The 288,358-nt window shown below is 41.5% G+C and overlaps 1 protein-coding gene and 1 long non-coding RNA gene across 4 annotated transcripts; one reads left to right on the top strand and one right to left on the bottom strand.

Annotated features, from left to right (window-relative positions):
• The first annotated feature begins 52,196 nt into the window (after positions 1–52,196).
• Positions 52,197–273,594, top strand: CCNY (cyclin Y). Of its 3 annotated transcripts, none has more exons than XM_057304701.1 (11): positions 52,380–52,481; positions 177,358–177,445; positions 202,695–202,769; positions 218,136–218,170; positions 233,492–233,592; positions 239,332–239,367; positions 240,491–240,548; positions 240,635–240,754; positions 257,571–257,737; positions 266,491–266,653; positions 270,182–273,594. In XM_057304701.1, the coding sequence occupies exons 3-11, from the start codon at positions 202,703–202,705 to the stop codon at positions 270,296–270,298; spliced, it is 864 nt and encodes a 287-aa protein (XP_057160684.1). In that variant the 5' UTR covers positions 52,380–52,481; positions 177,358–177,445; positions 202,695–202,702; the 3' UTR covers positions 270,299–273,594. The 3 variants fall into 3 exon arrangements, with proteins under 3 accessions (XP_026339206.1, XP_057160684.1, XP_026339204.1); XM_026483419.4 differs by lacking the exon at positions 52,380–52,481 and adding an exon at positions 176,702–176,830; XM_026483421.4 differs by lacking the exon at positions 177,358–177,445 and having other exon boundaries at positions 52,197–52,481.
• Positions 273,595–280,181: 6,587 nt separating this feature from the next.
• LOC123000270 (uncharacterized) lies at positions 280,182–287,442 on the bottom strand. The gene is made up of 3 exons (XR_006408162.2): positions 287,312–287,442; positions 284,479–284,548; positions 280,182–284,147 (listed from the first exon to the last, which is right to left on the bottom strand). It is a non-coding gene; the product is annotated as an uncharacterized LOC123000270 (long non-coding RNA).
• Between the last annotated feature and the right edge of the window lie 916 nt (positions 287,443–288,358).

Below are 288,358 nucleotides of genomic sequence, written 5' to 3'. Positions count from 1 at the left end.
ATTTTTTGGAGATGCCATTTATCAGGTTAAGGGTATTCCCTTCTATTTCTTGTTGAGTGTTTGGGTTTTTTTTAAATCATGTAAGGCTGTTAAATTTTGACAAATACTTTTTCCACATCTATTGAGATGATCATGTGGTTTTTGTCCTTTATTGTATTGATATGATGTATTACATTAATTGATTTTCAGAAGTTAAGCCACCTTTGCATATCTGGGATAAATTACACTTGATGATGGTGCATAATTCTTTTAAAATGTTGCTAGTTTCAGCTAGTGTTTTGTTGTAGAATTTTGCATCTGTTTTCAGAAAAGATACTGGTCTTCAGTTTTCCTTTCTAGTGAGTTCTTTTTCTGGTTTTGGTATCAGTGTAATATTGGCATGATAGAATGATTTAGAAAGTGTTTTATCCTCTCATTTTTTTGGAAGAGTCTGTGAAGAATTGGATTTTTTTTTTTAGATTTTTATTTAAATTCAAGCCAGTTAATATATAGTGTATTATTAGTTTTAGGAATAGAATTTAGTGATTCATTACTTGCATGTAGCACGCAGTGCTCATGACAGCAAGCGCCCTCCTTAATGCCCATCATCCATTTACACCAGTCCCACCCCACCCCAGCAACCCTCAGTTTGTTCCCTATCATTAAGTTATGGTTTACCTCCCTCTCTGTTTTCCTCTTATTTTATTTTTCCCTCCCTTCCCCTATGTTCATCAGTTTTGTTTCTTCAGTTCCACATACGAGTGAAATCATATGGTATTTGTCTTTCTCTGACTGACTTATTTCCCTTAGCATAATACACCTAGTTCTATCCATGTCATTGCAAATGGCAAGATTTTTTTTTTTTTTTTGGATGGCTAAGTAACATTCTATTGTGTATATATATGGAATAATTCTCACTTAAAGTTTCGGTAGAATTCACCAGTGAAATATCTGGATCTCAAATTTTTATTTTGGTAGTTTTCTAATTATATTCAATCTCTTTACTTATTACAGGTCTTTTCGAGTTTTCTGTTTCTTCTTGATTGAATTTCAGTAGTCAATTTCAGTATCTTTTTTAGGCATTTGTCTATTTCTTCTCCATTATTTAATTTATTGGGATACAATTATTCATAGTATCCCATTTAATCTTTTAAAATTTCTGTCGGTAATATTGTCCCCTTTTCATTTTTTATTATGTTAACCTGAGTCTTTTTTCTTCTTCTTTTTGCTTTTCGTGTGGTCAGACTAGCTAAACATTTGTCAGTTTTGTTTTCTTTTCAAAGAACCAAATTGGTCTTCTAAATTTTTCTGTGTTGTTTTTCTATTTTCTATTTTGTTTTTCTATGCTCTAATCTCTGTTATTTCCTTCCTTTTGTTTGCTTTAGGTTCAGTTTGCTTTTTTCCTCACTGTCTTCAGGTGGAAGTTTAGGTTATCAATTTTAGATATTTTTTTCTTTTTAAATTTGGTGTTTTATAAGTTTCCCTCTAAATACCGTTTTAGCTGCTTCACATAAGTTTTGGAAAATTGTGTCTTCATTTTGATTCATCTCAAAGTATTTTCTGATCTTCCTTGTGATTTTTATTTTGATCCATTAGTTATTTAGGAATATATTGTTTAATTTCCACATGTTCGTGAGTCCCCAATTTCTTTCTGTTACTGATGTCCTTTTTTCACTCCATTATGGTTGCAGAACAAAGTTTATAAAATTTAAATTTTAAAAAATTATTGATACTTGTTTTATAGTCTAGCAATGATGTATCTTGGTGAATGTACACTTGAGAAGAATATATAATCTGCCATTGTTTGGTGGTGCTCTATAAAGGTCTTTTAAGTATAATTCATTTATAAATGTTGAAATCCCTATTTCCATGTTTATCTTCTTCTAGTTGTTCTATTATTGAAAGTGGAGTAGTAAAGTCTCTTACTGTCAAATTGTTTTTCTCTTCAATTTTGTCAGTTTTTGCATTTTGGTGGCTCTGTTGTTATGTGCATATATGTTTATAATTGTTGTATATTCCTGATAGGTTGAGCCTTTTATCATTGTAAAATGTTCCTTTTTATCTCGAATAACATTTTTTGCTTTAAAGTCTATTTTAGTTGATGAGAGTATTGTCACTCCAGCTTTTTTATGATTGCTGTTTGCAAAATGTATCTTTCCTCCATCCTTTTACCTTCAATCTATTTGTATCTTTGAATATAAAATGTATCTCTGAGGGTGCCTGGGTGGCTCAGTTGGCTAAGTGTCTGAATCTTGATTTCGGCTCAGATCATGATCTCAGGGTCATGAGATAGAGCCCCACATTGGGGTCTGCACTGGGTGTGGAACCTGCTTAAGATTCTCTCTCTCTCTCTTTCTCTGCCCCCCCCAAGTGCTCTCCCTCTGTCTCTCTCAAAAATAAAATAAAATACAGTGTACCTCTGGTAGACAATATATAGTTGAATTTTTTTTCTCAGTCTGACAGTTTTGGCTATATGATTGATTAGTATACACACATTTAATTTATTATGGATATAATTGAACTTACATATACTACTTTACATTTGTTTTCTATATATGTCATCTTTTTGTTCCTCTGTTCTTCCTTTACTACTTTCTTTGTTTTAAATAAATATTTTCTAGTGGAACATTTACTTCATGTTTCCAAATTTTTTCTTGTGGTTGATTTCAAGTTTCATAGCACTGTGGTCTGAAAATATGCATGGTATGCTCTCAATCTTTGTGTACTTATTGAGGCCTGATTTGTGACCCAGTATGTGATCTGTTCTGGAGAATATTCCACGTGCACTAAAAAAAAATGCGTATTCTGCTGCTTTAGGATGAAATGTGTGTATATCTGCTAAATTCATCTGGTCCAGTGTGTCAGTCAAAGCCATTATTTCCTTATTGATTTTCTGCTTAGATGATCTGTCCATTGCTGTAAGTGGGGTGATAGATAAGCCCCCTACTATTATTGTATGTTATCAATGAATTCCTTTATGTTTGTTATTAATCAGTTTATATATTTAGGTGCTCCCAAGTTGGGACATAAATATTTACCATTGTTAGATCTTGTTGGATAGACCCCTTTATTATGATATAGTGTCCTTCTTTATCACTTGTTACAGTCTTTGGTTTAAAAACTAGATTGTCTGATAAAAGTATGGGTTACTCCAGCTTTCCTTTGATGACCATTAGCATGATAAATGGTTTTCCATTCCCTCACTTTCAGGTGATTTCAATCTGAATGTGATTTTAATCTAAAAGAGTCTCTTATAGGCAGTATATAGATGGGTCTTGTTTTTTTTATCCATTCTGATAGCCTATGTCTTTTGATTGGAACATTTAGTCCATTTACATTCAGAGTGATTTTTGATAGATATGAATTTAGTGCCATTGTATTACCTGTAAAGTTTGTGTTTCTGGAGATTTCCTCTGTTCTTTTCTAGTCTTTGTCACTTTTGGTCTTTCCCACTCAAAGAGTCCCATTTAATATTTCTTGCAGGGCTGAATTAGTGGTCACAAACTCCTTTACTTTTGTCTGAGAAACTATTTATCTACCCTTCTATTCTGAATGACAGCCTTGCTGGATTAAGTATCCTTGGCTGCATATTTTTTCCACTGAGCACATTGAATATATCATGTCACTTTTTTCTGGTCTGTCAGGTTTCTGTGAAGAGATCTGCTGTGAATTTTGTCTTCCCTTGCTGGTTAAAGACATTTTTTTTTTCCTTGCTGCTTTCAGGATTATTTCCTTGTCTGTGTATTTGCAAATTTTACTGAGATATGTCTTGGTGTTGGCTGACTTTTGTTGACTTTGATGGCAGTTCTCTGTGCCTCCTGGATTTCAGTATCTGTTTCCTTCCCCGTATTAGGGAGGTTTTCATCTCTAATTTGCTCAAATAAACCTTCTCCCCCCTTTTCCGTCTCTTCTTCTGGGACTCCTATGATATGAATGTTATTACACTTTATGGAGTCACTGAGCTCCCTAAGTCTACATTCACTCTCCGGTATTTTTCTTTCCCTCTTCTTTTCTGCTTCATTATTTTCCATAATATTATCTTCTATATCACTGATTCATTCCTCTGCTTCTTCCATCCTTGTTCTCAAAACATCCAGTCAATTTTTCATCTCCATTATAGCACTTTTTATTTCAGACTGACTAATTTTTAGGTCTTTTGTCTTTGTGGTAAGGGACTCCCTGGTGTCCTCTATGATTTTCTCAAGCCCAGCTAGTATCCTTATGATTGTTGTTTTAAATTCTGGTTCAGGCATATTACTTATACATTTTGATTAGATTCCTGGCTGTGATCTCTTCTTGTTCTTTCTTTTGGGGTGAATTCCTCCATCTTGACATTTTGTCTAGGTCTCTTTCTTCTTGTATGTTAGGGAAACCTGTTACGTTTTCTGGTCCCGAGAATAACGTTTATAATAAGAATAGGCCAAATACTGTCCAGGGTCTGGTGCTTCAGGAAGTTTTTTTGGTGTATGCTGTGTGTACTCTGCTGTTGTGTTTTGGCTGCTCTTTCCCCCAGATAAGTCCTCTGCAGAGTTTCTCCTTCCCTGCAGCGGGGAGTGTTTGCACCCGGTCCAGTGTGTGGCAAGTTTTAACTAGGTGTGTTTCTGTCTGCTTGTTAGAAAAAGCTAGATGGGGGGGGGGGGGGAGGAAGATGGTGGAGGTGTAGGGGACTTTTTTTCAGCTGGTCCCCTGAATTGAGCTGGATATCTACCAGATCATCCTGAACACCCATGAAATCAGCCTGAGACATAGGAAGATACATCTGGATCTCTACAAATGAACATCTCTGGCGAAGGGTATTGAGGTACAAAGTGGGGAGCCGTGAATCCGCCCACATGTATTGGAAGACAAATGGAAGGGGGAGGGAGCCGCCACGCTCAGGCGCTGGGAAGCAGTAGCCACCTGCACTGGGGAGCCGGCTGGATTCACAGACTGACACCCACGAGAAAGCAGACTGAGACCATGAGCCCGGGAACGCGTGCGCAACCAGACTGAAAACTGTCTCTCCGGAGCGCTCCGAACCCCACTGAAACAGGAAGCTAGGGAGCACACGCCGGAACCGGGGTGCCTGGCGGTGTTAGAAGCACAAAGGACAGAGACGTGCCAGCCCTGGGAGTGAGGACTAGGAGAGTGGCTGTGGGGCGCACATCCCGGGACGCTGCAGGGTTTTTAGCAGCACCAACAGAAATAGACTTAAAGTGGCCAAGAGAGTGTTCTGAGACAGAGGCTAGGATACGGCCACTGCTGTTCTGACTCTCAGAAGAGGCACAGAAAACTGCCAGGGAAAGCCGCCAGAGAACAAAAGCCCAGAAATACCGGCTCACATTGTGCCAATCCTCTTCCCCCCTCGCAGTGGATGGGGCAACTCTACCCAAACAGGGTTGCCTGAGTATCAGCACGGCTGGCCCCTCCCCCAGAAGGCAGGCTGAAAAATCAAGAAGCCCACACCTCTAAGGTCCCTATAAAACACATGCACACTGCCTGTCCTGGCCAATAATTTGGTCTCTGGGCAACCCCACAACACTTCCTCATCAGAATGACAAGGAGGAAGAATCTCCAGCAAAGAAAGGAGACAGAGACAGTGGCCTCTGCCGTGGAACTGATGGATATGGATATAACCAAATTGTCAGAAATGGAATTCAGAGTAACAATGGTCAAGATAATGTGTAGGCTTAAAAAAAAATTAATGAAAATATTAACGAGAATATAGAATCTCTAAGGGTGGAAATGAGAGTGAATCTGGCAGAAATTAAAAATGCTATGAATCAAATGCAGTCTAAACTGGATGCTCGGACTGCCAGGGTAAATGAGGCAGAAGAACGAATTAGCGAATTGGACGATGGGATGATAGAAAAGAAGGAAAAAATGGGAACATGGCTCAAAAAAATCCAATCTCAAGAATGTAGATTATGGGAGATTACTGACTCAATGAAACGTTCCAATGTCAGAATCATCAGCATCCCTGAGGGGGTGGAGAAAGAGAGAGGTCTAGAAGAGATATTTGAACAAATTGTAGCTTCCCTAATCTGGCAAAGGAAACAAGTATTCGTGTCCAAGAGGCAGAGAAGACCCCTCCCAAGATCAGTGGGAAGAGACCTACATAGTGCATAGTCATAGTGCAATTCACAAATATTAGATCCAAGGATACAATCTTCAAAGCAGCCAGGGGGAAGAGAATCCTCACCTACAGGGGGAGGAACATCAGAATAACGTCAGACCTGTCTACGGAGACCTGGCAAGCCAGGAAAAGCTGGCAAGGCATATTCAGAGCACTAAGTGAGAAGAACATGCAGCCAAGGATCCTTTATCCAGGAAGGCTGTCATTCAGAATAGATGGAGAGACAAGGACCTTTCAAGACCGGCAGAAACTGAAAGAATATGTGACTACCAAGCCAGCCCTACAAGAAATACTAAGGGGGGTTCTATAAAAGTAAAAAGACCCCAAGAATGATACAGAACAGAAATTTACAGAGACAATCTATAGAAACAAGGACTTCACAGGCCATATGATGACGTTAAAATCATCTCTCTCAATGATCACTCTCAATGTGAATGGCCTAAATGCTCCCATAAATGCCACAGGGTTGCAGATTGGATAAAAAGACATGACCCATCCATATGCTGTCTACGACAGACTCATTTTGAACCTAAGGATACATCCAGACTGAAAGTGAAGGGATGGAGAACAATTTTTCATGCCAACGGACCTCAAAAGAAAGCTGGGGTAGCAATTCTCATATCAGACAGATTAGATTTTAAGTGAAAGATTGTAGTTAGAGATACAGAAGGACACTATATTATTCTTAAAGGGTGGATCCAACAAGAGGATCTAACGAGTATAAATATCTATGCCCCCAAAAGGGGAGCAGCCAACTGCATAAACCAACTGTTAATCAGAATAAAGAGACAGATAGATAATCATATGTTAAAAGTAGGGGACAGAAACACTCCACTCTCAGCAATAGACAGATCTCCTAAGTTGAAAATCAACAAAGAAACAAGAGTTTTGAATGACACCCTGGACCAGATGGACCTCATAGATATATACAGAACACTACACCCCAGAACAACAGAATACTCATTCTTTTCGAAAGCACATGGAACTCTCTCCAGAATAGACCATATACTGGGTCACAAAACAGACCTCAACTGATACCAAAAGACTGAGATTATTCCCTGCATATTCTCAGACCACATGCTTTGAAACTGGAACTCAATCACAAGGAAAAATTTGGAAGAAACTCAAACACATGGACACTAAGAACCATCCTGCTTAAGAATGATTGGGTAAACCAGGGAATTAAGAATGAGCTTAAGCAATTTTTGGAAACCAATGAGAATGAAAATACATCGGTCCAAAACCTATGGGACACTGCAAAGGTAGTCCTAAGGGGAAAATACATAGCCATCCAAGCCTCACTCGAAAGAATAGAAAAATCTAAAATGCAGTTTTTATATTCTCACCTCAAGAAGCTGGAGCTGGAACAGAAGAACAGGCCTAACCCATGCCGAGAAGGCAGGTGATCAAGATTAGAGCAGAGATCAATGAATTAGAAACCAGGAGCACAGTAGAGCAGATCAACAGAACTAGAAGCTGGTTCTTTGAAAGAATAAATAAGATCAATAAGCCACTGGCCAGACTTATTCAAAAGAATAGAGAAAGGACACAAATTAATAAAATTATGAATGAAAGGGGAGAAATCACGACCAACACCAAAGAAATAGGAAGGATCATTAGAAACTATTATCAACAACTATATGCCAATAAATTAAACAACCTGGAAGAAATGGATGCCTTCCTGGAAACCTATAAACTACCAAGACTGAAACAGGAAGTAATTGATTATTTAAACAGACCGATTAATTATGAAGAGATTGAAGCAGTGATCAAAAACCTCCCCAAAAACAAGAGTCCAGAGCCTGACGGATTCCCCAGGGAATTCTACCAAACATTCAGAGAAGAAATAATACCTAGTCTCCTGAAGCTCTTTCAAAAAATAGAAACAGAAGGAAAACTACCAAACTGATCATCCTATGAGGCCAGTATTACCTTGATCCCCAAACCAGGCAAAGACCCAATCAAAAAAGGAGAATTACAGACTGATATACTTGATGAATATGGACACCAAAATTCTCAACAAGATCCTAGCTAATAGGATCCAACAGTACATTAAAAGGATTATCCATCACGACCAAGTGGGATTCATCCCTGGGATGCAAGGGTGGTTCAGCATTCACAAACCGATCAGTGTGATAGATCACATCAACAAGAAAAGAGTCAAGAACCATATGATCCTCTCAATAGATGCAGAAAAAGCATTTGACAAAATACAGCATCCTTTCCTGATTAAAACCCTTCAGAGTGTAGGGATAGAGGGTACATTCCTCAGTCTCATAAAAACCATCTATGAAAAGCCTACAGCAAATATCATTCTCAATGGGGAAAAGCTGAAAGCTTTTTCCTTAAGATCAGGAACACGACAAGGATGCCCACTCTCGCCACTATTATTCAACATAGTACTAGAAGTCCTTACAACAGCAATCAGACAACAAAAAGGGATAAAAGGTATTCAAATCGGCAAAGAAGAAGTCAAACTGTCTCTCTTCGCAGATGACATGATACTCTATATGGAAAACCCAAAAGATTCCACCCCCAAATTTATAGAACTTATAGAGCAATTCAGTAATGTGGCGGGATACAAAATCAATGCACAGAAATCAGTTGCATTTCTATACACGAACAATGAGACTGAAGAAAGAGAAATTAGGGAATTGATTCCATTTACAATAGCACCAAAACTCATACAATATCTCAGAATTAACTTAACCAGAGAGGTAAAGGATCTATATTCTAGAAACTACAGATCACTCTTGAAAGACATTGAAGAAGACACAAAAAGATGGAAAAACATTCCATGCTCATGGATCTGAAGAATAAACATAGTTAAAATGTCTGTGCTACTCAGAACAATCTACACTTTCAATGCCATCCCGATCAAAATACCAATGTCATTTTTCAAAGAGCTGGAACAAACAGCCCTTAAATTTGGGTGGAACCAGAAAAGGCCCCGAATCTCCAAGAACTGTTGAAAAGGAAAAACAAAGCTGGGGGCATCACATTGCCTGATTTCAAGCTATACTACAAAGCTGTGATCACAAAGACAGCATGGTACTGGCACAAAAACAGACACATAGACCAATGGAACAGAATAGAGAACCCAGAAACGGACCCTCGGCTCTTTGGGCAACTAATCTTCAACAAAGCAGGATAAAACATCCCATGGAAAAAAGACAGTCTCTTCAATAAATGGTGCTGGGAAAATTGGACAGCTATACGCAAAAGAATGGAATTTGATCACTCTCTCACACCATACACAAAGATAAACTCCAAATGGATGAAAGACCTTGATGTGAGACAGGAATCCATCAAAATCCTAGAGGAGAACATAGGCTGTAACCTGTTTGACATCGGCCACAGCAACTTCTTTCATGACACATCTCCAAAGGCAAGAGAAACAAAAGAAAAAATGAACTTGTGGACTTCGTCAAGATAAAAAGCTTCTGCACAGCCAAGGAAAGAGTCAAAAAAACTAAGAGGCAGCCCATAGAATGGGAGAAGATATTTGCAAATGACACTACAGATAAAAGACTGGTATCTAAGATCTACAAAGAACTTCTCTAACTCAATACATGTGAAAACAAATAATAAAATCAAAAAAATGGGCAGAAGATATGAACAGACACTTTTTACAATGAAGACATACAAATGGCTAACAGACACATGCAAAGATGTTCAAAATCATTAGCCATCAGGGAAATTCAAATCAAAATAGGCTGGTGATGGGTAGTAAGGAGGGCATGTATTGCATGTGCACTGGGTGTTATACGCAAGTAACGAATCATGGAACTTTACATCAAAAACTAGGGATGTACTGTATGGTAACTTACATAATATAATAAAAATATTATTATAAAAAAAACCACTTTGAGATACCACCTTACGCCAATTAGAATGGCAAAAATTGACAAGGCAAGAAACACACATGCTGGAGAGGATGTGGAGAAAGAGGATCCCTCTCACACTGTTGGTGGGAATGCAAGTTGGTACAGCCGCTTTGGAAAACAGTGTAGAGGTCCCTTAAAAAGTTAAAAATAGAGCTACCCTATGATCCAGCAATTGCACTGCTGGGTATTTACTCCAAAGATACAGACGTAGTGAAGAGAAGCATATGCACCCCAATGTTCATAGCAGCATTGTCCACAATAGCTAAATTGTGAAAGGAGCTGAGATGCCCTTCAACAGACGAATGGATTAAGAAGAGGTGGTCCATATATACAATGGACTATGACTCTGCCATCAGAAAGAACGATTACATATTTGCAGCAACATGGACGGGACTGGAGGAGATTATGCTAAGTGAAATAAGTCAAGCAGAGAAAGACAATTATCATATGGTTTCACTCATTTATGGAACATAAGAAATAGCAGGGAGATCGGTAGGAGAAGGAAGGGAAGAACGAAGGAGGGTAAGCAGAAGGGGGAATGACCCACGAGAGACTATGGACTCTGGGAAACAAACTGAGGGCTTCAGAGGGGAGGGGGTGGGGGATGGGGATAGGCTGGTGATGGGTATTAAGGAGGGCACATATTGCATGGAGCACTGGGTGTTATATGCAAATAATGAATCTTGGAACACTACATCAAAAACTAAGGATGGTGACTAACATAACATAATAAAAAATTAAAAAAAAAAAGAAAAAAAGAAAATGCTAGATCCTATTTTCCCTAGAGCTGAAGGTTTGCAGCACTCTATGATCCAGCTCAGTGAATGTGGGGGGTTTGTGCTGGTCTTTGGGGGGGGGGGGGCTGCTGCACTGATTCTCAGGCCGACTTACTCTAGCAGAGATGCCCCTGCATGTCACAGTGGGGCAGGGCTTGGTGTAAGTGGCTTGAGTCTCCACTGGGGGCACTGTGTTGCTCACTGAAGTATGTCTGTGCTGATGGGGGCGGGAGGGGAATGGCATCGCTCCACTCTCTTGTCCCCATAGAGGGGAGTTCATGCCCGCCACTATTCAGGGAGCCCTCACAGAAAACTGAACAATCTCCCCTCTTGTGTCCTGGCTCCATCAGAGCCCTGCTTTCACCCTGTCTTTGTCCCAGCCATCTCTCTGCCTGGGGGCACAGTGCTCTTGTGTTTTATTTCAGGCATACCAGCTGGGTTTCAACATTCCAAATTTTAGGGAACTGGCAGGGCACGGACCCCCACGGACCCCTCACTGCATTGGAGCCCATGCTGGTTTGTCCCAGAAAAGCAGTCCCACGACTGTGCAGGGGCTTGGAGGTTACGGTAAAACATAGCCGAACATGCTTCCAGCTTAGCCTTCAGCACCTATCTCAGAAATCTGTGCTGTGCGAATTCATGGGGCCACTCAAGGGTGCCTGCTATGTCTTTTGTCCCCGGAGAGGCAGTGCCACGTCTCCCAAACGCACTCCAAGAAGGGGAGCTGTCTCTCCCTCACCTCAGGGGATCCCCAAGCCATGCTGCCCACTCGGTGGCCTCTTTCCTCCTTCCCCACAGGAGCACTGTTATGCCTACCAGGTCAACCCTGGCAATGGAGCCAACTTCTAAAACGTCAGACTTTGAGCTCTGTTGCTTGTAAGAACTTGAAATAATCAGCCCCTGTCCTTTCTTCTGGTCAATGGTTTTGGACAAGAGTTTTTCTTGTGTAATCTTTTGTGTGTTGCTTTCTCTCTCTCTCTTTCTCGCTCCTCTGTGATCACGGCTCCCTCTCCTCTGCAGCACCTGCAGTTCTTTTCTCCCCTAAATCAACTCTCCTCAGCTGCTACCTTCCACAACGAGGCCTTTTTTTCTCCCTTTAGATGTGCAGTTTGTCCTCTCAGTCCTCAGATCGATTTCTTGGGTGTTCAGAATAATTTCATATTTTTCTAGCTGTGTTCCAGGAACAAGGCAAGCATAAGGTCCCCCTACTACTCCCTGCTTCATGTATTTTGAAGCAGTTGGGTATATTCACATTTAGGAATGTCACTTCTTCTTAGTAACTTGACATTTTATTGTTATAAAACATCCCTCTTTATCTCTGAGAGTATTCCTTGTTCTGAAGTCTACTTTGTGCAATATGAAGATAGTCATTCCACTTTTCTTATGTTTCACGTTTAGATGGTATATTTTTTCCCATCCTTCTATTTTATCCTTCCTGTGTCTGTTTATTTATTTATTTATTTTTAAAGATTTTATTTATTTATTTGAGAGAGAGAGAAGAATGAATGGGGAGGGGCAGAAGGAGAAGAAAAGGGAGAAGCAGACTCCCTGCTGAGCAGGGAGCCCGGTGGCGTGGGGCTCAATCCCAGGACCTTAGCTGAAGTCAGACACTTCACCGACTGAACCACCCAGGCATCTCCTGTGTCTGTATATTTAAAGTGAATTTCTTGTGGAAAGCATATAATAAGACTTGATTTTGTTATACAGTTGGGCAATATACAGTTGGGCAATCTCTGACATTTAATTGGAATATTTAATCCATATGCATTACATGTAATTGTTGATATGGTTAGGTTTAAATGTACTGTTTTGCTGTTAGTTTTCTATTTGCCCCATATATATTTTTTCTTCTTTTCCTATCATTTGGACTAATTGAGTATTTTTTTATTTTTTTTAATGATTTTTTATTATATTATGTTAGTCACCATACAGTACATCCCCGGTTTCCGATGTAAAGTTCGATGATTCATTAGTCGCGTATAACACCTGGTGCACCATGCAATACGTGCCCTCCTTACTACCCATCACCGGTCTATCCCATTCCCCCACCCCCCTCCCCTCTGAGGCCCTCAGTTTAACTGAGTATTTTTTAGTACTCCATTTTGTGTCCTCCATCGACTAATTTACCATACTACTTCATTTCACTTTTTAATGATTGATATAGTGTTTATGGCATGCATCTTTAATTATTAATGTACCTTCAAATGGTATTATGCCACTTCTACAATAATGTAAGAATTTTCATCAGTATGGAGTAGATCCTTGAACAACATGGCGGTAGGGTCACAACGCAGTCAAAAATCTGCATGTAACTTCTGATTCCCAAAACTTAACTACTAATAACCTACTGTTGACTGAAAGATTTACCAATAACATAAACAACAAACACATATTTTGTATGTTACATGTATGATATACTGTATTCTTACAATGAAGTAGGCTAGAGAAAAGAAAATGTTAAGAAAATCATAAGGAAGAGAAAATGCATTTACAGTACTGTATTGCATTTATCAAAAATAAATCCATGTGTGTAAGTGCACCCATGCAGTTCAAACCCATGTTGTTAAAGGGTCGGCTGTACTTCCAAGGTCTCTCTGCTCTGTCTGGCCAGAACGTGAACAACTCGCAGATCTCTGTGAGCTGTGGGGGTTCATTTTAGAGCTCCCTGACTAATGTTCTCTGCCTGGCCTCATAGAGTCTCACTCTATGCAGTAACCAAAGATGCAAGGGGGATCCTCTTCAGGTTTCTAGCTCTTGCTCTGCCTAGCTTACTCATCTCTGGTACTCTGCCTGCAAATTCCAGCTGCCTCAGCCTCCCTAATTCATTGCTCTTTCCTCGACTCAGCAAGATTGCCATGCTTTCCTAGAGTTGCCCTTCTCTGCATCACCATCTGAAAAGTAGCTCCAGAAAGAAAACTGGGGCCTTACTTTGTTTCACTTCTTTCAGTGGTTACAGTTCTGCTTCCTCTGTTATTCACTGTCTGAAAACAATTGTTTTATGTATCTTCTCTGGTGTCCTGTTGTTTACTGTAGTAGGACAAATCCAGTACCAGTTACTGCTTCATGGCCAGAAGTAGTTGGTTCCCCTTTGGTTATATTTGTATTTCTTGTAACTATTTTTGCATTTGTCTATCTGATCTATTTTTTATTCATCATTACCGTATGGTTCTTTGAAATCTATGTTTATTCCTTTCTACTACTTAGTGATGACTCAGTGGGGAAAGTGTGCTTGCAGATATACTGCTTAAAAGCATTTTTAGCCTAAATATGAGGTTTTTCTCAGACCAGTGATATAAGGTCTATTATTTATTCAAGCTAGTATTCTAGTTTTCACCTCATTTTTATTATTAATTAACATTTAGTGTATACAATTCCATTGGTCATCTCCTAAATAGAATAAAAATGTGACTTAAAAAATAGAAAAATTACAATCTCGGAGTGACTTAGGTATTGGAGAAAAGTTTTACAGTACTGTTTCTTGTTGTGGGAAAAAACTAGATTCATGCCATCTTTATGCAATTAGTGAGCTAAGCCTTTCTTAAGAATTTACAATAAAAAAGAACATGATTCATGTATGTTCTTTTCATAACTGCGAAAATCCAATATGTGTCTAGACTAAATTTATCCTCTTTTTTTTTTAAGATTTTTACTTATTTTATTTATTTGAGAGAAAGAGTTAGCAAGAGAGCATGAGCGGGAGTGGGAGCGGAGGGAGAGTGAGAAGCAGATTCCCCACTGAGCAGGCAGTCTGACATGGAGTTCCATCCCGGGATTCTGGGATCATGACCCAAGCTGAAGGCAGTGGCCCGACCAACTGAGCCACACAGGAGCCCTAAATATATCCTCTTATAATGCAAGTTTATCTTCTCTTTTCCTATCTTTATTCTCCAGTAAGACTAGATAGACATAATTTGCCCAAGTTTCAAATTATCGATAAAGCAATGGTATTTTATGTAGCAGTGGGGAGCAGCAAATAACTATTTGGGGGCTTTATATTTTTAAAAAAATGTTTCTTGATCACTGCTGGCAGCAATAAGATCCTATTCTTATTGATAAAGGTCAGTTTATATAATATCCTGTTTAACACATTTATGGCCACTATGCTTAGACATGATGGAAGCCCAACTATGAATATAGATTGAGATGTAAATATGTTTTCATCAACACTAGAAAAAGATGTCTGAGAGAGGATATAAAAACTTGCCCGGAAATACCCTATAGTGGAATCCTCCCTGGGAGAATGAAGTAAAATGAAGCACCTTCCCTTCCATGTGGTCTATGGCAGATTATAATCATTATTTTGCAGATATTCTTGGCTGCACAGAGCTTTTATGCATTGAACGTCTCTTCCAATTTCTTGAACACCAGAGATATGTGAGCCTGACATATAAACTCTTCTCTTCTTTTGTCCGGAAGCACGTTTTCATTGCTATCTTTCTATCAAAACAGGTTAATACTTTGACATGTCGATATTTTAAAATCAAGAACAAAGCTGTCAATCTGAGACAAACACTTTGCAGGCACCCAAGGGCATCTCGGGGTGAACAATTTATGGCTGACAAATTCAATCCGGATCTTAGCCATTGACAACAATATTAATTTCTCAATTAGCAGTAAGAGCAGAGTGACCGTGCACACTGACAGATAATCAAGTCTGAGTAGAAAATTGCATTTTGAGAAGTTCAAATATAAATGCTTCTTATAGGTATTGTATATTTATTAAGTATAGCCAAAAGAATAATTTATTAGGAATTAAAGAGACAAGGGAGAAAGAGAAAATGAAAGCCATGAGTTTATAGTGTACTATAGTCCTCTCCCATATAACAAATGCATGTGGGATTTACATATATGTTGTTTTCTGTTTTTTTCCTGGGGATTTTGATCAATTGAGATGTAGCGTTATAGGTTTAAATATATTGATCTCAATTCCCAAAGTGTTGGTTGGTTTGTGTGGTTCTGCTGCTGCCGCGCACACACTTTTAACCCTTGCTGGCTGCCTACAAATCCTCGAGCAGGGCTAGGAAGGAATGGACAAAGCTTAGTGCACAGTCACCCCTCACCGAGCAATCGGAGTGTTGTGCCCTGATCCATGAGTATCTTGTCTTAGCAAAAGAGAGCCAAGAGCAGGGTTTGCATGGGGAATAGTGGGAGGCAAGCTTCCGTTGCTCTCTGAACGGCACTCATCACGGTCTGCTTGGGATGAGAGTAAATCAGGAGTCAGAGACATTCCCGTTACCTACTGGACATGTTGTCAGTGACCTGTCTCCTGCATCAGGGGTTGAGCTTCTAGAGGGCACCAACCTCTCAATCTTCTGGTACCTTTGCAGTTCCTGCACATGATAGTTCATCAGATAATTATTTAGTAATAGTTAAAGGTTGTATGTTAGGAGTTGTTGAAAGTAAGGCTGAGGAGGTTGACATCTACACGCTAATAAATAAGGATCCACAGCAGGATCTTGAGAAGGCTTTTGTTTTGTTTTGTTTTGATGTTTTGGTTAGGTTATTGCAGGGTTTCTCAACCTGCATTTGAGGCCAGATAATTTTGTTGTTGTTGGGGCCCGTCCTGTGCCTTGTGGAATGTTTAGCAAAATCCCTGCCTTCTCCCCACTAGGTACCAGTAGCACCCCAGAGGGGCAACAACCAAAAATGTCTCCAGACATTATCAGATGTCTCCTAGGGTTGCAAAATTGAAACCCAGTTGAAAACCACTGGCCCAGGGGCGCCTGCGTGGCTTAGTCATTAAGTGTCTGCCTTCGGTTCAGGTCATGATCCCAGGGTCCTGGGATCGAGCCCTGCATCGGGCTCCCTGCTCCGCTGGGAGCCTGCTTCTCCCTCTCCCACTCCCCCTGCTTATGTTCCCTCTCTTCCTGGCTGTCTCTCTTTCAAATAAATAAATAAAATCTTTAAAAACAAAAACAAAAACATTGGGTTGTTAGGGGGAGTAGTGAGGTTAGAGGCTAGGAAGATCAAATGCTCAGATCAGAGGAAGGGGAGCCAAAGAAAAGAGGTGGATGGAAGATGATTAATTCAAGTGTAATTTGATCTAAGGGTAGTGACTCATTACTGGTGATATTACAACTATATGTAGTATTTTGGAGCCTACTACAGAAGAGTTGAGTGGTACTGAACTAAAAATCTAAGGAACAATTTATGAGGCATTCCCTTTTGTCTCTTCTGGAAAAATATGGAACCTTATGTCGCTTGGAGAAAACTGTAGCCAGAGTTGTCAGGGAAAGGTTATGGCCAGTTGTCCTTTTGCTTGAATAAATTTACCCTCTATGTAACTGAAAATAGCAAAAGTAAACATGCACCTTTTAATGCAAATTGTTATTTTGTGTTTATAAAGCTTTCAGTTTATTGTGCAAGAGAAAAATGTTCCTGCAAATTATGCTGTAATTCCCTCCCGCTAAGAAGCGTATTGAAAAAAATCCATGCTGTTACCCTTTGAAATGTGAAGCAACCCTCCTTAAAGTGTACTGGATGTTATCAAATCTGTTTCAGGAGAGGCTTGCAGGGAGCAGGAACGTGAAATACATATTAGATGCACAAAACAATTTGGTTTTGAAAAATCTGCACATTTGTTGTTTATTCCAGTGACAGGAGCTAATAGTGAGTTCATTGTAACCAACTAATGTTGTAGCAGCGTCTGGTCATATTATTGTAATGGAACTGCTGTTTACCAGTTAAACAAGGCAGAGATTAGGTGAGGTTTAGGCTGCCAATGGTTTGCTGCCGGGCTTCATTTTTCTTAATCCTCATTTTCTGCTTCTGCAAGAACTACAGAACAGTCCTACTATCTTCCTATATTTGAGTATTGATAATTGGGATATGTGGATGATTCTAGGAAATGTCCATTTTCAAAAAATGTTTGCTTGGTGGTTTTCACACTGATGATAGCAAAATTCCCAGGGATCCAGCTCTTGATACATAATTCCTAGAAGTAATGACCCTTGGGACACTGGTGCCAATCTGGCCCCTTATAAAAGTCCACAGGTATGCTTGGGATCATTTACACTATTTCATTTCTACCAAAAAACTGGTTGATACAAGGTGCATGAAATCCACTCCTCCTTCTCAAAGTGAGTTTCTAGTGTTGTAAAACATCTTGTGTTAAGTTTGCTCTTTAAATTCTTGTTTTATATGCCATCTTGAATTTGTCATCAGGTGCAGTGTGAATGCTAGCACCAAGCGTTGTGCTTCCTTGCGTAATACTGCATTCGCACGGGACAGTCCCAGCAGGGGAGAGGTCTCCCTGGTGGGGCATTAATGCCACTAGCCTCTCTTCTGGGTTTCCAGCAGCGCCTTCCCTGGCTTTCCGTCCATCCATTGCAGCACCTCAGGATAGAACTCTTCCCCTTGCTTAGGGGAACCAAGAAAGGGCAAGTGGAAATCCACACATGAATGAAGGCTGTTGGCCATTCAGAAAGAGACACTCATCCCGGTGGAGGCTGTTTGGGAAGATCTGGCCTCTCTGGTGTCCCTTCTTTTCTGTTCGCTATTCCCACTCTTCTGCCTTATGCTCCCATTTCCTCTCTCCCTTTACTTCTTTCTTTTTTTCTTTCTTTCTTTCTTTTCCTTCCTTCCTTCCTTCCTTCCTTCCTTCCTTCCTTCCTTCCTTAGTCTGTTCCAGCAGCTGTAATAAAATATGATAGGCTAGTTGCTTAGAAACAACAGAAATTTATTTCTCACAGTGCTGGAGGCTGTAAGTCCAAGATCAGGATGCCAGCATGGTGGGGTGAGATTTCTTGTTGTACCCTCACACAGTAGAAGGGACAAGGGAGCTCTCTTGAGCCTCTTATAAGGGCACTAATGATATTCTGAGGTCTCCATCTTCATAACCTAGTTACGTCCTGGCCCCACCTCCTAATATCATTACTTTGGGCATTAGGATTTAACATATTAATTGGGAAGGGGACACAAACATTTATACCATAGCGATTTCCTACATGATAAAACAACCTTCAGGTAGCAAAGCACCTTAAACTCTGATTCCCTTTAGGATGTTCTTTAGAGGACAGTTTAGTCTTCAGGGGCCAGAAAGGAGGCAGTAGTGCTCACGCACATAGGTCTTTGGTTTTTATTCCTCTCAAATAGTTTTTTTTAGTCATCTCTGAGCCCAATGTGGGGCTCGAGCTCACAACCCTGAGATCAAGGGTCATAGAGCTACCGACTGAGCCAGCCACGCACACCCCCTCTCCGATAGTTTCCAAGCAACATGTCTGCTACAAGACAACTTGTACCAAATCCTGAGTACTCTCGTACCTACCCCAGGGGATGGGAGCCCACGCCCTGGAGCAGAAGACGGGAGCACACCTGGTCCCTGGGCCAGACTGCAGAATCTCAGCTCTACTGCTCACCAGCAGCCTTGATTCCGGACTTTCTGTCCCCAGATTCCTAACACGGGGATGACCACAGCAAGGTGTCGTCGGGTTGTCATGAGGCTAAGTGAGCTTATCAATACAAAGTGTTAACATACTCGATGAATGTCAGGTGTAGCAATATCACCATCCTTGCCCTCAAGGAACTTGGAAACTACTTAGGGAGGTGGACAACAGACATGAAACAGTTACAAAAGAGAGTCTGTCGTAGAGTTTTACATGTTAGAGTTTAGTGTCACAGGAGTTACGTTTTCTACCCCAGAGAAGAGGTACAGTTATGATTCCTGTGCTGGGTGCTTCCATACATTGTGTCATTCAATCCTTTTAACCCCCCTGGAATTAGGTGGCAATATGTCCATTTCACAGATGAAGACACTGAAGCTCAGAGATGTTAGTTTCTCTGAGGTGCCCGTGGTAATAAATGGCGGAGCTGGGACCAGACAGGTCATCTGATGGCACACCAAGTGAAAGGAGGGGTATGTAAGGTGTGAAAGGCTGACAGCATAGGTGCAGAGGGCAGGCTGACACTCCAGTAGCAACAGAACATCTATTGGGAATCAGAGATAAAATGGGATTACTAGGAGCGGTCTCCTTAGAAAGATAGCACAGGGCAAGCAAAAGTGTCTGGACTTGACCCAGTGGCAGTGGGAAACTCACTGGCCCCTGAGCCCTGGAGAGAGTGACATCGTGAAACAAGCTACTACCGAGTTTAGCCTGGCTCCAGCCTCATGGGCTAGTGCAGATTAGAAGGGCAAATTCTGGCTTGAGAAGGCAGCCAGGGAAAAGGACGTAGCAGAGATGCAGGTGTGAGTTGATGTGGGCTCAGAGTGGAATGTGCCAAAGAGAACAAAGAGGAAACATCAAATCTATGAGACTCCTTAAAGGCAAATTGCCAGGTCTCTGTGCCAGCTTGGATGAGGATGATAAATGAGGGAAAGAGGATCAGAGTGTTCCAGAATTTCTTGCCCTAGCAGTCCTGAAAATAGTGATGCTTCTGACAAAGCAGTGACAATCAGGAGGAGACGCAGAGGAGGGTTGATTTCGTTTTACATACATTGAGCTTGAGGCGGCCCGTGGGAATCCTGTAAACATTTGGACAAATGGACGCGGGTATGCATGAGAGGTCAAGGCTGGAGACAAAAATTTGAGAATCAGCCATGTGGAGAAAAAAGGATATCCCTCCAAGGCAATGATAATGCATAGGGTTAGGGGCCGAAACAAGGAAAAGAGGCCGCCAAGGGGAAAAGAGTGATTGGTTTGGATAATTACGGGAAAATCCGGATAATAGAAGAAATAACGGCACCCTACATTAGACTGGTCAGAAGGTGATCACGTGGGCCATGTGAGGAAGTGAGCTCATGGGCTCAGTAGACCCTGAGGGTGGAGGCCACACGGAAAGAAGCAGGTGGGGGAGGAATGGAGGGGAGTGAGCAGAGATGATGGAGAATCTACAGACTGATGGGAGGACAGGGCCAAAGGAAGGTCGTCTTTGTTTCATTGTAGAATTAAATGGCAGTAGCCCTGGGTCAGGCTTCCTGCGCCGTGGGGAGTCTGCTTATGTCTTTGTTCCTCCCCACCACCACCCCCGCACATGCTCTCCCTCTTGCTTGCTCTCTCTCTAATAAATAAATAAAATCTTTTTTAAAAAAAAGTTAAATGGCATGGGTCTGTTGGAAGGCACGCGAGTGGCTGTGGACAGGGAGAATTTCATGATTCTGCGATTATGAAACACATAAGTATAACACAATAAAAGAACTCTGGGGAGGGAATCGTTTTGCAGCTTTCTTAAATGGCAGTGGAACAGCTCAGACCATGTCCCACTCAAACACAAGTGGAGATTTTTCATAAGCTTTGTCGCTGTGGCCTCCAAGCTGTTTTTTGATTCTTTACATCTAGTTATACAATTTTTTTGAGCATTCAGTCTCAATATATGCATATTTAATTTCAAATTATATATATGTACTTCTACAATCAGCTAGTATCTCAAGGTACATCATTCACTAGGGTGAGTTCAGGATTAAGAATAGTTGATATAATTTTATAGTTTAAATGTTGTTCTTGATAATTCAGAATTATTTTGGCATGACTTCCTGTTAGAATTGATGACACTGTCATTGTTTTTATCTGGTACTTGGCTGAGGGTTAGTTTAGTAAAGCTATGTAACATAATCCATACTAGCTAGGTCCTTAGTACCTCCCATTTATACAAACTCGTGCACGTGGGCCCTGCACCCCCTTCAGAGCACCACACATCCCATTCCGGACCCATCGCTGTCTGATGCGGGACTATGTGAGTGTGCCAGCGTGGTCTATAAGGAACTGGCCGTACAGCCTAGTTCCCCCCTCCCTCCTTCCTTCCTCCTTCCTTCCTTGCTACACAATGAACACCCATAGATGCTCTATATTTTCCTTTACCTCCCAGTAAATCATTTTACCCTGGGGTATGTGCCCCACCCCTGCCTTGGAGAACACAGCTTAGAGTGCAAAATGGGAGGGTCACACTCATCATTATTGCACGACAGCACTTCCTTTTTCTTGAGTAGGTTTTATGCCTTGAATTGGGAATCAGGAACTTGGGTCTTCACTTTCTCTTTACCTCCAACTTGTGTACTACGCCCTAGGGCAAGCTCCTCTATCCTCCCTGTGCCTCAGTTTCCTAATGCATAGAGCAGGGATAAACAGACCTCTCATACCTTCTGTAAATGGCTCCCCAGGTTCTTCTGGACGCATGTACGTGAAAGTGTTACAAAAACTAGAAAATGCCAAACGCGTGTTTGTGATAACCATCTTTCCAATTTCACCTCTAGAAAATACAGATTCCACATGGTACACCATTTTTTTTCAAGTTCTTTACAATGTAGCAAATCGTTTGATCGTTAAGGATTTCTTTTTATTATTTCAAGTCACTGAAGTATGATGTATATAGGTAGAATTATGCCTTTGTTAGCTAGCAATGCATACAGATTCCTTTCTGGCATCTTTACCCACACAACTGCCACTTCCCTGAGGTCCCTTCTGCCGGAAAAAAAAGCCTTGTTTTCACTGTCAACAAAGTCTCAAGCCTGCGCTTAACTGCCTATTTGAGCGGCAAGTTCACCTTAGTACGGACCCTGCCAGGCACACACAAGGCCCAATCTACACGCCACTCAAACAATTCAGAGCAGAGAAAGATACCACACAACTTGCTTTCCTTAAATTGCCAAGATTAAAGTAAAACAATGTTTTTGTGTGTGGGGCTGGAATCATTTTGAATAATTTTTTTCTGATTATTAAACATTCATGGTAGAAAATTTAGAAAAGAGAGATAAACAGAAAAAGAAAATAAAAATGACCTGTAATCCCAGCCTCTGAACATTTTGGTGTAAATGGTCCCATTTTTCCCTTCTGTTAATAGGAATAAAATCATATGGCTTAGTAATATTATTTTAAAATATGTAATAACATAGAGAGACTTTATTATTCTTTTCTGATATGACCTTTTTAAATTTTATTTATTTGTTTGAAAGAGAGAGTGCACACAAGCAGGGGGTGGGGCAGAGGGAGAGGGAGAAGCAGACTCCCCGCTAAGCAGGATGCCAGGCTCCATCCCAGGACCAGGAGATCATGACCTGAGCTTAAGGCAGATGCTTAACCGACTGAGCCACCCAGGTGTCTCTCTGATATGATTTTTAATGGTGTATTATATTTCACTGGATAGATCATAATATATTTAACAATAGGCTATTGCTGAACAGGTGGAGATATTTTGCCTGCAGAGTAGCAGAGCTGGCCAGTGGGCAGCAGTGGGAAGTGAGAGACACAGAGTGTGTGTTTCCCCTGAGCACATCCTCCAAAGAAGACATGTAGGCGAACCTTTCTCCTGTGTTCTTTCTCACGCATCTCCTTTTTTTTTTTTTTTAAGATTTTATTTATTTATTTAACAGAGATAGAGACAGCCAGCGAGAGAGGGAACACAGCAGGGAGAGTGGGAGAGGAAGAAGCAGGCTCACAGTGGAGGAGCCTGATGTGGGGCTCGATCCCATAACGCCGGGATCACGCCCTGAGCCGAAGGCAGACGCTTAACCGCTGTGCCACCCAGGCACCCCTTTCACGCATCTCCTTGATGGTAGAACTTAGCCACATGTTTACCACTGCAGTGTATGTCCCACATAACTCTATCTTGAAAGGTATCAATAATTGCTTCTTTCGGATGAATTCACAGAAACGGAAATTTGGGATTAACTGGTTTATAATATTCCAAGGCTTTTGATGAGTATTGGTTGCAAAACTGTCATTTAGAAAGTTTTTGAACCAATTTATATTTCGTGGAGTCATGTAAAAGTTTCATTTCCTCAGTGTTATTGCCAAAATGGGTGTAATTTTTTTTAAACGTATTTTTGAGTGGGAATAGTTTTGACTCTTCATGTTTACTGAATTAAGTTGTCCTGTGGACCTCTTGCCAAAAAAAGTTCTTGGTTTCTGAGTCCCTCTTAGATGGTTGTGGAACTGTTTTAGTTCTTTGTTTGTTTTTAAGGCAAAAACTACAGCAATAAAGAAAGAAAGGAGAACATACCAAGATAGCGTATCACAATCACAGTTGGATAGTAGGGTGTGCTGCTAAAGCTAGCTAAACTGTGGAAGGAGCCGAGATGCCCTTCAACAGATGGATGACTGGATTAAGAAGATGTGGTCCATATATACAATGGACTATGACTCAGCCATCGGAAAGAAGGATTACACAACATTTGCAGCAACATGGACGGGACTGGAGGAGATTATGCTAAGTGAAATAAGTCAAGCAGAGAAAGACAATTATCATATGGTTTCACTCATTTATGGAACATAAGAACTAGGAAGATCGGTAGGGGAAGGAAGAGAAAAATGAAGGGGGGGTAAACAGAAGGCGGAATGAACCATGAGAGACTGTGGACTCTGGGAATCAAACTGAGGGCTTCAGAGGGGAAGGGGGGTGAGGGACTGGGATAGGCCAGTGATGGGTATTAAGGAGGGCACATATTGCATGGTGCACTGGGTGTTATACACAAATAATGAATCATGGAACATTACATCAAAAACTAAGGGTATACTGGATGGTGACTAACACAACATAATAAAAAATTATTTAAAAAAATAAAGCATTCAGTAGACAAGAACTGAATGATCGAGGTATTGGTTAGAGAATGTTTTACATTACAAAGTTACAAAGTTTATCTGAAGATAAACTATGCCAGTTACCCAATTCTTTTGTAATAGGTTATGAGGTGACTCCTAGATTTTAGGGAAATAGCTTCTTGATGTTTGAATAGAATTTAATCTCTATATGATGAGCTCCCACCAACCATGATTCTGTCTGCTAATGGTATTTGGTACCACGAGTGAAGTTTGCCAAGGCATTTCATGACTCAAAATCTGTTAACAGTAACAAATTAATATCTGACATATTGCAGTATTATCTTTTCTGTATTCTCACACTGTGGGCTGATTTGTGTCCTCACCCCCTCCAGAACAACTACCTATATGCAACTGTTGGCTTCATTATTGAAAACTAGGTAGCAGACTTGAATTTTGTCCTTTATCTAGTAATGAAGAAGATGTATATATATATATATATATACACACACACTATATCTACTGAAGAAAGAGAAAATCAGTTTCACTAGATCTGATCTTATTTTTATTACGTGGAATTTAAGAGGCTTGTATAGAAAAGTAAATGATTCTCTTATGTTTGAAGTGTTGGGTGGATTCTTTATGCTACTATACTGTAAAACAAAACTTTAAAGAAGCTTAACCACGATGTAATTTTCTTGAAGTTCTGACAGTATATGTCCCTTTGGCAATAATGAAAAGCATGGATTTGCTTTTGTTTTTAGTTTCATTCAGGAATCTATTGATATATCGGTCACTCAACAGCAGCAGTGTAGTAATGCAAGTGCTGGACTAATAATGACAACCCAGCAAATTCCCATTTAACTTTAGAGAGATTGGGAAGTGCTGTTTTTGAATGTACTGAATATTTTGGCTCATCAATTATTGAAGTAGGTGTTTGCCTAATATTTACCTGCCTGCCTTGCATATTACACTCTGGTAGTTTGCGGGGCGGTGTAGAGGGAGGGTGGTAGAAAGCTATGTAAGAAATGATCCCTCCATTCAGGAGCTAACGAACCGGTTAGGTAGACATCTTTACACCCGTGAAACTGGGACTACTACAGGACAGTGCCCACTTGCTAAGTGATGAAGCAGGAAATAAATATAACTATAGGAATTTGGATAAGAGGGAAGGGCAACGGAACACTGGAGCGGTGAGGAAAGCTTCATGGAGGAGGTGGCCTGGGCCTGGTAGCATAGGCAGCATTTATGCAGGAGGTGAGGAAGATGAGGGGGTTCCATGAAAGTGAACTGACTAGAGGAGATTATGAGTGGGCTTAGGTGGGGCTTGCTGAGATAACCAAACGAAGAGAAAAGGAAGCAGAGTAGGAAAGGGTGGTGGCTGGAGAAACTCAAACTATGGTAAAAGATCATCTTGAGGAGTCCAAGATGCTGTGTTCAAAGATGTAACAAACTAGCCTTGGGACTGTTGGGTTTGAATTCTGGGGGTGTGGGCTAGGTGGTCTAGTCCCGGGACACAGTACTGAGAGGAGTCCAGGGGGCAGGTAAGTCTTTAGGTAATCTGGCTGCATTAAAGTTTCAGGCCATGGGTGAATGCATAGCTTATGGGGTACAAGACCAGTTCTAGGGCAGTGCCGTCCAGTGGAAATAGAGTATATGTCACATAGGTAATTTAAAAGTTTCTGGTAGTCACATTTAAAAAAAGTAAAAAGAAACAGGTGACATTAATTTTTATATTTTATTTAACCCAAGATATGCCAAATATTATTATTTCGACATGTAATTAAGATAAAAAAGTATTTATCAAGTATTTTATAGTTATTTGGTCCTAACTCTTTGAAATTCAGTGTGTATTTTATAACTGCAGCATATCTCAGTTGGACTGATCACTTTGCAAGTACTAATAGCCACATGTGGCTAATGGCTACCATATTGAACAATATAGTTCTAGTGAATGCCCCAACAGAGGATGCCAGTAAGAGTTAGAACGAGTGTGAGCAATATGCAGGAAAATTGGGGAAATCAAACTATATTCTGGATTCAGTCAAAGCTTGTTATGAGGGAAAGGGGAGGAGAGAGAAAGGTAGAATTTAATGGAACAAAAGTTTTAACTAGAGGGATCTAGTTAAAGTCAAAGGGTTCCATTTCAAGCTCTCCCAAATAATCATAATCATGCAGAGAACCAGAGATGGAGATCAGGGACATGTCTGGGCTCATGGGAGGGCCATTAAGAGGAGACAGAAGCAGTTCAGAGGACAAGGATGAAGAAATGACCCTCTCTGCAATAAGGGTCTGCACTAGGGTATGAAGGGGAGGAGATTAAGATTGTTTGGATAGGTGGGAGAAGGGAAGACCATGACTGAGACTCGAGTTTCTCTGGAAGGTATAGATGAGGTAAGGATGTAGACTTGGGAGACAGACTGGGCCTCCCCATGAGGTAAGACTTCACTATGTAGGAGGACCTCACCATGTGGGAAAACTCCACTATATAAAAGGTCTACAACACTGCAGGGATTCTACCATGAGGTAGGACCCACCATATGGGAAGACCTCACAAAGTGGGAGGATCCCACCACAAAATAGGACCTTCTTAAATGTGAGGACCGCACCATGAAATAGGACCTCACCATGTGGAAGGAATCTACCATATGGGAGAACACTCTTCATATGATAGAAACTCTCCTTTTGAGAGGAACCATGAAATAAAAAGACAACTCAAAGAATGGAAGAAAATATTTACAAATGATATATCTGATAAACGACTTGTTTCCAGAATATGTAGAGAACTCTTACAACTCAATAACATAAAGATAACCCAGTTTTAAAAGGAGGCAAAGGATGTGAATGGACATTTCTCCAAAAAAGATATGCCCGATAAGCACAAGAAAAGATACTGAACATCATGCAAATCAAATCACAGTAAAATACCACTTCATACCCACTGGATGGCTAGAGTGAAGAACAGACAATAACAAATGTTGAGAACAATGTGGAGAAACTGGAACCTTCATTCATTGCTGGTGAGAATTGTAAAATGGTGCAGCCATATTGGAAAACAGTTTTGCCATTCCTTGAAATGTTAAAACATGGAGATACCATATGACCCAGCAATTCCACTGTTAGGTATCTACCCCAGGAGAAATAAAAACATATGTCCACACTTGTGTGAACATATAATTCTCACAGCAAAATTATTCATAGTAATCAAAAAGTGAAAACAACACAAATGTCTATCAATTAATGAATGAATAAACAAGGGTATATCCACACAATGGAATATTATGTGGTGACCAGAGGAATGAAATATTGATAAATTATACAACATTGATGAACATCAATATGTTATGCTAAATGAAAGAAGCCAGACCACATATTACATGATGATTTATATGACATGTCTAGAATAGACAAATCCATAGACACATAAAGTAGATTAGTGGTTAATTAGGCCTGGAAGGGGTTGGGGGAGAGCAAGAATGATGAATGATTGCTAGTGCATGCAAGAGTTCCTTTAGGGATGTGTAAAGGTTCTAAAATTAGATTATGGTGATGGTTGCAAAAATCTGTAAATATGTGTGTGTGTATGTGTGTGTGTGTGTGTGTGTTTGTATTTATTTTTTATCATTATTAACATATAATGTATTATTTGTTTTAGGGGTGCAGGTCTGTCATTCATTAGTCTTACACAATACACAGTGCTCACCATAACACATACCTTCCCCAGTGTCCATCTCTCAGCCACCCTATCCCTCCCACCCCCCTTAACTCCAGCAACACTCAGTTTATTTCCTGAGATTAAGAGTCTCTTATGGTTTGTCTCCCTCTCTGGTTTCATCTTGTTTCATTTTTTCCTCTCTTCCCCTATGATCTTCTGCCTTGTTTCTCAAATTCCATGTATCAGTGAGATCACAGGATAATTGTCTTTCTCTGGTTGACTTATTTTGCTTAGCATAATACCCTCTAGTTCCATCCATGTGGTTGCAAATGGCAAGATTTCATTTTTTGATGGCTGCATAATATTCCATAGTATACATATACCACCTCTTCTTTATCCATTCATCTGTCGATGGACATCTGATCTCTTTCCATAGTTTGCCTATTGTGGACATTGCTGCTATAAACATTGGGGTGCAGGTGCCGCTTCGGATCACTACATTTGTATCTTTGGGATAAATACCCAGTATTGCAATTGCTGGGTTGTAGGGTAGCTTTATTTTCACATTTTGAGGAACCACCATACTGTTTTCCAGAGTGGCTACACCAGCTTGCATTCCCACCAACAGGGTAGGAGGGTTCCCCTTTCTCCACATCCTCGCCAACATCTATCATTTCCTGACTTGTTAATTTTAGCCATTCTGACTGGTGTGAGCTGGTATCTCATTGTGGTTTTGATTTGTACTTCCTTGATGCCGAGTGATGTTGAGCACTTTTCCATGTGTCTGTTGGCCATTTGGATGCCTTCTTTGCAGAAATGTCTGTTCATGTCTTCTGCCCATTTCTTGATTGGATTATGTGTTCCTTGGGTGTTGAATTTGATAAGTTTTTTTTTTATAGATTTTGGATACTAGCCCTTTATCTGATATGTCATTTGCAAATATCTTCTCCCATTCTGTTGGTTGTCTTTTGGTTTTATTGACAGTTGCCTTTGCTGTGTAAAAGATTTTTATCTTGATGAAGTCCCAATAGCTCATTTTTGCCCTTGCTTGCTTTGCCTTTGGTGATGTTTCTAGGAAGAAGTTTCTGCCTGTGTTCTCCTCAAGCATTTTGATGGATTCCTGTCTCACATTTAGGTCTTTCATCCATTTTGAGTCCATTTTTGTGTAAGGCATAAGGAAATGGTCCAGTTTCATTCTTCTGCATGTGGCTGTCCAATTTTCCCAACATCATTTGTTGAAGAGATTCTCTCTTTTCCATTGGATATTCTTTACTGGTTTGTCGAAGACTAGTTGACCATTAAATTGAGGGTCCATTTCTGAGTTCTCTATTCTATTCCATTGATCTATGTGTCTGTTTTTCTGCCAGTACCATACTGTCTTAATGATTACAGCTTTGCGATAGAGCTTGAAGCCCGGCATTGTGACACCACCAGCTTTGCTTTTCTTTTTCAACATTCCTCTGGCTTTTCAGGGCCTTTTCTGGTTCCATACAAATCTTAGGATTATTTGTTTCACTTCTGTGAAAAAAGTTGGTGGTATTTTGATAGGGATTGCATTAAACGTGTAGATTGTTCTAGGTATCATAGACATTTTCACAATATTTGTTTTACCCATCTGTGAGCGTGGAATGTTTTTCCATTTCTTTGTGTCTTCCTCAATTTTTTTCATGAGTATTGTATAGTTTTCTGAGTACAGATTCTTTGCCTCTTTGGTTAGATTTATTCCTGGCATCTTATGGTTTTGGGTGCAATTGTAAATGGGAGCAACTCCTTAGTTTCTCTTTCTTCTGTCTCGTTGTTGGTGTATAGAAATGTAATTGATTTCTGCATTGATTTCATATCCTGCGACTTTACTGAATTCCTGTATGAATTCTAGCAGTTTTGGGGTAGAGTCTTTTAGGTTTTCCACATAAAGTGTCATATCATCTGCAAAGAGTGAGAGTTTGACTTCTTCTCTGACGATTCGGATGCCTTTTATTTATTTTTGTTGTCTGATTGCTGAGGCTAGGACTTCTAGTACTATGTTGAACAGCAGTGGTGATAGTGGACATTCCTGCCGTGTGCCTGACCTTAGGGGAAAAGCTCTCAGTTTTTCCCCATTGAGAATGATATTCGCTGTGGGTTTTTCTTAGATGGCTTTTATGATATTGAGGTATGTACCCTCTATCCCTACACTGCGAAGAGTTTTAATCAAGAAAGGATGCTGTACTTTGTCAAATGCTTTTTCTGCATCTATCGAGAGGATCAAATGGTTCCTGTCCTTTCTTTCATTAATGTAGTGTATCACATTGATTGATTTCTGAATGTTGAACCAACCTTGCAGTCCAGGAATAAATCCCACTTGTCATGGTGAATAATCCTTTCAATGTACTGTTGGATCCTATTGGCTAGTATTTTCGTATCCATGTTCATCAGGGATATTGGTCTGTAATTCTCTTTTTGGTGGGGTCTTTGTCTGGTTTTGGGACCAAGGTAATGAATACTGGCCTCATAAAATGAGTTTGGAAGTTTTCCTTCCATTTCTATTTTTTGGAACAATTTGAGAATAATAGGTATTAATTCTTCTTTAAATGTTTGGGTAGAATTCCCCTTGGAAGCCATCTGGCCCTGGGCTCTTGTTTGTTGGGAGATTTTTTTATTGCTGCTTCAATTTCCTTGCTGGTTATGGGTCTGTTCAGGTTTTCTATTTCTTCCTGGTTCAGTTTTGGTAATTTATACGTCTCTAGGAATGCATCCATTTCTTCCAGATTGTCTAATTTGTTGGCATATACTTGCTCATGATATGTTCTTATAATTGTTTGTATTTCTTTGGTGTTGGTTGTGATCTCTCCTCTTTCATTCATGATTTTATTTTTTGGGTCCTTTCTCTTTTCTTTGTGATAAGTCTGGCCAGGGGTTTATCAATCATATTAATTCTTTCAAAGAACCAGTTCCTAGTTTCGTTGATCTGTTCTACTGTTCTTTTGGTTTCTATTTCATTGATTTCTGCTCTGATCTTTATTATTTCTTTTCTCCAGGGTTTTGGCTTTATTTGTTGTTCTTTCTCCAGCTCCTTTAGGTGTAGGGTTAGGTTGTGATTTTGAGACCTTTCTTGTTTCTTGAGAAAGGCTTGTATTGCTATATACTTCCCTCTTAGGACTGCCTTTTCTGCATCCCAAAGATTTTGAATAGTTGTGTTTTAATTTTCATTTGTTTCCATGAATTTTTAAAATCTTTCTTTAATTTCCTGGTTGACCCATTCATTCTTTAGTAGGATGCTTTTTAGCCTCCATGTATTTGAGTTCTTTCCAACTTCCCTCTTGTGACTGAGTTTGAATTTCAAAGCATTGTGGTCCAAAAATATGCAGGGAATGATCCCAATCTTTTGGTACTGATTGAGACCTGATTTGTGACCCAGGATGTGATCCATTCTGGAGAATTTTCCATGTGCACTAGAGAAAAAAGTGTATTCTGTTGCTTTGGGATGGAATGTTCTGAATATATCTGTTAAGTCCATCTGGTCCAGTGTGTCATTTAACTCTCTTATTTCTTTGTTGCTCTTCTGCTTAGATGATCTGTCCATTTCAGTGAGGGGTGTGTTAAAGTCCCCTACTATTATTGTATTATTGTCAATGTGTTTCTTTGATTTTGTCATTAATTGGCTTATATAATTGGCTGCTCCCATGTTAGGGGTGTCAATATTTATAATTGTTACATCTTCTTGTTGGATAGACCCTTTAAGTATGATATAGTGTCCTTCCTCATCTCTAATTACAGTCTTTAGTTTAAAATCTAATTTGTCTGATATAAGGATTGCCACCCAGCTTTCTTTTGATGTCCATTAGCATGATAAATGGTTTTCCACCCCCTCACTTTAAATCTGGAGGTGTCTTTGGGTCTAAAATAGTCTCTTGCAGACAGCATATCGACAGGTCTTGCTTTTTTATCCAATCTGATACCCTGTGGCTTTTGATTGGGGGCATTTAGCCCATTTACATTCAGGGTAACTATTGAAAGATATGAATTTAGTGCCATTGTATTGCCTGTAAGGTGACTGGTACTGTATATTGTCTCTGTTCCTTTCTTGCCTATGTTACTTCTGGGCTCTCTCTTTTCTTAGAGGACCCCTTTCAATATTTTTTGTAGGACTGGTTTGGTGATTGCAAATTCTTTTAGTTTCTTTTTGTCCTGGAAGCTTTTTATCTCTCCAATTTTCAGTGAGAGCTTGGCTGGATAATGTATTCTTGGCTGCATATTTTTCTCATTTAGTACCCTGAATATATCATGCTAGTCCTTTCTGGCCTGCGAGGTCTCTGTGGATAGGTCTGCTGCCAGTCTGATGTTTCTACCATTGTAAGTTACAGAGCTGCTTGTTGTCTGGAGTTGCTTTCAGGATTTTCTCTTTGTCTCGCAGATTTGTAAGTTTTACTCTTAGGTGTCGGGGTGTTAACCTATTTTTATTGATTTTGAGGGGGGTTCTCTGTGTCTCCTGGATTTTGATGCCTGTTTCCTTCCCCAAATTAGGCAAGTTCTCCAGTATAATTTGCTCCAATATACCTCCTGCCCCCCTCTCTCTTTCCTCTTCTTCTGGGATCCCAATTATTCTAATTTTGTTTTGCCTTATGGTATCACTTATCTCTTGAATTCTCCCCTCGTGATCCAGTAGTTGTTTATCTCTCTTTTTCTCAGCTTCTTTATTCTCCATCGTTTGGTCTTCTATATCACTAATTCTTTCTTCTGCTTCATTTATCCTAGCAGTTAGAGCCTCCATTTTTGATTGCACCTCATTAATAGCCTTTTTGATTTCAACTTGGTTAGATTTTATTTCTGCAGAAAGGGATTCTCTGGTATCTTCTATGCCTTTTTCATTGATTAGGTCCCTGGCAGTTGGTACTGAGTCTTATTCTTTTATTTGAGGTGAGTTTTTCCATTTTGTCATTTTGTCCAGAGAGGAATAGATGAATGAGAGAACAAAATGCTAAAAGGGTAACAACAAATATATACTAAACAAATCAGAAGAGACCCGAAACCAGAGGAAAAGAAAAAGAGAGAGAGAGAGAGAGAATATGATCAGGCTGAATAGAATAGAGTCATACACAAGATTTTGGGTGTATTTTGGTCTTTAGGGGAAACTGCCTCCTAAAATTTTAACAAAAGAAAAACATATATAGACAAAAATAAGGTTAAATACAATGAATGGATGGAATATGACTGTAAAAATGAAAATTAAAAAAGATTTTAAAAAAAGAAATGGTAAGATAAGAAGTTGGTTGAAAAAGAAAGAAGAAACATTTAAAAAAAGAAGAAAAAAAAGAAAAAAGAAAAAATTTAAAAATTATAGTCAAATGACTAAAGAATCATGGGGAAAAAGCCATGAATTCTATGTGGTATTCCCCTTGCACTGGAGTTTTGCAGTTCTCATTGCTCAGTAAACTTGGTCTTGGCTGGATCATTCTTGCTGATCTTATGGGGGAGGGGCCTGTTGCAGTGATTCTCAAATGTCTTTGCCCCAGGCAGAATTGCACTACCCTTGCCCAGGGCCAGGCAAGTAATCTGCTCCATTTTGCTTTCTGTGGCTTTTGTTTCCTGAAGGCTTTCTGCGAGGACGGGAATGAAAATGGTGGCCTCCCAATCTCCTGCACCGGAGGAACTGAGAGCTGGGGGTGAGGGCGGGGTTTGCTCAGTGTGCCCTCTGAGAAAAGCAATCACGCCTGTTTCCCTGGTCTCTGTCTGCACTCCGTGCTCACCTGGCCTGTGACCGAGCATTTCTATCTCTGGCACACGGCCGTGTTTGGAGTCTCTAAACCCAGCAGGTTCCTGCTCCCCCCAGGGGAGAGAGGAGGGTCTCCCTGATGTGCCGAGGATCACAGTTTATGCCCCCCCCCGCCTCCCCCCCTCCAGCTGAGGGCCCAGTTCTTGCCTCACTCTTTGTAGCCAGCTTCCCTGCTACGACACCTGGGAGCTCTGCAGCACTCGGGCAGCCCCAGTCTCCCTGTGACCCTGAGAGTCCTGAGACCACACTGTCCCAGCGAGGGTTCCACACCCCCCACCCCCCCACACCCCCACCCCCTGCTTAGCCATCAGTGTGACGTCCCTCACCGGAGCAGACTTCTACAAGTTCCAATTTTGTGCTCTGCTGCTCTATCACTTGCCAGTAGCTGGCTGACGGCGGCTCCCTCCCCCGGTCTATCTTCCCATATGTCGCCTCAGATTCACTTCTCCAAACGTCCTACCTTCCAGAAAGGAGTTGCTTTTCTGTTCACAGAGTTGCTGCTATTCTTTTCTTTGACCTCCTCTTGAGTTCGTAGGTGTTCAGAGTGGTTTGATAACCATCTAGCTGAATTCCTGGGACCGGAGGAAATTTAGGTCTCCCACTCCTCCGCCATCTTGGACCAACCCCCTCTGTAAATATATTAAAAACCATTGAATTGTACACTTTAAACAGCTGAACTTTATGGTTTGTAAATTATATCTCAATAAGGTGGTTAAAAAAAGTGAACGGTCCTGGGGATAATATCAAGTGGTTTCATATATGTGAAACCCAGAAAGGGGGGGATGGGTAACAGAAGAAATAATGGCTAAAAAACACCTCATAGTTAATGAACACTATAAACTGCAAACCAAGAATCCCAAAGAATCCCAAGCAGAATAAACACACGTATTCACATCACAAACTGTGGTATATCATAGTCAAATCGCTGAAAACAAGTGATGAAGAGAAACATCTTAAAAGCAGCCAGAAAAAGGGGAAAACACATTACACACAGAGGAACATAGATAAAAAATTATAGCAAAGTTCTCATCAGAAATATGCAAGAAAAACATGAAATGACTATAAAATGCTAAAAGAGTAAAAAGTCAATTTAGAACTATATTCAGTAAAAATGTTCTACAAAACAAAAGCAAACTTAGATAAACAAAAATGGAGAGACTTTGTCGACTGCAGATTTGTACTATAGGAAATGTTAAAGGACGTTCTCCAGACAAAAGGAAAATGCTATCTGATGGAAAACTTGGACTTACACAAAGGAACAAAGAGCACCAGAAGTGGTCAATATGTGGATAAGTACAAATATTTTTTTTAATCTTTTTTTTTTTTAAAGATTTTATTTATTTATGTGACAGAGAGACAGCCAGCGAGAGAGGGAACACAGCAGGGGGAGTGGGAGAGGAAGAAGCAGGCTCCCAGCGGAGGAGCCTGATGTGGGACTCGATCCCGGAACGCCAGGATCACGCCCTGAGCCGAAGGCAGACGCCTCAACGACTGTGCTACCCAGGCGCCCCAGTACAAATATTTTTTGTATTAATTTATTAATTTCTTTAAATGGTAACTGAGCAAAGAAAAAAAACAAAACAAGTACAATGTGTTGTGGTGTTCATTAACAGGTGTGGAAATAAAATGTATGACAAGGGCTCAAAGGACAAGAGGGGAAAAAAGCAAGCATAACGTTGCAAGAGTCTTACACACCTTATATAAGATATGGCGTATTATTTCAATGTAGATTGAATAAGCTAAATAACAATATTGTAAATCTTAGAGGAACCATTAATAATTCGGATGAAGAGAAATAGTTTATAAAGTAATAGTGGAAGTAAAGTGGACTTCTAAAAAACAACCCAAAAGAAGCTGGAAAAGAAACAGGAACAATGCAGATTTGGAAATTCATCAAAAAGACATAACAATCCTAAAGCACCCAAAACAGAGCTTCAAAATATATGAAGGAAAAACTGATAGAAGTGCAAATGGAAGCAGACCAATGCATTGCTGGAAACTTCAGTTGCCCTGTCTTAGTATTTGATAGAAAAAACAGACAGAAAATCAGTAATTATATAGGTGATTTGAACCATCCTATTGAAAAACTGGATCTAATTTATATTTACAGCATGCTTCACTCAACAACAGTAAAACACATTTTTTTTTTCAAGTGTACATGAAACCTTTACTAAGATAGATCCAAATGCTGGGTCATACAACATGCGTCATCATATTTAAAAGGACTGAAATAATTACAGATTGCATTTTCTGAAAAAAATGGAATTATCTGAAATTATTTAGAAAATCCTAAAATATTTTAAAACTAAACAAACAAAACATTTAAATTAAATAGCCCAAGGGTAGAAGAAGAAATCACAAATTAGACAATATTTTGATCTGAAAGAAAATTTAAAAATATGTCAAAATTTGTAGGATATGAAGAATACTTAGAAGAAAATGTATAGTTTTAAATGTTCAATTATAAAAGAAGAAAGTGCTAAAATCAATCTAAGCGCCCATATCAAGCCAGAAACAGAAGAGCAAATTAAGTAAAAGTAAAAGGACGGAGAGAATAAATATGGAAGTTAAAAGTGATGATGTAGGAAACAAAATAATAGTAACAGAGAATAGGAAATTATATATTAGAAAATCACTAAAACCTAATAAAATCTCTTTGGAAAATGACAAAATTGATAAACTTCTAGTGAGGCCAGTTATGTGAGAAAGAGGGAGGGAGAGAGATATAAGAAAAATCACCATCAGTAGAAAAAAAAGAGAGGACATTACCACACATCTTGCAACCATTAAAAAAATAAAGGAATATTACAACTATGCAAATAAATATAACAACTCAGGTAAAAAGGACAAATTCTTTGAAAGTCATAGATCAACAACAGTGACTCAAGAAATATAGAAAATCTGAGTAGCCATATATATATATATATATATATATATATATATATATCTCAAAGAGATTAATTATTAACGAAAAGCTTCCCACGAAGAAAACTCCAGGCCCAGATGGATTCACTAGTAAATTCTACCAAACATTTAAGGAAGAAGTAATACCAGTTGTGTGTAAACTCATTCCCAAAATAGAGAGAACATTTCTCCTTTTTTTTTTTTTGAGCCCAGACAATGACAATACAAGAAAAGAAAACTAGTAACTGATACATGTCATTGAAAGATGCAGAAATTCTTAATGAATTTTAGCAAATTGAATTTAAGAATATATAAAATGGTTAATGCATTACAACCAAGTGAGATTTTCCCCAATAATGCAAGGTTGCTTTAATATGTTTCTTAAAAATTTATTTGTTTATTTGAGAGAGAGAGAGAGCATGAGCATGAGCAGGGCAAGGGGCAGAGGGAGAGGGAGAGAATCTTAAGCAGGCTCCATGCCCAGTACAGAACCTGACACAGGGCTCCATTTCATGACCCTGAGATCACGACCTGAACCAAAATCAAGAGTCTGACACATAACCGACTGAGCCACCTAGGTGCCCCAAGTTTGCTTTAAAATTAAGAAAAATTCAATGTAACCTTCACATTAACAGAATTAAGGAGAAAACCAGATGATTCGTTCAAGCAATACACAAAAATGTTCAATAAAATTTAATACCCATTCATAATACAAAAACCTCTTAACAAAGCAAACTAGAAATGGAAAGGACCTTCTTTAACCTGGCAAAGAGTATCTGAAAACCCTTTAGCTAACATCATCTATTAGGGTGAATGCTTTCCCTAGGATTGAAAATAAAGCAAGGATATGTGCTGACAAGGTTTCAATTCAGCATTGTACTGAAGGTCCTAGCCAGTACAATAGGTAAGAAAAAAAAATAAAAGGAATACAGGCTGAAAGAAGTAAAATAGCCTTTTTTGCAGATGACATGATTTTATATGTAGAAAAATTTAAGTCTAATCTATAAAAAGTCAAATAGAAGAATTGAATTTAGCACATATAATGTTAATATACAAGAATCTAGTCTTTCTATGTACTAGCAATGAGCAGTTGGAAATTGAAATAAAATACCACTTACTATAGTATCAAAAATATGAACTATTTAGGGACAGATTTAACACAGTATGTGCAAGGCCTTTACAACTAAAAAAAAACAAAACCACAAAAATTGCTGAACAAAATTAAAGAAGACCTAAATAAATGGAGATGTACCAGGATTCTAAATTGAAGACTAAGTATTGTGATGTCAATTCCCCCCCCCCAATTGTTACATAGTTCAGTGCAATCCTAATCAAAATCCCAGCAGGCAATTTTATAGCTTATTCTAAAATTTTTATATAAAAACACAAAGGATCTAGAATAGCCAAAATGATTTTGAAGAGGAACACTTAAATTATCAGATTTCAAGACTGACTACAAAGCTACATTACTATAGGATAAACATATGGATCAATAGAACACAATAGATCCTGGAATGGACCTACCCATACATGGTCAAATATTTTTGACAAAGGACCACAGTAATTCAGAGGGAGAAAGACAGTTTTTTTCAACAAATGATGCAGGAACAACTGGATATCCACACGAGAAAAAAATGAACCTTGATCCTTACCATGCTCCATATATAAAACTAACGTCCAATTGGATCATACCTAAGCTTCATAGGTAAAACTTAAAATTTCTAGAAGAAAACAGAAGAAAATCTGTATGAACTGGAGGTAGTAGAAGATTTCTTAGGGCACAAACAATGAGAGCTATAAGCTATTGATATTGAGCTATCAATAAATTAGACTTCTATAGAGTTAAAACTTATGCCCTTCAAAGGACAATGCTTTAAGAAAAAATGAGAACAGAAGCCACCCAATGGAAGAAAATATTCACAAAACACATATATGACAAAGGAGTTGTATCCAGAATACATACAGAACTACAACTCAGGAAGATAAATAACCCAATTAAATTGGGCAAAAAACTTGAAAAGACACTTTATAAGATATATTAATAGCCAATATATGAATAGACATACAAAAATGTGTCAACATCATTAGTCATCAAGGAAATGCAAAGTAAAACCACAGCAAGGGGTGCCTGGGTGGCTCAGTAGGTTAAGCGTCGACTCTTGATCTCAGCTCTGGTCTTAACCTCAGAGTCGTGAGTTCAAGCCCCGTGTTGGGCTCCATGCTGGGCATGGAGCCTACTTAAAGAAAAAAAAAGTAAAACCACAGTGAGTTACTACTATATATTCATTAGAATGGCGACAATGAAAAAGAATGATTATACTAAGAACGTAGAGCAATTACAAATCTCATACACTGTTGGTGGGAATGTAAAACAGTACCAGTACTTTGGAAAAAATCTGGTTATTTCTTGTAAAGTTAAACATACACTTACCATACAACCCAGCAGTCTTACGTCTACGTATTTGCCCAAGAAAATATATATCCATACAAAGACTTGTACACAAATGTTTATAATGACTTTATTTATAATAGACAAAAACTAGAAACAACCTAAATGTCCATCAATATTTGTGGTATATAAACAAATGTGGAATATCCATACATGGCAAAACTAATTAGCAATAAACACAACTAATCGTAAATTTGACAAGTCATACATGCAACAACACATTTGAATCTTAAAACAAAAGAAGCCTTACACAAGGGTATTATTATACACAGTGCATGGTTACAGTTTCATGAAACCCTAGAAAAGACAAATCTGATCCACAGTGACAGAAAACTGATGAGGGGTTGTGTGGGGATGGGGAGTCCTGACCTAGACTTTGGGAATTTGGCGAGTAACAAAAATGTTCTATATCTTGTGCTGGTGGTTATCCTGGTAGATTAAAATTCTTAAAACTCGCTGAGATGTTTTGACAGTTGAAATGGGAGTATTTGGTTTTATGCAAACTATACCTCATTAAAATTGATTTTTAAAAAATGGAAGGGAAATAAGAGGCATTATCAATATAATCAGGTTTGAATTTTCTTAGTTCAAACTGAATTCTATTTCTGCTTCTCTGAGACCGTTCTGGTCGTCTTGACTGAACTAGGATAGCCAAAAATGTCAACGTCGTATTTTGAGATAAAACTGATGTAGATAATTTGTTATTTATATAGCTGGCTAATTCTTCCTATTTTTATACTATGTTGACATTTAAATGTAAATCTCTCTCAGGACTTCTGTGAGTGGGACTGGGTGATAGTGGATGTTTTCATGTAGCTTTAAGAATGTTGATTATATACAAGTTTGTCCAAGTAACTGTTATTCAGAGAATTAGAATTATAACAAGATATTCTTTTTTTTTTTTTAAAGATTTTATTTATTTATTTGACAGAGAGAGAGAGAGAGCCAGTGAGAGAGGGAACACAAGCAGGGGGAGTGGGAGAGGAAGAAGCAGGCTCCTAGCAGAGGAGCCTGATGTGGGGCTCGATCCCAGAACGCCGGGATCACGCCCTGAGCCGAAGGCAGACGCCCAACAACTGAGCCACCCAGGCGCCCCTATAACAAGATATTCTTTATAAAAACCATTGTTAAATGTAGCCTAATGTTTCATTTAAAAAAAATTCCTTACTGGACTTTTGGATTTTGGGTTCTGAATAAATATGAGTCTACTGTTGAGCCTCTAAAGGCCACCAAAGCCTGAAGTGATGGTTCCCTCCCTTAGCTCTTGGGGCAATTACTAGGTGTATCGCTTATTTGGCAGTTTAATTCTTCCATGTTTGCACTCTTTCTAACTGGTTCTTCAGCTCCCTGAGACCACAGTAGAGAGCCAAGTACTTGTTGGTGTAATTTTGCCCTATTGATTAATTGAATGAAGGGATTTATTCAACTACTTTGTTGTATAAATAAATACAAAATAAAATAAATATGAAATAAAAACAAGCCCAATTCTTAGTAATTCCGTAGAATTGTTGCAGATTAATGTTGATCAATCATGCTGTTTGACTTACAGAGCTCAGCTGCTGTAATTTTCTCGAGCGTGCATGATGTAGAGGAGAAAGCATTAGCAGAGGAACAGGAGACCTGGATTCCAGAGTGGGCTGGGTCTGGTTTTACAAAGCAGGTACTGTGAGCCTCTCATCACCTCATTTAGGACCCAGGCTAGGGTTCTCTCTCTAAGTGGAGACTTCCTAAAGGGATTGAGCCTTGTTTGCTGGGTTTGAAGGTTTGTGTGTTTTCACTCTCCCCTGGTATATCAAATATCATTAATCTCTGTTATCTTTCAAGTTTAGACCTTTGTGAAATACTTTTTAATGGAGAAGCCAATGGTCTGCATTTTGGAGATTTGCCTTTTAAAATGTCTTAATAATTAAACGGTACAGATAGATTGAACATACAGAGTTCCCTATTCTAGGGATGGGGGGAGTGGGGTGGGGCAGTGTGGGGGCATGGCCCTCAAAAGACAGAAGCTGAATGACTGGACAGAAGACAGCTTAAGTAGCAGCACAGCTAATATAATTTTACAGTAAGTTAAATAAAATGGACGATAACACGTTCAGTGCCCATAGGCAAGAAACGGTAACAATTGATGCCTGCTAGTGTAAGAGCTAGAATTCTATACAGAATGCCAAATATCCAGGTTGCGCTTTCCTGCATTAGAACTACTACTTGCATTTGTCTCCTGATCTTATAGCCGTGGATGATGTGTCCTCCAATGTGGATTCCATTCTATTCATCTGCATGGATTCTACTTCACAATCCTTCCTTTTTTAGCTGGCAATGGTTTTAGACAAACACTAGCAGGGGAATAAAAGCATCTGAGGTAAAAGGATTCAGCAAGGAAATAAATGCATTATGGCTTTTGGAAAAGATAGATTTAAAGTGAAAAAAAAAAACCCACAGGAGGGGCGTCTGGGTAGCGCAGTCATTAAGCGTCTGCCTTCGGCTCAGGGCGTGATCCCAGCGTTCCGGGATCGAGTCCCACATCGGGCTCCTCTGCTGGGAGCCTGCTTCTTCCTCTCCCACTCCCCTGCTGTGTTCCCTCTCTCGCTGGCTGTCTCTCTGTCACATAAATAAATAAAAAATCTTTGAAAAAAAAAAACAAAAAAACCCCCAGGAAAACAAAATCAACTAAGTTTTTATTTTAACGGTTATCATTGTTAACACAGTCTATTTGTGAATCTCTCTAAATACGCCCCTTTGCGTGTATATTCATAGGGAAATATCATTTTTCATGAGTAGGACCAAATGATATGCTCACCATATATAATCCACTTTTTCCCCTCAACAATATTTCATGGCTTTCTATAATAATAAGTATAGATATAGATACATCTTTATTTTCATGACTTCATGGATTCCGTTATATGTAGCAGAATTTACTTAACTAGTCATTGCTTCAAGGGCATTTAGGTTGCATAAAGTTTTTCACTATTATAAATTAAATGGAAATAATTAGCATATTTTGTCCAAATAAGTTAATATCTATGAATGTTAATATTCCTTTCAAATATTTTTTTAATCAGTTCTACAGATTGTGAGTGGAGAAAACTGTTAACAAGAGTGGAAGTGTTTTTTTATTTCCTGAGAAGGAAAGCCTTTTTCTACTCCATTCACAATATTACCATGTGCATCTTAAGAGTATGGGAGATGGGAAACCTAAATCTTGTTCCCCTCTTCTATTTAGCACTTTATATACAGAAGTGTCCCAAAGCAAAGTTGTGACCTATACATTCTGAGGGCAGGTTAAGGTCATGGGGGTCTTATGTCTGAGTCTTGTCCGCACTGATTTTATTGTTTTTCACCTGATCCACTGTCACTTGGGTGTGCCCCCCCTACCACCACCCATGTTTTCCTCTGAGTACCGCCAGGCCTTCTCCACAGTGGCTCCTGGCTGAGCCGCTCCAAGAGTGGGTCTTGTTCTCTCATGGCTTTTTCTCTAGCCCCTCGGAGTTTTATGAATGAAGATACTGCCCCGTCCTACCATTCCTTTTGTGCCTTGAGAAGTGATCCTTCTGACTAATCAGATACACTAACTGGTACTGGGCTAATAGAGAACAGCAACATTTCAATGTGTGAATATTCCAAATATCACTTATCAAAGGCAAAATGAGATTTTAAGGCCTTATTCCCAAGGGAGGCCGGCTGGGAATTTCAAGCATCCTCTCAGGCAGCGAGGGCATTACCATCAAGCAAAGGGGGCCTGAGCATCTTCAGGCCACCCTACTGAGGGAGATGCCTGCTTTGAACAGCTTCTCTCCAGCCCAGTATCATAGCAAGAAGTCTCCCGAAGTTACGGAACTGATATCATTCTCAAACAGAAGACCCCAGTCCTTGGGGCTGATGATAAAAGGTGTAGATATGGAGCTGGGATAAAGGCAGAAGGTACAGATTTTCACTTCTTCCTTTTATCGCTGTTTTTCTTGGCATTTACCACACAGTGACTTGTTTGACATTCATTAAAATTTAGCATCAGATACTGTGCCAAGGTAAAGTCCCTAGGAAATGCAGAAGGACAATAACCGAGCAAAAGGAAGAAGTTTCTATGAGGTTTCTAGTAGTCACGTAGTCATTTTGGAGGCTCCTGAAGGTCTTGGGGTAAGGTGATATTATCCTGAGTTAACACTGCAGGTAATATCAACTGTCAGTTCACCTGCCGGACAGAAGGAAAAGTAGGCATAACAGGATACACTGAAGCAATTTAAAACTTGGAAAAAAAAAACATGCTGAAGAATTGTCAGGGCTGGATTTAGAATACAGCTAACTGTATGCAGCTTCCCTTTGTTAGGTATGCAAACTTGTGGTCCATCACAGGGAAACTCAGATTGAGACAATTATTGCTTCTTGGGATTTACCTGACAGTGCCCTGATGCCTGTCAGGTGTTGCTGTTCTCAGAAGTGGAGTGTCTGTTAGGCCTACTGTTCATAGTACTGGGGCTACAAAAAATAAGACAAGTTCCGCTTCCTACTTCAGAGTTTACTCAGAGAAATGTGGGTAAAAAATAACATATTAATAAATCCTGTGATACAGGTATGTATAAAATGTTGTCAGAGGCAATGGAAACTCATCCAGTTACAGATCATAGAATGGCCAGAAGTTCCTTTCTGAGCTTGTTGTTTCAGTAAGGAAACAATTATTTGTGCAAAATAGTATGAACTCTGTACAATATTATATGGCAACACTTATCAAGAGATTTTAAGATGTTCCTATCTGGTCAAAATGACACAGACTAATTCCCTTTGTGGAAATAAGCACATGCAAAAAAACAGATCGGTACATAAAAATGCACATCTCAGAACCGTTTTTTATTATACTGAAAAGAAACAAATGAAATGTCCAATAATTGTGGAATGTTAAATAAATTATGGCACATCTATAGGATATATTTTGCAGTTGTGATAGTTTTTTTTTTAAGATTTATTTATTTATTTTAGAGAGAGAGAGTGCGTGAGTGGGGGGGAGTGGTAGAAGGAGAGGGAGAGAGAATCTCAAGGTGACTCCACACTGAGCACGGAGCCTGACACAGGGCTCCATCCCAGGGCCTTGAGATCAAGACCTGAGCTGAAACCAAGAGTGGGATGCTTAACTGACTGTGCCACCCAGGCGTCCCCAGTTGTGATAGTTTTTAAAAAAATGTTCACTGGTTTGGGAAAGTACTTCACACACTGCAGAAAATAATGGAGGCTATCAAGTTTTATATATAGTATGATCACATTATAAAAGAAAAAAATATGAGAAATGATCAAATGGTCAAAGGAAATCCTTTCCCCCTCAATAAAGGGAAAAATATTAACAAAATACTGAATGAGGGCTAATCTAAAGGAAATGTCACTACCTCTGACTTTAGAATAAATCCAGTGGTGGTTTCTGTGCCTTGCACATCAACTCAGCAATGTTCTCAAAGGCTCTTCTAGCTTTTAAGCACTTAGATTTTTTTTTTCTCATTTAAGGAAAAAAATCTGTTACAGGCCTGCTTATCTGCACCTGGGCTGACTTCCAGGCTCACACATATATACTTCTAGAGCGATGTGGGAAAACTGGAACCAGAACGGCTGTTTAAAAGCCCCCCTGTAGGAGTTCACTTTAAGAAGTGTTTGATATTAACAATCTATCTTTGTCTTTTGAAAGCAAGTGTTATTTTTCCTTTTAAACAGTTTTTGGTGGGAAGCTGAATTAGATAATGAATTGTTATTTTCTTTCCGATGCTATGGAAAGTGTAAGGATGTGTACGTCCTGATGGAAAGAATAAGTAACATTTGTGCAGCAAATAATTGGACAATTTAGACAGGACTTTTCAACCTTGGCACTACAGCCATTTTGGGCTGTACAGTTCTTGTTGTGGGGGCTGTCCTGTACCCAGCAGGATGGCTCCTACCCACTAGATATGGGAGCATTCCCCTCCCCCCACCCAGTGGTGGCAATAAAAAACATCTCCTGTCATGGGCAATCTGTCCCTTCACTGACTTGGACAAACTGGCAAAATTTGTCAACTGAATGAATGTGGCTTTTGAGTATGTGCACATCGCATGCATGCACCTACTGCATATTACCTTTTTTCTTCCGGAATTGGGTGCTTTCAGGTTTAAAAAAAACATGAAGCATGGCATCCTAAGCTCTGGGATTCCAACTTCTCTTTTTGAAGTAAACAAGTTAATGAATGATACTTTTTCTCTAATACGTTTCTTTCTAATATAGTCAGAGCTAGGCTCTGAAAAGCACAACTCCCATTTCATAAGGGCTGTTTTTCTGGTTAATTAATTCACAAGAAGGCACAAAAGGTAATAAACTTTATTGCCTATAGATTTCTATGAATCTCAAAAGCTTCACAATGCAAGACATATTTCCTCAAATATTTCAACATATAATAAAAGGGAATTATCAGTGAAGACTTTGTACAGTCATCACCAGCAGTCCCCTGGCCCTGCCCCTGCTCAGTCTGTTCTTCTCCTATTGAAAATAAAGGGTGGAGAGACTCGGGGATCTGGTGGGGGCGGGGGGGGGGGAGGGGGCAGCAGGGAGCACATTCAGGTACTTGCCTAGCCTCTTACTCAGGTAACAAACAGTCCTTGAGCACATCCTACCAGCCAGGCACTGTGGCAAAGGGCCACAAAGCACAATCAGGGAAGCAAGGGGTGCCCTTTCAGAGTGCAGAGTTTAGTAGACAAGATAAAACAAATTAATGCATAAAAACAAGTAGGAAGAGATGAGTGGTTTTAGATAAAACCTATATGAGTTTATGATCTCCAGCAGAGGGACTAAAAAAACAGTGCTTGTACTGGGCCTTGAAGGCTGAGGATTGAAAACGTGGTGCTGGGCAGGAGAGGAGGAAGGGTGTTTAGGCGATGGGGTCACACAAGTAAAGCAAGACAGGAAGGGCAGGCCTGATAGTGAGTTCTGAGCAGTTCTGATCAGCGGGAGAAAAGGTGGGCTTCCGTGCCAGGCAGAGTGGAGTTTTTATTTTACAGGCAGTGAGAGGCTACTGACAAATCTTAAGCAGGGGAGTGATAGGACTGCCTGCTTCAGCAGATCTACCTGGCTGCTCCTAGGGACCCCAGGGCTGTTCGAATGTTGAGTTATAGCTGTAGAGTGTTTGGCGTTCCTTGGAGGTTAAAAATGTGAGGTAGAGGCACTAAGTTAACACAATTCATCAACTATCCTTATTTTACTTTTAAAATGCTGCTGGGTTTGTCATGTTGGGAACAGGGTCTGAACTGAGGTCAGTTAACTAACATAAAGGTATGTGAAAGTGCCTGGCTCATGGGAGACATTCAATAAATCCCCCACCAATGCGCCCAATGCCAACCACCTTAGACTAGAAAGACTTTTTGCCTGTGTTTGGAAGAATACGAGGTGGCAGAAACCAACTTTCTACCTTTTTCCAAATAGTCAATGGAGGAGTCATGAAGAGAGGTCCAGAAACAAAACCAAATAAAACACCTTGTTGACAGGAAAGAATCAATTTTCTGGGTCGGGTGGATGTTCAGCATACATAGCACGGTGTGTTCCTAGAGTTTCCTGCTCACAGGAACCTTTGGTTCCAGTTCTGGGAATACTGAAGGAGTGCTATGTTAAAATAATGCATTTACTTCTTTAATTTCCATGGGGACTAATCTGCCTTTTAGAGAAACAACTTCTTTTTGCCACAAAATCCAATCTTGACTCCAGAACCTGAATGCTGCATTTTTCCATTCCAACCTGGATTCTGCTATGAGGAGCCAAGTATGTAAGATGACCGCACAGTTCTAGGTCAGAGGCCCCATCATCTCGGGGCCAATCAGTGAAAACTGCTGACACAGAGACATAAGACTCTATCAAAGGATAATATAAAATTCTTGCCAAATCAGGATGAGATCTGGCTGCATATTACTTGGAAATTCAAAGTAACAGTGGCTTGTACAAAATATATTTCTTTCATGTAAAACAAGCATACAGGGACATATCTTAGTTCATGGCTTTCATCTTCAAGGTCAGCTGAAATTCCAAAGGGCACACTAGAATTCCAGCCATCATGTCCACATTCCAAGAAGCAGAGAAGAGGAAACACCTTCAGAGAGCTTTCCTGTGAGATTCCACTCACATATCATTGGCCAAACTTAGTCACATGGCCAGCTGTCATCTCTGAGATGGGCGTACTGCTGGTCCTCACAAAATGGAGGGCTCCGTGAAAAGGAAGATGGGAGGACCGACACTGGGTAGAGAAGTAACAGCCTCTCCCAGTCGGACCCTGTAAGATGCTGGGATTTGCCTTAACAAAAGTACATCCTAGCTCTCAGAGACTGCACATAGCTTCGCCATTTCTATTGTGAGCAAGGAAGGATAAAGCAGATTAAGAGTTGGGCGAGGGCAAGAGAGAGGTTAGACTTGTTAAGGGTGGTTAGCCTGGGGACAGGGGTGAGTTCTTAGTCGCGTGGTATTATCCTAGAAACCCAGAGACTGTGGCTGTCCCTGGCTTCAGTATTTGTTCCATAAACAGTGGTTTTCCTCATGGCAAGGAAATCCATGGAACCAGTGCTACCTCTTCCTCCTCCTCCTCTCCTTACGGCAGCATTCTTTCCTGTTGGGCTGGAATATGACCTCAGAATCCTTCTCAACACATTGTTCCTGGCAGTTACTCTAGTCCAAGGGACTTGCCATCAGTGTTTCAATCTACTAGCCATCTTTAATTGCTTGTGGGAATTTTCATTCCGACAATCTCTGGATGTAATTCTTTACTTCATAGGAGTAAATCTCCTATAGTGGAATTTTAGATGTATCCACGGGCAAGAAAGGTTTTTAATTATAGGTAGCAGTCTTGGTAGTCTTCAGATTTTACCACTACGTGACTACAATCATTCACATTGCTGGACTTAGTCTACACCTGATCTTTTGACTATTTACCTAACCAGATGATGAGTTTCTCAAGGGCGAGAACTAAATCTTACCCATTTTTGTATCCCTAAGGTGCCTGGCTCAGTACACTTTTAAGAAATGTTTTATCAATAAATGAATCACTTACGTTGGTCAAGGTCAAGCGGCTATCAAAGTAAATACTTTCCCAATAGCTGGTCACATTTTGGACTGCCTACCCTCAAGTACTAGATGGAGGCCTTATCTGGAGGGGAGGTCACTGGAAAATAAGAGGGTGACAGGAAGAGCGTTGGTGTTACAACAAAGGGTCTTGGTTTTTCCATTACTGCCTTACAAATGTTGAGTAACGGACACAGGAAACTGGTAACCAGATGATAAGAAAAGGGCAGATATACTCTGGGAAGGTTTTTTTCCCCCCAAGACTCTATCCATATTTTTTTTTGTGTGTGAAGAATTTATTTATTTATTTGACAGAGAGAGAGCACAAGCAGGGGAAGCAACAGAGGGAGAGGGAGAAGCAGGCTTCCCACCAAGCAGGGAGCCCGATGCGGGGCTCGATCTCAGAACCCCAGGATCATGACCTGAGCCGAAGGCAGACGCCCAACCGACTGGGCCATCCAGGTGCCCCCATTTTTCTTCTTTTGACCAAAAGTCCAGGTCCTGGGTTAACCTGGATCAGTGTTTTCTGTATTCTAGGGGGTGATTCATATTTCATGGATATAAGTGTGACTGAAGTAAGACTATAATTACGATCTACGTGATTCAATTAAGGTAGCTAATTCTCAATAGTTTGTTTTTTATAAGTAGATCTTATAGGTTAATACTAACACCGATCATATGTTTTAAATATTGTGGTTCCATTGAAAATTTTGTTAAAAAAAAGCTACTACTGCTAAAAAAAATTTGAAGAGCAATGACTTCTGCTGTTCACCTGAATTTCCATATTCACCTCTTCATAATGACCAGAATCTTAAATAGTGATTACAGAGAAAAGTGAAGGAAAAAAATACCCAAATGATTCTTTCTAGAAAGCTTAAAGAGCAAGGTGGGTTACGAGTACATCCAGGTTGATGTTCTCTCAAAAGGCTGAATGATTTGAGGACGGGGGCGTTGGGTTGCAGCGCTCACCTTTCCTCTCTCCGTCTGGCCCCAATCCTGGGCTGGATTTACTCTACCGACGAAGTGTCCTTGCATTTAGAACCCCAAGTGTGGCAATGTCAAAGACACTGTGGCTAAATGCACATTTCTGCATATGCTTCTCTTCGACCTTCTTGCCTGTCTACCTTACTCTGGTCAGAAGGGTGGGGCCCACAGAAATAAGGATCCCCTCTCTTCTTCAAGTCTAGAACTAGTCCTAAGCAGTCACTGCCAGCTTTCTTCAAAAAGAGAATAGAAAAAAGGAGAGAAGTAACACTAGAATTTCTTTTCCACTCAAAACTTTTGCAGATTTCTTCTCTCATTACTTTAATCTGCTTCTTTGTTCCCTTCTTGTTCAGTGATACCCAGAGGTGGGGGCAGGATGTGTTGGGATGGATACAGCTGAGAGGGGACCTTATGGACTTAGCAGTCAGGACCAAGGTTAATATCTCCACTTAGGCCTCTTCTCAGTAGTCTAATCTTAGGTTTAATTATCAGAATTAAAGCATCTTTATTTGTAAAATGTGGAAACAGCATAGGCTTAGATATAAAAAATACTTAGTACAGAGCATGGCTTCTAACACGTGCTTAATAAATAACACATTTCATTTTCATCTTGGCATCACTTTGTTTCTGCAACCTCTCTTAAATTGTCACTGCATTTCAAGGAGGAGGTATCTTTGTCTGGAGGAGTTTGAAGTGTGTGTGTGGTGGGGGGAGGCAGTGGGGGAGGCCAGGGGGGCATGGCATTCACGTAAGTCACTGGTGAGGCTTTAGCACTAGTCCTGGGCCTGTTGACCAAAAGTCACACTTCTTTATAATTCCAACAGGTGCATTCCTAAAGGGAACACGGTAGGAATGTCAAAGAGGGGATGGGGAAGGTGGGGGACAGAAAAGTCCCTGCAGACCAATGACTGTCCATCCTTTGGCAAGAGTCTGGGGCTACCCTGACCCCCAGTCCTGTCTTCCTTCACCTCCAGACTATCTTTTCAGTTAACACTGCCCGATGACCTGCCAGCACAGGAAGCTTGAAGACAGCTATTCTGCCTCTCCTCTTAAAAACCTTCAGAGCATATCACTGATATAAATATTATAAATTCTACAATTAAATGAAAATTTAATTTCATATTTAAAGTGGATATGCCATACACCTATGGTTCAGCATTTGGATGCTTATAGTGCCCCAATTACAAAACAGCAATCAGAACAGACAATATAACCCCTGTCCCAATTTTCATCCATTTCACCCACACACTGTAGCTCTGAAAATGTGAATATACACATTCACTGACTTGCAGTTATGTCCCATTTAAACTTTCCTGGGAAGCAAGAAGGTCAGAACTGCCTTAATATAGAGCATTATTTTGTCTTGTTGCTATTTACCCACCTTTTCGGGGCTGCAATTCTTTGGAACTTCCCGTTTACATTTCCTTTCTCATGTCAACATCAGCACTTTGCTGCCATTTATTTTCCAAGGACATCTGCCACTTATTGCAACAAATGGCATTAATCCAGTTCAGAGCATGAGGCTTTTTTGATTATTGACTAATAAATGTATAAACATGAAAGCAAGATTAGAGAGACAACACAGGTTGTAAAAAAGGCGAGATATCAAGAATTAAACAAAATAAATGTTTATAAAGCCTCAGGCAAGATGTCCACACGTTGCTGATGCTATATATAAAAGTATTAAGTCTCCTTACTCCTTTTCTTCCCTTTTAGTACTTACATCTGCCACTTACTAGTACTGGGACCTTGGGCAAATCAAGGCCCTTCATCTTTCTCGACTTCCGTTTCCCCAGATATAAAATTAAGAGGGCTGCACCATATTTTTTTGTGTTCAAAGTCATTTTTTCCCTGAGTCTTCTCATGACTCCAGTGACTATCTGGAGAAAGCGTGGGGAGGTTATTTCTGCCACTTTCGGCAAAAGGTCTTTCTCGGGCGTCGGGAGGCAATGGAGCCCAAGATTTACTGAACATCTCACGTGAGCCAGGCACTTTCACGTAACTTCATCTCGGCTAACATGCTTTAGGTCAGGCTGGTCTCAGCAAGACAAAACCCCAGAGCATTGCAAAGTAAAGGAGAGCTGATGTTAAGTTATCGGTCTCTACTTCACACTCATTTCCTGGGAACTCAGAACACTGCAGCTAATTCGGCATTAATGTAGCCCAGGGGCCCCCCAGATTTATCTCACGGCTTCTAACAAGGTCACCATGAAGTCAAGGCATAACTCAAAATAGACGCGAGAAGTCCCAAATCAAGGTCCAGTTTCCTTTTAAATACTTCCAAAATAACCCCCGACCCCTCGGTGTGAGAGAAACCCAGCCTCCGCGCACCGCCGGGAGGCGGCCGCATCCCCACCTCTCTCCACCGTGCGCCGCCAGCCCCTCCCTCAGGCTCCTGGGCTGCGCCCCCGCCCGCTCCGGCCCCTCCGCGGTCCCTGGGGCACCGGGCCGGGCCCAGGGCGGCGTAGGCCAGCCACACACCTCTCTTCCCAGCGTTAGGCCCGGGGGAGGTGGAGGACGCGGAGAGCCGGAGAGGAAGGGCATCGAGACGCTGAGCTTCCGACCGCTTCGTCTGGGGCTCCCACGCCCGCCTGCGTGAGACTCGGCTCCCCGCCCCAGCCGCGACCCCACACTCGGCGCGGGGCGCGCCGGCTCGGGACCTCCCTCTACCGCCGCCGATCTGCTTCCAGGGCAGAGGGAAGAGGCGGCGACGGGGCGGGGCGGGGGCTGCGGCGGGGGCGGGGGCGGGCGCCGACGGCGGGGGAGGGCGTCCGAGCATCCTCGCGGGCTGCGCCGGGCTCCGCAGCGCCGGGCACGAGAACCGTGCCCACGCCCGCTCGCCTTTCCGTCCCGCACGGACACGCGGCTCCCCCGCTTGAACCGGAACCTCTTGCGGAGGCCGCCGCCGCCGCCGGGGCCCCGGGCGCCGACCGGGAAGCGCGGGGGGGTGAGGCGGCCTGCGCGGCGCCGCCCGCCATGGCCGCGGCGGGGTGAGCTAGGCTCGGCGGCCGCAGTCGCGCGGACCCGAGCGCTCCTCCGCCGCGGACAGGCCCGCCGAACCAGGGCGGGCGAGCGCAGAGGCCGAGGGGGAGCCGGGGGAGCCGGGGGAGCCGGGGCCGCCGCCCGCTCGTCGCCGCCGCCGCCCATGGCGAGGCCCCGCCGCCGCCGCCGCTGCTGACCCGGGGGCCGGCCGCGGCTTCCGCCCCCTCCCGCGGCGGCGGGCGGGCGGGCCTCCCCTCCACGCCCCCGCCGCCCGCGCCCCGCTCCCGGGGACGGGGAGGAAGGCGAGAGCAGCAGGAGTCTGGGGGCCACCGAAGATGGGGAACACTACCTCGTGCTGCGTGTCGTCCAGCCCCAAGCTCCGGAGGAATGCCCACTCCCGGCTGGAGTCCTACCGGCCCGACACGGACCTGAGCCGCGAGGACACGGGCTGCAACCTGCAGCACATCAGCGACCGGGAGAACATCGACGGTGAGCGCGGGGGAATCCGGGTCGCGGGGCGGCGGCCTCGCCGAGGCCCCCTCTGGCGTCCCCACACCCCGCCTGCATCCGCGGTGCTCTGTCTGCACCCCCAGCGTCTGTATGGCCGAGGCTGCTTTTGCTTTCTCAGCCTGCCTCTGTAATCAGGGCAGGACCGGGTCTTCCGCCCCGTAACCCCGGGCGCTCGGGGGTCCCGGAGACCCCGAGCGGCCCCCTGGCTTGTACCCCCGAGCGAGCGGCGGGGAAACTGCCGGCGGGCAGCGGCTCAGGAGAACCGTGGGGCCGGAGGGGTGCAGGTCGAGAGGTGACAAGAGCTAGTCCTTGTCCAGCCTTGAGCCGCTAGTGCTGGGGTGGGGGCGGCCCGAGAGCTTGCGTTTCAGGCACTGTGTGAACGTAGCCACAAGCCAAGTTACTCACTGGAAGGGTGAGCTTGTTTGTCCTTTAGAAGGCGAAGGGAATGGATGCTCCTTGGCGTAAATGAGGAGTGAATCCCATTTTGGAATCAGTCTCTACCTGGAGTTGGGAGAGCAGGGTTGGCGTACATCAGCTTCCCCCGGAAACTTACAAACTGACCCCAATTGGCAGTTCCCTATTTCCGTTAAAAACTTAAAAAAGGATTTTTTTGGGGGGGGGGCGATGTATGCAGGATTGGAGTCAAATAGCTGAATACTTATAAAAAGCAAAACGAAACAACAAACTCAATTATTATCAAAATGGTTTGGAGACATCTTTGGGTTGTCTCCCAGTTTTTGCTTGGGGCAGAATTACAGTCCTATGAATTTCTGATTGAGCTGAGTGATGTTTGGACTAGTGTTCGTAAAGTTAAAGGACTGATCACTGCACCTAGTAATGTGTATTTATTTATTTTATTGGTCTCACAGTATATTCGTTAGTCCTAATTTATCCTTAAGCTGTGTGGCTTAATATGGATAGGTAGTTTATGCATCATGCTTGAAACACAGTTTGCGTAATTTCAACTTAAAAAATGTGAAATTGGAAGTATATTCTTATGACAACGTGATTTTTCTTTTTTTAACCCCCAAATCTTCTCACAGTTGATGTAATTGAACTAAGATGAAAAAATTTCTTGTGTGAATGAATTGACACCACTCTGTCATAAGTCATTCTTGACAGCTTTGGATGGAGAATTCCCTCTAGTGTGGAAAGCCAAATTTAAACTCTGCTAAAGGAAAGAATTTTCTCATTGTTTGGCCTCTTTTAATTTCTTGTAAATAGTAATGTCATCTCTGCAGGACAGCAACTTTATTAAATGAGTACCATATATTAAAGGGACTAATATAACATCTGGCTTATAGTAGACACGTAGTAAATTAGGGTTCCAATGATATTTCTAGTATAGTTATATTAGACTTCCATTATCTTAATTTCTTTAGACGTTTTTGAACTACAGTTATACTTTAAATTCATGCATTTAAAGGCATCTAGAAGGATATTGAGGTCTGGTCTGTCTTGATCACGGGTATAGTCCAAGCAGCTGAAGGAAATGTGTAGCATATAGTAGAGATTTAATAAGTATTGTATTTTAAAGGAATGAATGAATGACTGAGTTTATTATAGAAAGCCATTACCCAGTCTTATACAATGCTGATAGGCAAAAACATTTGGAAATAATTTCTCCACGTTCACTAATATTGGAAAGAGCTTTATGTTTTATATAATGAATTAAAAGAATACAGACAAAAGGAAAATTCATGTTTCTTAGAGACAAGCTGCATACTATTATTGACTATAGTAAGGAAGTGGGGGGGGGTAATCATAACCAGGTATTTGGCACTAAGTCTTAGAAGGATTTTGCCAGAGAAAAATATAATAGTATTGTGTGTTATTTCATTTGAAAGAAATCTCAGTTTTGGTCATCAGGTCAGCTTTGAGAAAACATTTGGAAGACTACCAACTCTTGTTTTGGAAGTTCAGGATAGTTCAGGAGACTCTAGGGCAGGTTAAAAAGATTTCCTTTCTTTTCTTTTTTCTTTTTTTAATAATATTTTTTATTATATTATGTTAGTCACCATACAGTACATCCCTAGTTTTTGATGTAAAATTCCATGATTCATTAGTTGCGTATAACACCCAGTGCACCATGCAATATGTGCCCTCCTTACTACCCATCACCAGCCTATCCCATTCCCCCACCCCCCTCCCCTCTGAAGCCCTCAGTTTGTTTCCCAGGGTTAAAAAGATTTCTAATCTAGGTTCATAGTGTCTTCTTATCCCAGAACTCAATTCATATGATGATACTAGTTTAAACCCAGAAATGCTAATTCACAGTTTAAACAATATTCTCTCTGTCTCCCAAAATTCAATACGTAATACTTCTAGGATTTACCTGTCTGTGGTTCTCAACATTGGTTTCATTTACACCAGAAATCTAGGACTGGGACTTGGCATTAATATGTTTAAAATTCTCCAGGTAATTCGAAGATGGAGGTAGTGCTGAGAATCCCTGGCTGGGTAAGTCTGTTACTCAGGGACATTTTCCATAGAAATTCATTCAGTATCAGAAGCTGGGAGAACAGAACAAACTTGTTTAACTTAAATAGCATATAGAAATAGGTAGAGATTTTAACTTTTGAGTTATATTGATAGATGATTAGTAAACGTTTAAAAACTATAGCTGAAGCATACTTGAGTATATCACAAAAGCCGAAGTGCGCAAGTACCGTCTTTATCCTTAGAGACGTCTCAGACAAGTAGAATTGAAAGGTTCAGAGAAGTTCATGGGGCTTCTGTGATAGGTCAGTTTCTTAAAATCACAGAGACATGAGGTTTGAATCCCTGTTTTCCCTGCCCAAAACACACAATGGGTAGCATTTGTCCTGTAGTGTTTCAGTGACTGAGGGGAGTTAGGCTTCCATGACACCTACCAGCAACTTGCCCTGCCTTTGTACTCTGTGTACCTTAGTGTTAGCTTATTCATGTTTTTGGAAGTGTATATTAGACTCATCAGCTCCCTAGGTATTATTTCTCATAAAATTATTCAGAGATTGAGAATTAACAAGACTTAATGACAATGATAGTAATACTTGCAACACTTAGGTATTGTTTACTCTGTGCCAAATGCTGCTCTGACAGCTTGATAACTATTTACTCATTTAGTATTCACAATAACCCTATGGATAACATTATCCTTACTTTAACACAAAAAAATGAGGCAGAGAAGAAAAATGACTTGCCTAAAGTCACACACCCAGTAATTGACACATGGAAACTTCCCATTGTTGCTTGACTAGCCATCACACATTTACTAGTCCTTGGGTTGTTTTCTGAGATAGGGTGTCTGTCTTTACAGTCATAGTCACAATTTCTCTGAGAAGAAACATCGTGTATCTTTAATAGACTGGCCTTACCTGATTAGATTATTTCTGTGGGAGGAGAGAAAGAGAATTTAAGATTTGATGAGACCAAGTAAATCAGGATAGAATGCCTGTAACATCTGTACAAAAGTGTCACTTAGGGTTTTGCCTTAAAATAATTGCTAGCAGTTTCATCCTTTGTAGCTCAGCTGTCTTCTTTGACAACCCAATTTTTCCATCATGCTGTATCCAATCTGCTAGGAAAGAATGGCTCTCAACCTTCAAAATATATCCAGAATCCAGCCACTTCTCAAAACGTCTCCTGCTGCTTGTCTCAGCTAAGCCACCTAACTGATACCCCTGCTTCCACCCTTGCCCGCTATAGTCTGTTCTCGAACAAACATAGCAGCCATGGTGAGATCCTTTTAAAAACTTTAACATGTGACTCCTCTGTTCAAAAATTGCAGTGACTCCTTATTTCATATCAAGTAAAAGCTTTACAGTGGACTTTTACCGTGGATGGAGTTGTTACATGGACTTCAAGGCCGTGTGTGATCTGATTGCCTTCCTCACTCAACTCGCCAGCTCACTCTAGCCACACTGGCCTCCTTCAGTGCTGTTCTTTGAATATACCTGACATGCTCTCACCCCAGGGCCTTTGCTCTGTCTGGAATGGTTTTCTCTGTGTTTCCTCTTGGCTAACTCTCTCAACTGCCTTCTTTTTAGTGAGGCCTTCCTGATAGCTCCCTTTAACATCTCTCCTGTTGCCCCATCAGCAATCCTAGTATACATTCTCTGAATTATTGTTTCTTCTATTTCGCCTCTAGCATATAACTATATACATATATAATAATAATAATAATTTTTACCTACTAGTGCATAAATTTTAGTAGAACATTTTCGTTTTGTTTGGGGATGTAACCTAAGTGCCTTTTACCCTGAAGACACTCTATATTTGTTTGAACGAATGGGTGAAGTTAGCAACTTACAGACGTTGGAGGCAGAGTACATCATGTGTATTTATTGCATGAGAAGAACAGGACGGAAGTAGAGAAAGACCAAGACTTGTAATAATGAAAGTAGAGTGGATATGAAACTTTTTGGTTTTGTTTGTGTTTTAACCTGAGAGTAGCAGGTAGGGTGAAATCCTGAAAATGAAACTTAAGAAAGGTTTTAAAGCATAACAAAAGAAAAAAACCCTAAACCAAGATAAATCATGGCTAATTGTAGTTTGTTTAACAATGTGGTATATTTAGTCTTTTTCCTCATCTCTTAAGATGAATGGCTTTAGCTGCGGCCTTATATCCTTAAAGATCTAAGTGAGGCCAAAATGCTTAATAAACCAAAAAGTACTACGTGAGCGTATGCAGTTATGAACTTAGCCATTCCTGGTGATTTTCTTTATTAAATGTGAAGTGTTCTAGGATATACAGCAAATGGTGCTTGAACTTCCCATAGTCAGAGAAGCTGGAAGCCTAAGGGGCTCATCCTAGGTCTGGGAAGGATAACTGGAAAAAGTACATTCACTGTTACAAGGGTGGGGAGGCAAAGGAGCAATTTATAATCTAAGCACTTGTTACGGTAGTAGCTTAAATTACTGCTCTTGGTTTCTTTGGATATCTGCAACCTCATCTCTTTGGATTTCTTCTTCTTGTGTCTCAGACCCACTTATCATTTCTAGCCTGATGGACAAAACCCATACCTGTGGACTTTTATTCCAGACTAAGATTTATTAGCTGCACTGCCTGAAAGATTTCTGAAGACACCCTGACCAAGCATGGACTGATGCATATTAGGCAGTATGGAGAGGTGCACTTTAAAGGTTTGTGGAGAGGGCCATTCTCCAAGGCACCGATGAAGATTCCACGACCTTTACTTATTTATTTTCCTTTCTATTTTAGAATCATGGAGTCATTTGCTCCCCATCTTCATTTTACAGATAAGGAAACTGAATCTTGGAGAGGTGCAGTCTCTTGCCCATGTCATGCTGATCATGGACAAGGGCAGTAGACTTTACTCGGTGTTAACTTTGGGCCAAGTGCTGTGCTAATTACTTGACTTGTATTATCTTTTTAAATATATCATTCTTTGTATTTTACAGGAGAAGAAATTGAGACTGAAAGGTTAAGAAATTTGCTCAAGGTTTCATAGCTGGTTAGTGTCAGAGTTGGGATTCAATCTGCTGTCACTTGCTAGAGCTCCACATCTCAACTACCCTGTGTTAGGGAGTAACCTGGTCTAGAAACTGACCCCCCACCCTTATGCCTGGCCCATGCCCGCTTTGTTTTAAGACATTCGTTCATTGTCTGTATGCTTTGAGCTGGCAATACTTTGTGATTGGATTTTTACTTTTCTGCCTACTTTTTGAGAGGAGTGAAGATTAAATAATTTTATAGAATGGTAGATTTTCTCACTCTTTTCTACAAAGCTGATTATCTTTTTCATCTTAAGGAGATGAATTACTTTCACATTTCTGGCTGGATGAAGCTAACACAAAGATTAAATTCATTCCTATCTAGGAAACGGTAGAACCAAAAGGAAAAAAAATAACAAGATGCAAGACATGTGAGTGGCTTTGAAATTCCGTTTTAGTCACACAGGGTCAGAGATTTAGCTCCAAGCATGTCATATTGGGCTTACTTGAAGGAGGCAGCATTTGGTATTTTTTACAAGAGTGCTATTGACCATATCATGCCTGTCATACTTCAAAGTATGAATCCTTTCATGAATCAACAAAGAGGCAGCTGGGGTGAGTCCATAGCAGTTGATATCATGCATTCAGTACCATTTTCAGCTTGTACCTGCGAGGTACAAGGAGAGGAGGGAGAGAGTTCATTTTCCCTGCCACATTTTGCCTCAGCTTGAAACATTGAGTAGTTCGTTTCTGGGAATCTTGGTCAAAACACTGTTTCTTTTCTGTGCTCTGAGACTCAACATTGTTCTGTCCTACCTTTCCTGAAGAATGAGGCAGGGCTCAAGAAGGTAAATCCAGGACAGGCTGTTCTTGGGGGTTTGCACTAGGATGTGGCTCTGGCTCTGTGAGGTGCGGTGGACGGCAAAGAGCAGGAGCCCGGTAATCAGGAGACCCATGTTCCAGATATGGCTCTGCCTTTACTGTGGGACCTCCATCTTGCTGGGCCTCACTTTCCTCTCTGCTTCAAAAGAATGTACTTAAAGGTACTGCCTAGCTTTATGCCTTGAGGTACCTAAAATGAGAATCAAAATGAGGCTAAAATGCTTCCAGAAAGTACTTGATGAATATGTTATTATGGACATAGTACTTATGTTGATTTTCTTACATTAAATATTAAGTGTGTTCCAAGATCTACAACAAACTGCGTTTGAACTTTCCATAACCAGAGAAGCTAGAAGCCTGAGGGGCTCATCGTAACAAAGACATCACTGCAGTCAGTGTTCTTAAGGTGGTGCCAGAAGGATAACTGGAATTTTAGAACTGGGTAGGATGAGGTTATACAGAGCCGTATGACCTTTGAATGGGAAGCTTGCTGGCTGTAGAACCTGGCACAGGAATCCTACTCTGTCTAACTTGTGTTGGTCTTACGGGTTGCATCTCTCCAGAGTCACACTGTGATGTGTGCCGCAAGCAGCAGTACTCCTGGAGATAATAGAGCCCACCTAGGCAGTCTGCTGACTGTGTCATGGGAAAGACATACCCAGGAATGTTAATATGGACCCTTAGATGGTGGCTGAAGCCAGGGTTTTTTTTTGTTTTTTAAATCAGAGGTTTTAAGGCATATATATGCATAAATTTATTATATTAAAATACTTCTTTAAGTAAAGGGGAATTGATGGGCTGAAAAATGAGCTCAAGCAGCCCCAGACAAGTTATTGGGGGCTGTTTGTGGCCATTTCTTTCCAGAAAGTCCAGCTAGATCCACAATTGCAGAGAGCTCAGAAGATATCTAACTCACTTTTCCGTTCCCTTCCTTGGCCGTTCATGCTGTTTGTAGCTGTTTCCTATGGCTCTCTTCTTTGACTTCTTCTAGGGCCTCTTTTTGCTGTCTGCCTCTTGAAGGAAAGAGGTGTTTCAAAGCTCCAGTTGAGTGTTGTCATCTGACAACACACAAATTGACAGATACCTCAAGTCAGCAAGATTTTGCCTGGAAAGTCTTGGTGAATCTGAGAAAAGAGATCATCTCGGGTTGGCTAGCTACAAACCGCTACACTTGGGGCATCTCTGTTGCCTTGCCAGGAAGGTTGCTTTTAAATACTGGATTGGAAAACCTTGAAATCTTTTTTCTTCATCTTTGTCAGAATATTGACATTATATACATTAGTTTTGACTTTGTAAAGAAACTTTTGTTTTTGATTTGTTTTTTAGTATGGTTGAAAAATTGAACTGAAAGGCAGTTCTAAAAAAGGAGTTCTAAAATGTTTGGGTGATGGTAACAGTTCTGGGGTAAGTGTGTGGTTTCCCATGGTTATATGACTTCCATAAAAAATTATTGTAACCTGGTTTCATTACTCTGTAGCCACATTACCTAGTACACGTAATTTTAATCCCTGGGTCATTATTTTCTGATCTTTACTCCCTACTTGGGATGTATAGTGGGGCTTCATTGGGTATGATAGTCATGAGTGCCATGCTCAGCGGAGATGTACTAGCATCTGTAGACCTGTCAGCTGGCTTTTGGCACTGAAAAAAGTACAGCTGGAGTACACTGAAGATAATTGTTAGCAAATGCAATTGCATCCTTGATAGTTTCTTTGTGAGCCTTGTAGAAATCTTAGTTGGATGGTGAAATGCAAGTCACTTCTATTTTGGACACCTCTGATTATAGACCTCCTGGCTTTAAGGAGGAAGAATAGGAAATACCCAACACGGGAGTTCATATGTAATATAGCTGAGTGTTGCAAAACCATGAATGTAGTGTTTAAAGCATTTTAAAGACAAATTTTTTCCTGTTGATGGTTACTTCTATTCTTGGTGGGCAAAAAGGGAAGAGAGAAGTTATTAAATGTATTTTGATTATATTTGGTAAACTCCTTGTCTTACTGCAAATTTACCATAAATCAGGAATTAGTACATGGATGGATGGGTTAAGACATCTGTTCTTTGCCTTTCAAGAAAAGGTTTCACTCTGAATTTAGTATTCTGTCCATTAATGAATCTATATTCTTTTAGGATATTAATTGATTATAGCTATTCTATTAAGTGTAATCATAATTATCCTTTAAACTATCTCTGGTTTTTAGGTATGGATCCAGACTTTGTATAGTTGCTTCAGAGTCTAGGTTTTAGGGCTTCTATGTACCCTGTCAGAGTCCAGGTTGAGAAACAAAGTCATGATGCTGTGTTTAATTCAGTTTCAAAAATTTCAGACTCACAAATTCATCACGGATTTCTTCATTTACAGTGAGGATTACTTTTGAAAGTTTATATGGGTAATTTTATTTTCCCACAGCCTCCAGCTGTGTGTAAGCAATGGGCTGTTATTTTAATGTGTAGTTTTACTTGAAAAGCATGGGTAAACAGGGTTTATATAGCATTAGAGATTGCCTTCTGTCTCTTGAAAGCTAAAGTTGGTGTTACTGAAGATATACAAATTGTTTATTCCTTTAATTTTAGCATATCTTTTCTATAAAATAAATCTAATGTCTGATTTTTCCGTTTCTTATATTTTGTAGGAAGTGCAGAGGGAAGTCTGGCAAAGCCGGAATTCAAAATTGTGACTTGAAGTATTAACCACTCGGGTAAATTTAAGGGGTAGGGAACATATTCTTGCTTTGCAAACCGTTTGCTTGTGTGGAAGATGTTTTTTTCTGACAGGCCATGTATCTTAAGCACCGTGCAAGCTCTGTGAGCACACGTGGCTGTTTGTGGAGCTCTCTACTGCAGTAGGAGGGTTACTTGGTAACTCAAGTTATGAAGCTGTGGGCAGCGTCTGGGTGTTGGCAGTGAGGTATATGAAGCAGGAGGTGAGGAGGAGCTGTGGCAGCACTGTTCAGGTGGGACAGGTCAGGAGGACCCAAGTGCCAGACAGCACAGCATGCATTGCAGCAGCCCAACAAGGCCCTGAGTGGTAAGAAATAGGCCTCAGAAGGGGATTGGTTGCTTTGTATTGGGTGATGTTTGGGTGCCTCTGCATCCTTGAGAACGATTGGTATGGATAGCAAGCATGGCAGTGACTTCCAGAGTTGATGGAGAGGTTGTGCTGGGAGAGGCCCTGTGGAATTCTGACATGAAACCAGGAGACTGGCTCTCCAGGCAATATTTTCTTCTCTCATTTAACTAGAAAATATTCTGCGAGGAACATTTGTTGGGGTTTTTGGAAATGAAATTTATTCTTGTGCCTGGGTAAGGACTAGAAGGAAAGAATGAAGGGGATTGTGGGAAGGAGTGTTTGGCCGAAGTGAAAGTTTGAGAGCAAAGGGCTCATGTCGGTAGGTGAGTGTGGACATTAGCCTGCTAGACGGCAGCCAGCTACCTCTGCTTAGGCATGGCTTTGTGTGGCCTCGTCCTTGCCCCCCAGTCTCCTGTGTCCTCACACCAGATCTGTGTATTCCCTTTGGGCATGGAAGGTTGAGAGTTGATAGTTCAAGGGCTCAAATGAGTGCTTTCTGTATCTGGCTTTGAATAACATGGTTTGAAATGTGACGTCAAACCACGATATTGATGTCCAGTCAAGAAGGACAGTCTGTAAATTGCCTGTATGGTTTTTAGTTTTTTATTCCTCAAAATAATGTTCATAGATGGGTTTTTGTCTTGTTTAGCCACTTTCACATATGAAAGTATATTCACTGAGCCTAGCTTCTTGGCCTAAAATTCAGGAACGCTTTCTGTAAAGCAGGAGTTCTTACGCTACACCAGGGTTTCTCAGCCTTGGCATTGTTGATATTTTGGGCGGGATGACTCTTGGTTGGTGGTGGGGGCTGGGTGGGGGCTGCCTTGTCCGTTGTAGACGTTTAGCAGCATCCCTGCCTCTGCCCAGTAGATGCTGGTAGTGTCCTCCCACCCCCAGTCATGACACCAAAAATGTCTCCCGACATTGCCAAATATAATTTCCCCAAGGGGGCAACTCTCCTTCTACTTCTATTGAGAGCCATTGAGCTACAGGCTCAAAAAGAAACACTAGAGCAACTTCCTAATGGTTCTGCTATCTCAGTCACTTCGACACATTCAAGGCCTGGGGATGGAACTTCATAGACTCCGGGCTGCACAGCTCCAGGGGGTGCCATTAACTTCAGACTTGATGTGAATGATGCCCTGCCCCTCCTCCACCAGTTTTGCAAAGGGATGCGTTGTTCATTTGAACTCATTAGAACTAGCATCATGGTCTAAGGTGGTCCTCCTAATGGTATCATTGACAGGAAAGTTATTGCTTGCAATTCTGACAATGGGTGGTGGGATAGCTGTCTGTGTGTATCAGGAAGGTGTATAATCTTTACTTAAATTCAAAAATCACTTAATTTTCTTCCATAGCTTCTCCTTTCTTGTTTTTTTCTCTTTCTTTTCTTTCTTTCTTTCTTTCTTTCTTTCTTTCTTTCTTTCTTTCTTTCTTTCTTTCTTTCTTTCCTTCCTTCCTTCCTTCCTTCCTTCCTTCCTTCCTTCCTTCCTTTCTTTTTGGTAAAATATACTGAAAGGTATGGTAAGTTTTTCTTCTTTTAGCCAGCAGTTTTACTTTTATTTTTTACTCAATTTTAAAAATCAGCTAGTTCTGTGTGTGGGTTTTTCATATTTTATAGTACTGACAGTGGACTCTCCTTTTGAGAGTCTGTTTTGATGAGGAATATAAAAATGGAATGCTTGTTAGAATCTGTAATTCTCTGATCTGACTGTGTTTTCTGCAGTAGCTTTGGCTTGGTTTGACAGGTGTTCAGTGCAATTTAGTATTTTTGTGGACCTTTTGAAATCTCATCAACCACAGCTTGATGACCTGGCCTCCTGAGGCAGGAGTGAACAGAATGGATGTTTGATTCAGCTGTCTGAGATTCAAGAACATCTTAGTAGAAACCTTTGGGGGAAAAAAACCCCTTGGTTACATCTGTGTTGCACTGTTATACTCTTAAGGAAAAAATATTTAGGGAGGTACCTATTTAAATTATTTGATTTCAAGAGTCAGTTTCTTTACCTGAGGACACTTCTGCTGGAATAAGGAAATGGTGGTGTTGGTTTCTTGAAATAGAGGTTAAAAATTCAAGTCTTGATTTGTAGCTTGTCTAGGTGAAGAATGCTCCAAAAAACATGGTGATGTTGTATTCCTGGCAAACATTTCCTCTAAAAATATTTGAACCAAAAATATCAGTCCCTTAGTGTAAAGATACAAGTGGAAGTGATTTTACAAAAATTTTTAAAAAAGATTTTATTTATTCATTTGAGAGAGAGAATGCAGAAGGTTGTGGCGGGGAGGAGAGGGGAGGAAGAAGCAGACTTCCTGTTGAGCGGGGAGCCTGACACGGGGCTCCATTCCAGGACCTCTGGATCATGACCTGAGTTGAAGGCTGATGCTTAACCAACAGAGCCATCCAGGTGCCCTGGAAGTGATTCTTGAAGATATGTTCCAAAAGCCTGAGTTTTGAAAATGTATAGTCGACCCCTTCTATGCCCATATAGCACATATTATTTGTTAGAAAATGTTATCATTATAAAAGTACAGCTATTCATTAGAGAGGTGGTTTTCAGTATGCTTATTACAGAACACAGAGAGGAAGTAGGTTGCTGGAGCCATGACTCGGAGATTGAAAAGGCTCCTGGAAGAAATATGGGAAAACCAAGTCATCAGTGCTGTGACTGTTTCTGGGGCTGTCAGTGTCTGCAGAACCACTTAGTAGCATTTGGAGTCATCAGGAGGAGCCACTCTTTGTTCATGTGGCCCATCTGGAAGGGACATGGAAGATAAACTCATCAGATCAAGTCAAGTCATGCAGAAACAGCTAGACCTTGGTTATTTTCTCCCTCTTCTTTTTGCATTCTCCAAAGTGACATTAAGTATTGTTTTGTTTGTTTGTTTGTTTTTTAAAGATTTTATTTATTTATTTGAGAAAGAGCAGGCGAGTACAGAGGGAGAGGGAGAGGGAGAAGAGGACTCCCCACTAAGCAGAGAACCTCATGCGAGGCTCAATCCCAGGACCCTGAGATCATGACCTGAGTCAAAGGCAGACAGTTAACCAACTGGGCCACCCAGGAACCTCCAATAAGTATTGTTTTAAGGGTGAATATAAAGTTTAAACAACCCCAGTATATGCCTGTTTGCATGAAATAAGTTCTCTCAGGGAAGGTCTGGCCTTAACCAAGTTAAATGTGTTAAGTTCCTTGAGTTGGTTTTCAAATGCAAATGATATACAAAGCCTGTTTGCAAAAATGAAACTATGACAAAACATATTTTGTACTACTTACATAAGGGTTCTTAACAGTTTGTGGGGACCAGGGAAATAATTCTAAAACAGAAAATTATGATTATAGAATATTTAAGATGTTTTCATTGTAAGCGTACAAAAGCATTGGAACAAAATGAACAAAAGTGCTTCTTATTAGGTGCCCTTACAGGACCTCTTTTGGTGAACAGGTAACTAGCTCATTATTAGGGTATTGTATACAAGGGGTGTTTACAATGAATGGAAATAGCATTCTCTTAGTAAATGCTGCTCTTGAGTATCTTTAGCCTCACAGTCTATGGAGCCATTTCTTGTCGCACAGCTTGGTGGTTCAGTTTGTCCAGCCGGTGATGGGAGTGATCACTGAGATCTAAGTTAGCTGTGTTGTTTGTTTCTGACTGTGTAAATAATTCATCTAATTTTCAGGTATTATTATAGGATGCTTGGTATATGATGTTTTGGCCTTCATTTCACTTTTTTTTATTCCACTGAGGTTTATCTAGAATACATGTCTCTTGTTATTGTTTTTTATTTGAAAATAACTGTGAATACTGATGGTGGGATCGGTGTGTGAGATGGCTGAAAACTGATCACAAAATTATTATTATTATTATTATTATTATTATTATTACTATTTTCCCAGAGTTCAAAAGTGGTGACAGGTTTTCAGTTGGGAATTGTCGCTATAGATGAAGAGACTGTGTTAAGCAGAATGCAAATACTGTAAGGAGCTAGGCAAGCAGAGAAGTTAGGGAGTTCTTTTCTTTTTAAACTAACATTTTAGCAAGTGGTAAATCCCCTATGTGGAAGTGATTCTAGAATGTGTTCTCTTCAACCACAGAGAAGAAGTTGGAGAGAAAATGGAATTCAATAGGCAAATGTTGGCTGAGAGATGCTTATTCTCCAACACTTTAGGGGGGAATTTGGTGCCTGCAGTGACGAGGCTCAGAGTCACGACTACTGTAGTCAGTCCGTAGATATGCTGGCCTTGAGGAGGGGGCAGTTTCCTTTTTTTTAAAGATTGTATTTATTTATTTGAGAGACAGAGAGAGAGAGCGTGAGCGGAGAGAGGGAGAAGCAGACTCCCCGCTAACCAGGGAACCTGATATGGTGCTCGACCTCAGGACCCTGAGATCAGACCTGAGCTGAAGGCAGATGCTTAACGGACTGAGCCACCCGGGTGCCCCAGGAGGGGGCATTTTTAAGAAGTGTGAGAACCCCCCCACCCCCATCCAGGGGTTTAAGGTTCAGTTTTTCAGTAGGTCAACAAACATTAGTTCTCCCAAGTACTATGTTCCGTGTTTCCAGCTGGGTGCTGGGAATGCAAGATCAATATAACTTGGACCTTGCCCTTAAGGTCCTAATGATCTATTAAGGGACACAGATATGCAAATGGATGATTGCAGTATACAGAGGTAGAAGGGAGGCCAGAGTGATTACCTCTCCCCTGGTTAATGAGGGGATGTGGTCAGGGAAGGCTTTGTCAAGACAATCCTATGGCAAGGGCAAGAGGGTGGGAGTGGGGAAGAGGCAGGAAGTGTGCTACAGGCAGAAGGAAACTCTGTTTCTGAAAGATCCAGGGTGGATTGGCACATAGGTTCATTTGAAGTCAGTAAGTAATGTGGAACTTGTTGGTGGCTTAATCTCCAAACATCTTATTTAATGAATTAATGCTCATTAGGAGGACATTTGTTCTAAAAGATTTCATAATGGATGGATGTGCATTGGAGACCAGCTTTGTGTATTTTGCATACATTCTGGATTTTGTAAAATGATTACTCAAAGTTGTAACGTGGAAGACAGAATAGACCTGTGGAAGCAATATGCTGTTTTTGTCGAGTATGAGAAAATAGCCTTCATAGAATCCTAGAACATTCATACTATCAAGTACCGAAGAGATCCTTACTTTACGGATAGGGCAACTGTGCTGAGATGGATTTATCCTCGGCATCACACAACTAGTTTACAGTGGTTTGTGGTCTAAGAGCCAAGTCTCCTGATGGGAGTGGGGGGAAGGTCAGAGCCTTTTCACTCAGCACAACAATTCTCACAAGGTTAAATATTCCCAAGAAGAAAATTAATCTTGACCCATCTTAATTTTTTTTACATGACATTAATCTGAGTGAGAATTATGTCTTAGAGAATTGTATTAGTTATTGAGCTTTGTAACAAATTATCCCTAAATGTAGTAGCTTAGAACAACAGTATTATCTCCCAGTTTCTGTGGGTCAGCACTTCAGGCAAAGCTTAGCTGGGAGCCTTGGCTCAGAGGTCTCTTATGAGATTGCAGTCGAGCTGTCTGCTGGGACTATAGTCCTCTCAAGGCGCAACTTGGAGACATTCTGCTTCCAAACTCATGAATTCCAAATTCATGGCATCAGGTGCTCGTTGGTTGTCAGCTGTAGCCATCAGTTCCTTGCTATATTGGCCTTTCCTTAAGCTGACAACATGGTAGCTGCCTCCCACCAGAGCAAGTGATCTGAAAAGAGAGCGTGAGAGACCTACAAACTTATAATCTAAATTTGGGAGTAACATTCCATCATTGCTGTCTGTTAGAATCAAATCCCTAAAATCCAACCTGCATTCAAGGGGATGGTATTATACAAGAGCGTGAATACCTAGAGATACTTTAGGGGCTGTACTGGAGGCTGCTTACCACATGCATTAATTAAGATTCTTTTGGTTGTAATAGAAGTCCACTAAAACTGATTTGGGTGGGGAGTGGGGGAGGGAAGAATTATTGGAAGTATATGAGGATATTTTATGGAAGGCAATATAACTGAGTCTTGTAAGGATTTGGAATTGGGAGTTGGATAGCGTGTAGAAACTGAGGCAGCTATTTTTTTAAGTATTTTACTTTTAAATTCTCTTGTCAGTTTTAGTTGATCTCATCTTTCTCTATGTCTCATATTTATTTTTCCATAAATCTTTATTATAAAATAGTTTTTTTCCCCCTCTATGGTAGCAAATGGCTACCCCAATGTCTTCAATTGTAGGTCTGCAAAAGACTGACTAGAATCTCTGCTCCAGTTCCCCAGGAGAAAGGATTGAGTTCACTTAGATAAGTTAATAGGATGGCGCCCCCTGTGAAAGGTATCCAGTCATCTATGGCATGGTGAAGGTCAAGGCTGAGGGTATGGACAGGAAGCCTTTACCGTTGTCTGTTTTGGGGAATGAATACAAGAAGTGAGGTTGGAGGGGGTCGTGAATGGTTGGAGAAGGCCCAGAGAAGGGCAGTTAGAAGTAATTTTCTTATATATTTGTTTTTAAAATCCGTGCTTTGGTTTTCCTGAGGCACTGACAATATACTCCCAAAATAGTAGCCCTAAAATGAATTAATTTGGGTAAAACTCAGGTTGGGGATAAATTAGCAACCCATTTTGCAAAGACAAACCTTAGCAGAAAAGCATGATTGTTTATATTAAGAAATTAACAAAAATGTCTTTGAGACTGTTGTTAACTTAAAGCTAGAATATCAGTAAGTTTTGGATAAAATTACAAATAAAATTTAAATAAAATTACAATTTATTTCTCTCTCTCCCTCAACTTGCCCCTCATAAATTCCAGGTTTATCCACTTTTTACAAAACATTCTTATGCTGTGAACATCTGTCAGTTTTCTTATCTTAGTTTTTTTTTTTAAGCATTTTATGTAACTTAAAACAAAATTAGCATTTCTGTTCTGTTCTAAAACTGCCCGTTTAGTGTCTTCACATACACTTGCTTTTGGCTCTAATTGATTTAAATAAATTATAAAGAGGCAAAGAAGGTTTTTATTGACATTTTTGCCGTTTACTTCCATAGCATTTTATTTTATTTTATTTTTTTAAAGATCTTATTTATTTATTTGACAGAGAGAGAGACAGCGAGAGAGGGAACACAAGCAGGGGGAGTGGGAGAGGGAGAAGCAGGCATCCCGCTGAGCAGGGAGCCTGATGAGGGGCTCCATCCCAGGACCCTGGGATCATGACCTGAGCCGAAGGCCGACACTTAACGACTGAGCCACCCAGGCGCCCCTACTTCCATAGCATTTTAAAATAATGCACACTTTGACATAGCTATAAAAATTTTTGTATTATGAAGATAGAAACTGAAAGCCTTTTCTGTAGTATTTTTCTTTTTGCTTTGTAGACTACTCAGGTAATTAGTTCTGAGTTTTATCTTTAGAGTGTGATTTGAGCAGTCCAATAGTAGCAGTAATTAAAGCAGATTAAGTATGTGATAAATGCTTAACTTTATACATGGTAAGACATTGTTTTGTTGGTTAAAAGTTGAGACTGGCAGAGTAGTCTCTGGGGATTGCTTTGTGGTAGATACCTCTCTTAACAGCTGTTGGTAGTCTGAGTGGGGAAGCTGGTGGTGTAGACGGATGGGGGAAGCAAGGCAAGTGGCGTTGGGGCAGGGTGGATGTGGAGTCTAGAAGAGTGATTCTAATTATGGCAAGGTCCACTTACTTGGTTTCAGTAAGGTTTGCTGGGTGGTGCTGCTTTGGAAAAATCGACTCCCATTATTTAACCTAATGTATTACTCACATAATACTCCATTATTGTGGATTTAGATTTGGTAATAGTGCTGCTATTTCCTGTTAGAATCTGGTAGAGAATAAAGGCTCTGTATTGTAGTTGCAGAGATCTCTGGGAAGATGGAACAAATTTCCCTAGCTTCTTATTATTAATCGCTTCTTATGATTTACTCTCTTCAGGCTGTTCTTTCTTATAATCCTCTCTCTCTCCCCTGAACAAATGTGGAGTTGACCATCTCACTGCCCCACTTAAAACCCTACTTGACTCCTGTTGTGGTTAGAGTGAACACAAACTCCTCCCCGAGGCTCACAGTCATTAGTGTGTGTCCCTGCCTGCCACACAAACCTCCCTTCTCATATAGCGATGTCAGGGACTTCCTGGATGTTTGTCAGACCACCAGGCTTCTCCTTGTCTGGCATCTGTGCACTTGTAATGGCTTCTGCTTTGCGAGATCTTCCCAAAGATGATTACCTGGTTGACTCCTGGGCATCTCACTTCACTTTGTTTGCCTGTTTGTTGTATGTCTCCCCCTCCCCACCAGTATAAACTCCATGAGAATAGGGACTATGTCTCTCTTGCCCGTCATGATATTCCCATTACCTGGAGCAGTCCTTGGCACATAGTAGGTGCTCAGCAAATATTTGAACAAATAGAGATACTGCATTCATTCAACATCTAACACACCTTTCTTTGTGTTTTACAATCTTGGCATTTTTAAAGGGCACAGGCCAGTTATTTTGTAAAATATCACTCAACTTGGGTTTGTCTGATGTTTTCTCTTGATTAGATTTAGGTCATGTGTACATTTTTGGCAGGAGTACTGCAGAAGTGATGCATCATATCAAGAGGTATGTGCTATCTGTCTCAGCATTGGTGATGTTAACTTTATTGCTTGGTTAAGGGGTGGTACATTCAGGTTTCTTCAGTGTAATATAGCTTTAATTAATAATAATAAGTAATTTGTGGGGAGATTGAGACTAAGTAAGTATTGTATTTCTCACCAAACTTTCACTCATTAGTTGTAATGTCCATTAATAATTTTATAGGTCCTCCTCCATTTTTTGGTAGGCACTGTAAGGAAGAGCTCTTCCTTCTCCCCATTTGTATAATTATCAGTACGGAGTCATGGATTCTTATTTTATTTGGTGAGTTGTAATCTCTTCTTATTTTTTGTTGCTTAAATTGTCCCAGATTTCATTGGTGGGAGCCTCTTCAAACTGGTTCCTTTCCAAGCTGTGTTCTTTAGATATGTCCTTGTCACTCCTGAGCACTTCCTTAGTTTCTGGCAGGATATTTGCTTTGTAGAAATAATTTTTCTCTTGGTTTGGAAAAAAGGTTTCTTCCCCCTTAAAAAATATGGATGTAATGTTTTCCTTTACAGAACATCACAGTAACATCAGTAGCAAATCATGATGCCTGAAAAGTCTCTCTCTTTTCTTAAATTGTCATGATTTTGCTTGTTGTTTCTATGAAGTCAAAGAGCAGCACCTTATCTGCTTGTGGCTCAGGGACAAAATAACATTGTGTGAGATGGTCAGCAATACCTGTAGTACTGCCAGTGCGTAGAGCTATCTACCTGGAGCTGATAAAATTATATAGGTAAGTACCAGAGAACATGTCTCTGCTTTTAAGGTTGGGTTTAGTGGAGGAAGACAAGACTATACTGCACATAAGAACGAGTGAAATTGAAAAGGTGAATTTTGGAAACTAACTGTCTGTATTATCCTGCTCACACGTAAAGATTACCATGTGGTTTGTAGCAGTCGTCTCAAGAACTTGGTGTCATTTGTGACTACTTCTTGTTGAGCTCACACACACAAGGCAAGGCGAAGTCCTGACCAATTTGATCAATAAAGATACAACAAACCACTTTAGATTTAGGTGGCTGATTACCTGCACACACAGAAAAGAGGAATAAACCAAAGGTGTCAGCTTCCTGTAATCTTTTTCCAACACACCAAACAGGGTGACACTGAAGTAAGAGAGGCCAGTGACTGCCTGTGTCATGGGATACACTGCTGCCACAAAGCCAAGTCTAGATTGCAGTTAAGTGGTTTGTATTTTGGAACTATTTGGTTGCGGGGTGGACGAGTGTGTAGAGGGCCCTATACTTCACCAGAACCCAGGACGCAGTGAGAACTTGTCTCATGACAGCCACCAGAGAGGCAAAGAGGCTAATGGAAGGTGGCCTCTGCTGTGGTCTGAATGTTGGCCCTCCCACCCCATTCATGTGTTGCAATCCTCATGCACAGTGTGATAGTACTGGAAAGTAGGGCCTTTGGGGGGAGCTTAAGTTATAAGGATGGTGCCCTCAGGAATGGGATTAGTACCTTATAAAAGAAACTTCAAAGAGATCCCTAGACCCTGTACCATGTGAGGACACAGTGAGAAGCCTGCAACCCAGAAGAGGGCCCTCACCCAGTCATGCTGGCACCTTGATCATGGACTTCGAGCCTCCAGAACTGTGAGACATACACTCCTGTTGTTTATAAGCTGCCCAGCCTGTGCTATCTTGTTATAGCACCCCAGATGGACTAAGACACTCTCTTAGTGGCTCCTTAGACCCCCCCCCCCGTTCTTCTACAAGAAGATCATGAGATATTCCTCCAAGTCATATCAGCTGTGGTTCAGACCTTGCCTACATGGCCTGTTTGGTTAAATGCATGGTGTCTGGGGCACCATGGCGGACCCATTCTTCTGCACCTCTTTCACTTCATGGTATAATTGATACCTCCATACAAAATAGTTATATCGCCTCTGATTGTCATTCACCAAGCTGATGTCTTCCATTGTCCTGTCCCACTTGTGTACAGGTCTGTTCTGTAATTAGCTGTTGTGTGAATGTGAATGAGGTTGTTCTCAGGGCCTTTTTTCTGTCTACCCTACTCTTTATATCCAATCTAAATTCATAGATGCTGTTGTTTGAGAATCCTAGATTAGGCTATCCTTGATATTTCCAGAGCCACTGGACTTCTGCAAACATTGTCTCATTGTAAACAAGTGTGTGTGCGTGTGTGTGTGTGTATGTGTGTGTGTGTTTAATTGTGGCAAAATTATAGGTAACATAAAACTTACCATTTTTAAGTGTACAGTTCAGAACCATTTAGATACATTCACATTGTTGTATAGCCATCAGCACCATACTTCCCCAGAACTTTTTCATTTTCCTAAACTGAAACTCTGTACTTATTAAATAATAACTCCCCATCTCCTCCTTCTCAGCCCCTGGCAACTACCTTTCTGCTTGCTGTCTCTCCAACTGACTACTCCAGGTACCTCATATATGTACCCCATGTACAATATTTGTCTTTTGTGACTGGATTATTTCATTTAGCATAATGTCTTCAAGGTTCATCCATGGCGTAGCATCTATGTGAATTTCATTCCTTTTTAAGGCCGAACAATATTCCATTATATGGATATATCACATTTTGTTTATCCACTCATCTGTTGATGGATGTTTGGGCTGCTGTTTTGACTATTGTGAATAATGCTTCTGCAGACATGGGTGTATAAACATCTGCTTGAGTCTTTGCTTTTAAGTCTTTGGGGAATATATCCAGAAATGGAGTTGCTGTAAGGATCTGTGTTTTGAAACTTAATTTTTGGTGAATTTGTGTTGTTAGTTAATCTTAAATGTGATATGAATCAGATTGATCCAGAAGCTGGATTGCTATGTCATATTTACCTTTATGAGACCAAAATGGATGATTATTTATTTATTTATTTATTTATTTTTTAAAAAAAGATTTTATTTATTTATTTGACAGAGACAGCCAGCGAGAGAGGGAACACAAGCAGGGGGAGTGGGAGAGGAAGAAGCAGTCTCCCAGTGGAGGAGCCCAATGTGGGGCTTGGTCCCAGACCGCCGGGATCACGCCCTGAGCTGAAGGCAGACGCTTAACGACTGAGCCACCCAGCTGCCCCTGATTTTGTTTTTTTTTTTTTTTTTTTTTTAAAGATTTTATTTATTTATTGGACAGAGAGAGAGAGCCAGCGAGAGAGGGAACACAAGCAGGGGGAGTGGGAGAGGAAGAAGCAGGCTCATAGCGGAAGAGCCTGACGTGGGGCTCGATCCCGTAACGCCAGGATCACGCCCTGAGCCGAAGGCAGACGCTTAACCTCTGTGCCACCCAGGCGCCCCCCCTGATTTTGTTTTTAAAGACAATATTTGTTATTTCCTTGATTATAGAAGCAATATATTCACTGTAGAAAATTTAGAGAAGTCTATAGAAAAATATTATCTGTAATCCCACCATGCAGAGTAATGCTTGTTTTAAGTATTTTACACTATTATTTTATATTAATATGAACAAAAATACCCTAATATGTTTATATACATGTATCTTTTAAAAAATAAAAAAATACAGGTCTGTGGCTCAGAAGGCAAGTTTATGTGGTGAGAGATTACCAAAATGCAGGTATTTATTCATCTATTTATTCAGTGGTTTGTATTCTCTCAAATACACGTATTTTGTATACACAGACGTATATTTCTTTCAAATTGAGGTCATGCTGTTACTGTAATTTCTTAATGCTAATAATAATTCTGATAATTCTAAATAATCTAACATATTACTATAGGTTGTACTTTTTTTTTTTTTTTAATTTTATTTATTTATTTGAGAGAGAGGGAGAGGGAAGGGGAGAGTATGAGCAGGGGAGGGGCAGAAGGAGAGGGAGAAGCAGACTGACTCCCCGTTGAACAGGGAGCCTGACACAGGTCTCCATCACAGTACCTGAGCCAGAGGCAGACACTTAACTGAGCCACTCAGGTACCCCAGGTATATCAATTCTGTATTTAATCATGACAGTAGTAATTATGGTAGCATTGAATTCTTAGATTTTGTCCTTTAGGTTTTTCTTGCTTTTTAAAAACTCTTACAAATAATAATATATTTTATTCTCATGTCTTTGGAAGTATTTGCTTAGGAGACATTTCTAAAAGTTCTTTGCGTCAACAAGGAATAAAACTTGACACATAGTAGGCAGGAATTAAAAAAACTGCATGTTGGGGCGCCTGGGTAGCGCAGTCGTTAAAGCGTCTGCCTTCGGCTCAGGGCGTGATCCCGGCGTTCCGGGATCGAGTCCCACATCGGGCTCCTCTGCTGGGAGCCTGCTTCTTCCTCTCTCACTCGCCTGCTGTGTTCCCTCTCTCACTGGCTGTCTCTCTGTCACATAAATAAATAAAATCTTTAAAAAAAAAAAAAAAAACAAAAAAAAAACCTGCATGTTATTTTTCAGGTATATGTGGGTGATTTATAGTATAGGTTTGAGAATTGTCAGTTTGCTCACTGAAATCTTCATTAATTCATTAAAAAATAATATTGAACATCTACTGAGGACCACAATATTATATTAAGTACATTAAGTATTACAAAGATACATGAGACATGGCCTGTGATTTCTAGGTCACTAAATTCGAATAGGTCGTGAAATTCTAATAGTGAAAGATGAGAAGTATGCACACTGTCTTTTAAGGCACTGTGTCATAAGTACCATGTTAGTTGTTACAAAAGTAGATGCTAAAATCAGACCAAAAAGAATGTACTGTAAGATGTCAGAGGTGGAAGACATAATTTTTGCCTCATGTCATTTGAGATGGCTTTATGGAATAATGAGTTGGGCTGGGTCTTTTGGGTGGGTGGTTCTTGTGAATAGAAGAATATAAGACATTTCAGGTAGAAGGGGGATGACAATAGGAAAGACCTAGAGGTGGGAAACTACAGAGTTTGTTTGAGTCGTGGTGAATGGAGTCAGTTTATTCTCAGAAGAGAGGTAGAATAGTCTGGACAAGTCTGGGTCTGTTGCAGCCTAATGAGTTCATGTAGGGTCCTGAGTGCCAAGTTAGGGAGTGTCAGGTTTTTTGGGTGGTAGGCTCACTTGCTCAAAGTGGCCCTACGAAGTTTAATATGTTGGAGATAGGAGAACTTGATGGGAATGGGAAAAGATCGGAACCAGTGAGATCAGTTGCCTTGGTTCACTGAGAAGTCTGAGTGTGGGATAGTTGGAATGGAAAGGAGGTTATGCATAGAAGCTGTCCTGCTGCTGCCTTTCTCCCCTCTCCCCACTCTGACACTGCAAATGTGCTGAGTCAGAGCAAAGGCTTTTCCAAAAGTCTTTGTATTCCCCACCCACCTGACACTGAGTAGTTATGAAATCATTGTGGAAAGAAATGAGTGAGGCAGCAATACAATTTTGTGCCTAAAGGTATAAGAGACAGGGAGGATTCAGAGTTGACCCTGAATCTTTGGAAACTGGATGAAAGCTGTTTTAGTGAAGGGTGGTTGGAGAATAAGGAGGAAGAAATTGACTTTGAGAAGGGAGAGGGTAAAATTTTTGAGTTTAGGCAGGTTTATACAGTCTTTCAGTGGTGATAGTTTTTCCAAAATTCATTTTATAGATTCCTGTTAAGAATATAATTTTCAAATTCAAGTAATGTGGAAAGATCTGAATGTTCCCATCCCCAGATTGGTGTCAAAGAAATGATGGAAGGATCCAAATTTATATGATGTGTGTTTATGAGATGTGTGTTACAGCACTCTTGGTGTTTTGGGATCCCTTGATCTCTTATCTGATTTCTGGTCTTTTGACCCTTTCACCCATAATTCCCCATCCTTTTGAACAAGAAAGCAGACATATAGGCATGAAATTGAAGTATTCATATTTAACAGTTTTTTTTTAAATTTCTGTCTTGAGGTTATTCAAACTAGCATTGTTCTACCTCAACGCCAGTAACAGAAAGCTGACTAAATTTTGCATCCTGTTTGCCCCTTGTGTAATTAGCTATACCAAAAGGTTGCTTTCTGACCACCGGACGTAGGTTTTTAAATTGGTTAAAAATAATGTTATGCATTTAACTAATTTAAAAATATGTTGTGGTGGGAGAGTCAGATCATTAGGATAATCTTTGAATTCATGTTCACAGTAGTGTAAAGTATTAAAGGTGACATTTCTAAAAAGTTTTGAATTCTTATGTGAAAGTCAGCTTTAGTATGAACATTACCTACATTAGTATGCTTATTAGGCAATTCATCTCTGAATTTTGATTTTGTACCTCATTTTTTCTAGCTACTGTTTTCGTGTTTTTCCAAAAATATGGGTTCTTTATACATTAGCCTATTAACTCTGTCTTGTAATTGTTACAGTTTAAAAAAACTTCTTTGGGGCACCTGGGTGGCTCAGTCTCTTAAGCCTCTGCCAAGCTCAGGTCATGATCTCGGGGTCCTGGGATGCAGCCACGCGTCTGGTTCCCTGTTCAGCAGGGAGTCTGCTTCTCTCTCTCTCTCTGCCCCTCCCCTCTGCTCCTGCGCACGCTCTCTTTCTCTCTCTCTCTCAAATAAATAAAATCTTAAAAAAACAAAACAAAACCATCTTCTTTTACAAATTGAGGTCTTTACCAAAGCAAAGGCTGTGTAAATGCGGGTAATGGTTCTAAGTGACAATTGAGCCCTTGTTGAAAGGTCGAAAAAAAATTTTTTTTTTTAATTTTAGAGAAAGAAATACCATGCACAGGGACAGTGAGGGGAAGAGGGAGAGGGAGAGAGAGAATCTCCAGGAGGCTCCATGTCTAGCGCAGAGCCCTATACAGAGCTCAGTCTCACCACCCTGAGTTCATAATCTGAGCCGAAATCAAGAGTTAGATGCTTAGCTGACTGAGCCACTCAGGAACCCCAAACTGTGGAAATTTTTTGTTGTGAGTTCTCCTAGTGCTGATGTAAGTCCCAAGTACACAGCGTATATGCTTGTGAGACTAGCCAGTTGGGATATGTTTAATAGTCAGCTTAAATGTATTTTGCATCATGTTGAAATTTGGACATTAATGCTTTGGAAGGTGGAAAATTCCAAATACAGATGAAAGATTTTTATCACTGGGCTTCATACTTAAGAGTCAGTTCTGTCTCAAACTTACCTGGTAATGTTTATTGAGCTGGTGAGGTTTATGGAGTAAGGTTTAGGGTTTATGGTTATCTTTACTGGAAGACATTGATTATTTTCTCTGGAGGGTATTTGAAATTGAAGAGTAACAAATTCGACACTCAGCTAGAAAAGTAAAAATATATATTTACACATATATGTTTAACTGTCCTCATGGTATAAAGACTTGGATAGGATGAGTGGTTGACTGTTTTACCACAGTGTTAATATCTTAAGGTCAAAAGAAACCCTAGCTTTATTTCTTCTTTGCTTAACAAATAAGGAGACATTTCTGTGCTTCCCACTACCAGTTGAGTATAAACTCCTCAAATTTAAAGCCACAGAAGAATAAATAACCAGAGCTAAAATGGTCTCTGATTTGTATGCTGTTACTGTCAGGATTACCTGCCACTGGGTTACCTATTGCAAATTGAGATGTTTTTGGTTAACTTCCCTGGGTTGTGAGTTGTCAGTTCTCTTTTGCCCCCAATAATCTTTGTATGTTAGAAATTTCCAGTTAAGTGTAATATTAGATAAAAAGAAAATAATTATTAATCTAAATAAAATCTTTATTAGTATTAATATTAGTAGAAAATTATATTCTGCCTGTATAAGGTATTAACCTTAGGAGAAGCTGAGTGAAAAGTATAATATGGGAACTCTGAAATTTTTAGAACTCTTCTGTAATTTGCAAATTCACTTAAAATAAGTTAAAAATTGGTTAGACTGATTTATCAGCTACAGAATTATTAGTGTCTCACAAAACCAGATAGAAGACATTTGTTTGTTGTACGGAATGGGAAGAGATTCTCATCTCTTTAGATAATTCATGTTCATTGACCTGAAAAATTAAGAGTTGTTGTATCTCAGGAGGATGAAGATGCTGTGTTAGAGTTAGAGTTAACATGAGGATGCTGTGTTAGATGCATCCTTGTTCTTTCTCATTTTCCGTGTCTGTATGTGTAGATACATGCAGAGATATTAATTTGTGTACATACGTGCACTGAGTGCATCTCAGCGAGGTCACTGGCTTTCTAAAAATAATCTCCTTTTAGCTTGTTACACATACGTTTTCTTGATGGGATGGCAGTGATGATTTGCTTTTTGAGAATAAATTATATTCTTTTATTTTGCAAAAAGCAGCATGTGATTTGGGCCTTCATGTACAAGTTGAGTGATCAAATGCTTGAATACTGATTTGGATCTAAATTTAAGAGATGAGGGGTTTTTGTTTGTTTTTGAAATGAACTGGATTCAGTCCCAAGAACAGTGCAGAAGTCTTTTCGTGCAGTGGACATATCATTGGACTAAGGTTAACCTTTGTAGGTTTCAGCTTCAGAGGATCTCACTCAGATGCATACTTTATGTTTATTAAAAGTCATTGGTGACATCTCTATTAACAGATGAGAGTTTGCGGTTTTACAGCAGTTGCTCTATAGGCCAGGCTATGGCTTCGTGTGGACACTAACCTGGAAGCTTGGGCTGCATGCACTTCCATTCTTTATTAGTTAAGCCCCGTTTTATCTTCTTTGAGCCTATTCTTTTCCTTTTGTTCTGGGGCAGTGCCCTCCAGTAGAGTTTCTGTGATGATGGACGTATTCCATGTCTGTGCTAACATGGTAGCCACTGGCCACATGTGGCTATTGAGCACTTGAAATGTGGGTAATGTGACCGAGGAACTGAATTTTTAATTTTATTTAATTTTAAAGAATCTAAATGTAGATAGCTATATATGGCTCATGGTTGTTGTAGGATAGCACAGGTCTCGAGCTGTCATTCCTAGTTCCTTGAGTGGGGTGCTTTGAATGCCAGTATAAGTGTGATGGAAGGGAACGGACAGAGATAGTCATAGGGTAACTGAATTGTCCATTGTTGAATATAAAATCGCCACTAAAAGGGTTTTAACTGATTTGCTGTGGAAACAGTGTTACTTGTTTCCTTGCCCTTGGGGTACCTTGTGGGTACTGTTATAAAACTTAAATTTTTTTCACTTTAACTTTTCCATGTCAGTAAACATACTTCTGTCTCATCATTTTTAATCACTGTATGGTATTCTGTTTTATGACTCTGCCATCATTTACTTATCTAATTGTCCTTTTTTATATTATGAACAGTTTTTATATTTCATAACATTTTTAGAAGACTAATCACATACGTTTTGGGCTATATCTTTGTTCCTTAGGAAATTCTTAGGATTAGCATTTCTAAGTCAGGGGGAGGTATATATTTAGATTTTTGTTTTGTTTAATGTACGTTGCTAAAGTGCTCCCTGTTGCGACCTGCTCCCACCTACCCCATGAGGTTGTGCCAGTTTACCCTCTAAATTGGCACGTGTGAAAGGTGGTTCACCAGAATGAGAAACATCTTAGGGGTTTTATGTTTACACAAAGGCAGCTTTAAGGTAACATCCACATACTCAAATCTTTTGTCTGTTTTTTCTGCTTCGTTCAAGCCAAAAATAAAGTGACCCTGAATTCTTGGGTTGACACTGGGGTGATATCTTTAAAGGGGCCTCTGTGGAGCGAGCTTGAAGCTCCTTTGGCTGCTCCGTTGGGAGCTCTTGCCAACATTCGCTCTGCCTGGGGTTCTGTACCTGCTGCTTGTCGCGTCGCGTAATAGAGAAACCTGGTTACTGGGACGGCAAGTCTGGAGTACTTCAACCCTCCCTTCATGGGTTGAGGAACATGGCTCTGTGTTCTTGCCCTGGGCGCCCGTGCTGCTGCCTTTTCTGGTACCAGAGGCCCACCTAAGCACAGTGGTGTGTTTGTGAGGCTGGCACATCTGCTGAAGTTAGCCAGCTGTCTGGTCATTCCTTCCAGCCTGGCATTGAAAACAGATGCTTCTTTTACATTTGGGACAAAAGGGGGCCTTTTTTCTTTCACACTTTTGCTTAGCATATGCTCTTATCTTTGTGTTGAGAAAGGTCTCAAGTTCAGAGCTTCTTGAAAGAAAGCGGCCTGCATTTTTTTTTTTTAATTTATCTTTATTTTTAAAGACAGTTTTTTAAGAGTAGTTTCAGGTTCAAAGCAAAATTGAGAAGAAAGTTCAGAGATTCCTCCTATATCCCCTGCCCCCGCCCCACGCATAGCCTCCCGCATTCAAAATCCCCCACCGGAGTGGTATATTTGTTACAATGATGACCCTACAGTGACACATCATAATCACCCAAAGTACATGGTTTGCCTTAGAGTCCACTCCTGGTGTTCTGTGTTCTGTGGCTTTGCACAATGACATGTATCCATCATTATCATATCATACAGAATATTGTCATTGCCCTAAAATCCTCTGTGTACCTTCTGTTTGTTCCTCCCTTCTACCCCAACTCCTGAAAGCCACTCATCTTGTTACTGTTTCCATAATTTGGCCTTTTCCAGAATGTCATATAGTTGGAATCACACAGTATATAGCCTTTTCAGATTGGTTTGAAGGGAAGGAAGAATTCTTTTCTATCCACGAAGGTCTTCCAGCTGGACTAAGAATTAAATTTACATGAGACAGATTAACAGGAAAAATAAGCAAAGTTTTATTACGTGCGCACAGAGGCACAATAAGGAAATTGAAAAAGAAATGATTGAGGCAGGCAATTTTTATACTTTTCAGACAAAGGAACAATAAATCTGCAAGAAATTGACAGGACAAAGAAAACTTGACTTTGGGAGTGTCCCTTAGTCAGGAATTCTAAACAGAATTTGGGCTGGGATACTAAATTTGTAAAAAGTAACAAGGGTTGTTTATACAGCATTCTGGACTTTAAATTTCCCATCTCTGGTGATAAGGACATCTCTTTAGCTCCTGGTATAGGGAGGGTAGCTTTTTTTTTTTTTTCTTCTTTTTTTAAAGATTCCGTTTATTAGAGAGAGAGGAAGAGAGCACCAGTGGACGGGGAGGGGCAAAGGGGGAGGGAGAGGCTGACTTCCTGCTGAGCAGGGAGCCCGATGTGGACTTAATGGGGGGCTTGACGTGGGGCTCCATGTGGGGTTTGATATGGGGCTCGATCCCAGAACTCTGGGACCGTGACCAGAGCTGAAGGCAGACGCTTAACTGACTGAGCCAGCCAGGTGCCCCGAGGGTAGCTTTTCCATGGGAGATTTAGTTCCTGCTTTTAGGGGCATGAAAGAGGGTCTGAATATCCTTCTTTGGTAGGATGTCTCTTAAGTACCTTTCATTCAGAATAATCTGTGCCAGAGTGGCACATTTTGGAGCAGCCTGCGCTTGGCCTGTGTAGTTTCTTTCACTTAGTAGTATGCATTCAAGCTTCCTCCATGGCTTTTCATGGCTGATGACTCATTTCTTTTGAGTGCTGAATAATAGTCCATCTTCTGAATGTATCACTATTTGTCCATTCACCTACCGAGGGACGTCTTGGTTGCTTCCAGGTTTTGGCAGTTGTGAATAGAAAGTGCTGTAAACATCTGCAAGCAAGTTTTTGTGTGGACCTAAGTTTTCAGCTCCTTAGAGTAAATACCAAGGAGTGTGATTGCTGGATTATGGTAAGAATATCTTCAGCTTTGTTAAGAAACCACCAAATTGTCTTCCACAGTACCAGTTTGCATTCCCACCATTCTGTTAATATGAGAGTTGCTGTTCCACATCCTGGCCAGCATTTGATATTGTTATTGTTTGTATTTTGGCCATTTTATTAGATAGTGGTAGTGTGTAGTGGTAGCTCATTGTTTTAATTTGCCTTTCCCTGATGACATCTGATGTGGAACATCTTTTCATATGCTTATTTACTTGCATTATTTTAAATAATAATTTTAAAGTTGTGGTGGAAATGGACCTGGGACAGTGCGTGATTACTAGCAGGGAGATGAAATCCTCAAACTTTAGAATGGATGATGAAAGATCTTTTCTTTTAATAAGTACTGAAAATATGAAAATGTAGGGCTGTAAATGGATGGGAATAACGGTACTTGCTCATTAAACAATAGAGAGTTTATGTGGAAAATAAGATTTACAGTGAAAAGTTACAAAATAGGAAATCATTATTTTATAAAAAGGTGGAAGAGGCAAATGGATTAACGTTTATTGAGCACCTGTTGAATGCCTGGCACTGTGCCGTGCTTCATGCTCATTACCGAGTTTGATGTAGCGGGCTCGATCCCAGAGGAAAGTCAGGGGTACTGACTGAAGGGTAGTGTTGTGTGAGTGTTGCAGGCCATGTGACCCACGTTGAAGGAGGAAAACCATGGGTGCAATCAGAAGGGGGAGGAGGGCTCAGGCTGAACCTCGGAGCGTAAGTGGAATTTTGATGAAAAGGAGAGAATGAGCTTTCGGAGACATGGAAGGTGGTATGAAGAAGGCTTGCCTCTCAGTTCTGTGAGGGTAGAGGCCACGCCCCTCCTGTTTACCATCATATCCCAGAATCCAGCACAGTGTTGGCACTAGGAGATGCTCAACAGAAAGTAATGGATAAGTGATATGCAATGGGTGCTCGGTAATCCTTTTTCAAATGAAGTGAATATGAAACAGACGTTTCAGAGAGTAATTTTGGCACTGTAAAAGGTTCATATAGGAGTGGAGAGAGAAGACTGGAGAAGTCATCTGAGGCCCCGTGGAAGGCTAGGGAATTTGAGCTTTATTCTTATGTAGTGAGGAATGTTTTTCTCAGCAGGGGGGTGATGTGATGGTTGAGTTGGAGTTTTCAGGGAATTCATTGGATATTAGTGAGTAGGTTATATTGGAGGGAGGGTTAAAAAAAGAGGAAAATTAGAATTCCTGTCTAGAGACAGGGATATTTCTCAGTGTCATTGGCTGTTCTTACCTTTAAAGTTATTGAAAGGCAGGAAGAGCCAGTGGTCAGCAGCTGGGTCTCTTCATTCAGGCTTCAGGTTGGCTAGCTGTGAGAACCTGGGCCTGTTACTTACTTCCTTCAGCGTCAACTTCTTTTTCTATAAAATGGGGATAATAAACATACCTACATCACAGAATTGTTTTAGGGATAAAAATGAAAGAAAAGATAAAGTACTTGGTACAAAGGAAGCGTTCAGTAAATACTAGTTATTAATAATTTTGCTAGGTAAAGGTCATTTCTTATGAGATAACATGGGCTTAAATTTCATGGATTTTATGGAGTAAAACAAATACCTTAAAACTTGGGACAGTTTAGACATCTCTGGAATGCAGTTCTGAAAGAGGCTGGCTTCCAGAGGTGGCCTCTTCTAGAGACATCACACACTGTTGTGTTAGAGTGCATCTTCCCTTGTGAGCAGCATAATCTGGAGGTGGGCCGGGTTGTCAGGACATACCTGTATAAATGTATCTTTTCTCTGGACATTTTCATAGCTCTGCAGTTTAAACATCATTTTCCTAAACCAGAAAAAGGCATCTCAATTACGAGAAGTTAAAAATTCCATTGAACAAAACCTACTCTCAGGGGACTTCTTATTTTGTCTAATCCACATACCCCCCCCCCCAATACCCTTTTTAAATCTTTAGAGTATAGATGCTGGTTTAAAATGCTTGGCTAATACATAAACAGAAGGGCATTAGTTATTTATTTTTGTATCAATAGGAGGAAATGGGTAAAATCATCAGAAGAGTGATTTAGGTGCACATGCTAAAGAAATGCTTGAAAGTACAAATGGATAGAATCCGGAGTTGACCACAGATGAGACTGCTGGGTCCTTTTGCCTGGAGGTCATTATGACAAAGATGAGCACTGCTTATTTGGGAAGGCAGCTTCGTAGTGGAAAAATACCTAACCAGAAACTAGGAGACTTGGTACAGTGTTCATTCAGTCTTTAGCTGCATGATCTTGGGTGAGTCTTGTCAATTTTCTGGGGTTCAAGCTTTCATTCTCATCTCTAGCACTGATTTACAGAAACTACTGTGCCTCAAAAATGAAGTAATCATAGTCTTTCCCTAATTTGCAGAAAAGAGCTTTTAAAATTGAATTGCTATGCTATTATTCTGCGTTTTTCTTATATGAAATTGTCTTGAGTTGTTTTGCTTCTCTCCGTCTGCTACCAGGTGTTCATCTGTGTACTTGTTATTTTCATGGATGTGGTAGACTAGGGTCATCATTTTATACTCTGTTCAGCTGTCCTAGGCATATCTCTGCCATTCCCAGGTTTGTGGTGGAACAGTCTGTTTTCAGAGTGCTCCCCCAGGTGGTGCTGAGTGTGCCTGGGAGCACTGACTGCTCCACAGAGTGGCCCTGTGGGTGGGGGCAGGCTTGCTGCGGGCATGGGGAGTGCCCCTCTCAATTGGCATTAAAGAAGACTTCTATGGAGAGTCATAAGATCATAGATTTTAGATCCTCTGAGGGGTCTCAGAGATCATCTTCCTGGACTCTCCTTAATCAAGGCTCAGAGTTATCTGAGGTCATAAGGCTGGGCTCAATGAGCAGATCTCCAGACTGCAAGCTGGTATGCTTTCCACTACTGAATTCTGAGATCTTATCACTGTTTATATTCAGAAATCATTCAGTGTTCTACTTTCCCCGTGTACAGGATGGAGTAGTGGTAGCCTGTCTCTTATCTTGAGGAACTTCCTGCTGATCTGACATCATGGAAATCTGTCCAGTTTGCATTGTGGAAGTTGTCCAGTGCTAAACTTATAAAAAGCAGTCTGGCCTAATAAATTATCAGGCAGGAATGGCCTTGCAATGTATTGTGGACAAGATTAGTGACGAGTATATTAAGTACTGGTGACTGTGTGGGTGATGACTTCTATGTGGGTATCAGTGGGGTAGAAGGACAAAGCAGGACAAATGAGCCTTGACAGAGATCCTGCCTGTGACCTTGGACTCATCAGCACTGTATTTCATCCCTCCAGAAGCTTTGGCCAAATTGTTACGTGTATGAACATTGTTTGGTGTCAGGGGTAGGTTTGTTGTTCATCATATTTGCAAAGCCAAGGATAAAAGGCTCAACAGAGTTTAGGAAAGCTGTGGTCTCTGGCAAGACTTAAACAGAACTGTATCAGTAATCACTGAATACTTGGGATTCCTGCTTTCAGAAACACAGAAGAAATCAATTGTTTATGAGAAAGAATTATGAAAATACAAATTAAGAGAATAAGTTCTGGGCTTAACATATGATTTTGAGAAAACTGCTCCATTGGGTTTTCCCTTGTTGAGTTTATTTTGCCTGAGATTTTCATAGGATTTTTATTATTGTGCTGAACTAACACTTAGGTAAGCTGAAGGTACATAAACATTTGCAACTGAAATGTGTTTCTGAGATTGTCTACTAATGTACAATCACATATGTGAGTATTTCATAAATTGGACCTCAGAGAAATCTGTATTTTTTAAAAAATATTTTATTTATTTATTTGAGAGAGTGAGTGAGAGAGAGAGCATGAGTGGGGGGAGGAGCAGAGGGAGAGTGAGAAGCAGGCTCTTCGCTGAGCAGGGAGCCTGATGTGGGGCTAGAGCCCAGGATTCTGGGATCATGACTTGAGGTGAAGGCAGACGCTTAACCGACTGAGCCACCCAGAGGCCCCGAAGTCAATATTTTTATTAGATTAAAGGTGACTGAATACCGTGGAAACTGCATTTGAATTCCGACCTATGTAACTTTAAATTTTGAGAATGTTTTAAGTGTGACCTGTACAGTTATATACACCAGAATTACCTAAAAATACAGATTTCTAAATCAGAATTTATAGGTGTATGGGACTGGGGAACATGTGTTTTCAGTAAATTGCCCAGATGATTTGCCCTTTACCTTATACTCATTCAAGCCTCACAAATCAATCCGAGGATTTCTCAGGGTGAGGGTATAGAGGGAAAGTGAGTTTTGTTGTCTCACATATTCTTTGGGGATTTATATTTGCTGTGTGCCTGGAAGTGGGCTAGGTATGAAGGCTAAATTGAACACTGTATTTGTAAACTTAGCTGATTATAGACCTTGGATGATAATGATTCAGAGTCTTCCGCTCTGTTTTTATTGCTGTGCAGTTATTCCAGAAACTTGGCCAGGTAATGTGAAGTACTTCATACTTTCCCTATTACTACTTTCCTATCTAATCATGGATAGAAGCCCTGTTCATTGTTGATTGTCTCTTAGTAGCTTATTTCACTTACTGTTTTATGCGGTTTAAAAAAAGAGGCTGGATTTCTTTTCCTGTCTTGCCTACTTGGCTTGTGTGTTCCTTCAAAACGGGGACTGTATGGGTGATGGCAGTACTCCCATTGTGCAGTCCTGTGCAAGGACACGGGAGGCAGGCTGATTGATGAGAGGGCACCTGGATAGCTAGTGTTTCTTTGTTCATTCAACTCAAACTCTCTCACAGAACCTTCCTTTCCTGTTTGCACTATTGTCACACTAGTTCCTGTTCTTATTTCCCGAGGCTTGACTGAGTGGTCTTCCTTGCCTCTGTTTCTGCTTTTAAATCCATCCTTCACAGTCTTGCCAGGCTAACTTTCTGCAGACATTGCTTTGAACAAGTCACTTTTCTCCTCAGCAGCCTTCACTGACCCTCACTGGCACGTGATGTCCTCCACAGTCTGCCTTTCTGAAGGTCTTATCCTGCCCTTTTCATACTAAGTGTGTACCAGTCTTGACAGGTGTTTTCATCCTCCCCACAGCTTTAAGTTTGGTACTTGAGCTTAGGGAGAATCATCAGTATTGAGTGTTGAGGCAAGTTGGTGAAGACTGAGTAAATTCCATTGCATCCAGTGAGCTATTAATGGTACTCTGATGTGTTTCTTAAAGATTTAAATGGGAACAGGAGCTAAGCTCCTACATTAAAGGCAACAAAGGATGCAGCAATGAGAACAGATCACTGATTGGTGTGATTTGAAAGTGAAAATGTGTGTGTTATTTTTTTTCCCAAATGGCAGATGCTTATGTGTTTTGAAGGCTCAGAGGTTGGAGCTAGTATAGAAGAAAAGATTCAAAATAATTTAAAGAGCCAAGCCAGAAGAGGAGGCAAAGGATGGGGTCCTCCCAGGGATTCCCTTAACTCTGACAAAGAGGAAGGATGAGAGGATGGGAGGCAGAAAGGAGCCACTGCATTCAGATTGCTTCATTTTTACCTGTCAGGTAGAAGAGGAATTACTTGTTAGCAATGTGTGTGGGGTAGTTTGAATTGATTCTATGAAGGTGAATTTTTGCAAAAGTCTGTCTTGTGTACCTTTTCTTCACAAACCTTAGATGACTCACTGGGAATCTCTGTTATAAACCCCAGTGCCTTCCATGGCATGTGAGAGTCATGAAGTGTGTCTCCAATCCATCTCTTAGGCCATTTCTCTCACTCTGAAATACCTTTGCAGACTCTGTTCCATTTGTCATTCTTTAAACTATCACTGGCTTGTTTGCCGACGTGCCTTTGCTCACATGGCTCCTGCATTTGCCGGGAATTACCCTTTCCTGCTCCGCCTTCCTCCTTTGTGTTTCATTATGTTAGTTAACTGTGTATCTCATCTCATAGAGAATTGAAGCACACTGCTTGAAGTTAAGATTATTTTTATTTGTGCTTTTATTTTCTCTGCTGGGTTACGCAGTGGAAGGATTTTCAAACCCAGGAGTAATCTTAAGTACAATAAAATGTAATAAGAAAACATGAGTGTCAGTGGACATGGCTGTGTTGGGCCGACTTGAGTTTGAATCCTGGCTCTGTTTCTCAGTGGATATGGTTCGGAGTGGTTACATCCTATCACTTTGTGAATTTACAAAGTAAGGATAATGAAACCTACTTTTTAGGGAGGTGGGGCCTAGGCCTGGCATGTAACAAGTGCTCAGTAGACCTCATTATAGTTGTTAGTAGTGGATTCCTTGCTTCACAACAATGTTTGGTTGAATATTTGGATAGATGATGAAGGCTAGAGCAGAGTGGTTTAGTGTCTTCCTCCCATTACATTGAATGAAAGGCTGGTCTATTCTACTTTGTACTTTCATTCCAGTGTTGATGTATCTACTGAAATGTATATAGTAAAGAGGACATGAATGCCTCTTTATGATTATAGTGATTTGTTTTCTGAAGTGCCCCATGCAAATAACAGTTTCATTTTTTTCATGGTGATTGAGTAGAAGGAAATATTTATTCTAAGAAAGTAGTAAACATGTGGTTGATAGTGCCATTTTGTACAGTTTTTTTGATTGACAGCTAGTTAGAAATAGCCATAATTAGATGTTCATAGTATTTGTAGCAAGAAGCACAACTTACGCAATTAAAGTTTACCAATTAAAGTCCTTCTACTTTGTTTTTGCCCACAGAACTCTGGGCATATTGAATGATTTATCTTTTGGCCCTTTGCTTTTCAGAACAAATGCTTAGGCTTTGAAGTTTTAGCAGGGCAGCTGTGTGAAGTGTACATATCATAAAGCTTATGAAACCAGAGATAGATATTACCATGGGGTTAATTTTTCTTATTAATTTTAATGCATTTGGCATTTTTCCTGGGTAGCTGATTCTTCAGTTTCTCAGTAGGAATACAGATGTCTCCTAACAGAGAAACAGGAAAAGAAGCTTGCTCTGTGAGAACTCGACAGACCAATGTAAACGTTTTAACAGAGTTACTCTGTTGATTTCCATAGCCAGTCACAGGGAATTTTATCTGTAACCTGTCTTTGGATAAATGAGTGCACATTTAATTTTTAGTGCTATAAAAATGTCTTACGACATAGAGACCAGTGACAAATGACACTTTCAAACCAAGAGATTGTGTTGACATGTTTTGCAGTTATAGGGGCTCTTTCATAATTGAGCCAATTGAAAGTATACTATTGAGTGGTGATGCAACTTTGATCTTGGCAAACTGTTTTGTGGTTTGTCATATATGCATTCTGAAACAATTTATATTCATAGCATACTAGAGGTCCTAATATGTGTGTCTGGGAAATGGGTAAATATGCCAAAGATAATGCTGACAAAAATGGGGGGGCAGTGGTTATCGCCACTTTGAAATTTCTTTGCAGTTTCTTTGGAAGAAATTTGGATTGTTAAAAACAGGATGCAAAGGAGACAAAAGCATATGTCACCACTTGTTAGGAAGCGGTGCTAAGCAGGTACTCTGATGCTTGTCATTTGACAGAAAAAAGGGTTTAAGAAAGGGTTCAAACTGTAGGAAGGGAGGTTGAAAAGCTCAAGGGGAAGAGTGTGGACAGGTCAGTGGTTCTTATGGAATGGGGTGGGGAGTGTGGGATTGGAGTTGGGGAGGGTGGGAATCTTGAAAGTATATTATTACTGGGGAAAAACAGGGATTTAAACTACATTGGTTTTCTGTTGCTGCCATAACAGATTACCACAAATTTAGTGACCTATATACCAACACAAATTTGTTACTTCACAACGCTGTAATTTGGGAGTCTCCTCTGGGTTTCAGTGTGCCAAAGTCAACCTGCAGTAGGGCCGTGCTTCTTTTTAGAATCCATATCCTTGCCTTTTCCTGCTTCTGGAAGTTGCTCACTTTCCTTGGCTGTAGTGCCCCTTTTGCTGTCTTTAAATCCAGCCACAGTGGGTTGAGTCCTTCTCATATCTCATCCCTCTGATTTCCTCTTCTGTCTCCCTTTTCACTTTCAAGGATCATGGTCATTACATTGGACCCATATGTAATGTGCAGAATACTCACCCTATTTTAAAGTTTGCTGATTAGTGACTTTATTCCCTACTGCCATGAAAGGTAATATATTCCTAAGTTCTGGGTGTTAGGACGGGGACATCTTTGGGGGTCATTACGATTCAATTTTGCTTTATACTATAATTCCAGTTAAAATTTATATAAGAAAATTTTGCTTTGGGGTTGTGTTACTGTAAAGCACATTCCCAATTCTTGATTGTGCTTCTAAGGTCACTATTTTTCAGTGTTCTGAATATCGAGAGATACTATTTGAATTTTGGTGGGGTACTGAAATTCAGGGGAAACTACTCTCTCCAAAACTCATCTGAGAGTTGGTTTAAGTGTAGTTAGGCCTCAGTTTTTGCTGCTTCACAAGCGTAACAAATATTGCAAAACTTCAGTTAAGGAGAATATACCCTAGGAATTCTGGAGCACCACTGAAAGTTACAAGTAGTTGAGAAAAATTGTATTTGGAGGTGGAGAAACTGGTTCTCAGACTATGACAGGTGCACGGAGAGGAGTTTATTAATAAGGGCAGAAAGTCAAGTGCCCTGTTTGCCTGCTGTTATGTATATATAGAAGTCAGTCTTTTATGGAAAGCTGAGGAGCACAGCAGAAACACTAGGAGAAAAAGAAACACTAAGGACCAAAGTAAAGGAGAGATGAGAGAATAGAGAGAAATCGAGTGGTAGGGCAATTAATGGTGTTAGAACCACAGTCAACAATGGCAGAGAACTGCTCCATGATGGGCGTGGGCTCCGGGGCAGGAAAGCTGTTACCTACACTGTATCCCAGACTGTCTAAGAGGTAGTTTTTTTTTTTTTTTTTTAAGATTTTATTTATTTATTTGACAGAGATAGAGACATCCAGCGAGAGAGGGAACACAAGCAGGGGGAGTGGGAGAGGAAGAAGCAGGCTCATAGCAGAGGAGCCTGATGTGGGGCTTGATCACATAACGCCAGGATCACGCCCTGAGCCGAAGGCAGACGCTTAACTACTGTGCCACCCAGGCGCCCCTAAGAGGTAGTTTTTGAATCTGTCTTTCTGAGTCTGAGCTCTGGTACATAATGGCCTCATTGAGGAAGGGGACTGTCTTTTATCTCAGTATTCCCTCAGCATTAGTCGTAGTAGTCCTCAAACATTTATGTCTCAGGACCGCATTTACAGTGTTAAGAATTATTGAAGCCCTCATATGTTGTGGCAGGAATATAAAATAGTCACTGTGGGAAACAGTGTGGTGGTTCCTCAAAAAGTTAAACATAGAGTTACCCTATGACCCAGCCATTCCACTCCTAGGTATATGCTGAAGAGAATTGAAAACATATGTTAAACATACTATTTTCCATAGTGGCTGTAGCAAGTTATAGCCCTACCAACAGTACACAAAGGTTCCTTTTCTTCCACATCCTTGCCAGCATTTGTTATCTTTTGTCTTTTTGATGATGGCCATTCTGACAGGCATGAGGTGTTATCTCATGGTGGTTTTGACTTGCATTTTCCTAGTGATTAGTGATGTTGACCATCTTTTCATATGTTTGTTGGCCATTTGTGTATCTTCTTTGGAAAAAAAAATGTCTACTTACATCCTTTGCCCATTTTTCAATTGGATTATTATTATTTGCTATTCAGTTCTTTATATAATTTGGATATTAACCCTTCATCAGATATATGACATGCAAATATTTTATCCCATTTTGTAGGTTGTCTTTTCATTTTATTGATCTTTATTTGTTTTTGCTGTGCAGAAGCTTTTTAGTTTGACATAGTCCCATTTATTTATTTTTGCTTGTCCTTTAGGTGTTATATCCAAAAAATCATTGCCAAGACACAAGAGCGTTTTTTCTATGTTTTCTTCTAGGAGTTTTATGGTGTCAAGTCTTATGTTTAAGTCTTTAATCCATTTAGTGTTAATTTTTATGAGTGGTGTAAGTCTGGTTTTATTCTTTTACATGTAAATTTCGAGTTATTCCAGCACCATATATTGAAGAGACTGTCTTTACTCTATTGAGTATTCTTGGCTCCATTGTCAGATATTTGTTGACTGTGTGTACGTGGGTTTATATTTGGGCTCTTGTCTCTGTTCCCTCGCCCTGTGTGTGTTGTTGTCTGCTTATAGCTTTATATAATACAGCTTGAAATCAGGATGTGTGATACCTCCTCCTTTGTTCTTCTTTCTTAGAATTGCTTTGACTTTTTGGGATCTTTTGTGGTTTCAAATAAATTTTAGGATTGTTCTTTCCACAGTCTTGATAGGGATTATGCTGAATCTATAGATGACGTTGGATAGTACAGATATTTCAACAATATTAATTCCTCCAATTCATGAACATGGGATATCTTTCCATTTATTTTTGTCTCCTTCAATTTATTTCATCAGTGTTTTGTAGTTTTCAGTGTAGAGATCTTTTACCTCCTTGGTTAAATTAATTCCTAAGTATTTTATTGTTTTTGATGCTGTTTTACTGTTTTCGATATCATTCAGATGGGATTGTCTTCTTTATTTCTTTGTCAGGTAATTTAATGTTATAGCATTTAGAAACACTGCTGATTTTTGTTTAAGTCTTTATCCTGTAACTTTACTTAATTCATTGATTATATCTAGCAGTTTTTTTATAGAGTCCTTAGGATTTTTTTTGTATATAAAATCATGTCATCGGCAAATAGAACCAGTTTTACTTCTTCCTTTCTAATTCTGCTGCCTTTTAATTCTTTTTCTTGTCCAGTTAGTCTGGCTAGGACTTACAGTATTATGTTGAATAGGAGTGATGAGAGTGGGTACCATTGTCTTTTTTCTGATCTTGGAGGAAAACCTTTCAACCTTTCATTATTGAATATAATGTTAACTGTGGGATTGGAGTATTTTTCTTTCTTTTTTCCTCTTTTTTAATTTTCCCTTCATGTTCTTTTTTTTTTTAATTTAAATTTTACATAGTCAATGTACAGTATAATATTGGTTTCTGGAGTAGAATTCGGTGATTTATCACTTAAAGACAACATCCAGTGCTCATCATAACAAGTGCCCTCCTTAATACCCATTGCCCATCTAGCCCATTCCCCACCCACATCTGTCTATCAACCCTCAGTTTGTTCTCTGTTGTTGAGTCTCTCTTTTTTTTTTAAAGATTTATTTATTTATTTATTAGACAGAGAGAGACAGCCAGCGAGAGAGGGAACACAAGCAGGGGGAGTGGGAGAGGAAGAAGCAGGCTCCTAGTGGAGGAGCCTGATGTGGGGCTCGATCCCGGAACGCCAGGATCACGCCCTGAGCCAAAGGCAGACGCTTAACGACTGCACCACCCAGGTGCCCCTGTTGTTGAGTCTCTATGGTTTGTTTCCCTCTCTCCTTTTTTCTTTCCCCCCTTCCCACATGTTCATCTGTTTTCTTTCTTAAATTCCACATATGACTGAGATCATATGGTATTTGTCTTTCTCTGACTGACTTATTTCACTTAGCATAGTACACTCTAGCTCCATCCACATTGTTGCAAATGGCAAGATTTCATTTTTTGATGGTTGAATAATATTCCATTGTGTGTGTGTGTGTGTGTGTGTGTGTGTGTGTGTGTGTATCTCCGCATTTTCTTTATCTATTTGTCAGTCAGTGGACATTTGAGTTCTCTCCACATCCTTGCCAACATCTATTGTTTATGTTGTTTGTTGTTAATTTGAGCCATTCTGATAGGTGTGAGGTGGTATCTCATCATGGTTCTGATTTGTATTGCCCTGATGGTGAGTGATGTTGAGCATCTTTTCATGTTTCTATTAGCCATCTGGATGTCTTCTTTGGAAAAGTGTCTATTCATGTCTTCTGCCCATTTCTTAACTAGGTTATTTGTTTTTTTGGGTGTTGAGTTTGATAAGTTCTTTGTAGATTTTTGATATTAACCCTTTATCAGATATGTCATTTGCAAATACCTTTTTCCCATTCTTTAGGCTGCCTTTTAGTTTTGTTGGTTGCTTCCTTTGCTGTGCAGAAGCTTTTTATCTTGATGAAATCCCCATAGTTCATTTTTGTTTTTGTTTGCCTTGCCTATGGTGACGTGTCTAGCAAGAAGTTGCTGCAGTGGAGGTCAGAGAGGTTGCTGCCTGTGTTTTTCTTTTTTAGGATTTTGATGGTTTCCTATCTCACATTAATGTCTTCCATCCATTTTAAATTTATTTTTGTATATGGTGTAAGAAAGTGGGCTAATATCATTCTTCATGTTGCTGTCCAGTTTTCGCAATACTATTTGTTGAAGAGACTTTCTTTTTTCCTTTGGATACTCTTTCCTGCTTTGTCGAAGATTAGTTGACCATACAGTTGTTGGGTTCATTTCTAGGTTCTCTGTTCTCTTCCACCGATCTATGTGTCGGTTTTTGTGCCAGTACTATACTGTCTTGATGACCACAGCTTGTAATATAGCTTGAGATCTGGAATCGGGATGCCTCCAGTTTTTTCTTTTTCAGAATTGCTTTGGCTATTTGCGGTCTTTTGTGGTTTGATACAAATTTTAGGTTTACTTGTTCTAGATCTGTGAAAAATGCTGGTGGTATTTTGATAGGGATTGCATTGAATGTATAGATTGCTTTGGGTAGTATAGACATTTTTTAAAAATTTATTTATTTGAGAGAGAGGGAGGGTGTGCGTGCATGTGTGTGCCCCTGGAGGAAGGGGCAGAGGGAGAGAATCTCAAGCAGATTTCCTGTGATTGTAGAGCGGACATAGGGCTCAGTCTCATGGCCCATGAGATAATGAACTGGACCAAAACCAAGAACTTAACCAACTGAGCCACCCAGATGCCCCAGTAGTATAGACATTTTAACAATGTTTGTTCTTCCAATGCATGAGCGTGGAATGCTTTTCCATTTCTTTTTGTCCTCTTCAATTTCTTTCATAACTTTTCAGAGTATAGATCTTTTACTTCTTTATGATTGCCTTTTCTCTGATTTTGGAGGAAAACCTTTCAGCCTTTCACTATTGAATATAATGTTAGCTGTGGGATTGAGAGCATTTTTCTTATAGTCTTTTTTTATATAATGTGGATATTCTTTAATACTGTACCAAAACTCAACAGTTTATTACAGATTAGTTGTGGTGTGGAATCTGAAACCATTTATTCTGTTACATTAAAATGTATTAATCTGGCTCGTACCTGAGGTGGCTATTTTACCCGAGCAAGGTTTTATAACACCATGCTTGGATCATTTGGAAAATATTGGTTTACTAAGTTATGCAGACTTTCCTAATGTTGACATATTTCACCTATCTATCTAAAATTACATTTGATTCATCATTGATCTCATCAGAAGAGTTTTTAATTATTCGGAAGTTTTAAGATTGTGATGGCAGATAGGAGTTTTCCAGAGTTCTGACTTTAGGGGAAAGCTCAGATTTTATCATTGGCCTTAAGTATTTGAAGTAATTTCAGGCTCCCTTTGTCAAATATTTTGTCAAAAATTAACAAATATGCAAGCCTGAATAGCCATGGTTTATCATTTGTTCTTTCAGGTTAAAATGATATCCTATGAAAAAAGTGGCTAGGTTAGCTTACAACCCAATTACTTAGGTGCTTTTTCTTAAGGTGACCATTGAAATACTTCCCATTTCATCACATAGAATATTGAAACGATATTCACTCAAGGCTAGAGCTTTAATAAAATTAATAATCTTTACTGCTTCATTAAGGGCATTCTTAAGCGAAACTGAGCTTTTTTTTTTTCCCCCTTCTCTAGGGGGTGCGTGAGGTGAAGAACAGAATAACTACTGGTACAGTGTGGTGTCACTACCTGGCTTTGTGTAAAGGTGTCAGCACATTTACTCCCTATTGCATTTGCACCATTACTACAGCTGTCAACACAGTGGAAAGGCAAAAGAAAGTCTTAGTATTTCAATGCAAGTAGTTTTGACCTTGCAGAACCCCTGAAAGTTTCTTGGGGACTCGCAGGGATTCAGACCACATTGTGAGAACTGCTGGACTGGCACATAATAGATTAAGTATATATATCCAACTGATATTATTGTCTTATATTGTCTTATATTATTCGTTCAGGCTCTTAGTTTTCATCCTTAGTGCTGGACAAAGTGTCCCAGAGGGATTAGGACGTTGATAAATATGAGATTAATGCATGAACTCCTGTGGGCTAGGATTGGAAGGAGGGCATGTTAAATAGCTACCTGTTTTGCTGGATGCTAAAGTGGAAGAGGCTACTTTACTGGATGTATACATCACCATTTGGTGATTTCTTGATAACTTTGATGTTGAAGGAGACCAGATAACTGAAGAATTTGCATGTTTGACTTCTGGCTGTTTTCCTAGCTGTCAGGTGTTCTTTTTTTTTTTTTTTCCCCTTAAAGATTTTATTTATTTATTTGAGAGAGCAAAGAAGGGGGGAGGAGCAGAGGGAGAGGGACAAGCAGACTCTGTGCTGAATGCAGAACTGCACACAGGGCTTGATCCTCCGACCCTGAGATCAAAATCAAGAGTCAGATGCTTAACTGACTGAGCCACCCAGCCGCCCCCATCAGGTGTTCTTGTGAGTGATATTTGAGCTCACGAAGATGTCTGAGGCAGGCAGAGTGTGTCTGTAATTTCCACTGGTCAGCTCTGTCCAGGAGTTGGCTCCCTTGGGCGTCCGGATGCTAATGCAGTATAGGTACTGGCTGATCTCTGCAGTGTCACAGCTGAGGCGGCGGAGACATGAGGAGGGTGAGTAGGACTTTGGCCCGAAACAGCTGGTGCCAAAGCTGGGACCAGGTTTCACCTGGGTCCCTTTTTACGTTAGGACCTGGCTTCTCAGCACTTTAAACAATGTTTTTTGTTTGTTTAATTTGATGACAGAATGTTCGTGAGTACCAGAGCAATTACCTTAAAGAGTTGGAAGAGCTTTTTGCGCACTTTTTCCCAGCCCTGCTATTTGGGTGACTAACCTGGAGGTGACTGTTGTCATAAATGGACTTTTCCTTGGCTTTTGAGTTTTTCCTTATTGCAGATCTTGTTTTACGTGGGAGAAGTTGCTTTTCTTTTTTTAAGTGGATTCTCTGTGGTGTGACCAAAATAACTCTTCCAAAGGGCTCAGGAGTTGGAAGGGGACCTCAGATGTTAGTGTTGGTGGGTGTGATAAGACATGTCATCTTCAGTGTTTTACTATATAAAAGAAGAGATTTTGCCTGGTGTTAATCCATGTCCTAACCTAGGAACTTAACTTTCTTAGAAGGGCTTGCCTGCAGTCCTCTCTGGTTCCTTCGTATGCTAAGGTGTGTTGTATGTGTTGTGAGAAGAGTTATTAGGAGGGCTTTTTGGTTTGTTTTGTTTTAGTGAATTAATAGCTCCCAAAAGGAGTCTTTCAAGCAGAGAGAGAAGGGAGCCTGAAGGAGACTGAGAGTGGGGTGTTGGGGGAGGAGCTGGAATGCAGGATGTATTGAGGGAGATGGGCTCCCACCTCAGGGAACTACATATGGTATGTGTAGGCATTATGATTGTCAGTGTGATGTCCTGTATCCTGTCCGTTTTGATCCCCACCATGATCTTACTAGTTAGGGAATTTATAGGTGTGGAAAATGAGACTCATAAATGTCAGTCTAAAGGCATATGGTTAGTCAGTGGTAGAATGGGCACCAGTCCTCAGGCCTCCCACTTCCTAATGGATGCTTGCTTACTTTAATTAGAGAGAGGTTTCTCGTGGCCAGAGCCAAGGGAGACATTAAAGGAGTTGGTGTGCTAAGTGGCTATCTTAGAGCAGGCTTGAAGTCAGGAGTACTCAGAGTGCTTTGCTTGGGGAAATGCTGTTGCCACTCTGCAGAGGGATGGATCCTACCCAAAGTTTGGTTCATGTGTGAAAGACTGATGAGGCCACATGCATACCAGGAGAGTATGAGAAGGCTCCTACTCACATAATGAATCTTTGTGGGGGAACACGGGGCAGGCTTTGAAGTAGGTTGAGAGTGTTGTCAGAGGGTGGGGAAAAGAGACTGGCTTGGCTTTATTGTGTAGAGAAGATGAGCTTGGCTGAGGTCTTCCTTGCCTATCTGCCTGGGCTTGGGTGGTTTGAAATTCCTGCTTTTGCCAAAGGAGGGGACCCTGAGCTTTCTTACCAGCTTGCCCACATGTGGGGCAGAAAAGGAAACAGGGAGGGCTAGGGCTTGAAAGCTGTTCGTAGTCATACATCAGAAATGGAGCCAGACTGTATTAGAGGCAAAGACATCTTTCTCCAGGGACCTAGCAACTAGTAGTGTGATTCTAGGGGAGTGATTGAGTGAGCAGCTGGAAGGACTTTTGGATTTAGCTGTGATTATAACTCTGCATGATCTCAGCTTTGCGTATCCTGTAACTGCACATTTCCTCTCCCATAATAAAGTTAAGCAGTTTAGCTGATTCAGGGTGTTAGACTATTGGGAACAAGGTGGTAGTGTGTAGGAAAAGAAGAGAAAGTGGTATAGAAAGGCCACGAATGCATGGATGTTCACTTTCTTTTACTGAGAGCTCTCTCTTGCTTATCTCTGTCCTCCATCCCAGCCCTATTGTACCATGGGAGTTGTTTGGGAAGTAAGTTAATCTGGGCCAGCAGTCAGTGGAGCCATCTGTCGGAGGATTTGAAACCTCCTTTCACCACACAGGAAGGGGAATTATAGCTGTCCCTTCCAGAAATTTTAGCACTCATCATGCTGAAACTGTCCAACAAAGCAGGTCACACAGCTGAATGAAGAAATGCACAGAATTAGTAGATTGATTGAGGAGGACTATTTTGTGATAGGACTTTTTGAATTTGGAAAACTCCTGTCATTGGTAGGTTACACATGGAAAGGTGTGTTTTGAAAGGCAATAGGACATGAACTCTAACAGTCTACTATGTAGTTATATGTTTGTAATATTGGATGATGTCAAAGTCAAAACATCTGTTCTAGCTTTGAAAACTTGCTTTTAGTTTTTTGTTGCTTTAGTGGAAAGGAAGATGCTGCTTCGAGGTTCACTTGGAGCTAGAGAAGAGAGGTGTGGTTTGTCTTTTTTCAGAAGGTGACTTCACTGGGGTCAGTATTGTCTTTCAGAAACATATCATGACTCTTACAATGTTTTCTTAAGTGAAATTATGTCATTTTCCAAGGTACTGGAATTTCCCCTCTCCCCTGTTTTTGGTCTGTCTGAACTATTTCTACTGTCTTTAAAATTTTATGTAACTTTGTGTGTTGTGTACATTCAGACAGCCATTCCATTTCAGCTTGGTGGAAAGTGTATTTGTCTGGTCGTAGGCGTTTTTCCTGGTTTATAATAGATTCTCTAAGTTTTGCTGACATTTTACTCATTTATTTGTACGGTCAGCAAATACGATTAATTATGAATGCCCGTTCTTCTGTCTTTTGAATCTAAATTCCCTCAGAAAGCCTTAAAGTCATTTGTGGTATGAATTCATTCAATTTATACAGCATTTTTTGGGTATGTCCTTCCCTCAGGATCAGTTTTCATCATTATGTCTTTTACTGGTCCCTTCTCCACAAAGAAAGATTCAGGTTATTTCCTGGGCCAGACACCAGTCTCAGATCATTGAGGGCTTGGATCTGGAAGTGTTAGTCCCATTTTGGTTTCTGCTTTGTAATGAATGCCTGGAATTAATCCGACATCCAGTCATTGAACATTAATGTGTAAAGCATTGATTATGCAGTGATCAGTCTGGGAGCTGGCTGGTGGTCTGAGTTTATTTCTGGACTGTCTTGCCTTATTCCTGATTGGCATCTAGGAATTGAGACCTCTTTCCAGTCTGGTATATATAATAGGGTTTTAAAGTCCAAAGAGACCTTAGAGATCTTATTTCTCCTGTGTTTTATATATAGGCGTCCCTTGTTTTATTGCTCTTGCTGTAGTACACTTCACAGATAACTGTGGGGGGGGTTGTTTTTGTTTTACGTGTGGAAGGTTTGTGGCAGCTGTGCATTGAGCAAGTCAGTTGGTGCCATTTTCCCAACAGCATTTGCGCATTTGCTCACATTGTATCTGTGTCACATTTTGGTACTGCTTTTTTTTTTTTGTATCTTTTACACATTTTCATTGTTACATTTGAATTGTTGCAATCTCATGATAAAATTTTAATGGATGAAGAGTTACTTCTTATGGATGAACAAAGAAAGTGGTTTCTTGAGATGGAATCTACTCCTGGAGAAGATGCTGTGAAGATTGTTTAAATGACAACAGAGGATTTAGAATATTATGTAAACTTAGTTGACGAAGTAGCAGCAGGGTTTAAGAGGATCAACTCCAGTTGCGAAAGAAGCTCTGCTCTGGGTAAAATGCTATCAACCAGCATTGCGCGCTTCAGAGAAATCGTTTGTGAAAGGAAGAGCCAGTCAAGTGTGGCAGGTTTCACTGTCATCTCATTTGAAATTGCCACAACCATCCCAGTCTTTTCAACAACCACCACCCTGATCAGTCAGTAGCCATTGACATCGAGACAAGACCTTCCACCAGCAAAGTGATTACAGTTTGGTGAAAGCTCTGATGGTGGTTAATGTTTTTTAGCAATAAAGTATTTTAAAATTAAGGTACGTATATTGCTTTTTAGACATAATGCTGTTGTACACTTAATAGACTACAGTTTAGTGTAAACATAACTTTTTGTTTTCGTTTTTCTAATTTTATTTTTTAAATTAAAAAAAATATTTTAGAGAGAGGGAAAGAGCATGCGTACAAGAGAGCACGAGTGGGGGGGCAGAGGGAGAGAGACTCTGAAGCAGACTCCCCATGGAGCCCAATGTGGGGTTCAGTCCAACAACTGCAGGATCATGACCTGAGCCTAAACCGAGAGTCGGACACTTAACCGACTGAGACACCCAGATGCCTGTTTTTTTTTTTTTTTAATTTTAAACATAACTTTTATATACACCGGGAAACCAAAAAATTAATTTGATTTGCTTTATTGCGATGCTCTGGAATTGAAACCACAATATCTCTGAGGTATGCTTCTATGAAGAACGTTAAGATAACAACTAAGTTCAGACATTTATTTTGAAAAATTAAAAAAAAATACAAAATCAAAGAGAATAATGTAATGATCCCTGTATGTTCATCACCCAGATTCAGTAATTTCAAGGTATTGCCCAGGGGCAGCTAACTGTTTTGTATAGAGCACTTATCTATGCTTTCCTTTTATTACCTTCGACAACCCCATGGGGCAGATACTATTATATCTCCATCTTGAAGATGAGAAAGTTAAAAAACCCAGAGACATTAAGTAACTTACCCAGGGTTACACAGCAGCCAGCATTCAAAGCTTGTCTCCTAACCTGGAATTGCCTGAAGAAGTTTCATGGCTTGTGTGACTTACATGGTAAGCTGGAATTGGACTTGAGATGGGACCAGTAGATCTGACCATTTCATCGTTTTCTTTATGATGATTTTCTTGTGACTCTTTCTTTCTGTTAGTCTCTTGTAGCCAACTGCTTTTGGACTTGAAACTTTTGAGTACCATTTTAACCATGTTAGGCAGACTGTGTTGTCCCAAGGGTTGGGTGGTAGGGGTAGTCTGCCCTGGTGCAGGTGATAAGGGGTGCATTGTTTGTAGGGAATTTAGTAACAATAATAAAAGCATCCAAAAGGTTTGTCTGCAAAGTCTAAAAGTCTAGAATTGTGTCTATAATTCTAAACAGTGTCGGTGATAACATATTCCTTCTCCAAAAATCTTTTGTTGGTGTGTGTTCTAAATAATTGCTATGGTAACTTGAGTTTTAATAATATATATGTAAGTTTCAGATGAGCACTTTTTGATTATCCTTTGATAGCTATTGTATACTACATGGAACTTGAATCAGAGACTCTTAATTATACAGTTGGCCCCCAACACTGGGTACTTAGATTTTTAAGAGTTTAAAATTATTCAAGCTTGCCTCAAACATTTTTCATGCATTTAACACCTGTGGTACTACATATTTCTGCATTTAAATGGTAGATTTGAAATGAACAATGATAACATTATTGAGGTTTCTAATTCTGTCATTGTGTGTGATCACTTGGAGTTTTTGTTTCTGCTTAAAAATTAAAACCGTGAAACAGTGCAAACCTTGAGGTGTAATATTTTTGTTTGGTAATTGCCAATTTTAGTTCATACAATGAATATTTTGCTAAATTCGCGTAATATGTGTTGAAATTTGTCATTTTATTTTATTTTTTTTAAAAGATTTTATTTGAGAGAGAGGGAGAAAGAGAGAGAACAAGAGAGCACAAGCAGGGGGAGTGGTAGAGACGGAGAAGCATGCCCCCTGATGAGCAAGGAGCCCAGTGAGGAGCTCAGTCCCGAGACCCTAGAATCATGACCTGAGCTGAAGGCAGACACTTAACCAACTGTGCCACCCAGGGGCCCCGTGATATTTATCATTTTAAAATTGATTGTTTCGTGGCACCTGGGTGGCTCTCTTGATTAAACATCTGACTTTGGCTCAGGTCATGATCTTGGGGTCCTGGGATTGAGCCCTCTATGGGGCTTCACACTCAGGGGGTAGTCTGCTTGTCCCTCTCCCTCTGCTTGTGCTCTCTCCCTCTCTCAAAGCAATAAATAAAATCTTTTAAAAAATTGATTGTTTTAATACTAAAGAACAAATCAAGAAAACAGTTATTGATTTTTACATAACTATTATGGAAAATAATTTTTTCATATGAAGAGAGTGTGTTAAAAAATGAGCTTTCTCAGATGTTGAATTAAGTAGGTATGCCATTGTGGGCAGAATGCTTTTTCTATGATTCATTTTTAAGAGAACAGATTGAGAATCTTTCATACATGCAACTGAAGCCTTTGGCAGGATAGAAAGACACACAGGCATTACTTCTCTTGAGGTATTACTTTGTGCCAGAAATTGCTGGTGCGTGGTTCACCTTTTATCTCACTATGTCACCTGATGAGCTTCTCTCAGGCCTTTCTTCAGTGTGGACTGGCTGTGAAATGGAGCATTGAGAGCTCCAGCTGGGCCTGCTGGGTTTCTCCATTCTTGATCGTGCAGAGGAGGAAGCCTGCAAAGGGCGGAGCGTGCAGCTGCTGTGGGAGGCCGGCTGGCTGAGACACTAGTGGTGAGAGTTCTGGCAGCGCGCTCTTACCTTTGGTTCCTAACCAGTTTTGCCCGCTGGCAATATTTGGCAAGGTCCGGAGACATTTTCAGTTGTTATAACTGGAAGGAAGGTGCTACTGGCACCAATGGGTAAAGGTAGGGGTGCTGCTAAACATCTTGTGGGGGGCACAGGACAGGCTGCCTACCCCTCGGACAGTTTCCTGCACCAAGTGTCAGCAGTGCTGAGATTGAGAAACTCTGACTTAGGGCAAGTCACTTAAACTTCCTTAGCCTGCTTCCTCATGTTCTCAAAATGGGGAAAATAATTGTACTTTTCTGATAAGTTTTTCTGAAAAACTGTGGGAGATAATATATTTAAGAGCTCAGTTGTTATTATAATGATTATGATTTAACTTAGAAAAAACCCAAAGGATGAAAAAACGACTGCTGTCATAGTCTCAAGGCCAGTACAAAAATTATGTTCTTTATCTGCGCAGTACTGAAAGTAGATAATAATGCTTAGACTAGTGACCTTGAATCAAGGAATTGACTTGGAAACATTTTTTTTTTAAAGCTTTTATTTATTTATTCAACAGAGATAGAGACAGCCAGCGAGAGAGGGAACACAAGCAGGGGGAGTGGGAGAGGAAGAAGCGGGCTCATAGCGGAGGAGCCTGATGTGGGGCTCGATCCCATAACGCCGGGATCACGCCCTGAGCCGAAGGCAGACACTTAACTGCTGTGCCACCCAGGGGCCCCTGACTTGGAAACATTTTTAACAAAAAGTAGTGTTTCTGACCAAATGCTAGTTTGTCAGTGTTTTTCAGACTGCTCTGATATAAGTTAACTAGGATATTTGTTTTAAATGACATGACCCCTGCCTTGAAGATTTTGATCAAGAGGTTAGAGTAGAGCCTGGGAATCTTCAGTTTTAGCAGTAACCCTAAGTGATTTTTTAGGATCAAGTATGGGGAAACAGCCCTTTTAGGTTGGAAAAAAGGTTCCTTTGTCAAATATGTTTGAGAAACCCTGGCTTAGAGTAAAGCAGATTTCTTTCATATAGCACTTCGCTGAATGTTTAATATGATAAATGGCATGCATTATGGGGAGTGGGAGTAAGAATATATATAAGGCAACATTTCCCAGAGTTACTTACCAGTGGAATCCTCTTTGTTTTAAGCACATGGCAGTATGATGTTTCACAGACAATACTTTTAGAAACAATGAATTATAACAACTTACTCTTAAATTCTAGTTGGCGGGGGGGTGGGGGGGATGCCTGTTAGTGTCCTAGCAGGATAGGTACTTGGCTTTGTAATGTCCTGGAAAAAAAGCAGATGAGACTAGTGACCCGGCAGTGGGAGGGGTGATGTTGATACAGATCACAACTCATGGATTGGAACTTGAAGACACATTGATTCCATCTGGGTCTGCACACTTACGCACTGACATAGCCCCAGGCCAGTCCTGTACGTGGGGTTGGCCTAGGGCATTCTCAGGTTGGGTTTATGGAGGAGCTTTCCTTAGCAAACACTTTTGTGAACTTAGGATGGCAGTCTGCGCTCTGAGAATTCTGTCGGCTCCTTATTAATGCCTTTGGGAGGGCTATCTAATTTCTCCCTTAGATGTACACCCATGTTTAACTCAGAAGCTTCTGCCAGTGCTTAGATGAGTGATGAATTCCTTTTGGGCCACGACTTCAGTTAAGGGCAGTCATCTTTAGGAACTTACATTAATGCACAAAATCTGATCCAGGGACCTTTGTTCCCAACATACGGATTGAGCTCATCTTATATTTTACAGTGCTTATGGCATCAAGATAGATCAGAGACCCAGGACTATAACAGCTGTAGGCCTACTGAGAATTAATGGTGGCTAATAATCTGGTTTACATCTTTCATTATTATAATTCGAAGGTATTAAATCTGTATTATACAAATATATGAAATTAAGAAGTAGAGTATTATAGGTAAAACCTAGAGCTCTAGCTTATGTCTTGTAATTGCTATACAGAATTCAGTTGTATCCTTATACCCTATTTTATTTAGCTATTCTGGTTTTTTTTCCTAGCTCATCAATGCAGTGTATTGTCTCATAGTCATTGCAAATATTGATGCCATGAACATTTTGCATATGTCTCTTTGGGCACATGTTTGCATGTTTTTACAGGATAGATAACCTAGAACTGGAAGTATTAGGTCAAAGAAATTGCACATATTTATAAAATATATGTAAACTTAAGATTAACACGCTTTTATTACTTATCCTTTTTAACTGTAATTGGCACACAGTGATTAACCAAGAATAGGGAGATGGGAGTGATTGGCTTCCCCCTCCCTTTGCAGGCAACACAGGGGTCCTGTTGTCTGTAGAGGATTTAAAAACAATGGTAAAGCTGACTGAAGGTCAGACGTTGTTTTTTCTTAACTGCCATGTGCCTGCCATTATAAACAATGTCGGTGACAACTCTTCCCCCACCAGATCTTTTGTTGGTCTAGATTCCAGATATTTGCTGCAGTAACTGTTGAGGCTTTTGTTTTACTTTAATAAACATTCTGTTTTACGTGGAAGTTAAATGTGGTATATTTGGCTCCGTATATGTTGATGTGGCTCTATAAGTTAGTTGTGAAAGGAAGTTCATAATGATTTGTAATCTTGAACTCACTTTGAGGGTAATGTGTGTCTCCAACCCCTGTGAGCTAAACAGTGAATTGAAATAAACAGTGCTAGCATAGTGATTGTAATTCTGTCATTCTGTGGGACCACTGGAGTTTTTATTTGTATTTAAAATCTAAAACATGAAACAACTTGAGGTGTAATATTGTTATTTGATACTTGCAAACTTTAGTTCATGCATGAAATACTTTGTCAACAGTGTCCCAAAGTGGAATATATACTCGCAACAGCAAAGCTTGAAAATTTCAGTTGTTCCACATCCTCACAAACACCTGATATCACTTTTTTTTTCTTAAGATTTTACTTATTTATTTGACAGAGAGAGCACAAGCAGGGGGAGTGGCAGGCAGAGGGAGAAGCAGGCTCCCCGCTGGGCAAGGAGCTCAGTGCAGGACTTGATTCCAGGACCCTGGGATCATGACCCAAGCTGAAGGCAAACTCTTAACTGACTGAGCCACCCAGGCTTCCCTGATACTACTTTTTAAACAAGTGAAATATAGTTTCACTGTGCTCCTCCTAATAGTAGACAGCAAGTTGTTGTTGTTGTTGTTGTTGTTGTTGTTGAAGATACATTTGTTTTAGAGCAGGAGAGACAGTGTGAGAGTGGGGCAGGGGCAGAGGGAATGGGAGAGAGAGAACCTCAAGCAGACTCTCCTCTGAGCAGGAAGCCGTAGGCAGGGCTCGATCTCCTGATCCTGAGATCCTGACCTGAGCTGAAATCAAGCGTTGGTTGCTTAACTGACTGAGCCACTCGGGTGTCCCAGTAGACAAAAAGTTTTTAAAACCCACTCGTACTTTGTATCATTAGAACCATCCAGTGTAGGATACTGATGTGTGCTCCATAAATGAGAAAACTGTGGTCTCTCCTTCTAAGAATGAGGTGTTTAGGTATTTTAATTGAAAGTGACAGTGGCTCTTTGTTGAGCCACTTGAAAGAAAAGAGGTTAGCACTGTACTGTCGATTTCAGTGAACATAAAGAGAACTTACAGATATAAATATGTGTGAGTTCTAAAGGTCACAACACATTTGTACTAGTATTTCTCTGGATTTAAGTATTTTGCCCCTTTATTTATTTGTTCGAACAATCTGATTAAAATGAGAAATAGAGGAATAGGAAATGGTTGTACTTTTGGACCTCCAGATGTATAGTTCCATTAGATTGAACTCAGAATTTGTGTCATGTGACCTGGGGCTGCTTAATTTGGTATTGGCTGTTGAGAAATCATTGATCACATTTGCATTAACCACATGATTCTGTGATTTGTTATCTTTGTATTATGACGGAGTCTGTGGGGTCTTATGATCCTTAGTTTCTCTTAATCTTGGTGTTAGAGAAAAGGTAGGTCTTGGTTGGAAAGGGGATCCCTAATAAAGCATGTTAACTGTTATCATCTTGCCGGCCTTTCCTAGGAGAGCTGTGTGCGTTGTGGTTACATATTTCTTTTCCCTGTCAGTGTGTTTAGAGTTTGGAGGAGCTCCCATAAGAAAACATAAGATTAGAATGACTGAGATTGTTCTCAGTGCCAGGGGAGGGTGGAAATGAAGAGGAGGCTGCCCTGCACTAAGCTAGCGATGTAACCCTAAGCTGCAACAAGACTTATTTGCTCAGTGTTCTCTTGGTGCACGTGTGGGACAAGGATGGTGGGAAGGGGAATGGTTTAAATTAGTCTGTTGATCAAATATGCGAAGTAGGATGTCAGGTGGTAATCCTGAGAAGAGATTGAGCAGTTAAAGAAAAGAAAGAAATCAAGAAAAGGGAGGAGGGAAGTATACACGTACACATATTCCTAAAAGTGAGTGTGTACATTCAGTTTGTTGCTTAAAAATTTATCGTGGGCAACTTTCTAAGTTCAGAAAAGGAGACAAAGTTTTGGATTTAGTGTTAGAATGAATTTAGTAGTTATCGTATAGCATGTAGAATTAAGTGTTTTCCTCCTGAGTGAACTCACTGACCCACACGGTGATATTTAAAGCCTCAGATCACTGATAAATTGCGAACACAGCTGTGGAATTCCATACACAAGCCGGGCTTTCCTGAAAATAACCAAATTAGGTGTGGCCCTTTCCCTCTGGCCTTAGTTCTGCTGAGACTGTGGTCCCTGGAGTCATCTCAACTGAGCGAACAAATACTGGGCTGGTATCCAGGGGAAGCCACCCCCTTTGCTTTTTCATACTCCTTTAGTGTTTTAGAATGCGGCGTGGCAGGTAAGGGGGGCTATTTTTTTTTTTTTTTAAGATTTTATTTATTTATCCGACAGAGATAGAGACAGCCAGCGAGAGAGGGAACACAAGCAGGGGGAGTGGGAGAGGAAGAAGCAGGCTCATAGCAGAGGAGCCTGATGTGGGGCTCGATCCCATAACGCTGGGATCACGCCCTGAAGGCAGACGCTTAACCGCTGTGCCACCCAGGCGCCCCAAGGGGGGCTATTTCTGACTCCTCTGGAGAGCAATTCCAGAGGAGTAGACTTTCTCTGGCTCCAGGCCAGTGTTTGGAAAATGATTCTGCAGCTTTTCCTGGTATCCCATTTAAATGTTGTGCTCCACAGTAGGCTGTATTTATAGAGAGTCTCGGTTGACTAGGGCTGAAGCAAACTAGACCGGTAGCAGACGTTTGGGAAGGCCACGTGAGCATTCGTACACCCGCCACTGAAGTGTTCACAGTGGCAGTGCTGGCAGTGTAGTTGTGGCCTTGTATTTGGTGAGTAGTTTGTCTCCCAAATCACCGCTCTTTTGGCTGGTGAGTATATAAAGGATGTTTTAGGGACAGTCACTGGAGACTTTTTATAACATCATGAACGTGTACAACTTGCATTTGCATTTCTGGATTGAGCTTTGAGGTTTAGTGGCCTTGCTCTTCTTGCTGAGCAGAGCTGATGAGGTGTTGGTAAGAATGAGTGTTCTCTTTTCATATAAATAATTCTTATTTTCCGGCTGAAGGGCTCTCTATCAGTTTTCTATTGCTGCCGTAACAAGTGACTACACACTAGTGCTCTAGAACGGTACAGATGTATTACCCTGCAGTTCTCCACTTGTCAGAAGTCTGAGATTTTATTTATTTATCTGACAGAGATAGAGACAGCCAGCGAGAGAGGGAACACAAGCAGGGGGAGTGGGAGAGGAAGAAGTAGGCTCATAGTGGAGGAGCCTGATGTGGGGCTCGATCCCATAATGCCGGGATCACGCCCTGAGCCGAAGGCAGACGCTTAACCGCTGTGCCACCCAGGCGCCCTCTCTACCTGCAGTTTTAATTCATTTTTGTCGTGTAACATATTTGCAAGTTCTGGGGATTAGGATGTGGACATCTTTGGGGCCATTATTCTGCCTCCTACAGGTTTTTTCTGTGTTTATGTAGTACCCTGATGTGTACCAAGTTACATAGGAGTTATCTGTTTACATATATTTCACTCCTGCTACCTTTCACAAACTTCTCAAGGGCAGGCACTGTGTGTATTTCACCTTTGAATTCCCAGCATCACCTATGCACCTGGTGCACAGGTAGGGTGCTCACTAGGTGTATGTTCAAACAGAACTGTTTCAGCTTCCTGATTTTATTTATGAACAAACTTTTAAGAGCTAGAGAATTGTGACTTTTACAGCTAAGCAGTGAGAATTCAAAAACCCTTTTATCTGTTGACTTCCATAAAGCCATTAAATGCCAGGCTCAGAAAACCTGTGTGTGCAATAAGAATGCATTATTGTTACCATCTCTTATAAAGGCATCATCTGATACTGAGTGTGAAACCAAAATGAATTAACGGTTGTGTATCTGAAGGCTGCTCTCTAAACAGAGAATATCACTTAGTAATAAATCAGTTCAGCATTTAGTAAATGGAAAGTGAGGAAAATCTCATACCCAGCATTCATTGACTTACTCATAAGGATTATGCTTCCAAACTCTGAGAACTATCAGATTATGTTTGTATAAAATATAGTATATAAATCAGCATAAGAGTATAATTTGATCCTACTTTATTTTATGGCTGAATATAGATAAATTATTTTCAGTTAATTTTGAAGTCCTGTAAATGCCTTTTGTGTTATCTTTCAATGATTAATTAGTAGGAGGCAAACCTAGGATGGAGAAACACCCCCAAAACTTTCCCAGGATGCCTGGTAAGCCAGCAGACAGTATCCCCACCCCAGGGGCAGGAATGCTGAGAAGACGTACATTATTTTGGAAGATTTGCACATATTCAAGTAGTTTTAAAATAAAGTCACACATCTGTTGCAATTGTTTTGGTATTTGAAATTCTTTGTATCAAAGCTAGCAAAACAACAGGTTTTCTGAAATTTTTATGTAAGTGCTGGTTGCTTAGAGGATGTTCTTGCATCTTTGGTTTTGGCGTGAGCCAGAGGCTCACAAGTGTCAACTAATAAAGGGGCTTCCTTACCTTTGCCTTATTTCAGTGTCTTAGGAACTTTCTAGGCTCTCGTGTTTCAGTCTTATTTCTCTCTGCTTCCTAACACACACGTAGGACAGGCTTCTTTCTCCTTTGGTGTTCCCCAGCCCAGCATGCCTACCAAATATATCTCAGCCACCCCAGGGCCTTTGTAGTGGGGCGGTATGGCATAGGGCAGTGGTTTTCAAACTATTGTTTATTTTTTTGAAATGTTGGAACTCCTGTTTTTTTTTAAATGACATCTTATATTGATACTCAAAATGCATAAAATAGATTACAGTGGAACTGCTCAGGTTGTGCTGAATGGGAACTCAGTACCTTCCTACTGAGGGCTGGGGCCTGAGGCCAAGTATCTACAGATCCCTCTGGTAAACACAGAACCCAGCTGAAAAATTCCTAGCAGAGTGGAAAGAGCACAGACTCTGTCACTTACTAGATATGTGTCCTTGGGCAAGTCACACCCTAGTTTTCTGTTTTGTCATCTTTAAAATGGGAATAGCCTCACTGAGTGATTGCAAGGATTAGATGAGATAGATCATACTTGTAAATAGCCTGGGATCTAGTACATTCTCAATAAAAGATAGCCTCAGAGGTTGGTTCTTCCTGCCCCCTTCCTTCTTCCTATTGTCCTCCTCCTCCTCCTCCCTTCCTCTCCTCTCACTCTCCTCCTCATCCCTCTTTTTATCTGCCAACCCTTCATTGCCTAGTTAGTACTGGCCCACTTTCTCTGTGACCATGTCATGGCCTGTTCCTACTCACATGAATCTCAGCCTTCTCTAAATTCCTGTAACATTTATTGTATGTTCATTTAAAGAATTTTCAAGATGACATTTTCTATATTAATAAAAGTAGTCAAGCAGAGAAAGACAATTATCGTATGGTTTCACTCATTTATGGAGCATAAGAAATAGGAAGATTGGTAGGAGAAGGAAGGGAAGAATGAAGGGGGGGGGTAAACAGAAGGGGGAATGAACCATGAGAGACTGTGGACTCTGGGAAACAAACTGAGGGCTTCAGAGGGGAGGGGGGTGGGGGATTGGGATAGGCCGGTGATGGGTAGTAAGGAGGGCACGTATTGCATGGTGCACTGGGTGTTATACGCAAATAACGAATCATGGAACATTGCATCAAAAACTGGGGATGTACTGTATGGTGACTAATATAACAAAATAAAAATTATAAAAAAAATAAAAGTAGTATATGTTTATTGCAGAAAATTTAGAAAACATACATAAACCTAGAAAAAAATAACTGTAGAATCTTTTAAGATAGGGGCTTTCTTATTAACAATTCAGGAAACAACAGGTGTTGGCGGGTTGTGGAGAAAGGGGAACCTTTGGGAATGCAAACTGGTGCAAACTGGTGGGAATGCAAACTGGTGCAGCCGCTCTGGAAAACAGTATGGAGGTTCCTCAAAAAGTTAAAAATAGAGCTACTGTATGACCCAGCAATTGCACTATTAGGTATTTATCCAAAGGATACAAACATTATGATTAGAAGAGGCACATGCACCCCAATGTTTATAGCAGCAATGTCCACAATAGCTGAAATACGGAAATAACCCAGATGTCCATCGACAGATGAATGGATAAAGATGTGGTCCATATATACAGCGGAATATTACTCAGCCATCAAAAAGAATGGAATTTTGGCATTTGCAACAACATGGTTGGAACTAGAGGATATCATGCTAAGTGAAATAAGTTAGCAGAGAAAGACAATTACCATATGATTTCACTCATGTGGAATTTAAGAAACAAAACAGATGAACATAGGGGAAGGGAAGGAAAAATAAAATAAGAGGAAAACAGGGAGGCAAAAACCATAAGAGACTCTTAACTATAGGAAACAAACTGAGGGTTGCTGGAGCAGGGGTGGGTGAGGGGATGGGGTAACTGGGTGATGGGCATTAAGGAGGGCACATAATGTAATGAGCACTGGGTGTTGTATGTAACTGATGAATCACTGAATTCTACCTCAAACTAATAATAACAGTATACATTAATTAAATTGAATTTAAATAAAAAATTAAAGACCGGAGCTCTCTTCTTATTGTTTTTTCTCTTCCTGATTTGTAAATGTAATGTGAAACAACCCCTTTATCATACTTTCTGATAGGTTACTCCTATTAGTTTTATTTATTTATTTATTTGACAGAGAGACAGCCAGCGAGAGAGGGAACACAAGCAGGGGGAGTAGGGAGTAGGGAGTAGGGAGCGGAGTAGGGAGCCCAGTGCGGGTCTCCATCCCAGGACCCTGGGATCACGCCCTGGGCCAAAGGCAGATGCTTAATGACTGAGCCACCCAGGGGCCCCATAGAACCAGATCTTGAAGTGAATTAGGATTTCATTAGATGTCCAAGATGCACATTCTGGTCGTGGGGAAATAGTGAGAGGAGGGGCAAGGGGGCAGGAAAATCCAAGGTGTGTTTAGGTGGCCACTTTGGTGGAAGGGCGTGTTCTCATAGAAGAGCAGAGGAGAAGGTGAGGAAGACCTCGAATCCCAGGCTAATCCTGCAGAGCTGTGGAGGCACTCCAGAGTTTTGAGGGGAAGTGAGATGCCCAGGTGACATGTGTGATGGGGAGAGTGTGGGACAGAGAGGTCAGGAAGACTTGTGTACACCATAGAACCCAGCCCACGTATTTGGAGTTGAGTGCCATCTCTCTGCCCTGTTGTAATAGTCTTGACACCTATCACAGTAGTCCTGAATAGTCTTCTTGTTTTAAGAAGTGTCAGAATTTTTGTTTAAAGGTTTTATTTATTTATTTATCAGAGAGAGAGAGAGGGAGAGAGCACAAACAGGGAGAGTGGCAGGCAGAGGGAAAAGCAGATTTCCCACTGAGCGGGAAGCCCGATGCGGGACTTGATCCCAGGACCCTGGGACTATGACCTGAGCCAAAGGCAGATGCTTAACTGACTGAGACACCCAGGCGTCCTGCAGAATTTTTTTTTTTAAATTGAATACAGGCCCAGTAGAAAGATCCTTTGTTAATAGTAAATACATGACGAATTGAATTGACTTGTGGCAGGAAGAGGGAGTGATCAAACAGCAGTATTTTCTCCCTTGCTGTCCTGGGCTTTTTCTTGGCTTTGTCATGAGTGGTGTCCTGTGCCTTTTATCCATTCAGAGAGAAATCGTGGCCTTGCTCTTTGGGGATACATGCCTGTGAGTTGGTGTGAATTGGCATTGTTTGGTACCTTGGTCTTCTGCTTTTCCTTTTTCCGTAGTTCATGTCCCTTCCACTTCACTGTACTTGTTTCAAGGAAGGTCTTGCTCACAGATGGTTTTGGGAGAATTTATGTAAATGGTGGTATTGATCTGAAGGCTTCATACAAGTAGTTTTTGCTTCCCTGATGCTTTTCTTAACACCTTTTCTCTTAAATGGTTCTCAAGCCGTTCTTTTTTGCGATTTATTTATTTATTTATTTATTGAGAGAGAGAGAGAGAGAGATCATGAGCAGGGAGGAGGGGTAGAGGGAGAAGCAGATTCCCCATTGAGTAGGGTGCCCAATGTGGGAATTGATCCTAGGACCCTGGAATCATGACTTGAGCTGATGGCAGACGCTTAACTGACTGAGCCACCCAGGCGCCCATCAAGCCATTCTTTATGAAGAGATAGTTGACTGGGTGACCTAAGGCTTTAGAGATTATTTGCATTTATTAAATTTCCAGGCCATTTTCTCCAGTCTCTGAGTATGTGGTAAAGGCTTCATTTGGTAAGTAAAGTCAGTAGAAAAAGGGTGTATGTTGACAAATAAGAAAGCAGTTTGTACTGAGGCAGGAGTATGACTGGGTGGGCAGAATGCATGAGTTAGGTGAGCCTTTTTTTTTTTTTTTTGACGAAACTTTTGTTCAGTAAACCTGTTACTTGGCTCTCCAGTGCTCAGCACAACTTGAGTATTAGCTCCTTTCATCAGTGCTGGGAAATCGGTCACTTAAGAGTAGTAAGTGCATCTCCTCCCTTCTCCAAGAGGTGTGAAGTGTGACTAGAAATGGCCTTCAAGGCTGTGCTGGTCTTGGACTCTTCCTCTTAGAGACCCATTTGGGAGTTTTCTGATTTCTCTTACTGATTTAAACTTTTAGTCTATTTCTTTCACTCTGAGAAGCCTGGATGGGAGTAATTTATAAGGATAGGTTAATGCTGAGAATGCTGAAAAATAAGGAGTTTCCCAAACTGCCTTGATTAAGTTAGCATTAGCATTTTTATGTGTCCCTAAAAGAGTTTCACCTTTAATACCTAATAACTGTGAAAACCCTAATAACTGTGATTTAAAATGTTTAACAAAAGCGTTCATTTGATTGCAGATTTGAATAGCTCACATTTGCTAAAAAAAAAAATGATTGGAATGGGGTGGGGGCACCTTGAAAGATTGGTTGGTTGAAGAATCAAATCTTAAGGTGAAATATACGGATCACTGTGCCACTTGCTGCGGTCATTGTGGGCGGTTCTTAGTGGGGCTGATCGTTTTGGTGTGCTCTTACACAGACCCTGTTAATTGAAATGTCATGACTTCTTGTGCCTATTAGTCCAGGTTTTTTGTTTTTGTTTTTAGGGCAAGTTTCTCATTTCTGGTTTACCCTCAGTTTTGAAGGGCCTTCTGACCGCAGTGCTCCAGTTTTTTTGGTGTACAGTTGTTCATATTACTCCTAAAATTTTTTTTATGCCTGTAGAATTGGTAGTAATGTCTCTACTTTTGTTTCTGATTTTAGTAATTCGAGTCTTCTCTCTTTTTTCCTTTGTCCGTCTAGCTAAAGAACAAACCTTTGGTTTCATTGTTTTTTCTCTCTTGTTTTTTCTGTTCTGTATTGTGTTATCTTTGCTCTAATCTTTATCATTTCTTCCCTTCTGCTAGCTTTGGGTTAGTTTTTTTTTCTTTTTCTTTTTCTTTTTAAGTAGACTCCACAACCAGCATGGAGCTTAACGCTAGGGTTGAACTCACGACCCTGAGATGAAGACCTGAGATGAGATCAATAGTTGGATGCTTAACTGACTGAGCTACCCAGGTGCCCCAGTTAGTTTTTCTTTTTCTAGCTCTTTTTGTTTGTTTTTTTGTTTAAAGATTTTATTTATTTGACAGAGAGAGAGAGCACAAGCAGGGGGAGCAGCAGGCAGAGGAAGAGGGAGAAGCAGGCTTCCTACTGAGTAAGGAGCCCAATGTGGGGCTCGATCCCAGAACCCTGGGGTCATGACCTGAGCCGAAGGCAGATGCATAACCGACTGAGCCACCCAGGTGCCCCTCTTTTTTCTAGCTCCTTAATTTGTAAGGTTAGGTCGTTGGTTTGAGATCTTTTTTGTTCTTTTTTTTTTTTTTTAAAGATTTTATTTATTTATTCGACAGAGATAGAGACAGCCAGCGAGAGAGGGAACACAAGCAGGGGGAGTGGGAGAGGAAGAAGCAGGCTCATAGCAGAAGAGCCTGATGTGGGGCTCGATCCCAGATCGCTGGGATCACGCCCTGAGCCGAAGGCAGATGCTTAACCGCTGTGCCACCCAGGCGCCCTGAGATCTTTTTGTTCTTTAATGTAAGCGTTTATAGCTATAAATTTCCCCCTTGGCACTGCTTTTGCTGTGTTTGCATAAGTTTTGTTATATTGTGTTTTCGTTTTTACTCATCTCTAAGTATTTTCTAATTTCCCTTGTAATTTCTTCTGTGATCCATTGTTTGTTTAAAAGTGTGTTATTTCCACAATTTTTTTTTTTGTATTTTCCAGTTTTACTTTTATTATTGATTTCTAACTTCATCTTGTAATCAGAGAAAATACTTTGTATGTCTACGTTTGTAAATCTTTTGAGACTGAATATGTGGTCTAACATATATTCTATCCTGGAAAATATGTGCACGTGAGAAGAATGTGCGTGATGTTGTATGCTGTTGTCAGGCAGACTATTCTGTATATGTCTGTTAGATCCACTTGGTTTATTGTGTTAGGGCCTCTCTTTCCTTATCTTCTGTCTGCTGGTTGTGTCTGTTATTATGAATGGGGTATTGAAGCTTCCAGCTATTATTGTGGAACTGTCTGTTTCTCCCTTTAATTGGTCAGTTTTTGTTTTATGCATTTTGATGTCTGTTATTAGGTATGTAAATGTTTATTTATTTATTTTTGTTGTTTTGAGCTATTTATTAATATATAATGCCCTTCTTTGTCTCTCATAACCTTGTATGATTTAAAATCTTTTTTGTCTGATATTAATATAGCCCCCCCTGCTCTCTTTTGGTTACTATTTGCATGGAATATCATTTTTTATCCTTTCATTTTCAATCCATTTGTGTCTTTGGATCTTGAGTGAGTCTCTTGTAGGTAGCATGTAATTGGATCACATGTTTTTATCCATTCTGCCAGTCTCTTTTTTTTTGTTTGGAAAGTTTAATACATTTACATTTAAAGTAGTTGCTGATAAGGAGGGACTCATGTTGTGCTATTTGTTTTCTATATGCTATCCTATAGTTTTTGTCCCTCATTTCCTGCATTACTGTCTTTTGTGTTTAATTTTTTGTAGTGAAGTGTTTAAGTTTCTTTCTCACTTCCTTTTGTGTGTATTCCATAGCTGTTTAAGATTACCATGGGGATGATATTTAACATCCTAAAGTTACAACACTAATTTGAATTTATACCAGCTTAACTTCAATAACATACAAAAACCCTGCTTCTTTACAGCTCTGTCCCCACCCTTTTTAGTTATTGCTGTCATAGAATTACATCTTCTTGACTGTCTCCTTTAGTTCTTTAGTATCTTTAAGACAATTGTTTTAAAGTCTTTGTCTGGTATATCTGCCATCAGTTCTTTTCAAGAAGCATTTCTTTTGATTTTTTTTTCCTTTGGGTCATATTTTCCTGTTTCTTTGTATGTCGTGTGTGTGTGTGTGTGTGTGTGTGTGTGTGTTTGTTAAATACTGGATGTTTGAATCTCATAAGGTAGTAACTTTAGAAATCAGATTCTTCCCCTTCCCCAGGGTTGCTGGTTTTTTTTTTTTTTTTATTGTTTTTATAATTTTGTGTGTGTGTGTGTTTTGATAGTTGTAGGCTTTCTCTGTGTCAAGGATGAGCTTTAGGTCTTTTCTGAGCATTTCCTTGGGCACGTGCAATCACTTCCTAATTTTCCATGTGTATGTAGTGGTTTTTTGAATGTTCTAGTCTTTTAACATCTGGCTCTCCAAAGGGGAAAAGGTGAAAAATGAAGGGATCGAAAGGCTGCAAGCTCTTTAAGTCCCCAGGAAGTCAGTTCATCCAGAATGGGAAGGGCTTGCAACAACAGTTGCCAGCCTCTTTGCCTCTGTGATCAGAAGCTTCAGTCTGCAGTCAGAGCACAGATCCCTGATATTTGGAGGACAGGATACTTTTTGCCCACCTTGGTTCCTGGAGGCTGTGTGCAGGCTGCTGCAGGCACACGCTCATGCTCTGCCGTTGTGCTAAGAGCTGGTATTGGCCCAACTGCAGTTTACTGTCTGGGTCTTCTCTGGAAGTTGCAAGTCCTCAGCAGACTCCAGAGTTCTAAAATAGTTCTATCAGACCGACTCTGCCGCTGCAGGTAGGGGAGCCAGATTGCTGGTGCTTCCTACGCCGCTGTCTTCCCAGAGTCCTGCTCAAGGACTTCTCTTCTGAGACCTCATGCTCATTCTCACTTGTTTCTTTTTCTCTCTGTCCCCTGCTTTTTCTTGCTCTCTAAAGTAAGAATTAAGAATTTGTGGGTGAAGAAGGTAAGTAGATGTGTAATAAAGTAGCATCATTTCCTTTAACAAAGTAATTGTTGTTCTGTTTTATCCTCTTTTCTTTATTTATCTGCTTCCTTAAAAGTGACCCAGACTAATGACTCCTGCATTATTCTCCCCGGAGTCCTGCTTACTGGAGTAATAATAACAGGAAAAAAATACTTTCACCAGAAGGTGATAGGTGTCGTGCTGGCCTTTTGAGCTCTCTGTTGTGTGCCTGTATGGTCTGGCTGTGTGTCACTTTTAATTCCTATGGGTTCTGTTTTTTTTTTTTTTTAATTGAAAGGAAAAAAACCTCTTACCCTCATATTCTATTGTTTCTGAAAGAAGGCTACATTTAGGACTGGGGGCTCTTTGGAGAGGCAGAGCTTACATCCTTTTTGGAGTTTCAAAGCTGCTCTCAGGTAGCCCACTGTGTGGGAGTCATGGGGTTGGCATCTAAGAGAGGATTCTGGTTTCTCCAGCATGGGTATTGCTATGTGACAGTGCAGTGGGCTCTTTCTGTGTCTACCTTCTCTCCTAAGCCATGGTCTCCCAGAGGGCTAGGGTCTCTATGAGCTTTTTCATATCCCTTTTCCCCAGCGCAGTGTTTTACACAGTGTTTAGCAAGTGCTCAGTAACTGGTGCATGTGGCAATGAATGTTTCATTTTTATGAAACTTAGACCCATTTCTTTCTTATCTGTGGTAACGGGATTGGGGGAATCATGGAATGTGGAAACCAACAGACAGAGGCTGGACTATAGAAAGCTGTAATTAGTCTGAAAGCTTTCTTTGATTAGTAGTTTCATTCTCCTTCCCAAACCACTTATCAGACAAGCCAGATGTTTCACCTCTCTTACTTACCTCACTCCTCCCTTGTTGAAGCATGAGAAAGGGCAGGCCGCCAAGAGGAGGAGGAGTGGAGGGGGAAGCGAGGCCTGGATAATCCCTGAATTGGATAATTAGCCCTTCTTCTTGGTCCTGAGTAATTGAATGTTACACAGTCTCCTGTGGTACCGTTAATGAGCCATGGTGCCCTGATGTTTCCACTGACTCTCTAAGGAACGGTTTCCACCGTTCTGGGTTCTCTGTTCTCAAAGGTGGGGGCAGCACTCCAGCTTTGCTCTGTGTGGCTGATGGGCAAGCTCAAGGTGGTTTGACCTTGGCTGAGGGGGTACTGCCATGAGAAAAGGAAGATTCCTGCTGGGCAGGGGTCACCCCCCTACTGTGCATTTATAGGGGTGGTTGCTGAGGTTTTCCAGTATCATTGGGTGGGATGTTGAGTCACCTCTGGAGTCCTCTGCTGGCGCTTTCCCCAAGAAGTGCACCAGGCAGGAGTCTGCATCTGCTCCAGCAGCATTGTTTTTCTTGGGGGTAAATGGCCATTTAAAAAGATTCCTTTAAAGCTCTACGTTTCTAGGACTCTCAGTTTTAAAGGGTTATAATCCTAGCTCCTATTTGGTATGGAAAATTTGGAAGCATTAGAGTCAGATCAGTTTTTCTGCCTATTACAGTTCCAGCATTGGGCTTAATGGGTGGTTATTCAAAGTAATGCTTATTACAAAGGCGCCCCAGGGAACTGTTTGACCCCCACACTACATAACACAGTCCTGTTCCTGCCCAGAGCTAGCATCCCTCTGTCATTGCTGTGTGAACTCTTAAGGAAAATAAACAGTGCAGAACAAACTCGAAGCTAGTGGGAAACTTGTATTCTGAAGAAAAGAAGCTGTGTCGGGGGGAGGGGTCGGTCCTGGTACCTGGGCCTCTGTGCAGGCAGCAGTGAGGTCTCTGGTAGCTTCCTCCCTTCAGATCTCTTTACCCTATTGCCTGAAATTCTGCCTACTGAGTTCAGTAAGTTTCATTATTATTTAGATATAGATATTATACCTTTGGGATGCTAAGGAGCTATCACTTATTTTCTCCCACCTTAGTTCAGGAAGTAGTTTTTGACTGGCCACTTAGCTGAGATCTTCACACTACAGAAAAGTTTGGTGGTGGTAGAGGTTAGGGGCACTCAGATAATTAGGGCTAGGAATACTTTGGAGGCTAGGACAGGCGTTTGATATGGGGCACCATTGGATTTATTGGCCCTGGATTGAGGAGGCTGAGTTCTAGGAGGTGAAGGAAAGACACAGAATGGTGGTGGGAGGGAATCAAAATATACTTCTGGGGTCAGCCTTGCATGCAGGGCACCAGAAGAACCCTTTTCCCAGAGAACTGAGAACTCTGGCTAGGCACAGTAATGCTGGCAGTGCCTGAGTTAGGACTGAACAGTCCCAGGAGATTCTTTATTTAGGGAGAGATACCAAAAGCTACCTCAGTAAGGTGTTGGCTACCTCCTTCCCTGCCCACCTACTCATATGTGTCCTTCCCTTCAGCTTTCCTTTCAGCTTCTCATGTTGATAAACATGTGAGGTGGAGGACACTCCGTAGAGTGACGTTACTGTCAGATATCAGGGGTGAGGAAGGGGCTGGCCAGCTTTCTATGGAAATGCATTTTGAGTTCTAAACAGATGTTGTAGGCTGACTATCTTTCTCCATTTTTTTTTAATTTCACATTTTATTCAGGTGTATTGCTGCGTGTGCTTGATCATAAGGCAACTAAAGGCGTCTTGAAAGTGGGGGTTATTTTGAATATCCCTCCCTAATGTGGTGTTCAGATCATAACTCCCTACCACACTGTGGAGCCGGTGTCTGGCTCCTGACGCTCTGCTTGACTGCCCAGGGTTCCTTTTCCGTGCTCAGGCATGCTTGTGCATGCTCAGGGGTGCTTGCCCATGTTCAGAGATGCTTGCCCATGCTCAGGATTTTTTTCCATGCCCAGAGATGCTTGGCCAGGGTCAGGGTTCCCTCAGGGACTGCTGCTTTGTGCTTCTCTGCTCTCCTCTTCTGGAAGCCTCCTGCCGCACCACTGAATTTGGGTGCTAGAATATTGGAAGTGGTGAGAAGATGGTGATATGACCTCTGGTCCCACAGCCTGCCTGCCATATGGGTCAACACAGGAAGCATGCTTTTGATTTTTTATTTATTTAATTTTTTTTTTTTAAGGAAGCATGCTTTTTAGATTAAATTTAGGGGTGAAGCATCTTCCTGCAAAGGAAAACACAGGCTATTTTTTTGGTTTGTTTTCCTCAAATAAAAAGGGGTTGTCTTCTCTGCAGTAGATTTTTTATTTTTACGTGGAGGGTTTTGATAGGGAAGTATATAATTGGATTTCCCCTTAGCAGATCCCAATAATATGCTCCCTTTGATGCCACATTGGGGGAGAAAATTCTACAACTGTTATATTGAGAACCCTGAAAGAGCTTTCTTCTACAGAATGGGGACATTTGAGCCGAATACAGCCTCTAAACTGGTGTTTGAGGCCACATGCCCATATTGAAATGGAAGTTCAGGCTTATTGTTCTTCTGTTTATAGGGGCACTTGTGGAGCTGGAGTCTTACCGAAGCCTTTGGACATGCCAATTTCTCTTTCCTGGTTTAAGCCACGTGGCTAACTTTTCTTTATATTTGGATTCCCTTCCAGCAACATATATTTGATGTGGGCAGTTTTACAGAGGAAGCCTGGTGAACTCTGTGAAATACTAAAAACTTTTCCTTGTAGTTTGGTGAATAGGCTTTTCGTTCAGAATCTCGTGGTACAGGGCTGGGGGTTTTGTTTCCCTTCTAGGAGGGGAAGCTGCACAACTAAACTCCTTCTCATCCTCTCCCCCTAACTTTGGGAATGAATGTTCAGGGCATTTCAGTTGGTCCCTTTGAATTAGCCACTTCACAGAAGAAGACACTTTGTGTCATGATCTGGAGCCTTGTCGTTGCCAACCTGATTGGATTACTTGAAATAACCTCTTATGCTGGATTAAGACTATGCTTTGTTGGGAGGGGAAAAAAAAAAGACTATGCTTTGTTGAGAATGCATATTTCTGTCCTAAAAAATTAAGAGTTTTTCCTGAACATCTGTCTCACCACCCCCCAACCAAAAAAACTATCAGTAGATCTTTCCAGAGTTATCTACTGTTTGTTAGATAATTGGGTTAGGAACATTAATGGTGCAATATGTACTTAAACAGTATTTTCAGTGGGGGAGGATTGAAGTACATGAAAACAAGGGCGTCTCTTCCCTCCCCACAGTACTGTAACTTGGTCATCCCCCTACCCCTTTCTTTTCTGGAGTCTTTTGAAGCATTTTGGAATGGAATGGTTAATGTTGCAAGTTGGGCTGTGGAACAGTTGCTGTGGAAACCTTAGCATGAATTTCCAGACTATTGTGTTTTTCTTTTTAATAGTAGGCATACGGTGGCATTGATGTGTTATTTTAATGTGCACTTTATTTCTTTGGAGAGAAGATGGTAGAAAAGGAAAGAGACTTCTGAATGTGTGCTTTATGGAACACTGAGTGAAATAAACTGTGCTCTGAAGGACACACACAGTTGTCCACAGCAGAGATGCAGCAGCGGACAGGCTCCAGCCCAAGTGTCGGCTGTGTTTGCCTGTGTCTGGCACCAGCAGTTCCTTTTTTGGTGAAATTATATACTGCGTGCCCGGTGCATAGAATCCTGGGACTCTCTTGTGATGATTCCTTCTCAGGTTTAGTAAGAGTAGAACTATGGAGGGGCAGAGATGAGTGCAGAGTTCTGTGTGAAAGAATATTTGCTCACCTGAGAAGAGGAAACTGCAGATGTGTTCTTTTGTGATCATGCTTTTTATCTGTCTAGTTAAATCCTCGTTGCTTGGGAGGTAGTATTGAAACCCTAGAATCTGTGACAGGACCACAACACACATTTTCCTTTTAGCTCTGTTATTTCCAAATTACATGATTATCTGCCAGTCTTTTCCTTCAACAGCCGTGCTTGAACAGAATCAATTCTAAGTTTCCCAAAGCATTTTTTTGAAGAGTGGGTAGGGAGTGGGTACTTTCAAGCAAAGGCATCTTCCTTTCTCATTTGGAAGTATTTTTTTGCTTGAAATTAGTGATATAATGGATTGAGGGAAATTTATTTTCAGAAGAGAAAAGGAACAAAAAATCTCCAGCTTTACTCCAGGATGCTGGAGGAGAATGAACAAAGGCTTAGAGAAACTGACATTAGAAATTGATTAAAACCAACCAACAAACCGTGTTGTTTCATTACTAGTGGCTCAACTTTCTTTCTTTCCATCATCCTGCTTGATTATTGTTCTTGTTTTCTAGTTATGGAGAAAAGCAAAAATAAAGAATTCGTCTTTTACTTTGATCCAGGCACAGAGGTGAAGGAGAAATCAGATTTACTCTATGTAATACCTTAATGTTAGGCAAACAGATGGCATTAAGAAAGCCATGTTTTCCCCCAAAAGACTGTTAAACTGTGTAGTGCAACCAGGGGTTAATAGGCCTCTGACCCAAATCTGAGTTGGGAGCTGTGATGCTGTGTAGCCAGCTGCCTTCATGGGGTAAGTGCCGCATCTGCTGTGATGATCCCTCTTGAATACCAATGAGCCTGCTGTGGTGTGCCCAGGTTGTAACAATGACAGCTTCAGTGCCTTCGCTGCCTCTTTTCAGGTCCTCTGCCTGGGAGAGCCACCCGTGTTAAGACAGGCGTGGGTGCTTGGCTGTGGGTGATGGGGTGCTGCTGCGGCAGCTGCTGTCTGAGTGTCTGAGGTGGGGCAGCTGCTCGCAGGGCGGCTGGGCCACACACTCCTAGAAGTTTGAGTCACTGTGAAGTAACTGCAGGCAGCTGGGAAAGAACAGCTGTGAACAGAAAAAACGCTAGTGTGCTGCGCTCTGGAGGCTGCGCCAGAGTGGCAGGATGGTGAGGGAGCAGAAAAATGTAATTCTAAAGTTAAAAAAGAAATTGTCTTAAGTTAAACGGATGTACAGATGGTTCCTAGGGAAGAAAGACATAGCGCAGGGAATGCTCCAAAGAACTCGCATTAAAATAAAATAAAATTTAAATATATAGATAGAAATATTCCGTCCCTATGTGAAAAAGTTGTCTGTGATTCTTATATACAACTTAGGTGGTACAGAAGAGCAAAGTAAGAAAAAAAAAAGTCAACCTTGTTCTGTCCCCCTAGATGGAGTGAAACTAATGACTTTTCCGAACAGTGTCAAAGCCAACGCTAAACTGAGGCTTTCGCCACTGTTGAAGATGAAACAAAACAGTGGAACAGAATCTTCTGTCTTTAGCAGGACCAAGAAAGAGACACACTCATGAGTGATACGGGTGGATATACAGCAAACAACTTGGCTCTTTCCAACTTTCATCCCTGCTCTACTTGTATACCAACCTCACAGCTTGAAACCCCAGATAGGAGGACAATTATTAAGAGAGATTTTAAGAAGTTCTGTCTCAGAGGCTAAGGGAACTACCACATGTAATCACAGAAGGATTATGGATAATTTTTGGAAAATCATCAACAGGGGGAAAGAAATGTTATAAGAAAGGCAAATAATGTTCTCATTTTCCTAAGTGGGAGAAAAGACAGCCTCTGTGCACTCTAGACTGGTGAAGCTGACTTTGCCTGTTATTTATTTATTTGTTTTTTTTACTTTTCCTAGGAAGGCTGATTAAATAGTTAATGGCTATTCAGAAATAAGAGCTAACTGAGAGCCGGCCTAAGTTCAAACAGGAGAAATCAGCACCAGGATATCATACATTTTTGAGAGAGTTGCTGGACAGGACATTCAAGGAGATGCCCTAGAGTTCTGGCTTAACTTGAGCCGCGTCCGGATCACCAGTGGGTGTGTTTCAGACACCTTAGGTCTGGGGCCAGACCAAAGGCTGCATTTTTAAAAAGTTCTAGGTGATACTGATGCTGTTGGTCTGGAGAACGCTGCTGATATATTTACTGTTGCTGGGTTTGGGGCAAGTCTTAGAACTTTTAGAAAATATAGAAAAGCATGTTGGTTGGAAGTATTAATGGTGGTGGGTGGAGGGTAAGGGGCTTCTGACAGATTAAACAACATGTGTAACTTTGTTGTCACCATTTTACCTTGAAAAGATTTCTTTAGTGTTTTGTTGGAGTATGCCAGCCTTGACCCTCACCTGATAAGTAATTTCATCAGAGATTAAAATGATAAAAAAGTATGTTTGTCAAAAATGAAGCACCAAAAAATGGAGGGGGGGAGGCTAGTTAATAGTGTTGAATGGTAGCATGTGGGTTTAAATAATCTTGGTATTTGGAATGTTGGACCAATAAAATAAGGTAATGTTTAGCAGTGATACATGTAAAATGTCTGTAGTTAGATACATAAATACAGGAGGCTTGAAAACATCTCATAGGATCAAGGCTTAGGGATTTGGTTTGACCACAATGTTGTTTGAAACAAGATTATGGTGGACTGTATCTTTTCCACCTTGTACCCCATTGGTGCTGCTATGCTAACCTGGGAAAGAAAAGAAAAAGCCAAGATAAGTATTGTGTTCTAGTAAGGGATTTCTTCCATTTCTTCCAGGCCATATCTGTCAGGCCATTTGTTTCAATTCTAGCACCACATTTTAAGATTTTGACAAAATTCAGAGTGTATTTTGAGGAACAAGACCAAGATATTTAAAGGGGTATTGACAGATTACCTAGAATGGTTGGAGGAATGTGGCATGTTTAGCCTTGAGTCAGCTTAAGACATCATATGATAGTTGTCTACAAATATGAGGATGCTATATGTGTCTTATGAAATATCTGGATTAAGAGTAGGTTCAAGGTTGAAAAATAGGAGGATGTAAATTTGGTATCAAAATTAAGAAATATTTTTAAATGATATAGTGGTCTTTAAGAAGCAGCGAGCTCTCCCTAAATGTGTGTGTTTAAGCTGAAATTTGATGACTGTTTGGAATGTTCTAGAAAATCTGGGATGACTTTCCTGGGGTGACAATACTAGGATCTTACTGGCTTCAGTCACAGCCTTTATTTCTTGTTCATATCATGAGGGGTGCAGGTGAGCTATGCCTCCGTGGGGCTCTACTTGGCTCCGGAGTCTATTATCAGGACCTAGACTGAAAAAGCAGGTGTTTGGACATGCAGTTCTCATGGGGAGGACAGGAGTATAGGAGAGTCTGAGCTAAACCACACAGTTGTGTTCATAGCTTCTATGGGGTTGGGGAAAACATCATGATTGCCTCCATCCCATTGGCCCAGGGTGCCACATGGCCAAAGTCGATGATATGGAGAAGTAAACTACCGGATGCAAGGGTATGGCCTATCACGTGGTGGTGGGAATGAGGAGGGTGGGAGTTATAACCCTGTTACAGGGAGGGAGCATATATTTGAAAACAATAATCCAATTTACTGCACATGGAAATTCAGTTACCTTAACGTTTATTGATTGCCAACAAAAAAATCAGATATTGTGCTAACACATGGAGAATTCAGAGATCAATAGAAACAGTCCCTTGGGTAGCTCAGTCTAGAAGGGCAGAAGGGGTTATAATCAAAGAAATTACTATGCAACTTAAGTACAAAAATAGCCATATGTTCCCAGAGTACAGGTGCAGCAGAGATGAGGGAGTGACTTTGGGGGGCAGGGGATAAAAGAGAAGTGTTCCCAGAGGAAGGTTCTGAAGATGGAATTAAGAATTTGCTAGGTGAACAAGAGGATAGGGGTCAGGTTGTGGGTTAGGGACAGCAGCATAAGTGAAATCAGAGGCATACACAGTGGGCTGCTTCATGGAAATGAAAAGACTTTGTTCATTGCTGTATCTTCTGTATCTAGAATAGTGTCTATTGAATGATCCATTAAGTCTTTTGGTATTGTGTTAGGTGGGGTATGGAGGGAGTCACAAGAGAGGCAGACAACAAGAGGTGATTTTTATGCTGTTTTTCATGTGGTTCTTGGGGGTTAGATTAGAAGAGGCCAAGACTGGAGTCAAGGAGATGAGTTTTCAGGAGAGAAATGGTGAAGGTCTGCAGGATGATAGGAACAGATAAGATAGATTCAAGGACTATGTAGAGGATGGAATTGGTAGGGCTCAGTGGCTGGTTGGAGGAAGAGGGGAGTAAAGGGAAAGGGGTCTAGTATGAATTCAGTCAGTGGATGTTGGTGCTGAAATCACCAAGGTTAGGAATGCAGGAGAAGAAAGAGCAAAATTAAGATAGAATAAGATTAATTTTGGATCATGTTTAGAGTTTGAGGTGACTGTGAGACATTCAGATGAAGATGTCTGGCAGGCCACTGGGTATATGTGGTTCTGCCCTGAGAAGGTATATTTGAGCTTATTAGCAAGTAAATGGTATTTATACCATAAAAATGAATGAGATTGCTCAGGGAAATGGTGTGAAGTTTGAAGAGAAAAGTGTCCAGGACAAAAGCTTGAGAACATATAGACTGTGTATGATTTGGGCAGGGGAGGAAGCTGTTTGAAGGTGATTTAGAAGAACTGTTCTCACAGCGGGGAGGAGAACCCGGGAAGGTGATGTCTTCTGTGGAGGAGAGTGTTAAACAAGCAGGAAGTGGCCCCATGTCAAATGCCGCAGCAGGGTAAGGCTGAGCACATGGACTGTCGCCACTGGGGCTTCAGGAGGAAAAACAAAAACCCTCCAGTGGCACTTAAATGGAAGAGGAGGTAGAAATTTGGAGGACTGACTTTTCAGAACTTGACTGAGAAGTGACGGATAGAGATAGGGAGTTATGCTATTTAGCTTGCATGTAGCTCTCGTCTCCCTCTTCCATAAAGGGGGGTTGCAGAGCCAGTGGAAGTTGGACTTGACTTCTCAAGTTCCCTTCTGCTGCTGAGCTTCTGTCAAAGAGCGGAGTTGCAGGTACCTATCTTTTAGCCCTACAATCCAGGTGACTGCCGTGGCTGGGGTCTCATCTGGACGTGTGATTGGGGAAGGATCTGCTTCCAAGTGTGCTCACAGAACTTGGGTGTTAGAAGGATTCGCCTCTCCTTCATTCAAAAAGGGGATTATACAAGGGAGTGACTATTAGGAGGTGGAAATCATTGGGTAGAGGAGAAACCTAGAGACTGCTGCCACAGAATGAAACTCCATGGTACCCCCCTTTTTTTTTTTAAAGATTTTATTTATTTATTCGACAGAGATAGAGACAGCCAGCGAGAGAGGGAACACAAGCAGGGGGAGTGGGAGAGGAAGAAGCAGGCTCCCAGCGGAGGAGCCTGATGTGGGGCTCGATCCCATAACGCCGGGATCACGCCCTGAGCCGAAGGCAGACGCTTAACCGCTGTGCCACCCAGGTGCACCAATGGTACATTTCTTAAACTTAGACTTTTGTAGCATGCCCTCAAGCAAGTTGAGGACCATGGTTGAAGGGAGGGATTCCTTTCATGCCAGCAGACATTTTCAAGATGAAATGTGATCTGAACTTTGAAGTGATAGCTTCAGAATTTCCATGTATAAGAGGGGCTTAGGGATAGAGTGGTGGTCTGATTAGAAGGGGTTACGCAGCAAGCACAGTTTATTTGGGGTAGTTTGGGAGGTAGAGCTGCACCTTGAGGCTGACACTGCTCTGAAGGATGTAAAGATTTTGTCCAGTCAAGAAGGAATTAGGAGCCAGGATTAAACTGGTCATTCTAGGCAGAGGGAACAGCAGGAGCAGAGCCATTGGGACTTGCCAGGGCATGGTGTCTGTATTTTGGGGAGAAGGTAAGCAGTTTTATGAAGATGGATCTTAAGGTACATAGAAGGTCATGAGGGAGAGTGCAGATGGAAGGGAAGGTTGGGGGAAGTTGTATGCCTTCAGAGGAGAGGGAGCTTGGTCCTGTAGGTAGAAGGGGGGCTTTAACCCGGAAGAATGGCATAATTTAGGACTGTGTTTCAGAACAACTTCTCTCAGGCTGCAGTAGGAGGATGACTGAGAGATGGGAAGGTGTTTTTGCCATTCAGGTCTGCCTCATTGGGTGTTGGAAGGAGACAGGAAAGGGTGGTAGCAGTCCCAGGAACCCAGTCCTGCTGATGTCTGTGTCTCCTCCGAGAAGGCTGGGCAGGGGCTCAGATTTGGGGAATGAGAGGAATGTGGTGCCTTACACAGGAATTATTAGGACTGCCCACTTTCAAATACCTTTGCAGGCCAGCTTCCTCCTGTCATACCTCTCAAATGTGGGAGTTCAGTTGTTCAGTGGGCTAGGCAAACAATCTTGCCAACTCTGACTAAATAGCTGATGAGAAATAGTTTTTCATATATAAAAACCAGTGATTTTTAAAAAGACATTCTTTTATGATGTAGTGTTGACATATTGGATATCAAGAAGAAATGGTTGCTTTTTTCCTCCCATACTTGTTTTATTTATTTTAATTTTTTAAAAAGATTTTATTTATTTGAGAGAGAGAGAGAGAGACAGAGCATGAGCAGGCGAGAGGGACAAGCATACTCTCAGCCAAGCAGGGAGCCCGATGAGGGACTTGGTCCCAGGACTCTGGGATCATGACCTGAACTGAAGGCAGACACTTAACTGACTGAACCACTCAGGCACCCCCTCTCCCATTCATTCATTCATTCATTCATTCATTCATTTATTATTTATTTGTCAGAGAGAGAGAGCGAGAGTGAGAGGGCACAAGGAAGAGGAGGTGCAGGCATAGGTAGAAGCAGGCTCCCTGCTGAGCAAGGAGCCCGATGTGAGACTCAGTTCCAGGACCCTGGGATCATGATGTAAGCCAGAGGCAGATGCTTAACCGACTGAGCCACCCAGGCGTCCCTCTCCCATACTTACTTAAAGAACAGCTTTACACATCAAAAGGAAGGGAAAGGGGCATCTGTGGCAGGTAGTGACACTAGTGAATGTTGTATTCAATCAGCAACCTGTGACATGACTTGGAAACTTAACGATATTTGGGTGTGTGTTTGTGTTGTTGTGTTAGGCTTTGTGTGAGTGTTTCCTCTGTCCTAGACCACCCACCATTTATTTTGATGAAGCAGACATTTTTGAATTTCTGTATATATGGTATTTATTTAGGTGCATAGCACTCTTTATTTGGTTCCTATCCCTTTAACTATTGACTCACATTACGTCCCAGTGGCATTGAGAATTACCGTGGGGGTCGCATGGATCTCTTCAGGTCATTCATTGTTGAGGAGAATGGGGGATGCTTTTGATTGAGAAGAAATTGGAATTATATATTTGAGAAGAATCATAAGTCATAAATTTGGAAAAGCATGGTGCCAAGTACCTACCGAATTATCTCCCAAATTTCCAAGTTAGACTGTATTAAGTTTACCTGAGAAAATGGTAGTGAAGATATCCCAGAGTAAGAGCAAGATTTCTTATTGCTTCCCGGGCTTTTTTATTATACAGAAGTACATGTGGGTGATTTAGTTGACTGTTGTTGTCCAAAGAGTGTTTAATAGATGGTTAGAATATGGCCCAGTTGGAAGGACAGAGCCGAACCACCTGCTTACATGGCCTTGTTGCCCTAGAGATCAGTCTAGCCGTGACTACTTTGGCCTCTGGAAGCAAAATAATCTTCAGACAGGTGGCAGTGGGGTCAAACTCTAGCCTAGAGGAAACCAGGGAAGGAAGAGTCCAGCTTAAGCACAACCGGAAGGAAATTCAAGTCTGGGAACACGCTCTTTTTTTTTTTTTTTTTTTTTTTTTTCATTAATAATGATTTTTTATTATATTATGTTAGTCACCATACAGTACATCCCCGGTTTTCGATGTAAGGCTCGATGATTCATTAGTTGTGTATAACACCCAGTGCACCATGCAATATGTGCCCTCCTTACTACCCATCACCGGTCTATCCCATTCCCCCACCCCCCTCCCCTCTGTAGCCCTCAGTTTGTTTCTCATAGTCCATAGTCTCTCATGTTTCATTCCCCCTTCTGATTACCCCCCCTTTCTTTATCCCTTTCTTCCCCTACTGATCATTCTAGTTCTTATGTTCCATAGATGAGAGAAATCATATGATAGTTGTCTTTCTCTGCTTGACTTATTTCACTAAGCATTATCTCCTCCAGTGCCGTCCATGTTGTAGCAAATGTTGAGAACTCATTCTTTCTGATTGCTGAGTAATATTCCATTGTATATATGGACCACAACTTCTTAATCCAGTCATCTGTTGAAGGGCATCTCGGCTCCTTCCACGATTTAGCTATTGTGGACATTGCTGCTATGAACATTGGGGTGCATATGGCCCTTCTCTTCACTACGTCTGTATCTTTGGGGTAAACACCCAGTAGTGCAATGGCTGGATCATAGGGTAGCTCAATTTTTAACTTTTTAAGGGACCTCCACACGGTTTTCCAGAGTGGCTGTACCAACTTGCATTCCCACCAACAATGTAGGAGGGATCCCCTTTCTCCACATCCTCTCCAACAATTGTTGTTTCTTGCCTTGTCTATTTTTGCCATTCTAACTGGCGTAAGGTGGTATCTCAGTGTGGTTTTGATTTGAATTTCCTTGATGGCTAATGATTTTGAACATTTTTTCATGTGTCTGTTAGCCATTTGTATGTCTTCATTGGAAAAGTGTCTGTTCATATCTTCTGCCCATTTTTTGATTTGTTTATTTGTTTCTCGTGTATTGAGTTTGAGAAGTTCTTTGTAGATCTTGGATACCAGTCCTTTATCTGTAGTGTCATTTGCAAATATATTCTCCCATTCCGTGGGCTGCCTCTTAGTTTTTCTGACTGTTTCCTTGGATGTGCAGAAACTTTTAATCTTGATGAAGTCCCATAAATTCATTTTATCTTTTGTTTCTTTTGCCTTTGGGGATGTGTCATGAAAAAGGTTGCTTAGGCTGATGTCGTAGAGGTTGCTGCCTATGTTCTCCTCTAGAATTTTGATGGATTCCTGTCTCACATCGAGGTCTTTCATCCATTTGGAGTTTATTTTTGTGTATGGTGTGAGATAGTGGTCAAGTTTCATTCTTTTGCACGTAGCTGTCCAATTTTCCCAGCACCATTTATTGAAGAGACTGTCTTTTTCCCACCGGATGTTTTTTCCTGCTTTATCAAATATTAGTTGCCCAAAGAGCTGAGGGTCCATTTCTGGGCTCTCTATTCTGTTCCATTGGTCTATGTGTCTGTTTTTGTGCCAGTACCATGCTGTCTTTGTGATCACAGCTTTGTAGTACAGCTCGAAATCCGGCATTGTGATGCCCCCAGCTTTGTTTTTCCTTTTCAACAGTTCCTTGGAGATTCGGGGTCTTTTCTGGTTCCATACAAATTTAAGGACTATTTGTTCCAGTTCTTTGAAAAACGTTCTCGGTATTTTGATCGGGATAGCATTGAAAGTGTAGATTGCTCTGGGTAGCATGGACATTTTAACTATGTTAATTCTTCCGATCCATGAGCATGGAATATCTTTCCATCTTTTTATGTCTTCCTCAATGTCTTTTAAGAGTGATTTATAGTTTCTAGAATAAAGGTCCTTTACATCTCTGGTTAAGTTAATTCCAAGGTAACGTATGGTTTTTGGTGCTATTGTAAATGGGATGGATTCCCTGATTTCTCTTTCTTCGTTCTCGTTATTCGTGTACAGAAATGCAACTGATTTCTGAGCATTGATTTTGTATCCCGCCACGTTACTGAATTGCTCTATAACTTCTAATAGTTTGGGAGTGGCTTCTTTTGGGTTTTCCATATAGAGTATCATGTCGTCTGCGAAGAGAGACATTTTGACTTCTTCTTTGCCGATTTGAATACCTTTGATCCCTTTTTGTTGTCTGATTGCTGTTGCAAGGACTTCTAGTACTATGTTGAATAATAGTGGCGAGAGTGGGCATCCTTGTCGTGTTCCTGATCTTAAGGGAAAGGCTTCCAGCTTTTCCCCATTGAGAATAATATTTGCAGTAGGCTTTTCATAGATGGCTTTTATGAGATTGAGAAATGTACCTTCTATTCCTACACTCTGAAGGGTTTTAATCAGGAAAGGATGCTGTATTTTGTCAAATGCTTTTTCGGCATCGATTGAGAGGATCATATGGTTCTTGAGTCTTTTCTTGTTGATATGATGTATCACGCTGATTGATTTGCGAATATTGAACCACGCTTGCATCCCAGGTATGAATCCCACTTGATCGTGGTGGATAATCCTTTTAATGAACTGTTGGATTCTATTAGCAAGTATCTTGTTGAGGATTTTGGCGTCCATATTCATTAGGGAAATCGGTCTGTAATTCTCCTTTTTGAGGGGGTCTTTGCCTGGTTTGGGGATCAATGTAATATTGGCCTCATAGAATGAGTTTGGTAGCTTTCCTTCTGTTTCTATTTTTTGAAAAAGCTTTAGGAGAATAGGTATTATTTCTTCTTTGAATGTTTGGTAGAATTCCCCAGGAAAACCGTCCGGGCCTGGAGTTTTGTTATTTGGAAGGTTGTTTATCACTGACTCAATTTCTTCATAATTAATTGGCCTGTTTAAGAAATCAATTTCTTCCGGTTTCAATCTTGGTAGTTTATAGGTTTCCAGGAAGGATTCCATCTCTTCCAGATTGCTTAGTTTATTGGCATATAGCTGTTGATAAAAATTTCTAATAATCCTTCCAATTTCAATGGTGTTCGTCGTGACCTCTCCTTTTTCATTCATAATTTTAATAATCTGGGTCCTTTCTCTTTTCTTTTGGATAAGTCTTGCCAGTGGTCTGTCAATTTTATTGATTCTCTCCAAGAACCAGCTTCTAGTCCTGTTGATCTGCTCTACTGTACTTCTGGTTTCTGCTTGATTGATTTCAGCTTTAATTTTGGTCAACTGCTTCCTTGTGCGTGGATTAGGCCTGTCCCTCTGTTGCTGTTCCAGCTTCTTGAGGTGAGAATATAAAAACTGCATTTTAGATTTTTCTATTCTTTTGAGTGAGGCTTGGATGGCTATGTATTTCCCCCTTAGGACTGCCTTTGCAGTATCCCATAGGTTTTGGACTGTTGTATTTTCATTCTCATTGGTCTCCATAAATTGTTTAATTTGATTTTTGATTTCCTGGTTTATCGAGTCATTCCTGAGCAGGATGGTTCTTAGTCTCCAAGTGTTTGAGTTTCTTCCAAATTTTTCCTTGTGGTTGAGTTCCAATTTCAGAGCGTTGTGGTCTGAGAATATGCAGGGGATAATTTCAATCTTTTGGTATCGGCTGAGACCTGTTTTGTGTCCCAGAACATGGTCTATTCTTGAAAATGTTCCATGGGCATTAGAATAGAATGAGTATTCTTTGGTTCTGGGGTGTAGTGTTCTATATATATCTAAGAGGTCCAACTCGTCGAGTATGGCATTCAAAGCCTTTGATTCTTTGCTTAGTTTTTGCCAGGGTGTTCTGTCTATTTCTGAGAGTGGAGTGTTGAGGTCCCCTACTATTAATGTATTTTTATCTATATGTCTCTTTATTCTGGTTAAGAGTTGCCTTGTGTATCTTGCTGCTCCCCTGTTGGGGGCATATATATTTATAATTGTCATATCCACTTGTTGAATACTTCCTTTAAGAATAATATAGTGCCCTTCTGCATCTCTAACTATAGTCTGTAGTTTAAAATCCAATTTATCTGATATGAGAATTGCTACCCCAGCTTTCTTTTGAGGTCCATTTGCGTGAAAGATGGTACTCCATCCCCTTACTCTCAGTCTGAATGCATCTTTGGGTTCGAAATGAGTCTCTTGTAGACAGCAAATGGATGGGTCATTTCTTTTTATCCAATCTGCAACCCTGTGGCGTTTGAAACCAGAATTTAAACCATTAATGTTCAGGCTGAGTACTGAGAGATATGCTTTTAATTCTGCCATGTTGTCAGTAAAGTCTTTGTTTGTATTGGCTGTGACTTTCTGTTTTGTATCACTCTTGGGGCCTTTTTACTTTTATAGAACCCCCCCGTAATACCTCCTGTAGGGCTGGTTTCGTGGTTACGAAATTGGCTAGTGACTGTCGATTCTGAAATGTCTTTATTTCTCCATCAATTCTGAATGACAGCCTTGCTGGATAAAGGATCCTTGGCTGCATGTTTTTCTCTGAAAGAGCTTTAAAAATGCTCCCCCAACCCTTTCTCTCATTCCAGGTCTGTGTAGACAGGTCTGATGTAATTCTGATGCCTTTGCCTTGGTACGTGAGAAATTTCTTTGCCCTGGCCGCTTTCAATACTGTATCCTTGGATCTCATATTTGCGAGTTGCACTATGACGTGACGTGGTGTAGGTCTGTCATGGTTGAGCTTGGGAGGGGTCCTCTCTGCCTCTTGGACACGAATTTTTGTTTCCCTTGCTAGATTAGGGAAGTTTTCAGCTACAATTTGTTCAAATATCTCTTCTAGACCTCTGTTTTTCTCCACCCCCTCGGGGATGCCGATGATTCTAACATTGGATCGTTTCGTTGAGTCAGTAATCTCCCGTAGCCAACATTCGTGGGCGTGGATTTTTTTAAGACCATCTTCTATTTTTAATTTTTCCTCTATTAACCCATCCTCCAATTCACTAACCCTTTCCTCCGCTTCCGTGACCCTGGCCGTCAGAGCCTCTAGTTTTGCCTGCATTTGGCTCATAGAATTTTTAATTTCTGTCAAATTCGCTCTCATTTCCGCCCTTAGGGATTGTATATTCTCAGTAATATTTTCCTGAATACTTTTTTCAAGTCTACTCATTATCTTGACCATTGTTACTCTGAATTCCATTTCTGATAATTTGGTTACATCCATATCCGTTACTTCTGTGGCAGAGGCCCCTGACTCACTGTCCTTTCTTTGCTGGGGGGGGCTTCTCCTTCTTGTCATTCTGATGAAGAGAGGTTGCGGGGTTTCCAGAGCCCAAAATTATTGACTGGGTCCCAGGCCGTGCCCCTTGTTTTATAGGGATCTTAGAGATGTGGGCTTCTTCTTTAAAGATTTTATTTATTTACTTATCTGAGAGAGGGAGACAGACAGCAAGAACGAAACAGAAGCAGGGGAGTGAGAGAGGAAGAAGCAGGCTCCCAGCGGAGGAGCCCGATGAGGGACTCCTTTCCGGAACGCTGGGATCACGCCCTGAGCTGAAGGCAGGCGCTCAATGACTGCGCCACCCAGGCGCCTGGGTTGTGGGCTTCTTGATTTTTCAGCCTGCCTTCTGTGTTCTGGGGGAGGGGCCTGCCGCGCCGATACTCAGGCAACCCTGTTTGGGTAGAGTCTCCGTGCCCCTGCGAGGGAGGATGGGGATGGGCACTCTCTGAGCCGGTATTTCCAGGCTTTTGTTCTCTGGCGGCTTTCCCTGGCGGTCGGCTATGCCTCTTCTGAGGGTCAGAGCAGCAGAGGCTGCATTGTCGCAGAACAGAGGGATTGCGGCCCGTTCTCCACTGATGTTCTGGCCACTTTAACTCTGTTACTGTTGGTGCTGCTCAACCCCGCGGCGTCCCGGGATGTGCGCACCAACTCGGCGACCCTGCTCTCACTTCCAGGGCCGGCGCGTCTCTGTCCTTTGTGTTTCTAATGCCGCCAGCCACCGGCCGCCCCGTCTCTGTCCTTTGTGTTTCTAATGCCGCCAGCCACCGGCCGCCCCGCGCGCTCCCGGGTCTCCCGGTCTCAGTCTATGCCCGGTGAGCACACCTCGATTCCGGAGTTTCGTGAGAAGCCTGGTGGCGCGCGCACCCGGTTCAGGGTCTCAGTCTGCTGTTTCGCGGGTGCCGACCGCGAGTCCGCCCGCTCCCCCGTGCAGGTGGCCCGCCAGCCGCCAGCCGCCCCGCGCGCGCTCCGGGAGTTCCCGGTCTCAGTCTGGATCCCGTGAGCACACCGGGATTCCGGTGTTCCGGGAGATGCCTGGTGGCGCGCGCGTTCACGGCTCACCGGTCTCAGTCCGCTCTCTCGCGGGTACCCTCTGTGTGTCTTCCCGCTCCCCCGTGCAGGTGGCTGCCGCTTCCCGGCGCCCAAACACGGCGGCTCCCTCCCCCTTCCGTTTATCTTCCGATATCCGTGCACGGTTTACAGCTCCCCTCTTGGTACCTCAATACTCAGCGCTGGAGATGTTCATTTGTAGAGATCCAGATGCATCATCCTGCGTCTCAGGCTGATTCCGTGGTTATTTAGGCTGGTCTGGTACCTATCCAGCTCGACTCAGGGGACCGGCTGAAAAAGGGGTCCCCTACTCCTCCGCCATCTTAACTCCCCTCTCCTGGGAACACGCTCTTAAGCCTCTTGTATTAGAGTCATTAATGCTAGCTTTCACAAATCATCAGCCCTCAAGTCTCAGCGTTTAATAACAACAGAAGTTTATCTCTTGCTTATGCAAAATCATACGCTGGCGAGGGGACCCTTTTCTATCTTCTCCAGGGTCACTTCAGCAGAAGGAGAGAGATGGAAGAGGTATATTTAACTGCCTTACTTTGGAAGTGAGAAACATCACTTCTTACAGTTTATTAGCCTGAACCTGTCACTTGGCCCCAGCTCATTCAAGGGTGGCTGGGAAATGAGGGAGGCACAGGAAACACTGGTCTTGGCTAGACTTCCTGCACTGCTTTGACCTCTCCTAATAGCTTTTCTGTCAAGGCAGTATGTTAGACTCAGTCACCTTTATGGACTGTAATCGAGGTGTTTTCCTGCGACAGTGCCTTTCAAGGAGTAGTAGAAAGGGCCGATCGCATAGGCAGTGGGGCACAGTGACTCAGGGTGGGCTCTGGCATCAGAGTCAGAATCTTGATCCACCACTTACTGTGTGACTGTGAGCAAATTATTAAACTGCTCTGCCTCACTTTATTGGTAAAATAGGGTCACCAGTAGGACAGTGGTAAATATAAAATGATTCTTAAATGACTAAAGTTTAGAATACTGCCTGTACTTACCGTCATCGTCACTGTTATCCTTAGCAGTGATTCACTTTTAATTCTGTGCCGGCAAGATCGTTGTCACTTTGCATCCTCATGTCTGTTTACGGTTTCATTTATGGAGGAAAGAAATGTTAATGGTGGTCAGTTTCAATAAAATGTTTGAGCGTGTTTCTCTGTCTTAACGAAGGGAAAGGTTAAAACCCAGTTCCTCAGGATGCATTTGTAAACACTGGGTGCTTTGTAGAGGTTTTGGTTGTGCACAGTTTAGCCCTCTGGTGTTTGCCTTCTGTGGCTTCTCTTATGTATTGGAGGGAATTAAATCTGCATCTTTTAATTATATTAATTTATTTTAACTTACGTGCTACAATAATAATGAACAAGACAGCTATCAGAACTGATTTCACTGTGCTCCAGAGAATTACAAGAGATTTTACTACATGCATTAAGGATCTCTCAGCATGTCTCTGGGTGGACAGAGCTTAGGAGACTGAAGAGCAAGCCGCTAGGAATAGTTGCCCTCTCCTGCAATCTGTTCTTTTTTCTCATCAGCTGTTTCCAAGCAAGACTTCAGCAAGATGCTGAGTGACATTCAGCTGATACCATTTGCAGTCAGTCTAAAAAAGCTCTAAACCCGTGGCCTTTTGGAGTGTGTCTCCTTTAGGAAAAATCATCAGGAAAGCTCGAGGCTGAGGCTGTTAAGTATAAAATGGATTTTGTGCTGTAACGTAGAAACGGAATCATTTAGCTTCAATTTTAGTGAAGGGCTGAGAATTTATGTACCAGGGAGCTAAGTTCTCTCTTTTATATCAGGGCTTGCAAACATTAATGGCTGGGAGCAGAGACAGGTAGGAAACTTTCTTCTGTGGCCCGGATGGAGTGTTTAATGAGATTGTCTCACAACCAACACATACCTCTATCTGCCTGCAGTTGGGATGGAGGAATGGAAGGGCTTGGAAACTCTGCTTGCTAGATCACTGCATCTTTTCAAGGAAAGCTACTATGCCTCAAAGCTTTCTCTGCCTATGAGGGAGAAACTGCAGAGAACAAGGCAGCAACATGCCCTGTTTGAGCCTGCAGAGGAACTAGTCAACCAGTTTCCATATATCAAGCTCTCTTTTGTCTGCAAGACATTGTGCACTCAGGTGTGGTGTGGTCATAGTTCTACCTAAAATGATAACAAACGGGATAGGTTAGAACTGCTACTGGAACTCAGAGCAGAGAGAGAGCTGCAGGCATGAGAGGCATTTGGGGGGAGGGCAATGGAAGGTAGAGACAAACATAACATAGTGGTTCTGAATATGGCTCTGCAGTCTGCCCAGCTGATATGAATCCTGGCCCCATTGCTTACTCATAGGAGACCAGACATAGGCAGTTAAGTGCTTGTGCTCCGTTTTCTCCTCTATGGAATGGGGATAATTATGGTATTTACGGCACACAGTGGTTGTGAGTTAATGCATATGAAGTACTTAGGATGCTTTCTTAACATACTATGAGCGCTCAGTTGCATCAAAGAAAAATAAGTAAAACAGGTTGAGGTTTATTGTGAAGCATCTTTAATGTGATATGATGCTAAGGAATTTGGATTTTAGAAACGGCATAAAGAAAGCATTTTAGAGATATTGGAACACTGGCAGAGAGGTCAGAGGTAGGTAGAGACTTGCAGTAGGAAGACTGACTGGGGACCTCTCGGAATGACTAATGCAAGTGTGTACCAGGGTGCTGGCAATGGGAACATAAAAGAAGAGCTGGATTACATTGGACCTTTCCCTTTGCAGGGTGGAGAGGTGCTAAATTATAGGTTGAGAGAATGATTGGAGAGAAAATTGGGAGACTGTCCCAGACTAGACCTCCATAGACATGCCGTTCATTTTAGTTTCATCCCTACTTGTTCTTTGAATTGATCTTGAATGCTTTATTTCATAAAACACTTAAAAAGTATGTATGATAAAATTAAAAGAAAAAGAAATATGGCCATCATATTTTATTAAGCACAGTTCAGGTTTGGTCCTGCAAATGATTTCTTCCTTATCCAATTTTATTTTTCTCTACTTGAGAAGTCTTGGTGACTCCTGTTCTTAATTTTCTGTTGTTGTTAATTGGTGTCCTATGCCTGTGCTTGCTTGATTTTTCCTGTGCTGTCTCTTTCTTACAGATAAAATAGTGGAAATATCATCATGTATATAAATTCCAGAAATTTTCATTTAAACCACTTTGCTTCCTAGAGAAATCTGCATCATGCTTTAATTTTTGTTTATAAGTGGGAGTGTATATAGCAATGCCTGAATGATTCACGTCCTTCTCTACGGAAGACGAATGTTTGATAAAGTTCTGGAATTGTTAGCTTTGTATGTAGGGAGGCCAGGTTGTGGAATGGAATGGGGAGGCTGGAGCTAGTTCGAGAAACTAGGTCCTCCTGGATATTTTGGGTCTTTCTCACTGTTCTCCTCTTGTTTCTTGAGAAGGTGTGAAGCTGCTGTGATGATATTTTTATGCCTCCGACTTGGCACAGGTAGCTCTTTGGTGACTGGAGTTGAGGTTCAAGAAAGGGTGAAAATGGCTGGAGTGTGATTTGAATGATGTAAAACCCACACCTGCCTGGGGATTCTGGAGAGTGAGTGTGGGATCTAGGGTCACCTTATCTAGTCCCTGATAATTGAATCACGAAGAAAGGCACTTTCTTACTTCAAAATCTCATTTGAAAATAAAAACAGTCTCACCTAAAAAATAAGAACTGAATGCTAAGTAAACTTAAAAAACAAATTAGCTCTCAAGCTGCAAAAACAGATGCTTTCTTTTGGCACTTTTGCTTTTCAAACCTAAGCTGAATGTGAATGGAGAATAATTCTTAACTATTAATTTGGAGTCTAGAGAGAAATGAGTCTGAATTCTCATTTCAGAATCTTATGTGAACTCTAGCTTTGGCTGACTGAGGTGAAAAATGTGTCATTGTTTACTAATTCAGAATCATACCCTGTAGCATTGTAGGCCAAATGTGAGCCTGTCACGGCCAAATGTAAATTTGCATATTTTCATTTATTTCTTGATAACATAGCCAGCTGAACTGATAGGCCTGTCATCCAACTGAGATCAGGCTGCGTGCTCTCATGCAGATGCCCGCTCTGCCGTGGGGCTGGATCTGGGGTGCAGGACTCAGCCAAGGCCACAGGATGCCGCCACACCGGTGTCCTGTAGGCCACCTCTAGAGAAGCCCGCCCATGTGCTTTTCTGGGGTTACCTTTCTGAGGCCAACTGTAAAAGGAGAGGACATTTCTTCTTTAGGATGGCATTCCTGCCTTGTGGACTTTTTGTGAAGTTACTATCTGCGTACTGTGGGGTAGGTCATCATTCACAGGGCATGGTGTTTCATGCTGCTGTCTCTCTTCAGTTGCAGTAAATCCCAGCTTTCATCTTCCACTACTCAGCTTGATGCAGGTTTACCAGACCGATGTCCTCCTGTCCTATCCAGATGCCCCTTTTCTGTGTTATTCTAGACTCCCAGAGCTTGGCTAATCTACCTTCATTTTCTCCTCTCCAATCTAAGGCCAAGTAATTTTCTTTTGATTCCCTTTGGTATTTAGAGGAGTCAGGTGGTTTTTGTCAGGGACTCAGTTTCATACCCCATTGGCTTGTTTTCAAAACTGCCAGTTGCTAGTGAGTTTGCCTACCCAGATTCCATTAACCTGGAGCCTGGGGTGTACTTTTATTCTAGTTGTAGGCAGTTCCCTCCGTGTTTTCCTGAGCTTAGTCCCTCATTTTCATTCAGGATGACATTTCTTACAGCTCACCCTGGTTTTTTTTTTTTTGTTTTTTTTTTTTTCCGTAACTTCTCTTCTGATTTCTTTCCTGACTCATACAGTTGCCTGTTAGGTTTGAACCGAGTCATTCTGCATTCTCTTCTATTTTTGCTATTGATATTTCCTATTAAAATTTCTCTCCTGATTTCGTTCCTGGCTTATATAGTATCTGTTAGGTTTGGATCAAGTCACTCTGCATTCTCTTCTATTTTTGCTGTTAATGTTTGCTATTATTAATAGCAGTACAGGAATTAGTATAGGCCAGAAATTGTTCTCAGTCTTGGGGTGAATTTTAACTCTGTTCTCATAATAATCTTATGAGGGTAGGTACTCCCTATTATCCCTGTCTGGCAGACGGGGAAACAGGTACAGAAAGGGTAAGTAACTGCCCTAGGTCATCAGGATAGGGGACCAAGATTTGCACTTAGAAAACCTGGCTCTGGAGCCTTTTGTCGTATACCCAGCTCTGTGTCACTTGCTAGTTCTTGGTACCTCTGCTCTGTGGAATCTTTTTTTTTTTTCCTCATTTGGCCTGGTGGCTGCCAGGATGGGTTGGCTCATTCATGTGGTTTTCAGCCACAATTTTATACAGGGAGTTGTGGTATTTTGGAAAAAGCACTGGGCTTAGAATTAGATTTGGGGTCCTAGCTTCAACATTTGCCTGATTGTGTGACTTTGGGCAAGCTTCTTTAACCTCTCTTACCTCAGGTTCCTCATCTTAGCAGCATTGGCATTTGAGATGACTAAATATGAGTAAGTACCGAGGTGCTTTTCACATATTAGTTGTTCAGAAAGTGGTAGTTATTACGCTTATTATTAAAAATGTTGAGAACTTATGAACCTTAGAAATATCTTCTTTTTTTTTTTTAAGATTTTATTTATCTGAGAGAGTGAGAGAAAGAACATGAGCAGGGGGAGGGGCAGACAGAGAGGGAGAAGCAGACTCCCTGCTGAGCGGGGAGCCGTCCACCCACCTTTGGAGCTTGATCCCAGGACCCTGAGATTATGACCAGAGCTGTGATGCTCAACCGACTGAGCCACCCAGGCGCCCTTAGAAATACCTACTTTATGTTCACATTTAATCAGTCATTTCTGGTTTATAATGGATGAGCCCAAAAAGAGAGGTTTCTCTTAATTTTCATTCAGTTTGGGAGAAAGGGAAGACTTACTTACTTATTGTCACTTAAGAGCTGAAGGGATAGGAGAAAGTTTTGCCATTCAAAACAAAATACTTTTAACATCTAGATAAGTATGAAGACATCGATCTTTTGCACATTTTTCCCTGTTTATCTTTAAAAAAAATATTGACTCATTTAATTGTCTAGCTAGAGTAAAGGCCTTTACGAAAGTTTTCTCTAAAAGCACAATAAAATAGTATTTGCTTTCAGTAAATTGCAGTTTGAAACTAACTTCAAATTTTGTTAGGTGGTACTAATCAGCCGCAGTTAACTGCCTTAATTAACAGGGCTGAACAGTCGCTCGATTTGTGAATCGCTGTTCTGAGTGTGTTTGTAGGTTGCACTTTCCACCTCCCTCAGTCTCCTAAAATAAGATGACTGGCCTTCTTTGGGTAGCATTTTGTCTGTGTAATGTCTGTCTTTAATTTGGTTTGACTCTCTGTAGATAGTTTTCTTTCATTTAATAGTTTTCTACTGAAGGAGCCTTTTTTGTGGGGAGGGGTCACGTGCATTGAGGCTGTTTGTTACAAGCAGCAGGTTATTTTGGTACACTGCGAACTAACACTTTATTAAAGAATTTTTTTCCCCTGAGTTTGTTGAATGGTAGCAGATGTCTGAGTTTTGTTTCAATGACTGAGTCCTTTGGAGAACTGTGCAAGGAAAGCTTTTGTGCAAGACGAACTTTGGCCTGCCTCAATTCCTGGGGTTACTGCCATAGCCAGATTAGGTGAATGATTAAAAATAGCAGAGCTCTTTCATAGACACAGTCCTTTGAAAATTCTCTAATTTGCTTTTTCTGAATTCCAGTAATGCTGCACTTATCCAAAGGTCACTTTTTCAGTTACCTAATAGAAATCACAGAGTAGAACATCAGGGTTAGAGATGAGCCATTCAGGTGACATCTGAGTCCACCCTTCAGTGTGGCAGTGAGGAAACTGAGGCCAGGGGAGGTAATCCCTGTGCCCAGTGATATGGTGGCAGAGCCAGAGAGGGTGAGAGCCTGGCTCTGTCGTCAGATGGCCTGGGCTGCCTGCACATCCTGGCTCCTCTCCTTAAAGGGCCTGGGGGCTTGGGAAAGTTGCTTAGACTCAGGGCCTTGTTTTTTCATTTGCCCAAGGTGGGTAGTAATTCTACCTGTGCTGTGCTTTGTGGCTTCTAGAGTACTTTCTTATTCAGTATCTCATTTGTTGCTCACAGAATCATCTCAGGGAGGTATGTCTGTAGTTATCGAGTGCTGGCCCAGGGTCACCCAGCTTTCAAGTGGCGGGACCAGCGCCCTGTCTTGCAACATAGGAGTGCAGCTGAGAACCAAGATGTTGTGTCCCGAAATGTTCCCTCCCAAGTAGACACGTAAGAATTACAAAATTGATGCTTTAAAACTCACGCATTGTGTGATTTTTTATAGTCCCTTTGTTGAGATTGGATTTGCTTTTAGGTAGAATTCTAGAGAAATGCCTGATCCACCTTGTCCTATTTAGCTACACCAGCTTGGGAAGTGAAAGTAAAAACTTCAGATACAGCATTGGTTATAAAAACAAGCAGAACTGTGGTTTCTGCCACTAATACCCTCTTCCTGCCCCAGTAAACTGGCTGGAACCTCAGCCTCTGGTGTTTTTTTCTGGTTCTGAAGAGGTCCTGTGTGTTGTGTTCCCAGGCGTAGCTGTGAAAATCCCACTTCCCACTCTGCACACATGTAGTCATGTCTCCTGGGTTCACAGGGAGGCAGGTCCCATTCTGCTGCTGCAGAGATTGCCAGGCTGATGAGAGAGGGTCTCCCACCAAATAGTATTGGCTTTGGGATGCAGTTCCCATAGCAACGAGTGATAACAACCCATTTATTTGACTTGTTCTTTATTATTTTCTCCCTTGTTTTGGCTAGGAACCTTGGACAGTCCTAAAGATTATTGCATTGGTATTATATTAGATTAAAAATTGTTCTGTAAATTGGTATGATGTGATTGGAAGGCAATTGGAAGACATCTGTTTAAATTTATTCATGCCTTTTGACCTAGGAATTTCCATGTAAACGAATATATCCCAGAAATGGTTGTATATGTTTGCAAAGATCTAGGGAGTTAATCACAGCATAGGTTATAGAGTTCTTTATTGGAGCTTGTTTGACTAAGTTACGGTACCTTCCTAGAATGGGGTATTATACGAGGCTTAAAGTGAGCTTTGTAGATACTACTCTGAAAAGGTACCTCAAATAAGTAAGAAGGGCTCACTGAGGAACAGTAAGAAGGATCCAGTGTTGGTTTGTAATGTCACATAGAGTAAGAGGGGAGTGAGAGACCATTGAGGAAGAAAGGAATGAGGAAGAAAAATGTCTTACAGTAGTTTAGAGCAGTAGTATACCTGGGTGGAGGAAGTGTAACATTATTGAAGAGGACTTTCCACTTCATAAACTTACATTTCTTTATTGTGTAAATGTTTAAATAGTTCTTTGTGTTGCTTTTGCGTTCAGAAGAACTGAAAACCAACAGATTATTCCTCATCAGTAACTCCGCCAATGCCCGTGACCAACCTTGAACCTGGTTCTCCTCTGGGAGGGCACTTTCTCTTTTACTGCTGAGAGGTTCCAGGAGGGGACGGTGATTTCCAGCTGTCTCCTTGGGAGACTCTGCTCCTTGCCATCAGCCAGTAGTGCCAAGAAGCCTGAGCGGCCTTCTCACATCAGAGACTTCATTCAGTGACAACCCTGGCCTCTCTTTGCCCTGGACTGCACCAACACACACACACCATGCACACTCATACCCATTCTCACATACTCACCCCCCCCTTCCCCCAGTATACATACAGGATGAGTAGTAGCACTCAGGCCTTTGCTCTGAGACCCTCTCTACAAACATGCTGTGTCGCCTGGTTGCCCAGCCGGCAACAGGTTATTGGGAAGGCCTGATAGTGAAGAAGGAGACAGAAAAACTACAGAAATATAAACCAAGGTCTTAAAAAAACCCCACCACAATTGAAACTCCATTTAGGGTTGGTGCAAATAGCCCAGGGTACCTCACTGTATTAATACATAGTCGCTGAGGTTTATGATGACTTTGGACAGGCATCAAGAACAGGTAAACTACTGTTTAAAACACTCTGTTTAGGAAGACAGAATTGTGTGAAATACATTTTTAAAAATTCTCTTAGAATTTCTTTAATAGTGTGATATATTAAAGCGTCGATTATCTGGAAATTTTCTGAGGCTGAACCAGTGGTTTCACTGACTTTAAAGCCAAAATCCATCTTCCTGGAACTCTCTGTCTCAAAAATAAAATGCTAACTTGAGGCTAAAAATCTTTCTGGAAACTCCTCCACTCTGGAGCCATATCCTGAATTGTCATTTCTGCCTAAGCCAGCACTCTGACAGAAAAGACTTCAGAAAAGACTTCACAGTTTTCTTCTGAGGAAGGAGCCAAATTTCCACCCGCCTGTGTATCACAATAGGCTTTGTGGTTCCTTCATTATTATTAGATTGACTTATGAAGAGGAGAAGCCACTGTGCCTCTGGGGCTTCCTGTCTTGGCCTAGACAGATAGAACCACAATCGTAGAAACATTGATGCTCCCTTCAAAAGTATATTTGTATTTTACGCAGAGCAGAAATAAGATTTTTAAAAAATATTTGGGAGTTTTAAATTAGTGGTCAAATGCAATAGACCCTATCACAAATTTATTAAGCATCAGTGAAAAATCCATGCTTAAGCTGGAGCAGTGGTCATGCTACATGGAATGAATTTTGTTGTGGGACTTAACTGGTCCCTGACTGGACTGAGGCATTAAAGTACTGGAATGAAGAACTGTGGCAGGTGTCAGAGATTATGGCCTCTGTTGGGTCTTTCATAGTAGTGTGGCTCGGTATGGTGCCCTGCCTAGAGGCCAGCAGCAGGTTAGGGCATCTTAACTCTGGCTGCCCAGTGGAATCCCGTGATATACTAACAATCTGCCAGGCCTGGGCCCCGTCCCAGCCCAGGCCCCATCCTAGATCCATTGACTGAAGTTTTTTTTGAGGGGGAGGGAACCCAGGCATCAGCATTTTTTAGATTTCCCAGGTTTGTGTGTTGTGCAGCCAGGGTTGAATGTTGCTGCAGTCAGGATGGATTAGTGAGTATTTTATCTTATGTGGAGAAGAGCTCTCTGATGGATGAGGAAGAACACACATGTTTAAGTCCCATTCCTACCTTCCTGCCCTCATGCCCATTTGAAGAAATGAACTCATCTTCTTCTGTTTGATAGATCACATATGTGTAAGATATCATAAATTAAGAATGGAAGGAAAGAGAACAGAAAGCTGAGGTTGAAAATGTAAAATGAGATAGAAATGAGGCTTAATATAATTTCAGAGAGACCAAAGGGTCTGTCCTGATTGGCTCTCAGTTTTGTAGCAGCCAGTGTCAAAGGGAGATCTCCAGTGGTTCCCAGGCTTTGTTCACTCTAACCTTCCCCCTGGTGTCTGGGCCTACTGCAACATGCACTAGGTAGAGTGCTATGCTAGGGCTTTTGTGTTTTCACACTGTGTGTGTGTGTACATATGCACATACCTGTGGTTTGAACCAGCCTCAGCACCCCTTGTGATTCACGGGAATAAAGCATTCCTGCATGAAGTAGAACAGCTGGAATACGTTAAATATCAACATTTACAAAACTGTGCATACTGGATAAAGATTCATAGAGAGTGGACAAGAGTAGATACTATATGTATCTGTTTATATGAAATGGACAAATCCAGTTTATACTGGCAGTTCCAGCTTATAGTGACAGAAGCAGATCAGGGCTTGCCCAGAGGCAGGAGCGAGGGTAGGTGCGTTGACTGAGAAAGGGGCACAAGGGCATTTGTTGAGGTTATAAAAATAATTCTATGTCTTGATTTGGGTACATTTCATTATATGTAAATTACTACTTCAATAAAGCTTTTCCCAAGTTTTTATTTAAATTCCAATTAGTTAACACACAGTGTAATATTAGTTTCAGATGTGGAATTTAGTGATTCATCAGTTACATACAAGACCCTGTGCTCATCAGAACATGGGCCCTCCTTAATCCCCATCGCCTGTTTCACCCATCCCCCACCTCCCCTCCGGTAAGCCGCAGCGTGTTCTCTATAGTTAAGAGTCTGTTTCCTTGTTTGCCTCTTTTTCCCCCCCATGTTCATTTGTTTTGTTTCTTAAATTCCACATATGAGTGAAATCATATGATATTTGTCTTTCTCTGGCTTTTTCCGAACAAAGCTTATTTTTAAAAAGTAGACAAAGAATAAAAGTGGGCAAGGAGTAACTGTGTGAGCAGAGGGTGCTGGTGTTGCTGTGTACATGGTATTTGTATGTCATGAGCATTTTTCCAGGGAGGGACGTGGTTATTTTCTCAGTGCTTAAAAAACTTGCTTCCAAAGCACGTGTTGTGGTTTCCCATCTACCCCAGCAAGGGTACAATCAAAAAAGTTAATTTCAAAAAACTTACAAAATAAATTGTATTACTCATTGTAGCTTCTCCCCCTGCCCCCCTTTTCTTTCATGCATATGATTGCATGTAGTTATGTCTGGCCCTAGAGTTCACTCCATGGTGGAATTGAATCCCGGAATAAACCCATTATGCTAGCTCATTGTATGGCTAGGGCCTGACTTTAGCATGGAAAGATTAAGCTACAGATGGTATTTTTTTTTTCTCTTAAAAAAAAAAAAAAGGACCAAAACAACATTGTTCTTTTCAAGCTCCTGATGAGCTCTTGATTGTTGGCTGTAGTTTGGCAGAAGCAAAGTAAAGTTATCCAAAGGATCTCTTGGGCAGAAGAGATGACAAGAGGCAGTGTGATCAAGAACATGGGTGTAAAGCCAGACAGACTGACTTTGGGTGCCAGCCCTACCACTTGCCAGCCTGTAACCTTGGGCAAGTTACATATCCTTTCCAACCCTCAGCTTCCTCATTTTAAACTGAGTATGATAATAGACTAAAAGCCTGGTGGTAAGAAGTAACTGAAATAATGCATATAAAACCTTTTGTGTTATGCTTGGTACATAACAAATGCCCCATAAGTTTTCATATGTGTTTGTAAAATATAATTATTGGTATACTCTCTATGTAAATTGCTGTGACTCACAGAGACACATACATAAATAAATAATATAGATCACAAGGAAGTTGGAACTAGCTTCTATGATTTGCCAACAATAAGGTATAATGTCAGTTGGAACCTGTCACAGGTCTTGATAAGACAGGCTGACATCGTCTCAAATTATATCCCTCACTGTGAGTTAAGGAAAAGCAAACCAAGTGCTAACAGTTGCCAACTGTTGAGAGGAACCTAGCACCACAAGCTGTGTCCTGGACCATGGCCCCCACTGGGCCTGTTGGCAGTTCTCTGCAGGAACCACTTAGCCAAGACATCCAAACTTACCTGCCTTTTGGTAAACTACCTGTTATTACCTAGTGATGAAGGTGGGGGGAAAGTCACTTGTACAGTTTGTGGGCACATAAGTTGGACTTCTTCTCTTGATTGACTCATTTTGTCTGATTATATGTTATTCTTTTATTTGTTTAATAGCTACTTATTATGTACTTACTATAAACCAAGCAGTGGGTTAGAATGTCGAACAAAAACAGATGTTGTCACTGCTCTTCTATTGTTTATAGTCAGGTGGGCTAGAAGGGCATTAGATAAAACCACCGTGATGAGTGGTGGGTGCATTCTGTGAGAGCCTAGAACAAAGAGAACCTGACATCACCTGGGCCTCAGGGAAGATTTTGCTGAAGATATGATGGCTAAGCTGAGATCTTAAGGATAGGTTAGGGTAGTGGTGGTGTGGCGTGTGTTGAGTAGAGGGGAAAGCATGTGAATTGTCATCCAGAAACTGCAGGAAACCAGTCTGGCTAGAACAAGACAGTGATGGAATAGTGATGTAGAGTGAGTTCTGAAGAGACGGGCAGGGGCCAGATAACACAAGTCCTTGTAGGCTATATAAATACTTTCGGAATTTATAGTAAGAGCAGTGAGAAGCCATTGAAGGGGTTCAAGCAAGAGAGGGAGGGAGAGATAGATGGAGGGCTGGAGGGAGATGTATACAAGACAGACATAAAATTGGTTGACTGCTCTGGAGAATAGATTAGAAAGATCTAGACTGACTATGTAAAGATGACTTGTATGTAGGTAAGAGATGATGGAAATGAAGAGAGAATTTTATTTGAGAGAGAATTAGTTGGTAACATTGACAGTATGTGTTGCATACTTGTGGTGAGGGAACTATGTGCTGGTTTGTGCAACTGCACTGTGGCTCCGTGAGCTTCAGGGAACAGTTCAGGAGAGATCAAGTTGGGAGGACAAGGATATACTGAGTATGAATTACCTTTGAGACATCCAAATGGACATGTACAGCATGTAATTAGATTAGTCTTGAGCCTAGAGGAGAGGTTTAGGACCAAGGTATGATTCTGAGCCATCTTGTATAAGTGAGCCTACCAAACAAGAAGGTTATAGGGGCTGAGTCAGGAAGTGGCGTTCAGGGATGGGCCTTGAGTGCCTCTAACATTTAATGGCTGGGAAAAGGAGGCTGAGTCTAAGGGAGGCTGAGAAGGCAGACAGGCAGGAAGAAAACCTAGAGAGGAGAGTGGAACAGTGAGCACACAAATGGTGCTTCAGTCCAGAGGATTCTACAAAGATCGTGCACTTAGCCCACATGTTAGTCAGCAGCAGCCAAGGGGAGGCAGGCTTGGCAGCACGATGAGAGAGCCAGAGTGGAGCAGGTTAAGGAGTGAGGAGGAGGTAAGAAATGGGAGACATCACACCTAGTGACTGTGTTGGGAGGTTTGGTTGGTAGCTGTAGCTGGGTTAGGGTAGAGATACTGGTTGAAAGGAAAGTTTCTCCTCCTCCCTTTAAAAAGAGACTTGATCATGTTTAAATATGGATGAGGATATTAAATGTCAATGCAGGAGAGAGAAGGGATAATTTATACTGTTAGGTTTCTAAGAACATAAGAAGGGCTAGAATCTGGTATAAGGGGAGGGATTAGGTTCAGCTGGGCTGTTAAAACAACCGGATGCAATCTTAGTATATTGGTGGATTTTTATAGCTAAATTCTGATCCAGTTTACAGCTAAGTTCTTTTTTTAAATCAATTTTTTAAAAAAGATTTTATTTATTTATGTGACAGATAGACAGCCAGTGAGAGAGGGAACACAAGCAGGGGGAGTGGGAGAGGAAGAAGCAGGCTCCGAGTGGAGGAGCCCGATGTGGGGCTCATTCCCGGAACACCAGGGTCACGCCCTGAGCCGAAGGCAGCCGCCTAACGACTGTGCTACCCAGGCCCCCCTATAGCTAAGTTCTGATCCAATTTTTAGATTTGATAGTGTGATAGTGATTTTTAGATTTGACAGAGTGTTAATGTTTCTGATTTCCAGTTCCTTGAGAGCAGAGGCTTCTATCTCCCTCAGTACTTAAGGACCCTATAGTAACATGCAACTAGTATTTACATGATTGAGATAATGTGCCAAGAGAATTACATGGTATTTTTTTTACCCCTTCGGCTAAGATAGAATTTTGTAAAAATTAATGTAATGGTGATTTTATTACCAAGAAAGTTAAGTAACTGTGTTATGTATCTTTAGATTTATATGGAATGACTTCAGTAAGTATTTTAGAATTTACATAACAAAACAAAATAACCCATAAGTAAATATTTTCTTTCCAGAAGTACTTCTTTATATTATCTTACAATTAGCATCTAGGAATGTTCCAGCACTAACTGTGCTTAAAGTATTTTTTTATATGGACACAGAACTCAACTTTATATAAATCAAAGAAAAAAAGAAGAAATACTGTACAATATCAAAATGGAGGGATTTTGGATTTTTATTTTTCCTACATTTTCTAAACAGTCTGCAATGGGCATATGATACTTTTAAAATGAAGAAAATAGGCAATAAGAGCCAGCTCACGACATTTTGTATATTCCGTACACTGTTATAATTATTTAAATGCACAGTAGACATACTGGAATAAAGTTTACCAAAATACTTACAGCATTTTCTTCTGAGTTGTACTATGGATGATGGTGGTGTTGCTCTTGATTTTTGCTTCCCATTTTTTGCTCAGTATTTATTTTTATAATGGATAATATGATGTTTGATAAAAATGAAAATATAGAAGAACATTTGAGAGAGATGGGCATCTTCTAGGAATCACTCAGTTATAAACCTATGCATTTTACTGCGCTAGGTAGTGAGGATGTCATGGTTGTCCATTTAATTTTTAAAGATTTCTTTAAGGTTTCTTTCTGGTTGTGTATGTTTAGTTTATATTAGAATTTTAGAAAAATCTAAACAAATTTTTGAAATCCTCTATCATGGCATTTTAGGAGGTATTCAGTGTCTTATGTGGGTGTGTTCTAGATTCCAGAGAAGGAATTTTTAGATACTCTGGCAGTTTGTTTAATTTCTTTTCTGAGTCTGGCCAGTAATGATTTCTGAGAGGAAATATTTTGTGTGGTAGAACATGTGTCTTATTCCTAAGACATATTGAATTATGGTTTATCTTTTATATGGTTTATCTTATATTTTCTCTTAAAAAACCAGTTTTGGGGCCAAGTTAAGCTGGCTCTTCATCTTAGCAAAGCATGATTTCATTTCACAGTGATCATTTGGTACCGTTGACTTTGGCAATAAATTATAAAAGACAAACGGCTTCATTCGTACATAATGGTTTCCTTGAAGAGAGTTTGAGAGTCAAACAGTAGACAGACGTAAATATAAAGGGAGTTTCATTCCTGGAGTACAGTAAAATTGATAAGACCCCTTGCTGTGGCCTTAGGATCTTTAGAATTTGGATCCTTATAGTTAAGTGATAACTAAGACATCAAATTGGTCATTTTTCTTGCACTTTATTTACCTGATAATATCTGATATCAGTTTCCTTATTTTGAAGATCACTAAGCGTTAACTAGTGACATGTAATACTGAAAATCTTTCTGAAAATAGCATGTCCATATGTAGTGTAAGTAAAATGTCAGCTGTTTTGGAGCATTAATTGGATTAATTTTGTACTCATGTATCTGTAGTCTTTCTGACCATGGTAACGTGTCTGTCAGAGCACATTAACCATTCAAATGTGTCTGGAGGCATAATGGTGTTTATCGTTTACATTTAAAAAATTATCGTCTTATGAACTTTAATTTTTAAAAAGATAATGTAAGTCTGCATTTTTGTTCAAATACTAGTGCATAAGATGTTTAAATCATACATAAAAGAGATTGCATGTTTGTGAAATTGAGTTTTACTACAAAATGTGGTGTGTATTTTATCAGCTCTTACTTTTGGTGTCTGTAAGTGGTAACGCAGATGGGAAAAACCAGCCACCTAGAGTTAATCTGTCCTGCAGAACTCTGACTCCCCATGGCTCACTCACTTGCATGACAGATTCTTGACATGTGAGAAGAATTGACTATACATATTAACAAAATCCTTCTTAAAACTAACTGAAGTCTTTATTGTGGCTGTTTCTCAATTTCCATATTTACATTGACAATTAGTTTTCACATGGAATGACTTTTTCAGGATCCTGTTTACTGAGTAAGCTTTAGGGAATGTTTTACCCACCCTAGGGCAGTAAAGTCCTTGCATGGCCCCCACTCAGCGCAAGGCACAAGTACTTTGTTTTTATTTAAACATTTGAGGAGCAACCACACTGTTTAGTTGTAATATAATACTTTCTCCTTTTTTGTTTGTTTAGATGGGATTTTTTCATATATGTTAAGCTCATAACAAGTGTATTTCTAGTCACCTTCTACCAGAATTGCAACACCAAGTGCTAGTGATCTAACCAGTCTGGGTAATGAGGCATAGTCTTTGATTTAGTGATAGTCTCTTGAAAGTAACATGATGAATTCACTAGATTGTCATTGTATCTGACAAACTGACAAGGGAATATCTTGAGGTATTCTTGTTTGGAAAGTAATTTGAAGGAAGGTATCACTCAACCAAAGAACAGTTGTTTCTTCTTAATCCTCTACACCTCTCAAAGGTGTGCTTGGCCAAGGGAAATCTGTTAAAAAGTAGAGGACTGTAGAAATAGTTGTGTTAAAGAACTTGATCTGGATATTGAAAATTGCACGGGGTTGAGGGCTATGTGTACTCTTGTATCTGTCTGCCTCTCTGCATCTTAAGCTGACCTGTACTGTTGCTTGAACTCTTTGAGAGCAAGATTGGAACTCAGTGGCATCTCCCCAGAGCCAGTCTGTTGTCCTGCGCATAGTAAGCACTCCGTAAACGCTGCGCAAACCAAAACACAACCATTAAATGCAATCCTGTCCTGGCTCCCCCATGGGTTTTCATCCAGTACTGAGAGGAAAGAAATAGCATAAAGGAAGTGAGATTGGCAAGAAGTGTAGTATAATGGGAGTTAAAGGCAGAAGCTGTTAACTGTGTTTTGTTTTGCTTTCTAATCTTCCTAGGGGTGATGCCACAGGTTAGTAGTTCGCAGTAAAAATCAGACTGGTTATTGTGCAACACAGAACTTGAAATGACAGAAGAGATGAAATGTCCAGCTCTAGTTTCCCTTCTAAACTTATTTAGATTCACTAAACAAGTGTTACTTGCTGGGGAAGAGCCTCATGTTTGTTTTCATTTTTATTGAGAAACACGAGGGTCATCTTGGGTTGGGAAATTTGGGTTCTTGAGGTACCTCCCACCCTGAGCCCAGAGGTTACGGAAGTAGCTTCAGGGCATGAAACACATCTAGACCTCCTCTCCCTTTTTTCAATCAAAATCATGGTAGTTAACTGTTGTAAGGAACATGTATGACTGTCCTGGAGGGGAAGATAATTTACCACAAGGGCCTTTGGAGTAGTAGATTTGGGGATTGGTTAAATGTACCAAGAAATTGTCAGCTCCTCTCCTAACTACTGCATTCCTGGATCTTGACTTTCTTAGGCTACAAAGAGAAATAATCTTAGGTAATTGTCCTTTTTCACCATACTCTAGAGGCAGCACTGCATGGAAGTACCTTTATCCTTTTCTAACTCGTTGAGTTCACTTATGATTTAGGTCTTAAGATTAAAATGGTTAATAAATTCTGGGGTCAAGTGACAGAGGTTTGAATATTTGGTCTGCCAGTTTCTAGCTTTGAGATATTGGGCCAATTAAGTCTCCCCATGCCTCAGTTTCTTCATCTGTAAATATTATCTCATTGTGGTATCTGACGATTAAATGAGATCATGCACATAAAAAAAATTAGCTCAGTGCCAGGTATGTAGTCAGTGTTCCATAAATGCTATACAACTTCTTCATTACTCTTATACTGGGTATGTTATATTCTAGTTTTTTCAGATATGTAGATCAGCAGCTCTCAAAATCTGGTCTTTGGTCTTTTCAGGGGGGTAGTTCATGAGGTCAAAAATACTTTCAAAACAGTAGTAGTAGTTATTTGCATTTCTCTGTATTGACATTGCACTAATGATGCAGGGGCAATGGTGGGTAAAACTGTTGGCTCATTAGCAAGCATTAAAACAGTAGCAGCACCTATGTGATTATTGAGTTGCAAGCTGAACTAGCTTTTTTTTTTTTTTTTTCATGGAACATCATTTTTAGTTGAAAGAACAGTTGACTAAAGTTGTTCAGGTGGACATTTTCCTGGAAATAAAATGACTTGGTCCCTTCAAGGAAAATGGCTGGCAATACTTGTTGCCAGTGATAAAGTTCATGTTTTCATGCAAAAATTAGAATTTTGGAAAACTTGTATCTCCTACCTGAGTTTTAACAGTTTCCTGTTACTTGAAGACATTTCTGATGAGATGGGGTTAATAATAATGTGATTTTTTTTTCTTTTTTAAAAAGATTTTATTTTATTTTAAAGAGAGAGTACGTGAGCGGGGCTGGGGGCAGGGGGAGAGGGAGAGAATCTCAAGGAGACTCCATGCTGAGCATGGAGACTGATGCTGGGTTTGATCTCATGACTCTGAGATTATGTCCTGAGTCGAAACCAAGAGTCAGATACTTAACCAGCTGAGCCACCCGGGTGCCCTAATGTGATTTTTTAAAAAAATGAATAATGAAATATGTCAAAATTTAGAAGATCTGTACAACTCTGTGAATAAATATTTTTCGGATGACCAACAAAATGTTAGAGAATCTTGCTTGAATAAAATATCCATTCAAAGTACAAGATAGACCAATGAATTTTTAACATAACAGAGTACAGAAGGTTCATTTCATTGACATGGTTTCAGATTCCATATTTGCAGCTAACCTTTAATACCCTTTTTTGGCAGGGTATCAAAGAAGAATATAATTATCTGAAAAGGCTATTAAAATACTCTTCCCTTTTCCAACCTCATATATATGTGAGGCCAGATTTTCTACATATACTTCAACCAAAACAATGTGTTGCCACAGATTGAATGATGAAGCAAATAGGAAAAACTACCCTCTCTTAAGCCAGACATGAAAGAGATTTGCATAAATGTAAAATAACATTACTCTTAATCAACTTCTGCATTGAGAAATATATTTTTTGTAGAAATAGTTTTTATTGTAATTTAAAACTCTTATTTCTGATTTAAGATGAATAAAGAAACAGCATTAAAATTTCTCAGTTTTAATTTCCAATATGATAACTATCAAGAGATGTAACTCACATAAACTACAGCTGTTTAAGGTCTTTGATACTTTTTAAGAGTTATAGAGGTGTCCTAAGACCAAAGAGCTTGAAAATAACTGATGTAGGTCCTCCCTGGTTGTTGACATTAGACAAATTATTTAAACTCTTAACTTCCATTTACATATCTTCAAAATAGGAAGAAAGTGGAGTTGCTATGAGTATGGACATGATCTCTTATAAGATACCTAACTTCGTTCCTAGTATTTATTAACTTCAGTAAATTGATAGCTCTATTCTTTACTTACTCTTACTCTTATGGGAGTCATTTCAACCTCATTATAAGCTCTCTTCATGTGTCTGTGTATTAGAGGCAAATATGTAGAATCTCTGTTATTGTTGGAACAGGTGTTTAAAAATTGCCTGTTAAACAAGTCAGTTGAAAAATTCCTAGTACCTTTGAAATAATCCTTGATTATTCAGGAACTAGCCTTGAGTATTTGACTTACAGCTTCATAGTGATGGGCTCCATCAGTAGCAGTTTTAGCATAAAATTAAAGAACAGCTTTGGAACAGAGTAGACTTTTATGTCCCCTTGTCTTGTTCCTGGCTCACCACACATGAACTCTGTGACCTTACTGAAGTCCCTGCCTCTCAGTCTGATCATTTAAAAAAAAAAAAATGTGATGAGATGCTGAAATCTTACCATAGAATTTCAAGTTCAAGTCATAGTGGATTTCATAGTAGTTTTTTTTCTTAAAGGCACAGGTGAAGGGAAGGAGTGGGAAAAGAAAGAGGGAGATGTGGATGATCATGTGACTGAAAATCAGAACTTATCACATAAATTGAATTAGGAGATAACCATTTGAACCGTACCAGGAGTTTTTCACTTTGGAAATAGATTGGCCACATAATAGCACCTTCAGTGCAGAGTATTAACTGCTCAAGAGAGAAGCAGATTAAGAGGTGAAAATTAGAGTTTAAAGATTAACTGTTGTCTGACTATCAGAATTCAAGGTAACGATATTGTTTTAACCCAGTTTAAGAAGAAAAAAGATGGGGCGCCTGGGTGGCACAGCAGTTAAGCGTCTGCCTTCGGCTCAGGGCGTGATCCTGGCGTTCTGGGCTCGAGCCCCACATCAGGCTCCTCTGCTATGAGCCTGCTTCTTCCTCCCCCACTCCCCCTGCTTGTGTTCCCTCTCTCGCTGGCTATCTCTATCTCTGTCAAATAAATAAATAAAATCTTTAAAAAAAAAAAAAAGATTTTTTTTTGTTCATGCCTCTATCACTGGCATAACTATGTAAATGAGCGTAATTTTATGCTGTAGATGTATTTCCAAAAAAGCTGTGTGTGTTGTGTGTGTGTGTGTACATATATACACACACACACACAACACACATATATATAAATTTAGCATTTAAATTCATCTTTGGTCATTTGGATAAACCTTTCTAACGAATATGTTTTTATACTAACCCTGTTCATTGCAGAGAAGCATGATTATATAATTTGTTATAGTTTTTTTCCTGTCCTTTCTTTGATGTTGTAAGTAAGATTTAGGAGTTCTCTCCCTCCCTTCCCCCTTCTGTAAGCATGCAAGGAGAGAGAAACAGTCCTTGAGGTTGTAGCTTTAACCTATCATTTATCTAACCTTTGAATTCTCTCTGATCTAGCTGACAAATGCTTTAGAAACCAGTGCTGTATTTAAAAAAAAAATTGGCTAAACTGTCATTCTTTAGAGTTTTGAGATGTGTTCTTAGTGCAAAATCCAGTAAAGCCATGTTGATTTTGTCGGAAAGGAGAAGCATCCTGAGCATGTGGTCTGTACTCAGGCTTAGGAGCTCCCCAGGCTGGGTTAGCCCCTTGGCTCCACCACTTACAGGATGTCGGTCTTGTGTTGAGTTACTGAGCTTCCTATTATGATCCTCTGTTTCCACGTCCGTAAAGTGGAGAAATTAATATCTACACCATGGGTTTGCTGGCATTGAGGTGTGTACGGTATTTAATGCAGAGTCTGGGAGAAATTGTGGTGCATTTTCTTCTGTTGAGGAATGGCACAAGCATAGATCATATTGTGGACAGAATGTCGGTGTGCAAACCTTTTTGGTAGATCGGTGATTTAAATACTTGAGTCTTGTGGCATAGTTTATTGGTATAAGTTAATACTGAGTGTCTGACAGTAGGGGAAGGAGGATTCGATTTGAGTCGGAAGAGCTGGGTTGGAGTTCTGGCTCCATTACTTGCTGTTTTACTTTGGATGGATATTTTCGTTTCGCTCAGGTTTGGTGTCCTTATCCTGAATGAGAATACTAATAGCTGCATCAGAAGACTGTTAGAGTGATGAAATGAGAAAGAACCTAAGAAAGCCTGTTGTACAATAGCCCCAATAAAGAAGAATTCTCTAAGTTTTGTAAATAAATAGTTAACATTTCTAACTGCTTACCTGTGACTGAAACTTTGAATTTTAGGCAGTCCTTCATGTAATTTTCTCATCACGTGAGAATAACTGAACAGGCTGCCTTGTACAATGGACATAAGATGACGGTACATATTTTTGTTTGAGTGTTTTTACAATGTGTATTTTTTTAAAAGATATTATATATTTAGAGAGAGCGTGCACATGCTAGTTCGTGCGCAAGAGTGGTGGGGGTGGGCAGAGGGAGAGAAGCAGACTCCCTGCTGAGCGTGGAGCCCCATAGAGGCTCCATCCTCGGATCCTGAGATAATGACCTGAGCCAAAATCAAGAGTCGGTGCCCTTATTTTTATGATATTTTAAGTACTTCTTCCTTACCTGTTTATCTTAGTAAGATATCTGGTAGAACATATATATTGATCAGTCATCTCAGGAAGAGAAATAATCTGTTCCTTCCAGTGGAATCTTTGGATCACAAAATGAAAATTTCTTTAATATGGAAGCAAAAACAAATTCACATTTTGGGTTTTATAAGTTTAATTATACTGAAGTTTAGAAATTCAGATGTTTTCTGGAGAGGAACTTTTCAGTTCTTCCTGTTGGATAAGAAAAATCCAGTAATAGAACATGAAAGACAAAACAAATATTTTAATTACATAGTGTAAGAAAGGACAAGACCCCAGTAAAATTTTCTGGTATCTCAAGTTTTTCTTTAGCAGTTTCTTCACCATGTAGAATTTTAGAACTGGAAGGTAACCCTAAGAGAACATCTAGTTTAATCCTCTAATTTCACAGCTGAGAAAACCGGTGCTCAGAAGGGGTCACAGCTGGTTAATGGCAGAACTGAGCGATGTGACCTCAGCCTCTGGAGTGTCACTTGAGTGGCTTCTGTTAGGCGAAGGACATTCTGGGGGCTCGTTGTGTTAATTTGCTTGTCATTTTTTTAGTACCTTTTTATTTGATCCTTAAGTATCTGGAATGAGGTAAAGCATTATTAAATCCTTTTAGTTGTAGTAATGGGCCAGCACCATGCATACCGTGGTCTTACCGTCTGAATGAGGATTCACTTTGGCACAGGGACATGAAGATTGCGTCTCTTTAAAATAGTATGTCAACTAAAGTGCCCCCCCATCGTACTCTCCCCCCACCCCCCGTATTGTAAGACTCTTTGGATGAAATAAAGTATTATTCCCTTTACTCTTTCCTCAGCTTTTAAATTTTTTTTTTGCCTTTTTGTTTATTTAGTTAAAAAAACACTTTTTTGGTTTCTTTTTAACCTTTAATACCATAATGAAATCTCATATCAGTATAATCATCTGACAGGTTTTTGTCAAATAATAGAACATTATCTATTGTCAAAGAAAAGAAGTGAAGAATAATGTTCTCTGTCCCAAAGTAGAATAATTAAATAGATATGTTAACTGTTAGGCATAAAAAGAAAAAACAGATTTTCCAGTATATATATCGTACGCTTATCTTAGCTCTGCTGTCTTCAGAAATAGTAGTTTTTGAAAGGACGCCTTTTACTGTACAAATTTGATTGGTATTGGCAGTATTTCCTTGACAGTAAATTTGAGTGCTGCAAAGTGTCATCAGTCATATTCACACTCTTGTGAGCGATGGAGAGGGAAGGGGGGAGGCTGCTTGTGAATTTCTTTAGCTAGAGAATAAACTTCTGTTAATTCATTCTCCTTAGAGTATTTTAAGTGACATGAAGCATGAAGGAAGGTACAGCCCAAGTTGATAATGTGATTCTGATGTGGGCTCTCATTATGAGTTTGGGTTTTTCCCCCACAAAGGCAAGCCTAGAAAAGGCTGGCCCACTGCCATGTGTTATTATGTTGTTTCCCTCTGTCTGAATAGGGGATTTGGGCATAACAGGTTCAAGGAAAAGCAATGGCTGTGTAATTTTTCTACCCTCATGAATTAGTTATGACTCCCACGGCCCTTGGTAAAGGCCCAGCTGGGCAGACTATTGAATAGCGTGTCCACAATGTGGAAGGAGTCTGGCTGTTGCCTGGAGAATTTTATCCTGTCCTTATTGGCGGAATTAAAATTACTCATGTGAGTGTTCAATTTTAGGGACTTGCACTATTTGGCAAATGGTTTTTTAAAGTCATCAAAGACAAATTGATTAATTTTGAACTTTATTTTCCTATATTTTATACTTTGTCCTGACGTGACCCTTTGTCAAATTTTTTTTTTCCCTCAAATTGAAGAACAAGATTCCCTTTTCTGCTTATGAAGTCTTACTTTCTAATCCTGTGCTTTGAATGAAACCAATACATAGCTGTCTTTGGAGTAATTCTTCCTGGCTCCTTCTTTATATCACAGTTCTGAGAATGTACTTTTTATCCAGAGCTAGGCAAATTTACTGTTCTCAACTATGGCTGCTACTTGGGGGGTGAACAGTTACCTGTTACCTCATTTATTGGTTCTCTTTTTTCCCCCTTTTCTTCATTTGCGCTCCTTATTCTTCCTTTTTGCGTTTTTATGTATCATCGTCTATGCTCTCCCTGTCTAAACTTAAATTTTTTTTTTAAAAGATTTTATTTATTTATTCGACAGAGATAGAGACAGCCAGCGAGAGAGGGAACACAAGCAGGGGGAGTGGGAGAGGAAGAAGCAGGCTCATAGTGGAGGAGCCTGATGTGGGGCTCGATCCCATAACGCCGGGATCACGCCCTGAGCCGAAGGCAGACGCTTAACCGCTGTGCCACCCAGGCGCCCCTAAACTTAAATTTTGAATGTAAATGAACAGAATTCCCTACCTGAAGTGATAATGGCTGTTGAAGGAGGAAACCTGAATCCCCTGCTTCACAGGCTCTGACTGCTTGGGGAAAGCAGATTTCAGTATGTGAATGTTCATGTCTCAGAGATGGAGGGGACACTGTTGAAGGCATGTAAATGGAGAATGACAGTTGGAAACAAATATTACAAGAATAGAAGTCAGAAGTGCCACGACCCCATCCCTGCCGGGGCACTTAGCAGTTGCAGGACCCTTGGATAAAATGCTTACCTCCCTGGTAATTTGTTTCCTCGTTTATAAAATGATGGGAATAACTATCCACTCGACCTATTCACAGGCTTATTGTGAAGGTGAAATAAGATAGAATGTGCACAAAGGCCCCTTGTAAGGGGTTAAGCCCAGAGTGCAGAATAAGCGTGCCATACCCTTGGGAAGCAGTGTAGCCTAGTGGGTCTCAGACTGGGCTGTATTGTAGGCCATATGGCCCACGTGCACGGAGGCCCATTCTGCCGGAGGGTAAGTAATGTGAAAGATTATTTTTATACTAAAATAATCACATACACATTGTATTTATAGAATGCAACATTTGTCTTTATTTATAAAGATAATATGACATGGTCAAGCTGCCATTACATTTCTGTGCCCTTCCCAAATTCCTTGTTTACTTACTATTATTCATTAGAATATTTCGGTGTCAAACTGAGAACTGTTGGTATAGCTAAAAGCCTTTGTATTTAGTAGTATATGGACTTGTACTCAGATGCCCTTCCCAACCTCCTTGGGCCTTATCTTCCTCATAGTGTACTATGTAGGTATCAAATAGTAGGTTTGGGTGAGGGCTAAGTGAGATCGTATCTGGCACACCATGGTCATTAAAATGTTTAAGTTCCTTTCCCTGTTACGATGGTAATGATGATGCATAGTTCTTCTTGGAGTTCTGAGCAGCCAGTTCATTATAGGTGGAGGTGGTCAGCAGGAGTTTTTAAAAGTGAGGGAGATGTAAACTGAGGATACATTCTGGATAGTGGATGAGAGGCCATTTCAGGTGGACAGAGAAATGCAGAGTAACTGGAAAGGGGGGCAGGAGCAGGGTCAGCACATCAGCCCAGCTTGAGAGTGGGCTTGAAGGATTGGGGAGGGCAGTTAGTGGGATGGCAGCTTGGGAAGTTTTGTGGAGGGTCCAGAGAGGAGGGCCTTGAATGCCAGGTCAGGAATTTGGACATTGTCTTTCGGAGAAGACAGGGTTTTTAAGGTGTATCTGGTGGTGGGATGCAGTGCTCACCAAAAACTCTTTCCAAGATAAGGTAGTTCTCAACATGTCTCCGTGTTCTTCAGCATGTATCTAAGAATGTTGTCTTGAGGGGCATAGTATCTGAAGAGTCTGGTACAACCCCCTGCCTCCCTTTTGTGAGAACCCAGCTCAGGCATCAACTCAGCTCTTGCTTCTGACTCTGAGTTCACCGTGGCCTTGTCAGTGTGGGGTTTCCCACTGCTGCCATTTCTCACTTTGCCCCCCAGCTTGGCTGAAGAGTTTCCAGTTGGTCTGTATTGGGGAGACTGAGGGAATCCAGCTACCTGAACCTGTAGCATATTAGGCCTGGCCCATCTCAGCTCGAGCCTTGCTCCAAGGAGAGACATGTTGTGATGATTGTGATGTTTCTGAGGTTTGCACCAGTTGTGATGTTTGTCCGTTTGATGAAAATGGAATTTTCAGACAGCTTAAAATGAGTTAATATTTTTTTCATCTCTTCCTTATCAATGACCTGGTTTACAGGTTCATAATTTAACATGCCAATTTTAAAAGCTTTATATTTGGTGTGACTTGATGGAACTGGGTTTGAACTGCCAAAATAAATGAGGGTCTTATGTCCTATTTGCCCTGTGTCTTTAGGTAACAACCTGATGATTCGAAGTCACATTTTTCCATAGCTGTGGCCTTAGACTCAACATATATAGCATGCTTTTCAATTCAGCTATAATATGACTATAAAAAATATTCTGTTAAATGAACCTAAGTATGAATGTAGCAAGAATTTGCTTGGCAGTTCTAGGGTTTATAAAATCAGGAGCTGTGTTTAAATAAATACACATACCTCACTATACTTACTATTCCCCCGAGCTTTAGATGCATCCTTCTAGGTCTTGTGTTCTGGGTGAGAAGTTTTTACTTTCTCTTAACAAGTTTTAAAATTAGATAATAAAAAAATGGAAAGGAATGAAAACGGTAAATGGAGAAAATTGTCACCTTTCTACCATACCCTCCTCTGCTGCCTAGATGCAAGTTCTCTGTCTGGAAGCCCGCAGTCTTCCGCTTTTTATAATTCCAGTCTGTCCATTTTTCTCTGTTGTTGAGGTTGGATAATTTCTTTTCCTCCTTCCTCCCTCCCTCTCTCCCTCTCTTCCTTCCCTCCCTCCCTCCTTCCCTTCATTTTTTTCAGTTCCCTGATTCTCTCCTGTTTATTCTGCTGTTGAGCCCATCTACTGAGCTTTTTATTTTGGTCGTTGTTATTTTTCAGCTCTAAATTTTCCATTTGGTTGTTCTCTGTATTGTCTGTGTCTTTGCTGAGACTCCCATTTTTCTGTGCTGCAGCTTTCTATTTTTGCATTTGTTTCAAGTGTGTTCATAACTGCTCACTGAATTTGATCGTGGCTGCTTTAAAATTTTGTCGGATAATTCTAATACTAATTCTAATAACTCAGAGACAGTGTCGTCTTAGTATTGGCATGTATTGATTTTCTTTTTTTTTCATTCAGTTTGAGATCCAGCTTCTTGGTATGATGAGTGATTTTTTTGATTGAGTCCTGGTTTTCTTATCATGCAGTGAGACCCTGGCTCTTTTCTAAACGTTTTGCTTTAGCTGTCTTATGACATCGCACTGATAGGAGATAGGAGGGGCACTGACTGCCTTGTTACTGCCTGATAGAGGTAGAAGTTCAAGTTCTTTTGACAACTAAGGGGTGTTGGGATGGGTGACTCTCTTATTATTGCTGTTGGGGGGTCTTATTACTGGCCAGTGGGGAAATGAAGTCCCAGCTAGCTCCCTACTTGGCCTTCTCTTACCCTACTCTGGTAGGGGTGTGGGGTGCCTTGTTAGCCACCTCTCAAGTGTAGACATTTAGGCTTCCCACTTAGCCTTTCTTAGTATGAGTAGAGCTGGGGCCACAGTCTTTTCTGTGGTGCTTGTCTGGAGTAGAGTGGTTATTGTCTAAAAGTTTCCTGTCTTGCTAGATGGGTCCCTTTGTGTGCTTTTGGCTAGAGAGAGCAGACTTTTTTTGGTCTGCATTTGTTCATTTTGCTAGTTGCCTGCTTCTTCAGCTCCAAGTCTGAGCTATATGAGGTAAAAAATAAAAAAAAAATTCACAGAACTTACCACTGTGTTGTTCCTCTGGTCCTGATATTCCTAGCCAGTCTGCTTTGTTCTCTTCACCTTTCAGAGTCTTCTTATGTTTGTTTCGTATACAATGTCCAGGGATTTAGTTTTATTTAGCAGGAGAAGTAGGGGAAACTACATCCATTTCATCTTCCTAGAAGTGGAAGTGGTATATGCATTTTGATTTTTGATAGATATTTCCACATTGCCCACCCCAGAAGTTTACATTTCCTACCAGCAGTATACTAGAGGGCCTGGATCAATTTGGGAATTTTTTGAAAGTAGAAAGTTCTGAGGTGTCCTAATCCCATGACTTGTCTACTTTGGTTGTAATGCCCTGGTGGGAGAATTGGAGAGGCTCTCCAAATGGTCTTTTGTGACCAGGAAAGACCAGAGTCACCTTCTAGGTGTCCTTATTTGACTTCCCATGGGCCTGAGGTTCCTACATTCCCACCCTTCTCTCCCCAGCCAGAAGCAGAAAGAAGAGGAAATCCACCAGGAACAGATACAAGGTGCTTCTGAGGGCACCTATGTGAGTAGTATGCCACTCCCCACTTCCTCATCAAGGGACAGTCTTCCCTAGGGTGCCTGGGTGGCTCAGTCGGTTAAGTGTCTGACTTAGGCTCAGGTCATAATCCCAGGGTTCTAGGATCACGCCCTGCAGTGGGCTCCCCACTTAGTGGGGAGTCTGCTTCTCCCTCAGCCCCTTCCCCGCTTGTGCTTGCTCATTCATATGCGTGCAAGAGCAAGCACTCTCTCTTAAATAAATAAATAAAATCTTTAAAAGAAGGATAAAGTCTTCCCTGTTGTGGTCTGCTTTGTACCTTTGCCTTTGGAAGTTGGATTTCTGGAATCTTCAGGCTGCATATGTGGAAGAAAAAGTGCTAGTTTTGGTATACAGGAGTCTTGGTCCCTGCTCCCACCCTGTCACTGGCTATATGACCAGAGCTGCTGTCACGTGCCTTCGGGCCTTCTACAAATGGAAGGAATTAAACTGGATGATCTTTAAAGGGTAATTCCTGCTAAAGTTAGTTTTGTCATTCCTGTTTTTCTTTAGGTTCTTATGGGTATTCATGAAAATGTTCTTTGTGTATTACCTTGGTTAGGGCAAATTTCTAGCTCATATTCAAGCTTCTGAAGAATGGCTCAAGAATTCCTACTCTTCACTGTGAAAGAATGTTGTCCCGGGGTGCCTGGGTGGCTCGGTTGGTTGAATGTCAGACTCTTGATTTCTGTTTAGGTCATGATCTCATGGTTGTGGGATCGAACCCCACACTGGGCTCCGTGCTTGGTGGAGAGTCTGCTTGAGATTCCCTCTCTCCTCTCTTTCTCCCTCTGCTCCTCTCCCCGACTCATGCGTGCAAGCTCTCTCTCTACAATAAATCTTAAAAAAAAAAAAGAGGGAGAGAATATTGTCTGAATTTCTTGAGAGAATTGTTTAAAATAATCCTGTGGGATTTCTTTATTCTGCTTAGATAGATGCTTAGAATTCAGAGGTTTGACAGTGCCAAGGGCTACCCTCACATTTCTGCAGAAATAAGACCATAATGATTATCTTTGGGAAGCATGCCCACCTATGACTGAACTATAAACTCAGATCACTTTGTGGCAGCATATTAATTACATACATGCATTAGCAACAGGAAAAGTGGGGGGGGGAGGGAAAGGGTGGAAAACAAATGATAATTCCTTTACCTTGCCATTAAAGGTGGTTGTAGAACAGAATTACAAAATCCAGATCTCTGTGTTAATACCCACAGACCCAGTTTTGCCAAGAAAGGAAAAGAAAGAGTGAGCTAGCATTGAAACAAACGATTATCTGTCTTTAGCTTGGAAAATGGCACAGATGCTATTCTAAGCTCTAGCAACAAATACAGAAATTAACCATGAAGGACAGGCAGTCTGGCAGTAGAGGCTGCATAAGATGTAGTGAAATTTCTATAAAGACAGTGATGTAGTCATTGCCATTTATGTTTATAACTACTTAGAAATAATGGGAAATGTCTTATTTATCAGTGTAATTGGGGAATGACATGAAGTACATACATGTGACTTTTCCTAAGAATCGAAGCTTACTACTTTGCATGCTTGAAACTTTTAATTTTACCTATACTTGATGGAAATCTTTCTGATATGATGTAGTCAAAGTAAGTCCTTGGGAGAGCACTTGAGTTTCTGGCCTCAGTTTGTCCATCTGTTAAGTGAGTTGGACCCAGTGACCTCTAAGGTCCATTCTGATTTTGGAAGTAAGCACGTATGGCACGTATGATGGGCTTCTCGTTTTCTAACGCAGAGTCTTTTATACAAGATTCAACTTCTCCTTAATGATTCATTAGTCATTTAATTGTGCTGAAATATAGAGTGTCCATTGACCTTGATTGAGATGTATGAAAATATTTGCTCTGACCTTCAACTGGCCTGAATAGTTATGCTTCTAAAAACGTTGTTTTGAAAAAATTACATTTGTTTCTGTTTATAGTAATAATAAATGCTCACCATAGAATTTGAAAGTTGAATACAAATACAAAGAGGAAAACAAAATCATTCTGAATTTGTGAATCCTTCAGAATAGCACTTTTAACATTTTGTTTATTTCTTTCTGGTTTATTTTTTCTAATTTATTTCTTTACATCGTTGAAGTTACATTGTATTTATGGAATTTTCCTTTTTTTTTCCTTCACTTCATACCTTCTTATATGCATTTTGAAATCACATTAAAATGTTTTACTCCTTTAGAACCCAGCAGACTTGGTTCAAACCCCAGTTTCCCCATCATTATGGTTGGTGACTGCATATTTCACCTCTGTAAACCTCAGTTTCCATTTGTAAAATGGGGATAGAAATACCTACTTTTACATATTTAGGGTTGCTTTAACTAGCTGCATTAGAAATTTACTAACTTCTACAGTATGCAAAACATATCAACACACACCCTATCTGTGTTGTTTTAATTGTGTGCAAAGGAAAGTCAAATGGTAGGGAATGAGGGCGAAAATGTTCTCATGTGAGCAAAGTGCATGAATTATTTTTAAAGTTTATATTTGGGTTATGTAATAGCTTTCCAAACACTTTCAAGTGTTTAAAGTTTTTTGAGATAATTAGCATTACAGGGTAAAAAACTCTTGAATAAATGATTTATCCCTATATTTCTTCCATAAGTGGATAAAAAGGATGGAATAGTATTGCCTTTTTTTTTTAAACGTTTTCAGAAAGCTTAACACAGTTATTTTCCGTTTCTTGTGGTTTTTCTTATAAGAACTAATCTTGCTTTCTGCTTAGAACAGAGTGGCTGTGGAAGGATGTTATTGGGAGACAGGGGGATAGAGCATGGGACTATTTCTAAAGCTTCTGGGATGGTTTCTGCTTGCCTTTGCCTGTACACCTCTTGGAAATTAATTTACCATAGACAGTCTTCTTTTCCTGAGGAATGACATCTGTACTTCCTGTATCCAGATGGTTCCCAGTATTCAGCATTGGCCTTTTTCCTTAGCTCTAGACCAGTGGTCAGTGGACTCTTCCTAGAAAGTCCCACATGATCTCTGGCTCAGCTGCTCAACTCTGCCACAGTACTGCAGAAGTCACCATGACAAGATGTAAATGAACAGGCCTGGCTGAGTTCCAGTAAAACTTTACCTACAAAAACAACCTGGGGCAGGATTTGGTTAACCCTGCCCTGGACCCTTACTTCCTATGCCTCCTCCAGATGATTCTTTCCTAGATGTCCTTGAATAAACTTTGAGGTTTCTGACTGCAGCTATACCGGTGTTCTAGACCCCTGTTTATGGCATCTAGTTTTTGAACAGTTGTACCTTGGAACATCTCCAGTAATGGCAACCATCTATAGCAAGAAAAAAAAAAAAGACCTCAAGAAAAAAAGCACTTCCAACTTCTAGAAATACAGAGACCCTGGGTAGCAGAAATGGTGAAGCTTGAAGCAGATTCCAAAGTAGAATGACCCATAATTGAGCACACCAGGACACTCCAGTCCCTTGTTATTTTGCCTTCTGATAAACATTGCATACATTTGTTAATAACTCTTGTTAATTAAGCTATTAGAGAGATTGTCTAAGTTATAAGTTAGATAAGCTGAAATATGACTAGATTTTCACAAGCATCACAATTATTTTTACATACCATTTGATTTGTCTTGTGTTCCCATGAAGTTGTTTAAGGATGGCTGCTCTTATTTCTGTTACATAGCCATGAGATTGAGTCATTGAGAAATGGTGTGATTTTTCTCCAGCTGAGTGTATTATGATTGCCAATCCAGAATTCATTCTATATTGTTAAAGCAGCACCTCCCTGACGAGACCCCCTTTACTGGAAATATGGAGGTGGAGTCTCTTAGGGAGCTAGAATGAATGAATGGTATGCATATAGATTATTTACTTGAGACCAGGCCTGTAATAGAAAATCAAAGATGATAAATGTTTATGACAGAAGGGAAATTCTCCTCTGTTTTACCCCCTTGTCTTTATTAAAGAAAGGGGTATGTTAAGATTATACTGACTTAAATTGCTTGAAATATAAAATTTTTGAAAATGTCAGTTTCATAGAAGTTGTCCTCACACTAAAGGAACGTAGAATCTAGTAGTAGAAGTTTAATATAGAAACTTAATTCTGATTTCCAAGTGCTACAATTATAAAATAGCCTGAGCAAAAATATACTCCATAAAATCTCATTCTTTGGAAGATGGGCTTGTGTTCTTCTAGGCCCTCTCTTCACATGATGTTTCGCTGTAGGGCATGTTGTGTCTGAGGGTGAGGTGGGGGGGTGGGGGTGGGGGAGATTCTGCAGCACTGACAGGTGTTTTGGCCTCTTCCTTCTGAATACAGCCTGTTTTACCATGTTGCAGAATGGAGCCATTGTAAGTGGAGAACAAGTTGGCTTTTAAACTATTGTTAGCAAAGAAGCAGAAACAGTCTTTTTTGAAATTACTTTCACTCTGACAGCAACATTGACAGGAAGAATAAGAGCTTTTCCAGATGTTACGCGCTTGTGGCCTTAGAAGAAAGTGACACAGGGTTTCTTTTTCTGTGTATCTGCATTGTGTACACTTGTTTTCTTGATTTTAGTGCTCCACTAGTGCGGCTTTAGCTCAGAAATTAGATGTTTAAATGGAAAAAAGCAGTGGGTTATTAGCATAAACCTGATAAGAGTTAATACTGGTGTACCTCATTTTAAAGTGTAGATGCCTCTAATACAGTTAATTCAGTTAATGAAGCTTTTTACCTTTGATTCCTTGTAAGAGAAAAAGAAAATATGTTTCTCTGGAAAGTAAACTTGGGAGTAGGGTATAAGATGATCATAGATGATCATACTTAAAAAAATACCCAACCTTATAAAAGAATATATATATGAAAGGAAAAGTTTTCATTTGTAGTTTTAGATAAAAAATACATAAAATGGTGAAATAGTTATAAAGGAATGAGATTTTGAGTAATAGTTTAAAAGTCTGAGTAAAGCCGTAGTGAAAGTGTACCTGGGCATAACACGTGGGATAGAAATGTCAGCTTACATGGTTCGCAGAGAGTGTTGATACGCTCCTTATGTGTAGGGTCATGAGCTAGGCTTGGGTCTTTGCAGAGCTTGAAGTCAGGGCTTGTTGCCCGTCAGGGCTTATGGTGGTGGTAAGTCAGCAAAGTGGCTCATATGGTCACTGGATGGCAGAGGCTAAATATCAAATGAGCTGTTATTTTAAGTACTGATAAAATGTAGAAAAAGAAGCATTGTCTGAGATCTCTGAGTAAAGGCACTAGATCACAGTTGGGTTTAAGCAGAAGAGAACTCAGGTGGGCATACAGAAGAGAGAAAAGAAAGCTTTCCGGGGTAGAAGGCATTGTGCGAACAAACTGAGGTGAAAATTAGTCTAGGACAGGGCGGACTATGCTGCTTGAAGCCATGACCATCATTGACATCTAGGCTTCGGCTGCTTTTGCTCTGCAGTGCAGAGTGGAGTAGTTGCTGTGGAGATTGTATGGCCCGCGAAGTCTTAAATATTTACAATCTAGACCTTTATGGAAGAAGTTTGCTGACCACTTGGGGGTGGTTCATGAACAAGAACATCAGTGTGGTAGAAGTGGAAGATGTAGATATATACACAGTAGAAATAAGTAAGTGACAAATTATTAGTAACCTTGAATTAGAACTTTGGATTTGAAGCAGTGTGAGTCATTAAAGGGATATAAAATTAATTCAGTTTATTAGCCATTGATTATGCATCAGGCTCATAGTATATGGGGAGAGATATAGCTTTATAATTAAAAGATTTTGAAATAACATGACCAGAGACATCTGTAAATTGCTTGGATAAGAGGTTCTTTGGTGGGAGTTAGGAAGGTCTACTTACAGGACTTGACATTTGAACATAGTTTCATTCATTCATTCATTCATTCATTCATTCATTTGAGAGACAGTGTGTGCAGGGCAGGGGAGGTGCTAAAGGAGAGGGGAGAGGGAGTCTTAATCAGGCTCCACACAGGGCTTGATCCCATGACTCTGACATCATCACCTGAGCCAAAATCAAGAGTCGGACACTCAACTGACTGAGCTACCCAGGTGCCCCTTGAACATAGTTTTTAAAGACAGATAGGAGTTTGCCTGTAGCACAAGGACTTTCTAGCTAAGGGAAAACCAGTTGAAGTACAGAGGTGTGAAACAATGTGATGCTTTTGGGAACAGAAGACATTGTCATGTTTGGAACGTATGGGATATGAGTAATGAACCTGGGAGGGGCCACAGGGAGGAATGTCAGCCCCACTGATGATTGGCGGTGGGAAACTAGGAGAACTGTGGGATGGGGCCATGATCTAGTTTTGTGTTACTTTTCTCCATTTCATATGTCTTTTGTTTCACAATTTTTTACAGATTAAGTTAGATTTGTATTTTTAAAAGATAATCCTAATAAAGCAGTGTGGAGAATGGATTTGGGGATGCAGGAGACAAAAGGTAGAGAGGTGAGTTAGGAGTATCTTGCAGTAGTCCAAGTGATAGATGATGAGGACTTAAGGTGGTGGAAGTAATGCTGCAGATAAGAGAGGACCTTCTAAATATAGTTAAATAGGAGAGTTGACTGGATTTGGATATGTGAGGGATAAGGAAATGGAAGAAATCTGGGAAATGTTTAGCTTTGTGCTTTGGACAAGAAGGTGACCAGCAGTGCCATTTAACTCAGTTTGTGGTCTTGGAATAAAGAGTACATTTTGGTGCTGTGTGAGTTCATGCCTGTGGGATAGTGAATGCAGCTGCCCATGGGTGGTTGGTAGTATAGGTCTGGAAATCAGAGAAGTACGCCTTAAAGGATAAAATTGGGCAGGTATTATAAATAAGTATTTGCAGTTGTAGGAGGAACTAACTACCCAATGAGAGCATTTAGAGCAAGAAATCCAACCCTGGTCGAGCAGGGAGGGATGTCAGATTCCAGGAGACAAGCTGCTCCACCTCCACTCCTGGTTCCCGCTCTCCACCCACTGCAGACATTGCTTAAATGATCCCCACTCATTCCCACTGAGCCTGTGGGAGCCTCAAGAACATTGTGAAGGCACTGCATGAGGAATTGACATGAGTTGGGGCAAAACATGGATCTTCTATGACATTGCAAAATATGGGGGTCAGAGGAAGAAAATTGCATGGAGATACTGAGCTTACAAGCAGGAGTTAAATCCACATCCCGATCAGAGAAGATGGAGTACAGTTAGAGCTGAAATTTGTTGGCGGATTTGGGAACTAGGAAGTCATTGATGACTCTGGTGAGAACAGTTCATTTGAGAGGAGACAGAAGCCATGTTTTGACGCTACGTGGAGCAGGGAGGAGGAGGTGACAGACTACTCTTCATAGATGCTTGCTTAGGAAAGGAGGTAGTCAGGGTGGAAACGAGAGGGAAAAAAAGATGGAGTGTGCAGGGGAGATAGTTTATCTCTTAAATAACTTTTCCCTGTGTAGTAAACCTGCTAATACATGTTCTTCAGTGTTTTATTCGTAAGCAATTTCAAACTTAAAGTTGGACTAGAAGGATTAACTTCACCTATAGTCACCAGTTGGTAACATTTTGCCACATTTGCTTTATTTATTCTTGTTCTTCATCATACTGTCCCTCCCCCCCAACCATTTGAGAATCAGTCGTGGACAGTAGATGCTTTTACTTCTAAATATTTCATGTTTTAGGGTTGTATTTAGCACCCTTTACTCTCATAAGAAAAGGTCTTTGGGAAGCTCTGTTAAAAAATAATCAGGAAGTCCCTTTGACCTCCCCAAATATTTTGTGGTTATTTGTGTCACAGGAGAAAATTTGGGACTTGGACTATCCTGTAGACTTCTAAAATGTGAATCGTTTTTTTTTAGATATCAGTCTTTGTTGATTGGTAGCTGACCAGCAGAAAATATGGAGGGAAATGATGGCTGTTTGAACCTTTTCAAATAAATTTGGCTATAATCGTGTAGTCTGATAAGGAAATAACAGGCAAGAAAGAAATGATATGCTTCTAACCAATGTTTGATTCCACAGTGCAATGCTCTGTTATTTATTAATTGCCTGAGAAATAAGATAACAAATCAGTGAGGTTTGAAAGTTCTCTTCAAAATACTTAACATGTCAAATAAATCCCTAAAGTGTATGTCTGATTTAGGCACTGGACAGATACGCGCAGTGGAAAAATGTGGAGTTCCCCCCCTAAATACAGAACATTTTAGTTAATTGAAATTGTACCTGATTGTCCTAAGTTAACTGACCTTCAGGACACAGTTTGTGCAAGAAGTTATTTCTGTCATTTCCCTGCTTTTAGTAAAGCCGTGGTAGTGTACAATTGCCATGTGTAGTGTATATTTTGAACATAAAACTCATGAACAGGAATTATAATATTATCACATCAACTCGTCTCTGATGAATGGCTTCTCTTCTTTGCCAGGGTCTTTGTTGGTGGAAAACAGTGGTCCATTTGTGTCCAACCTCCTTGGCACCAGCTTGCTGGACCCAGGAGAGACTGAGACTGACTGTGTTCTACTGGTAAAAATGTGATAAACCACAGAGGTATTTTTATTTATATGTAAAAGCAGGTGATAGGAGACATCACTCAGGTCTTTGAGATACTAATGTTTATCATCATCATCTCAGTCACTTAGGGATTTTTAGCTACACCATTCTGTTTCCTAAGAAAAATATGGCAAGATTGAAAATAAATAAAACCTGAATTTCTAAGGTTTCAAGAGCTTTGAGGTGTTATTTAGTAGCTGTGTCATTTCAGTATCTTGAATGATTTATAAGTAATAACCCAAGTATAGCGTTTTTGCTATGTAATGCCAGAAGTAATGAGCATGTGTGACACTTTGGGGAGTTTCTGGGCTTCATGTGATTTCTGTTCACTGGTTTGCTCAATCTGTTTTACAAAGGTTGGCTATTTGTGCTTGGTCTGTAATTTGATTAGAAGATGTGGCTGTTGTCACTGATAGTTTGATAAGGAAATAATAGGCAAGAAACAAATGATATGCTTTTAACCAAAATGTGTAGGATTATCGCAGGATTTCCTTTGATAAAGGTGTCTGTGTGTGGCACTTGGCTGCTCATGGTGTACCTACTTGCTCATGTTCTGCTCTCAGAACCGCTTGTTCTAAGCCTCTGCTCCTTTGCTCAGCTCGCCTTCAGCCCATTGCCCCCTTCTAGCTGGTAAAGGAAAGCAAGCACCTTTGCCACCAGGGGACGCCAGTGAACTGCGTGAGTTGGAATGCATCCTTCATCATTTACTAGCTGTGTGGCTTGGGCAAGCTCTTTAATTTCTCCATGTTTGTTTCCTTATTGGTAAAATGAGGATAATAATATTATTAAATGATTTGTACGAAATAATAAATAAGTTAATATACATAAAGTTCTTAGAACAGTGCCTCACTCATAACCACTATATCTTAGGTATTATGGTAATATTTATATAAAGTGACATTATTATTATGTTATTCTTATGTAAGATGACATTTGAGCAGAGACCTGAGAGCTGTGAGGGAACGAGCCATGCGGCTATCTGGGAGAGAAGCCTTCTGCGCATAGTGGGTATGTGCCTGGTGGGTTTGAGGAGCAGTAAGGTGGCCATGTGATGAGAGCAGATGGAGCAAGGGGACCCTTGAGAGCTGTGGTTGGAGAAGCAGCAAGGGCACAGCATGTCCCACCTTGGGGCCGTGGGGACTACTTTCTCAGTGGTACTCTGAAGTGGGTACCATTTCTGGTTTTGAGTAGACATGCTTCAAATTAGGGTTTGACAGGATTCCTCTGGCTTCTGTGGAGGAGTCAAGGGCAGAAGCATGAGACCAGGGGAGAGGATGAGCCGCAGCAGCCTGAGGAGTAAGGAGTGGTTGCACCCTGCGTATAGCTGACAGGAGTTGTTATGTACTGGATGTGTGCGTGTGGACAACAGCGGGGAGTGGAACATGAGTCCAGGCATGAGTCTCCTGAGGAGTGGAGCTGCTGTCTGGTGAGCTGGGAAAGACTGGAAGGGGGATAGGTTTTGAACGTGTTGATTTTGATTGCTGTAGTAGGTTGTCAAGGACGTTATAGAATGGTCAGTGTGGGAGTGCAGGGGAGAGGTCAGTGCAGGGGACATGTGGAAGTCATTGCATGTTGAAGCTATTTAGAGTCTTGTGGCTGAGGTCACCAAGCAGCCTTAGTGTAGGTGGAGAGGGAAAGGCCTGAGGTGTGAGCACGAAGTCCTGAGTCCTGGGGAGGGGAGATAAAGAAGACGCGAGGGAGAATGAAAAGGAGCTGACAGTGTGGTGGTAGAAGCTGGGAGAGAGGGGTGGTGTGGTCAGCCTTAGGAAGGAGCATAGCATGTGTCTTCATAGGAATGAGGTAGAGGTGTTTGAGGGACAGAGGCAGGTGGTTGGGCAGAATGGAAGTGGGAGTGGGTGCAGTGCTTCTCCTGGCTCTCTCTTCTCGGCTGGATGGGCAGCAAGTTAAGAGTAAGAGGGATGGTGGGGGTTTGAGGAACTTTGTGAATAGAGAGAGGCTGCTTAGCAACACCAAAGGCCCACTGGAGGATTGTCAAGAATTGAAAAGTGGGACCAGGCACATGACCCTGCATGTTTCTCCAGCTGGGTACAGCTGCTGGGACAGATATGGAGGTGGTGAAGAGTTGGATTTAGCCCAATCTATGGTTTACCAAGAGAGTTCTATAGAGGGATGGAAGAGTGTGGTGACAAGCAAGTATACCAAGGAGCCACTATATTGATGACTCATTAACTCTGAGTTGGATAAAGAGGTGAGGTCATAAAAAGGATGAGGTAGCAAAAAGTTAATAGAATCAGCGTGTATGGTCTTGATGGGTTGAAGAATTGATTGGAATTGGGGTTGGGATACCAGAGGGAGAGAGCTGGGATGATAGGAGATGATGGTTGGAGGGGATTGCTTGGCTTTGAGGTCAGGGAGTGTTGGTGTTGGACCAACAGACCACAGGATGTGTGACTGTGGGGACAGGGGGCTAGGGTAGGGTGAGGATGTGGTCATAGCAGACAGGAGGTCATGAGCAGTGGCAGGATCACTTACCTTGATTTTTAGCATGGGAAAGATAGTGATGAAGAGCAGGGCCTGGAGGGAAAAGGAGTCATGGTATGAACGTGGCAGTGATAGGGTTTGAGAGAAAACTAGCAGACCGTGTAGAGAAGAGGTGTGTTCAGAGCAGTGGGGTGCAGGGAACACTTGAGTGTGGACGATACAGAGTATGATGCTGAGGACGACTGTAAGTTTCAGAAGGAAGGGTTTTGGGAGTTCGAGGATGTCCTTAGAGGTTGCGTAGAGAATTGGGATGTTAAGGGAAACCCCGAGAGTTGTAGGTTTCTTGAGTTGACCAGGATAAAGAGGGATAAAGGGATTATTCTGTGAAAGATTTCTGTGGTGTATTAGGAAGGATATGTTGTCAGGATTACATAGTTCTAGAGCTGTGTCTTCATATTATGAATGTTGGGGATGAGGCACTCAAGAGGGGTAGTGATAATACTGGTAGGTTTTTTTTTTTTTACATTTTGTAAATAAGTATTTTTAATAAGATATGGTAGATTTTTAAAAAACTTTTTTAAATTTTATTTTAAAATTTTCTCTCTGTCCTCTGTTTTGGGGAACGACACTATTAAATGCAAGGGGTCATATTTTTTGTCTAAAGCAGACCGTGTTGCTAAAGGAAGCCTAGTATGATAGAGCAGTGGGCTGGGAGCCAGGGGATCTGTGATCTAGTCACCGCTTATCTGGGACCTTGGAGAGATTACTTCCTGTGGGACTCTATTCCCTTGCTCAAAAAAGGTGAGTTGAGGGGTAGGGGAATTCTACTATAAAATCTTTTGTTTGTTTGTTTATTAGAGAGGGAGGGGATGGAGAGAGAATCTTAAAAGCAGGCTCTATGCCCAGCACAGAGCCCAATGCGGGGCTCCATCTTACAACCCCGAGATCATGACCTTAGCTGAAATCAAGAGTCAGACACTTAACTGACTGAGCCAGACAGGTGCCCCTACTATAAAATCTTTTGGTTTTAGTATTGAGCCCTTCTATTCATTTATTAAATTTAATAAAAATGCTTCCTGCAATTATAACCTCCAATTTCTTTTTTTTTAAGGTTTATTCACTGTTTATACACCAAATAAATTTTATATGTAACACAAATTAGTATTTTTTTTAAAGAGTTTATGCAGAAAAAACTTGTATTTCCCAGCATAGGAGGTAGTATCGATAAGGATAAGGACTTAAAGAAGATCATGGTGTGAATGTATTAGCATGTGTGTTTTATAAATTGTGAAATAATCTTCTTCCTCTATTTCTCCTTCCCTATACAGAAATGAATTTGAAGTGAGAGAGAAAAGAAGAAACAGGATTTGTTCCATTACAGATCGATCAGCTGCTTGGGTGTAGTTGTTTTGCTTGGTAGGCTCAGAGCTGGCTTTATTCTTAGCTTTTTGTGTGTGTACTTGGTAAATTGGAAATGTTACCAAGTGCCTCAGACTCAGAATGAGTTGGTAATTTTCCATTTCTTCTTAAAATAACTGGAAAATCTGTGATTAACACAGAATCTTTTGATATCAGAGTGTAGCCAGGCTAAAGGCTGTAACAGAGTAATTTTCCAAGCAAGTTTTTTTTGATTTAGTTCTTCCTTTTTTGGCACTTTGTGAGGAATAATTCTCTATGACACTCAACTTGAGATGGTTAGATTTGAGAAGAGAATATAGGTTGAGAATGAATATAGGCACACTAAGGAGCTTTCTGAGGCCAGTCCCTCCTAGTTCTTGGGTCAGCCTGGGCTTGCTTGACCTGTTACCTGGGGGCAAGCTTGGAGTTCTTGTCTTTTACCCCCAAGAACAGTGCAGCTCCATGTGAGATTGCTGACTGCCTGGTTAGTTACTGACTCCCCCTGGGGAAAGGCCTGGGCAGGCACACCTTCTCCTTCTCACTGTCATCCCAAGCCAGCCTCAGAATTGCCCCGTCATAGAACACTTGCGTGCATTTCACGGCGACTGGAATGTAAGCAGCATTGGGACTAGCAGTGCCAATCTCATTCATAATTTTATTTCAACTTGGTATTATAGTGCAGTATTTAATAAGACACTGTCTTCCAGTAGTTCAGATAGTAATGTATGTCAGGATCCGGCCAATACTTTGTTTATTAGCTTAATAAATTTCTCTGTGTGCCTACATGAATTAATGAACATGGGGGCAGTGAACTTGTAGAACTTGTCCTGTTGAGCATCGGAGAAACGATGGTAAATAGTGATTATACATATCGGATATGTAACTCTTTGAAATGATGTTGAAAACATCCTCCTATAACAGTTTGTACTTCATTCTCCATTTGGGGCGCAGAGTGATTATTCATTTATCCTGTTATTTTTGTTCACCTCTGACTATACCTTTAGGCTAAATGCTGCAGAAATGAGAAAGGAAATATGAATTTCTTCCCTTTTAATTCAGACATCAAAGTAGCTCTTTAGTTCATACCAGATCAGTAATAATATTGGTCTGCCTTAAACCAGGCATAACCCTGCTTATCTTAGATTGAAACAATATTCCTATTCAGAGGTGAATAAATTTTAACTTTTACTTGTTTAATTTTTATTTTTTTTATTTTTTTTATTTTTTTATTTTTTATTTTTTAAAGATTTTATTTATTTATTCGACAGGATAGAGACAGCCAGCGAGAGAGGGAACACAAGCAGGGGGAGTGGGAGAGGAAGAAGCAGGCTCATAGTGGAGGAGCCTGATGTGGGGCTCGATCCCATAACACCGGGATCACGCCCTGAGCCGAAGGCAGACGCTTAACCGCTGTGCCACCCAGGCGCCCCTACTTGTTTAATTTTTAATGTTTGTCTTCCCATTTCATGGTGTGAAGTTCTTACTGACCCTTTCCTTTTCTATCTAAGCGACTGCTGACATTTCTATTTTAGAATTAATTTCTTTGTTCTTTGACTTTGGAAATTTATTGGTAAAATTCAAAAACTGTGTGGCATTGAAATACTTAAAAAGGAAGGTTTGTTAATATCATCCTCTCCATTTTGAATGTGCACTATGCCCATTAGAGAAAAATCAGAAAATACAGAAGAGTTAAAAGAAAGAGTTCCTATAGCTTGCCTTATACAGAGAGAACTGTGAATATTTACGTGCAATTTCTTCTAGTATTTTAAAAAGCTGGATATGTTTAAAATAAAACCACTACCACCAAAACAACTAAACCATCCCCCGCCCCACCCGCCAACCTGTATGACCTATAAGTGTGATGATACTGCATATACAGTAGGGTAAAACCCAGGAGTGGAATTAATGACTTAAAGTTACAGATGCCATCTACAAAATTACTATTTGAGAAGGTACATGATACTGATATTTGAATTAGCAAAAGCTGTTATTGGATGTCTAAATTGAGCAGCATTTGGTAGCTTAGTTTGGATTCTTTTTAATTACTTTTTTCTCTCAAGTTACTAGACCCTTTAAGATATTTTAATCAGTAGGTGAAAGAAAATCTGGTATGTTTAAGGCTTTTTGCAGTTGGGCTTGCTTTCTTTCTAGTAATAACCATATTGGTGTTTTACTGATACACTTGTGGTTTTCTGGGTTTTTGATTGCGACCTATAGTAAGAAAATACATTTTATCATCTGAATCCAAATCCGTATTTTATACTCGTAAGCACACATGAAACAATATTTACCCTTATGCATTTTATATTTATTATGTTCTGAACTTTTCTGTTCTATTCCATTTTTTAAAAGTATGATTCATGATCCTCTAAGTTGATATCCTGTCCTCCTAAAAGGTCTAATTTGGAGTTTGCAAACATTGTATTATACTGTGTAGCAGATAGGAATTCAGTGAAGCACATGATTTTTTTTTTTTCTTTCTTTCTGACTGCCTTGACTTTTTCTATGTGTGGGTAGGAATCCTGGCAATGTCAGAGACATAAGGATGTTAAGGATCTTGCCCAAGGGCCCATAGCTATTAGTGGTCAAACTAGGACATGAACCAGCTCTGGGTGACTCCCAGGACCAGGGTCTTAGCACCATGCTTTATGGTACAGCAGTGTGGAGCCTTTACACCGTTCAGCACAGAAGCCATTCCAGCTTATGTCGTGTAACCAAAGGAGGACCACATGACGTCTGTAGGAAAGACTCGGGCAAACTGGTGAAGTACAGGTGTCCTGAAAAGCTGTTTATCTTGAATGGACTGTGAAACTCACCCAGGAACTGTGGCACAACAAGCAGAAGTAAATCAAGGCATAGCACACCTTTTCATTCTGAAGTTTGCTCCTTGAAAAACTGGGCAAACCTGATCATGAGTGGTGGAAGGTTAAAATCAGAAAGCAATATTTTGGTCAGTGGAGGAAGATCTTCATGGTGGCCTGAAGGAAGGATCCGCTAAAAATACAAGTCTGATCCCTTCCCTTGGTCCTTTACAACGGCAGTGGCTGCCCTTTGCCCTCTGCCTTTAACTGTCCAGCAGGCGCTGAGCGAAGCGTATCTGGGGGAGGTGGTGTGTGTACAGTGCCCAGTCTCATTTCTGAAGTGTCGTTATGTCCAGAGATGGAGTGCTCTCCCCGGCCATAGCCTTCATTCTGGTTTTCTTGTTGAATAGTCCTCACCAAAAATAATTCTTCTGGGGTAAGAGTAAGGCCAGTGAGCACTTTGTAGAGGAGGCTGGCGAGAACTTACAACAGAACCCTGAGTGCTTTAACATCTCAGAAGGATGATGTGGATGACCAGCTGGGAATGGCATGGGGAAAGGGACATTTTACCAAGAGGGTTTTCAAAAGGGCTTGCGGTTACTGAAAACTTTTTCAGAGTGAAATGTACCCATCCATTGGATACAGTAACCATGGAAAGGTTAGATTTTAATGAACTCTCTTGGACATTATAATTATGGAAGAAAATACCCTTCACCGAGTAAAGCCATTGAAATAACGCTAATCACTATTAACATTTTTCTCTTCTTAAAGGGAAGTTCATTATATCATGCAAACAAGTAAGATTTCCTGTTTCAACATAGTCACATTGATTAACTGAAATTGAAAGATACAAAGTATAAATATGTTGTTGATCTTGGATTTCTTGGAATGCTGAGAAAAATATTGCCTTAAAAATCAAACTTCATCAAACCTGGCAGATAGCAGTAGGAAAAAAATTGAATAAATATGGTTGTTTCCCCTTCTTTTCTCTGACACAGAGAAATCTATCAGAGGCTCCACTTAAACTTCCATAAAAAATTTGGAAGAAAATGCTCTCCATGGGGTTGCTGTTAATTGAACCCAGTGAAGCTCTGCATGCATGGGGTACCTCTGAATCTCAGCCCCTCTGGTCCTTGACATCTCGTGACCCCCTGCCTAGGATGCCTAGGGCTCTACAGGCATTGGTTGGCTTGGCCACTTGTCCTCTCACCGAGTCATGAGAAGGAGCTAGGACTAGTGCTGAGCCCATATAGCTTTTAGCATATTTTATTGAACACTGTTGACTAGTTTAACAAACCAGGAAATGTGAGTGACCCTTTTAAGGCCCTGGTAAAATCTGGTGTTATTTTTCTTTTATATAGTCATGCTGACTTAAAATAGCGGACTCTAGGTGCTTTGCTGTAACATTATAGCCCAGTGTTTTTTCCTCTCATATTTACCCCATGTCTCGATGTCTCAGGTTTTGTGGAAGAGTAACGATTGTTGTGTGCACGGGGGTGTGCATAATTGCACTCACAGGTGTTTGAGTTACGAAGTTGACTTCGCCATTCACCAGATAGTTACGGAGAGAGAATTCAGGCACTCTCGTGCTCTGTGTCTGTTGCTGTCAGTGCAACCTGGATCAGAGCCTGATGTGGCAGCAATGCTTGAGCACTCAAATGGAACAAGAAAAGAATTAGGACTGAGCTGCTCTTGTGCTCGGCTAATTGCCTTATTATTGACTCAGCTTTAGAAATGAAATGGATTGTTTAAACATTTTTGTTTTTGTGATTGTTTTAATTCAGGTTTCATTAAACTGGGCGGCAGGTCTTTGATGCCAGGATTCTGAGACACGTTTATTTGGATCTTCCAGTGTAGCTTTTCTGAATGCAAATCTTGTCCATCTGGCTGCCTATTATCCATCCCTCTGAAGCTCAGCGGACGTGATTAAATTCAGAACAGCTCTGCCTTGGTAGTTGCATCTCAAATTTTATCATTAGTTATGCATCACATTTCCTTGTGTCTGAGGTGACCCTCAGAAGGCACAGTGTTCCTTTTCTATTTCCCTCAGAATTGGGATGTTTGAAAGGCAGGTTGTAGTTACAGATTGAGGTAGGAAGTGAATTCTTTTTCTCCTTAAAATGTAAGTTCTATATTAGATCTGAAAGTGAGTAAAATACTAATAGGTGATTTTTTTTTCGTTTGCGGATGTGATGAATTTCACTGCCAGGAATCCTAGAAGTGCTGTAGAGTGACATATAGGGACTGAAAGAATAATCTTCAGATTCTGTGGGATATAAATGGCTGTAAAAAGGGTTTGAGTTGTTCTGCTTTCTCTGTCGTCTGTTATATATATATATATATGACATCTGAATCAAGCAGTGAGCCATACTCTCCCTCTCCGAAAATTCTCCCAGGGGAAGCCCCTTAGTTTTCACATTTTACTGTAGCTGTCTGACCAGGTTTTCTGACATGTTGGCTCCACCATTTTTGTCCTGAACTGTGTATTCTGTTTTTCCATTTTTGAAGTGATACTCTTTTATAATCTTATTTACTTATATACTTGGCTTATCTAGTTTATTACTTTCAGATAATCTCTGGTTATGTAGGCACGGTTTCAGTTTTAAGTTTTCTCCGTTTGCTTTGGATGTGACTTGTAACTAAAATCTCTGGTTTTGACTGCCCTACTTCCATCTGGTGTGTAATCAGTGTGCTCTTTCTCATCTCGTGGTGTCCAGGAGCTCTTGGTTTTTTTGTCCACAGGTCTCCATTGCATGTACTCCCTACCCGTTCTTTCTTGCTGGACAGACAGAACTCAGCCCAGGGAGTCTGTGCCCCTCAGTGCCTTTAGTTTCTTCTGACAGATGATGTACCTTGCTAGAAATAAGTAGTAATTGGATCATAAAATAAATCTATACTCATCTTTCTATTGGATCCTGTACATTTATTTTACTGTAGTCCAGATTCAGGCTTTATTTTTTAACTCTCTTCTAGGGAAATCATAAATGCAAAAGTAGAGTTGGATTCTCTCTAAAAATTTTCCACCTGTTATTTTTACTGCTTTATTTTTTCGTTCCTCTTACCCCCCTCTTTTTTGGTGACGGTAGATAGAAATGTGTGTGTGTGTTTGTTGTGTGTTTGTGCTCTTTGTTTAAAAAACAATTGGAAGGTAAAACAGGTGTTTTGTGTTTTCCTATAGGGTAGTTTCTGTGTGCTTGCCCTTGACTTCTGTAGAGGAAGTAGGCTTTTTGGGGATGTCAGTGTGCTGAAGCACCCCATCCAGCAGATCTCAGAATTGTTGATCCTGGTGGCTGCGTACTTACAACTGGTTACTTTGATGAAATTGCACTGTTTTCTCTCTTTTACAGTTGAAAAGAATCAACTTTCTCCTGCTGTCATAGTTCATTGAAATTTTCTTTCCTGAATTTATTTGTTCCAACTCGTGAGGAGTCTATAAAAGATTTTGAATTGTGGAGTTAATTATGGAGGAGAAATTTTAATTAGATTACTCATTCATTCCTTCCTCATTCAGCAGATCTGTGGAATGCTTACTCTGTGTTGGCGCTCGAGGCAGCAGTGATTGTGATTCCACAGTGAACAAGACAGAAGGTCCCTTCCCTCAGCTGCCTTCCCTCAGAGGTTCCGTTGTAGTGAGCAGGGACGGGTGAAGGCAGATGACAAGCAAAGTACTATAATCCTACTTATCCTCCCTGTCTCTTGTCTTAGCTGTCTAGAATGCAGGAGACACGTGGGGAGTGGGGCCAAAGCCCATGCTAAAGTCTGTGTGATGAAATTTTAAACCAGTGCTCCCCAATCCTGGCTGCATGTCTTATTCACAAGGGGGTTTCCACTCTCAGGAAATCAGTGCCCTAGGTATGAGGGGGTCGTCCTAGTGGACTCCTCATGCTCCTTCTTTGCATTCCGTCCTAAACAAACAAAACAGCTTTCTTTCTCAGCGCTTAGTCAATTAAAAGCAGAAAATGGAGAGGCAAGAGTGCTGACCCACACACAGGAAGGGAGGAGACAGAAAAGTCAAACGTGAGAAGCAGAAACTCCTTCAAACACCTCATGACCTCAACGCCGAGCCACACAGAAGAGAACAAACTCTCTTTAGCACACACAGGCAGGTCCATCATATTTTGTAAAGAAATTTTATTCTGTTAAAGTTTTGACTTAGAAAGGGGTAAAATTAGATGGAATTTGCTCAGATGGCATTCCTCAGTCGACTCTACAGGGATGCAGACACATTGTGAGGGAGAGCTGAGAGAAGGCTCCTAGGTCTAGAGCTCTTAGAGGGCCATGGAATCTTCTCCAAAGGTGTGAAGGAATGGTGTGGCTGGCGTCTTCTGAGGCATCATGACACTGAGCAAGGCGGGTCCCCATTGTCTAGAGTTTGTAGGAAGGCCTATGGTAGAAGAGTGAATGTTTTGTTAGAGTGACTCCCAGTCTAATAGAGGGGCTGGGAGAATGGTGCTGTGCCCTTTCTGGCTCCTACCCCAGCTCAACCCATCATGCCGTTATGACTTGCCTGGAGGCTGAGGATGGGCAGGGAATGACACACCCATGACTTAATCAGACATGTACTGGGTGAGCACCTACTTGGGGCCCATGTTGTTTTGCAGTTTGTGGCGGGGGATATTTCACACCAGGTCTAATAAGTGTAGTTAATTGATCTCTCAGTTACTGGCTGATTAAAAGAAAGAAAGAAGAAAAAAGAGGGATTACTGGCTGAGGTAAATACATTGGTACAGCATAAAACAACATGTGACAGTCTGGAATGAAGGCACAAAAGCTCTAAAGACTTCTGCCCCCCTAGCTTTTGGTCCACTGTTGCATGCTTGTGGAACAATAGGGGGCATTAATATAGAATCTCTGAATGTCGAAGGTAGCTTCATGGGTCGGAGGTAGCATTGTGTTATGGAAAAGAATGACCTTTGTCTTTGGTCAGATCTCCCTGCTCACCCAGGCTTAGAATCTGCCAACTACTTAAAGCTGTGTGAGCTTGGGGGATTTTCTTTAACTTCTCTAAACCTCATTAAAAAAATAAAATTAGGGTGAGGATAATTTTCGCAACTTCAGGGTTATGGTGAGGAATTGGGTTTCCTGTAGGTGAAATGCCCTGGTACATTGCCTGGAACATAGCATACACTAAGTATTAAGCTGTTATTATAAATATGACTTGAGCAAATGGAAGAGAAAAAGGAGAATACCTGCAGCAGAAGCTCAGAGGAAATAATCAGCATCAAGTGTTTGTGGAACATATTTATTTTTTGTGCTCTGTTACATAAAGTTTTCTGAAGTTTCACGAATATGACATCGAAGTAATATGACACGGTACAGTATTGTAAGACTCCTTACTCAGTTACTTCCTCACTTTAGCAGGTGAGGTTCAGTGGTTTTATTCATTATTTAATCATTTATTGAGCATACATAAGAGAATGCTCTGTGCTGAGCACGGTATGGTATATTAAGGTGAACAGGATATGGTATTTGTTATCAGAGGAGCTTGTGTGTGGCTGTTGGGCTCAGATATCCAGGTTATCATAAACTGCAGAAGGAGTATGAGGGGTAGGGAACAAGATAGGGCTGACTATGGACTGAGCCAGACTGAAACACTGTCTCAGAACAGGGACACCTCCCACGCCCCTCTCGTGGCCTGGCTGATGGCCTCCTAGTTATGGAAACAAAGGGAAAAGATCTGAAGGATGACACTTCTTATATCCTGTGCTTGAGGTTTGGTTGATGGTTGACAGTCAAGATGCACTTTCTTTAGGACTCTCCCCCAGCATCTTAGAGATCCTTTGGGGGTGCCTTGGAGCAGTTGATGAGAATTTGATCCAAAGATCTCTTGCTGCCCTCTTTCTCGTGTTGTGTATTCTTTGTGGCAAGTATGGGCTTTCAGTGGTTTTGTGTTTGAAAGTAGAAAAAATGTCTGATTTGTTACTGGAATATCTCAACGTTAGTCACTTTATGTGCCCCTGACGTTATTCAATGTAGCCTACTCCTAAAATGCACAAATAAATTTTGTTTGGACTGAATTTCCTCATGCTTTTATGTGTTTATCCCCGGCACACTCCACTCCCCTATACACTCTCACAGTGTAGGTTGCTTCCTAGAGTCCCTCCAGACTTAAGGCGTTTGTTTGAATGGTGGCCAGACTGAGGAATGGAGAACTGGAGTTTGATTCTAACTCTAAAAAGCAAGTCTTTACAGCTTAGCCATAAGCCTGCAAAAGTAGATTGGATAGGAATTTTTATGATGGTTTGTTCGTATTACCGTAAAGTAAAACTGCTATTTTTACTAAAATAACAATCTGGCACTTTCATATCCAAAGAAACGGTGTTTTTCCAAGTGGTCATGTGAAGTGGAGCTTTTCTCTGCCTCTTTTGGAATGGCATTCATGCTGCTCTACCAGTTGCGGAAGGATCTTGGTCTCGTGACTGGATAGTGTTCGTCTCTGCTCGTCTCCCTTATTTTGACTCCTTAAGATCTCCATTTAGCTTCTCTTCATCCCTGCCCTTGCTCCTTTCCGTTTGTTTTGCCATTTCAATCTGAGAGGGTCCTCAAGAAGGGGCTTTGTAAAAATCTCCAAAAATCATGAGATGTTGAAACTGGGAACCAAGGTGAGCCTCATTCTGAACCTAACAGGAAGCAGATTAACTTTCAGAAATAAAGAGGGTAAGGTCCCTTTTGGCCGTAAGTTTTATATTGCATGCTGCATTTGGCATGCTCATATCAGCTGTGCTCTATCGCAGCTTCTCAGGGTGTGTAGGTGGGGGTTCTTTTTGGAATAGAGGGGTGATGGATTGAAAAGTCGTCCCCCCCCCCCAGGTCAGAAGCACCAGCCATTCCCCCTACATCAGCAGCTTGCAAGTCAGGAGCCACCTGTGTCCCAGATGGCATTGTGTGCTTTTGTCAGGAGGGGCCTTTTTTACCACCAGGTGTTGTTCACTGCTTTGCCCTGGGGAAGGCAAAAGAAGAGAAGTGGTATTTTTGGCACTCCTTAGGATTATTTTCTGTACCAGCAATATTATGCCTTGATTAGGGATATTTGGGGAACTGAATACAAAAAGCCAACTCTGTTGGTAAGGTGTGGGGATTCCTGTCCCTTGAATGCAGTTTGCTTCTCAGCAGCTGGAGGTTCCTGATTTTCCTGTCTTCTGAGTGACTTCTTTCGCTAGAGGAGTTCAAGCTAGGGTTTTGCATTGTGGAATCTTATAGAAGGAAGAACCAATGATTTTTTGGTGATAGGATTCTAAGGAGACATGAGCTAGTGGAGGGTAATGAATAATGAAACACTGGCATCGCCAAGTTTGGAAAGGAAGCAGAATCGATGCAACTAAGAGATTACAATTTAAAACAAATGACATCACTTACAAGATCTTGGAAGTATGTCAAACAGAACTTTTAAAAAGATTTATTAAAATAGTTAAAAAACAGATTAAATTTGGCAGTACATCCTTGGAAAGAAAAGCAAAAGCAAAAAAAAACAAAAAAAAAACCCAAAACCCTCCTTCAGGCCTTTATGCACATAAGCAAATGACAAACATTTTCACAGCTTGAAATTTCTACCACTGGGGCACCTGGGTGGCTCAGTTGTTAAGTATCTGCCTTTGGCTCAGGGCATGATCCCAGGGTCCTGGGATCGAGCCCCCCATCAGGCTCTCTGCTCTGCTGGGAGCCTGCTTCTTCCTCTCCCACTCCCCCTGCTTGTGTTCCCTCTCTCGCTGGCTGTCTCTCTCTCTGTCAAATAAATAAATAAAATCTTAAAATTTTTTTTTCTACCATCGTTTTCTGTAAAATAAGCAGTTGTAAGCCTGATTAGGGAAGTAAATTCATGCTATTGACCTCTTCCGCAGTCACTGATAAAGAAACTAGATCATGGAAGGTCAGGAGTTACACACTGGCCATCACTGAAGGCTTCGGAGTAGATCGTAGGCAAAGAAGGTTCAGGAAACTGCTGCCTAGGCTGGGAGTACCTCCATTATGCTGGATGGTAACAGGTTATCTTGTTTAGACCGGAGGAAATGGTATTGGGAAGTGGGGAAAATGAGCAATTAAAGGCATTTAGCAAGGCTGTTAGTATTTGGGGTTTAACTGGGTTAATAGACTGTTGTTTTCCTACAGGTAGGATAAACTCAGCAGCATATCCACCCCTGTGGGTCTTCCTTGCTCCCTCCCTCCTCTGTGCAGGGCCCCATTACCAAATGCACTGGGTCCCTCTGTAATATCTTCAAGTCCATCCACTTCCTTCCCACCTGAATTATGGCTGCAGCCTCCTTCCTAATATCCTGTCCTCTGGTCTTGTCTTCCTTTGTTTCATTTTTTCCCGGCTGTGCAGCTATGGTGATTTTTCTTAAGTATGTATTTGATCATGTCACATCATTCCTTCAGTAGCTTCCTGGTGCCCTTGCAGTAAAATCCTAACTCTTCCAAGAACTCTTTCTCACCACTTCCTCCTTATACTCTCAACATATTTTAAGTGTGTCTTAAAGGCTAGGTATGTGCTTTAAAAACAAAACAAAACAAAATGAAACTTTGTGTCTTTGATACACTAGTTCTTATGCATTGAGTACCCTTACTCTTATCCCATTTAGGCCAACTAACCTGTTTTTGGAAGCCTCAGTTCTCCCATAGCACTTGCCCCTAGCAAAACACTACTGCTGGCTGATTTGCCTGCTTCACTCCATCCGTAGGCTTTACACTCCAGTGGGCCAGAGGGTCATTCACCAGTGTACTTCCTGCACACAGTGCCTATATCAAATTGATTCTGAATGAACAACTGGGTGATTGTTGAATTAAGTAATGATAGGGAGTTAAATATCTATTTCCTGGCTTTGCAGGCGTCATTTTGGACACTTTTTTGTTGTCTACAATAGCAGATTTAGTCAGTATTGACATATGTAAAAGACTAGTTATTTACCTGGTATTAAAATATCAGTGATCCAAGTGGTGTTTTTCCTGTTTCAGTGATAGTGCTAATTCATGCCTCTCAGGAGAGGCTGGTTGCTAGGAGATTCTTTCTCTTCGAATTAATCTACATTTGAGTTAATGGTTGGTCCTTGCAAATTTTTCTTTTTCTTTTCTTTCCTTCAGTTGTTGAGAAGAGCTACTTCACTTGATGATTATTTTATGTTATTTACATTATTCAGTTAATTATTATTGAACACTTGGACTTTGTACACATGGTCCTTTGTACACATGGTACTGATTCTGTGTGGCTCCCATGTGGGTCCACGAATCCCACTGGCTTTAACCTGCATTGCCTCTGATCACAGGACCCAAAGAAGCTGTCAGAGTTACCATCATCCATATTTTATTGAGACTCGGAGAAATAGTATGGCTCAGTGGCTAAGCAGAAACCAGAATTTAGTCTTTTAGCATTCAATTGCCCATTTTTTAAATATCTTGTTGTCTCCTGGATAAACACTGCAATATATGCTTAATAATTTGATGTCAGGACAACCTAAGCATTTCAGTTAATTTATCTGATGCATGATTTTTCTGTTCTCCTTTTTTTGAATTTAAACTTGTCCCTTCATCTTCAAATTTTTTCCAATGGATGTCTTTCTAAACACAGTTACCAGCAGCCAGATTTGTATTTTTGAATACCATAAGTGGCTTGTCCCTCTTTGTTCACAGGAAAAATGCAGCTTTTTGTTCTGGCATTCATGGTCCTCAGCAGTTTGGCCTGAATCCACCGTTCTTGCTTTTCTTTCTTTTGGCTTTTCTTTCTGAACTCTCTAGGCTTGCCATGTATGTCTCCTGGCTATTCGCTAATAAGTTTTTTTCTGTCCACCCTGTGCCTTGACCCGTCCTCTTCCTTCTGGCTGAAATGCAGCCCCCTCCCCACGAGCAGTCTTCTCCAAGTAAAAATATGTCAGGTCCACTGAAATCTCATCCGTTCTAGGAAGTCATCTTTGTTCTACCAGTAATGCTTGGAGCACTTTCCATCAGTGTTACTCATGTGATCCTTTCTGCATTCTGAATTGCTTAAGGATTTGTGGAAATAAGTATGTGTGTATATGTGTCAGAGGATAGAAGCTCCTTGATAGAGGGGTCCATTCTGGAATACCTTTGTATTAATATATGTGTCTGGTTCAGTACCTTGGTGGCATATAGAAGATATCTGAATTCATTCACTGACCTTTATACAGTCAGTACGCATTTGGGGGATCATGCATTCAAACCACCAGTTATGGAGATAGAAGAAAATTGCTAGAAAGTTATGGAGATAGAAAAAAATTGCTAGAACACGGGCATGTAACAAGATTAGTTGGAGTGGAGAAGAATGAGTGAGCAAGCCTAGATGAGTCAGGGGGTCTTCCGGGGACCACACGCCTTGGTCGGATTTGAGGTGGAAGCAGAAATGGACAGATGGGCTGACCTAGAGAGGGTTGTTCCTGGTGGAAGAGATGCTGTGTTCAAGCCCATGAAAAACAAAGGATATTAGGGGTGTGTGTGTGTGTGTGTGTGTGTGTGTGTGTGTGTGTGTGTAGGGGGGAAACAAAGTATAAGGGTATAAAGCAAAGAGAAGTGGGAAACCAGACCAGCCAGTTGTATGGGGCTGGCCAGTTGTACAGAGGAGTGAGAGCTTATTCCTGTTTTTTAAGGGGATGATTATATGCAAATAACAACAGTCCCGTGGGTATTACAAGATATTCTTGGATGTATTAGCTTGTACCTACACTTCCACTGAATCTAATATGGAAGTGAGCATGTAGTAGCACTGTTCTTACTGCTCTGCCTACCCCCCACTCCCTCTACAATGGCTTTCATAACCTTTTCTGTGTTCTTCCTTGCCTGACCTCTAGTGGTAATCAGCAATGTGCTCAAAGGAGTGGAATGTTAGGATGAAGCACGTATCCTGGAAAAGCCACTGCCTCAATTTTAGCTTCAAAGTGGAAGAGATGAGTTTGTACTATGAACTGTGACCAGACAGAGTGATCATCTTTAAACTTTCAAACACTTGGATTGATAATTCTGTGAGCAGGAACCTTGTGTCTGATGTTTAGTGCTATATCCCCAGCTCAGCGTGTAGCAAGGGGTCTGACACAGGGTAGGTGTGATGCCAAATAGGATGTATATGCATGTGAGTAATATACTGCATGTGTTTATGAGTGTGTGTGTGTGTGTGTGTGTGCGCGTGCACGCAGAATCTCTATTCACATACAGATATATTTATTTTGGCTTTTTAAAATAAAATGTTAAATTTTCTGTATGAGAGCTTACAATCTTTTGTTAAATTTAATGATAGTTTTTTTGTAACAATAAATTGAGTCTTTTTAATATTATCATTATTACATTTGTTGATTGTTTACTGCTCTAGGCCACAGTGTTTCTCAGTGAATGCCCTGTTGGCATTGTGCAGCACAGTTCCTCATTGTGTGGGACTGTGGTAACAGACGAGTAGCAGCTGCTTACCGCTGTGACGGCCCAAACTGTCCCCATACATTTCTAACCCCTAGGGTAAGGGAGATGGCGTGCTCCTTTAGTGGAACACTATTACTAAGGTAAACGAATGAACACAATTTCTGTATCTTAATTTGTAGTTAATGCCAGTAGATTTTAAAGCCCCATGTATTTTCTAAGTAGAGGATTGTATGCGGGTAACAATAGTTATGTTTCTTTCCAATCCAGTAAATTCTCCTTGTGTTGCTTTTTTTCTTGTCCCATCCCATATAATGTTGAGTTGAAGGTAGCTGGGTCGCAGCCTCATTCCAGACCTAAGGAGAATGCACCTGATGTTTCACTATTAAGTATGAGGATTGCTGCAGGTTTTGGGCAGATAGCCTTTATTAAGATACCTTTTATCAGATTAAAGGGATTTGCTGAGAGTCTTTTTTTTTTTTTTTAAGATTTTATTTATTTATTTGACAGACAGAGAGACAGCGAGAGAGGGAACACAAGCAGGGGGAGTGGGAGAGGGAGAAGCAGACTTCCCGCTGAGCAGGGAGTCCGATGCAGGGCTCCATCCCAGGACGCTGGGATCATGACCTGAGCTGAAGGCAAACGCTTAATGACTGAGCCACCCAGGAGCCCCCTGAGAGTCTTTTTTATCCTGAATGGTTATGGAGTGTAGAACCACTATTAGTTGGACTTTTTCATCCTATACATTGTTAATTCTTTCTCTCTCTGTGCTTCATTCTAAGTGATTTCCTCAGGTCTGTTTTTCAGGGCACCAATCCTGTGTTCAGATGAGTCTAATTTGCCTTTTAACCCATCTGTTCAGTTTCAGATTTCGATGACTGTGTTTTAAATTTCTGGAATATACATGTGTTTACATGTATATGTATACATACATGTATATGTATATATGAACATACATATGGACATAGGGTTTTTCCAAAATGCTCTTTTTTCCCTTATGTTTTTATTTCTTTATGTGTTAGCACATATAATTTATTTTATGGTCTCTATCCAATTGTTCTCTTATCCTAAGTTCTCGAAAGCCTAATCTTGTTGTTTGTTGTGTCTTCTGACTCTTGCTTATAATGGATTGTTTCCTCCTGTGTCTTGCCATTTTGGATGATGAGCCTATCTTTAGAGGATATAATTTGGTGGAGCTCTGGGAGGCAGGCTTCTTCAGAGCAGTTTACAATTAATTCTGTCAGGTACCCGGGGATATCACTGACATACGACCAACTTGGTATAAACGCATCTAGGGGTTTCCTGAACTACACGTGTAGAGTAGAACTCCAAAACCACATCAGAGATACAGACACACCGATGGTTACCAGTTACTGAGGGATTGGGAACATTTTCCTCTCTTGGCCGAGCCTCCTTTTTCATCTAGGTTCATGACTTTTTTTTTCTTTTCCAGTTTAGTTTTTGTTGAGATCATAGCCCATATATGTAAAAACATCAGTTCCAACTTCTGTCCACTCTGTGGGCTTATATCCTGCCCTGTAGGACATTAAAATAAGGTGACGTCCACACCAAACCACTTTTAAATAAAAGGAGGTTAGATTAGTAATTATGCCAGGATGATAGGCGAGACCTAAGACCCAACTCACAGGAGTTGGGCTAGTCCATCCCTGATGGAAGACCCCAGTTCTCTCTCTGGTTAGGGCCTCAGGTCATTTCCATTACTTTCTTGACACACTCTCTTGTAGGCATTTAAAAGGACGTCGTATATTTTATCTCACATTCCTAAGTGCTTATAATGTGAGAGCTTTTAGTTTATCTGGTCTGCGGTATTGGTAGAATAATCTGTCTTTAGTCTTAACATTAGGATCTTTCTCTGTCTCTTTTGGTTCATCTTAAGATAGAATGACAGTGAAGAGAAACTAGAGAAAGGGGGGCAAGGGAGGGAAGGAGTGGGGGAAAGAGGAAAAGTGAGTGGAAGAGAGACTGAGAGACAGGGAAAGAGGTAGATAGAGAGGTGGATAGATAGGTTGATGGAGAGAAAGAGAGCATACAAATAAGTCAGACATGTGTGTGCAGAGAGATGTGCACACAGACACATACGTGCAGGCCCGGACTCAGACCAGGAGACCCGGCACCGCTGGGTGTGTGGACCCAGAGATACCCGCTCACCAAACCACACCCGGGGACCACCCTGGGGATGCAGGCAGCTGACAGGAGAGACTGAAAACAGAAAATAATGAAATCGGAGTGTGTTAGAATAATCGTAAGAATAAACTCAAAATCAGTGGGAGTAGAAAAGATGGCTTTAGAATTAACTGAAATTTTGGTACTGGCAGTTTGCTGCTACAGCAACAGCAGTTATTATAAATGGGGATGTAGGCTTCTGGGGTGGGGCTTGCCTGGTGACAACTGATCAGAGCAAACCAGTGGGGGGCCAACCTCTTGATTTCGGTCTCATTGGCACTAATGAATAGAGATAATCACTTATTTTTAGGCAGTGGGACAGTAGTAATTAAAAAAAAAAATGAACCAATCTGATTTTAAACTGATTTTATGTGTTGATTTCATCATTGCCTTGAAGATCATAGCCAGATTTAGAATTGTGTCTTCCTAAAGCTGACATTAAAAGTTTGAGATCTTGATCATGTCAAATATTTATCTAAAGAGAGGAAACAGTGATCAGCTGAGGCTGGCAGTGTAGAGAAAAGAGCTAGAAGGCGGAAGTTTCTGTTTTGTGCACATTGTCCTTGGTGTCTCCTCTTCTGCTGTAGAGACCCAGTACATTTTAGGCCTTGATGCATTTCCTGTTGTTCCTAGCTTTGCAGACCATCAGTGATAGATGATGACTCCTGCTTATCCTGGGCATTATTTTATTACATGAATCTTTTATAACACTTGTGCTGCTTTAAAAGCCAAGATGAGCAATTGGGGATCTCTGATACTGTGTCATCTGTGGAAAGAACAGAAGAAAATTAGGTTACCTGGCGTAGGAGAACACTGCTGAATTGAACTGGTTGGCAAGCATGCCGTTTGACTGTTTTCAGTTTTGAATAAAGGGATCCCTTCATAAACTGTACTCAGCTGAAATGGACTCAGAGCAGTGTGACTGAATATCTCTGTCGTCACCTCAAAGTGTGACAGTAGACTCTTAGAATGTCCGTTCTGTTAATATTTTGACTGTATGTCTTAATAAATGTCATCATGATAAAAAAGCAGTTAGTAGTTCAAAACTCCGGTTCCCAAGATTTGAAGTCAATTCCGGGGATTCCAGAACATTTCTTAAAACTGCCTTTTCTCTCTAAAGAATCAACTCCCTCAGAGGCTAGTTCATCTTGTCATTATGGATCATCTTGTCCTTTTTGTAAGAGGTAGGAGAATCTGTATCAGGAGTGTGAGACACTGAAGTTTTAAACATCAGTCTCCAACCAGGACTCCCTAGAGAACAGATACTGTATAATGATGGTTTAACATCATTTTTAGTGTCTTTAACATACATATTTGGAGAGTTTTGTGTCTTTAGCACTGAGCTAGATGCTATGGAGTAATTTTTTTTTTTTTTTTAAGATTTTATTTATTTATGTGACAGAGAGACAGCCAGCGAGAGAGGGAACACAGCAGGGGGAGTAGGAGAGGGAGAAGCAGGCTCATAGCGGAGGAGCCTGATGTGGGGCTCGATCCCAGAACGCCAGGATCATGCCCTGAGCTGAAGGCAGACGCTTTAACGACCGTGCTACCTAGGCGCCCCTGGAGTAATGTTTTTTAATACCCTAAAATTTTAATAGCCATTCTTTATGGGGTACCTGTTGTGTGACAGATATAATGCTTATTGCTTTTTGTGAATAACTTCTAATCTTCATGGCAGTCCTCTAAATTGGGAGTTACTTGCCCACTTTGTAGATGAGGAAAATGAAACCCAGAAGAGTATGGCAATTTGCCCAAGGCCATAGAGGTAGCAGACATGTATTCAAATCTACATCTTTTACATTATAAAAGGTGTTGTTTCTACACTACCATTTGAGCCTCTCTTTGGGGAATGAATGATTCCTAGAACTCCAGGATAAGTTGACTTTCAGCTTTCTTAATGTGGGTAATAGAATTTATAGTATTCTTTTTTTTTTTAAGATTTTATTTATTTATTTGTCAGAGGGGGAGAGAGAGAAAGAGAGAGAGAACACAAGCAGGGGGAGCAGCAGGCAGAGGGAGAAGCAGGCTCCCCACTGAGCAAGGAGCCCGATGGGGAACTTGATCCCAGGACCCTGGGACCATGACTTGAGCTGAAGGCAGATGCTTAACTGACTGAACCACTCAGGTGCCCTGAATTTATAGGGTTCTTGATGGGTTTTTTATTCTTTTTGTTTTTTCCACTGGTACTTCCCAACCTAAATATAGAAGGATGCTCTATCAGAGCAGGAACTTGATCTGTTCTGTTCCCTTCTGTATCTTGTATCCTCAATATGTGGAACTCAGGTAGTGGAACTCAGCAGTACCTGAGTTCCACTTAGAAGATGCTCATTGATTGTTGAGTGAATGAATGAAAACACGGCAGCTTGGACTGACCTTGACAAATACCCACAGTATTTGTACTCACGGTATCTAATAAAATGCTGATTTATCCTGTCCAAGTGTAATTATTAAGGCAAATATGTGATAGAAATAACATATGATTCATTTTTAAGTCATCTAAATACAAGTTTTGTCTCACTCTTTTTTTTTTTTTTTTTTTTTATTTGACAGAGATAGAGACAGCCAGTGAGAGAGGGAACACAAGCAGGGGGAGTGGGAGAGGAAGAAGCAGGCTCATAGCGGAGGAGCCTGATGTGGGACTCGATCCCAGAACGCCGGGATCACGCCCCGAGCTGAAGGCAGACGCTTAACCGCTGTGCCACCCAGGCGCCCCTGTCTCACTCTTAATTTACTACAGCCCTTTGAAAATCAAGAGTGCATTCTCATGTCCAGGAAGTAGTTCATGGAGGTAATAGGAAAGGTAAAGACACGGACATAGTTACCACCCCAGAGTGGTCTTTTGTTATCAACAGGGCTGAACGCACGTGGTATAGACTCAGTGCATGTTTGTTCGCTTGATTGAATTGAATGACCTTGCCAGGGGTAAAACAGCAGTATAAATTTTTGACTTTTAAAAAGAGTCTAATGCTTTAAGTTCTTTCATTTTAAGCACATTATTCTCTATCTCATAGGATTTGGTTAGATATTCTGTTCTTCATTATTTACTAGTCGGTCCTGTATTCTGATAGGTTCATATAACCCATCTTGTTTCACTGACTGAATTGTAAGTTCTTGTAGGATAAACTGCATCTCATCCTTCTCTGTGCCCCTTCCAGAGATTGCCCACGTGCTGCCTTCCTTGCCGCAGAGCTCTTGGCCCCTATGTGGTGTCACTAGCCAACTCATCTCTGTGGGTCTTTTCTTGGGGATGGAAACATTGCAGTGGGGTTTTATTCTTTCAGTAAGGATGGTGTTGTTTTCACTAAAATTATGCTTAAATGACAACCAGCCAAGTAAATATTTAGTTCTGTAAGTAATTACTTTTTCTGGGCAAATTGGCACATTAGGTACTTCAAGAGCTTGATGGGGCTGTGTGTGCTTTGGGAGGGCAGGTGGGTCTGAGGGCAAAGCTAGGGCTGTGTGAGTTTCCAGGAGGGGGCTAGGGGATGGTGAGGAGTATTTGACACGGTGGTGAATTAGAGGAGGACCATGTGAACAATTAGTGTTTACATTATGATTTTAAAGTAGGTGGTAAACTGTCAGAACTGACTTCAGCAGAATGGTTAGCATTCTTCAGCAGTGAGGTTTATTTCTTCTATAATCTCTGATTTTAAGCTTATTATTTCATGACTTTATTCCTTTTAATTCTTGCCATTCAGAAGCATCACTGAGAAGCACCTGGGTCGCTCATTCGTAAAGCTTCCAACTCTTGATTTCAGCTCAGGTCGTGATCTTGTTGAGGAAAAATAAAAATCAGACCAGCGAGAGACCAAGTGACACTCGGAGAAGTAGGAGAACTCGAACTTATTGTACGCCAGCGGACCCAGATGAGCTGCTGCTCAAAATTCTGAGCCCCGGGCAGCGGGGTTATAGGGCTTTGATAGGGGACTTCAGGAAGTCAGGTTCCAGGGGCTACGCCGACTGCTACTGGTGGGTTTAAACTGGGCGAGTGGGGGCTGCTTTAGGCGGGAACAGTAGCGCAGGGAGCCTGTGGTGGGAAGCCTGTTTACAGAAGCAGAAACGGCTGATTATCTCTTGTTCCCAGGAGGGCTTCTGGTTGTCTCTAGCTTTATTGTTAGTAATTTTCCATCTTCTGGAGCCTCCTGGCCTGGGCCTGCTCTGGGCAGTTCTCCTCTTCAGTCTCAGTGTTGTGAGATGGAACCCCTTGTGGGGCTCCGTGCTCAACACGGAGTCTGCTTGAGATTTTTTTCTCTCCCTCGCCCTTTGCCCCTCCCTTGTTCGAGAGCTCTCTCCCTGTCTCTCAAAATAAATAGATAAATCTTTAAAAAGAAAAAGAAAAGAAAGAAACATCACTGAGCCGAACTGAAATCACTACACTCTTCCAAATGTGTTCCAACTCATTGTTCACATTTGGGGTATCATTTTTCCTGACTTCCTGCAGTGTGGGAATTTCTTTTTTTCTTTATGGCTGAAGTAGCAGTTTTGTCACACTTGACTTCAGAGTGTAAGTTTGAGTGATTTGGCAGGTTTATTTTGCTTGGCTTGTGAGAATGCTGCCTTTTCCCATTTTTTGCTCCCTGAAAAGTTGGCGTTCCCTTGCCAAAGCACATACTGTAATTGTAATATTTCTCTTCAAGATCTGGGGCTGCTCTTTTAAACTTACATGTAGGAAACATCTGGCAGTGACAGTGAATACCTTTGTATTCTGCCATTGTGCATATGTAAATCAGTGCTGGGTAAACTGGGTGCTGTGGTTGGCCCACCTTCACAGGAATAGTTAAGAGAAATCTCGCCTTCAGACTTGTGCTGTGCAAAGTTACCCCTTTGATCTACACCTGGCAAAAGTTTTATTACTTTCCACGCTGTGGTTATGGAATATGGATCTGGGTTAGGATTGGAGAAAATGCAAATCAACATGTTGTTAAACGCTTTTTTCTGAGTAATGTCCTGGCAGCTCATGAAAAGTGTTGAGCTCTAATGTGTTAACAACATCTGGGCGTGCTTGCAGATTAAAATTAGTTGATTATCTCTGTTTTCCTCAGCAGTGCTACATGTACTCTTGAGTCCAGAAGCAGAGATATCTTCGATTTTTCTTTGTGTAGAAACTTCCTGGTTATCTCATTCAGGATCTAGATTCGAAAATGTAAATTCCAGGGAGAACTTAAGAAAGATCATGTGAACCCAGGTTTTGGGGCTTCTGGATTTTCCTCTGAGCCGGCTTTTGCCTCCTTCCTATTTCAGACTCTAGTCTTTCTAGGGCAGTCAGGGTCTAAGGCAAGGTCTGGGCCTACTAAGGGTAATGGGAAGAACTCTGGACTTCTGGTTCAAGTTCTGTTATCACATAACTAGACCCTTAACCTCTGTCAGCCTCAGTTGCCTTATCTGCGAGTATCATGTCCAACGCTCATCTTGAAGACTCTTCTGAAATCTTCATGTCTTGCTCGGTGTCACTGAACTGGGTAGAGATGATAACTGGCCTGTCACTCATGCAGGAAACCACCTCTGACATAATTATATTGTATAATAATATTATATAATATAATAATTATATAATGTTATATTCAGACCTAGAATTATGACTTGACCATAAAGGAAACATGATAATCTCTTCCTGTATCACACTTGTTGTAGGGACAGTGTGAAACATGATTCCTTCTCCTGAGGTTCTGCATGGAAAAACAAGCAGTTATCCTCTCCTGTGGCCCTGTTCTGTTTAGACCAGGAAGTGTGTAGTGTACAGACATGGTGGCTGCTGGCAGGACAAAGGCACCGGCTCTCAGGGCTCCCTTGTCCCTCACAGTACATGGTTTTTCACCACGAGTTCTTATAGCACTTGGCCAGTGCTAGTGGGGAGACTCAGCTTGGTGGCCTTGTGCAAGTCTCCCCTGACTTGTGGGAAGGGAATGTGACAGCCAATAGCCGAGAGAGCCCAGGGCATCTCCTGGGAACACCAGCATGTGTTGGAGAAACAAAGTCCAGCCACCTAGAGGATAACGAAGGCTTAAATCATTTTTCACAAGTTGTTTTAAAACACTAGTGTTTGCAACTGCAAAAGTTAAAAAAACAGATGAAAATATGCTCAGTGCAGGAAACTTAGAAAACGTGGAAAAGAAAAAAAAATGCCTCCCTTGCATTATTCAAAGGTAACTGAGTATTAGTGTATATTCTTTTAATATGTACACATGCCTCTGCATATGCCCCCCAATGATATCATGCTGCTTTCTTCACCTAATGACATATGGTACTACTATTTCCATGTGAATAAAATACTCGGCATGCTTTTTTAAGATTATGAATATTCTTTTTATTGAAGTATAGTCGACATGCAATGTTATATTAGTTTCAGGCGTACAATGTAGTGATTCGACAATTCTATACATTACGCTATGCTCACCATGAATAGTGTAGTTCACGTGATTTTTTTGTGGTGGCATAGCATTCTACCATCTAGGCATACTATTATTTACTATAACAACTGCCCTATTATTGGTAGCCCTCTCTCAGAATCTGTGAATGTCTCCATTCTTAGCTGTTTCTAGGGTTTGTGACCATTATAGCATAGAACCCTTATCTCCAGGGATTGTCCTCCAGAACATTCTTAAATTTAAAAGCAACAGGGTCTTAATTCCCTAAGAAGTGGCAGTCTTCTGGTATTTTGGCTCCACTGTTGGCTTGAAACAGAAAAACTACACTTTTTGCTTGTGGTGTTTTACAAACCCCTAGTGATCATTTTAATAATAAAGTGAGTCTTCAAGAAAACTGGTCTGCATAGGGTGGCCTGCTTCTGTGTTTTTCAAATGTCTAGATTAAAATCTGTGACTAGACAGACTTCTGCCCACCCCATCCCTGCAAAGAAACCCCCCAAAAACTGGTGTGGTAGATGAGTTCGAAATAGATACTAAGGGCACAAACCAAGAAATTGCGGTGCTGACACCGTCCAAGGCTAGGGGACTGAGTTTTTGTTGTTGCTCTACCACCAGCATGGAACACTGCAGGCACCTTGTTTTTCGGTCGATACTTCTATGGGGACTGTAAGTCAAGATTTTGGAAGTTAACAGCATCCATCGTGGTTGGGATTACATATATGCCCTCAGTTTTCATATGCTGGAGTTCTCAAAGAAATAATTGAGTAGGACATTTGTTATTTGACCTTTTTATTTTATTGATTTTTTAAAAGATTTTATATATTTATTTGAGAGAGAAAGAGAGAGAGGGAGAGAGCGCAAGCAGGGGGAGGGGCAGAGGGAGAAGCAGACTCCCCGCTGAGCAGGGAGCCCAATGCGGGGCTCAGGGATCCCAGGCCCCTGTGATCATGACCTGAGCCGGAGGCAGACGCTTAACCGACTGAGCCACCCAGGCGCCCCTGACCTTTTTATAACAAAATCCGCCTTGAGCAGGACACCCCCTAATAAAGACTCATTTTCACCTGATTTCTGCCCAAATTTTATCTAGTTCAAATTGAAGCAAGTCTGAAAAATTATGTTTTTTGGCTGTCTTTCTCCTTCTATAGCCTCTAGCTATGAAACTGCTGCTGTAGATATAATTTTAATAGTTGTCACAGAAGAAGGACCAGGTAATTGAAATGTCATTTAAGATTCAGTAATGCATTTTTTAAACCAGGCGCTAGGTCAGGAGCTGTAGTCCAGTAAGCCATTGGCTGATGTCGGGAAGATTGCCTCACTTCAGAGGTTTGCCGAGGTGGGTCTCTGTGGATAGGGGTTAGGTGTTGCTTCCCATGTGTATATGACCATCCTTTTTTCCTTTTATTTTTGACTTAATTAGCTATAAAAGTTAAGGATAGATACCATCTATTTTTACTGGGCTTGAGTAGGTTTCTTTGCAAATTTATTAAATAATTGAACTCAAAATAATTTTCATTCTGATGCTAGAAGCGGATTTGAAGACCATTCTGACTTTCTAGTAATTTTGGTTTTCTCTCTTCCCTCCCCTAACTGAAATCTTTTGTTTTGCTTAACTATTTTTTCCCTTTGGAATCTTTAAAAAAAATTTTTTTTTTAACTGGAAAAACTCTTCTAGGATGGGATTCTTAATTGTTCATAGTTTCCTGACAAGCCTGTAGCTCTTAGGGATGTTCTGAGGCAGGGATTAGAATGCCAGATGCCCATAGGGTGGAAAGGTTTGAGAGTGCGGGGCATACCTGATGGGTGTCAGGGAGGCGAGGGGGTTGATCCCTGGGGCTGGAATCTTAGGTCCCACCTGAAGGGGCCAGCAATGCCGCATGTAGCCCATTGTGACCATTGGGGTGGGAGTCCAGTGTTACCAAATATCTGACTGCTCAAGAGAAGCTGGAAATACAGATTTTTTTCTTTGTGCTATATGTTTGAAATATAAAAATCATTATATGTTGACTCAAACTTTTAAAAAATGTATGGATCAAACGAAACATATCCATGGCCCCAGATTATGCCCACAGTTGGCCAGTCTGCGGCCTTTGCTCTGAAGCCTAAGTTGTGCCTTTTTTAGAAAATAATACTCTTAATCAAGCAGTTTGTGGATGCTGATTTGGCCGAGATATTCTATTTTAATCACATTTAACAAGAAAATACCGCTTCAATAATGGTAGATTTTAGAGGACTCAGTTGTAGCACGTAACTCCCCTTAATTGAGTGTTATAGCTCTATCTTGCTATTTCATAGTATCCTGGGTGCAGAACAGACTTTAAAAAAAGAAAATGGAGTTTTAGGCCAACAGATCTTCCACCAACTATCTAATTTTTATGTGTGACTTTCTCAGAGTTCTAAATAGCAGTGTTCTCAGTTGAACGTAGAAGAATGTATTAACATAATAACTTAGGTTTTTGCCAGAATCCTTGAATGTATTAGCAGTTTAAGGTTAAAAAAACTGAACATTAATCTTGACTCTCCTTAGTTATCAAATGGATATTTATGTATTTTCTTTTTCTTTCTTTTAAGATTTGAACATGGAATTCAATCCTTCAGACCATCCCCGGGCCAGCACAATATTCCTCAGTAAATCTCAGACGGACGGTAGGTTACTAATTTATTTATGTTTTTAAAACAAAACAAAACAGAAGGCTCATGTTGGCAACCTAAGTCTTGATTTTCCACTAGATGTGATTCTCAAGGTAGAAGTAGAATCCCCTTTATTAACCCCCCAAATGTATTGTTTGATGGTGTTCTCTTGGGGTTTCTTCCTTTCATATGTATTAAGTTATATTTTTAGAACTAACTTTCTTTCTTTCTCTCTCTCTCTCTCTATCTGTTTCTCTTTCTTTTAAAGATTTTATTTGTTTATTTGAGAGAGTGAGAGAGCACAAGCAGGGGGAGAGTGGCAGGCTTCCCCCCACCCCTGGACACTGAACGGGGGTCCTGATGTGGGGCTCGATCCCAGGACCCTGGGATCATGACCTGAGCTGAAAGCAGATGCTTAATGGATTGAGCCCCCCAGGCGCTGCTAGAATTTTCTGTCTTGGAGCAACTATCCGTATTTTGCTAGTCAGCTGCAGTATTTCTACATAACGTTCTATAGTAGCAGTTTTTACGGCAGAGTCAGACATTTTCCTGTAAGAATTAATATGTGCATAAATCTCTAACGATCAGAAGTGTTTGTTTTTTTAGACAGTTTGTAAAAGAAAGCAAAATATAATCCTAAAATCAAATCAAATCAAATCCCTATTATCTCTGTTGTGCCGTTTGAGAGTTGAATTAAACCTGTACACTAAGGATAAATGTTTTCTTTTTGCCAAACTTCTACTACCCAGCTTATTCTGCAGTCTTTGTGGTTTGTCTCAGGTGTGTGTGGAATTTCTGTTAAGGGTTTTTCTCTCTTTTCAGCCTCTAGCTTATCTCATTGTTCCCTGGCCCTTGGCTTCAAAGGACAGATAAAAGTTATGCAGTATTGTGAACATGAATCTTCTCAGTTGGTTTCCTGTACAAGAGTAGCCAGAGAAATGTGTTACATGACCGTGTAGTGACTAGGATATTATATTACAACGCTGGAGTCTTGTGTAATTCAATCCCTGACTGTTTTGGCGAATCACTCAGCTCTAATTTAGAGAAAATCCTAAATTGACTAGAAAATAATAAAATATTTAAAAGACAGAGACTTCGTTTATAAGAACAGAAACCTTATTGTAATGGTTAGGTGGCAGTTTTGACATGCAAAATGCTAGAGTGATATTGGTGATCTTTACTCAAGCAGGCACTGACTTGATCTGAAAGAATTTGGGGCATTTATAAAACAATCAGTGTTTCCAAGCATAAAAATAAATCATTCTAGGCATCAAATACCTGTGAAATAAGTTTTAAATGTATCAGGTAAAAATAAAACAGAATCTTTATTTCTTGGCCTGGTAAAGTGGGAAGCCTTTGGGAGGGGTAGGATTTTGTAAGGGAAGGACAGTGACGGGGGGGAGGAGGGTTTGGGACAATGAGAATCTAAAATAATTAAATTTTGCGCTTAATGATGCAAGATTGGCATACTTTCAGGTTTGGTTCCTGTTTCCTGTGGCTTCAGGGTACAGACCAATATCATTCAGGAAATGTTCTAACTGGAATCAAATGGAAGTGCAAAAGGGCCTCTAAGTAGATGACACATACCTTGATTGTCCTGGTAAAATGAAACGCAGCCATTTTCCGACCTAACAGAGGAATTGCTCCACAAATGAGTTAGGGAAGTGTATCTTCCCCCTTACCTTTACTACAGATTTCACTCCCCCTTCCTCTTCTGGAACATCAGGGTATCGATTACTCTGACCCTTCTCTTTAATCCTTCAATTTCTTCCTAAATGCTGGATCTTTCTATTCAACATGTAAACCTGTTTGAGTCACACAGGAAATACAAGAAAAGGGAAGATAATAGCCTCTCCCTGAGATTTTCTTCTCTGTTACTCTGTTCAGTGACAGCTTCTGTACCATCTCTACTTCTCTTTCTACTCACTTGTCTACTGGCATCTTGCCACCACTGCCGTTCTGTGGAGCATGTGTCGTAAGGTTGCTCAGGGACGTCTTTGCTTCTGTTAGCTCCTGACCTCTTGTGTGGCATTTGCTGCCACTGACTAGTCCTTGCTCCTTAAAACTCCTTCTCTTTTGACTTTTTATATTCAAACAGGCCAATTTGCTGAAAACAAGTCCCTCTAATGAACAATCGCTTTATAAATAATTTAAAAAATAGGTTTTAAAAATATGTAAATAGGGTAACTTTAGCAAGTTAATTCTTTGGTGAATTGATTATCAGTCAGGGAACTATTTGGGGAATTGGTCCTGAGAAACCCTCCCTTTCTTAAAGGTCCTTCTCAGGCATCTTTAATCCAGTTCTCCATTCATCCCTCTAATGTTGGTATTTTGTAGGGTTCTGTGCTTTATCATCTTATCTTCTGGGTTTGCACACGGTTTCTCACAATGTCCGTTTCAGCCACAATGTCTAGCCAGGTTTTTCTCTGTCCTAATCCGAATTTAGTAACTACAGTTAATGCCCTGCATTTCCTCCTCTACCCAGGTCCCCAAGCCAGGGGAGGTCTTGACTTTTCCTAGACTCATCCCTCTCCCCAAGTCCCACCCGCTGGCAGTAGCGCTGGAGCTGACTCACACTGACTTGCAGGAGCTGGTTGTTCACATTTCTTCCCATTTCCAAGTTCAGTGACACCGTTTTGGGAGTTTGAAAACAGCCACAATGGGAATTTTTATCCCATAGAAATTGACAAATGCTACAAATCAGGGAATTTTTTTAAGGAAGCTATTAAACATTTACCAGCACACCATTACCGCCAAGTGATCAAAGGTGTATTAATTTTTCCTTCATGAATGTTCCTTAAACCTGACTACTCTTTACCATTACCATTGCTCCCACCTTAGTTGAGACTCCTGTTTTCTCCCTTGGGTTACTACAGGAGCCTGTGGACTCACCTGTGACCTCATCCCTTTCCAGTCTGATCGTTCTGATTGCTAGGTCAAAAGACTTACTGTAAATCAGATCTGATTATGTTCCTTGCTTGCTTAAACTTTTTTAATGGCTCCCCAGTTGCCTTAGAATTAAATTTCAGACGCCTTAGTGTGATAATGGACAAGGCCCTTTATGATCCATCCTGCCTTCCTTCTCAGCCCACTTTCTTCTTTTGCATCTCCGTGCTTCAGCCATATGGAATTCCTTGCAGTCCCCCCGGTGTACCAGGTGGCTTCCTGTGCCTTTGCATTTACCTGGATTTCCCCTTCTGTCTTCTACACTGCTCATTTCTTCAGTCTCCAAGCCTCATTTCAGCTATCACTTCTTCCCTGAAGGTGTCCTTCACCCCTCAGGCTGGATTAAGTGGGCCTTTGGTGAGTTCCCGCTATAACTGTGAATGCTTTCTTCATTGTCTGAACCATATTGTGGTATTTGGAACTACTTTCTTGTCTGTGTTGCCAACTAGCTCCTAGAGGGAAAGTGGTAATGGATCTCAGTATTTCCTGTGCCTTGCTCTGCCTAGTACAGAGGATAGGTTTAACTTAGGTGACTGAGAGAAGGAAAAAATAACAAAGCCACGAGACATTTTTGATTTGCTTCTGGTCATTCATTGCTTGCACAAACTTACGTTTTCATTACAAGACCTCCATACTTCTAGGGGCATTAGAGAATTCCAAAATTGTGGGTCCCACCTATGCCAATTTATTATTTTTTTTGGGAGAAAAAATATATATAATCTAAGATTAGAAGGCACACAGCACCTTTTAGATCCCTTTCTTTTGAATTTGGTGATCTTCCCTCTCTTCTTCAGGTTGTTGTACTCCTTCAGTAGTTTGCATTAGGTTTGTGGATAGGAGGCTGTTGTTGGGGTGATGACAGTTCTGTTAGGGCACCTCCTGCCTGGGACCCCAGCCAGGTGCTCTTTTGCCTTTGCGGTGCTGTGCTCTGCAGACCTGTCATCCTCTTTCCTTCTCCAGCACTCGATGGTCTGATGAACACACTCTGTCTGCCATGCTCCCCACTGGCCAACTGTTCATTATTCTGCTCTAGCTGATACCTGTATTAAGTCATTAGGAGTTAAATTAGAATCTACTAAGTTCCTTTTCCCTCTGATATCAAAGAGATCTAAGTTGGCCTTGGATCCTTTTTTTCAGTGTTCAGAAGGAGACTGGAAACTTTACCATAACAGAATGATAGTGGAGTGCTTGCCTAATGAGATCTCTGCCAGCTGGCTGAAGTTAGGGATATTCTGTCCAAAGCCAGACTGACTGCTCTCCCAGTCTCTTCTTCACACAAATGGGATGTCATTGCAGAATTTCTTTGTATGAGAGCCACTCAACAAAGAAAGGACCAAGGGTTCCTTTCGGGACCGGGTGGGGTTGCCAGGTGAGAGAGAAATTAGTTTGCTTGGCCTACCTTGGCTTTTCACGCTATCATTTTGGCTTGTGGGGAAGAATTATAGTTCCTAGTGGTTTTTCCTTTTCTATACTATTTTAATTCATTGTTTTCAAAGACATGAGAGCCTACTTTTAAGTACTAGGAGAAAGCAGCCAAACCACATCTTTTTTATTTTAACTAGTATGGTTTCTAGAGGTTCTTTGCCTTAAAAAAGAATTTGGACAAAAATAAGAACTTACGTGTCTGTGTTTGTGTGTGTGTGTGTGTGTGTATGTGTGTATGTAATCTGTGTGTGTAAGAGTTTCTTGAAATAGTTAAAGGAATAAAAACCAATGTCTCTTGAGTGACTTAAAACCAAAGTAGAAGCGTTAAAATTCAGAAATAAAAATATGAGCTATGGTTTTCTTTGCACGTTCTTTCAGAAATACTGAAATTGAAAAAGATGTTTCATGGCCTTCCTTTCTTCAGGGTCATGTTTTTGTTCCTGGGCAGTATTGAACTTCTCTATCATGAGGAGACCAACCTTTTTGTACTCCTTTCATCTGGCATTTAGAAGCAGCTGACCCTGTGCCCTGCCAGGAATCTCTTCCACTTGAGTGTTCCCATGACCTTTCTGTCATCCCCTTTCCTACATGTCCCCTGCTCTCTTTGTCACCCTCATATGCGCTGTGCTCTGCCGTGCCCTTTTCTCCACGTCCCTGTCTATCACTCTGTGCGTCTCCCTTACAGTTTATCGGGTTCCATAGGGAATATTTTTGCTGTTAGATATGGAAGAATCCATAAGACCCCAAAGCTCTTACACCAGTGATTTTCATTCTTTTTTTTTCCTTTGCTTACATACTATGGAAAATAATTTTGAAAAACTATGAACTCCTTTGAACATTTTTATGTTGACTATAAAAATTTTCCATCCTATCAAAGGGTGTAATTTTTGATGTATTTTAAATATATATATTTTAAAATAAAACTATATCTCTTTAAAAAATGTTTCAGATGGTATCTCAGTATCTTAATGATTTGGTAATTCAGCATAAATCATTTAAAAATGTATGAACAATTCGTCTTTAACAGTTGGAAATTTCATATGATTTCTTTTTCATCTTGAACTTGTATTTCCATGTCATTTTCTCCACAGAATTTTATCCTAATGTAATATATTTCTAAGTCATTTATCACACCATCATAGTTCCATTTTATGAAAATATGGATCTAAGTTTAATTTTTCTCACAATTATAAATCTCTAAATGTTAAAAGTAAATTCTGGATTGATGTATCGTTATTATTATCATTAGCCCTCAGTTGATCAAAACAACACAAACATATTAAGATTTTAATGAATAATTATTAAACAGAGAAGTGTAGTAATTTTTAGAAAAACCTTTCTTACTGAGATGCTTCTGTGGCTGTTACATGTTACTGGCATGAGGTGCTGGTCAACATTAGATTGTTTTTATAGATGTAAATGCTGAGGAACTTTGTTCATATAGGCACATATGGGAATAGGAGATTTATTATAGTAACATCACTAAATTCTGTTTCATCTGATTCATATGTCAAAAAATCTCCAAGGGATTTGTCATCCAAAACCATTCTTAATGATCAGCTACAACGTAATCTTGTTCTCCTTCAACTTTGTTGACAGAAAGGAGTTGGAATCCCTTGATTTGCAAAAGAGTTTCTCACCCAGTTAGAGGAGCTTCTCACTTCTGTAGCTTCTGGGAAGTACACCAAAAAGACTTTACCAGACATATGAATGACTTTTAATTATATCTGCTGTTAAAGAACAACATTTCCATTTGGTGGTGCCGGATTTAACTGAGACACTTAGGAGGAGCCTTGGGAAAATAAATTTGTGATTCATTTCAGAACACCTTGCCTGATTCCTTTGACCCCATTGCAGTCTACATACCCCTCGAAAGAAGGAGCGGTCTTCACTTTATTGTTTTGATTTATCGCATGTCTTTCTCACATTTACATCTCTATGCCATGTACAGTGAGTAGCTCATGGGGGGAACTCTAATATGTGTTGAATGAAAGATTCCCCACCTGTCCTTTTCCCTCTGACCTATTGTTTTTTAACTTCTCTTTTGATTTAAATACACTTTTGTCACAATGTTATATGTCCTTTATGTGACCTTGTTGGCAAAGCTAGGCAGCATTGTCAAGCCAGTCAGTCAGATCAGACTTACTTTCTGTCAGAAATGGTCTGATTTCATTTCTTTTCAGTTCATGTCACATGTCAGTACACATGCACATGACCACCTTCACTCTATATGATTACGGTAAATGGCCGGACACGGAGGACGAAGTAAGTGCCTTGCCAGTAGTCTGCTGGACCTCTGTGCTCATACCTGTGCTCCCCCGATCTCTCCCTCAGAGCCTGCATCTTTGACAGAGTCTAAACACTGCAGAGGCGTGGTGCTAATAGAAACTGTCATCCCTGTGTGATATCTGTAGACTGAGAGGCAGAAGTTCCCACTGTGCCCCTGGTAGAAATGTCCACAGGACAGGGCAGATTCCAGGCTGTGCTGCAAGTTGTGGAACCTGGGTTAAAGGCAGCAGCCTTACCCTTGCTGTCTGTTTTGTCTGGTGCCCTGGGAGAGGTCTTTCATGTCAGGTTGGTGCACGTCCAGGGCTGGGTTGGCATGCCTTTTTCTGAGAAGTGGAGAAAGGTAACTGTGAAGAAGCAGGTGGGGACGGAGTCCCTACCTCATACCTCAGCCATGTTCAAGAGTTCTTTGAACACCTAGTTTCAAGACTGCTGCTCTAGTCCAGCCCTGAATTATCTGTTGACAAGATCGTTTTGGGGGAAAGAATGATGAAAACTAGTATAGCCTTACCTTATCTTTTCCTTCTGGTCTGGGGGAGTAGATGCCCCAGAAATATTAGAAGTCCCGAGTAGTGAAAGGTCAGTCCATAAGTAGGGGCTGACTGTGATTATCTTTAGCCTGTGGCGAGCTCCTTCTTGCAGGGAATCATTCCTTGTTCTCCAGTTTGGCAGCCAGGGCTCTGAGACTGACCAGAGGCTCTTGAGTGCCATTAGTTAACTTTATAGTTATGTGATCTCCTGGGTCATAATTTCCTGTAAATCGGTAGTGATCGTAACTGTCATTAGTAGATTGTTGTCATGAGGCAATAGGAAGATGGCTTGAACTTACACACAGTAAGCAGTCAGTCAGTGCTTACGGTCAGTCTCTGCCCTTGTGCCTGTGAAGCAGGTACTTGGGTCCCTCAGTGCTGGACACCTGGGACTCCCCTGAGCCATTCTGTCCCAGGACCTCAGGCAAGGAGAGGCCATCCCTTACCTTGGCGCTGTAGTTAGGTGTTCCAGATGCACATTTCCCACTGCCTGAGAGACATTCCATCTGGCAGACCCACAAATCCCTCAGGATTGTTATGTCTAAATTAGAAGTCACCACCTTTCCTCTCCTGTCTACTTCCTTGTCCTGTTTTTTTAAGGATAAACCCACTGTCGGTCTGGGTCCCCAGCCAGCAGCCCGAGTCCTGTGATTAATGTCTTGTGTCGCATCTCTCCCCTGTATACTTGGTCTCTCTTCCTTCAGTGTCATGACTCACAGCTCGTATTCCCTCACTTGGTCTCTGACCATGGGCCCTTTCCTACCTTCTTGCTTCCAACTCTATTCTCACTTTTCTTCCACTTTGGTATCAGAAGGATAGCATTCTGAAGCACAGGTCCACTAGGACCCCTCCTGCTCAAACTGTCCTTTTCCAATGGTTTCCGCTCACCCACAAGGGACAGTGAGCCCTCGGCATGGCATGCAGCCATTCCATTGGGCCCTTTCAGCCTTCCCTGCCAATCCTCCCCTGCCTCCTGCTGCGTGCTCCCACAGTTCTGAGCTGCTTCCAGTCCTGAAAGGCCAGGCCCTCTGCTCTGTCACACTGCAGCGGACACATCATCCTTGTCCGCAGTGCCCTTCCCTCTTGCCCAGGCCAGCCCAAAGTTTGCCTCTTAGGTGCCTTCCCAGATTGCCCACATTTCATCCATTCTGATAGTTCCCCAAATGTAACATCTCTGAAATCAGAACAGGCAATGGCTTCTCAAAATTTAATTGGCAGCATTTTTTACCTTCCTAAGTGGCAAATAGAATAAAGGTGTACCATAAAAGCAGTGGCGTTAAATTCAATGCAGTTTGTATATTCCTGTCTTGTGGAGTTCATTTTTTTATGGTTTGTAAATAAAGAAATAGTGGGTCGATGTATCCATGAATTCCATGTTGCTTTAGATAGGGACTTGTTTTCCTCATTTTGCATTCTCTGTATCAAGCATAGAGGCTAGCACATCTCAGAAACTTAAAGAGAAAATGGATTGAGTGAATGAAGTAATGAAAGAATGAAGGCATGGAGTCACTCCTGGGCAGGCATGCTAGGGCATTGTGGCAGTCTCTCTGACAGGTGGCTTTCTGGTTTATGCTGCCACATCACTTTCTTCCACCTTTCCTAACTTCACTAAAGAGGGACAGGTCCATTATTTGAGGGCAACGGAATGTAGGTTTTTGAGGCCCAGGCAGAGTATTTGAACTTCGCTCTCCCAGGGCTGAACTTGACATAGCCATCCCACTCTCAGGACAGCTCTCCTCTCTCTGCAGTCATCTCTTGAGCTGCGCGAGGTGGGGTGCTTCAGGGTCTCTTGGCCATGCTAAGTAATTAAATTAAATGGACAAGGGAGGTCTTTTTTGGGCTCTGTGGCCCACTTTTCTTGGAAGGATTGCCTTGCCCCAGTGTCTGATCTCTTGAGCCTTCCGGTCTGGAGGACACTGCTTGCACAGTACAAACTCTGCTGAAATCAAATTAGACTCAGGATATCAGTTTTTCCTCAATATATCTTGTACTCTGTCGTCTCACCTGACCTGTGCTTTCCCCAGATTCAGTTGTCGGAAAATTTCTCAGTGAGCAGAGACCCAGAGTCCAGGCTTGGGGTGGTCATTCATCCCAGTGGGGGTAGAGCTTCATTCCTCTCTACCACAGCTGTGTTCTGCTGTTTACTAGCACCCTCTGGTTTGTTAGTTGTAGTGATAAATTCTTACTTTTCTACAACTTCTTTCAACTCCTCTTTCAACTGTGAGGACCTTCAGTCTCCCTCCATTTAGCACAGGCTAACCCTTTCTGTACTTTTCACAGCTTCTCATGTTTATAGCCTGCCTTGCATGGTTGGTGTTTGTGGTCAGCTCCTCTGTGACATCTGGAAGGCAATTGAATTTCATTGATAAATCTGAGTTAGTCACCCTGTAAGAGCAACTAATGCCTTGGAAAGACTTCCTGAAGATAGTGATGTATTAAAGCACAACCTTCTGGAATCAGCCTGCTGGAGCTGCAAGCCTGCTTCCATCACTATCTGTATGAGTCTGTGCATCTGATCCGTACGGTGTTCCTGAACCGCAATAGAATAGAGTTCGTGCCTCCTTGTGGCATGGTCAGGGAGACTAACTGTGTAAGCTGTCCGAGCTCTGGGCACAGAATCGGAGACGGCAGAGGCTCTCAGGAAGTGCCGTCCTTATTCTGGGGTGCAGGCACCCATTTGCTCACTTGGATTGAGGTTCTTGCCTGACCTCGGTCTCTTAGGTATGGGTCCTCCTTTATGCTGACGGCAGCGCTGCACACTGAACCCTGGGTCTGACTGGTAGGAGATGGGAAACGGTGGTTTCTGGGCTCTGCTGTGCCCAGACCCATCTTTTTCTGTCCATGTTTCTTGATAGGGATAGATCAACCCTCTCATTTCAGACTTGCTTCCATACCCCTTGGAAGCAAACCAGGAATAGGTCAGATCTGAAATGGTAGCAACCAACATTTGATAGTAGTCCTTTATAAAAGTATAGAGAGCTCTTTGAATCTCACCTTAAAAAATCAAGTGATAACCTTACTACCCTGTGCCAGAGTAGATTTCTGGTGGGTCAACTAGTTGTAGGTTAACTGTGATGAATATAATTATAAATATCTAGAAACAGTATGAGTGAATATTAATCTCAGAATGGGGAAGGGAGCATGTAAGCTTTGTAAGACCGATAGGAGAAATTGCCTAAAAAGGAAAACTTATGTCAGAATGCATCCTAAAAATTAAACCATCAAATGGGAAAAATACTGTAATACGTATGACAAAGGATTAATACCCTTATGTATTAAAGATTTGTTATACAACCAATGACATGACTAATGTACCAGCAGAAAAATGGGCAACATTCTGTTGCACGTTTATATCTAAATCTATTAAAATGCAAAAGTGCATATAACACATCTATGTACATATGCATAGAGAAAAGACTCCCTTTGAGAGGATACACACCAAAATACTAAGTTATCTCTGGGTTGTTGGATTGTATATTTTTTTCTTTATGTTTCTCTGTATTTTCGTAGTTTAAATTTTGTGTCTTTTTCTTTATACTGCTCAGTATTTTCCAGTGTTTTTCACAGTAAGCATACATTTCTCTTATAATCAGGCAAGTTCTGGAAGAGTCCACTTTATTTAGGTTTCTGTGCTTCTGGGTAAATCCTTTGGCCCTAGATATTCTCCAAGGCAAACAGAAAACATCTAAAGTTAGCTGGCAGTTTATTAGATGGACACTTGATCTTTGAATGGTTTTCTCCATATGCCTGTACCTACTTCTGCCACCTATTCTGTTCTCTGGAATCTTCTGCTCTCTGCAGCTGATCTGCCCTAGACATCTTTGCAGTTTTTCTTATCTTCTCATTTTTGTTTCATCTGCTTTGCTTATTTAGATTTCGCTTTGAATGTTCAGAATATCCGCTTCCTCTGTGCCCAAATTTAGAAGTAAATGCAGGTCGAGGACCATTCAGAGTGGGCTGGAGTTCTTCGGAGAAGCTGCCCTCCTGCAGTGTGGGAGAGGCACCTTGTACACCTAGTACAGGGCCCGTAGGTGTGGGGTGATTGTATTCCTACACTGTCTAAACCTGTGTGCCGGTCACTGGTGTTCATGACTTATAGCCCTGTGAAGCTACAGGCTTAGACAGGCTGGGACCTCAGAATATCTTTGCATTTGCCTTGGAGCTATGTTCCCTAATGGGACTCAGTGGTTGTGTTTTGAATTAAGTGAGTGATTGGATTCACTGAATTATTGAAAACTGGAAGTTGTGTGGTAATCTCAAACGTATTATAAGAAAAATTAATATAATCTTTTGATTGTTTAAAGCCTGATCTGTGCTCACCCACAGGAAAAAGGAAAGGAAAAAGAGAACCTTTTCTTTTGAACCAGATTTTATTGGTCCCGATTGACTCTGCTATCCCAGCAATCACCTTTACATCTCAAAACAAAATTTTAGAATCCTTTATATTGTTGTCAAGGCCTCCCACTTGAATGGCCTGCCAGTCCTTCTCATCCAGAGTAATTAAAAAGCTAAGTAGTTTTTCTTTGTGGTGCAGCTTAGCTCTGTTCGTATCCGGTCCTAATTATCTGTTGTCAGATGGAACTCGTTTCGTGCTGGCTCCAGGCAGCAGTGCCACTGCCCTGGGAGGGAGGGTAGCGTGAGGAGGGAGGAGCCTGGGAAACCCGGCAAGCCATCCCCAGGCTTCCCCCTTCTCATCACTCCTTGCCTGGGCCTGCATGGGCTGCTTCCTCATTTTCAAAGGAAGGATTTTGGATTACCTATTTAGGACTTATTTAGTTCTCATATTTTGTGTCAAATAGTGGCTGACATCTGCCACTGGAAGATCTATTTTAGAGATGGAACAGGGGAAACCAAGATAATTTTTTAAATGCCTATCTGTAAAAGAGTTAGCTGTAATTGCTTTTAGATTGTTAACAAATCCTCAGTAATTAGGCACTTTGTTTTTGATTTTTTTTTTTTTTTAGAAAGTTATATTTTTGAGCTGTGTTGGAGATTCTCAAGATGACCCCTCCGCACTCCCCCCTACCCCTTACCCCACCCAATTCTGGTGATTCAGTAGGAGGAGTCATAGCCCTCAAAATACAGTCATACTCATGGCTATCACTTATTACAAAGAACATATACAAAGCAAAATCAGTACAAGGAAAAGGTACATGGGCGAAGTCCAGAGGAAAACAGGCACAGGCTTCCAAGAGTCCTCTCCAAGTAGAGTCACGCAGGATGCACTGGGTTTTTCCAGTGACAGCCCATGACATGCACCAGCCAGGGAAGCTCCTTAGAGAGCCAGAGCCCAGGATTTTCATTGAGAACTGGTTAAGTAGGCATCCTCTGCCAATATGTACCAAAGTTCTAGACTCCCAGGAGGAGAGCAGGTGTTGAGCATAAACTACTGTTCGCACAATGTAAGCACAGTGAGCTGCTTTCATTGGTTAGGGAATGGTAGGAACCCTCCCCAAATCCATATTCCCAGACACCAGCTTAGGGCCTCCCTCGCAAACAGGCCATGTCAGGGATGGCAGTCAGACCTCCTAGGTTAACTCTTTCCTGCAGAGAAGGAGAGGCATTTCATCCCCCCCACCCCATACCTTCAGTTGAGGTACTGGCAGTATGAACTAGCATCTCCAGATTGCCAGGAGAGAGAATTTGTCCAGTTAGGAATTGGTATCTGCCTGGAGTCAGGCAGTTATGGTCAGGTCACCTCGTATAAGCATGGATATTGGGAACTATTTTTGTTTGTGTGGGGACTGGCAGTTGGTTTGGGGATTCAGGAGACACTCACAAGGAAGTCAGTCATAGGAATGCATGTATGCAAAAGCCTTTCAGATACTATGCAGACTTGATTTTACAAAGGTCGTCTTAGTGGCATTACACAATAATAGAGAATACAAAATAATACCGTGAACCCAGATTTCAGGTTAGATTCAGCCGGCCCAGTTGCTCTGAGTGAAATAGGAGAAGGTATAGGTATTCGTTTGTATAAAAACAGTGAGTGCCTAAGATAGTCTGTAATAGATTTGGATACCTTATTCTTAGGTATTTTATAATGTCTTAGTGAATTTTTTTACTATTCTAATTGGAACTAGTTGGGCTTCATGGAAATGGCCTGATTCTTCCCTGAGATTTAGTTTCGTAGGAGATGTACAAGAATAGTATACATTTTTACAGTATTCCTACTTGTTTTGTGTGGTTTTGTTTTAATTTTTTTGTTATGAACTTTCTTGTTAAAACTTTCAGCCCATGCTATTGAAGATTCTGATTTTCAGGCCTCTCTCCTATTTTTGAATAATGCTTAATTTTTTTAATAGTTCCCGTATAGAAGACGCTCTAATATTTCTTGAGGCATGGATATCTTTTATCTGTGGGAGGCTGGGTGATACTGGGCATTAACGTGACCTTGGAAGCAGTTCCCATAATTGGGAGACACAAAGCCTCTGCACAAACCTATTTCTGGGATGCCCTAGGAAGGACTGTCACCTATGGAATTTGCTAGAAACCCTGCCAGGTCTACTTCCTGTGTAGAAAGTGTTTCCAGATCCCTTCAGGCAATGGGAAACCACTATAGAAATATCATCATACCCCCTGTGGTGGAGCAACCTTGAATAGATGCATAGTAATTTAGTATTGAATCAATGTAAGGAAAACATGCACACGTGCACATACACACACACACACACACACACACAATACATGCACACATACAAGGTATGTATGTCAGGAAGTTAAAACCTAGTGCTTCTGCCAGACTCTTATTTTTTCTTTTGTTGTGGTTCACATACGGATGATGCTTATTTGGAATTAGGTCAAAAGAAATCATGCAGGCTCCACAGTGTGAATAGCAGACACCGTCTCCTGCTATACATGCCCTTGAGCTGCAAGGGTGCCGGTCCTGCCTCCAGCATGGCCAGGCTGCCGCACAGTCCGTGTGCACTGCATGCCAGTGGCCTGCAGGTGAATCCCTCTGATGGCCAGGTACGGGCACCTTCTCTCAGCAGTATCCTCGGGCTGGTTTTTGCTTTGCGTCCCAAACATCTTTGAGACAGGAAGAAGGACAGCGTTCATTCCAGAGATGTGATAAGACTTCCAAGGAAAAAGGAAATGTTTCCTTGTGAATTGAACAGAACATAAACATAGGAAAACATTTCGCCAGCCCTTCAGTCAGCTCAGCTGGAGGGCTTTTGAAAACTAGTGAAGCTGCCTTGGGTTATGGACTGCCAAGGAAAAAGTCCTCCTCAGATGAGCTGGATTTGTATGCTGTTTGTATGTTTAGGATACCCTGAGGTAGCATTACTGATTCCTGGCGTCCGAGGATGTCATCTCCTTGAAGGAAACCTGTTCTTCCTATCCTCTACAGTGACCTACTCCATAAACGTGTCAGCTGACTAGTGTGTACCCTCAAAAGTAAGTGTTTAGGAAAAAAGAGGCAAAACTCAATGATAGTAGGTTATTTCAAGAATCCTCTGGGTTCCGTGTCACCCTTCTACTTCTTCGGGGCTAAGGACCCCTGTTTTGGGAAGCACTAAGGTCTGGTGGAAGGAAGGTTGAGCCATAATGCACAGACAGTAGTAGGAGAAATGACTTTTTAGACAGGGCAGTATTTTTGTTGTGAGTTTTACCAGCCTTACTGAGGGGAGAGGGTACTGAAGGTGCCCCTGGGGAAGAACTCCTAGACAGAAACCTGGTTTTTTCATTAGCACCCTGCCTGGAGCATGTCTGGTTTCCATGATAAATAACACTTCTAAGGTGCGTTATCTCTCTTGTGTCTTAATGCTGTTGCAGGTATTGTTGTTATATTTTTATATTTCACCCAAATTGTGTGGACCTTTATGGGTCGGGTTGGGTTAGAAATAAATAGTCTTATTATTGGTTAATCCTTCTGAATTAATGGATGCATACAAGTTTTACGAAATTACTACGTAATGTATTTTTTAGTTACTGGAAAGCTGTTCCCACTCAGTTAATCGTAGCTGCAGTTGTTCGGGTGCTGTACTTGAAGTGGGTGTATATTTTGCTCTGGTGGCCAAGTTCAGATCTGCATTTGTGCAGGTCACATAGTTTTATATATGGTAATTGAGCATCTGGGTATATTGGTTGGTGGAAGGATGGGGCCGTGACACAGGAGGCCCAGTCCTCAGCAACCTGCCCGGGGTTGGCATGCAGGTGTGTAACATTTCTGTTGCATCTTTTGTTTTCACAGTGAGAGAAAAACGCAAGAGTCTCTTCATTAACCATGTAAGTGAAGCTGTCTCCTTGTGTTCTTCATATGATCATGCTGCGTAAAGAGCTTAAATAACCATGTCTGGAATAGGTGCAAATGGTTCATGTATTTTGTCAATATGTGGAAGAATGTGAAGAATGCTGTGATGTACTTGTGCTCAGTTTGGTTTGTAATTGGACAAGCATGGCTTGGTATTCCACTGTCCGGAGTGTTTTTCCAGAAGCCCCACACTGCTGTTGTTCATGGGAAGGTGTGTGTGAATAGTACCACAGCACACACTATGCCGGTCCAAATGAAAGCCACTTCTTTTAAATTTCTAATTCTTTCCTTCTTCTACCCCACCCCCAAATTACTGGTTTTTCTCCTGTAACTCACTTCTGTATGAATTGTTTCTATGAGGCTGTCTGCCTCCACACACACTTTCTTCTCCTTAATTGGTATTTATAGATCCAGTAGAGTCTCTTTGTTCTTTGGTGCTCACGGAAAGAATAAATTTGGTAACACTTGAGTTTTAAAAGGATTTAAAAAATTCAGCTGCAGTCTTTTGGCCAGTTCTGAGCAGTGTCTCCAGCTCCTGCGGGCCAGGCCTAAAGTGTCTCTTTGAGATACTTTGTCTTCCTCGAGCAGCGAGTGCGGCTGTGTGGCTCCATCTCTGCTGTGTCCACCCTCCCACTAACACCTCCCTGGACACCCCAGCTTGTACCCCTCAGGAATGTGGACACCTGCCACTTTCCTCTCCCTCTAAATATATGCCTCTTTATTTAGGAAAGAAAACTGTCTCCATGAGGTATGGAATGATGAAGTAGGTGAATTGCCAAAATAAGTATGCTATAAATTCTCATACTGAAAAGAAGAATGATGTATTTGACCTTACAAGGGTTTTTCTGAGAATTTCTAAACTGTCTGCCTTTAAGTATTTGTGGATTTTGAAATACCTGGCACGGAAGCTGTGTTAAAGAGACTTAAAGCTGTAATATTGCCTTCCCTGCCCTTTGGAAATCTGGACAAAATGCAGTTGAAAAGAAATTCATAAGCCAGACCTACGCTTTCACAGGGGCTCATGCTTGGCCTTTAGGAGACTGATAATTCCCTCTTAGGCAGAGTCCTTATACACATGCCTATACGGTGTTCGAAGGGTCAGAGAGAGGGTCTGTGGTTTTTATTGGATTCTTAAAGCATTCATGACCTCTTCCCTGGCCTTCTCAAATTTTGAAACATCAATGTATAAAGCATCTGTGAAATTAAAATTTATGTCACAGGGAAAACATATACCTTATTTTTAAAAAAGCAGTATATACCTAGACACAGAAATTTGAGTGATTTGAACTAATTTTATAAATCCTTACTTTTCATTTCTTTGTCTGCTGGATGCTCTCGGGTACTTTCTGACTCATTATTAGCACTTCTGACAAGGAACTTGCAAGGAAGAGAGAAGAGCTGAAACTGCAGACAGATTACCTTTCCTGGTCATTGCAGCTCTATTAAATGCATTTTGAAGAAGGAGGAGGGTAGGAGTTCGTCCAGGCCACCTGTTCTGATTGTGGCTAATGAGACAGAGATGTACTCTCCTAGTGTTAATCTGCAGGTCTGTTTTTATATTCCCACTTCACCTCACACTTGTGTGCAGTCCTGGCACACACTGACTACGTATCTCTTGGACCCAGAATATGGATTAGAATGGTAGGCTGTGCATTGTAACCCAGCTCAGCCCTCAGACCTCTGTAAAACATCTCTCCTGACACAAAGAGTGAAATCACACAGTTGTTGAAATCTGCTCTGATGTACTTGTTCCTATATAAAAGAAATCTCCGTGTTGTCTTCCCTAACAGATGACTGTGTAACAACATGACCCTCCAGTGTGTGAATAGACCTAGTTGCAAACTAGCATGTTGGTTCTGGCTGTGCAGGGAGAAGCCATTGGAATGTGCCATTCCAACCAACTGGAATATAATTTGAGTGAAAATACCTCAGATTCAATTAGGCTAATAAACCAACTGTGCTTGTCAGGTTTTGAGACACTTGGGAGTTATAAGCTAGAGCACTAGATGGAGGATAAATCATCATCATGGTCAGCCGCAGCAGCAGTAGTCTATTGAGTACTTGACCGTGTTTGTGCCAGAGTCTGTTCTAATTGGCTGAACCTACTCAGTAACAATTCTGGGTAGATACAGCTTATCATTCCATTTTACAGATGAGGAAAGTGAGGCACAAAGAAGTTAGCCAAATAAGCAGTGGACCCAGGACTGGGAACCAGGTGGTCTGGCTCCAGAACTCCCCTCTGAGCTCTCATCCTGTATGCTTCTCAGAGGATGATACCAGTTCCCATTTGGATGGAGGTTGTTAAACTTGTTTATCTAAAGTTAGAGATGACATTTATAATTAAATTTTTATAGGATCTTTTGCAGTATTCATTTCTGAATATGGGCCCTAACTAAAATTTGTAATCTGATTTGTTGTTGAACTGTGGAATGGCAGTTACTCTTTGCCCTTGCTTATGAAACCTCTTTATTTTTTATTTGCTTCATTGTGAGGGATGTTGTTTCTTTAATTTCTCCTTTAAGTTTCTGAAGAACCTACTTAGTACACGTTGCTAAAATAAACTACAAAGAGGCTATTGTTAAAGAACAATGAAAGCAGTGGCTATAGGTAAGCCATTTTTAGAATGGCGGGGGGAGTCAGCTCTACTCCTGGGTAGTGATGATGGCGGGGGAAATAACTTCCACTAGTTGGAGGAGAATTAGGCTTTTCTGGCTCCCAGCTAGCAACACCTTAGCAAGTGACAGGAGCAGACTTTGGGAACATTACGCAGGGAAAGGATCAGTTGAGAATGGACCGCTACCCAGGCTGGAAAAGAGATGGGCCTTTAACTGGCTCAGAAGAACCAAGACAGACATGAAAGATTAAGTAAAAGGAGGCTTCTTCTGAAAGAATTATTATAGGTTTTAAAGCTTGAAACCATTTGAGGATAAACCTCTCTAGGTATTTTGACAGTTAAATCATGGTGAATTTTAAAGATTAGTATTCTACTCAGCGTCTATCTATGTTTTAGGTGTAATTAGTATTAACAGTTGTAGGAATATATAATACATTATGAAAGACACTTAGGTTTTTAAAAGAGGGTTGGGTAAAGACCTTTGTTTAAAGTTTGTACTTTATTCAACATTTGCTAAAGCTTTGCCTTTGCTTTTTCTTTTTAAGGTCAGCTATTTTAGTGAATCTTTTAATTAAAATGTGAAGATCTCTCTTATAAATTGTGAGTGCCATTGCAGGTGTCTGGAGTCTAGAATCACTCTTGAAACTCAGGGAAAGCTCAAGCCTTTTACTTTGGCCTAATTTTTCTATGACATCCTCTTGCCATTTGGTGACAGCATACCTAAAGTGAATTGATCATTCTGAGAAGTTTAAAAAAAAAAAAGAAATTTAAAAGAATGAATCACAACTCGAATGGCTGACTACCGTACTTACTCTCATGAAAAACAATTATAATATTTGTCTTAATAATGAGATAGGTGATAGGTCTAGAAACTTTGTGAGAGAATAAAGTAACTATAGGGTGTTACTTATCAGTTAAGCAATAGTCACACTGTTAGCTGGACTTAGAGCCAAAAGGATTTTGCTCAAGCCCTAGACCTACCACCTGATAATTTGGGGACCTTGAAAAAGTCTGAAATTCTCAGTTCTCCTGTTTCATAGATTAGGACATAATTCCTGGCCTACCTGACCCAAATGTTACAACGGAAAGGAAGGTGATTTGCAAACTAATTGTAACACTATGTAAATTCGTTGATGTTATTACTATTACTGCCTCTTGGACTATAGATAAATTCTGTTTAATTTTCCAGGTTCAGTACAAAAACTGACAAAAGTCTTTCTGGTATTTAGAGTGTGGATACAGTGTTTTCATAATTGTTAAGATCAGGGTGGAATATATTTTCTTCAACTTTGGGAATACTGCTGTGTAGAGAGTTGATGGTCTTCTTAAATAGTTAAATTCTGAATTGATTTTTGCCATCTAGCTTTAAATGGGCTAGGAGTATATTCCATTATACTCTACATCTGTTAAGCCATAGAAGTCCAAGAATGAAGTGAGTTTGATCTAGGAACTGAAATTTAAAAAAAATTCTAAGCCTTGGTTTGCCTCTTTGGGAAATTTGCTCTTAATAGAACACAAATTTATTGAATAACTGCTATGTTAGCATCAATACAACATGCTTGGATGGTATGAAAGATTTTCATCTCAGTAAGATTTTAAAAGTCCAGGAAGATCAGAGGATCCAACTTATATTTTGAGATAATTTCAAATTTGTAGGAAAATTTTAGTAATACAAGAGTAGGATTTTCACAGCTAAGGGAACCTTAGATACTCTGGTTCTCACACACTCATTGTACTTGACACAGGATGGGAAATAGGGGGCATGCTTTGTTATTTTATCTCAGGTGTTTTTTTTTTTTGAGTATCTAGAAATGATAATGGTGTCCACACTGATAATGTTGATACAGATGAGAAGTTGGTGTAAGGTGTCAGGTCCTCGAGTGTCTTGGTTATGTCTATAAAACACTTTCTCTTGTCCTGTTTCTCTCCTTTTTCCTCCTCACCCACCCTTCCCTTTCTTCATTCGGTCACTCTCATTATGTGGCACAAATAAAGTGCGGCTTGTAAAATGTGATGGTGTATACAAATACAGGATAGCTAACAGGTGGAATTGCTTCCCTGGTGCCTTTGTAGGTCATTTGGAAAACTGCATTGTCCTTGTTAAGACACACAAGTGAAGGGGTCACTGAACCAGTGTCAGGATTTGTCCTGGATACTTCACGGCATATTGTCGGTGGGAGTTGCTGTATTTGAAAGCATGATCTTTTGTATATGCTGTTAGGATCTCATCTGTGAATAAGCCAGCACAAATTCTTGACCATGGTTGCCTGGTTTTCACATTGCTTAGACAATGCTGTATGGGTGGAAGGAGCTGTTCTTATAGGACTTCAGTCTGTGGCTTCCCAGTGCCTTTGTTGTCGTATACTAAGGGTGGAGGGGTCACAGCTGTTCCTTACGTGAGCTGGACAGGCACCCTCTTTACTATGCCATTTTATTTTTTGCTTTTTGCTCTCTATCCTCAGTTTCAACTTCCATCACCTCGCTTAGGGATTTCTAGAGTAGAGAAAGCAAAGAAAAAACAAGAAGTCTGAGAAGAGCAATGACTTTGCCGGAAAAGCCCTTTAAGAAGCAGACCCTCTTGCCCCTTACCCTTTAAGCAGAGGCTCCCACCCCAGCATCTCTGTGTTACAATCTGTTCTTTTACTTTATATAAACATTGTTATACATACGTATGTTCCATAAAGTTATATGTGTTATATATGTTATGTAGTCATAAAACACATATCACTTTTAGACATATATATTTAATTTTTTTATTGAAAAATTTCAAACTTAATAGAAGTTATAATAATAATAGTACAAAAAATTCCTTTATGCCCTTTACCCAGATTTACCACTTCTAAGCCAGTGTTTTATCACTTTCCACCCATACTCTGATCATTATCCTATATCTTTCTTCTGAATTGTTTGGGAGTAGATGACCTGCATCATTTCCTTTACATCCTAATACCCCACTGTGTATTCCCTAAGAACAAGGATATTCTCTGTATAACTACAATATTGTTATCAAAATCAAGAATTTAGCATTGGTAAAATTCTTTTTAACTGTCCATCATCCAACTGTGTTAAGTGGCCCCATAATGTCCTGTGTAGCATGTTTTTCTCTGGTACTGCTTTCAGTCCAGGATCACACATGGCATTTAGTGGGTGTGCCCCTCAGTGTCCTTTAATCTGGAGAGGTCCTCAGCCTTTCTTTGTCTTTCCTAACACTAACGTTGTTGAAGAATACAGGGCCAGGTGTTTTTTGGTTGGTTGGTTTTTTTAAGATTTATTTATTTGTTTGTTTGTTTGTTTATTTGAAGGGGGGAGGGGCAGAGGGAGAGAATCTTCCAGCAGACTCTGAGCCCAACACAGGGCTCAGTCTCATGACCCTGAGATCATGACCTGAGCTGAAACAAGAGTCAGAGGCTTAACTGACTGAGCCACCCAGGTGCCCCCGTTTGTTTGTTTGTTTTTAAGAGAATGCTTCTCATTTTGAATTTGTCTGAAGGATTTAGGAAAGCATTTGGAGCCAGAATACTTTATGGAATGCTCCCTTGCGCTTAGTGTTTCAAATCTGGAGACACAGCATCCTTCTGACTTCGTTGGTGATGTTGAGTTTGATCACCCTGCAGGGTGCTGTCCAGATTCTCTACCCAGCATTTAAGGGCTTTCCCCCTGCCAACTAGTAAGCAGTCTATGGGCCATGCAAATATCCTCCTTATCTCCAACCCCAGATTTAGCATCTATTGATTATTCTTGCTTGAACCAGTCTTTACATTTTGGTTGCAGAATGCTAATTTTCCAGCCCCATTGCTTCCTCCCCATGTGGCAGTCACCATTCTGCTCTCAGGGGAGCCCTTTCTTCCCATCCACCCATTCCACCATCCATCCATCTTTAGTATGGACTTCTGGATTTCTGTTTTTTCAATGATTTATAGCCATTCCTGTTAATTATTTTGATGCTCACATTTCCCTAGGTTTGGCTAGTGGCAGTCTTTTCAAACTGGCTCTGTGTTCTTGTGGCATGTCCCCACCTTTTTTTTTTTTTTTTTTTTTTTTTTTTTTTTTTTTTTTTTTTTTTTTTTTTTTTTTTGAGCACTCTCTTGCTTTTTGGCACAGTAAGATATTTCAGGCTTACCTTGTACCTTCCTGGGTCAGCCCTGGAATCAGCCATTTCTTCAGGGAGCCCTGATTTTTTTTGTCCCCTGGTGACAACAGTATTAGAAACCCAGATCTAGACTTCATGTGTACTCCTCGCTGCTGGGCGTCAGTGCTTCCCACCGACCCATTCAGCAAACATAACTAGGAAAGACGTGTTTTAGAAATCATTAATTCCTACTGGTAACTTTAATTTCCAGTTCTGGTCTGTCCCGTCAGGTGTTTTCTTGCTTTTGGTTGTAACTATTTTTTTCCTTCTATGAAAAATTTATTTAAAAAAAAAAACAGCCTTATTGAGATATAATTTACATACCAAATTCACCCTTTTAAACTATACAATTTAGTGGTTTTTAGTATATTCATAGAGTTGTGCAACCATTACTACAGTCAATTTCATAATGTACTCATTACCCCCCAAAAAAACCCTTGTGTTCATTAGCAGTCACTCTCTGTTCCTTGTCCCCCCTAGCTCCTGGCAACCACTGCTCTGCTTCCTGCCTCTGCAGATTTGTCTCCTGTGGACATTTCATATAAATCTAATCTTACATTATGTAGCCATTTGTGACAGACTTCTTTCCTTAGCATGTTTTCAGGGTGCATCCACATTGAATTAGTTTATATTAGAACTCCATTCCTTTTTATGGCAAATACCATTCCATCGTGTGGCTAGGCCCTACTTTATCTATCCATTCATCAGTTGATGGACATTTGGGTTGTTTCCACCTTTTGGCTCTTATGAATAATGCTGCTGTGAATATTCTTGTGCAGGTTTTTGTGTGGACATATATTTTCATTTCTCTTGGGCATATACCTAGGGGTAGAATTGCTGGGATATATGGCCATTCTGTATTTAACATTTTGAGGAATTGCCAAACTGTTTTTCAAAGTACTGGTCTTTGGCTTTAAATAAATTGTGGCTGCAGTCCTGTGAATTCAGTTTTAAACTCTGATCAACAATTAGCTACTTGTTTCTTCAAATCACAACTTTTCAAATCACTATTTTTTCTTTACTTCCTTTTACTTTTTTCTTTTTTAAACTTTTCCCAAGAGAAGAAATGACCTCCTGGAACCAGAAAAGTTTTTACCAATATGACTATAACTGCATTCATTGAGAATTTTGAAAGGGATAATGTTTAAGAACAAGTTGGTGTAGCAAGAACACTTTATTAGGAGTCAGGTGACCTGAGTTCTGACTGTTCTGCTACAGCTCCACTTTGTAATGCCCAGTTCCTGGGTGGCTTGTTAAAGCACTTTGATTTTGTCGCGCGTAAAGAGGAATGCTATTGCTTACCTCCCAGAATGGTCTCACGGTTCTTATGAATGGCAGTGGGGATAGGATATGTGCGGGCCCTTGAACATTTGCACATTCAAGCTTCTGCAGCAGCTCCTTAATTATGTAGAAGCGTGAGCGCAAATAAAGTAGGAAGGAAACTTGAATTTCTTATATTCTGAGGCACGTCTAACCTATTTTTGAGTCTTTCTGTAAATTAAAAATTTTAAGACCTACATTGGATAGACATCTGCCCTACTTTACCCCCAGCATTCTGGAAAATGCTCATTTCTGACCCCCTCCTACACCAGAAGATACAGCCTGGACTATATATGCCATTGCATTTAAGAAGTGAAGTAATAGAAAAACGTTATTTGGAGAATGAACCTCTCTTTCTTTGGTAGCTGCAGAAAGAACTCGGGCAGCAGTAAACACACCCTGTGCTCGTTGCCGTACGGAAGCCTCCTGAAGGAGGGGGAGGCCCAGGGCGGTGCCACACGCCCTCAGTGCTCAGCCTTAGTGCTATCGGGAAAATCTCTGTACTTCAGATGGTGCCAGGCCTAAAACATTCTATTTCTGGATTTTGCCTCACAGCCAGAAGTTTAATAACAAAAAGTACTCCTCATTGTAGAGTTGGTGCGCTGAGCCATAATAAGGCCAGGATTTGAGCTGGGATTGAAGTACATTATGAATGTAATTATTTTGTAGTGACAGCATGCATGACTCACAGTAGAGCAAAATTTGACCTCAGTGCTGGCATTTACCCAGTTTTTGTTCTTGAAATCCAATGTTGGTTTATTTTCTGCTTTCACAAATTAATGATTTTGTCTGTTTCTGTTCTTAATTCTATGGATGTTTGCTTTTTCTTTTAGTCTTTCAGAACTTGTAGGCTTTCCTTGCTATAAAAATTGATCCCTGCTAAAAGCTTTCAGTCTCCCTTTTTCTTTTCATGGAGTGTTTGTTAGTTAATAGCTGGAGATCAAAGATGAGGGGGCTTCCTTTTGTTTGTTCTGTTCTTCTGTCATCGGGTCTCTGAGGCCTGTGGTGGTGTTGGAAGGATGCTGGTGGAGCTCTGCTCTCTCGTGGCCCTCCTCTCAGCTGAGTGCTTCTGCCCTCTGGGATAAGTGCCCTGGGTTTGCATGGACTTGGAAATTGCACAGAATGTCCTTGTACCCACCCCATACTGGCTGTGTGACTTGGGCAGATAATTTCTTAATCTAATGTGGGAACTACCACGCCCTGCCTTCATCGTTTTTGCGACTGTCTGCACAACATGAGTATTCAGGTGGTGGCAGGTGGTGGCAGTGGCCACCCCAGCCCCTTTCCCACCTCTCCTGTGCTCTTCCCGCATTTATTTTGCACACATCAGGCCCTCAGTTAATTCTTAATAAAGGAATACTAGTGCAAATTTCATTTCTCTGTACTTTGGAAAACTAGCTTTCTCAATGAAAATTTAAAAAATGAGGAAATTTTGATTTCTGGAGATTTTATTTGTTTTTCAAACTTTTGTAACTTTTTTCCTCTACCAATATTACCTCATATTTTCTAATGCTTTATTTTTATTTGATCCTAACAAACACTAAGAAATAGGTCAGTTTTGTCCAACCATTGAAAAATAGGAAGCTAAAGCACAGAGACTAGGTGTTATTAAGTGACTTGGTGATACTCATTGAGCATGTTCATGGGCTCAGCACCCCAGGGGTTACCCTGGGGTAGTCCTCACAGCACCACAATGAGGGGTGGTATGGCTCTCCATGTTTTACAGATGAACACATTGAAGCTTGTGGAGGTAAAGCATATGGTGACCTCATAATTTATTGCCTGAACTGAGACACTGTAGACTGTAAATAGGGTTTCTATAATGGTTACTCAAGGACAGCAACAGGGGCAAATTCGGACTGTCCCCAGTAAGCCAGGATGTGTCATCATCCTATTTAACTAACTTGCCCAAGTTTACATAACTAATGAGTGGAGGAGCTGCCTCCTGAGCTCTAGGCTTTCAGACTCCAGCCATACTCTTGCTTCACCTGTGCTAGTGTCTCATCCATATTAGCGGAATCCTAGCAGGACCACAAGAGAGCCAGGACTCTGGCCCCTTTGTTCTGCCAGGCACTGCCCCACTGCAGTATGTCCTGAGTGTGTCATTAGTATTCTCTGTCCAATGGCAAGAGCCCTTGCCCTGGGCTCCTGTTTGCCAGCTTGTTAAAACATGGCACTCTCCTTTCTGCTGTTGGTAGGAAGGCGTGGACTTTGGAGTCAGACAAATGTTACAAATGTGAACTCTGGTGTCTTAGATTTGACCTTGGAAACGTTACTTAATTTCTCTGACCTCCTTTGACTTATCTATGAAATGAGAATTCTCCTTGCCTTGTTGGGGGTTTGTGAGCTGTTAAATGAACACATGAAAAGTATCCAGAATACTGTTGACTTTTATTTGATAGCTGTTAAATAAAAGTTGTTGTTGTTACTGTCATTATGTCACCATTTAATTATGTCTAAGTGTAGTGTATGTGGAAGGAAGGAGTGAGTGGTGACCTGGGGACATGAAGAGAGGATGAACGTCTCCTCCCTACAGTGGAGAACCTCTGAATCATTTAAGCAGGGAGGTGACATGATCTGATTTGCTTTGTAAAAAGACCACAGTAGCATCAGAGGAAGACTGGTTTGGTAGAGGAATAAGCCTAGAGGCAGGATGGCTTTTGCAGTGATACGGGTGAGAAGTGATGGAGGCCATTCATATACCAGTTAGTGGCTGGAGGGACGTCGAGGAAAATGCTTTTGAAATGTATTTACAAGGTAGAATCAGTGGTACTTCATGCAGGGAGACCAAAGGAAAGACAAAATATTCAAGAATATTTTGTGGGGGGCACCTGGGTGGCTCAGTCGTTAAGTGTCTGCCTTCTGCTCAGGTCATGATCCCAGGGTCCTGGGAGCGAGCGCCGCATTGGACTCCCTGCTCAGTGGGAGGCCTGCTTCTCCCTCTCCCACTCCCCCTGCTTGTGTTCCCTCTCTTGCTTTGTCTCTCTCTGTCAAATATATAAAATCTTAAAAAAAAAAAAAGAATATTTTGTGGATTTCTGGTTTTAAGGCATTGTAATTCAGTGGAAGAAGAGGTTCATTTGCCATTTGAGGTGCCTATGAGAAACATTTAGGTGGAGAGCTTGGAAGAGAGGTTGGGCCAAAGAGGAGAGATTTGGGGCTCACAGGGGAGCAGAAGGAAGTTGCACTAATGGGACTACAGGAGGACTTCCTGGGGAGAGCATACAGGGGAAAGAAAAGACTGTCACCCTCCAGGGAGTTCAGAGAAGTGGAGTCCACAAAAAGGGACTGAGTACTCAGCAAGATAGAAGGAAACCAGGAGAGAGCTAGGGCTGGAAAGTACTCATTACAGTAGCAGCTTGGGGTTCTTTGTGAATGGGTATTGCATGTGGAGTGTGAGCCAACTTCTAGAAAATTTGAAGAAGCGGAGTCATTTACTAGCCCTGGCCTGGAGAATGATAGGTCTTCCACTGAAGGTGAGGGGAGCGGTACGACACGTTCGTTTGCCAGGGAGGAAGAAGCAGTCAAGGGAGTGAATGCTGCCTGATGGCCTCTTAGTTCTCTGTGAGGCCTGCTGCCTGCGGGAGGTCAGAGTGAGGCAGCTGACGGAGATCTGAGAAGGTGGGCGGTTGGATGGAATAGTTGGGAGAAGGATTTCTGGTTATTGTGGAGGGTCCGGTGGAGGTCTTAGCCCTGTACCCGCATTTCTCTTTGTCCTGCACTTGGATTGTGTGTGTGTGTGTGTGTGTGTGTGTGTCTGTCTGTCTGTCTGTCTGTCTCTACATATCTTTGTATCTGACAGACATCTAATTGGAATCATAGAAAGGGATAATCTCATTATTTGGGACACATGATAACTCTTCAATAAAATCTTCTTAAATACACAGTCCAACAATTGTGTGTTAGTGGATCTGGGTGTAGATAATGGGTTAGTTGTGCGACATCATGGGGATAGGTGGACTAGATGATCTTCACTCGAGTTCTCAAGTTTTATTCCAGGTATTTATTACTTAATTTGTAAAATATACACTATTTCAAAGTTATAAATTTTTCTTTTCTTAAAATATTTTGAATAATAGTTTAGAGCGTTTATTTCCATAAAAGCCATATTTGGACTTCTCACTGATTGGCCTGTCCTCTGCCCCCCTTCCAAGCAGTTTATGGGTGATGTTACAGTAGCTGCTCTTTCACCAAGACTGTCATTCTTGGCACCATCTGTCTGAGCCAGGTAACGGGACCGTTGTGCCCTTCCTTTTCCAATAAAACATTGCCTTAGGTATTTTCTTCTGTATATTTCTAGTATGTTACGGACATTAGCATAAAAAAGCATTCCTATCACTTTTTTTGACACGTTTAATGTACTCTTTATTTAACAAGGACTGATGTAATGCTTCCCATGTGCTGGCCCTGCTCTAAGCACTTTATTAACTCGTGTACTCCTCAATAATGACCCTGTGAGGTAGGGTCTGTTACCTTCGTTTTACAGACAGGAACCGGCGGTGCAGAGAGGGAGGGTAGGTAACTCGCCGGGTCACAGAGTGAGTTATGGCTGAGTCAGTTTCACACCTGCAGTTGCGACTCTAGCACCTGTCGTCTTGACTGCTGTTCTCCAGTGCGTCATACGGCCGTGTTATTTATGAGCAAAGACTGGAACCTACTTGGAAGATTTTAGAGCCAGACATACACATGTACAAGCATATGTACTTTCAGAATCACGGGACGTCTAAATTAATGTAGTATTATGTTACATAATATTAAAACTGAGAACCATAATCTGGTACACCACGTGCTTATTCAAAATCTCGAGCAAATGAGAGCACGCTCTTCTGTGAAGGTGCGTGTGTCTCCGACGCTTCAGAGGCATCGCAGACGTTTCAAGCTCTCCGTGTTGCAGGATGCACGTTGGTGCTGCTTGTTAGAAGGTGTTGGTGCCTGGGCTGACTCTCCCTTCCCTCTGCAGAACAGAAACCGAAGCACGAAAACAACCCCAGAGTCGAGCTTTTCTGCCGCAGGGTTCTAATTATTTGAGCTTTTTAGTGACGTGGATTTCAGATTGAGAGAAGTATACATTCTCTGAATCTTGTAGTCCTGATATTCAACAGGTGGCTGAACACCCAAATGATACTGTAGAGTGATGAGGCACCTGCAACTCAGAGTCTTCATAACTCAGTACGAGGACTTGTGTTCAATTCAGACACGGTTATAGAGTTTGAAAGCTTAGTTGGTGTTCCCCTGGCAAACTGAGGGCTTTGGCTCGCCAGCGCTGAGTGCTGGGAGGCTGCTGCTCTTTGGGGCTGCTTTCCAGTTAACCCTCTGACCCTTAGGGACTGTGTGCGCCCAGGGGCATGCCTGCCCATGGGCTCAGGGAGGGAGTTTCTTAGACTGTGAAGGGATGTGTAGATTATGTTCACCTGTGTCTCCTTGACACCCATGCTCATGTTTTCTTAGGCAAACTATTCTTTGCAGTTCCCCTCACATTTTAATCCTGAGAAATTTGTGTCAGAAGGAGTAGTTGAAACCACACAAAATAGAAATGAATTATTATTGTCCTTTTGCTTCATTGTTGGGATTATACCTGAAGTTACCCTGTGTCTCATCAATTAATTATTGAATTTTTGTGTTAAGCACAGTATCTGTTGAGATTTTGTTTGTAGATTTTGCACCTATGGGGAAAATTTCATAAGACCTTTAAAAGCTTGCCACCTGTATTAATAGCTGTATTATGAGTTTTTAGTGTGTTTTGTGTGAGTTAAATATGATTGCTATAAGAGCTTAAGAAGAGAAAAAAATATTTTTAGTGCCTTTGGATCGTCGTAATGAGAATTTTGTGATTAATTTGACAGGTGTGAAAATGCCATTTTAAAATTGACATTCAAATTGTAACTTGAACATTGCAGATTTTCTTTGGGCCCTTTCCTTACACTGGCACAAAGCAGTGTGAGCTTAAGAAGGAAAGCCCAAGAACTGAACTTCCTGACTTTGGTTATTTCCTTCTGACCCACATGCTGTTTATAAACCGGTGCTAGAGAGGGTTATAATGTTTCAGTAGTGCAGTGCCCTCTAGCTGCAATCCAAGGAACTGGATACTTGACTATTAACATTTTTATTTAGTTTTGAGGGGAGATTCTGTTTATGACATTGGTTTATATTTCTCAGGCTACTGCATATTTTCATAATTTTATTACAGAGGAAACCTTATTAAATATGAAATAAATTTTAAAGTGTGGAATAGGGCACTTGGTCTCTGATTAGCTTTAAGGCTTCCTTTTCATTTGTAAAGTGTGGACATGGGCACTTGAGGCAGGCAGTTTTATTAGCCCTAAAGGGATTATTTGCATTAGTTGCTGAAAATGCCTCTTAGACTGTCAACATAGCACCATGCAAATGGAAACTTGTTTGGGTGATTTGATTTTTTTTTCCTAACTTGCTTTTCAATAAGAGTTATCTGGAGTAATGTCTACTAATCATATCACCCACATAGTGGCAAAATCTACTTAGTATTCAATTAGATGTCATCAGTGTATAATTTAAATTCTGTTTTCTATACCAGTACGTTTCAGAAGTAGTTCTTCAGAGAGCTCAAACTTTATACATTTGTGAAAGAACCAGTCATAAGACAGAACAGGCACTGCCTGTTGGTTGTATTTTCAAAAGTATCAGATAATCTTCCTCTTTAAAATGTGTTTGGCCCCTAACAAAGCAATACTTTTTTCTTTATAACTTCACCTCCTGAAATTCAAGCTGATTAACCAGGAGATCTAAATTTACATTGGCTGCATTTTCAGTGGCCTCCAAATCAACTGTACCTAAAGAATAAAGAAAATGGGTACAGTTGCTTCTTGCCTTGATCCTGATGCATAAAACCAGGTTGCTGCCTTAATTAGGGTCTTTCACTGGGGTAATGAGCAGTGTCATTGTTTCCTGCAGGCCCCAGGGCAGGTGATTTTCTTGGACTCTGCAGCACGCTCTTTGGTGGTGGCTTGCAGGAGAATACTGTTCTCCAGTGAGGGAGGTTTGGGACTAGCAGTGGTGGTGGCGACTTTTACATGTAGAGGAACAAGGGATTTCATTGTATGAAGAAAGTGTTTTTGTACTGTTCTTGCTGGTGGTATTAATATTTCTTGCTAAGACATTTTTCCTCAGTGGTCTCATATCAAGTTTAAGAGGATGATGTTTCTTGGAAGAATTTTGAATCCCATTTAATTGTCCTGTCTTGTTGCCATTGTTTTCTAGCATCCTCCAGGACAAATAGCGAGGAAATACAGCTCCTGCTCCACTATTTTCCTAGATGATAGCACAGTCAGTCAACCAAACCTCAAGTATACAATTAAATGGTGGGTATACACATTTTTGCTTAACTGAATTCTTTTTCTGGTCCTTAACCTGACAGCTAACTGGTTGGTTGTGGGGTCTGGAAGTGGTAAGATTGGGCTGGAGGAGGCCATTGACTGTTGAGGAAATCTGTTTAAAAAGCGATTTTGGTAGGTAAAATGTGGGGTGTTCCAAATATTTGTGCACATTCGCATTTACATAAAAGACCAAATTTAAAATTATTTTAAATGTAGGCGAAGACATGTATTTGATTTCTACCTCCCACTTTTTATTAAAGCCACCCTGGAATAACTCTACTAATATTTTACCTTTGAAAAATAAAGCAGGGCTTTTGTGGTCCCATTTAAGACTCGGGGCTACAGTGGAAAGCAGGCCTGACAGTGAAAGTGTATTTGCCCAGAATTGAGAGATCTAAGTTCTGGTCTTGGCTCTCTCAGCAACAGGGAGGGTTTGGGTAAGATCCTTCTCTTTGGAACCTTGTTTTAAAGTGGGGTTTAAGGGAGGAAGGGGAGTCTTTGGATAAAATCCTTTCCCTTTTGGGCTTCAGTTTCCTTATTTTAAAATGGAAGTTAAGAGGGAAGGAACACTTTTTTTCTTATAATGTTCCTATTAGCGTTGTGATAATAATGGCCGTTGACAGAGATCACAGAAAACCTGATGTGCTGGGGTCTGTGGTCATCATTTCAACTGCAGAAAACCTGGGGTATTTTATTTCTATATGTGTTTAAGAAGTTACACATTTAACAACAGGCCAAGTTAGTGTATGATGTAAGTGTTTAAATTTCTAAATAAGAAGTATTCTTTCATTTCAGTGGGCCATGTTTTCAGGCTTAGAAGCCCGATTCTGAGTGTGACCATATGTGGCGAAAAATCACAGCCTCAGTCAGGCAGCAGGGACTGTGTCAGTCTTCTGTGGACAGCAGCCACCCTGTGGGGAGGTGGAAGATGGAAAGATGGGAGGCTGCCTTCTGTCCTCAAGGGTTGCATGTTTTCTAAGATCTAAATAGAAGTGCAGCTTCTTCCCTTATTACCTTGGCATTTAACGGCTTGATAAATGACAAGTGGGCATAAACCCAAGCAGTCCATGTTTGCAGCTGGGAAGAGGTCTGCATGTCATAGCCTTTGGGCCACAGTTTACTGCCAGGAAATAGGAAGTTACAGTACTTCTTGAAAGTAGTTTCTAGAGTAAATCATTAGTAATTTTGGAGAGGAGCGGAAAGCCCTGAAGATCTAGGTACCATGTGGCTGTTGGCATCTGCACAAATTCCAGAGAGCCTGGAATGAAAGCTGCTAATTTCTCTTTAATCCTGGGATCGTCTTCAACAGGAAGGGAGGCCAAGTGGAGCAGAGGGCACCTTCACTTTCAGGGCCAGCAGGAGCTCTTGGGATTTACAAATGGATCCGACTCAGTTGTTCAACACTTCCCCCTTGGATAACTTGAAATTGCCACTGGTTGTGACATAGACACTTAGGAGCCTGGTGGGAAAACTGGTTAACACTTTGGTATTTCAGTGTCACCTAAGTTATAAATGTGCTGCTGGGCAAATCAGTGGTTCCAAGCCCTGGCTATACCCTGGAATCCTCTGGGAGCTGGAAAACACACTGATGTTTGATGTCTTGCCCTACAGATCTGGTATCTGGATTTTAACACCCCCCCCCCCCCCAGGAGATTCTAGTAGGTAGCCAAGTTTGAGAACTCCTGATGTAAGTGAACAGTTGCTCTCCCCTCCCCCACCAAAGTTCACTTGAAACTTTTAAATTATAGGTTAATACGTGGAGGAAAAAGAGCTAAAAGCTGGCCCAGTTCAAGAGTAGACTGTTGAAACAAAACATTCAGTGTAGATACTGTGACTCCGAAAGACATTTTCTTTGCACCACCTGAAATTCCTTTAGTCAGTAGTTCATTTATTTTAAAAAGTGCCCTCTTTTTCAAAATGTGTATTTAGGACCTGGGAGCAGGGTGGACCCTAACTGAAGTAGTACCATCAGAATCCTTCCCTGTAAATGCCTGCATCTGACACTGAGCCGGGTTATAATCAAGGAGCTAAAGAGTAAAAAATAATTCAAGGTGTTAGCAGGCCTGGCTGAACTTTAGCCAGGGTCTTTGAACAGTGTAAGGGGAAAAGGGATACTCAGAAGAAGGAGTAGTGTCAAAAAGCGGGATAGGAAGAAGCTAAATCCTAATGCTCTCCTGTTCTGAAATTGTGCCTGAAACTTATCCTACACTTATCAAAAGAAACTCCTATTTTCCTTTTTCGGCTTTTCTGCTTTCCCTAAATCCAAGCCCTTTTCTTGGTCCCCTCCCCCGGGACATTAAAAATACCCAAACCATGAATACTCTTGAGCTTCACTGAGGACATGGTGAGTGTCTGTGGGCTGAACTTGCTTCCTGAAAACCAACTATGACCTTGTTTCTCTGAGAAGAATCCTCTGAGTTCTAAACATCGATTTCTAACTTAATTTTTAAAAGAAAACCCTTCTGTAAATTGTGGGCTACTAAAAGGAACAAGCGTATTTACAAATTCTAGTTGAGGAATGCATGGAGGGTCAAGTGCTGTTCTAATACCGAAAGAAAAGTCTTAAGTGTAACAAGTTTGGGGATTCTGTGCTCATTCTTTTCATAGGCATGATTTCTTTTTCGAGAACTTGATTTTCCCATCTTTCCGTAAATGCCAACAGCTGTAGTACGAATTTAGCATTTGCTAACCAACCCCATGCCTCTGCAGCTGACCTTCATCCCCCCTCCAAAATCCTGTAACAGGCATAGGAATGATGATTAGAGAAAAGGGTGGAGGGACAATGGGTAGCCCCATTCACACCGCCGGCCAAATCACCTACGGTCCTTGGCCTCTGAGGGTTGGAGAGCAGCTGCTTGCCCACCTGCCTCCATCCCCCTGGTTCAGCTCCTTTGTGCTGCCAGTACCCACCACCTCTTGGTCTTCAGAGGTTTTAGTATTGTCATATGCTTTGCTGAGTAGTTAGCTCTAGGTAAGAGGACAAGTATAAGGCCACCAGTCATAAATCTGTTTTGTTTTCTTGGTCAAGAAAATAGCATTTCTTCATTCCCAGCTATGTGGCAAAAGCAGCTGAGCAAACCCTTTGGTCCACATGTACTTCTGGTTTGACCCCAGCCCATCTTTGGTGAGACCTCAACATTTTCGAAGGACGTAGCAGAACTGACCAGGCCTCTGAAGCCCCAAGTGTGGGACTGATTTTCAACTGACTGCCATGTGCCCCCCAAATCACTTCTTTCACAGTGACCAACTAAGCTGGCCCATGGAGCTGTGCTGTATGTGAATTCTGAGCTTGGTTTTCTTACTTTTCGCGATACAACCTTGAGTAGAAACTGTCCTACGTTGTGGCTCTGTTTTTCCTGAAGGTCTAAGGCCAGGATGATGTCCAGTCTTGCTTTTGGCTCAGGAGATTCAGAAGATAGTGACCTTGGGGCCCTGAAGATTTCACTCAATTTGCAGAAGTAAAAACACCCCTTGGGATGAAATTATTGCTAGGGGAGTAACCATTAATAATAATGACTTTTGTTTTAGAACTTTGTTTGAAATAATACTTTTATATATTTCGTTTGGTTATAGTAACAGCTCTGTAATATAGGTTGAATTGTCCTAATTTTATAGGTGAGGAAATGGAGGCTCTGGGAGGTAAATGAACTCCAATAAATGAGGAAGCCCGATTTGAAACCCAGGTTGTTCTGACTGTTCGTCCAGGAGTCATGCTTTTCCTGTGTCATGCTCCCTCACAGAGGAGGCAAGAACCATTTCCTTTCTCAATCAGTGGAAGCAGTTAAACTAGTCACTACACCAGACCCAGCCATAAGAAACATCAGTTTAAATCTGACATTAGATTAGAAAACAGTGATCACAGCATGACTATTAAATGAATTAAATGGTAATTTCTTCCTTTTTCCCAGAGGCAGCGTGGTAGCACAAAAGGGCCCAAAACCACTAGACCAGTCAGAAATCCTGGTATCAGTGTCTGAACCTGCATTTTTCTCATTTATGAAAGAGAGTTGATAACATCTGCTGTTTTTCATCACAGGGCTGTTAATATATGCTTGAAAACTGTATTACTTATGTTTTAATTCTGAGGCCCTTTCACCCCAGTTACAATTCTTCGTCAGCTTGAACTGACACTTGAATAACCTCTTGAAGATGTTAGGAGAAAGAGAATATATTGCCATTTGCTCATGAGGACTTGAACACTTAGCTGAAGTCGTATGAATGAGTAGGTCTAGAAAGAGAGAGAGAGACTTGGAAGATGAGAGATTTCTTGTCTATTGTCATAGGAAGTCATAGGTGAGCCTCTGAGCTGTTTGGAATCCAATGCTGAGTAAGCTGAAAAATTTTGGAACTGAGCCCTCCACCTGTGTCTTGATGCCCTAGATGGCAGTTTCTGTGCTCTGGGTACCCACAGCGCAATCTGATGCAGCCAGTTAGTGATATTCTTAGAAGCTTAAAAAATAAACTTTGTTCTCCTCAATTAATTTTAAAGTAAAACAAAAATAGTGTAATGATTTAGACAGCTTACAGAAGAGGAAATTAAGAAAATATATTGGCCGGTTAACATGAATAACCCTGCCGACTTGATAGGTCATCATAGGAACTCCCATCGGAAACAAGTAGGCTTCTTTACCTCTCCGGTTGGAGAACTGTTTTTCAGAATATTCAAGGTAAGTGTCAGCAAGGATGAGGTTGCAGCGGATGCTGGTAGGGAAGTACACTGGCACACTTTTTCTGCAAAAATAGCTGGCAGTGTATGTGGGGAGGCTTATAATTATTAATGGCTTCAGATTGGGTAATTTCAATTACAGAATGTTTTCTTATGGAAATAATATAGTCCCAGGTTGCACAAGTATTTTATGAAGATATCAATATGGTGTTAATTATAATTGCAAAATACTAGAAACAAGTGATGAGTGGTAGGGGAGTAGTTAATTATTCAGCAACTATACAGTGGGATGTAATCAGCCATTTAAAATAATGTTTTAAAAGCGTGTTTTAATGGTAAGAAAAGTATTAATGAGGACAGCAGTAGTATGCAAACCTGTTTACACATAGAGCTTATAGACAGGAGTAGATATCCATATATCTCAACCTCATCTTTATACTTTCTATAGTTTTCAGAAGTTCTACAATATGAATATAACGCATTTTTTTAAATCCGAAAAACATTATTTGGAAAAAATATTCAGGGGAGGGGAATATCTTCATTAAATTCAGATTTTTTAAAATGTAAAATAAAACTTTAAGATAGTGTCAAATAAGAGTTAACTGTTTCAGCAAGTGAATGAATAAGTTAGGTGGATTGCCAAAAGGTTCTTGATTTAAGAGGAAAAAAACCCAGCAAACCTCTTTGGGTGATACTCACATTTTTTTGGTAGTTATAAATAAACCATGATTTTTCTAAACTAGGAGTTCCTAAGTTGTTTTTACATAGTGCCTGTATTTTACAAGCAAAGAAAGCTTAAAATTTCAAGTAGAAAGAGAATTTGTTTCTAAATACCTCTTGAAGTTTTGGTATTCCTGGAAGAGATGTAATAATTGCTGGGAATGAGTACAAGATTGGTTTTCTTTGAAGAGTGTGATTTCTTGATCAGTATTCTGAATTAAATGGGACTGTTCAGATGGATCATTTGACTTTTACTTTCCATATTTATGGTCAGAAAGATAATGTATAACATTTTGAATATGCTTACAAAACATTGAACCCTGCATTTTATTTTACAGTGTAGCTCTCGCAATATATTACCACATCAAAAACAGGTATGTGAGTGATTAATTTTGTACTAAAAACTTTACACATTATCTCCTATTATGTTTTTCCTATTTTTTTTTTCCTATTACGTTCTAGTTGCTTTGGCCTTTGTGTTCTTTACCCGTGTTTTCGTGAAATTTCTAGAGTTAGTATAATTTACCCAAACTTCCCAGGTAAGTGCTGAACTACTGCTCAGTCAGAGGAAACCAGACGGGTGTTAGTGTTTGAAGCCAGCAGAGCAGATCTCCTTGATGATGCCCACCTGCCTTTTCACTCTTGATTTTCTGTATAATTTGCTGAAACGTTCTTTCTTTCTTTTATAAAATATTATTTTAAAAATTTACTATGTGCAACTTCAACATGAGAAAAAATGTTTATAGTTTTAAATTAGAAGAAACCGTGGTATAAATTTAGACATAAACTATTTTAATGTAGTAGAAACCTTCTCTCTGACAGAAGTCAGAGGACCTCAAGCAGATGAGAGTGGAGCCGGCGTGGAAGCGCGGTTGGTGTCTGTAGCACTGTGCAGGGCATACAGCACAGTCACCTCTTTCAGTGACGTTTACTGGCCTTGTAACAACCAGCCTTTTTTTTATAGATTTATGGGTTACTGAGTTGAGCTTTTCTACACATCACCTCTTGTTTTTCAATATAAAATTGTGAAACTCTTAATGAAGTGTTTAAGTTGCATGTTGTGAAAATTTCAAATTAGTTTCTGGGGCACACTGAATGTTCTTTTTTACCCTTGAACTTCTTTTCTTTCAGCGACCGTCTAGTGATGGTTTAAGCATATCCATCAGCCTTTGCTGAGAAGCAAGGTGTTTAAAGAAGTTTGTCACTTGCTTAGATTTGGTTCATTTGAAAACTCAAAAAATGGAAGTCTAGATTTTTTTGCTTAGGTTAATTCAGCTAAATGTGGTTTATAACCTTTATTTCAGAGGCTGGGTAAACAAAAATGATCAAATGTTGTACACAAGAAAAATTATTATTTGTGGATAACCAATAGCATGTCCGATATTTAACATTGACTTCAGTTTCTTGAAATATGTTAAATCGAAATATATTTTTATTTCATTTTGAATGGCATTCTTGCAGAAAGTAAACTCCACTTTCTCTTATTTTCCCCACCAGGGACCCAGATGGAAGGATGCTCTTAGATATTTTTGATGAAAACCTTCACCCTCTTTCGGTAATCTCCTCCTCCTGATGGTGTTTAATTATTTCTCTTTTGTTTTTATTGGGTGGCCAGTCATCTGAAAATATTTCCTTCCCCAGAAATCCGAAGTGCCACCAGATTATGATAAACACAACCCAGAGCAGAAGCAGATTTACCGGTTTGTTCGGACACTGTTCAGTGCTGCTCAGCTGACGGCCGAATGTGCCATTGTCACCCTGGTGAGTGCCTTCCCAATGACCGCAGCCGTTCTGTAGTTCACTGGAGTGGGGAGCAAGCAGGGAGTCTCACCAGGCGCCCTAGGAAAACTACATCTTCACCTTCAAGTTTGTCTTTTTTTTTTTTTCCCCTGGGAGAGTACAGGATGGATCTCCCAAAAGAGGGAGAAGTCTGTTCCACAATTGCCACCTAAAATCAGTTGTCAGATCACATTCAAAACCAATATGTTGAAACGTTAAATTCACATAAGTAAAACCGTGGGCTAAAGGGGAATAAGAAGGACCGAGGCCACTTGCTCCCTACTAACGTCCAGGTTTCCTGTTGTTGATTGCCTGCAAAGGTTTTAATGACGTTAGTAGGATGTGATGAACACATACATCCTATACGAATACCTATTTGGGAAGAAGTGCTGTATATTACTGCCTTCTCTTTTGTGACTTTTGTGTCAGTAATGGAAGATACTCAGAGACAACATGGACATAATCTGCACTTTAAAACTCAGAGATAAAAATCTATAATCTTAGATTCTTAAAACTTTAGGGGCTATTTAGGTCAAATCTCATTTGGGAAATAGATTGACAGTGGAACCCATTCTCACTGACCTTTTACATTGCATGCAACTCAGATAAGAAGTTAACTGTGCCTGTGAGTGAGCCCTCCCAGAGGGAGAGCAGAAAGCCATTCCCTATTGCTTCTGAGAAGAGATTATTGTCTACCAGAAAGTTTACAGGCCACCCAAGGACCCTTTGTCTCTCTGCCACACTAAGAGCTTTGTGCCCTTCAGCTAATTCAACAATAAACCTGTTTGTTTATTCATTCATTGGTTCATCCATTTGTGTGTTTACTCTCTCTCTCACTGAACTTGCCACCAATAGGTAAAACAGACATTCAACAAGTAATCATTGGGTGATTTGGAATGATTCGGTCCTATTTGAGAAGTATATTTATTGCTTAGCTTTGTTCCCCCAAAGGATTTCAAGTTCTTACAAAAACACGCAGCAGGGAAACAGGGTTGAAATTGTTGTAAAGGGAAATGGTGATAAAGAGAAAAGAAGGGTAAGACAACCAGATGAAACTACAGATGAGATTAGTACTAAACTTTCACTCAGTGAAGAAAGATTTATTTTGAAGCTGCTGCAGATGGAACATGGTGGGGATTTTTTTTTACCTTTAATTCCTAAGAAAATTGTGACCTGACTGTGACCTGTTTGTTTAGATTTATTAGCATGAAGAGGTTCGTGTCCTGTGGAGGACGGAGGGCTGAGATTTTAATCCCTGCCACTTTCCCGGCTTCAGGGAGACGTTGAGAGAACAGCTGAAGTGCACTCCATTTCCAAGGGTGACAGGGAGGATTGGCTAATTCATGTCTCTGGAGTGCTGTAGGAGTGGTACATTTTTGTCAGTAATTGTAACTACTGAAATCTTCACTTTGCTAGATAAACTGCTGGCTTAGCCGGAGATGAGCTTGTATTGGGGTCTTGGTAGTTACAACCCAAAGATGAACAGCTTTCGGGGCCCATGTAGTTGGTACAGCACTGCAGACCAGTTCTCTGGCTGCTGCGGCTGCTTGTGGCAGCTGACCGTCAGCCTGCTTGCCTGTGGGCAGAGGGCAGATAGAGGCATGCTCTGAGCGAGACCCTTGTGTGATCATTCTTCCCTTCTCTGTGTCCCTTAGAATTAGAAGCAGCCATTCAGAGCAGGTTCAGTTTAGAGTTGACAGAGAAGCATTAATCTCTGCCTTTCTCCTGGGCCTTCTCTTGGCATCTTGGCATGCTGGTCAGGAGGAGGCTGGTGGTGGGAGGAGGGTGGCAGTTAGCTCTGGCCCTCATTGCCCACAAGGAACAATACTGCAGCCTGCCTGTGGTAAGAGAGCTTCCAGGACCATACCCAGAACCTAGTTAAGTCAAAACAAGTATTTCACAGCTTAATTAACTTTGTTCTAAAAGAGTAACAATGACTTAATATCACCAAATGTATTTTTTTTAGCCTAGCAGAATATTCAGAAATCTCTGCCATTGATACACATGAGGAAATTAAAAACAGGATGAAGTAACTGAAATTGCACCTTGCTGATTTCTAATAAGTTTTCACTTATGGGCATTGTATAATATTCCCAGTAACAGCTGTGGGAAGCCAGGGTTGGATGGAAGGCCATGGTGTCCAGCTGCCCGTCTGTACAGCCCTTCCTTTTCCTCAGGAGTTGTTAGAGCTGCGTTAAACTTACAGCCACGAACAGACAGCCTTTTCAGTCCCACGTGTGATACTTGGATAACAAAATATAGCTCCCTGTCTAAGCCGGGGATTTTGATTATAAGGGTGAGAAACCCACACAGAGAGGCCAAGGCAGGAGATTTATTGGAAGGTTCAGGAGTCCCATATATCCCCGTCCTCAACCTACAGCAGGTTGCTCTGTGCATCCCTCTCTCTGGGGCCGTCTCTTCTTGTCTCTGCTCCTCCCTTTGGGTTTGCAGTATTGAATTTCAGGCGGCTTCTGGTCGTATGGACGTGGCAGGGAAGTAACTGTCCTAATCTTGACTGTCTGTCACTATTTTCATTTAAGGCCCAACACTGGCTAATTCAACCTCTTGTGTTTAGTTCAGATTTTGGAGAGGAGATGAATTTTGATTGGCTTCATCAGTGATTGGCCCAGTTCCTTTGGGTCAGATGTTTACCCTTGGAACAGTCAGTCGTGACCCGGAGGTGATAGGACAGAGGGGCCCAGGGTTCTGTCCTGAGCCATTGTTTTTCTCACTCTGTTCAGAACCTCCAGGGGTTCCCCATCTTCCTCTGAGGAAGACACAAAGAAGGCCCTTACATGACCTGTAGCAGGCTTAGGCCACCTCTGATTTCAACTCAGCTGCCTCTCCTCCTGCACATACCAGTACCTGCCTTGGGACTTTGGCACTGGACACCACTGCCTGGAATCCTCTTTCCCAGATAGGCGTGTGGTGCCACCCTACCTTCCTTCAAGTCTTTGCTCATAGGGCACGTCCATGGGGCCATGATACTTTGAATTGTCACCTCCCTCCTCCCCCACATTCCCTTCTCATCATTTCCTGCTTTGTTTTTCTTCATAGCACTTATCACCAGTTAACATTCTTTGGGTTTTACTCATTTATCATATTTTCTTTATAAGTTCCATGATTAAAAGTTTTTTAATCTTTTTGTCTTTCTCATTCACTGTAATGTGACCAACATCTGGAACACAGCCGGGTACCTAATAAATATTAAATGTCAAAGCAAGTGTAGTAATAACTGCCTACTGCTGAAGTGAATGAAAGTGGTATTGACGTGCCTTGCACTTTGCCTGAAACATAGGGAGCATTCAGGAGCCATGTGCTGAAGTCTTCCCCTACCCCAGGAGTTTTATAACTTTAAACTCCTATTCTGCTTCACTGCTTAAGGTATTAAGGTAAGCTTTCTGGAGGGAGGGTGGGCGAAGTCTTTAGCTTGGGGACATTACTCAGCCGAGCCCCTCATTGAGTGTTGCCTACAAGGTTGGTTCTCTGGAGGGCCACAGTGATGGGTGATGGGAAGGAAAGAGTCAGGCATAAAGAAAGCGGGAGTTGAGAAGAAATGGGGGTGGCAAATAATGGAACTAACCAGACAGAAGATATATTACCTTTTTATTATTTCCTTATTTTTTGTAGCTTTGTTGAGATATAGTTTAACTTACCATAAAATCCCCTCATTTAAAGTGAGCACTTCAGTGTTTTTTTGTATCTTGTGCAACCATCACCACAACCTAATTTCAGAATATTTTCATCGTCCCATAAGAAAGCCCTTTACCCTTTAGCAGCCACTCCCCATCCCCAGTCCCCACCCTAGGCCCAAGTAACCCCACTAATCTATTTTCTTTCTCAAGGGATTTGCCTATTCTAGACATTTCGTAGAACTGATTCATATAATATATGGTCTTTTGTGACTGGCTTTTCACTTACCGTAATGTTTTCAAACATCATCCATTTTGTAATATAGAGTATTTCATTATTCTTTATTGCCAAATAATGTTCCATTTTGTTTATTCATTCATGAGTTGATGGACATACGAGTTTCTGTTTTTTAGCTATTATGAATAATGCTGCTGTGAACATTTGTGTATATGTTTTTGAGTAGGCATATATTTTCATTTCTCCTGCAATATACCTAGGAGTGGAATTGCTGCATCATATGGTAACTGTTTAATTTTTTTTGAGGAACAGTCTGTTTTCCAGTACGGTTTTGCATTCCCATCGGCAGTTCCCTAACAGGACGGATCCAGTTTCTCCACATTACATCCTTGCCAAGACTTGTTGTTGTCTTTTTTGATTTTAGCCATTCTAATGGGTATGAAGCGTTAATCTCATTGTAGCTTTGATTTGCATTTCCCTAATTATAATAATGTTGAGCATCTTTTCATGTGTTTATTGGTCATTTGTATATCTTCTTTGGAGAAATGTCTGTTCAAATTCTTTGCCCATTTTTAAATTGGCTTTTCTTTTTATTATTGAATTATGAGAGTTCTTTTTATGTTCTGGCTGAAAAGTCCCTTGTCAGATAATGATTCACAAGTATTTTCTCCTATTCTCTGTGTTGTCATTTCACTTTCTTAATACTAGCATTTACAGTATAGGTTTTCATTTTCAAATATAAAGCCCAATCTGTATATATTTTTTCTTTTGTCTCTTGTGCTTTTGGTGTTGTATCTAAGAAACCATTGAATAACTCAAGGTGATATGATTTACTCCTATGTTTTCTTTTAAAAGTTACATACTTTCAGGTCTTACATTTAGGTATATGATCCATTTTGAACTCATTTTTGTGAGGTAGGGGTCCAGATTTATTCTTCTGCATGTGGATATCCAGTTGTTGCAGTGCCATTTGTTGTAGAGACTCTCCTTTCCTCATTGAATTGTTTCATAACTCTCATCAAAAATCAGTTGACCGTAAATGTGCAAGTTTATTTCTGGACTTTCAGTTTTATTCCATTGATCTGTATTTCCTTATGTCCACACCACACTGTCTTGATTACCATAGCTTTGTAGTCAAAGAAAGTATAACTCTCGGGGCTCCTGGGTGGCTTAGTCAGTTAAGCATCTGGCTTAGGTCTGGACGTTGGGCTCTGCTCTGGGCATGGAGTCTGCTTAAGATTCTCTCTCTCCCTCTGCCCCTCCCCCTACTCTCCCACTCTCTCTCTCTCTCTCTCTCAAAAAAAAAAAAAAGTATGACTCTGACTGTTCTGACTCTTCTTGTTCTTCTTCAAGATTTTTTGGCTATTCTGTGACCCTTACATTTTCAATTTTAAAATTAGCGTGCTAGTTTCTGTAGAACAAACAGAAACAAAACCAGCTAGGATTTTGGCAGGGACCGCTTTGAATATGTAGATCAACTTGGGGACTATTTTAGTCTTAACACTAGTAAGTCTTATAGTCCAGGAACTTGGGATGTCTTTCCATTTAGATTTCCTTCATCTTCTTTCAGCAGTTTATAGTTTTCATTACACAAGCCTTGCACTTCCTTTGTTAAATTTTATTCCTAGGTATTCTGTTTCATGCATTAGTAAGTGGAATTGTTTTCTTAATTTTCATTTTCAGATTGTTTATTGCTAGTGTATAGGAATATAATTTATTTTTGTAGATTTATCTTGTATCCTTCCACATTGCTGAACTCATTTCAGTTCTAATAGTATTTTACTAGATTGAATTTTATATATGCAAGATCATGTCATCTGCAAATAGACCTAGTTTTACTTCTTTTCTAAGCTGGATGTTTTTTATTGGTTTTACTGGCATATTTGCCTTAGCTAGACCTCTAGCACAGTGTTGAATAGAAGTGGTGAGAGTGCACATCCTTGTTTTGTTCAAGATCTTGTAGGGAAAGCTTTCGGTCTTTTTCTGTTATGTTAGCTGTGGGTTTTTCATAGATGGCTTCTGTCAAATTGGGGAGTTCCCTTCATTCCTAATTTGTGGAGTTTTGTTTTGCTTTGTTTTGCTTTGTTTATTCTTTAAGAGTATTAGATTCTGTCAAGAGTTTTTCCTGTATGTATTGAGATTGATCATGTGGTTTTTTCCCTTTACTTTATTGATATGTTAAAATCAACAATATTTCTTCTTCCAACCCACTAGCATGGAATGTCTTTCCATTTCTTGGTGTTGTCTTCAGTTTCTTTTATCAGTGATTTATAGTTTTCAGAATACAGGTCTTTCACCTTTTGGGGTAGATTTATTATTTTAGGTACACTTGTAAATGGGGTTGTTTTCTTTCTGCTGCTTCCCAATTGGTCTATAGAAATGCAAGATTTCTGTACATTGATTTTGCACCCTGTGACTTTACTGAATTTGTTTATCAATTCTAGCAGTTTTTTGGTGGAGTCTCTCAGGTTTTCTGTATATAGTATCATGTCATGTCATCTGCAAATAGTAAAAGTTTTACTTCTTCCTTACTGATTTGGATGCCTTTTATTTCTTTCTTTCTTTCTTTTTTTTTTTTTTTTTGTCTGATTGCTGCGTCTAGGACTTTCAGTACTATGTAGAATAAAAGTGACAATGTACATCCGTGTCTTATTCCTGACCTTAGGGGAAAAGCTGAGGATGATATTAGTTGTGGGTTTTTCATATAAGGCCTTTATTGTGTTGAGGTATGTTTCCAATAAACCTACTGTGTGGAGGATTTTTATCATGAGTGGATGTTGTACTTTGTCGAATGCCTTCTCTGTGTTTATTGAAATGATCATATGATTTTTATTCTTTTTTTTGTTGATGTGATGTATCACATTGATTGATTTGCACTACCCTTCCATCCCAAATTGCACTTGATCGTGGTGAATGATTTTTTTAAAGTATCATTGGATTTAGTTTGCTAATATTTTGTTGAGGATTCTATATTCCTCTATGTTCATTAGAGATACTGGCGTGTAGTTCGCCTTTTTTATGTTGTCTTTATCTGGTTTTGGTAGTCAGGGTAATGTTGGTCTCAGAACCTTTCCTTCCTTTTCTCTTTTTTTGGGAACAGTTTGAGAAAAATTGGTATTAACTCTTTAAATGTTTGATAGAATTTACCTATGAAGCCATCTGGTCCTGGACTTTTGTTTCTTGGGACTGATTCAATTTCATTGCTGGTAATTAGTCTGTTCAAATTTTCTGTTCCTGATTCAGTTTTGGGAAGTTTAGGTTTCTAGGAATTTATCCATTTCTTTGAAATTGTCCAATTTGTTGGCTTATAATATTTGATATTCTTTTATAATGCTTTATTTTTTGTGGTATTGGTTATTGTTTTTCTTCTCTCATTTCATTGTTTGAGTCCTCTCTCTCTCTCTTTTTCCTTTTTTGGTGAGGCTGGTTAAGGGTTTATCAATTTTTGTTGATCTTTTCGAAGAACCAGCTCCTGAGTTCATTGATCTGTTCTATTGTTTTTTAGTGTCTATTTTGTTTATTTCTGGTCTAATCTTTATTATTTGGTTCTTCTTCGTATTTTAGGGGGGTTTTGTTTGGACTTGTTTTTCTGGCTCCTTCAGGTGTAAGGTTAGGTTGTTCATTTGAGAGTTATCTTGCTTCTTGAGGTAGGCCTGTATTGCTATAAACTTCCCTGTCTCCTCTTTGCTGCATCCCAAATATTTTGGACCATTGTGTTTTCAAATTCATTTGTCTCATCATTTTTTATTTCCTTTTTGATTTCTTGGCTGACCCATTCATTGTTCAGTAGAATGTTATTTAACGTCCATGTATTTGTGTTGTTCCCAGATTTTTTTCTTGTTGTTGATTTCTAGTTTCATAGGTAAGTAAGAAAAGATGCACGTATGACTTCAGTCTTTTTGAATTTGTTGAGACTTAGTTTTGTGGCCTAATGTATGACCTATTCAGGAGACTATTTCATGTGCACTTATAAAGAATGTGTATTCTGTTTTAGGGTGGAATACTCTGAAAAAACTGTTAGATCCATCTTGTCCAGTGTGTCATTCAAAGCCACTGTTTCCTTCTGAATTTTTGTTTGGATGATTTACCAATTGCTGTGAATGGGGTATTAAAGTCTCCCACTATTATTGTATTACTGTTGATTACTTCCTTTGTTATTAGCTGCTTTATATATTTGGGTGCTCCCATGTAAGGTGCAGAAATACGTACAATTGTTAAATTTTCTTGTTGGGTTTTTCCCTTTATAATTATATAGTGTCCTTCTTTGTCTGTTGTTGCAGTCTTTGTTTTAAAGTCCATTTTGTCCTATATGAGTACTACTACCCCAGCTTTCTTTTCACTTCCATCTGCATGATAAATACTTTTTCCATTCCTTCACTTTCAATCTTCTTGTGTCTTTAGGTCTGAAGTGAGTTTCTTGTAGACAGCATATAGATGGGTCTTACTTTTTAATCCATTCTGTCATCCTGTATCTTTTGATTGGAGCGTTTAGGCCATTTACATTCAAAGTAATTATTGATAGTTATGTACTTATTGCCATTTTCTTACTTGTTTTATGATTGTTTTTGTAGTTCTTTTCTGTTCCTTCTCTTGCTCTCTTTGCTCACATTTTGTTGGCTTTCTTTAGTGCAATATTTGGATTCCTTTCTTTTTCTTTTTCTTTTTTTCCTTTTCATTCTTTTTATTACTGGTTTTTGATTTGTGGTTACTATTAGATTTGTATATAACATCTTCTGCATATAGCAGTCTGTATGAAATTGATCATCACTTAAGCTTGAACCCATTCTTTACTCTTCTCCCTGTAATGTTTTAGGTATAGGGTGTCATACTTTACTTCCTTTTATTCTGTGAATCCCTTGACTGATTTTTATAGATATACTTAATGTTACTGCTTTTCGTGCTTCCAACTTTTTTTTACTTTTGCTTATGGTCTTTCTTTTCCACTCAGTGAATCCCCTTGAACATTTCTTGTAGGGCTGTTTAGTGGTCATGAATTACTTTAACTTTTCTTTGTCTAGGAAACTCTTTATCTCTCCTTCTGTTCTGAATGATAGTCTTGCTGGATAAAGTATTCTTGGCTGCAGGTTGTTTCCTTTCAGCTCTTTGAGTATATCATGCCACTGTCTTCTGACCTGCAGAGTTTCTGTTGAAAAATCCGCTGATAACCAGATTATAGGGTTTCCCTTGTATGTAACTGTCTTCTTTTCTCTTGCTGCTTTTCACATTCTCTCTTTATCACCACTTTCTGCCATTTTAATTACTGTGTGTCTTGCTGTGGATCTCTTTGGGTTGATTTTGCTGGGGGCTCTCTGTGCCTCCTGGATCTGGGTTTCTGTTTCCTTCCCCAGATTCAGAAAGTTTTCAGCTGTTATTTCTTCAAATAAATTTTCTGCCCTCTTATCCCTCTCTCGTCTCCTTGTGGGATCTCTGTAATGCAAATGTCAGTACACTTGGTATTGTCTCAATTCCCCATATCTATTTTCATTTTTTATTATTTTTTCTCTCTCATTCAGCTTGATTGCTTCCCATTACTCTGTCCTCCAGACGCTCATCAGTTCTGCTTCCTCTAGTCTGCTGTTCATCTAGTGCATTTTTAATTTCACATTGAGTTTTTCATCTCTGATTGGTTCTTTGTTTATGTTTTCTATCTCTGTTGAGGGTCTCCCTGAAGTCCTGCACCCTTTTCTCAAGTCCAGTGAGTATCTTTATGACCATTCTTTGAATTCTCTATCATGCATATTATCTCTGTTTTGTTGAGGTCTCTTGCTGTGATTTTTTTTCCTGTTCTTTCATTTGGGGCATATTCCTCTGTCTCATTTTGTCTCTCTGTGTCTGTTTCTGTGTTTTTGGGAAGCCACCTATGTCTCCTGCTGTTGAAAGTCATGCCCTTGTGAAGAAGAGGTCCTGTAGGGCCCTGCAGTGCAGTGTCCCCTGTTCACCAGAATCTGGTGCTTCAGGGGTGTCTCCTGTGTGTGTTGTGTGTGCCCTGCTGTTGTGGCTAAGCCACTTTTGCTTTTAGTCTAGTCACCTGCGGTGGCTCACTTTTGCCTGTTTGGGGAAGGTTTGGTCCCTGTGTAGGCCAGTCTGGGGCTGCCTTGGGCTGGAGTTGAGTCAGACCATGCATTTGCCAGAGATGTAGTAACACCCCGTGGCAGATGCTTTCCCTGTTTTGTCCCCTCAGGAGTGTTCGTTGTATGTGGGGGGAGGTGGGAGGTGCTGCAGTCATACCAGATATCCGTCCTTAGTCCACTGCTGAGGCCACAGTTGGACTGGTGTGTGAGGTTATCTTCCTCTGTCCCTGGGGTAGGAGTCACTTTGGGGTTGTGTTAGCCCCTGTTGGGGCTCTTTGCACACTGCCAGGGTTGTAGCACCATATTGGATGGGCTCTGGCCAAAAACATATTGGAGAAATCAGGACCGCAGGAGAATGTGGGTGCAGGTGAGCCGTGTTACCAAGGTTTGTGGTGGTCCACTTAGGTAGGGGACCTTAGCCTTGGAGACTGAGGCCTGCTGGGTTGGAGGGGCAGATCTGGGTCCAGGCGTTAACAAGGTTTGCTTGGGCCTCCTGTGGGAGGGTACCTGGAGCAGAGGCCTGGCTGAAGGGGACATGTCCACAGGAGAATGTGGGGGTGTGGGACATGCTGTTAAGCAAGTTAGGTGGAGAATGTTTGCACTGTGCTGGTTTCAGCACGTGTCCTTGTGTTTAGGCTAGGGGGCAGGGGAGGGAAACGGCCCCTGCCAGCTCCTTTGTTCCTGGAGAAGTCTCCCAAGGGTTTCTGCCCCTCCAGACACGCTTGAAGTTAGTGAGCAAATCTTCCCCCCCATACCCCAACCGTTTTTCAAATTGCTGTTTCTATGCTGTATTTCTGTCGGGCTGTTTATTGTATGGTCTGTTCAAGGGCAGGGACTCAGTTTCCTTTCACCCTGCCGGCTCTCCCAGAGCTGAGTCCACTGCTTTTTAAAGTTCCGGGTATTAAGCCCCACTGGTTGTAAGAACTTGCAAAATTTGGCCCCTCTGGTTTCCAAAGCCCAGTGTTGCCAGGATTTGTCTTCCCCCTGCAGGCTCCTTGGTGTGGGGGTCTGTTTCTCTCCCCTCTCCTGGGGACAGTTCCTGTGAGTCCATTTGGCTCCCAAGCACGTCTCTGCCCTTGCTACCGTTTTCATTGTGTCCTCTTCTCTACATTTAGGTGTGGAGAGTTTGTTCTGCCAGTCTTCAGGTTTTTTTCTGGGTTATTTACACTGATGTGGGTGTTACTTAGTTGTATCCGTGGGAAGAGGTGAGTTACACCACCATCTTCCCTGATAGTCCTAGATTAACTCTCTAAAATTGGTTTGGAATGATTTCAGTATCATTAAGATTTTGGTATATATCCTTGATTCCATGAGATTACATTTTATTCCTCCCCTGTGCCTTTGAACAGTTTTGTTCTATGCAGTCAGCCGAATGCTCCCGGTAACTCTAGAATCGCTCACTACCCTGTATTTCCTAGAGACTCTTTAGGATAGTCCTTCTCATGAATTTAAATCTAAAAATTTAATTGAGCAAGCTTGTCCTATTAGCAATGAATAGTCTAGGAATATTGTTTAGGAAAAATCAATTATTATTTTACTTGACAGAGAATTAAAATAGCCAACTGGGAGTTTACTAAAGAAATTGCAGCTGACCCTTGAATATGTCCTTACTGACAAGTTACATGCTATTAAGTGGAGCTTATTATGAATGCTCATCTCAGGGGCACCTGGGTGGCGCAGTCGTTAAGCGTCTGCCTTCGGCTCAGGGCGTGATCCCGGCGTTATGGGATCGAGCCCCACATCAGGCTCCTCCGCTATGAGCCTGCTTCTTCCTCTCCCACTCCCCCTGCTTGTGTTCCCTCTCTCGCTGGCTGTCTCTATCTCTGTCCAATAAATAAATAAATAAATCTTAAAAAAACAAAAGCATGCCTCATCTCCCAGCACAGCCGTTGCTCTCCCTTGGTAAGGGAGTGTATTGTAGTACCTAATTCCTTTGGTTAGCCCTAGTGGAATATCCAGAGATGACATGATACTTTTGGGGTTTTTTTAGTATTAAATATTATTGTAAATATCATCTAGCATACTTATTAATGTCTACCAGCTATGGTATAAAGTAAGAAGAAAATTGAGTAGCCACCCATTTGCACTGCGCCCGTGAGAATCTGTTTCAGTGGGGAGCTTGGAGAGATTTGCATGCCTTGTCTGTGTAAAGGAGTAGAGTCTTGGGGTAAACATTGTTTCACAACCTTTTTTGTCTCATGCTTTAAAAATCTGGAGGCTTAGTTAGGTCCGGTCTTAGTTTTCTGCTCTTAGTTCGGTTTTATTCTATATTTTGTGGTTCTTTTTAAATTTTTTTGAGTGTAGTTGACACACAGCGTTACATTTTTCTCACGTGTACAATGTAGTGATTTGACAAGTTTATACCTTATGCTGTGCTCACTACAAGCATAGCTCTTCTTGATGGAGATGAGGAGAGTTAGTTGTCAACCTTTGTAAAAGACGCCGTCTGAGGTCCCAAGGACAGAGTCTCGCTGAAATTCCGCTTGACCTGGCCTGGATCTTTACCTGAAGAACGACAGTTTTCACACAAATGAAAGTCATGATCTAAAACATTAGCTCACTCTTTTTGCTCATTTAATATAATAAATGCCATTAAAAAATAAAATCTTCAAAATTGAAAAGACCACTGAGCTCCAGTCAGTGACCTACTTTTTCTCACCAATAGTTGTCACAACCAGATGCTGTTATGTTACTGTTCACTGAGCGAGGTTTGGAAACTCCCACGAAGGTGCTGTAATGCAGTGAGAATGCCATGCTGTGTGACTTCCTGGAGCTTATTGGAAGGTCTTTTTGACTTGCCGCGCTTGGCACAGCAGAGTAGACTGTCTCCTCCTCTGAACTTCCTCGTCCACCACTGCATCTGGCTCACAAACCATGGGCTCAGTCTCACCTTTAAATCTGCTCTGCCTTTGTCAGCGCACTTCCCTTTCATGAATGCCATTCTTTGTGGCCATGCTCTTACCTAAAGCCGTACACGAAAACATACCTTCCTGTTGCTGTATTCCAGAGCCTGAGCTCTTATGTACGTGCTGCTCCTTATTTGTCCGGCAGGGTGATGCGTCCGTGAACGAAGCACTCTGAGGTCACACCCTTTCCTAGCATTGTGTAGATGGTGGGCACACAGGTGGGAATGGCAGGCGGTCCTTGTCCTCAGGGAGCTTATGGTTTACTAGGTGGAGAGACTGATAAGGCAGCTACCTACACTGTACTGAGAAAAACACAGCCAGGGGGTAAGTGGGAGGGTCACCCAGACTAATCTGGGGGTACATCAATGTAGACTTGCCCTGTAATGGTTTCCTGTTTTATTACTTTCCAGTATATTTAGGACTGGACTTCTTAGCAGTTTATTGGCTATTTTGTCTTTGGGATTTGAAATATGTTAGTAATTTCTTCTCATGATTTTGCCTTTTAGTGTAGTGCCCCCTGATCCGTTCTGAGGAACACCTGGTATCTGAGATTAGCTGTAAGAATCTAGGTTTTTAAGATTTAAAAAAATTGCTTTTTCGTTAATAAGGGACTAAAAGCAGAACAGTAACCTTTCTAAGCAAAAGAACTGCTATTTGTCTATTTACTCATTCAGCAAACATTTGAGTGCCAACCACCCCCTCTCCCCATCTTGGAAAAGCCCCTATTTCAGTGGAAGAGGCAGACAGATTTCCCTGGGTGTTGGCCATTCACCTGTTTTACAGACGGTTGGCTGGTACAAGCTGGCCAAAGAAGCCGTAAGGGAGCCTCTGCTGCTTTGGAGGGAGTGTACGCCTCGCCTCTGCCTGTGATTTAGGGATCAGGAGAACCATGGGAGGCTCTATGGAGGAGCTGCTAGCTTATGGTCTGACTTCTCTTTCTTTTTTTTTTTTTTTTTGAAATATTTTATTTATTGGGGGGGAGGGGCAGAGGGAGGAGGAGAGAGAGAATGTCAAGCAGACTCCTTGGTGAGCGTGGAGCCTGACTCAGGGCCCTCCTCGCCCCTCTCCACCCACACAGTCACTGCCTAAAGTGTTTTTACATCTTTAATTTTATTTTTCATTGTGAGAGAGACCACTTCGGTTTCCTTCTTATATGCCCTGTATCATACTGTAAGCCTAATTCAGTACTTAGAAACACCTCTGTTTGCCTTCTAGCTTCTTCTCCAAAGTATTCACATCTTAAGAGCAGAACATACCAGATTTTATTCCTCCATCTTCTTCGCTGCCCCTTTATCCTGTCTCCAGATGTTAAAACAGGAGGGGCTCTTAAGGCTCTGGCCTGGCCCCTCCTTTTCTCTCTCCCTAAGCTATCTCCCCAGGTCTTGGGGTCCATGCTTAATTCTGTTTATGTGCCATAGGCACTCATATTTCTGAGTTCTGTTTTCTTCAAGCCTCTCAAGGGTGTGTGCACCGCCGAGGTGGGTGGCATCCTCTGGGGTGTCTCAGACATACAGTATCCACCTGTAACTGTCTTTCCCCCAGCAGGGCTCCCTGTCTCAGCAGGCATTGTCCGTCCAGCTGTACAAGCTGGAAACCTCAGGGTCTCCTGCAGCAGCCCACCTTCTTGGTTGTCGGGGTCACTGGACTCTAGGTCGGTCCGATAGGAGTGTCAGTCTCTCCTGTCATGTCTCCAGTTCAGACCCTGATCTTCCTTATCCCGACTGCTGAGTCTGCAGAATCTCTGCCCATAAGCTATGTTCCTTTCCAGCCCATTTTCCACTGTGTAGCCGGAGCCGTCGGTGCCACCCTCCTGTGTCTCTAGTGATGGGCACGGTGCCTGGCGCATAGTGACTGCTCTATTACACAGGGAATCACGGGTTAAGTTCGAGTGTTTAACACCACCTTTCATGTAGCTGTTCTCATCTTGTGGGCTCTGTGTTGTATAGTTATCAGTCTGCTTCTAGCATTATCCTTTGCTTCTACTGACAGATTCATGTCGTTTAACAAACTTCTTCCATTTAATCAGTTAGTTGCCCTGTTTCTCAAGAATTCCCCAAAGTCTCCTCCCCAGAGCCCTAATGATGTAACAAGGGTGGACTCTTCCTTTTTTTTCTTAATCTTTCCCATCTCTTTTATGAGTATTGATATTTCACTGACGATTATTTGTGTTAACACTTTTTTCCCACACATGCCTTTTTAAGATTTTTTTTTTTAATTTTAGAAAGTGAGTGAGTGAGCGAGCGAGCAAGTGCAAGCGGGGGGAGGGGGAGAGGAGGAGGGAGAGGGCCAAGCAGACTCCATGCTGAGCATGGAGCCCGACGTGGGGCTCAATCCCATGACATTGAGATCACAACCTGAATCAAAACCAAGAGTCGGACACTCAACAGACTGAACCAACCAGACACGCCCCCCCATGCCTTTTTAAAAATTACATGATATTTAAGACTTTATGGGCATTATAAATTATGAAAAATTTAACACTACATAGATTTCATCTGTTTTAGAAAGCAGGTTCTTAAAAGTGTATGGATGATTCATTTCATTTGTTTCTTTCTGATACAGTAGTTCCACTTTGTAAATGTGTTTGATAAACTATAGAAAGAATAATTCCATGGTTCAGAGAAGTATAAAACATGCTGATAAACAGAGGGAAACTTTAAAAGGAATTCTTACCTTGTGACCCAAAGTAAGCAAAGCCCTTTGTGGGTATTTCTGATAATCTGTCTTCAAGCTAAATTATGCCAATTTATAAATCTTATGTTATTTGGTTTCATTTTCCAACTTCAGCTGAAATTATTTCATTTAAAAATCAAATCAAAACCACAGTGAGATACCTACTTCACACTCATTAGGATGACTATTATTAAAAAAAAAAAAAAAAAAACCTCAGAAAACAAAATAACTGGTGTTGGCAAGGATATGAAAAAATTGAAACCCCTGTGCATTGCCGGTGGGAATGTTAAGTGGCCTAGGTACTATGGAAAAATCATATGGTGGTTCCTTAAAAAAATTAAACATGGAATTGTCCTATGATCCAGCAGTTCTCCTTTTGGATCCATACCCAAAAGAATCAAAAGCAGAGACTCCCAACAGGTATTTGTACACCACTGTTCACAGCAGCAACATTATTCACAATAACCAAAAGGAGGAAACAAATGTCCGTCAATGGAAAAATGGATAAACAAAGTATGGTATATACACGCAGTGGATTATTATTCAGCCTTAAAAAGGAAAGACATTTTAACATATGCTACATACTTGGGCAAATCTTGACATGCTAAGTGAAAAAAACCAGAACAAAAAGACAAGTATTGAGTGATTCCTAGAGTAGACAAATTCATGGAGACAAAGTAGGATCGTTGTTGCCGGAGGCTGAGGGGAAGGGGAGCAGGGAGTTGTTTAGTGCAGGATGATGAGAAAGCTCTGGGGACAGAGATGGGTGGTGATTTTACAGCGGTGTGAATGTACTTACTGCTACGGAAGTGTGCACTTAAAAGTGGTTAAACGGTAAATTTTATATATATTTTAGCACAATAATAAAAAATAGGTTTATCGATGCTGCATGTAAATTTAAAATGGCCTCAAAATAAAACTTTACCAGATAGAAAAGAGCAGGTTTGTCCCTTTGACGCCGTTTGTTGGAATTTGTACTGTTGTATGCTGAATCTGTATTGCTGTCGTGGTAGATAGAGTGAGAAATTAGCCTGCGCTCCCCGGAATTTGTTCCTGCCTCAGAGTCGTTTGCGGTCCAGCCACATCCACACTGCTCAGTGACAGAGTGTGTCCATTTGCCGTCACACTAGCTGAGTGCTTTGACTTTATAGAAATAGGTATGATCAGAGGATAAATCCCTGTTTACAGGCTGGTGGAGTGGAGTCACATGGTTTTAGAGCTTATGTATGCTGGCATGTGTATTGTGTATTGAGCTCTGGCATTTTCATGTCTTTCCAGGTATACCTTGAAAGACTTTTAACATATGCAGAGATAGACATCTGTCCAGCCAACTGGAAGCGGATTGTTCTAGGGGCGATCCTGCTGGCCTCCAAGGTTTGGGATGACCAGGCTGTGTGGAATGTGGACTACTGCCAGATCCTGAAAGACATCACGGTGGAGGACATGTGAGTGTGTGTGTTGGGGTGGGGCTGGGGCACCTTCTGGGAAGGAACCACATCCCTCGGAACGGTCTGCATGGTGAAGAGGAAATGAATTGGACCAACAGTTTCTTTTGAGTGTCGTGAGTGGGCACAACCAGGACACGGCTGTGGAATATGACTGCAGAAACCTGTGGTACTCTTCATGCACAGGTCCTAGTTACACTTTTTGAGTTTGTGGCACTGGTTACTGAAACTGTGTTGTGGGCAAACATTCCTTAATCAGAAGGGTGTAGGCTGCTGCTGTCTCCAGGCCGTGACGGCTTGTATTTTGGCTCTGTACCTCATGCAGACTCCTAACAATGGCCCACACCTGTCTTTTGTGGGCAGCAGCCTACCCAGAAAGCAGAAGAGCTAAAATAGTATGTTTCTGTTTAGTTTCAGGGAGAATTTGCAAGTTCAGTTGCTTAAAATCAGCCCTCTGTCCTTGGGTCCTCTCGTGCGTCTCATTAGGTCTGTACGTTCTCCCCTAGCTGGTCTCAGAGCCCCAGCTCAGTGGACGCGCCATAGCGTGGGGGGCGAGAGCCGTCCACTCCCGTAGCTCTCAGGCGGTCTTAGGATTTCTCGGATGGTTCAGTCCTTACATTTAGGTGAGGATTGTTAACAGGAGACCTGCAGGCCTATTGTCTGCGATCTCTATCTGGGAATACAGGAAATAGGTTTCGAGCCTCTTAGAGGACAAAGGAGCATTTTGGAAAACAATCAGGATAAACCATTTACAGTTCCTTAGGGTTTTTAGGTACTTCTGACACTATTCTTGCTGAAATTTTTCTAATACTGTTTGTTCAGCTTCCTTGAGGAAGCGTTAGGCTGGAGGAGCTTCCCAGCTGTGTCTCAGCCCACCTCCCTGTTCCTACACCCAATAATCCTGGGTTGTGCAATCGTCACAGTGCCTGTGCAGGCTGCTGTTAGGGGGTGTCACATGGGCACATTAGTTCTGGGTTCCTCACCAACCTAAGGCCCTCCTTAACCTGTTTTTGTGGTACCCTGTGAAGCACACTTGTGTTCCCGGGTCATTTGTTGCAGAGCCTGTGTTTCCACTGTAGACCTATAAACTCCTCCCTGTGTCTGTAATTTTCTATTATAGAAAGTAGGACAAGTGTAAATAAGTTTTTGATAGTAAGAAAAATTAAAAGTCTTGATTATATTTCAAGGTGAAAACAACTACTAAAATAATTGTCATTAGGACCACAGAGGAGGATGCGAGTTGGTAAGAAGTGCTGACTTGTTTCCTTTATTGGGGGTTACTCTGTCAACGCATTGATACCATTTGACACGGAGTTGTGTGCCGGCGGAGTGACATCACGGTTGTCCTTTCTTCTCTGTGTTGATTATGTATGTAGGGGAGGAAAATTTTCCCTTTTTCCCCTTTTAGGTTCTTTGGTCTAATAATTAAATTGACATAAGACAAATAGGAGAAAAATTTGATTTTGTACATATGGAAGTTCCATAGAAATATGAGACTCAAAGGCACTCAGGCAAGTGAGGTTTATATGCCATCCTGAGCTAAGGAAGGGGGTAGGCTTTCAAAGGGGAGGAGTGCGGTTCACAGGCAGATAAAAAGAGCAGGGGCTTGGTCATCGGATGTTGGCCCCTTCATGCAGGTTTTTCACTTTGGGGCAGTGAACGGAGGGAGGGTGAGCAGCCTGCCTTTCTCTCCGAGAGCAGAGAGTGGGAAGGGAGGAGCCGAAAGGACAACGTACATACTTGATGTGTTCTCAGGCAAGTCAGTTTTAACAGTGAGAAATGAAAGTCGTAGATCTAGAAATCTGTTGTATTTTTGGGCGTACTTGGAGAAAGCTTTTGTGTTTTGTAAGGGAATCCATACACCAGCATGAAGCCCAGCGCCCCACTGAGCGCTGCGACAGACACCCAGTGTTACGGCCGAATTGTGTTCTCTCAAAATTCTTGTGTTGAAGCCTAAGGCCCAGTGCCTCAGAATGTATCTGTATTTGGAGATAAGGACATAAAGGGATAATTAACTTAAAATAGGGTCATGAGGGTGGGCCCTAATCCAGTAGGACTGAGTCACACAATACAGGCAGAGGGACAGCCCTGTGGGGGCACAGAAAGAAGATGGCCATCTGCAGGCCAAGAGGCTTCCAAAGAAATCAACACTGCTGGCACCTCCATCTTGGACTTCAGCCTCCTGAACTGTGAGAAAATAAATTACTACTCTTTAAACCCCCGTCTGTGGTATTTTATTTTGGCGGCCCTAGTAGACTGAAACAGATTTTGATACCGGCAAGTAGGGTGCAACTTGGTAATGGGTAGAAGCTACAAGAGTTTTGAGGCACATGTTAGAAAAACCCTAGGTTACCTTGAAGGGATGGTTGATAGAGATATGATTGTGAAAGGTGATTCTGATGAGGACTCAGAAAGCAGAGAGCTTTAGAGGAAGCTTCTCTCATCTTTGTAGTACCACACACAGAATGTTGCTAGAAGTAGGACTGTTAAAGGTGCTTCTGGAGTGAGGTGTCGGAAAGGAGGAACATGATGTTGGACACTGGACTAAGGGCAGTACTTGTTAACACAGGGCACAGAACTTGGCCAAATTGTGTTCTAGTGTTTGTGTAAGGCAGAATAGTCAACTTGAATATTTAGCTGAGGAGATCCCTAAGCAGAGTGTTTAGAAACCCTGCCTGATTTCTCCTTGCTGCTGATAATAAAATCTGAGGAGAGAGAAATGGAAGAAGGAATTGTTAAGCAAGAAGGGACCAGATGTTGAAGATTTGGAAGGACTCAGATTTTCCAACCTCTGCCTATCCCTATTGCAAAAAATAAGAAAGCATGCTCTGGAGAGAACAGTAAGTAAGGGTGTGGCTGGACAGTTTGCTAAAGAGATTACAACCAGTCATCCCAGCAGAAATGTTGCCAATTTAATATGAAGGGGACAAGACAGGACAAAGTGAAGGAAGGCTGTCGGACTTCAGGATTCTGCAGAAGAGCTGTCCTGCTGTAACGCATTATCCTTCAAAAGGGAAAATGACCGTGAAGGCAGTTTGGAAGTTGGCAGGGCTGCCTTTGCCACCATGGGCTCGGCAGGTACAGGTCTGTGCGGGCTGAGGCTGCCCCCTCCGTGGCTAGGATGTGAGGCTGCTGCCCTCTCAGTGGGCTGGATGATAGAGCATCAGCCGAAGATTATTCCCAGGCCTTGAAATCTAATGCATTTGCCCCACTGCATTTCGGACTTGCTTGAGACCCGAGACCCCTTTCAAAACTTCTTTATTTCTCCCTTTTTTTTTTAAATAATTTTTTATTATGTTATGTTAGTCACCATACAGTACATCCCTGGTTTTTGATGTAAAGTTCCATGATTCATTAGTTGCGTATAACACCCAGTGCACCATGCAATATGTGCCCTCCTTACTACCCATCACCAGCCTATCCCAATCCCCCACCCCCCTCCCCTCTGAAGCCCTCAGTTAGTTTCCCAGAGTCCATAGTCTTTCGTGGGTCATTGCCCCTTCTGTTTACCCTCCTTCATTCTTCCCTTCCTTCTCCTGCCAATCTTCCTGCTATTTCTTATGTTCCATAAATGAGTGAAACCATATGATAATTGTCTTTCTCTGTTTGACTTATTTCACTTAGCATAATCTCCTCCAGTCCCGTCCATGTTGCTGCAAATGTTGAGAAATCGTTCTTTCTGATGGCTGAGTAATATTCCGTTGTATATATGGACCACATCTTAATCCAGTCATCCGTTGAAGGGCATCTCAGCTCCTTCCACAATTTAGCTGTTGTGGACAATGCTGCTATGAACGTTAGGGTGCATATGGCCCTTCTCTTCACTACGTCTGTATCTTCGGGGTAAATACCCAGGAGTGCAATTGCTGGATCATAGGGTAGCTCTATTTTTAACATTTTAAGGGACCTCCACACTGTTTTCCAGAGTGGCTGTACCAACTTGCATTCCCACCAACAGTGTAGGAGGGATCCCCTTTCTCCCTTTTGTAGTAGGAATGCCTGTCTGTGCCTTTGTGACCATTGTACTTTGGAAGCAGATAATTTCCAAAGTAGGAAGTTTCACAGGTTCACACCTGGAGGGGAATCAGGATGAATCAGACCTCTAGTCTCACCCATACCTGATTTAGATGAGATTTTCGGACTTGATGGTTCGTGGGACGGATTAAGACTTTTGGGCTGTTGGGATGAAGTGAATGTATTCTGCATGTGAAGTGGACATGAATTTTGAGGAGCTAGAAGAGAAGAGTGTCAAGGTGCCGAGTAGCATCTCCCTCAAATGCATATGCGAAGTCCTAACCCCTAGTACTTCAACGTGTAACTGTACTTGGAGATCAGGTGTTTCAAGAAGTAATTAAGTCAAAATAAGGTCATTAGGATGGGCTTTAATATAGTATGATGTGTCCTAAGAAGAGATTAGGTAATAGGCCGCAGACAGAAGGACAGTCTTGTGGTATTTTTGCTGCAATAGCAAACTAATACATCCAGTAAACTTAAAGAAGGAATGAGATCCAGTGTGTTCAGGAAGCCATTAGGGGGTCGCGGTGCTGAACCACACTTGTAGAGATAGGGGCTTTACGTTATTTTGTAGCATCTGTACAGAATCATAGATTTTCTGTTGGAATATTTAAAAATGAGTGCTTGATTTCAGTCTTTTCCAGTAAAACCCTATGAGCTTGGGGGAAACAATGGCTGCTGGGTAGCCCCGTCTGGGGAGAGGGAGCAGTGTGGGGCATCCCTGGAAGCTCGGGGCACTGGCCCTTAGCACTGTGTACTCTCATGTCAATAGCGACATGAGAGTTTATAAAATGTGCTTGTCGGTGCTGTGTCCAGGCGTCTGTCCTTCTGTCCCCCTCTGCACCCTTCTTTCTGGCCTTGCCTGTGTGCCAGTGTCCTGATGTGACCTTCCTGATGTTTCTGAGCCCACGTTCGCTTCCAGCTAAAGAATCATCCAACAGTAAGGCACTTGACTTGGAGTCCCTTTCACCTTTAGATGGTGGGGTTCTGGCTTGGAAGGCAGCGGACCATGTGGGCAAATGGCTGGGAACGCAGGTTGAAGAACATTTTAAGACAAGTGGCACTGAAACGTGTAGGTAGAGCCCTCAGGCCACCAGCATCAGTCAGTCAGACTTCAGATTCAGGCTGACATTGTGCGGCAAGACAGGGCCAGGGGCCAGCCTTCACCGCTTTCTGTCTGGCCAACGTAAGTAGTCACACCGTCACATGCCAGCACCTAACGACAGTTGCCATGCATGGGAGAAGGAAGGATGAACTTTGACAGGCAAAATGCTGTTAAAAGAAATTACACTTTGGGGTTGGCTTGTTTTTGTTTTGCGGTAACCTTATTAGAGTTGTTTTGATATGTAAACAAAAGAATCTCAAATAAGGAGAAGCGAGGAGACTGGTTTTAGTGCTGCATAACAGATAGAGGCACAGCAGAAACCTCCGACCCTCCGTGGGTGTAGGGGGCCTGGTCTTTGGTTTTTGGTTTTAATTATGGTAAAATATACATGGCATTAATTTGACCACGTTAACCGTTTTTAAGTGTACGGTTCTGTGGCATTAAGTACATTCATGTTATTGTGCGACCGTCACCAACCAGAAGCTGTGCGCCCGGTGGGTAGTACGTCCCCGCAGCCCCCTTCCCGCAGCCCCCGGCAGTCGTCATTCCGCTTCGTCTCTGGATTTCACTGCTCTGGATGCCTCACAGAAGTGGAATCACACAGCATTCGTCTTTTCGTGACTGGCTTATTTCCCTTAGCGTAGTGTCCTCAGGGTTCATCTGTGTAGCAGCGCGTATCGGAATTGCCTTCCTTTTTAAGGTCAAAAATACTGCCGTCCATGTACACGTGCTGTTTGGTTCATCCGTTCACCACTGACGGACACCTGGACACTTGCGCTGCTTCTGCCTCTTGGCTGTCGTGAGCCATGCTGCTGTGAGCATGGTGTCCAAACCTCGCCTCGAGTCCCCGCTTGCAGTTCTTCCGCGTATATCCCCGGAAGTGCGATTGCTAGACCGTCAGTGGCTGGTTTTTAAAGTGAACCCATTTTTCTAGAAAAGCAGATAGATGATAAATGTTTAGGTGATAAAACAACTCTCCTTACTCCATTTTAGAGGCCCCTTCACAAGTTGTGAAGTGTGCTAATAACTCAGTTGTGTTTCTTTACAATTTTGATCTAATATAACGCATATTTCTGAATATATGTTTTGTTTACTGACTTAAGTTTACTTAGAAAATTTTAATCAGAACTTTTCTCATGATTATTCAATTGAGGGCAGTAAATCCATCAAGCCTGGTCTCTCTGTGTCACTGTTAGTATTTCTTACGATTTATCACGTAGCAAGCTGTCGTATGTCCCTGTAAGATGTCTTACTGCAGTTTGGAAATTCAAATTTTGGGAATTACTTTTATTTGCTAAATCTTGCCTTAGAAAGCACAGCAGCTCTAGTCTATATTTCCCTCAGACTTAAAAAAGAAAAGCCTGAAGAAAGGCTGTTCTTTTTTCCCAAGGAACCTTGAGGAAAATGCCACCTTGTTCAAAACCAGATCGCTCTTGCCTTTAGTCAGAGTGTATACCCTCGACAAGAGGCATAGCTGTCTAGCTACGATTTGGGCCAGCATTAACAGACTTGCTCTGTCAGCATCAGAAGAGTAAGAGCTGCAGTGGTGCCGTCGGCCACCAGACGGCAGTCTGTCCCCAGGCGGCTCCTACGGTCCCCCAGGAGAGCTCCTTCTGGCCCGTTTGTTGTGGTACTTCTGGCCTTTGCAGTATTTTTGACGCTCTTGTTTTATTAAAAGCTTAGCTGAGTTCCAGTATTTCACAGAATGATCTCTTGTTAAATCTCATTTAAAGGAGGCATAAATAAAAGTTAAAGTACAAATTATCCCAAAGAAGTCAAAGTACTTTAGACTCTTTAAAAGAATAAAAGTTAGCACAATATGCACATTTGGAGCTCACCTCCTTTCACTAGACTGTATAGAAACAGCAAATTATGGTGTTTCTCTGACGAAAAGACAGGAATCTGACTTCTCAGTCTTCCCATCTGAGGACTACAAACCTCTGTAGCAACTCTCATTCGCCCAGTACCTTCTCTCTCTGAAGCCACCCCCTCTTGCTCAGACCCCAGCCTGCCTTCGCCCCACCTCAGCGCTCCTGTCCCTCGTCGTCACAGCAGCATGGGATTGGGACGGAGTGCTCTCAGTCTCTGAGGCTTAGTGAGGTGACTCCCCAGGAGCCGGCCGGGAAGCAGGTACACCGTGGGGCCCAGATGGTGCTGAGGCAGTGTGAGGCTGCAGCACATCGGGGGCCTGCTGACAGGGGCCGGCACTGGGGGCTCAGTGCTCAGTGGAGTCCGTGCAGCGGGCTCCGGGCTAGTTGGTGGGACAGGGTTTGTCAGCCTTCAGATTCACTTACAGGAGACGGTGACCAGGTATCCTGCCAGAAATGCCCTGCCCCAACCCTTGTTCCTCCACCAGAGCTCTAGGTTTCCAAACTCAGTTCATCTCTTACTCCTGTGGGAAGCCTTCCTCGATCCATCCGTCCAGGCGGAGCTTGGCCTGCTCCGTTCAGTAAGGCTAATTACTGAGCTCTAATTGTATGTCAGGTACGGTGATAGGGCGGTGGCCCAGTTTCTGGCTAGGAGGAGACAAGCAGGGAGACTGAGTTAGGGTGGCACTTGCAGTGGAGTCTGATAAAGGACAGAAGTAGAGGGCTGTGTAGTGTGCTTGGAAGCACAGGGTGCTTCGAGGGGGAGGCAATGCTAAAACTGCGTGCCCGACCCAGGACCAGTGCTCAACAAACAGATCCACCGTTGAGGACTTTTCTCCCTCCAGGGACTAACTGTCAAGAAATGAACCTGATCTAAAAGATAATTGACATGGGGATGTTCTCCAAATAGAAGTTTTAAAATTTATTTTGGCTACCCATCATTCAGTTTCATCAAACTATAACTGGGATGGCCAGATGGATCTTAATACCTGTGTTGGCTCCTTTACTGACCAGTCTTTGGAGGTGAGTGGCTCTAGAAGTTTGGGCTGGGACCAGCCGCATCAGCATCCCGTGGGAGCTTGTTAGAAAGACATTCTCAGGCCCACCCCAGACCTGCTGAGCCAGAGACGGGGGTGGGCTCAGCAGTCTGTGTTGACAAGCCCGCCACGCGATTAGATGCACACTCAGGTGTGGGAACTGCTGCTTTCATTCTTCAGAGGCGGTGGGTTCCCTTTTTGTGAGCGCGGGGCTGCGAGTCCTTCCCCCACTCCCCGCTTGTCCTGAGGAAGCCCCTGCAGCAGTTCCTCCACTCTTCTCCCAGGATGTAGGGAAGGGCCATTGAGGAAAGACAGGCGTCCAGGTGTAACAGAGGCTTTTCGCCTGGGCTCCTGTCTTGGCCCCTCACCAGACTCCACTTGACGGCTCTCGACTGCCTCACCTGCCCCATGTTTGACGGTTCTTGCTGAGATTTGCAGCCAGCGTCTGCTGTGTGTGTGGCTGGGTCTCAGGGACACCCACCACCTGAAGTACTTCCTGGTGATTGTCCCAGTTACTCAGGCCTCATCCTTCAGAGCACGTGAGCATTCGGCTTTTCATACCCATTTGGTGGTTAAACTGCAGCTCTGGTGTCCAGCCCGGCAATTAATTCGGTAGCTTTTCTCCCTGGAGGTGGGTTTTCTGGGTTCCGGTCTCCAGCAGCCTGCCTTGGTGGGCCGTGCGGCCTGGTACGGCAGCTAAGCACGCGGTCTTTTGTCTTTGCTTTGCAGGAATGAGCTGGAGCGACAGTTTCTTGAATTGCTCCAGTTTAACATCAATGTTCCTTCCAGTGTTTATGCCAAGTATTATTTTGATCTTCGTTCTCTGGCAGAAGCAAACAACCTGAGCTTTCCCTTGGAGCCCCTGAGCAGGGACAGGGCTCACAAGCTTGAGGTAAGATGCCTTCACATACTGGTTTCCGAGGCACTATTACAGACACCGCACCTGGGTCTCCTGGAAGTGGGAGGTCGCCACGCTCATTTCTCCCACTATGCGTTGTTATGAAGTACAGACAGGTTACCCTGGATCTAGAGTTGGTCAGTTCATTTAGTTGATTACAATTCATCCAATCATAGTTTTAATAACCTTCTGAATATCAGTTTTTATTTAATGTGCATAGATTCTGTTCTTCGAATCTTTAAAAAAAAAAACACCTGTTTTTTAACAAAATATGCTCATAAAAAAGTATCTCTCGACATGGACTTTTATAAGGGAAAAGATACCAGATGACCCTAATGATTGGGAATCCCAAAAGGTTATGGTGTGCTTTTTATTTTTTATTCAAAATATTTTCCCCACAGCCCGGTTAGAGCTGGGGCCAGCCCCATGGGTCTCGGCCTGAGTTTAGGGCCTTCACCGTCAAGCTGTGTAACTTTCGTGCTCGTGACTCGTGTATGTAGCTCAGCTTCATATTTGCACCTAGCTCTTCCCATCTGACTTGTTGACTGGATGAAAAGTGGCGGGGTGACAAGGAAGGGTGAAACCCCTTCCTCCAGAGAAGGTGTGCTGAGGCCCTCTGTGCCTTCCTTCTCACACATTGTTGTGGTCTCATCCCAGAGACCCTTTGATCAAAGCAGTAGATGGTACAATCATGTCCCAAGCCTGGTGAGACCCAAGAGGTCTGTGCTGCCTGCCCCATTGTCCAATCTGAGTGACACATTACCCCGATTCAGTACAGGGTCCGGATGGCTAGAGTGCTGGTCTAATAGGCTGAATAGCTGCAAACCAAACAAAGTCTAGAGGTAGAGGGGAAGAGATTGTTACGGTTTTGCAAGCTTAGGAAAGCCAAAATCTTAAGTAAAATTGTAAGAAGTAAATAATATGCTAATCTCAAGAAAAAACTTAGTAAAACTGTGGAACACGGTGTATCCATGACTGGATACACGGAGCACGGTGTGTAAAAACCCAGTGAGGTTTTCCTAACTCAGCCACTTTGCTCTAATTGTGAGCCGGCCATCAGGATGCAACTGCCCATTTAAGTCTCCCATTTCTCTTGAGCAAGAAATGGAAAACCCTTCCTCTGAAGGATGTGCTGCTCCAAGCAAGTGTTGTCAGACGCTCGCGGGCACACTCGTGAAACAGAGTTCGATTTCATGGTGAGCCTAGCAGCAGGCGCTGGAAGCCCTCGTGCCCGGTGGCTCCTGTCCTGCTGAGTGGGGCGTGTGGAGCTCCTGGGAGCAGCCACTTAGCCTGCAGGAAAGCAGGTCTGTGGTTCTCGGAGGGAGAGTATCCAGTGTTGTGGGTCAGCCACACTGTGGGCACACAGGCTGGCTGAGACGGGGTGGCTGGCGGCTGCTGCCGACTCCGCAGGTTATCTGAGTGGGAAGACGGAGTGCTCGCCTGTTTCTGGGGCTGCCGCGTCAGGTGCTCCGCAGGTGCGCTGGCCGAGGAAGGCCGGTAGTCCTGACAAGACTGTTCTCTCCTCCCAAGAATTGGGGCTTCCTGAGATGTGGCCCCTCGCTCCTCTGTAGGGCTGGACAGAAGCACTATCTGAAAAAGCACTCAGCACCTCTTGGAAATAATTTTTAAGGAATGAGATTTCATTGTTTTCCAGACCCCAGCACCCTTATTAGTCCGTTTGGTTAGCAGACTTGAACCCCATCATGGAAAGCACGGGGGAGTGAGACGTATTAAGAGTGGCCGTGCCCGAAGCTCTGTACTGCTGAGACGTACCACCAAATGGCTGATGTGGTAGGCGGGTTGCAGGGTCGAGTGTGGACGCTAGAGCATACCAGGAGCCAAGGCGGATGCAAAGTGGTCTTTTCATTAGCTTGCTCATTTCTCTTTGAAATAAATTAGTATCTCTGTATGCATGTGGGAGATGGGACGCACGCTAAGACTTTGCATCATGAAATCTAGAATAAGATCGTACATTGCTAATTCATTATTACGATGTTACATTCAGACCCAGGTATTGTTTGTAAGCTGAGAAACCACACACAGTAATCTCAGGGAGTTTAAATAAATGAAAATAATTTACTTTAAAAAATCATTGCTCTAATGTCTCTAAGGGATCTGATTTTCTAAGTATGTCACCTCTATTATGTGTAGCAATGGACTTCACGTGGGGAATTCCCAGTGTTCTAGCCCGTCTCCTGCCCTCATTCATCTGTCGTTTGGAGGAAGACGTCCTCAGCTCCTCTCTCTCCTCTAATCCATCCTCCCTGGTGCCACTGGAGTTGTTCTAAAGTGCAGTTGTGGGTTTTGGAAAATAAATGAGAATCGGTTGCCAGTACCCCGTGTTTCCAGCACTTTGACCATAGCCAGATATGTGCATGCCTCTGTTATGTGCACATCTCAGTTGGAACTTACACACCCATTTGACACATATTTACTAGGGGTCCCCTGATACCAGGCACTGGTTACCAGACACCATCAGGAACAAAACCGCTAGACTCCGCCCTTTTGGAGTTTATGTTCTGCTGGGAGGACACAGACAGTAAACAGTAAACATAATAAAAAACCGGTATGGTAGAAGGTGAGTGCAAAAGAAGCAGCAGGGTCTGCTGCTTTTGTGCCTTTGTCCCTCGACGGCGACTTCTTGGCAGGTGTTTCCCTAGCTCCTGCCTCCTCCCTGGCCTGTTGCTTGAATTGTATACGAGTTGAAAGACCTCAGGTTTGCATCATCGTGAGTGAAGTCATCCCCACTCCTGACAGAAAGCAGGGTGAATGTGACCGCAACAAGACATCTGGGGTGATGTGAGCAGGCTCCAACTTTGTCATCGACGTGCTCTCAGCCGGCACCTAGTAGCAACCCTGAGAGACCAGGCTCCGAGCCCCACGGAGGGTCAGGCCTCGCTCTTGGCTGAGGCACTCACCTGAGTCTCACTGTCTTCATCAAGAAAATGAGGACCGTGTGGGTTGTCCCTACGTTGCTCCCTCCCAGTTCCTTCCTTCCTCGGTCATCTAGAGTTGACTCAGACCGTGGGGCATCTGCTCTGAGTCTCAGAGAGCCGCCAAGTACTGAGTGCTCTTCCCAGTGCCGCCCAGCACGAAGCCCTGCTACGTGAGGACAGGCGCGCAAGGCAGGTGCTCTTGACCCCGTTTGCCGATGAGGATGCAGGCCTTGAAGTAGGCCTAGGCCCAGGTCACACCCCCCGAGTGGTTAGCAGCATTGAACCTGCATCTGGCTGAGCCCCAGGCTGCAGTGTCCTGTAATTACTGCACATTTTGAGCTGATTTTCTCAGACTGTAAGCGCTGCGGGGACAGGCCTGTGTCTGTACTTCCTTCGTGGCGTGGAAACTGCCCAGGGCAGGAGCTCTGGTCCGGGTTGTTTCCGCGTGTTCTCAGTGCCTAGGATGCTGCTGGCACCTGGCGGTGGGCGGTGTCCGATGAGTGAGGGAGCGGCGGGCACTTAGAGGACAGTGGGGCTTGCTCCCGAGTCCAGCCCTGACCTGAATTGTCTCTCTTCTGCCCCTCAGGCCATCTCTCGCCTCTGCGAGGACAAGTACAAGGACCTGCGTCGACCCACGAGGAAGCGGTCAGCGAGTGCTGACAATCTGACTTTGCCGAGGTGGTCCCCGGCCATCATCTCCTAACTGTGGGGGTCCCCCTGGAGGCCGTGCCATCCCGCAGTTTCTCCTTTAGTTTGAGAAAAGACAGAGTGGGGTGGTCTTGTTTTTGTTTTCCTTTCCTTTTCTTTTTTAATTCGTAGCTCTGTCAGGCTGCCTTGACGACCGCCTCCAAGCTGTGTGGCCGCACGCAGCAAGGCCTCGAGGGAAGCGAAATCAGTATTCTGGAAATCCTGTTTCATGCCCTCCCCCAGTGTCATTAACAGCACTTCCCTCACGGAGGAAAAAGACTCTCATCCTGGAGAAGGAAACAAAGGGAAAGGGAAGTCGCGTAGAGGCGGGAAAGGTTAATGGCTTGGCCATTTCTTAAGTCCCCGTCTGGTCAGTAGGTGAATGCGACGGAAAAACACAGCTTTAGGTAACGAAGTTCGATGTGCATTAAAGACAAGCGTGCGTGTTTATCACCTCCATCTGGATCAGTTGTTCTGTGAGACTTCTTGCATTCCTTCTCGCTGCTTTTTTGGGATTTGGGGCATTTTTGTTTGTTTTTATTCTGTTTTGGTTTGGTCCCACAGAGCAGAGAATATAGTTTGTACCCACCATGGCACAGACATCCAAATAAATAGTACTGGTTGTTTCTCTCTGCACCATTCCTGGGAGCTGTCTTCTGAGCTTTCTTCCTCACAAGTGGGATGCGCTTGTTATGTTTCTGTACACCTTGATTGTATACGGTTTCTCTTCAACGGTGGCAAAATTAACTTGACTGTAGTGCGGAACCAAAAGTATCCCTTTCCCTCCTTATTCCTCACCCCAAGAAAATTCTAGATCACATGGGTGCTTGTGCCTTCCACTTTATTCGCAGTTGTTTTTTGTTTTGTTTTTTTCTTCTCTGACCTGAAGTCGTAGTTACAAATCAGTCAGGTTTTGTGGGCTGAAGGAAACAGCGTGAGCAGAGGGCGTCCTCTGGGTGAAGTTTTTCTGGAGCGCCAGGTGTTTGCCTGCAGTTACTGACCAGGAGTCATTTCTCTGTACCCCCTGCCCAGTTCATTCCTCTACTTCCATGTCCATTGTTGCAAGCAATATTCTTCTCAACTTTTGTATGTTTACTTTAAATCAGAGTTAGTCTATTTGTATAAAATTTTTTAAAAATCTAAAATTAAAAAAAAAGGGGGGTGGGTTATTCCAGTGGGAAGATCATTGAAGGGCAAAATGTTACTATTTACTGAGGTATTTTTCACAGGATGATTGAATAAAAAACTCAACTTGCATTTTCATTGTGGGTGCTTAGCGAAGTTATACAAAATTCAAACTGTGAAGGTTGATGCTTCATTAATTATGACCTTACTTTTTCATTTTCTGACTATCCCTAATTTCCTTATGGGCTAGATGAGAATCTTTTATATCAAGTAAAACAAAAGGGTTAATGATAGAATATCAGAGTCAATTTGATATTAAGTCTAAGAATCTTGAGTCAGTGAAGCATATAATGCTTTGGGTTTTTGCATATTTTCTTGGGTCACAATGACAGGCTTCTAAGTTTTTTCCCGTTTAAAGTCTCTGCGAGGCGAATGGCAGCAGAAAGTCCGTTTCACCTTCCTCCTGTGTGAATGTGGAGAACTTTGGAGTCTCGCTAGGCTTGGGCACCCTAAAGTCACACGCCTGCCCCTGAGCGTGCCTGCTTCTGATGACACGTAGTTTGGAAACGGAAGGGACTCACAAAGGGGAAATCCCAGGATCCCCAGGCCAAAAGTGCTAGTCTCGTTTCACTGAGATTTGTATCTCATTGTGTAAACAACTGTTTGGACCAGAAATATTGTCAAATTCTTTCTGGCCTAAACTTTCAAAAGCAAACAAGCAGAATCTGAAAAGTTAATTATCTTTCCATTGTAATGGTGTCGATATACTCTGTAAGGGTACCAAAATCAGCTTCTCTCTTCAAGTAAGAGTTGGATTTAGAACTTTAAATAGAGATCTAAAAATGTAGAAAATATCATTTTATATTCCCTAATCTATATAGCTTAAAAAGGGACATATTTTCTTAGCTGAATATGAATACCTCTCAAGCATAAATTAGTTCCTCTCATGTAAAGTATCTTATTTTACCGATCCATTTCAGGAAAGAGGTTCTGCTGCCTTTAAAGCAGAAAGCTTATTTTTATCCCTTTTATTTGAATGAGAGAGATTTGAAAATTGAATTATGTAAATACTTCAATGCATCTGCTATTATTTTGTGGAGTTTATTAAACTACTTCAAAAAATTGTATAGTCTATTTATTGTATGTATGTACATACAGTCTGATAACTTTAAAGTGGATTCCGTAAAACCTGACTCCGTCTTGTTTAGACTATTGAATATTGTTTTAGCCTTGTGCACTGGACTCTACCTCTGTATAGGAAAATTTTCCATATTCATTAATAAGTATTGATCTGTATTAATTGGTTATGTTTCTTGCACTAAGGATTTTTAAAACTGCTGTAAGTGTAGATCTTAGTCTTACTTTCGCCGTATGAATCACGTGACACATAGGTAGATACTTTAGGTTTATTTTATTTTTCTACATGATGATGAAGACTTAAATTTTGTTCTCTGGTTTGTTCTACGTTTGCCAAAAAGAAACCCCAGCACCACCCAGTACAGTACCAATTGGTAAATCATAGTGACTGTAATTTGTTCGCAAGGTGATTCAATGCCCTACAGTTAAAGCCGGATTGCTATTGAGTATGACATTGTCTTAGTGTAGTTTTTGAATGGACAGTTCTCATCATTAACGGAGGATGAAGAAAACTACACATTTTGTTGACTTTAAATTTAGATTAGATTTAAACAACAAATAAAGTCATTGGGAGAATCAGTGAAATTCCCAGTGAAATTTTTTTATTTGTTTTACCTCCTCCCCCCCCCCCACCCACTGGGAAAAGGGAAAGAAGTCAGGGATTTAAAACCAAATTGGAGGGTAAGGTGGGAGATCTACCAAGATCCGAGATGTGCTCCTATGCCTTAATGCACTATGTGAGGCCGGTGTTGGAGCCTCGTACCCATCACCTGGCTGCTCTCCTGGGCTGGCTCTCCTGAGTTCCTTCCCTTGGTCTTTGGCAGGGGCATCTCCATCTTGGGGTTTCCCTTGGTTCTGGGGATTTGATCCTCGGCTGAATTGCAAAGCAGAATTTTGGGAGTGAGCAATTTTGATCCTTTCTGGCTGCTTTTGGTAACCTCTCACCTGGGGCCATATTTTACAGCTTTGAATTTTTTAAACAATAAAATATAATTCCTGGTTCATTGTAGGTACTTAATAAGTGTTAAATAAATAAATACATAGAACAAATAGTGCCTTCCTGCTGCATTTTTTTTTGAATACTATATTGAGATAAAATTCAGGTTTTATGGATGCTGAGTGTGAACCACTTCTTTGCAAGAGCAATGGGAAAAGTGTTACTAGTCCTGTTAAGTCTTGAGCAATTCACAAAAGTATTGAACACCTCTTAGAAACCTCTTATTGAGATGTTGCGTGACAGAGACCTATCAGAGCATGTCACTTTTATATTGATACCGTATTTTATTTTAATGACTTTATCCCCTTTGACTTCATTGGAGTCAACATCTCAAGACTGAGTTGGGTGCATCTTAGAGACAGGGATCATCTTTTGAAAGGCCAACCAGAGAGAGCCCACATCCTTGTTGAAAAAGAAGGAAATCGGAAACATACCCTCAAGCTGAAATGGGAAAAGGATACTTGATAAGATTAATTTTTTGAACTATATGGATTGCAAGGAAAACGCTACCCACAATCTCACTAAGATCACGATTTGCTGTTACTGAATGCAGAGCCTTCTTGCATCTAAAAACAAATGCTCTGCCCCCTAATTTGCCTCCGTGCAAATCGGGAGTTGTAGAAATGTGCTTGCAGTCACAAAATGGGTGATGGCTTGTGGACCTGACCAGTTCAGCTGACTTCCTTTCCAGTTTTCCTGTTTGATTTTCTTATCAAGTTTGTATTTGTGAAGCTGCTGAAGGACTACTGAGTCACTTTCCATTAGAAGCTTCAAGAGTTCAGTGGTCAGCGCTGGCATGGTCTGCTTTTATTCATCTCTCAGTTGAAAGTCTTTGGAGGGCACTGTGTGTCTGCACTGCTGCAAGTCTGAGCTGCAGGTGCTCCGGTGAGGATCTGTCCTGGCCACTGTGCTGTCCATCGTAGTCTTTGCAGAAGGCCTTCTGGAAGAACCTGTGGCGGTAAGAAATGAGCTCAGAAGAAGTATCTGACTGAATGGTGTTCAGATTTTACAGGTCTCTATAAGCTTTCCTGTGTCTTTTCGTGGCTTGATTTAGGTAGAGGTCTTTATTTTGAGAACTCTGTTTATATAAATAAGTTATTTCAAATGCAGGGTAAAAGAGTGGCATTTCAGAATAATTCTGTGCCCTTCATTGATTAGACCTGGAAAAAGAATAACTAGCAAATTCATGAGATAGGGTTCTCCCCATACAACGACTGGGAAGACTCCTCCCTTCCTGTGTCGGTTATTTTGACTGCAGACGAGCTGCTCACAAGGTTAGTCAGAAGCACCAAGCACCTATCTACCACGCATTGTACACGGTGGGGAATCCATCAGGACTAAACACTGGCCCCTGTCCATGTAAAGCTGAATTGATTTGGTCTGGATCAAATGACATGACAGTAAACAAATAGAGACGTTTCCTCCTGTCGCGACCATGAGGCAGAGTATGAAACCCGTCTCTGGTCATAGACATGTACATGAGGTGCTTCTGGAACGTCATTTCCTCCTGCTGACGTTCATGGAGTTTCACAGTCAGTGTTACATAGCGGTATTTCGGAGGGGAGACCTTAAAGCTAATGCGAGGGCTACCAAGAAAATGGAGGAGAAACCACTGGAAAAGAAGAATTTAGTAGGATGGCAGAAGATCACTGTACAAGTGATAGTTTCCCTAGTCCCCAGCAGTAACCATTTGGAGAACACAGTAGAGAAGGGGTGCCATTCGAAACGGTATCCAATTATAACCTACCCGAGAACAGAAACATGACATGTTTACAATGCCTCTAGCATACTTTAATTCACTTGATCCTTGTCAGGGTGGGATAGCTGCTATTATTATGCCCAGATGAGGATACTTAGGTTTGCAGAGGTTAAAACCTTACTTTGGGCCCATGGTCAGAGAATTGGAGAGCCAGAAAGCCTGGCTCCAGATCTTATTTTTAACCACCCTGCTGTATGGCCGTTCACTGCCCTCGTTAGGGAAGAAAACCTACCAAGAAATGTGCTGTAGTCTCCCCATGCCCACCCCCAAAGTCATGCCAATCCCAAACCTGCAAATGTGACTTTACTGGGAGGTGGGACCTTTGCAGGTGTAATTAGTTAAGATGAGGTCATACTGGATTGGGGTGCGCCATCAGTCCAATGACCAGTGTCCTTAGAGGGAGACTTGGAGACAGATTAGGGAGACCTAGGGACACTATTATGTGACATCAGAGGCAGAGGATGGAGCAAAGCAGCCGTAAGTCAAGGAGTGGCGAGGCTGGCGGCAGGCTGGAAGTGGCAAGGAAGGGGTCGTCCGAGAGCACAGCCCTGCTGATGCCTCACTTGAGACTCCCAGCCTCCAGAACCGTGAGAGGATCCGCTTGTGCTGGGGTCCGCCCGGTGGACGGCAGTGTCGCGGCAGCTCTGGGGAACTGACACGTGCACGTCCTGAATAAGGAGAGCACTGCAGTTCACAGGCAGGCATCCAAACAGACCGAAGAGACACACAGCGTTCTTGAGCGGGCAATGTCCCGTCTCCCTCCTCCTTCCCTGCGACTCTCGCCTCCGGGGTGCGCTAAGCACACCCCGTTCTGTCCCAGTTTAGGACCTTTCTCTGAGCTGCAATTTCTGTCTGGCATGTTCCCCCCGGAGATTGGCACCCCGCATTTAAGACTTGGGCTTCAATCACGTGCCCAAGAGGCCTGGCGTGACCTCGCGCCCCCTCAGAGGTCGCCCTCCCGGTGGCTCCTGCAGCAGCGCACTGGCAGCCCTGTGTGGCTGCCGGCGTTCCGCGCTGTCCTGTGCCCTCCTCTGCGGGCCCGCTGCCCTGCAGCGCTGCTCCCGAGGGCGAGGGCGGGGGCTGTGTCCACGCCGAGCCCACACCTCCTCCTTCTGGAGGGACGGAGGGGTTCCCAGAAGGAGAACCCAGGACAGCCTTCAGGTCGGCCTAAGGAGAGAGGCAGACGCGAACTGATGAAAGGAATCCCGCTCGGGAGCGCGCTCTGTCTCGGCGGCGCCGGGGGTCCGCGCCGGGAAGCACGACTCTCCGCAGAGATGCGCGTGCGCGTGCGACGGGCTCCGGAAACCAAGCCCGGGAGTCTGCGCGCGTGGTTCAGTCCCGAAGTCACGGTTTCCCCAGAAACACCCTTGCCCCGTACATCCTGGGTGTTTGCAGCGTACCGAGCTTTCCCCTCCTCGCACCCCCCCCCCCCAGTGGCGGCGGGGCCGACGCCGTCCGTGGTTCCCAGCTGGAGCTGAGGGCGGAGGGCCGAGTGCCTTGGCAGGGCTCGTACGGTCAGCGGCCCGCGGCGCGTCCGGTTCGGCCCCTGCCCCGAGCGGCGCCGAGGGGCGAGCCTCCCCGGCCGCGTGAATCTGCGCGCCGCGTCCTTGCAGAAGAGACAGCTGCAGTGCTTAGCGTTTTACACGAAGCTTCGCAATACCTAACGCGTGAATGTGGGGGTGGTTATTTTTACGGCTGCTAAGTATAGATACATGCAGATGGTCTGGCCTGTTAATAGGCATTTCACAGAAACCGAGGAGCTGCCATTCCAGAGCCGCTGCTGGGCCCTCCGGTGGCCCTCTACCCCGCGGTCTCAGTTTAGGCGCTTTAGACGATCTGGACGTCGGGGTTTGTTCCAGAGCCACCCACTGTCTCCTCCCTTGAGGCACGTGTGGGTCTTGCTGGGCTGTGGGTTTATTCTTTCGAGGTACATTTTCTAACTCAAAATAACGTGCAGCCTCTGACTTCCACTGGGTGTCGTAGTGTGGGCTGCTCGTCCTCGCTATTCCTGTCTCAGTCACCCCGTCAGGGGCCCTTTCCGGCCACCTCGACCAAAGAAGCCCCTCTCCCCACCTCCCAGCCCACCCCCCACCTTAGCCTCCTTATTGTACTTCTTCCGTGGCACGTTGTGCCAGGACCCCTGCTTATTCACTCGGGGTTTCAGGCGCCCTCCCTCCACCCGAGGGGGAGCCTCCCCTCCCCTCTGTAACAGGAAGCTGAGTTTACTGCTTGCTGAGGGACCCACAGCTGCGAGCCGCTGTCTGAGCCCAGGGGAGAGCTGGTCTACAGGCTGCCGGAGAGCATGGGGCTCAGGGGCTGCGGTTCCCAGAGCACCAGGGCCTGGTTGACCTTGACCTGTGGAGGCGTGGTTACCGAAGCGACACCGTTGCTCCCTGCCCGGCCTGGCTGCTGCTGGGAAGCTCTCCTTCACGCGTGAGGTTGGGTTTTAGACCAGGTCTGGTGGCGACTCGTGTGGCAAATAGCCACCAATCCTTCCTGAGTGCTTAGAAACGTCTACCCCCCACCTCACCCCCATAAGCTCTCTGAAACCCAGGATATTCTGTCTTGTTCACCACTGGATCCCCAGAGCTTAGAAAAATGCCCACTCTAGGTTCCGTAAATATTGTTGATTGGATGAGGGAATAAAATATTCTAATGGAGAACTGGCCTCAGCTTCTCCCTATGCCGGGAGGGCCTATGAGATACGCACTTGAAAGGACTGAATGAAGAAGCTGAAAGATGGAGTAGGTGTTACTCTGTGGCTCTAGAGGAGAGAACTGGACCCGGTGGTCAGTACGTTACAGAGACGTGGATGTCCGCTCCACGTAAGGAAGACCCTCGCAGAGCGGTAGCTGTGCAGACGTGGAGATGTCAGCCTCGTCCTGTTGTCAACTGAGAAATGCTGCAGCAGGGCCCGGGCCCAGGAGAGCCTCCAGGGCCTGTGTGATGCCCCAGCAAGTGGGCAGAGGCCTGATGGTCTCAGATCAGAAGTCCTGTGGGTTAGACATGTGGTCAAAGACAGTTTTTGGTTTCTCTTCCAAGTAGGGTGCTTTCGCCACACTGCGTCTCTTTCCTGCTGTAGTTACCAGAGAGGCAGAATCAAGATGTTTGGCACCAGCTCCTATATACCGTTTGCAAAGACGTCGATCAGAAACTTTCTCCTGTCCCGGCAGAAAGCCTCGTTTCTAGCCCTAAAAGGTCTGGACACAACTGATCAAATGTGTAGACTGAGCCATTTAGAAAGGAGGGAATTTAGAGGAACGCAGCCAAGCAGGTTCCCTGCCATCCATTTATGAATGACCTATTTTTGTCGCTCTGTGGGTTCTCCCCTGGAGTTTTAGGAAACAGCCTTTGCCTGAACGTCTCTGTAGCTCAGTTCCACCTGGAGCAGAGGGCGCCACGAGACACGTGTGCTCTGTTTCAGGTAGAGAATCCGTGCTCACCATGTTCGTGCCGACCTCGGATCCAGGGGGAGGAGGAAGAATCAGCCAGTGGACTCCAATCCATCCAGAGGCAGAGGACAGGTGTTTGGGCTGCTGGTGCCTGAGCGAGCCCTGGCCAGCACGACCCTCTGCGTGCTGCTAGCCGTCCGGAGCCCACAGCCTCTGCCAGCATCACTCATGAGGGCACAGCTGGCCAGGACACAGCCTGGGAAAAGCCACTGGTTGAGCAGTGGCTCCTTCAGTCTTTCCGGGGGAGGGGTTCTGGCCACGTGGGGGCGTCTGCCCCGACCCCGAGCCGGCTGATGGCTCCGGCCTAGACTGTTCCCTAGTAATGATTATAAAATAGAACTCCCAGGAAGGTATCTAGTCCCACCTACTCATTTGATGGCCAAGAAAACTGGGGCTCACAAGGCTCTCCAGAAGAACACTAGGAGTTAGGAAGGTTTCTGCTGTGCCCTCTGTCCCCTTTCTACCAGAATCACCCTCAGTTTGCACACCTGGTTGTGAGAAAGCAGAGGGTGTGCCCTGGAGGCCCTTGGGCCGGTGACGGAGGCGCCTCTCCCTGCCGGATGCTGCGGGGCCAACAGGGTGGGGGCCACCAGCATAAGCTGTGGTTACAGCGAGCAGCCACCATGTCCCTGGGAGCTGCCATCGGCTGGGCACACACCAGTGGCTCCTATCATCTGCGTCTGCAGCACAGCCCTTTCACGCAGTGAACTCCTCTCTGGAACCCCGGTGTATTCAGGGCACAGACGCCCGGATCTGCTCGGGTGGAAGAAATCATGCAGGGCCGCTTTCCACCCACTTAGCAATTCCTGCAATACCCCAGGCAAACCTCAGGGTTCTAAGAAACAAGTTTAAGAATCACTTTTCACATTAATTTTTAAATTCCCCAATTACCCCATGTAGTGGTATTATTCCTCCTACTTTCCAGCTGAGAAAACTTAGGTGAAGAGAAGTTAATTAACTCGAGGAGGGCTGAGCGGGGATTTGAACTCACGCCAACCTGATTCTTAACCAGTCCATTGTTGAAAAGTCTGCCAGGAAGAAGAACAAGCTTCATGTGATTTCTTGGATTTTCAGATTCTGTTCATTTTGCTTCCCTAGATATCCTGGTGACATTAACAACAGAGATGCATCAAGAAAATATTGCTTTAAAAAGTCTTGTGAGTGCAAATCCACTGCTTGAAAAGAATTGAGCAAATAGAAAAGGTTCTCCCAGTCGTCAATGGTCTATTTATTAAAGAGCCTAGTACTGAATACCAATGAAAATACTTTCCCACCCGTTGCCCCCTTAGGTGTCCAGCTCATTAATCCCCAGCGCCGCCTTCCCTCACCACCTTCATGCTCTAATAAATGGGGGTTTTGCAAAAACCCACTGGCTGGTACTAGGCACGGCATTTTGAACGTGAAATTGGACACTTGTGGGTGCTTGAGGTTTTTAGCTCCAATTACATATTTTATCTTTTCACTCACTGGTCAGTAGCAGAGATTGCTCACAGCAAAACGCACTATGTTGTTTCCACCAGAGGACCTTTGCTTTTGCAAATTGCTTGACTTCTCGCTTTCCAAAACTTTTTAAAAGCTGTAATTATGTTACAAACATAAGATCTAGGGACACTGCTACAATAGAAAACTTTAGTACTAACAAGGCAAGATAGTCTCTAAATCCTCCCGACGACTATTTTCATCTTCCCAGACCTATTCTTTTGAGTTTACGGAGAATACAGATTTGCCCTGCAGCAAATCCGTGTCCACGGTGCACAGTTAGCCTAACTTGGTACATCAAAATCATCCCACTACTTTCCCTGATCAGGGCCTGTGGCTTTGTTTTGCAACTTCCCCTGAATCTCAGTGATCAAATCTCTTGGAACCAAATACTGGAGAAATCTGAACGTCCTTAGCTATTGAAATATCTTTGGTTTTGCGGATAAATATTTTCAGGTACTTGTGCACCTTGTTGTGTACGTTACCTATTACAAAGAAGAATTTTGGTATTAAATTATGTTAAGACATTTTCCCCGTCCAGATTCTGACTGCATACGATACTTGCTTGCTAGAGTAAACCAAGTTCTGTTCTTAAGCCCTCAGATCAAAGAGTCGTCAGCTTCGGATGAATCGGGTTGACGACGCTCCTGGGGAAATGTGTGGTAATCAGGGACAACCTGTTAGCAGGAAAATGTCCCAAAATAACTGGAACAACTGGGCATAACACAGGATTTTCCAGCATTGCAGTTTATTCATGTGGAGTCCCAGCCCAAGCCCAAGGCTGGGTGCTCAGGGCGTTGAGGGTGGTAGGAGGTTCCAGAAAGGCACAGATAAGGGCTAGATGCAGACGTACGAGCTTTATGAGGGCTGACTCATTTATGAAAATCGACCCCTGTTGAGTCAAGAAGTCTTAATGATCACATCCTTCTGGCTTTGCTTGGAGGAAGTCATCCAAGTCGCTCCTACCGCCACCCACCGAGCATTATTCCTCAAGCCCCAAAAGGCCTGGCTGGTGTTTGAAGACGAGATTGCTCCAGCTTCCCACTGATGATCGTAGCAGAAAAAGTGTTTGCAAAAGGGCTGATGTGAGGCACACAACCTCATTCCCTTTGGCAAAGGAGGCTTGAACAAGTAGTGCGTGGGTGCCTACGGTAGCTGCATTTGGAGAGGAGGATGGAAGAGGAATTTGAGGAGCAGGTGGCAGCAGGAGTCCAAGTTAGGGAAAGGCACTTCACGGTGGGTTGGGTTGGTGGTATTTCCTATCCCTGCTTCTGCAGAGAGGCCAGTACTTTCCTCATGTATCAAAATAGGGGTCTCAGTGCACATCTACAAAAAGGGAAGTTGCCTTTGGTGGGGACCTGTGATACAGCTGATAAGGGCAGAAACGTGTTGAGAAACCAAGGAAATGCCTCCAATGAGCGGGTCATTCACCAGTCAGCCTTCTGCTTGAGACTTTCTGAGGCTTGCCTCCAGCACAGGACAGGCTCACATGCAACTGTCACAGACATCTCTACTCTCTCTCCCTCCCCACCCATGATCCTTCTTTGATGTGCCCATCTCAGGGAATGGCAGCCCCGTCTGCCCAGTTGCCCAGGCTGGAGACTCCTTCCCTCAGAGACTCCCCCAGCCCAGCACACATGTCAGCTGGGAGCAGAAGCAGCCTGCAGATAGCAAAACAGCATGTTGAGATATAAGGTACCGTGAGTGGTATTGTAAAGCCAGAGGAGGCATTTCACGGCGGACAGTTACAGAGTGAAAACACATTAGCTAACCCAACTTACAGGGGAATGACTTCCATGAACAAGGCTAAAAACACTCTCAGGCCGGGCCGGCGTCCTGATACTGGGTGGGAAGCCTGAAGAAAAGGTGAGGTGTGGAGACCTCTGACCAAACGTACAGGGAGAGAGAGAGTGCCCGGGGACGTTCTGTAGTAGAAGAGCCTCCGAAGATTTAGGGACCTGGCCTTGAAGCAGCTTGCAGTTAAGCAGGAGTTATTTATTCATTCTTTGTGCACAGTCGTTCAAAAATAGCCCTGACCTAAGCTCTCAGGCACCCCAGGAACACACGAGGCATTTACCCTTAAGCTGGGCGTGTTGGTGGTGGGAGCAAGGGCACTTACCACCCAGAACAGGCTGGAACCAGCTGGGAAGGGGCCAGAGGTCCTGCAGCTTAACTCAGCCCATTGCCCCCCCCCCCCTTCACTGCGCTCTCTCTGCCTGTCACACACACGCCCCACATCCAGCGCCTGTGTCCCAGGACAGCAGACTCCGAGTGTCTGCTGTGCCACCAGCTCTGCCTCTAATGTGAATCTCCAGAGTTAGGTTCTCATGACCGCAGGAAGTGGCGTTTGAATTGCACACATTTTCCCATTATAGGCCTCTATGTCTTCATAGAACTCTACAGGAAAAACCTTCTTAAAGTTTGAGTGACTCCTCTGTTATGTACATATGTGTGTGCTCTGTGGTTAAATGGGAAGATTGCAGTTCCGGGAGATTCAGAGCTCTGATTCCAAATTCTTATGTGAACTTGGACAAATTCCTTCACCCTTTGTTTCAGTTTGCAAGGGCTACCAGAACAAAGTACCACAGGCTGGGTGGCTTACAGAGCAGAAATCAATTTTGTCACAGTGTTGGAGGCTAGAAATCCAAGATCAAAGGGTGAAAAGAGTTGGATTCTTCTAAGACCTGTCTCCCTGGACTGTGGATGGCTGCCTTCTCCCCATGCCGTTTTGTGGTCTTTTTGTGTGTTCCTGCATCCCAGGTGTGTATCCTAACCTCTTTTAAAGGACACCAGCTGGGTGGATTAGGGCCTATCCCAATGGCCTCGTTAACTTAATTGCCTCTTTAAAGGTTCTTTCTCCAAATTCAGTCACATTCTGAGGTATTGTGGGTTAGGACTTCAACATATGAATTTTGGGGAAATGCAATTCAGCCCACAACAATTTTCTTAACTTCATTTTTGCTCTTTGACGTCTGAAGAATTCCTTCAGATGAGCCAGTGACGTCTGAGGTCTTTCCCCTGCTCTACCAGTGCTGGGAATGTGTGCTGCTTTCTCATGAGATTGTAAATACTTAGATGGCACTAGTCACGTTTTCTTCCCCATCTGAAGAAAACACCCATCCCCTTCCATCCGTTGTTAGATGCTGGTACTGCCGTTGCCAAGGTCATCTGAACTGGCCCCCTATCTACCTAAGACTTTAGAATGGCAGTCAACAAACAGAGAGCACTCATAAGAGGACTGAGCCCAGCCACCCTGCAGCTGCTGTGTGGTCTGGTTCCCTGACATCACAAATATCATTTTTAATTAGGGTTCCACTTGTCGCCGACACAGACACATTAAGAGCACCATTGAAGGGAGGCAGAGGCATACCCCTGCTCTCTTTAAATCCTTGTCTTGAGAGTGTGGATCAGGAAATGCAATCCCACCCCACATCTGCTAATAGTCCCTTCCTCAGTTTAGAATCAGTGAGTGTCACCTCCTTCTGAGCTACCCTCAGAGTAGAGAGAGTGGTGGACAAGGCAGAGAAACAGCAAGCTCTCATGTTGGTGGTCAAAATAAACTCTTGGTTGAAATCATCCTTTAGGGGAAGGCTTTTCTCCACTCAGCTCCAAGTAGAGGAAGCATCCGCGTAGCTAGTGCCAGAGGCTCATGCACATACTGTCCTTGGACACTGACGTTGCTCCTTATGGCCATTTTAAAACAGCTGTACTTTGAGACATTTTTTCACATATTCAGTTTCTGGTCTGTCTCAGTGTTCCAACTGAGCAAAAAAGAGGAAGAAACAGGAAACAACTAGTTTTAGATTTTGGTTGTCCTTGAGAAATGGTACAAAGCACTTCTAGGAAATCCCCTGGAAGTCCCAGCCTGTTCAGTCCATTGCTGAGGATTTTTGTTGAATTGCAGAATTTTTTCCCACTGAGCCAAAACAAAACAAAACAAAACAACATCAACAACAAAAGTACATTCAATTTCCAGCCATTTGTCTTTTGTCAGAAAAAAATACCCTTAGCTTCGATAACTCTGGCAACTATGGGAACAGTATGGGCTTTGTTTCTAAAGAGCTAAGTCTGGAATACAAGTAATAAACTAGAAATACAAGTAAGAAGTAAGAACTCAACACCTGTTGTCTTCTAGGATGGATTATTTACTGATGTCACAGACTACACATAGTAAGCCATTTTTCTGTGGACACTGAAAGGAGCTAAAGTGTGTTAGCTGGGTCATCCGGCACAGCTAGAATACTTACTCACTGACATCTCCAGCACTCAATACCCATCTTCACTCCACTGTCAAAATCCATTGTCTTCATTTAATAACTAAAAAAAAATATCTTAAGTTAATATATTTCATTATCATTATCACTTTTAATTGTCTTATTATAAGGATTTCTTATCATAAATATGTCCTTCCTTGCAAAAGGAAGAAAATGCAATGAATAAAAACAGAAATATTTTGTTCCCTTTTCCTCATCTGTGCCTCCATGCTCACAGCACCTCTGGCTATAGGCAGAAGTGTTATTCTTCTGAAAATCTTAATTCATGGAGATTTAAAATTCTTGTTCTTTTCCTTAACCATTCTTCTTATGTGATTTTCTCTCTTCCCTGCCTCTTTCCTTTGCTCTTTCTCCCCTTCCACTCTTGCTTTCCATTTTTCTTTCATAAGTGTACTCAGTCTGCTCCATACATGATAGTAGCCAAGTTTACCTATCATTGCCATGGCCTGGTTAGAATACTTCAAATCAAGTTACTTGTAGAATCCTGACAGCAAGTACATGTCTCCATACAGCAAGGATAAATTAAAGATTAATGGGAGAAAAATATTGCTCTTTCTCTATGTCCCCAAAATAAAGGGATATTGGGCTCAAGGTTGACACAGATCATTAAGCAGGGTTTCTGCCCATAGTCATGACAGAATAAATGATATTGGCCTAGACCTCCCACTATAAACAACTAAAAAGACTGGATGAAATATGTGAAGCAAATGTTTTCAGTTATCAAAAATAGGCATCAAAGGACTGCAATCCCTGACTCTAGGGGGAAAAAATGAAGTAAACCCTACAATTGTTTCATCTTTTTATCTGGAGACAGTTTTTGAACTGTACCCAGGGAAAACCCAAGCAGAGCATGGAGGTCTCATTGAGTTGAAAGACAGAGATTAGAGTTTGGGAAGACTGACATAGCCAGAGAGTGTAGGATAAGATTCCAGAGAAAAGGGAGCTATATAGGACTCCAGAAATGTGCGTAGAAGTTCCCTTGAGTCTTTGGCTGAATACTAAGCTGCAAATATGAAGAGCAAAACTCCATATGGTCAGGAAATGGGAGCTTTAAGATGAACAATTCCTAGGCCTCATCTAGGGTAGGGAGACATTTTGGTTCTGGCCAGCCAAAGTGAAGAGAGCTTGTTAAACAACTGGAAGAGTCAGTAAAGATTTTAGAAATGAAATGCCCTCAAAAGGGCCAAACTGGATCCACTTTAACAAAGCTAAAAACAAGCCTCAGGAAGATCAAGCTAATAATCAAACAACTTAATTGCCCATCAAATCAATTCAACAGTTTTTGAAGAAAAATAAAACCCAGCATTCAACAATGTAACACACACAATGTCCAGCATTCAATAAAAATAACTAGACATGTGATGAAACAGGAAAATGTGACCCCCAATGAGGAGAAAAATCAGTCAATATTAATAGACTCAGAAATAATATACCCAGATGGTGGAATTAGCAGACAAGGACTATAAGACCAGTTATTCTAAATAAACTCAAGAATTTAAAAGAAAACAAAAATAATGAGGAAAATGACTATATTACCATCAGAAAAATATACTTCAGGACAAGGAACATTACTAGAGATCAAGAGGGACATTTCATAATGATAAAAGGGTCAATTCATCAATAAGATGTAAAAAATCTTAATAGTTATGCATCTGATAACAAAACTTCAAATTATATAAACTGGCCAATTAGGAAATAACATCTATAGCTGCTGTTTTAAATTAAAAAGGGAAATACTACATGGCTACTTGCAAGGTTGTCTTTACCACTGTGGATTTACTGAGTAAACTATCCTAGGGCATTATTAGGGAGAAAGAAAAACAGTTTAACAGATTTGGTTTTGACCTCAAGGAGCTCACAATAAGGCTGAAATACAGAACACACACACACAGCAATTAAAAGATTAAAAGATATGTCTCAGGGCGCCTGGGTGGCTCAGTCGTTAAGCGTCTGCCTTCAGCTCAGGGTGTGATCCCGGCGTTCTGGGATTGAGCCCCACATCAGGCTCCTCTGCTGGGAGCCTGCTTCTTCCTCTCCCACTCCCCCTGCCTGTGTTCCCTCTCTCACTGGCTGTCTCTCTCTCTGTCAAATAGGTAAATAAATAAATCTTTAAAAAAAAAAAAGATATGTCTCATGTATTTTTCCTTAAGTTCTGCCTTTCAATTTTTGAATCAAATGCGTCATTAGTTCTAGTTTCCATCTTTAGGTATTAGTTCCTGGTCTTAAAAACACTGTAGTAACTATTTAGTCATCCCTGCTATGCCCAAGTTGCTACTTGACCCTTACTTCTAGGTTCAGCTAGAACGCTCAGAATTGGGAAGCTGGTAGAGGATCATTGTCAATATTACTTAAGATGGAGATCTACTTTAGGGTCCAAATACGTCTTGCAATGAGCTGCTTCAGGCCCTCTACCCCACTTTCTACCCATTGGAAGCAAGTAGTGAGCTCTCAGTGCACTCAAATTAGGAGAATACTTTTCCAAAAAAGAAAAAAGATTAGTTCTCAGGGTGATTCACACTCATTATAGTTAATTAAACCAGTCCCACCTAAGAAGAGAAAGGAGCCACTCCTTGGGAAAAATCATTCTCAAAAATCTACTTTATACACACCATTTAATCTTTTAAACTTCAGTCATATTTCCCAAGAAAACTGCCTGGGGGTAGTGTTGGGATTAGAATGGATTATCCTTAAAAGAGCTTTTCCATAAATCCAAACTCAGCTAACAGGAAGAGCTCTTTGTTGCCTCTTAATGAATGATTGAATTTATTTATTCCAATTCTTTCCAAAAAAGATCAAAGTAGCTTACCAACAAACCTGCTGTAGATCTTAGCTGGTTCCAGAAAGGAACTGCCCAAAAGATAAGTCTCATCTAGTGTCGCCTGGGAATGTGAGCTTCCCTATGCAGCTTTCCCCAGGTTTCCCGATGGCTCCCGTCTCTTTGTAACGTGGAAAGACTATGGACTTTGGAGTCAAATAAATTGGGAAAGAATCCCAGCTTTGCCACTATAGCCTGCGTGGTCCTAGGCTGTCATGAAACATCATGGAGACTTATCTTCTTCATCTATAACATGGCTGTGTGTGCGCGCACACACACACACACAAACACACATACTACAAATACTAGTTCTCTCTTCAATGCTCACCTTATACCTCTGTTATAGGCCTTAGAATTCATTACTCTTATATGACCATGTCTTAGATTTTCTGGAATATGGAAAATTGGTCACTGTTCTTACTGTTAGAATTGTACTTGTCTGCCTCACCCTCCTTAATGGAAAGGGCTGTGTCTTATTCACCTATGTCCTTATCTGGACACAGTGTCTGGCACACAGTACATGGTATTATCGGTGAATGAAACCCTCACTCTTCTTCAGAAGCACTGAATAAGCTCTCCGTTACCTTCTTTAGAGAAGAAAAAAACAAAACAAAACAAAACTTTAAAACCCCTCCAGCTTTCTCTTGTAGCTCCTTTACAGGTGAGGCCATAGTGTTCTTATGGGGTCACAGGGTGAAAAGCTTTGATGTCGAGCCCTGGGTTCAAGTTCCTGTTCTTCCACTTACTAGTTGGGTAAACTCAAGCCATCAAATAAAGTGTCAATCAAAACTACAATGAGATATCACCTCACACATTTCAGGATGGCTAAACTTAACAACACAAGAAATAGCAGATGTTGGCAAGGATGTGGAGAAGAGGGAAGACTCTTGCACTGTTGGTGGGAATGCAAACTGGTGCAGCCACTTGGGAAAGCAGTATGGAGGTTCCTCAAAAAGTTAAAAATAGAACTACCCTATGATCGATCCAGTGATTGCACTGGATTTACCCAAAGGATACAAAAGGTATTTACTCAAAGGA

Source organism: Ursus arctos, unplaced genomic scaffold (assembly GCF_023065955.2).
Source record: "Ursus arctos isolate Adak ecotype North America unplaced genomic scaffold, UrsArc2.0 scaffold_30, whole genome shotgun sequence".
NCBI classification, from domain to species: Eukaryota; Metazoa; Chordata; class Mammalia; order Carnivora; family Ursidae; genus Ursus; species Ursus arctos.
This window is presented reverse-complemented; position numbering and strand designations above follow the sequence as displayed.

Coding starts and splice junctions, on each gene's coding strand:
- CCNY (XM_026483421.4), top strand. CDS start 52,328: ATGGGGAACACTACCTCGTGCTGCGTGTCGTCCAGCCCCAAGCTCCGG. Junction 233,593..239,331: donor CTCAAGTATACAATTAAATG/GTGGGTATACAC, acceptor TTTATTTTACAG/TGTAGCTCTCGCAATATATT. Junction 240,755..257,570: donor AATGTGCCATTGTCACCCTG/GTGAGTGCCTTC, acceptor ATGTCTTTCCAG/GTATACCTTGAAAGACTTTT.